General features: G+C 54.8%; 78 protein-coding genes across 78 annotated transcripts in view; 34 read left to right on the top strand and 44 right to left on the bottom strand.

The window, feature by feature from the left end:
• PG986_011563 (uncharacterized protein) overlaps window positions 1–631 on the top strand; it is a gene marked incomplete at both ends in the record, with an annotated part of 1,302 nt that extends 671 nt beyond the window's left edge. The window contains one exon of the mRNA XM_066847785.1: window positions 182–631. Within this exon, the coding sequence (XP_066694481.1) occupies window positions 182–631 (450 nt within the window). The remainder of the gene's footprint in view (window positions 1–181) is intronic.
• A 175-nt stretch (window positions 632–806) lies between these two features.
• Window positions 807–1,250, top strand: PG986_011562 (uncharacterized protein; the record flags this gene model as incomplete). Its single annotated transcript, XM_066847784.1, has 1 exon — window positions 807–1,250. One exon carries the CDS (start codon window positions 807–809, stop codon window positions 1,248–1,250), a length of 444 nt encoding a protein of 147 aa, XP_066694480.1.
• Window positions 1,251–6,582: 5,332 nt separating this feature from the next.
• PG986_011561 (uncharacterized protein) lies at window positions 6,583–7,119 on the bottom strand (the record flags this gene model as incomplete). Its single annotated transcript, XM_066847783.1, has 2 exons — window positions 6,583–6,828; window positions 6,913–7,119. 2 exons carry the CDS (start codon window positions 7,117–7,119, stop codon window positions 6,583–6,585), a joined length of 453 nt encoding a protein of 150 aa, XP_066694479.1.
• A 529-nt stretch (window positions 7,120–7,648) lies between these two features.
• Window positions 7,649–8,564, bottom strand: PG986_011560 (uncharacterized protein; the record flags this gene model as incomplete). Its single annotated transcript, XM_066847782.1, has 2 exons — window positions 7,649–7,936; window positions 7,980–8,564. The coding sequence occupies 2 exons, from the start codon at window positions 8,562–8,564 to the stop codon at window positions 7,649–7,651; spliced, it is 873 nt and encodes a 290-aa protein (XP_066694478.1).
• A 1,726-nt stretch (window positions 8,565–10,290) lies between these two features.
• On the top strand, window positions 10,291–11,757 carry PG986_011559 (FAD-dependent monooxygenase cctM; the record flags this gene model as incomplete). The annotated part of the gene is made up of 4 exons (XM_066847781.1): window positions 10,291–10,454; window positions 10,512–10,843; window positions 10,917–11,384; window positions 11,471–11,757. 4 exons carry the CDS (start codon window positions 10,291–10,293, stop codon window positions 11,755–11,757), a joined length of 1,251 nt encoding a protein of 416 aa, XP_066694477.1.
• Window positions 11,758–11,860: 103 nt separating this feature from the next.
• Window positions 11,861–12,862, bottom strand: PG986_011558 (heterokaryon incompatibility protein-domain-containing protein; the record flags this gene model as incomplete). The annotated part of the gene is made up of 1 exon (XM_066847780.1): window positions 11,861–12,862. The coding sequence occupies one exon, from the start codon at window positions 12,860–12,862 to the stop codon at window positions 11,861–11,863; it is 1,002 nt and encodes a 333-aa protein (XP_066694476.1).
• Window positions 12,863–13,112: 250 nt separating this feature from the next.
• Window positions 13,113–14,131, bottom strand: PG986_011557 (C6 transcription factor; the record flags this gene model as incomplete). The annotated part of the gene is made up of 2 exons (XM_066847779.1): window positions 13,113–13,979; window positions 14,084–14,131. 2 exons carry the CDS (start codon window positions 14,129–14,131, stop codon window positions 13,113–13,115), a joined length of 915 nt encoding a protein of 304 aa, XP_066694475.1.
• A 1,521-nt stretch (window positions 14,132–15,652) lies between these two features.
• Window positions 15,653–16,792, bottom strand: PG986_011556 (uncharacterized protein; the record flags this gene model as incomplete). Its single annotated transcript, XM_066847778.1, has 1 exon — window positions 15,653–16,792. One exon carries the CDS (start codon window positions 16,790–16,792, stop codon window positions 15,653–15,655), a length of 1,140 nt encoding a protein of 379 aa, XP_066694474.1.
• A 428-nt stretch (window positions 16,793–17,220) lies between these two features.
• On the bottom strand, window positions 17,221–17,946 carry PG986_011555 (uncharacterized protein; the record flags this gene model as incomplete). The annotated part of the gene is made up of 1 exon (XM_066847777.1): window positions 17,221–17,946. The coding sequence occupies one exon, from the start codon at window positions 17,944–17,946 to the stop codon at window positions 17,221–17,223; it is 726 nt and encodes a 241-aa protein (XP_066694473.1).
• A 658-nt stretch (window positions 17,947–18,604) lies between these two features.
• Window positions 18,605–19,344, bottom strand: PG986_011554 (uncharacterized protein; the record flags this gene model as incomplete). The annotated part of the gene is made up of 2 exons (XM_066847776.1): window positions 18,605–18,982; window positions 19,024–19,344. The coding sequence occupies 2 exons, from the start codon at window positions 19,342–19,344 to the stop codon at window positions 18,605–18,607; spliced, it is 699 nt and encodes a 232-aa protein (XP_066694472.1).
• Window positions 19,345–20,379: 1,035 nt separating this feature from the next.
• Window positions 20,380–22,407, bottom strand: PG986_011553 (Cobalt uptake protein c.t1.c1; the record flags this gene model as incomplete). Its single annotated transcript, XM_066847775.1, has 3 exons — window positions 20,380–20,680; window positions 20,737–21,210; window positions 21,272–22,407. 3 exons carry the CDS (start codon window positions 22,405–22,407, stop codon window positions 20,380–20,382), a joined length of 1,911 nt encoding a protein of 636 aa, XP_066694471.1.
• Window positions 22,408–25,316: 2,909 nt separating this feature from the next.
• On the bottom strand, window positions 25,317–26,572 carry PG986_011552 (Intradiol ring-cleavage dioxygenase; the record flags this gene model as incomplete). Its single annotated transcript, XM_066847774.1, has 4 exons — window positions 25,317–25,718; window positions 25,821–26,007; window positions 26,085–26,176; window positions 26,258–26,572. The coding sequence occupies 4 exons, from the start codon at window positions 26,570–26,572 to the stop codon at window positions 25,317–25,319; spliced, it is 996 nt and encodes a 331-aa protein (XP_066694470.1).
• Window positions 26,573–27,764: 1,192 nt separating this feature from the next.
• PG986_011551 (uncharacterized protein) lies at window positions 27,765–29,473 on the bottom strand (the record flags this gene model as incomplete). The annotated part of the gene is made up of 3 exons (XM_066847773.1): window positions 27,765–27,967; window positions 28,015–28,698; window positions 28,759–29,473. The coding sequence occupies 3 exons, from the start codon at window positions 29,471–29,473 to the stop codon at window positions 27,765–27,767; spliced, it is 1,602 nt and encodes a 533-aa protein (XP_066694469.1).
• Window positions 29,474–30,408: 935 nt separating this feature from the next.
• On the top strand, window positions 30,409–31,719 carry PG986_011550 (3'-phosphoadenosine 5'-phosphatase; the record flags this gene model as incomplete). Its single annotated transcript, XM_066847772.1, has 1 exon — window positions 30,409–31,719. The coding sequence occupies one exon, from the start codon at window positions 30,409–30,411 to the stop codon at window positions 31,717–31,719; it is 1,311 nt and encodes a 436-aa protein (XP_066694468.1).
• A 193-nt stretch (window positions 31,720–31,912) lies between these two features.
• Window positions 31,913–32,689, bottom strand: PG986_011549 (mitochondrial 54S ribosomal protein uL6m; the record flags this gene model as incomplete). Its single annotated transcript, XM_066847771.1, has 1 exon — window positions 31,913–32,689. One exon carries the CDS (start codon window positions 32,687–32,689, stop codon window positions 31,913–31,915), a length of 777 nt encoding a protein of 258 aa, XP_066694467.1.
• A 732-nt stretch (window positions 32,690–33,421) lies between these two features.
• PG986_011548 (t.t1.c1-like nuclear fusion protein) lies at window positions 33,422–35,212 on the top strand (the record flags this gene model as incomplete). Its single annotated transcript, XM_066847770.1, has 7 exons — window positions 33,422–34,016; window positions 34,071–34,288; window positions 34,341–34,562; window positions 34,622–34,678; window positions 34,729–34,860; window positions 34,902–35,001; window positions 35,055–35,212. 7 exons carry the CDS (start codon window positions 33,422–33,424, stop codon window positions 35,210–35,212), a joined length of 1,482 nt encoding a protein of 493 aa, XP_066694466.1.
• Window positions 35,213–36,174: 962 nt separating this feature from the next.
• Window positions 36,175–36,977, top strand: PG986_011547 (translation elongation factor eEF-1B gamma subunit; the record flags this gene model as incomplete). The annotated part of the gene is made up of 2 exons (XM_066847769.1): window positions 36,175–36,234; window positions 36,318–36,977. The coding sequence occupies 2 exons, from the start codon at window positions 36,175–36,177 to the stop codon at window positions 36,975–36,977; spliced, it is 720 nt and encodes a 239-aa protein (XP_066694465.1).
• A 3,907-nt stretch (window positions 36,978–40,884) lies between these two features.
• On the top strand, window positions 40,885–43,758 carry PG986_011546 (heavy metal translocatin; the record flags this gene model as incomplete). The annotated part of the gene is made up of 1 exon (XM_066847768.1): window positions 40,885–43,758. One exon carries the CDS (start codon window positions 40,885–40,887, stop codon window positions 43,756–43,758), a length of 2,874 nt encoding a protein of 957 aa, XP_066694464.1.
• A 791-nt stretch (window positions 43,759–44,549) lies between these two features.
• PG986_011545 (uncharacterized protein) lies at window positions 44,550–45,589 on the bottom strand (the record flags this gene model as incomplete). The annotated part of the gene is made up of 3 exons (XM_066847767.1): window positions 44,550–45,248; window positions 45,313–45,462; window positions 45,503–45,589. 3 exons carry the CDS (start codon window positions 45,587–45,589, stop codon window positions 44,550–44,552), a joined length of 936 nt encoding a protein of 311 aa, XP_066694463.1.
• A 789-nt stretch (window positions 45,590–46,378) lies between these two features.
• PG986_011544 (uncharacterized protein) lies at window positions 46,379–47,583 on the top strand (the record flags this gene model as incomplete). The annotated part of the gene is made up of 4 exons (XM_066847766.1): window positions 46,379–46,542; window positions 46,645–46,819; window positions 46,890–47,114; window positions 47,194–47,583. The coding sequence occupies 4 exons, from the start codon at window positions 46,379–46,381 to the stop codon at window positions 47,581–47,583; spliced, it is 954 nt and encodes a 317-aa protein (XP_066694462.1).
• Window positions 47,584–48,492: 909 nt separating this feature from the next.
• Window positions 48,493–50,334, top strand: PG986_011543 (FAD-binding oxidoreductase; the record flags this gene model as incomplete). Its single annotated transcript, XM_066847765.1, has 6 exons — window positions 48,493–48,647; window positions 48,716–48,985; window positions 49,103–49,172; window positions 49,239–49,329; window positions 49,412–49,751; window positions 49,851–50,334. The coding sequence occupies 6 exons, from the start codon at window positions 48,493–48,495 to the stop codon at window positions 50,332–50,334; spliced, it is 1,410 nt and encodes a 469-aa protein (XP_066694461.1).
• Window positions 50,335–50,676: 342 nt separating this feature from the next.
• Window positions 50,677–52,923, bottom strand: PG986_011542 (fungalysin metallopeptidase; the record flags this gene model as incomplete). The annotated part of the gene is made up of 7 exons (XM_066847764.1): window positions 50,677–50,836; window positions 50,939–51,184; window positions 51,259–51,427; window positions 51,504–52,054; window positions 52,113–52,334; window positions 52,363–52,517; window positions 52,570–52,923. 7 exons carry the CDS (start codon window positions 52,921–52,923, stop codon window positions 50,677–50,679), a joined length of 1,857 nt encoding a protein of 618 aa, XP_066694460.1.
• Window positions 52,924–56,094: 3,171 nt separating this feature from the next.
• PG986_011541 (uncharacterized protein) lies at window positions 56,095–56,667 on the bottom strand (the record flags this gene model as incomplete). The annotated part of the gene is made up of 1 exon (XM_066847763.1): window positions 56,095–56,667. One exon carries the CDS (start codon window positions 56,665–56,667, stop codon window positions 56,095–56,097), a length of 573 nt encoding a protein of 190 aa, XP_066694459.1.
• Window positions 56,668–56,756: 89 nt separating this feature from the next.
• PG986_011540 (uncharacterized protein) lies at window positions 56,757–57,675 on the bottom strand (the record flags this gene model as incomplete). Its single annotated transcript, XM_066847762.1, has 2 exons — window positions 56,757–57,053; window positions 57,097–57,675. 2 exons carry the CDS (start codon window positions 57,673–57,675, stop codon window positions 56,757–56,759), a joined length of 876 nt encoding a protein of 291 aa, XP_066694458.1.
• Window positions 57,676–58,653: 978 nt separating this feature from the next.
• On the bottom strand, window positions 58,654–59,529 carry PG986_011539 (uncharacterized protein; the record flags this gene model as incomplete). The annotated part of the gene is made up of 1 exon (XM_066847761.1): window positions 58,654–59,529. The coding sequence occupies one exon, from the start codon at window positions 59,527–59,529 to the stop codon at window positions 58,654–58,656; it is 876 nt and encodes a 291-aa protein (XP_066694457.1).
• A 1,026-nt stretch (window positions 59,530–60,555) lies between these two features.
• PG986_011538 (tyrosinase) lies at window positions 60,556–61,222 on the bottom strand (the record flags this gene model as incomplete). The annotated part of the gene is made up of 2 exons (XM_066847760.1): window positions 60,556–60,883; window positions 60,909–61,222. 2 exons carry the CDS (start codon window positions 61,220–61,222, stop codon window positions 60,556–60,558), a joined length of 642 nt encoding a protein of 213 aa, XP_066694456.1.
• Window positions 61,223–63,348: 2,126 nt separating this feature from the next.
• PG986_011537 (uncharacterized protein) lies at window positions 63,349–64,963 on the top strand (the record flags this gene model as incomplete). Its single annotated transcript, XM_066847759.1, has 2 exons — window positions 63,349–64,125; window positions 64,196–64,963. The coding sequence occupies 2 exons, from the start codon at window positions 63,349–63,351 to the stop codon at window positions 64,961–64,963; spliced, it is 1,545 nt and encodes a 514-aa protein (XP_066694455.1).
• A 3,006-nt stretch (window positions 64,964–67,969) lies between these two features.
• Window positions 67,970–72,437, bottom strand: PG986_011536 (Sec63; the record flags this gene model as incomplete). The annotated part of the gene is made up of 4 exons (XM_066847758.1): window positions 67,970–69,868; window positions 69,918–71,734; window positions 71,784–72,099; window positions 72,144–72,437. 4 exons carry the CDS (start codon window positions 72,435–72,437, stop codon window positions 67,970–67,972), a joined length of 4,326 nt encoding a protein of 1,441 aa, XP_066694454.1.
• A 1,101-nt stretch (window positions 72,438–73,538) lies between these two features.
• PG986_011535 (uncharacterized protein) lies at window positions 73,539–75,116 on the bottom strand (the record flags this gene model as incomplete). Its single annotated transcript, XM_066847757.1, has 3 exons — window positions 73,539–73,808; window positions 73,885–74,946; window positions 75,033–75,116. 3 exons carry the CDS (start codon window positions 75,114–75,116, stop codon window positions 73,539–73,541), a joined length of 1,416 nt encoding a protein of 471 aa, XP_066694453.1.
• Window positions 75,117–78,762: 3,646 nt separating this feature from the next.
• On the bottom strand, window positions 78,763–81,988 carry PG986_011534 (uncharacterized protein; the record flags this gene model as incomplete). The annotated part of the gene is given in 2 exon segments (XM_066847756.1): window positions 78,763–81,587; window positions 81,604–81,988. The coding sequence occupies 2 exon segments, from the start codon at window positions 81,986–81,988 to the stop codon at window positions 78,763–78,765; spliced, it is 3,210 nt and encodes a 1,069-aa protein (XP_066694452.1).
• An 8,712-nt stretch (window positions 81,989–90,700) lies between these two features.
• On the bottom strand, window positions 90,701–94,208 carry PG986_011533 (beta-galactosidase; the record flags this gene model as incomplete). The annotated part of the gene is made up of 4 exons (XM_066847755.1): window positions 90,701–91,105; window positions 91,144–92,115; window positions 92,175–93,226; window positions 93,383–94,208. 4 exons carry the CDS (start codon window positions 94,206–94,208, stop codon window positions 90,701–90,703), a joined length of 3,255 nt encoding a protein of 1,084 aa, XP_066694451.1.
• A 1,671-nt stretch (window positions 94,209–95,879) lies between these two features.
• PG986_011532 (uncharacterized protein) lies at window positions 95,880–97,697 on the top strand (the record flags this gene model as incomplete). Its single annotated transcript, XM_066847754.1, has 4 exons — window positions 95,880–96,210; window positions 96,270–96,492; window positions 96,577–96,743; window positions 96,805–97,697. 4 exons carry the CDS (start codon window positions 95,880–95,882, stop codon window positions 97,695–97,697), a joined length of 1,614 nt encoding a protein of 537 aa, XP_066694450.1.
• A 1,633-nt stretch (window positions 97,698–99,330) lies between these two features.
• On the top strand, window positions 99,331–100,611 carry PG986_011531 (uncharacterized protein; the record flags this gene model as incomplete). The annotated part of the gene is made up of 3 exons (XM_066847753.1): window positions 99,331–99,624; window positions 99,678–100,280; window positions 100,357–100,611. 3 exons carry the CDS (start codon window positions 99,331–99,333, stop codon window positions 100,609–100,611), a joined length of 1,152 nt encoding a protein of 383 aa, XP_066694449.1.
• A 1,728-nt stretch (window positions 100,612–102,339) lies between these two features.
• Window positions 102,340–103,135, top strand: PG986_011530 (uncharacterized protein; the record flags this gene model as incomplete). Its single annotated transcript, XM_066847752.1, has 2 exons — window positions 102,340–102,583; window positions 102,735–103,135. 2 exons carry the CDS (start codon window positions 102,340–102,342, stop codon window positions 103,133–103,135), a joined length of 645 nt encoding a protein of 214 aa, XP_066694448.1.
• A 666-nt stretch (window positions 103,136–103,801) lies between these two features.
• On the bottom strand, window positions 103,802–105,563 carry PG986_011529 (YTH-domain-containing protein; the record flags this gene model as incomplete). The annotated part of the gene is made up of 3 exons (XM_066847751.1): window positions 103,802–104,589; window positions 104,706–105,096; window positions 105,312–105,563. 3 exons carry the CDS (start codon window positions 105,561–105,563, stop codon window positions 103,802–103,804), a joined length of 1,431 nt encoding a protein of 476 aa, XP_066694447.1.
• Window positions 105,564–108,341: 2,778 nt separating this feature from the next.
• On the bottom strand, window positions 108,342–109,882 carry PG986_011528 (uncharacterized protein; the record flags this gene model as incomplete). Its single annotated transcript, XM_066847750.1, has 4 exons — window positions 108,342–108,960; window positions 109,039–109,412; window positions 109,516–109,583; window positions 109,645–109,882. 4 exons carry the CDS (start codon window positions 109,880–109,882, stop codon window positions 108,342–108,344), a joined length of 1,299 nt encoding a protein of 432 aa, XP_066694446.1.
• A 6,715-nt stretch (window positions 109,883–116,597) lies between these two features.
• On the top strand, window positions 116,598–116,952 carry PG986_011527 (uncharacterized protein; the record flags this gene model as incomplete). Its single annotated transcript, XM_066847749.1, has 2 exons — window positions 116,598–116,633; window positions 116,809–116,952. 2 exons carry the CDS (start codon window positions 116,598–116,600, stop codon window positions 116,950–116,952), a joined length of 180 nt encoding a protein of 59 aa, XP_066694445.1.
• An 841-nt stretch (window positions 116,953–117,793) lies between these two features.
• On the bottom strand, window positions 117,794–119,383 carry PG986_011526 (GPI mannosyltransferase 2; the record flags this gene model as incomplete). The annotated part of the gene is made up of 3 exons (XM_066847748.1): window positions 117,794–118,217; window positions 118,292–118,898; window positions 119,038–119,383. The coding sequence occupies 3 exons, from the start codon at window positions 119,381–119,383 to the stop codon at window positions 117,794–117,796; spliced, it is 1,377 nt and encodes a 458-aa protein (XP_066694444.1).
• Window positions 119,384–123,873: 4,490 nt separating this feature from the next.
• PG986_011525 (uncharacterized protein) lies at window positions 123,874–126,309 on the top strand (the record flags this gene model as incomplete). Its single annotated transcript, XM_066847747.1, has 1 exon — window positions 123,874–126,309. One exon carries the CDS (start codon window positions 123,874–123,876, stop codon window positions 126,307–126,309), a length of 2,436 nt encoding a protein of 811 aa, XP_066694443.1.
• A 1,434-nt stretch (window positions 126,310–127,743) lies between these two features.
• On the top strand, window positions 127,744–129,678 carry PG986_011524 (uncharacterized protein; the record flags this gene model as incomplete). The annotated part of the gene is made up of 7 exons (XM_066847746.1): window positions 127,744–128,052; window positions 128,161–128,175; window positions 128,263–128,430; window positions 128,477–128,510; window positions 128,562–128,794; window positions 128,849–129,250; window positions 129,334–129,678. 7 exons carry the CDS (start codon window positions 127,744–127,746, stop codon window positions 129,676–129,678), a joined length of 1,506 nt encoding a protein of 501 aa, XP_066694442.1.
• A 2,709-nt stretch (window positions 129,679–132,387) lies between these two features.
• PG986_011523 (Proteasome activator complex subunit 4) lies at window positions 132,388–138,328 on the top strand (the record flags this gene model as incomplete). The annotated part of the gene is made up of 2 exons (XM_066847745.1): window positions 132,388–138,195; window positions 138,266–138,328. 2 exons carry the CDS (start codon window positions 132,388–132,390, stop codon window positions 138,326–138,328), a joined length of 5,871 nt encoding a protein of 1,956 aa, XP_066694441.1.
• Window positions 138,329–138,969: 641 nt separating this feature from the next.
• Window positions 138,970–139,969, top strand: PG986_011522 (uncharacterized protein; the record flags this gene model as incomplete). Its single annotated transcript, XM_066847744.1, has 3 exons — window positions 138,970–139,389; window positions 139,448–139,791; window positions 139,864–139,969. The coding sequence occupies 3 exons, from the start codon at window positions 138,970–138,972 to the stop codon at window positions 139,967–139,969; spliced, it is 870 nt and encodes a 289-aa protein (XP_066694440.1).
• Window positions 139,970–140,320: 351 nt separating this feature from the next.
• Window positions 140,321–141,420, bottom strand: PG986_011521 (uncharacterized protein; the record flags this gene model as incomplete). The annotated part of the gene is made up of 2 exons (XM_066847743.1): window positions 140,321–141,055; window positions 141,133–141,420. 2 exons carry the CDS (start codon window positions 141,418–141,420, stop codon window positions 140,321–140,323), a joined length of 1,023 nt encoding a protein of 340 aa, XP_066694439.1.
• Window positions 141,421–143,650: 2,230 nt separating this feature from the next.
• PG986_011520 (uncharacterized protein) lies at window positions 143,651–144,106 on the bottom strand (the record flags this gene model as incomplete). The annotated part of the gene is made up of 1 exon (XM_066847742.1): window positions 143,651–144,106. One exon carries the CDS (start codon window positions 144,104–144,106, stop codon window positions 143,651–143,653), a length of 456 nt encoding a protein of 151 aa, XP_066694438.1.
• A 108-nt stretch (window positions 144,107–144,214) lies between these two features.
• On the top strand, window positions 144,215–146,368 carry PG986_011519 (uncharacterized protein; the record flags this gene model as incomplete). Its single annotated transcript, XM_066847741.1, has 6 exons — window positions 144,215–144,264; window positions 144,556–144,662; window positions 144,864–145,241; window positions 145,323–145,553; window positions 145,604–145,935; window positions 145,988–146,368. 6 exons carry the CDS (start codon window positions 144,215–144,217, stop codon window positions 146,366–146,368), a joined length of 1,479 nt encoding a protein of 492 aa, XP_066694437.1.
• Window positions 146,369–146,986: 618 nt separating this feature from the next.
• Window positions 146,987–148,529, bottom strand: PG986_011518 (GTP-binding protein; the record flags this gene model as incomplete). The annotated part of the gene is made up of 6 exons (XM_066847740.1): window positions 146,987–147,043; window positions 147,103–147,308; window positions 147,380–147,743; window positions 147,827–147,969; window positions 148,032–148,254; window positions 148,317–148,529. 6 exons carry the CDS (start codon window positions 148,527–148,529, stop codon window positions 146,987–146,989), a joined length of 1,206 nt encoding a protein of 401 aa, XP_066694436.1.
• Window positions 148,530–148,987: 458 nt separating this feature from the next.
• Window positions 148,988–150,634, bottom strand: PG986_011517 (uncharacterized protein; the record flags this gene model as incomplete). Its single annotated transcript, XM_066847739.1, has 1 exon — window positions 148,988–150,634. The coding sequence occupies one exon, from the start codon at window positions 150,632–150,634 to the stop codon at window positions 148,988–148,990; it is 1,647 nt and encodes a 548-aa protein (XP_066694435.1).
• Window positions 150,635–152,872: 2,238 nt separating this feature from the next.
• PG986_011516 (transcription factor sol4) lies at window positions 152,873–155,009 on the bottom strand (the record flags this gene model as incomplete). Its single annotated transcript, XM_066847738.1, has 2 exons — window positions 152,873–153,986; window positions 154,090–155,009. The coding sequence occupies 2 exons, from the start codon at window positions 155,007–155,009 to the stop codon at window positions 152,873–152,875; spliced, it is 2,034 nt and encodes a 677-aa protein (XP_066694434.1).
• A 4,307-nt stretch (window positions 155,010–159,316) lies between these two features.
• Window positions 159,317–160,165, bottom strand: PG986_011515 (uncharacterized protein; the record flags this gene model as incomplete). Its single annotated transcript, XM_066847737.1, has 1 exon — window positions 159,317–160,165. The coding sequence occupies one exon, from the start codon at window positions 160,163–160,165 to the stop codon at window positions 159,317–159,319; it is 849 nt and encodes a 282-aa protein (XP_066694433.1).
• Window positions 160,166–163,717: 3,552 nt separating this feature from the next.
• PG986_011514 (uncharacterized protein) lies at window positions 163,718–165,175 on the top strand (the record flags this gene model as incomplete). Its single annotated transcript, XM_066847736.1, has 1 exon — window positions 163,718–165,175. One exon carries the CDS (start codon window positions 163,718–163,720, stop codon window positions 165,173–165,175), a length of 1,458 nt encoding a protein of 485 aa, XP_066694432.1.
• Window positions 165,176–165,507: 332 nt separating this feature from the next.
• On the bottom strand, window positions 165,508–166,529 carry PG986_011513 (uncharacterized protein; the record flags this gene model as incomplete). Its single annotated transcript, XM_066847735.1, has 3 exons — window positions 165,508–165,780; window positions 165,843–166,003; window positions 166,085–166,529. The coding sequence occupies 3 exons, from the start codon at window positions 166,527–166,529 to the stop codon at window positions 165,508–165,510; spliced, it is 879 nt and encodes a 292-aa protein (XP_066694431.1).
• A 1,827-nt stretch (window positions 166,530–168,356) lies between these two features.
• Window positions 168,357–168,626, bottom strand: PG986_011512 (uncharacterized protein; the record flags this gene model as incomplete). Its single annotated transcript, XM_066847734.1, has 1 exon — window positions 168,357–168,626. One exon carries the CDS (start codon window positions 168,624–168,626, stop codon window positions 168,357–168,359), a length of 270 nt encoding a protein of 89 aa, XP_066694430.1.
• A 466-nt stretch (window positions 168,627–169,092) lies between these two features.
• PG986_011511 (uncharacterized protein) lies at window positions 169,093–169,890 on the top strand (the record flags this gene model as incomplete). The annotated part of the gene is made up of 2 exons (XM_066847733.1): window positions 169,093–169,609; window positions 169,679–169,890. 2 exons carry the CDS (start codon window positions 169,093–169,095, stop codon window positions 169,888–169,890), a joined length of 729 nt encoding a protein of 242 aa, XP_066694429.1.
• Window positions 169,891–172,340: 2,450 nt separating this feature from the next.
• PG986_011510 (carbohydrate esterase family 3 protein) lies at window positions 172,341–173,548 on the top strand (the record flags this gene model as incomplete). The annotated part of the gene is made up of 2 exons (XM_066847732.1): window positions 172,341–172,446; window positions 172,557–173,548. The coding sequence occupies 2 exons, from the start codon at window positions 172,341–172,343 to the stop codon at window positions 173,546–173,548; spliced, it is 1,098 nt and encodes a 365-aa protein (XP_066694428.1).
• A 1,227-nt stretch (window positions 173,549–174,775) lies between these two features.
• On the bottom strand, window positions 174,776–176,895 carry PG986_011509 (uncharacterized protein; the record flags this gene model as incomplete). The annotated part of the gene is made up of 3 exons (XM_066847731.1): window positions 174,776–175,558; window positions 175,592–176,662; window positions 176,824–176,895. The coding sequence occupies 3 exons, from the start codon at window positions 176,893–176,895 to the stop codon at window positions 174,776–174,778; spliced, it is 1,926 nt and encodes a 641-aa protein (XP_066694427.1).
• A 987-nt stretch (window positions 176,896–177,882) lies between these two features.
• Window positions 177,883–180,514, top strand: PG986_011508 (uncharacterized protein; the record flags this gene model as incomplete). The annotated part of the gene is made up of 4 exons (XM_066847730.1): window positions 177,883–177,998; window positions 178,106–179,293; window positions 179,365–179,641; window positions 179,753–180,514. The coding sequence occupies 4 exons, from the start codon at window positions 177,883–177,885 to the stop codon at window positions 180,512–180,514; spliced, it is 2,343 nt and encodes a 780-aa protein (XP_066694426.1).
• A 194-nt stretch (window positions 180,515–180,708) lies between these two features.
• PG986_011507 (Satratoxin biosynthesis SC1 cluster protein 4) lies at window positions 180,709–182,211 on the bottom strand (the record flags this gene model as incomplete). Its single annotated transcript, XM_066847729.1, is given in 5 exon segments — window positions 180,709–180,883; window positions 180,902–181,192; window positions 181,276–181,631; window positions 181,687–181,757; window positions 181,827–182,211. Coding segments are annotated over 5 exon segments (1,278 nt in total), but the record flags the coding sequence as incomplete, so codon positions are not given.
• A 2,174-nt stretch (window positions 182,212–184,385) lies between these two features.
• Window positions 184,386–185,688, bottom strand: PG986_011506 (metalloprotease; the record flags this gene model as incomplete). Its single annotated transcript, XM_066847728.1, has 2 exons — window positions 184,386–185,480; window positions 185,527–185,688. The coding sequence occupies 2 exons, from the start codon at window positions 185,686–185,688 to the stop codon at window positions 184,386–184,388; spliced, it is 1,257 nt and encodes a 418-aa protein (XP_066694424.1).
• Window positions 185,689–187,493: 1,805 nt separating this feature from the next.
• On the top strand, window positions 187,494–187,724 carry PG986_011505 (uncharacterized protein; the record flags this gene model as incomplete). Its single annotated transcript, XM_066847727.1, has 1 exon — window positions 187,494–187,724. The coding sequence occupies one exon, from the start codon at window positions 187,494–187,496 to the stop codon at window positions 187,722–187,724; it is 231 nt and encodes a 76-aa protein (XP_066694423.1).
• A 2,247-nt stretch (window positions 187,725–189,971) lies between these two features.
• Window positions 189,972–190,622, top strand: PG986_011504 (uncharacterized protein; the record flags this gene model as incomplete). Its single annotated transcript, XM_066847726.1, has 1 exon — window positions 189,972–190,622. The coding sequence occupies one exon, from the start codon at window positions 189,972–189,974 to the stop codon at window positions 190,620–190,622; it is 651 nt and encodes a 216-aa protein (XP_066694422.1).
• Window positions 190,623–191,128: 506 nt separating this feature from the next.
• PG986_011503 (gramicidin S synthetase 1) lies at window positions 191,129–206,634 on the bottom strand (the record flags this gene model as incomplete). The annotated part of the gene is made up of 5 exons (XM_066847725.1): window positions 191,129–191,263; window positions 191,337–200,123; window positions 200,213–202,374; window positions 202,443–205,576; window positions 205,646–206,634. 5 exons carry the CDS (start codon window positions 206,632–206,634, stop codon window positions 191,129–191,131), a joined length of 15,207 nt encoding a protein of 5,068 aa, XP_066694421.1.
• A 3,763-nt stretch (window positions 206,635–210,397) lies between these two features.
• On the top strand, window positions 210,398–212,086 carry PG986_011502 (ornithine-N5-oxygenase- variant; the record flags this gene model as incomplete). The annotated part of the gene is made up of 3 exons (XM_066847724.1): window positions 210,398–211,290; window positions 211,345–211,894; window positions 211,982–212,086. 3 exons carry the CDS (start codon window positions 210,398–210,400, stop codon window positions 212,084–212,086), a joined length of 1,548 nt encoding a protein of 515 aa, XP_066694420.1.
• Window positions 212,087–212,690: 604 nt separating this feature from the next.
• Window positions 212,691–213,726, top strand: PG986_011501 (mitochondrial 37S ribosomal protein mS42; the record flags this gene model as incomplete). The annotated part of the gene is given in 2 exon segments (XM_066847723.1): window positions 212,691–213,488; window positions 213,508–213,726. The coding sequence occupies 2 exon segments, from the start codon at window positions 212,691–212,693 to the stop codon at window positions 213,724–213,726; spliced, it is 1,017 nt and encodes a 338-aa protein (XP_066694419.1).
• Window positions 213,727–214,391: 665 nt separating this feature from the next.
• PG986_011500 (SPFH domain/Band 7 family protein) lies at window positions 214,392–215,666 on the bottom strand (the record flags this gene model as incomplete). Its single annotated transcript, XM_066847722.1, has 1 exon — window positions 214,392–215,666. The coding sequence occupies one exon, from the start codon at window positions 215,664–215,666 to the stop codon at window positions 214,392–214,394; it is 1,275 nt and encodes a 424-aa protein (XP_066694418.1).
• A 754-nt stretch (window positions 215,667–216,420) lies between these two features.
• On the bottom strand, window positions 216,421–221,920 carry PG986_011499 (Protein MON2-like protein; the record flags this gene model as incomplete). Its single annotated transcript, XM_066847721.1, has 7 exons — window positions 216,421–218,261; window positions 218,318–218,531; window positions 218,594–219,182; window positions 219,265–220,868; window positions 220,924–221,624; window positions 221,689–221,755; window positions 221,843–221,920. The coding sequence occupies 7 exons, from the start codon at window positions 221,918–221,920 to the stop codon at window positions 216,421–216,423; spliced, it is 5,094 nt and encodes a 1,697-aa protein (XP_066694417.1).
• A 1,009-nt stretch (window positions 221,921–222,929) lies between these two features.
• On the top strand, window positions 222,930–223,507 carry PG986_011498 (uncharacterized protein; the record flags this gene model as incomplete). The annotated part of the gene is made up of 2 exons (XM_066847720.1): window positions 222,930–223,002; window positions 223,080–223,507. The coding sequence occupies 2 exons, from the start codon at window positions 222,930–222,932 to the stop codon at window positions 223,505–223,507; spliced, it is 501 nt and encodes a 166-aa protein (XP_066694416.1).
• A 523-nt stretch (window positions 223,508–224,030) lies between these two features.
• On the top strand, window positions 224,031–225,277 carry PG986_011497 (uncharacterized protein; the record flags this gene model as incomplete). The annotated part of the gene is made up of 3 exons (XM_066847719.1): window positions 224,031–224,097; window positions 224,182–224,541; window positions 224,577–225,277. The coding sequence occupies 3 exons, from the start codon at window positions 224,031–224,033 to the stop codon at window positions 225,275–225,277; spliced, it is 1,128 nt and encodes a 375-aa protein (XP_066694415.1).
• A 460-nt stretch (window positions 225,278–225,737) lies between these two features.
• Window positions 225,738–227,919, bottom strand: PG986_011496 (uncharacterized protein; the record flags this gene model as incomplete). Its single annotated transcript, XM_066847718.1, has 4 exons — window positions 225,738–225,841; window positions 225,920–226,523; window positions 226,622–227,599; window positions 227,671–227,919. The coding sequence occupies 4 exons, from the start codon at window positions 227,917–227,919 to the stop codon at window positions 225,738–225,740; spliced, it is 1,935 nt and encodes a 644-aa protein (XP_066694414.1).
• Window positions 227,920–229,061: 1,142 nt separating this feature from the next.
• Window positions 229,062–230,138, bottom strand: PG986_011495 (geranylgeranyl pyrophosphate synthase; the record flags this gene model as incomplete). Its single annotated transcript, XM_066847717.1, has 3 exons — window positions 229,062–229,154; window positions 229,294–229,876; window positions 229,906–230,138. The coding sequence occupies 3 exons, from the start codon at window positions 230,136–230,138 to the stop codon at window positions 229,062–229,064; spliced, it is 909 nt and encodes a 302-aa protein (XP_066694413.1).
• Window positions 230,139–231,172: 1,034 nt separating this feature from the next.
• On the bottom strand, window positions 231,173–232,180 carry PG986_011494 (uncharacterized protein; the record flags this gene model as incomplete). The annotated part of the gene is made up of 2 exons (XM_066847716.1): window positions 231,173–231,620; window positions 231,723–232,180. The coding sequence occupies 2 exons, from the start codon at window positions 232,178–232,180 to the stop codon at window positions 231,173–231,175; spliced, it is 906 nt and encodes a 301-aa protein (XP_066694412.1).
• A 1,061-nt stretch (window positions 232,181–233,241) lies between these two features.
• On the bottom strand, window positions 233,242–235,951 carry PG986_011493 (uncharacterized protein; the record flags this gene model as incomplete). Its single annotated transcript, XM_066847715.1, has 2 exons — window positions 233,242–234,891; window positions 234,950–235,951. The coding sequence occupies 2 exons, from the start codon at window positions 235,949–235,951 to the stop codon at window positions 233,242–233,244; spliced, it is 2,652 nt and encodes an 883-aa protein (XP_066694411.1).
• A 2,213-nt stretch (window positions 235,952–238,164) lies between these two features.
• PG986_011492 (translocase of the inner membrane) lies at window positions 238,165–238,796 on the top strand (the record flags this gene model as incomplete). Its single annotated transcript, XM_066847714.1, has 3 exons — window positions 238,165–238,233; window positions 238,328–238,681; window positions 238,755–238,796. 3 exons carry the CDS (start codon window positions 238,165–238,167, stop codon window positions 238,794–238,796), a joined length of 465 nt encoding a protein of 154 aa, XP_066694410.1.
• A 419-nt stretch (window positions 238,797–239,215) lies between these two features.
• Window positions 239,216–240,866, bottom strand: PG986_011491 (L-asparaginase 1; the record flags this gene model as incomplete). Its single annotated transcript, XM_066847713.1, has 3 exons — window positions 239,216–240,006; window positions 240,080–240,653; window positions 240,753–240,866. 3 exons carry the CDS (start codon window positions 240,864–240,866, stop codon window positions 239,216–239,218), a joined length of 1,479 nt encoding a protein of 492 aa, XP_066694409.1.
• A 9,468-nt stretch (window positions 240,867–250,334) lies between these two features.
• PG986_011490 (uncharacterized protein) lies at window positions 250,335–251,668 on the top strand (the record flags this gene model as incomplete). The annotated part of the gene is made up of 4 exons (XM_066847712.1): window positions 250,335–250,847; window positions 250,922–251,193; window positions 251,247–251,392; window positions 251,451–251,668. 4 exons carry the CDS (start codon window positions 250,335–250,337, stop codon window positions 251,666–251,668), a joined length of 1,149 nt encoding a protein of 382 aa, XP_066694408.1.
• A 242-nt stretch (window positions 251,669–251,910) lies between these two features.
• On the bottom strand, window positions 251,911–253,506 carry PG986_011489 (uncharacterized protein; the record flags this gene model as incomplete). The annotated part of the gene is made up of 1 exon (XM_066847711.1): window positions 251,911–253,506. The coding sequence occupies one exon, from the start codon at window positions 253,504–253,506 to the stop codon at window positions 251,911–251,913; it is 1,596 nt and encodes a 531-aa protein (XP_066694407.1).
• A 1,198-nt stretch (window positions 253,507–254,704) lies between these two features.
• On the top strand, window positions 254,705–256,897 carry PG986_011488 (1-phosphatidylinositol 4-5-bisphosphate phosphodiesterase 1; the record flags this gene model as incomplete). Its single annotated transcript, XM_066847710.1, has 1 exon — window positions 254,705–256,897. One exon carries the CDS (start codon window positions 254,705–254,707, stop codon window positions 256,895–256,897), a length of 2,193 nt encoding a protein of 730 aa, XP_066694406.1.
• Window positions 256,898–257,477: 580 nt separating this feature from the next.
• Window positions 257,478–258,326, top strand: PG986_011487 (uncharacterized protein; the record flags this gene model as incomplete). The annotated part of the gene is made up of 1 exon (XM_066847709.1): window positions 257,478–258,326. One exon carries the CDS (start codon window positions 257,478–257,480, stop codon window positions 258,324–258,326), a length of 849 nt encoding a protein of 282 aa, XP_066694405.1.
• Window positions 258,327–258,336: 10 nt separating this feature from the next.
• On the top strand, window positions 258,337–268,494 carry PG986_011486 (uncharacterized protein; the record flags this gene model as incomplete). Its single annotated transcript, XM_066847708.1, has 3 exons — window positions 258,337–258,381; window positions 258,467–258,985; window positions 268,438–268,494. The coding sequence occupies 3 exons, from the start codon at window positions 258,337–258,339 to the stop codon at window positions 268,492–268,494; spliced, it is 621 nt and encodes a 206-aa protein (XP_066694404.1).
• Window positions 268,495–269,262: the final 768 nt, after the last annotated feature.

The following is a 269,262-nucleotide window of genomic DNA, read 5'->3' as shown; positions in this document are numbered from 1 at the left end:
TCTGTGTTTGTTTCTTCATATTCCAGTGTTTTATGGAAATGTATCCGTCTTTAATTCCCAGATTTGCTTTTGTTTTCTGCTGCCTTCTCTCAAGATACACTATTTATTCCACGGGTTACTCCTATCACCTACTGGAACTCTCGTTTAACTCAAGAATGATACTAACGCCGCGAGTCGATAGGTCCGCGTGGATTCTGGCCACATAGCAATCAACGTCATGGATCTCAACGGTGTCCCAACCGCCGCTGGACAGAATAAAGAACCTCATCTGGGCCCTCTCTGTAGCAACCTTTACATGGGCGACTGGCGTCCCGAGTATCCTTTCCCACGTGGTCCTTTCCGAGACTTACGCCGCTTTTGCTCCAGCTTCGTCGAGGCTGCGCACCACGAGCTTCATGATCCGCGGCAGCAGCAGCGCGAAAGGATCTTCGGCCTTAGCCAGAGCCTCTGCTTCGACGATCACGAATACAATTTGCAGCTCCACAACGCGTCGAAGTATGTGCCCGAGGAGACACCTGCGGCCAAACTCAAGCGCCAGAGACGGGTCGCTCGCTACAAGGCCGAGTTAACGCGTATTTTGAGGGGCTGTCCGCCACCACGCACCTGGACGGTAGTTGTGCGAGGAAGGTGATTGAGGCGCACCATGTCGATGACATCAAGGATAGAGAGCCCGTAGACTTCGTCGCCAGTGTCCCTGGTGGTTTGTCATCCACTGCGGCCGGCCCTGAAAACGGACAGAAACATGACCGTCAGGTGCATGGGCTGGTCTCTCTCCACTTTGCTCGCGGGAACCATCTCTTTCCTGTATGCCCGCATTCAAGAGCGAGGAGGACCTGTCGTCTCACCGGCGGACTTGGGGGATCCAGGTTATGCGTGCGACATACAGAGCCCGGTTGGAAGAACTGGCCCCGTCGTCGCCGCCATCCTGTGGGACTGAAACTGCCATCGGAGAAGGTGGGCAGCAAATGAACCACAGTGGTAGTGATGAAACGACGAAGCCCGGTATGGTTGAGCCATCGTCGTCCCGATTTCTTTCAGACCGGGACCAGCTTGTGGAGCAGATTATAGCCAAAGTGCAGGACTGGAATCTCAATCATAAGGATGTACAGGAAATGGTCGAGAAGGCGCAGGGTCTTGGGTACTGCCTCGATGTATCGGACCTGGAATCCGAAGCACCAGAATCCGAAACCGATGAATCAGAGCTGGAACCCGATGAGTCTACTGACTCGGATACTCCGGTCTTCGAATAATCGGAATGCAAACAGCATGTCCATGGCGACTTTGGTCGCAGCCTTTCAAGCGTTCCAGACTTTCCTCGCAAGCTTCTACTTCAATCAGCGTTTAGGTCATACCTCTGCAGAGAAAATGGGCCAGGGATGATTGGCTGCCTGGTCGGTAGCGGATGGTGCGTTTGGGGAGTTGAGGATCGGGGACCGAAGGTCAGCGTTCGGGAGTCAGCATGCAGGATCTCGGGACAAGTCCGTTTTCGTCAAAAGAAGTAAGCCAGCCCGCCAGCGACAAATGCAGACCTTGCTTGATCAGCAGCTTTTGTTCAATGCAGTGAGAACACTGGGGCTCAGTACTACCTGCCGTTGTAATGAATGAAAAGATATTTTGAGTATAAGATGCAACCCCTTCTGGCGCCCTCCCCCCTTCGCGCCCCCGCCTTTTGCTCGTTTTCCCACCTAAATTGAATATATTACTAGTTTTATATAAAATTAACGAAAAATGGTAATAATATACCGATTTTATATAGAAATAGTATTAAAATTAAGTGAAAATATAAAGTTAAGGTATAAAATTAAATAAATTTATTAAGGTAAATATAGCTCGTTTTATAATGTTATATATAAATTACTAGTAAAATATAAATCGAAATAACCTTTTAAATAAATTATTTAAAAATAATGTTTAATTTTAAATCTCGAGAATACTTAAAAATAAAACGTAATATACTTATTTTACCTTTTATACTATTTTATTTATTAAGTTATTTAAATATTAAAATTTAAATTAAGGTTTACTAAAAAATTTTAAGCGGGAGTATTCTCTTTTTAATAATTCATTAAGCAATTTTTTTAAAGCTTTAACTTTTAATTATTATTATGGTAAAAATGGTAGAAATTACATTTATAAAAAGATTTTATAGTTTTTATAATAAATTAAGATTAACGTAATCTACGGTCTACTTAAATACACGGTCTAATTAAACACTTTCTAAGGCCTCGTATAACGAAATATAAATCAATTCTACCACAACGTATTTAATATATTAAAATTAATCGGAATCCTTTTTTTTAAATACTTTTATATTATTTTAATAAGTACGCGTATTATACCCGAGCTCCCCGTAAATTTTATAGCGTCGCGGGCGCGTTTTAAGCCTTTTCGTATAACTATTACTTCGGCGCGATTTATTTTATAATTATTTATTAACGTCCTTTTAAAACTATAGGTTTTTTTAGTTTATATATAAAGTAACTTTTTATCCTATAGCCGGTTTTTTTCGTACGGCGGCGCCGGCTAAGTATTTTATTTATTTCTCGTAGTGCGGTTATTTTACCTTTTAAAAGAGCGAGCCCGTGTATTATTTACGTTATACCTTTCGTAATCTGGTTAAGTCTAATTAAAATCGATGTCGAAGAGCTATTTTAATGCCGTATGATACGGTTTCGAACGTATTCGGTTTAAGATTAGGCCTTAATCGGGTTATTTAAGATTTTTAATTTTTAAAGAATAGGTAAGCCGGAAAATATCCCCGGAAATATTAAAGTACGTGGCTTTATATTTAATTATAAAATAATATATTCCGGATCGTACGGGACGAGTCCGGTTTTTCGAAAGCTTCTTTATATATTCGAAACGGTGAAAATCGCCTAGAACGTTTTTAAAAACGTTAGTAAAAAGTCCTCCTTTAAAATATAGGTAATATGCGCTCGTATAAAACCTTTAATTTCTTTCCCGTACGTTTTTTTAACGTACGAAAACAGTCGATATTAAAAGGCTAGAGTTTATACGACGAATAAAAAGGTATATAAAGTATAATAATCGAGTTTTTTTATAGTAAAACTCGAAAATTATCGAGTAATAACTTTTATAGCTATTAAGGATTAATAGGCGGTAAATATCCTTCGTATAAAACTTCGTATATTTATCGAAATATTAAATTTAGTCCTTGCTTTTTTTATTCGTAATTTAGTTATTTTTAATAATTACGATTACTTAGTCTTTTAATAATAAACTGTTTTCGTATTAGGAAAAAAAGTACGTTTTCCCGGCAAAAATAATATATAAAAAGATAATATAATCGTGTAATTCGACGCCCTATATTATTATAACCTATTCCCGGTTCTTTTACTATATTACTTTAAGCTTTCCGCGTTAATTAGAGGTAATTATAATTATTTCGGACGAGATTTAGCTTATAAAAAACCCGGTTTCGTCGAAATTATATATATCCTCTTTTTAAATTCTATATTTATTAATTATATTCTATACGAAAATAAACTACGCGTAATACGCGTCGAGATTTTCGTAAAAGACTTTTTAATAATCGATTTTTTAATTAAAACGCGTCCGAAAATCTAATTATTATCGTACGAAATTAAAAGCTTAATTAACGTCGACGCGTTTCGCGTCGCGTAAATTAAATAATCGATTCGCTATATTTTTAACACTATTTATTCGAGGCGGAAACGATTGCGAATTTAAATTAATTATATATTATATAATTAATTACTTTTCGAAATTTGTAAACTTTTACGTTAACGACTACGTATTTCGTTATAAAATATTACCGCGACGCTAATAACGTAAAATTATATAAGAAATATTATATATTCGCGCTGCGATTTATATACGTAATTTAGGGTTTTTTTAAAACGCTTAGAGCACTAATTATATATCGTTCTTTTTCTATTAATTTATTATCGTAGGTAGTAAAAATATAAAACATGAAATATAAATTATACGAAATTAAAAGAAAGTATTTAATTAAACCGTGTGTTTAATTAAACCGTAGATTATATTATATACCGTGTTTTTAAAATTTTAAAAATAAAAGAAAATATAAAATATCTTCTTAAATAAATCCAATTTTTTAATTAAAAAACCTTAAATATAACGTGGTTTACTACTACGCGACGTATATCACTTAGCGACGCACCTTAATTTAATTCTAATATAATTAAACTTTAACGCGTAATATTTTTATAATTATAATACCTAATTAATTTTAAAAAGATCGGATAGTTTTAATAATTTAAGCGATATAAAACGGACCGAATTAAATAAATTAAAGAGTAGTAATAAAAACTTATAATATACTCGAATTAATTTTACGTTATCGAATTTACGGCCGAACTTTAAAACGCGAAATTTAACCGAAACGATGTAAAATAAATCTAATTAAAAAAGAGGTACTTCGGAAATATATAATTAATTTAAATATCCGAGGAATACCTCCCGATTTTATTAGTATAGAAAATATAGCTAATTTTTTACCGCGTCGCGCGGCGGCGACCGCGTCGATAAGTATTAAGTTAAGCGCTTTATTAACCGTAACTTAAATTTAAAGATTAAAATAAATCGTCGGTACGATTATTAAAGGGCTTTTTGCGAGGATTTTAAAGTTATTTCTATTTAATTTACGTTAATTATAAATATAAAAGCGAAATACGGGATTATTAATAAAAATATTTAAAATTTCGACGAGACCGGTTTTATAATAAGTATAATCGGGTTAATACTCGTTATAATACGCGCTAAGCGGCGTAAAAAAGCGAAATCGGTTTAGTTTAATAATCGGGAATAGGTAACGGCGATTAAATATATTAATTTATAAGGCTAATATATTCCGCCGTTTTTAATCGTTTAAGGCTAATATTACCTCGCGAACTAATCCCGCGAAACCGATTTACCGAGCGATTAAATAATTAAGCCGACTTCTAATAGCTAGACTAATAACGAAACAGGCTTAAATTAAATTAAACACTTCGATAAATATACTAGATCGTAAACGAAGGGTCGCTACCGCCTTTTAATTCTCGACGGCCACGAGAGCTATATTTCGATTAAATTCGAAATATATTACCAGGATAACGATATTATTATTATTAATATACCTCCCTATTTATTATACTTGTTTTAACTTCTCGATATAATATTTTATTCGCCTTTAAAACGTGTTTATTCGAAAAAAAATCGAGCTATTTATTAAAGCTTTTATAAATCATATTACTAAGCTTGAGTTCTTTATCGCCTTTAAAACCGCGTATTTTACTGTTTTTACGGAAACTAACATTAAATTTAAATTTAACGTATTTAGTTTAATACCTTATAACCCTAACGAAATAATTAATAAACTAAATATACGTCTCCGAACGCTTACACTTAACTTATCCCGTCTAGGGACGGCTAGTACCTACGACCCTTAAACGCCGTTTAACCCCTAATAAATAACTAAGTATTTTACTTATATTAAAAAGAGGGTGTCTACCTATTAAGGAAGCTTTCCAACGCCGATTTTAAATACGGTAAACTAAATAATAAAAAATATAATCAAAATAGCTTATAAAATAACCCTTATACGTAATAAAATATATATATTAAAAAAGGCTAATTTAATACTTTTTAAGCGCCGGAGAGTTAAAAAGTCGCGAATCCAGCTTAGAAAAGCCCTTACTATTAAAAAATCTTAACAGCTACAAGACGAAAAAGTAAAAAAAAAGCGTTTAGCGCCCGATAAAAATAAAAATAAGGGTTCGTCGAAACGAAAGGCGACCGGTAAAAAACGCTATAGTATTTACGGCGAAACAAATCATAATACGCGAACATATAAAAAAAATATAAAATTAAGCGAGGAATCGGATAGCGAGTAATTTTAATTAATTTTAAGCGTTATAATTAAATTAATTTATATAAAAGGGTCGAGAAGTAAAAAAATACGTCGCTAAGTAATATACGTCGCGTAGTGGTAAACCACGTTATAGTTTATTAAATTTAAGCTTAAAATATATCTTTCCTTTATTTTATTTATTTTATCCTCTATTTTTAAACTAAAAAAAGTAAAATGGTGCGTGAGGGGGGGAGGGCGCCAGAGGGGGTTGCATCTTACTGGTATCCTGACACCTTTTTGCAGGAGCCCGCTCCATGTCGTCGTATGATGTAGTGAGTACAGTCCGATACATTCATTGCTGTTTTGTTTGCTGCTGGTATTGGAGTGCGCTGCCACTCAGTAATCTCAGAGTGCATCCCCTAAAATACACAGCCTGGAGTGCGCTAGCACCAACCATTGCAGCAACTCCTCCCAATCAGGTGTTATGAATTTCCCCTCGGTCCCCGTACTTTAGCGGGGTTCGCTCCCCTACAGCAGACCATGCCCACTGGAGTTCTGCCAACCCCCACTGTCACGCGCTGAACTTCTGCCTCGAAGTTTGAAAGTGCGATAACTTCCAATGCAAGACATGGGCATCTACCATTGGGCTCTGTTGTCATCTATGAATTGTTTTCTACTCGATCCTATCCTGAGTCTCATCTACCACCGTCCTTTCGAGACTTGTCTGCAGTGCAAATGCATCCAGGTCAATGGGCTGGTGCCCCACGAGTCTCGGCGAGATACTGCTGAAACTTGCGGAAGAAGCTCCGGTAGAAAGCAGAGTCTACCATCTCGTCCAACTTGTTGATTTGCGTGCCATCTTCGGTGAATGAGATGAACACGGCGAAGTCGGTCGCCCATTTCTCATCCGGCAACGGCGTGTCCGCTGAGGAGGTCGCATACACCGCCGCCGTCCCTCGGGCCGCGTCGTGGACAATTTGCTTGATTTCCAGCTATCAGATTGTGTTAGCAATGGCCTCCGTTGGCGTTTCGTGTAATATGCCATGTCCAAAATGCGCATGATGGAGACGACTTGCCTTCCAGTTGGACAGGTTGGATGTCAATATCGGGTAGATAACGGCGGCCTCGGCCTTTGACTTGGCGGCAGCGCCCAAGGAGTAGGGAAGCAGTCTCTGCTTGAAGTCTTCCGACCACAAATCGATAGTCGATCCTACGTCCTGGGCTTTCCAGGCATCAAGGAACCTGTTCAGCGTCTTAGCTTGGACTTCAGCTGGCGCCGACATGATTACAGTTCTAGTAATGTTTCCAATGATATCGTAATTGATGATTTAACTGCTCCTATTAATCTTGGGATTTGGAAGTGAGTTCTCGTGGTTATACACGTACTATTCCTGCTGGTTCTCCCGATCCCAACGGTGGGTGATACTTATGTCGGAGTACGGCTTATTCAAGATTTTCCCGAGGTGTATCCCCGAACTCCTCGACCATTCATTCGGACCACCTATCCTCTGGAGTATCGGCGAGGAAGGGCGTGAAATCAGAGTATCATGCCATTATGCGCACCGCTCTATTACATTCTCCGTGTTTTATAACACATCCTCGCATCAAATGATGCTATTCACGGTGGCTCGATACCCAGCATTGAATCATCCTGATTTCAATCGATGCTAAAATGGGACAGCTGTGATCTTGAGAAACTGAGATGTGAAATTTGTATATGTCCTGTGCTTGCTCTTTAGGAAAATATATTAGGTAGCGGAATTAGACTGGTTCCGGATCAAACATGGCACGTAATTGCTCAACGGCGCGTAGCTAGAATGATCTTGGCAGGAAAGTGCCCCCAACCCGACGACCGTCCGACAGTAGCGCATCCAACTCCTCGTACAGCTCCTTAAACGCGCCAGGAAAGTTGGACACGAACGGGAACGACCCGAAATGCTCCTTGACGCCGGCCAGGTCCATCTCGAAGCCCCAGCCCTCCTCCTCCTCGAAGGTCTCCACGTCGTCGGGGCCCGTGAAGTCGGGATCCGTGGCCAGGTGGGCCGCCTCGGGCGGTAGGATCGGCTGGATGCCCCCGTGCCGCATGTTGAGGTGCACGCGCTGCGCCCCCCGGCGCGAACAGGGCCGGGTCCAGCGGCGCGACGTTGTACGTCCCACGCGTCCGCGCCATGATCTTGGCCGTGGTCTCGGGATCGTCGGCCGCGCCGAGCAGCCGCCGCCCGCCCTCGCGGCTGATGCGGTCCCAGAGGTCCTGCGTCTCGGGGTCGTGGAACCGCGCGGGCCCGAACGTCGCGGCCGCGAAGGTGCCGCCCGGCCGCAGCTGGCGCGCAACCGCCGCCACGGCGGCGTCCTGGCGATCGGGGAAGTGCATGACGTTCGTCGCGAAGATCATGTCCACACTTCCCGGCGGTACATCGTCGGCCTCGTCCTCCAGCTTCGCGGCGCGAAACGTAAACCCGTCGAGGCCGCTGAGGCGCGCGCGCGCCAGCTCGACGTTCGCGGGCACGATGTCGGACACGATGACGTGCGCGAAGCGGGAGCGCAGGCGCGGCGCATAGGGGCCGTTGCCCGCGCCGACGTCGTGGACGGTGCCAAATTGGCCGCTGTGGGTTTCGTGGTACGTGAAGATGCGGTCGAAGAAGGCGTCGGGGGGCTTGGGTCGGCCTTTTAGGTAGGTGTCCCAGAACGTTTCGTCCTGGGCGAAGAGCAGGTTGCCGGGTCCCCCCATTGAAGCTGCCGGGATATGTTACTGCGATTTTTTGACTGGCGACTGGAGATTCGGTAGGCTTCTTGCCCGTGTACGGAAGCGACCCTCGTAGACCTCGGGCGCTGACCATAGGAAACAAATGGTCGCGGAGTTGCTGCTAGCGGGGCTTTGCGGACTCCTACTGTCGGAAAGCCGCAGCCAAGCTTCGGTCCCCGAAGGTTACGCGGCTACGGGTGGTGTGGGGAAGTGCGTTGCTACGATGTAGCCAAGAACGGGACGAGGATGGATTACATCAGCACAGTGTCAGGCGCGAAATGAGATTGAATGGTGGTTTCCGCATGACAGCCAGAACCCGGCTAGCCTGACATTAATATCTATAAGAGTCCTTCTGTTTCAAAATGTGGCAGCAGGGTTGCACACTGTACGGACCAGAGTTCGCATTATCCTGGCTACATATAGGTGCTACCCGCGACTAAAACGACAAGCGCACTATCGATACGTATTTGGTGCTACTCGCAGGAAACGCCGAAGTGGCCACCGAGAAGCCCACGTAGTAGCTTGATCGCCCTCCTCACTTCCCCCTTCCGCAAGAACATTCAACCACGAAGAACGTGGGTCAACTTGTTGAGTGTGTTGATACAAGGGTGGGTATGCCTCCAGGTCGCAATTCTTCTTCTCTGAAAGGTGGATGCAGAACAAGCCCTCCGCAATGCCGGGCTTCATGTCACGATCTTCGCTATCACCAACGTATACCATCTCGGATGGGGGAACTCCAATCTCCTGCAAGACTCTCGTGAAGAGACCCGTGTTGATTGGGCCAGAGAGCATCATACTTTGAGTTTGTTTGCTTGTCGGTACGGGGTGGTTGAGATGGGGCGACCAGAAAATCGGTAGGTTCAGCCTGACCGGCGACTGTAACCCACCAAAAAGTCCTATGACTAAACATTTGTTGCCATAGATCGCATTCCTGAATGCGGATGTTCCAGCCCCCTTTGTGTGGTTGGAACTTTCTGAAAATTTCGAGTTTTATTGTTCTGGCCCCAAATTACCCCACCCTATAAGTAGGGACGAGACAGCAGGGTCGGAGTGCCGATATGGGGTAAACTGGCCCGGACCCGGCCGAGCTCACTAGTACCATGCCCCTCGGTATCTTTGCTGGTATTTGAATCTCATGCAGGCCGCGCCCCTCCCGACCAGTCTCTCGGGGTCGGGGCCGGTGAGTAGACGTTCCGCGGCTATTAGGGCCACGACCTTGATGAAACTCCAAGAAGAGCGTTTGGTTACAATCTGCTACCGTCGTACAACAAGCTAGATCTATTGGGCTGTGCGGCTGTGGCTGGTACGGTGGAGGATTTGCTTTTGTGGCTCATGGTGCATATCTCAAACGCTGGCGTGGTTGCTTGGCCTTTTTTTGGCATATGTCCTGCATACTCCAAATCCGCGTTGGACCGAACTGATCTGCAAAACCCCGGGCCACTCGGATATAAGGAAACGTGAGACAGGATTGCAAACGCAACGAGTCAGGCTTGAGACGGGAGTATCCGCCACTTTAGATTAACGTTACTCGCTCCGTCTGAACCCATCCTCCACCAATTACGTAAGTCACGTTGTATAAATGAACCAACGTGAACAACCAGCCATCATGTAGACAAGATCAACCATTATTAACAACAAGCTTGATTTCGTGATCTACCTTTACAGGGCTCCTCCGACGTAAAAGCAACATACGTGGTCAAATTGAAGAAGAATGAGTTCCAAAGGACCCTCTCCTCACATCCTGATATTGGGTGCTGGCCTTGGTGGTCTCAGTCTCGCCCAAGCCTTGCGCAAGCGCGGTATCTCCTTGGAGATCTTCGAGCGGGACAACCGCGACCTCGAGCGCCCCCATGGATGGGCAGTTTCCGTGCATAGGTCAATCTCATCACCCAATCCAGTCTGACTACAATAAACGCTGACGGTACCTGACAGCATGGTGGGAGACATGAAAGAGTCGGTGGCGGACGACATGCCGCCGTTCAACACGGTGGACCACCTGGACTCGGTCGACATCCCGTGCGAATTCGCCTACTACAACCCGGACAGCACAACGAAGATGGGTTATCGGGACGACGGCAGCCGGACGTACATGTGGGCAAACCGATCGACTCTGCGCAACTGGCTATCAACGCACATCGACATCCAGTACGACAAGCATGCGATTCGGATCGAGGAGAGTGACAAGAACGTCACGGTCAACTTCAAGGACGGCTCCTCGGCGACGGGGGATATTCTCGTCGGCGCCGAGGGCGTCCACAGCATGAGTAAGTCACGCCCTAAAGAGCTTACGCCACTCGCTGCACAACCAACTAACAACACCATTTATGCATCGTAAAGCCCGCAAATACATCTTAAAGGGCAACGACCCCGTCCAGTCCGACAAGCTCTTCCTCGTCAGCGGCGACGTCCACCTCACCAAGCCAGAAATGGAATCCCAAATGACGCTCTCGCACTCCTCGTACCTCGTCGACTTCCCCGGCGCCGACGACGGCAAGACCTACCACCTCTTCGTCGGGCTCGACAAGCTCTCCTCGCCGTCGGGCCCGCAGTCGGGGGCCGAGTACTACTTCCACCTCACGGGCGAGGACGAGGCCGCGGACGGCGACGGGTTCTGGACTTATTCGGCCACGCGCGAGGAGCTGTGCGCGTTCGCGCTAAGGCAGGCCCGGGACTTGCCGGAGCGGTTTCGGTGCGTGATTGGGAAGGCGACCGTGGAGAGGATGAAGAGGCCGCCGGTCAGGCTGAATACGCTGATTATGGAGTCGTTGCCGGTGGGGACGGTCACGCTTCTCGGGGATGCTGCGCGTAAGTGTTATTCGTGATCTTTCCATGTCAGGCTGTCGTTAGCCCGGAGCTTGCAGTGCAGTGCTAACACACGAGAAAATGTACAGATGTCATGACCCCCTTCCGAGGCGAGGGCGGTTGCCACGCCATGAAGGGCGGGCTCAACCTCGCCCGAGCCATTGACAAGATCGACAAGGGCAGTGATCAAAATCTACGGGAGCCTTTGGACGAGTATCAAAAGGAGGTGATCAAGCGAGGGTGCGGCGCGGCGGCCATGTCCGGCAAGGAGTACACGACGGCCATTGGCCACGAGAAGCCCGACAGCCGAGCTGTCGCGGGAATGGCGATGGTGGCTCTACCGCAAGAAAGGGTCGTTCTGTGGCCCCTCATATGACAACCTCTAGAGACGTTACGTAATTCATAGACACCGGAGATGTTAAGTGCCTGTAGATCGCCGGGATAGACACCCTATTTAAAACGAGTTCCGTCCTCGTGAATTATCCGAGTTTGATCTCAGCCCACTCCTTATCGCGAAACGCCGCCTTAAACACCTTCCCAAGCCCCCGTCTCTCCCACAGCCGCCTCTCTTCGTCCCTCTGCAGCAGCAGAACGTGGTACAGGTCCCACCTATCATGCCCGTCGTGCAGCCCCTCCTCCTCCACCTCGGGGGCTTGGCCGTGGTGATCGTAGTCCCAGGCCGGGCATTCCCGCGCCGTGAAGGCCTTGGCGTCTGAGAGGGCGATGAAGGGGGAGAGCTTTTTCCCCGGCTCAGAGGATTGGAACGAGATCGGGGGGTCATCCAGGACGACGGATCCGCACCAGTCGCCGTTCTCGTCCAGAATGTCACATTCGCGCAGGGAGGTGCAAATATCGGCCGTTTTCTCGCCGCTGTCACTGCCGGGTTCTGTCTTGACATTGGTCCCCGCGGCTGCGTCTCGGATTTCCACGTGCAGCCAGGTCCGCCACGTGTAGAATTGCAGGATGGGCATGTACCGGCTGTCGGCCTCAGTCTTCCCAATGGAGGTGTCGCGAATCACCCCGAACGGATTATCGGGCAGAATGGACTTCAACATTTGGTCGTCGGCTCTTGGCACCTCGTGCGGGATGAGCCGGTCGTACCGATCCTTGTACGGTAGTTGGGCGTGCATAAATCCGTCTTGGCCCGGGTCGGAATACGGTACGTCCTCCTGACAGTCTTCTTTGAAGTAGAGGTCGTTGCCAATTCGAACCCTGTCATCTTCCGCCAGGTTGTGACGTATGCCTGTGTCCAATTCCTTTAATGTGAAGGAGAGTTGTCGCATAAGCTGCTTCTGCGTTTCATTCCGAGAGCCGTAGCCTTGCCATCCAACGGCGCCTGTTCTGGTCTCGTCACCATTGCGGTGTTTTAGAGCCGAGACGTGGCCCTGGCAAGTGGCTCTGGTGCGGTATTGAAGCCGGACTCGGTCGAGGTTTACATGCAAGCTAAGGAAAAGCAGTGGGAAGAGTTGCGAGGACTGCATGATGTTGAGGGGAAAGCCGCATCCTCGCATAAAGCTGTGGGTCAAGAGGCTTCGGTCCCCAGCCTCCCCTGCTTAGTTCTTGTTAGCTTCGATGCAGTGCAACACTAGCACCAGAAGCAAATACGCCCTCTTTGGAATGGTGGAATATTACCTTTAATACCAAGCACTTAGGGGCCTCGTCGTCGCCATCAAGGGGATAAGTTGTATTACATTACGATATCGCCATCTACCATAAACCAAACACCCCCGCTCAATTACCCCCCGCCCCGTTCTTCGCAACCCCGTTCTGGCCGCCCTTGCCGGCCCCGACGCTGTTCTCGTCCTCGGGCTGCTGCACGTACATGTCGGCCCGGTTGTTCTCCTCGCTCTCCTTGGCGGCGTTGTACTTGCGGAACGCGACCTCGACGAGGACGCCGACCTCGCGCCGGTTCCTCCCAATAATGCCGACGGCCAGCAGCGCGTCCGTCTCCTCGATCCAGTCCTGCAGCTTCCGGAACCCGACCTGGTCCTTGCCGAGCTTCTGCGGCTGCCCCGACGACCGGATCAGCGCCAGCACGCCCGCGAGCGCCGTGTTGAGCGCGCCCAGCACCGTGATGGTGGTCGAGTACCTGGCCGCCACGGACCCGAGCGCGGTCAGCGCCGCGCCGATGACGACCTGCGCGAAGTAGCACAGGTACAGCAAGATGGTCATGACCGTATACAACGTGTGCTTGCGCGAGGCCTCGGTGATGACGCTGCGGTAGATGCCGATGGCGGCGCGCCGCCCTTCCTCGAGCGTGCGCGGGCTCACGACGGTGGCCGAGCGGTCAAAGGCCGGGCCCCGCACGGGCGGCAGGTAGTTGATGCCGACGGCCTTGCGGAAGATGAGCAGGTTCTCGTCGTTGGCGGCGCGGATGCCGAGGCCGGCGGGGGAGCCCCAGGTGAAGTTGGTGTCGGCGCGGGCGTGCTGGCGCAGCAGCTCGGGGCTCTCGGGTGTTAGAGAGTCGTGCGCGGGCTTTGTCGGTGGCTTGTTGTTTGCGACCGATGCTGCCGGAGCCGGGCCCGTCGGGGCTGTCGAAGCCCTCGCTGTGCCGACGTCTGTCGTAACAGAAGGCAGCGGGGGGGCGGGTTTCCTTGGCTGCGGTAGACATTGTAGCAGGGGGTTCAAAAGTCGCAATGACCCAGGAGGAACTCTTATTGGGGTTTCAAGGGGGGAAGAAGTAAGCGCGTTTGGCTAGACACTGCTGGTTTCCAAGCTTCGACCTCCAACCCACGTTTCCGGCGCATCATGGCAATATATAGACTTGGCTTCTACAGTATACTGAGTTGAATTGGGATGGGAAAACAGGAAGCTTCAATCATCCAAGTCACGACACCCATTCGCCGGGACCTGACTCAGATGGGGCTTCCGACGGTGGAGCGGCGCGTGAGCGGCTGCGGCCGATCCTTGTCAGCCTCGTCGGCCATGGAGTAGCCCCGTGTAACAAACGTCAAGGTGGAGACGCGTTTGATCATTTTTGCATACGCGGTGGTAGTCATAGTTAAAGGGGGTCCCAGTATTTTGCTTATCACGCCAAGTGGTGGTGTCGGCAGAGTTTTGTCCTTAGGCTGCTCCGCTTTATCACGGCGCATGTTACCGTCTCGGGGTAGGATGGGTCGCCGTATACGGTGGCGGAGAAATCGTCACGTTCGCAAGATATTTACGATTGGTGGTTGTAAGCTGACACTGGCAGGATGCCGATCCCTTCTCGATTCTGTTCGGTATGGTCATCTGGAGTGGCTGGGCAGACGGTTTGTGCAGGGCGAAATTTGCTTTTTTGTATCACGACAACCGTATCCACCAACCTTTACAGCCCTACAGGTGGAAAAATTTCCGGATATAGCACTCTACTGCTATCGTACTGAGGCGTATCTTGTCTAACGTTCTCGATGTTCAGCCAATCATTCCGGCTGGGTCCTTCAGGATCCATCCAGGTTTGGGGGCCGGCCAGCTTTGGCTGCGCCGCAGCAAATATACTTATTGATATCTATCTGCCTGCTGCCCTTGAGGGTCGGTCACCTGTGCCCGTAAGCTTATTGTGAGTTACTCTTCAGGAAGGAAAGCTAGATTAAGTTACACTTGTCCCCCCCTCCCATGACTTTCACACCTTGATCTCTAGAGTCCGCGTAGGCATCCGCCATTCAACCAGCAGTCACCACCGTGGCTTGTTTCTCACGAAGACCTGGGACGTGAAACGAATGCAGACGCTCTTTCTTTTCCTTCTTTTCTTTTCCCCCTCCCCCGTTCGTTCCGGCTTAGAAAGCATTTCAACGTTTATGAAACCCAGGGATTATCCCAGGCTTGACCCCAATGTTTGAGCAGGAAGCAAAATATTTTCACAGTGTGGCAACCAAGTTGAGGGAAACTCGAGAGTGCTGTTGCGAAATGTCACGCCGAGTTCCGTTGACCGGCTTGCTGCGGAATACTCGCTTTGAGAGCGTTATTTTAATGGGTATTTTATTTCGGCTATAGTATATATGACAAAGGTGTGTCGTTTCGACCCCCTTCCCCAACAACAGGACGTGGTAGGAACGTATCTACTTATCTATAATGATCATCAAGATATCTAAGAATTAACACCGAGGCCCACCTTGATGTATGAGGCCAATCCTTTCCCCACGAGACTTCCGTCTCTTTGCCTGTCTCCTCACCTTGGTCTTCACCATGAGGTGGGCTCTAGCAATAAAAAGAATTAATCAAGTCCGCCACCTCCTTCGAGCGGCCCTAGACCTTGGGTTGCTGGGACTCGCCTTGCTTTGAAATAATAGGACTCATAACCTGGGGAAGCGAAGCCGTAGTCTGTCCAGTCTCCCCGCGGGCTCCGCCGCTGCTGCAGCACTCCCAGCAGTATTTCCTCCTTTTTCGCTGCCGCTGCAGCTGCTGGTCAGAATCCGTAGGACCGGCCGACGCGGTCTCGCCGCAGGCTCCCCTTCCTCCTCCTCCTCCTCCTCCTCCTTAGGCATCGCCTTGGACCATGACGGCCACCAGCCCTGCATAGGCATGCCGTCGTACAGGGCATTGAACGCCTCGTGCGGACAATGGCTGCGCCACGAGTAGACGACGGATCCGTCTGTGGCATACGCCAGTGCGGCGGAGAGGTTCTTGTCGCGCGTCAGGTCCGCCGGCCGGAAGCGCGACAGGACCTCGAGGTTGTCGGAGTGGACCTGCAGGTTGGCCACCCAGCCCGGCTGACAGCCTTGGAAGCTCTTCAGGTAGTAGTGTCGAGTCTTGGGCCCCCGCGGGCGGGGCTGCCAGCCTGCGGGCAGATTCTGGCAGTACACCTGGTACTGCTTTTTGTCGTCGCGGCTGGGATTGAAGACTATCCTGCCCTCTTCCGGCACGATGTTCGCGCCCGACCAGTGCAGGCCTTGCTTCATGAGCTCGGGCACGCTGGCGCACTTGATGAACATCTCGGCCCACCAGCCGCTGCTGGGAAGATCGTCGTCGTCGTTGGAGAAAAAGTAGGAGGAGGAGGCGTCGTTTGGATCAGGTCTGAAGGCGAGCCGGATCGTGTACGGTCTGTCGCATTCGTAGTAGAACGCACCGCCGCCGGCTACGGCGCGGACGCCGAGGCCTTCCTCCTTCGTCGCCGCCTGCGTCCACTTCCTCCGCCATGGGTCTGGAGCATAGCCTGGCCGCCAATGGACGCCTTCTGCTGCTCGCTCATCCGGTACGGAGACTCGTTCGTCCGCGTCCTCCACAGGAAGCTCTTCTTCCTCATTTGCCTCACTAGACGAAGGTGGCGTCGGTGCCTCTTCTTGCAGATACTCTGACTCGCCGGAGACATCGTCTGCGGACAGATACTCGAACGGCTCCTCGGCTATTATATCGGGGTAGGAGTCCTCGGACGACTTGGAATCGACAGGAGACGGCGGTTCCGGCGCAGCCATCATTCCTCTTAGAGCTTGCATCATGGTCTAGTATATTGCATGAGTTATTGGACGAGCGAGATGGCAATGTCTGTGAAAAAGAAATTGATTCTCTCATAGATGTGAAAGCACGTTTCGGAGAAATCTAGAAAATGCATATCCGCTGTGACAGTAAACCTTCACCCAACCCAACCACGGAGAGGCAAAACAAAAAATTTGGTCCCATGAGCCTATGCTGGATGCTCAAACGAAGATTTCGCAGTAAACCACCCAGTATTGATTATTCCAGCACTGCAAAGTTGGCAAGTGCCTCAAAACCGGGCAAATCCCAACGACCCATGGCAGCCCTATTTATATACGCCGAAACCGTAATGTTGATTCCCCTTCCCGGCCCCCCGTAACTGCAACCAGTAAAGCAGCAGCAGCAGCAGGACGCCATCCCGACGTTTGAATTAACAAGTATACCGAGTTCACGGAAGCTCCAGCCCCCTTCTCCACCCCATCGTGTCCCGCATCTTCCGCACCCAGCGCATGCCCACAGAGCACACCAACGCGAGCGCCAACGCGCCCATCAGCACAGTCCCATACCGACCCCGCCCATCCGCCTGCTCCAGCGCCGCCATCCCCACGATGCCGCCCGTCGTCGCCGTCGTGTCGCCCGTGGCAGCCGCCGAGAGAGGCAGCCGCATCTCCCCCTCCGCATGCTGCTGCAGCGGCACGAACATGGCCGCGGCCTTTGTCAAGCCGCCAAATTCGCTCTGCAGTTTCACAAAGTCGTAGCCGCCCGACGTCTGGTTCAGGACCACGGCGCCCGCGAACAGGTGGTCCGTCGTCGTCGTTTCTCCCTCCTCGAGGCCTGCTTCGCTGGCCACGAAACAGGCGCAGTACAGGGCTCTGACTGGGTCGCCCTGGGCCGTGTAGCGCAGGGGGATGTCGATGGCATCAGCCTCATCCTCCTCATCCTTATCCTCCGCGGAACCGGGTAGCGGCGTTGTTGTCTCTATGCTCCCTCCGCTGCTTCCCGTGGTGGTGTCACGAAGCTCCTTGGCGGTGGTCTCATCATGAGCAATGCTGGTCTCTTGTTCCTCCTGGTCGGCGTCGTCGTCATGGATAAGCCAAGTGTGCGTAGTGTCGTCCGGGTAATGGCAGACGCAGTGATCCCCCAAAGGGGCCTCGGCGTTTTGGTGATCGTACATGACTTATTATTTTATAACGCGGGAAAGTAGTTTCCCATTTCTCTTCCTTTCTGAAAATAGACGAAGCAGCTTGAGGATAACTCAGCGCAGGCTTTTGGAATTGTATAAGAGCTGGTCAGCTGCGCGGGTGCAGAAGCGGCTCGCTATATCGGGCCAAGTCCCATTCCCATCTGCCCTAGTGCCATCCCTTGCGCTTACTTTTTGGCCAAACTATTGAGAGCGAGAATGCTGGTTTAATTAAATACCCGTCAACTTCGCAGCCGTGGCGTAATGCGGTTCGGGACAGCTCATTTAAAGACGCGGTGATCTTATGACCTAAACGTGGTAGTCGCGTCCAGCTGAGGAATGGAGGGTTGTTCGCCTGCAGGCCCCCTAACAACGTAGTGGTCAGTAGGTGGTCAGGAGTTTTTACCGAACCGCACTTTGCCGGCCACGACAGGACCCATGATGCAATCGATGACCTCCTTTCGCTACACATGCTTGTCGGTCGTCGGTAATGTATGAAAACGTGAAATCTTGTGGTATCATTATCTGTGTCGAGCCAACGCTTCAGTCTCTTGGCTTATCGTACACGCCATGTAGTGTTTTTGTTTCCCCCACAGTCCTTTCAAGCTAGAACACGAGAGCGAATCTCGCTTCTCTATGCCCTCCTCCTTCTTTACCGCCTACCCGGCAAACCCGGCACGCCCACGTACCGCTCCTCGCGCTCCGTGAGGAACATGACCTGGACCCAAAACTCCTTGAGATCCTTATCCCACCAGGTCCAGTACCGCTCCCCCGTCCGGTCAATCTCGCGCGCCTGCAGCTTGAACCCGCATGTCTCGTAGGGCTCCGCCGCGACGAGCATGTACTGGAAGTTCTTGTCGGGCGGGTCGTCGACGCGCTGCTCGAACGCGCTCATGAACCGGACCTTGGGCACCTCCCCCTCCGAGATCTCCGGGTACTGCAGCTGGAACAGCAGGCCCTGCTGACGCGTCACCGGGTCCCGCACCTTGGTGATCTTGTACCCCGGCCGCCCGATCTTGACCACGTTCCGCTTCGCGCCCCCAGCCCCAGCGCGCCGAACCCGGCGCCCACGACGCCCACCGGCAGGCCCGTCCGCTCGTCGATCTGTCCTTTGCCTTCTTTTTGCTCCTTGGCCGCGCGTCTAGCGAGGTTGGTCTGGTGCTTCTTGCCCTGAGTGTGGGCGAGGTAGGAGCCGTCGTTCTGATGGACCGTCAGGCAAAGCCGGCATTCGAAGGAGCCGACGTGGTTCTTGAAGAAGTAGGGGTCCTTGTCGAGGTCGATGGTCTCGAGGGCGAGCTTCCGCAGGCGCTCGCGGCGGTCGGCCGTGGTCGCGCTGCTCGAGGCGACACCACCGCCGCCGAACTTGGAGCCGGCGCGGTTCTGGTAATCCATCTTGGGGGTTGTTGTCGTCGATGGCAATCGGAGTTTTCGCAAAAGAGTGGTCGATCGGCTTTATTTATTAAAGACACCAAAGGTGAATGGCAGTGAGATACGACGTCGTCTGATTAAGTCGCCCTAGGTAGAGAGAGGCCAATGAATGATGATTGCCATGGATGGGACAGAGAAGGCTGATGAAATCCAACCGAGAAACAGACGGCGACCAAGGGTTGGATAAGATAAGAGGTTCAGGCGGAGTGGGGCCTGCAACTATGTCTGCTTGTTTTGGAGCTTAGGCCTGGCAGCCAGGCACCTGTCTACTTGCATACGTGACATGTATGCATCTAGCCACTACTCGACACTTCCACCACACCTACCTGCATGCAAATGCAGCGTCCTGCAGAAGAAGCAAGTCACTTACAAGTTTGGGAATCACATGAGGTCACCGAAGAGTAAAGTACCTAGTAAGTAGTAGTAGTAGTAGTAGTAGTAGTAGTAGTAGTAGTAGTATTGTTCTTCCATTTGGTTCCCTTTATCATGCCGTCCTTTTTTCATCAATTATCGCTTGCCAGATTAAAGCACGAGTCCAGTTAATATCTGGGGCATCATGTCTTTCTTGCCAGCTTTGAAGTACTACATAAGCCGTGTGTCTGTCCGCCTGTCAAGAGACCGACCAACGGATGCCGCGCCTTACATGTACACACCTTGAGTGGACACTGCATAATCAGCAGCAGACCACTCAAGTAGGCCCCTTACACAATGACCATCGGAGTCCACCGACCAACGCGTAGTGGTCACATAGCCTCTACAATCCTCAGACCAAACAGGCAAGCTCTGCCGTATGGTATGGGTTCCTTTGAGTAATTGCATCGTGGGCTCATCAAAGTATTAATGAATGTCGCCAAAGTGCAATCTATGATCCAAACAAAGCTCCTTGACATATGCGAGTCATATCTTCACACATATACAGGGGATTGAGATAGGCCTTGTGCCGGGCACCAGCAGAGTCGGTACTCTCTTCAGCACGGCCATCAATCCAACTCGACACATCTAGCGGAAGTTGTTATCGAACCGCTTGAACGTGTAACCAATGAACGGCAAGCTCATCTCCGGCGTCTCCTCGACGGGCTTGCCAGCAGCAAGTGCCTGCGCCTTGAGGACGGTGGCGTTGTCCGTCTGGTCAATCTCGTCCGTGGGGAAGTACGTCGTGTCGATGCTCGACGTCAGGCGAGGTTCGAACGGAGCACGGATGCGGCGCAAACTCTCGAATTCGACTCCGCGGAAGAAGGGGTGTGCCTTGATGTCCTGGGCTCCGTGGCGGCCGAGACGAGCCTCGGTGTTGCAAACCAAACTGCGCCAAAGTTAGCAAACTGCTGGTGTTACATATCAAGCAAGGAATGGACAAACCTTCGAATCAGATGCTCGGCCTCGGCGCCCAAGGTAATGTCATCCGGGAAGTAGAGGGACTGTCTCCAGTTCACAATCTTCCTGTAGGTGTCGTGGCTGTCTTCAGCACAGAACGGCGGCCAGCCGACAAGACACTCGAACATGATAGTACCGAGAGACCACCAATCGCAGTCGAACGAGTAACCGTGACCAGTGAAGATCTCAGGAGCAATGTAATCAGGAGTACCGACAGTAGAGTAGGCCATCAGTCTTCGCGATCGTCTCCAGTCGTTGATCTGCGAACGGTTGCTGACCGTCAGGTTGATCTGGTCGATGGCCACCGAGTTTCTGTCTCTCGGCCGGTTCGACTTGCCCTGCAGCAGCTGTTGGTAGTAGTTGTTGTCGTGCAGCTTGTGGAAACCGGTGGACAGACCGAAATCTGTCAGCTTCACGTGACCACCTCGGTCCAACAGAATGTTGTCAGGCTTGATATCACTAAGCAAAGAAGTGTCAGCGGGTATACCTAACTCGGTGCATGGGCAGGATCATGACGTACCGATGGATGAAGCCGAGCTTGTGGACTGCGTCAATCGCGAGCACTATCTCGGCGATGTAGAAACGCGTGATATCCTCGGAGAAAATCTCGTACTTGATGAGCATGGTCATCAAATCACCACCAGGTAAGAACTCCATCAACATGTACAGGAAGTTGGCGTCCTGGAAAGTGGTGAAGAGCTTGACCACCCAAGGACTGTCCGACTCGGCCAAGATATCTCGCTCGGCACGCACGTGCGCCAGCTGGTCCTTCTTGAACATTTCCGTCTTAATCAGAGACTTCATCGCGTACACCAGGCCATCGGCCTTCTTCTGCACCAGCTTGACTTCACCGAAAGCACCCTTTCCGATGATCTTGATGGTGCTGTAGTTCTCGGGCTTGTCCTTGGTACGAAGGAATCGCAGGTATCGGCCCTCCTTCTTGCCACCGTTTTGCCAGATCTGCTCCCGTCGAGGTGCGGATTGGTTGGGATCGCTCAGCTTCTGCTCCATCTCGCTCTGGCGGAGGTTACGCTCGCGTGCGCGCTTGACGCTGTCCTTGAAGAAATCGGCCGCCAGCTGGGAGCACTTCTTCTGGTTGTTGTTGGCATTGGTGCCAAACTTCTCGGGGTTGCGCTCGGGCGCAGGCTGGAACTCGGTCGTTCGCTGGCCCTGGTTGGGCATCGGCGCATTCAGATAGCTATAGCTGGGCTGAGGCTGGTTCGACGAGCCGGCGGTCCGGGGTCGCTGGGCGGGCGAGGGTCCGCGGGGAGAGCCGTACTGGGCACCTCGGGCAGAACCACCGAGGTTCTGATGGGAGAACTGGTGAGCCAAACCGACGTTGGGGTCATTGCCCGGGGTGTTGGATCGCTGCTGGTAGCCGGGTTGCTGGCCCTGACCATAGTCGCCACCCTGCTGAGGGGCGTACTGCGGCTGCTGGTACTGGCCTTGCTGCATGAAATAGTTGCCGGCCTGCTGGTAACCTCCAGCATACTGCTGGTTGGGGACTTGCTGCTGCTGACCAGCCATTGCCTGTTGGTTGGGGAAGACAGGCTGGGGGAAGGTCGAGGGCGTGGTGGGATACTGTCTGCTGTCGGAGGGACCAAGACGCTGCTCGTTGTTCCCGATGTTCAGGTACAGGCGGTTGTTTGGGTCCATGGTGGCGGTTCGGGCGTGCCGTGAGTACTTGAAAGGCCGAGACGCAGGGTGTTTATGCGGTATATGTGCCTACAAAAGGGCAATTTCGATTGGACTCTTTCGGGCAGCGATCGTGCAGTAAATTAGTTGGGGCGGTTAAGGAGGGGCAGCGAGAGTGAACAGCTAGCCGCCACTTGTTAGGGATACTTGCTGAAAGAAGGAGGCAGACTGTCACGGCGAACTTGTGACGGGGTTGACACAAGATCAGACGAAGGGAAAGCGAGCTACTATGAAGAGGCAAAATAGTAGCCACAAGCAGGCCTCGCTGTCGACGACTGAGCTGCTTGTTGTTCGTTTCCCAGGTTGAAGAAAGGGATTTTTGCGGTGGATGAAGATGTTCGAAGAGGTGTTCTTCACTTTCTTGACGAGGCCAATTGAGCTGGCATGTGCAGCTTGGATTTCGAAGTCGAACTCGGTAAGGGGAAATCGCAGGAGCAGCGCACGCAACGCAAGAGAGGGGGAAATGCGGGCCGGTCGAGAGTAGTGCCCCCCAGACAGCCAGTCTCCAGAGCCAGCAAGGCAATGCAAGGGTGATGGTGGTGGTGATTGACTTTGGAATTGTTTCAGGTGGCAGGGAGGGGCGCGCAGGTGGAAGTGTTGGAGGTGGTCAATTGAGTAGTCAAGGACTTGACGAGGTCATCAAAACCAACACTCTGTCGCCTCCTTGTTCGCTCCTTGTGTGCAGTCGTCTTGGAGAGCGCAACTGCTTGTTGGAAATCGTGGGTTGGATGGTGTGGTTGGCAGATGTAAAGGCAACGTGCAATTGAACCCCCTGAAGTCGGAACATCCCTGGCTGGTTGGCTGGTTGGCTGGCAGGCTGCAAGCTGCAAGCTGGCAGGCTGGGCCCTTGAACAGCAGCATGAACCTACGGTGAACGGATCAGAACCCTGGGTGACATGTTAGCGCCTCGCTAAGGGGCCGCTAACCCCCAAACAGGATAGGCGGCTCTCTCACTCGCATTGTTTCGAGGCCAACTGCCAAATGCCACCTGTGGTGATGCTCGCTTTGCTAAATATCAGATCCATCTTGCCATCTCCCTACCATACCATATTCACATAGGTAGGTATCCAATGTGTACGGGTTATCGTTGTGTTGTGAAACAATCCTTGGGTAATAAAACGTCGGGGTTCACGACGCTGACGATCTTCATGCATCACCGACGACACACGGGTCGTTCCGTTCCCTTGGGTCAATTGTTTACATGTACTATACACGTGAAAGCCCGCCTCCCTACCAGCCAACATACGCTCGCAGGCTGATCGTCGCTATAGGGTCTCACTTGGCGAAAACAGTCCATCGTGGGCAACAGGCACAGCCGAGGTCTGTCTCGTGGAATACGAAACCCGCTATACTGATAGATATTTGGGCCAGTCAGCCATGCACTGCTCAGGACGATGGTATGATATGTAGGTCCATTAGCTGTTGTTTGAGGTCAATCTTGGTAGCAGCTTAAAACTGTGCTCGATACAGGCAAAGCGGGCCTCACACTCGTCAATTCAACGTAACACAATCCTGGGTCATCGCAACGGCATTCAGGTCACCTACCTACTCAGGAAGCACGCCCCGTCTCGTTAGTAGTGGAAGTCGGACCCGAGAGCGTGGCACTCCTTTGCAGCCCTGCCCCTGTGAGACACCGGGCAATAGTGAATCAACTGCAAAGACACCAAGCGATGTAACCCTACAAGAACAAGCTTGCTGCCAATAGCGGGTGGCCAAGGCCATCAATAATTTTTGGGTATACCACCATTTGCTTCACAACGTTGTTTCCTGGGTATTACGAGCAAAGGAGAATAGGGGCAACATTGACAATAGAAATCTGCGTACATGAACCACTTATTCGAATTCATCTACCTCAAGTAGGGCTAAGACGACGAAGATGAGCCTAGCTGGACTTTGTGTTATTGGCAAGATCCCAAGCCGGCCGGTTACATCCTGACTTTTGCCCTACATATTAGGATCGTTGTCGTACATTCATGTGTATATCAAGAAGATTTGTCGATGGATGCCATGTGTATTCCTCATGCTACGACCCAGATGATGAGTACAAGCGCTATCGTATTCCCAAGGGCACAATGGTACTATTGGATCTCTGGTAGGTTTTCGTTGTTTGTGGGCTTGACGGGCCGGAACAAAGGAGACCTCACAGCAAGGAATTCCGTATTTACACATGCCCAGGGGCATTCGGATGCACCCTACCAGATACCCAAATCCGCGAGAATTCGACCCGTCTCGGTACTTGCACGACCACGAACTCATGAAGGAGTTGATGCGACCCCCCCCCCCGACCCGCACGAGCAGGATCACTACCTCCCGGTGCCGGGCGGGGAATGTGCCACGGCGTCGAACTCCTCCCGAAACATCTGCGCTTTTACCATCAGCAAAGCAGCGTACGACCCTCACGGCTGCGAAAACAATATCATCGCGCCGAACCCCCGACGCGCTCGTCGGTGGGCCGGTGCCGTTCCCCGCCTGGATCCTGCCCCGGAGCGAGCAGCGTGCCGGGGTCGTTCATGAGGGGCAGGGATCGGCCAAGGGGGCGAGTCTACGTGCAGAGGATAAGCAGTGGAGAGGGCCTCGAGATTTGAGGTACAAGAAGCTACTCTCGCTAACAAGTCGAGTTCTTGCCCAATACGGGGCTAATAATCGAAACGTGAGGAAGAGTCAATGGCTGTCATATCGTTCTGGAAGTTGTTGAGGTAGTAGTTGGTTGAGCTTCTTCTATTTGTTCATTACGTCTGTTATTCATGATTGGGCAATACAGTCTCGCACGCCTTTTGTGTCTTTCTTTTTCCATGCCCCAGCTATGACGTTGGTACTTCCATGTAGTAAAATGACAGTTGTGCCTAGGTAAATAGGCCTATCCCCAGCCCCTATTTCTTTTCATAAGGCGAATCCGGCTCAATATAGTTAGGCGGCCGCGACAGGTTGGCCGTGTCGACGCCCAGCGTGATGTAGCCAACCATGCCCTTGGCGACGTCGCCCCCGGGACCGTCGAGGGGCTCGACGGCGACAAAGGGGCTGTAGCCGCCCTCCATGCTGCCGCCGATGAACTTGTCGACGTCGTTGCCGGTGCGCTGGATCTGGGTGTGGCGCGCGTAGGGCTCGAGGGCCATGATGGTTTGCGTCAGGTCCTCGTCAAAGTAGAGCTGGCCCGTGTTGACGAGGTCGCCGGAGCGCATCGTGCCGTTGGGCAGGAGGGTCCAGTGGGTGAAGACCTGGGTGTGGATGTGGATGGCGCGGCCGGCGTAGAAGCCGGGGAAGATGGTTTTCATCTGTTCGGCATGAGTCAGCACCTACGTGTCGGAGGGGCAAAGCAGGGGAGAAGGAGAGGTGGGAAAGGAGAAGGGTGATGAACTGTCCAAACACGAACGTACCTCCATCATGCCCTCCTTGTTCGTGGGGTACATGCCGCGCAGCCAGGTGGTGTTGTCGGTGTGCAGGTCGGTCACGCCGTAGGTCACGTTGGTCAGGCCCAGCTTGTCCTTGAGTTCCTGGAAGGTGAGGTTCTCGTCCAGCTGCTCGAAGGAGGAGTAGTCGCCGGTGGCGTTGCAGTGCCACAGGCTAGCGAGAGATTATGCATGTTAGAGTCAAGGCTTTCAAGAGGAGGATAGTTCAAGATGGGGCGGCGGTTCACGTACCTAACCATGGCGTTCTGGAGGGGCTCGCAGGTGGCCATGTCGAGGACACCGATATCGAGGGTCAGGGGGACACCGGGCTGGTCCTCGGACATCTGTTGTGCGGTATTGTCAGATCCTCAAGTTACCTGACGACCCAAGTGCTACGCAGTTATAAGGAGAGGGGTTTTACTCACGTCAGTCCGCATCATCTGCGACTTGGGCCATACATAAGGCCCCATGATGACCTCGGGCGTCATGACGCAAGTCTCGTTCTGGATCGACTTGTAGTGCGTCTCCTCCTCGGGAGCCGTCGTGGCCTGTCGCTCGGTCGGGGTGCTACGCTTGGCCATGCGCTTGGCGTTGAAGGCGCCGGCGGCGCTGGCGCATCGCCGCGCCAGCTGGTCCCGGCGCTGTATTTCGGAGCGGGGGACGATGGTGTCGCCGTGGGCCTGGACCACGGCGGCGGAGAGGAGGCTGGAGCCGGCGAGAAAGAGGGTGCTGAACTTCATCTTGGCGTGGAGTGCCCGTAACGACTTTAGGAGAGAGAGAGAGAGAGAGAGCGCGACTTGAGATAGTCGAGATATGTTCCCAGGGGGACGAAGACGCCAATTTTATATATTACCGGGTATTCGTCGCAATGGTCCCCGTTCCTTGCCGGGATGAATGACCGACCTCTCACCTTTGACCGTTCACAGAGGTAGAAAAAAAAACCTTTCATTACAGGGGGCGGCGACGGATTCTACCCGAGCATGACGATCTCTTATCTCGACACAATGGAAATGTCGACATCTTCATTGGCCATCGTCGTGACCATGTCTTGTTCCAAGTGGACCATGGGCATCGGCGTCGAAATCTAGCTATCTTGGCGAGGCCCTGTACCCGCTCCGGCCCGCTGCCCGCGTCAGCCAAAAGCTCCAGTACCGGGGGCACGGCTCGCCATTGCGAGTCCTGTTGTTGGCCTCTTCGCTCCCAAAAGGGTGTATAAGTCCTTCGCTGACCGATTGCTGACCGAGGAAACTTCTTAAGAGGCTAGGAAGGTTGAGCCGTCGCGGCGGGTAATATATGCCGGAATCGCACCGCAGGGCTTCATTGACTGACACGTCGGCCAAGATGGGCTTTGCCCATTCGGACGGCTCTGGCCGCGATGCCAAGATACACGACCCAGCTGCCTTGCATATATCCCACCTAACTGAGGGATATAAATCGTCACGGGGTTATGCTGCTTCATTCTTCACCATGTTCTTGTTCCTTGTTCCCACTGGTGGGACTGGAGGGCCGAATGATATCACCCTGCTCACGGCACATGCCCGCAGCAAAGTATGCTTATTCGAACTTGGCATCTCACTCACTGGGTAAACTCTCATCCGACGTCAAGTAATCGTGGTGTCGATGGCTCTTTTGCTGAGTGGTTCATGGATCGTAATCCGTACATTGCTCCCAGGCTGACGAGATGTCTGCTACTAGGTCATGCCGTGCACCATGTGTGGACTTTGTGGACTTCGTGATGATCAATCTTGCAAGTCAATACCAAAAGATATAAAAACAAGAACCGACAACGCCAAGCTATATCTGAGGCTACAAGTACATATTAGGATTCTACATAAGTGACATTCTCATTACCCAATCACCTCAGTTAATCAATCATTACCACCACTACTTACTCAGGATTGGACCACAAGCCTTCCAGCTTCTTCTGTTCCCTCATTCCACCGCGGCTCCACCAGAAGCCGTAGTGTCCGGGGTCGTACTCTTCGCCGTGGCAGGTCGACTGCTGACCACGCTTCCCGGACGGCTCAGTCGCCGGAGCTTCTTCCCCGCCTTGCTCTCGAACAGAGTCTTGACCCTCCTCAGCCTCGCCCAGCGCTTCTTGTCGTCGTCCGCGCCCTCCTCATCATCGTCGACCGCTGTCTCGGGCTCATCATCAACAGCTGCTCCTCGGTCAACTCTTCACCGCCGGCGCTGCCCGGTCTCCCGCCTGGGGACGACGCGGCATTATTGGGCGTGGGCGTGGTGGGCGCCATGGAGCTCTTGCTCTTGCTCCTACCGTGGCGGGGCGTCGTCGACGACTTCTTGTGACTACCCTGGCTGCGTAGGTAGGCCGCGTTACGCAGGGTCTGTAGTAGAATCTCCCATGCCGTTTTGTCCTCCGCCTCGGCGATGCTGCTCCCCGGATTCCTCTGGCTGGCCGCGTTTCGCCAAGGGCAGAAGAAGCGGTGTTCGCGGACCAGGTCCAAGTGGTCCATCGGGGCGGGTATAATGACCTGCTTCGTATCCGGGTTGACCTCCTTGCTCTTGAACATCCACAAACCCAGTCGGCGAAGGCATGTCGTACACGAGGCAGAGTTCGGGACTTGACCGATGCGTGCGTTCGATAGGCCCTGCCATCCGGCTAGGGCCAGAGCCAGAGCCACGTCATTGGGTTTCGTAGTTGGGGGAATTGTCTTTGGCGGCGGTGGGTCGGTGAAGAACTTGGGCGGCAACTGGGCTTTGATCGTTTGCAACTGCATTGAGTCTGGGAGTCGGAGGTTGAAGTCGTAAGGAAGAAAAGCCGGTCGGATACATAGCTCGTCGTAACGTTGTCGGAGCTCGGGTATGGCCGTTTGCGGGCTTGTCAAGCTGAGGCGTAGCAGGGTATCTTCGCAGAGTTAGTATTTAGTTAGAGAACCACGAGAAGTCGTGAGACAGAGAGCCTTACCGTCGCAGCCACGCCTCCTCCAAAGACAGTCTTCCTGATGGGCTTCGACGATTTGCTCGGCAAACTTTTTCACCAATGCCTCTTGGAACTCGGATCCTGCCAAGACGGAGACATCTTTGCCTTCGGAATCCCTCTTGCTCGTATTCACCACCAGTTCCTTGTTGCACAGAGAGCAGCGCACTGTCTCTTTACCTGAACAGATCCAGCCTCGTTTCGCCCACTCGATCTCGTTGACCTTATCAGGCTTCGGCGTCCACTCTGTCAGCTCCTGGAAAGTCCCGAGTCGCTTGATGAGCTGGCTACGGTCACTAGGGCAGTACCGCGGAGGCTCGTTTGAAAAGCTGTTCTCTGTAGCCTTGGATGTCGACTTTCTAACTGTCACGTTCGAGACGAGAGTCCTTATCGTCGCGCCAGGTTCATTCACAGGTTTCGATCCAGGCACACCGGTGCGCCGTCGCTTCGATAGGAGCTCGGCAGTCAAAGCCGACACTGGAGCGCGGGTCGAGGTCGAGGTTGCGGCTGACTCGGCGCTGGCCGTTGAGCCGACCGTTGGAGCACGATTCAGAACCGAGGCCGTGGCCGTTGCCAAATCACTATGTCGCACCATGGTAGGGTCGTCAAGGTCGTCGAAACTGTTGGAAGATGGGCTGGTGGGCGTGGACTTTGCTCCCAGGCCCTGGATGAGGTTGTTGAACTTCCGCTTGGTAGCATTCATTTTGGCTTCGGTAGGTGAGACAACACCACTGCCAAGAATAATGCGTTGACAGGACGGCAGCCGCTATTGCTTGGGTGCGCAAGTATACCCTGTTCTACCTTGCACTTGCTTGCAGGACACGACTTCCTGGATGAGAGCGACGGGTCGATGATTGGTGCGCAAATAAGTAGGGAGACAAAGGGCGGCAGTGGAGAATGAAGCAAGCGCGAGGCTGGATTAATTAATTGCATGCAGTTGGGGGAGATCGTTGAGCGCGAAGAAAGCGGTTTGCCAATGATCGAGAAGGTTGGATCGCTCGTAAATAGAAAGATCCCTGCTGGTCGGAGGGGCGACGGTGACCCTTGCAGAAACGGACCATGCAGTTTGCGGTCAAGAGTCAAGACGAGACCGCCGCAAGTGCACTGGCCGGGAAGCTTAGGCCCTGCTGGAGAACGAGCCCGATGAAGCAATGGCGGGGTGTGTCCAGTGGGTTTTCCAGAGGGCTATTGAATCGATGTCGTACGCTTATGAGGTACACTCGGCATGGAGAGCCTGATTTTGGCCTGTTTACCGACGAAACCACGATTGGAAAAAGTGCAGAAGCATATTGACATTGTATCCCCAGTCGGAATAATGTTTGGGAAGTAACTGCCAAATATATCAGAATTCAAGCAATTGTCCTGGCAACATTACCCAAACTCTTGCATCATGTACGCACGTCCAACTGCTAGGGGTACCACCCGACGCCCAATTGATCCAAGCTGCAGAGGAATTGAATGGCGGGGCAATTTGATAGATAGAGCTGCAGTGATGCAATCGGAGGAAGCATTGATAGTGATACCGCCTATCAACCGGGTAAACCAGCGACCTGGCCAACAATTACGCAAGTATCCCGGAAGCTCACATCAAGTCGCAGCAGCATCATACCTAGCTTAGCAAATGCGACCCGACAACTCATGACACGAATTCTGCCATCGAGGCCTCTCACTTTCAAAAAGGCCCTGCTGTTTCTCCTGCTGCCCGTCCTGGCGTCCATGATTCTAACCCGCGCAGTGCCCCGCCTAAATCTCCTCTTCTCCCACCTCGCCTCGGCCCCCACCACCTCCATACTACAACACCCGCAGTCGTCATCAGCTTACAGTTCTGCCTTCTCTACAACTACAACCACCAATTCTTCCCCGAAAAACACTCTAGCGAACAAGAAGATGGCCTACGAAAAGGAACTCGAAGTCGCCCAGCTCGCCGTGCAGCGGGCCACCCGCCTGACCAAGCGCGTCTTCCGCGAGAAGGCCAAGGGCACCCTGTCCAAGGACGACGCCTCCCCCGTCACCATCGGCGACTTTGGCGCCCAGGCCCTCATCATCGCCGCCCTGAAGGCCAACTTCCCCTCCGACGAGATCGTGGCCGAGGAGGAGGCCGCCGATCTGCGCGACAACGAGAAGCTGCGCTCCACCGTCTGGGACCTCGTCCGGTCCACCAAGCTCGAGGACGCCAAGGCCGAGGAGACGCTGGGCGGCGCCGTCAAGACGGACGAGGACATGCTGAAGCGCCTCGACGAGGGCGCCAGCCAGGGCGGCGCCAAGGGCCGCATCTGGGCCATTGACCCCATCGACGGCACCAAGGGCTTCCTGCGCGGCGGCCAGTACGCCGTGTGCCTGGCGCTCATGGTCGACGGCCAGGTCGTCGTCGGCGTGCTGGGGTGCCCCAACCTGCCCGTGGACGACACCGCGCCTCTGACCGCCGATGTCGGCACGGACGCCGACGACAACGAGGGCCGCGGCGTCATCTTCTCGGCCGTGCTGGGCCAGGGCGCGACGAGCCGGCCCTTGACTACCGGCTCCTTGGCGGAGGAGAGGAAGATCTCGATGCGCCCGATTACGGACATTACCAAGGCCAACTTCTGCGAAAGCGTCGAGGCGGGGCACTCGAGCCACGGCGACCAGGCCGACATCGCGAACAAGCTGGGCATCACCGCCCCGAGCGTGCGCATGGACTCGCAGGCCAAGTACGCATCCATCGCCCGCGGCGCCGGCGACATCTACCTGCGACTGCCCGTCAAGGCGACGTACCAGGAGAAGATCTGGGACCACGCCGCGGGCGACCTGATTGTGCGAGAGGCGGGCGGTCAAGTCACGGACGTCAACGGAAATAGGTTAGACTTCACGGTGGGCAGGACGCTGGCCAACAACAAGGGTGTCGTGGCTGCGCCGGCTGGCGGGCACGCCCAAGTGCTCAAGGCTGTACAAGAGGTCCTCTCCAAGAAATAAAACGTGATGATGTACACACTATAGAATAATACAATTCAAGGGTACAACAGCCAGACGAAAATACCGCATCCGTCCAGTAAATGTATGTAGTGATGATATACATGTGGCGCCCGATGTAATGCCAACCAATTCCTCCTTGAACCTGGGCCCGGTACCGCGCTCCTGACTTTTCTTTTCTGCGGGGACTGTTCGTCTATTTGATCTTCTTCTGCTTCAGCTTGATCGTCTCGTCGTTGACAAAGATACCCTTGCCCTTGTAGGGTTCCGGTCGTCGCCACTTCCGCAGCTGCGCCGCAAAGCTCATGACCTCCTCGCGGTTGATGCCCTCCAGCAATATTCTCGTGGGCTGCGGGGTGCTGGCCTTCATGCCCTCGGGCACGCCCTCCTCGACGGGGTGGGTGAAGCCGAGCTTGAGGCAGACGAACTTCTGGCCCGGGTAGGCGGCCTTGGCGGGCCGGTCCTCGACGCTGGCTCGGTAGCCGACGCCCACGAGGCGCAGGATGGCGGTGTGGCCCTCGGACACGCCCATGATGTGCCGGTTCAGGTAGGACCAGGTCGTGCCCCACATCTCCATCTGCTGCTTGGCCTCGCGGTCCTCGATCGACAGCACGGCCTTGCGGGACTCGGCGTCCTGCGTTATGGTCAGGTAGGGCGGGATCTCGAGCTGGAGCTCGCCGAGGGGGCCCGTGATGGTCACGTTGCGCTTCGGGATGCGCAGGTACGTCGTCGGGTCCTTCTTGACGAAGGGCTCGCCGATCGAGAGCTCAACGCCGGGGGGTATCGAGATGGGCGTCCGGCCCAGCTTGGAGGGCTTGGCCGCGGTGGAGGAGAAGGTGCGTCGGCATGACGACGGTTGTTGCGCCGATGTTGCTGATTGAAAGGCGGGTATCAGGAAGGAGGGGAGGGCGGCGGCGGGTTTGGAGCAGCTCAGGGCCTTCTCGAGGACCCGGCCTCGGCTGGGCGCAAGCATGGTGGCGAATTGGTCGTTCGTGGTGAAGTTGGGTGGACTTTGCTTGCAACGACGACCCCGAACCTGGCTGGGATCAATTGTTGAAGCTCCGATTGAGTAATTGGAGCTTTGAAAATTGCTGGAATGCGGGTCATGTGACTGCGTGGCCCGATGGCGCCAAATCGGTCCACCAAAAAGCTGGGGGATGCGCGCTTTCCATCCCGCAGCTACGACTTCTGACACCACACGAGACTGCAATAGCCTCCAGTGACTCAGTATTATGGCTGGTCTGGTAAACACTGCTGTACATGGTTCTTTCATCTAGATTCGATCTTACTGATTTGTGACTCTTAACTTGCTCGCTCCGTTCATTATTGGCAGAATGCGCAATTTGGGCAACATAGGTCCCGGACTGCAAGTCCATGGGACTTATATTCCGGGGAAGGAGCAATGTCTGGGGGTGCAGCTCGAGGAAGCGTACCAAAAGTCCCAATGTTCCTGGAGGTAATGATACAGTGAATCTCTGGTGCTTGTTTTAGGTCGATCTCTCTGCCGATTCTTGAATTCCAATTGCCCATGATCTGATTGACTTGCGCCAACAATCAATCGGCTGAATTGGTGAAGTCACCACAGTCCTCCACCTGACTGACTTCACCTTTCTATTTGTTTAACCATACCTGCCACTTGTTTTCTGATCTGGTCCCGCATGCGCTCAACATCTTGGTGCTTGGAAGCGCACCTACGAACGTCAACATGGCAAATTGGTTCGCGTTTGCCACTTTGGTGACGCTCCTTGGCATCAATCAGACATATGCATTCTCATGGGGAAGTATGGCAAGGTCTCGAAGCCACGAGATCAATAGCCGACCTACTTTCGACCCCAACTTGAGCGCATCCGAGATTCTCCAAGCAGGCGCCCGCCCACGATCCACATACGAGGTGGCTCTGCAGGAACTGAAGCAACTGGAATCCGAGCCGTTGTGTCATCAGACAGCAGCAAGACTGCTTGTGAGCAACTGCCAAGTGCTCGAAGGCAAAGACGAAGCGACCGTACTAACCGACAGCGGCCGCCGAGTTCGCGACTTCGTGGACGCCTACGCCGCAAGTTTGGCCATTTGCGATCTAGAGAGGGGGCGGTTCACCATACCGGTGGCCTGTGAACCGTTCCAGGAATCGACACTGACGCAGCTGGCTCTGCAAAACACCATCAAGCTTCAAGCTACCTCCAAGCAGATTGACGATTGCCTGTCGGGCTTGGGTGCTTCGGATTCCGCCTGGAACACTTGGATTAGTTACCGCCATAAAGCTCTACGGTTCTGCGAGGCGGCCAGGGCAGATAACGAGAAGAGTGAGTTCCGCGACATAAACATCAAGATTGAACATCCTTGCTGACGTATCCCAGCTCGAAGCATCCATACCTTCCAGCGACTCACCAAGATCATGAGCAGGATGGCAGATGATGTTGACCTCAGGGTTGACCAGCGGCTCTCTGATCTCGACATGAAGTTCCATACAGCCGGTGGGAAGGTTGAAAGTCTGTCAACGCAGATTGATTACTTGCGAAACGCAGTGAACAATGCTGAAGGCCTCGCTTCTGGTCATTTGACTACGACTTTGATAGTTTGTGGACCATCCCCCAACCCTCTACTACTCCAACACTGACGCCACGTAGGAATCTGCCAATGCAATTGAGGGTGGCACGAGATCAGCAACAAATCTACAGCGGGTGCTTGAAGTGCTGCTGCAAACCGTCTTGACCACCAACGCTGAAGCCGCAGCTGCCCACGAACAGTCCATGGACCTGGTGTCTCGGAGGACAGAGTCTGATATGGCCACAGTGATGAATGCCATGGCCGCCGCAGTAGCTTCAGCTTCAAGTTTGCAAAACCAGATTGTGAGCTCCCTTGTACCCTTCGACCTGTTGGAGCATCATAAAGCTGACCATGCCATCAGGAATTGTCGCGCCTGCAATCTGCCGAATTGGAATACAGACAAATGACTCTGGAAGAGGTCAGTTAAAGCTTGACGCCTCAAGACATGATGGCTAATTCAGGACTCAGGGAATGCAACGTCTTGTTGATCTGACAAGTGATCTCTCCTCGAAGCACGATGATCATGCCCAACTACTGTACCAAGCCAAAAGCATGACTACCGAGATTCTCGACACGCTACAGGAGACTGCAGCATCTGCCGTGACTGTGGAAGAAGCGCTTTCTAGAAAACCTACCGTCAGTTCTCTCTGGCCGTATATCTGGTGCCCCGCAGCATCACTCGTGATGGGGTCCTATGGACTCCCCCTTCGATGGTGAGAAACATGGTTTTGGTCGCTCTAGGTACGTCCCATTACACTTATCTGCTTTCATGCATCGTTCTAATCTTTTCATAGGAGAGGCTGCAGGTTTTGTCGTTTCCTCGGTCAGCATGATACCCGTCGACTTCAGCTCTTGGTCATCCTTCCACTCTCCTTGGTACTTCTCGTTAAGTACGTCAACGGCCGATACCGAATACGAGCATCCGAGCACATCGAAGGCTACATCTGCTTAACCTTTATTTACTGCTCCCGTGCGGTAGCTACAAACAAAAACTACACATCTTGGGATTTCATGGTTTTAACATTTGGGGGATAGTATTTCATTTGGCAGCTTTAGTGAGCGGCTACTGGGAATGTCGTGTGCTGCTGAGGTATCAGCCTGCGATCTGAACATGATACATGCACGTTTGGAGGCTGGCTAGGGGGAAGGTTATCGCTTCATATACAAGCAGATATATACCTTATAGATGCCCTTACTCAATCAGAATATTCGTCGTAATGTTTCCTGGTACACATTGATTAAAGCAAGCTTGTGTCTCTTGAGCGTGTGTTGAAGAAGTATCTCCTACTGCTACGTGTAGTTGATTGGGAGGAAGACCATGGAGGACTTAACGTTGAAAATCCAGACTACCTGAATTTCAAATAGATACAGCGCAGACGTGGTATAGTTGATGATATCAGTTTACTCTTCCTAGGTGGTGTCGTTCTCCCAGTTCCAGACAGAAACATATGCCCCAAGCGATGCCGACAGGGTTCAATTCCTCCAATCAACTCAAGAGCTGCATCACGTTAGTTGCATAACCGTAGATCATTTCGTATGTTGCCAGGCCGGCGCGGCGACATTCTGTAGAGTGGTTATATAAGCTGCAGTAGCTAGATGACCATTATGTCTCCGAAGGATCCACATGCTGACGATCCTATTAGGCCGTGGTTCCCCAATACGGCAACCGCCCAACGTCCGCTTACAAATCGTATACCGGGAAGCACGCCGGCTTTCTACCGGTTGCTCCGAAGTCCGATTTTCCGCATTGCGCGCTTCCGCCTATAAGAAGTGACAAACCGAAGCAGTAAAGGGGGCACTGAATAGAGCAGCATCTGAAGTGGGCAGACTCAGTACGGACAGATACCAATCGCTCTTTTTGCTGTCTATCCCACCCACCGCTGTTGAATTCCCAGCTCTTTACCTGTATCAGCAATGGCACCCTTTGGAACCCTCTACACGCTGAGTGATCGCGTGCATCCGCGAACCAGAAAGGTAAATACACAAACAACACATCACACAATTCCCTACCTCCACATTTCCCCCTACATGTTTTTAACCGGGCCCCGTTTCCCCAGATCCTCGGCGCCGCCGCCCTGAACGGCCTTGAACTCGAGATCCCCGCCAACTTCGAAGCCCGCGTCACCAACAAAACCCCCGAGTTCCTCGCCAAGTTCCCTCTAGGCCAGATCCCGTCCTTCGAGGGCAGGAGCAGTGCGTCATCAGGCGCGGGCTCGGACGGCCCGTTCTTCCTGGCCGAGAGCTCGGCCATCGCGCAGTACGTCGCCGACAGCGGGCCCCGGCACGAGCAGCTGCTGGGCCGGGATGCGGCCACGCGCGCCTGGAACCAGCAGTGGATCCTGTTCAATGATTTGCAGTTCGAGGCCACGGCCAAGGACCTGGCGGCGTGGCGGCTGGGGATGGAGAGCTACTGCGCGGAGAGGGAGGCCAGGGCCGAGAAGGACTTGCGCAGGTGGCTCGAGCGGTACGAGGGCCATCTGAAGAGAGGCGACGGCAGGGCTTGGTTCGTCAACGCGGGGGCGGAGGGGCCTAGCTTGGCGGATCTGGTCGTGGGCGGGACGGTGCTTCTGCTGTATTCCACGTATATGGATGCGGGGATGCGGGAGGAGTATCCTCATGTCCTTGTGTTCTATGAGAGGCTTAGGGGGATACCGGAGCTGACGGAGCTGTACACTGCGCCGCTCTTGGAGAAGCGAAAGGAGCCGGAGGAGGCCTAGAATAGCTTATTGGCCCTTTTCATACATTTATTACAACTGATGGGTGCCACTTGGAAGCATCCTGTTGCTCTCGCAGTGGGATGTTGTATGGGTTTGTTGCTGGTTCGGTTCTCGGTAACTGTTATCTGTTGTGAGGATAGTCTCTGTATTTACCCAACAGGATCCGTAGAGTGTACCGTGTCAATGAGGACATGATGGAGGGTTCTTTCTGGGTACATAGAACCGGTCAGTTGTTGCGATGTCTTCGTGGGAAGTCAACACCTATCCTGCTTTTCGTTATTATTGTTGAGACTATTTGTTGCATTCTTGGGTTCGGGCTCTGGGACAAGACCAAGTTTAGGTCAACCCAAGACCAGGACTGTAATTAGTTCTATGCTGGTTTTGGTTCAGGATGATGCTACCTAATCAATCGTATTCGACACACGGACGTGAGCCGTGGCATGCCCAAGCTCGCGCAAGCCCCTTTTACACCACTCTTCTTCACCCTTGTGAACCAAGTCAACCGATCAGCCTCCGACGAGAACAAGAGCGCATACTAGATATTTCTCATGAAAAGTAGGCAGACACGGACAAGTCTGAAAGAGAGCCCACCCAAGTACGGGTATGCTGCATAAAGTACTTACCTTAACTTATCCTCTAAGGGTTGGCCACGATGCACTTGTCTTATAGCATCGTAACCCACCAAGTTGTCATCCGTCGACATATTGAACGATAATCAGGTGAGATGGCCGAGTTGGTTATGGCGTCAGGTTAAGGTCACCTTAATATCTTCATCCTGGTGGAGCAATCCGCGTGGGTTCGAATCCCACTCTCATCAAAGTGTTTCCTTTTTGCTCTTTACCCTTATATTGCACAGCCTATGTAGGCGGTCTTTCCTTTTGCTCAGTCACTAAGCCTTTGCCTTTTATTTCGGAAAGTGGCACTGCTTTTGGCCTTGCCCTTAATTCTTCTTGTTCGGTGGTCGTCGCCTATGCTAGGACCGGAGATGGGGAGATACGACGCTCAGGGGATGGGCTGCAGAACACCCGAGCAACAGGGGATCTGCCCGACACGATCTGACAGGCGGCATCGTTGGTAAAAACAGCTCATTTAGATCAAAATTAGCTGTGCCATATCCAAGAAGTTTATCTGGCTGCGTGACTGTCCACTCCGCTTCTACCACTCACTCCATTCTTGGCAACTTCCCTAACCTGGCGGAACACGAAGAAACAACTTGCTCACTGTTGAGATGGTGTGCATGCGGCCTTGGTTAGTTTATATGTCGATGGTTTTGCCGTTTGACCCGTTTGACCCGTTTGACCCGTTTGAACCGTTGGACCCGACCGAAAAGAAAACAGCTTCTGGTCGCAACGTACATCTATGCCGCCGTTGCCCCATGGCCTAACAGGCTGAATAGAGTGAACCTTGGAGTTTGGTGACGATGAGTCGTCAGAAGCTATCATATCCCTTGTCTGATACGAACTTTTGTGACGTGTCGAAAGATGGCGGGTGGCATGAGAAGTTCCTTGGAATTGATAAAGCGTCGATAATGCCATAGCAACCTAGGCAAAGTTTTCAAGTTGGCCATTGAGGCTGGGCAAGTCCACTGGAGAATCGTGGTTAGCAACACGCTGAATTCCGCGCTGGAATTTCAGAGCGTTATCTCGGTCGTCTTCATTAGCCCCTATCACATATCAGAACCAGGGCTGGAGTGGTAGATTGGCATGGCGGGAGGTGGCTCCACCAGCCAGCCCGGTGACCAAAGCTATCCAAATAGACCTTTCTGTCGAACAAAGATGCCCTTTGTTTGCGCTTTGGAGCGAAGAAAGTTAGAAGTGAGACGTAACACCTGGAGATATGATGCCGGACAATTGCCGCATCCAAATCTGATCTAGATCGCGATACGGGACGTCTTGGCGATCAAGTGCTAGCGACTCTAGGCCCGGTTGCCGGTCACTAGATCAGCCTCATCTTCAGCACTAAAAGCCACTTACACGGCCGGCCAAGCAGTGCAGCCCGAACCCCCACCCCCCTGACAGGACTTTTTTGCTTTTTCTCGTGTTCCCCAGGGGTTCCAAATGCGGCAGTCTGGCACCCGGGCGGCATCTCGCGTATGCAGGTCTCTGCAGATCAATGTGATATCCGTTGCTTGTAATATGGATAAAGTCCCATTGGCCCCGCACCGGAGTGGCCCTCCTTTCCTATTTTGGGGTGCTCTGGACAGCCGGGGACAGACCCTTCGGGGTCGGAATGCAGCCGGACACATTTGATGCCCGCCTTGATCCTCGACCACGCGAGCTTGTGATACGATTCCGTCGGTTACCTGTCGATACCTAACCGAGAACCAATGTTTATGGTAGGAGATAGTCCGTCCGAGTTTCCCTTTCTCCCGTTCCACGACGTGCCATTCGGCATCCCTTTGATACTGGCTTGCGGGCGTCCGCCAAGTGTCGTCGGTTCTGCTGCGAGAATTCGACTTGGGCTTCGCAGTACCAATCTCCTCAAAGATGCGACCGGCCGCTGCGCTATCTATTTATCCTTGGTATCATCATGTCGGCCTCGATAGAAACACGTCAGATGGGTAATGGCAGGTTATTCGGGGGCGTCGACTGTACCCGAAAACCAAACGGCTGCGTCGTGCCGTTCGCTGTTGAGTGGTTTCTGCGTATTATTTTAGTGGCCGCTGGCCAGGCGCCCCACCGATCCACAGACCCAGACCCCAGTAGCCCTGAGCCGCTAGTGGAAATCTGCAGCGCATGGGGCCTGGGAGGCGCTCTTTTTGCGTAAACGTCGTCCAATGACGACCCCTAGGTCAAGTCAAACAAACCCACGGGTTCGTTCTATTTCGCCTGCCAACGATGCAGGCAGTAATGCATTGTGGAAGTTCGCCGCCGGCGATCTCAGAACAGTCATTTAAGAGTCACTCTCTACTGATGTACACGTGCCTACCCGTATGTACATGCAATTCTCCATGCGGTAGAGGATTGATTAGCTTTGCCATCAAGACCCCGTGAAATGTCAAAGCCCGTCCTACGACCGTGACCATTTAGCTTGGGCATGACAGACAGACAACCCTTTGGTCCCTGCCGATCCCCAAGAGCTTCCTACTGCAGCTGGCTTAACTTTCGCCATGTTTGTAGCCGATGCAGCTACGCGATACGATGCTGCCTACTTCAGAAAGAACAACAACGAACATGCGTGCAGTATCGACGTTTCTTCAATGTCCACTTCTTTCTATCCACTCGCGGTTGCGCCGTTTCTGCGTCCAGATCTGCCAAATGCACCTATGGGACACTGACAAAAGAATGGTGGAAGGAGTTAGAAGCTGCGGCTTTTGTGCGTGGGGCGGAGTGTGCCACCCCGGTCAAGCGTGTCCAGGCCGTCTAGGCCAAAGCATGTGCCGCTAGCATCGCGACTTGCCCCTGTCAGGGCCTGTCAGGGCCTGTCAGGGCCTGTCATGATCCACTGCCTGCGAGAAAATTGCCCAGTGCCTGTTCGTCCTCAAAGCTTAAAGAGGAAATCTATGATGAACATATTTGTACCAGTCCCCCCGGGCGCCTACCTCATCCGGCCCTCGCTCTTCTTCTTATGACCCCGACTTCTTCCAATCTGCACATTTCCCACCACACCCTCTTGGGAAGAAGCAAAGACGTCTGATCAATCATTTTTGCTGTTTGCTTCGCTAGCCCTGTCTGTCTGCTTCCCGGGTAACATATCGCATCACACTGCTTCCTCGTTTATGACCAATCGTGAGAGCATCGGCTACACCCCCTCCCGGAAGCCTGAAGGACGCCTCTGATCCAGATACCCGTTCTGGAAAAACCACCCACAACGCGCCTTCCATCATCGCCTGCAGCGGGGGTCAGGTGATTCCTCTGGTACCTCACATCGATTATACAATAGGGCAGTCACTCCCCAACTAGCAAACATGGACCAAAACGACCCAGCCGCGGAGCCTTTGCTTCGGCCTTCCAGCAGCCGCACCACTATCAACAACAGCTACCAGTCTATCTCGACCTCAACCACATGTACCTCACGCAGCATGGTCACCCCAATCTTCCAGGCCACCCTGGCCATCGGCGGCATGTCCTGTAGCAGCTGCTCCAACTCCATCACCCAAGAATTGGAGAAGAAGGACTGGATATCCCGCGTCACCGTCAATGTCGCCACCAGCATTGCCAATGTCGAATTTCACAGCAAAGACCAGGCAAACCAGGTTGTCGAGGCCATTGAGAGCATGGGCTTCACTGCCCAACTGATTGAGCGTATCGTTGATTCGTCCCAAAATCCCCTGGAAGAGCGTGCAAGGTCGGTCCAGATCCGCGTCGACGGCTTCCATTGCGGCCATTGCCCACTGCGAGCTGTCAGGGCCCTTACTGGAGCGGATGGTGTTCTCAGCATCGAGGACGAGCCAACCGAGTCGTTGCCAATCATCAAGGTCACCTATATCCCATCTGCCCCAAACGCAACGATACGGAAAATCCTCGCTACTCTGGAATCCGTGGACCCGGCCTTCAAGGCTTCCATACACCATCCTCCTACTGCAGAACAGGTATCCAGACAGATACATGCGCGTGAGCGAAACCAGCTTCTCTACCGTGTATGGCTTACACTGCTCATGGCTATCCCTACTTTTGTCATTGGCATTGTTTACATGAGTCTGGTTTCAGCCGAGGACCCGTCTCGAAAGTACCTCATGATGCCTTGGGTCTCTGGAATCAATCGAGCTCAATTAGCTCTTTTCATCATGGCCACGCCAATCTTCTTCTTCGCCGCAGACGTCTTCCACCGGAAAGCCCTGAAAGAAGTATATAGCCTCTGGAGACCCGGCAGCGAGACACCCATACTTCAGCGCTTTTATCACTTCGGAAGTATGAATATGCTCATGTCGCTCGGCACGACTATTGCATACGTTTCTTCATGCTGCCAGCTCATTGCCGCTGCTGTGACCAAGCCGAAGCACGTCGACGACGCCAACTTCTACTTCGACTCGGTTGTTTTCCTGACATTGTTCCTTCTGGTCGGCCGAGTTATCGAAGCCTACAGCAAGTCCAAAACTGGCGATGCGGTCGAGGCGCTCGGCAAACTTCGGCCAACCGAGGCCATCCTGATCGACCGCAGTGATGACGGCAATGTGGATCAAGTGGTTGCGGTCGATTTGCTTGACTTTGGGGACCTTGTCCGCATCCCTCATGGGGCATCTCCACCTTGCGATGGGAAAGTCATTGAGGGCATGACCAAGTTCGACGAATCCAGCTTGACGGGTGAGTCTCGCCTCGTCAGCAAGAACGTTGGCGACCAAGTGTTCTCAGGCACCGTGAACAAGGATGCACCTATTGTCATTCAGATCACCGGTGTAGCCGGTAGCTCCATGCTCGACAAAATTGTCAAGATCGTACGAGACGGACAGACGAAGAAAGCGCCGATACAAGAGATTGCAGATGTCCTTACATCCTACTTCGTACCGGCCATCACGCTGATAGCTATCCTTACATGGCTTATCTGGTTGGTTCTTGGTCTCAGCGGCGCGATCCCAGAATCTTGGATGCGCGAATCGTCAGGTGGCTGGGCAGCATTCTCCCTGCAATTCGCGATTTCGGTCTTCGTCGTTGCTTGCCCCTGCGGATTGGGCCTTGCGGCACCGACCGCTTTGTTCGTGGGCGGAGGTCTGGCGGCGAAGCATGGCATACTCGCCAATGGTGGCGGCGCAGCATTCGAGAAGGCGAGCAAAATTGACTGTGTCGTCTTTGACAAGACTGGCACCTTGACGGAGGGAGGGCAGCCCAAGGTCGTGGACGCCTTATTGTATCCTGAAAACCCTGATGAGGAAGAAATGAGAGGCACCATCCTTGCGGCCCTTCGAGCCGTCGAGGAGAACAGCAGCCATCCCATCGCCAAGGCCATTGTCTCGTATTGCATGCGCCAAACCGACCAACGAACAGAAGTCACAGATGTCGAGGAGATACCTGGTCGAGGTTTGAAGGCGAAACACTCCTCCTTCAATTTGGCAGTCGGCAATGAAGCTCTCATGAACGAGTTGAAGGCCTCGATAACCCCCGCTATTGTCAAAAAGATCCATGACTGGCAGAACCAAGCCAAGTCGGTTGCCTTTATCGCGACGCAGTCGGATCCGAGCTCAACCTGGAACGTTATGGCGACTTTGTCGATTGAAGATCGCATCCGAGATGAGGCCGCAGCCGTGATCAAAGATCTGCGTGCACGCGGGACAAATGTGTGGATGTTGTCAGGCGACAACGTGAAGACGGCGCGAGCAGTCGCACTTCGCATCGGCATCCCCGAGAACAATGTCATTGCCGAGGTTCTGCCTGCGGACAAGGCGGCGAAGGTCACGTACCTCCAGTCAACGTTGAAGGCTGGACCCAACGAAGAAGACACGACACGACGCGCTACTGTCGCCATGGTTGGTGATGGCATCAACGACGCACCGGCTTTGACCATTGCCGATATTGGCATCGCCATTGGGTCTGGCTCCGATGTTGCCATCTCCTCGGCCGACTTCGTGCTGGTCCAGAGCGACCTGCGCAGCGTGGTCACGCTGCTGGACTTGAGCAAGAAGGTGTTCCAGCGCATCAAGCTCAACTTTGTCTGGGCGCTGGTGTACAACGTGGTGGCCATCCCGTTCGCGGCCGGGTGCTTCTACGCGATCGAGACGAGGGGCGGGCACGTCCAGCTCGATCCGGTGTGGGCTAGTCTGGCGATGGCGTTGAGCAGTATCAGTGTGGTATTGAGTAGTCTGGCATTGCGTAGTCGGATCATTCCGGGGCTGGGATTCAGGGCTTGATTTGTTGGCTGAGAGATATTGTTTATGATACCCCCCAATAGAGCAACATCAGTTGACGCTAGTATAACTGAATTGAGAACTTCGGTTTATTCCTCTTCTCAAAGTAGTGAACACAACCCTCAAGGGCTAAGCAACTGGAACTTTACCGGCCAGATTTGCCGTGATGGCATGAAGTGCAGTGGTCCACTCCTCGACTTGGAATCGCCAAGCTAATGGTTGGCGGGAGACGCCAAATCCAAAGTTGACCTTTCTTTTTATTTTATTTTTATTTTTTCTTTTTAATTCGTCGAGTCATTGAAGAATAGGCAGCGATAATCCTGGGCACAGCCTGGAGAGTTAGGAACTGAGCCAGCTGTCCTTCGACTTGACAGGGGTTTCATCTTCCCTCGTAGGAACAGCGGTTAAGTAAAAAGATTCCCTGATGCCCAGTGTCAGTGGCCTTCCAGAGGAGCAGAGCTTTAAAACCCCAAAGAAGCGTCTTGATAAGGGATCGCAGGACAACACTGTCTGGATGCGCTTCAGTCTAGGTCTCTGCATTGCATGCCATCCGGCTCGCATTATCATGATCTCGGCCAGAGAAAAATAAAGAACAGCGCTGCCTTGCTGACAAACCGCCGGCTTTTCTGTGGCATTGATGAGAGCAACAATATGACATCATCACCCTTGATCGAAGAGCCGAAGGACTCTCTAGCGGGACGTTTTGAGCAATACGCGGCTAGCAATGTTACAGGGGGCCAACCTAGCTATCCGTAGCTCATTGCGTGTGCCACAGTATAGTAGCGATTTATGCCTCACTTCTCAGTAACCGTGACTGTGACCGTTACCCGATCAACGATGTCCGCAATATCCCGCCAACCGGCATTCGGGCCGTGGTCTTTCCATGCGACCTCGAACTCCCCATTGCAAATCACACATAATTGCAGCCCGCCGCCGCCGTCTTCCGCTCCCGCTCCCGCTCCCGCTCCCGGAGGAATCAGCCCCACGGCCGAAGGATTCACCAGCGCAAGCCCGACATCGCGTATCGGCTCGTCCCGGCCGCCCGCCAGGTCCACTCGCACCAGCTTTTCCTCGTGCATCGTGACCAGAAAGGCCGCCGAGCCGTCCGGAAACACCGCGGACCCATCGCAGGCCGGCAGCCCCTTGGCCACTATCTCGACGTCCCCCACCAAACGCGCCGCCGCCGCCGTCGAAGGCGCCCCTTCTTCTGCTGCTGCTGGCTCGACGCAAAACCGCCCCAGCAGGTGCTGGCTGCTGTTGGTGAACCAGACGAGTCCCCCTTCGCCCAGGGATAGGCGGTTGATCCCGAAGAAGTCTGCTGGAGTGGCCGCTTTGAAGGAGGCGTGCGCCACGAGGACCTCGGTGCTGCCGGTGACGAGGTCGACACTGTAGACGCGATACCGGGCCGAGTCGGTCACGAGAAGCACGCGTTCCGATACCGTGACCATGCTGAGATAGAAGCCGGAACCGTTCAGAGCCACCACCCTTTTCCACTTTGCGCCGTCGTGGGCCGGCGGTGGCGCTCATCGAGAACCTCCAAATCTGGTAGTTCGACACGCGGAGCGCCTGCAGGTCGGTGAGCCCGACGAGGACGATGAACTCGTCGTCGTGGCCGGGTATGCCGCATATGTTGATGACGCCGTTGATACCGGGAGCCTCTTGGAATGTGGACAGCAGCTGGACCTCGTCCTCGCCAGCCCGCGCCCACTTCTATCCGATAGAGCTCTGGCGCATCGGCCCGAGCGACCAGGAGGGAACCGCTGGGCAGCGCCACGAACCCTTCGTACAGTCCGTTGGAGGGCAGTCGCGTCAGGAGACGGGCTTTCGATTGCATGTTCAACCGATGAAGCTGGTCGAAGCTGGCTGGCTGGCCGGCGTCTGTGTCATACAACAATGAGGACAAAACGCAATTGGGCAAATCGGTCGTCGAGTACTTGGATCACTACGAAGACCGAGGGTGGAGTGGCTGCGTTGTGGCCCGTCTCGATTCATAAACAGCCAGGCGCCGACGTAAACTGGTTGGAGGAGGGGGGGGAATCATCTGCTGCCGTCACATCCGCGGGGGCTTCCGGCGTTGAGGCGCAGAACTTGCATATCCGAGTTGGATGCTGCACCGCAGTATGTTGTTGGCCAATTATACTGCATCCTCGCATATGCATTCTACTTCCTCTTCGATTCTGTGGCGTGGTTGCAGTCCAGGCCGCCCGATGCCTTGCATGTTCCCGCTGGGTTCATGTCCCCAGCCCCGCGCGGCCGGGAGCAAGGGATGGCAAACCGGGAGCTTTCTCGGCCAACAGCAGGGGTCTGGGCAACCCATTTCTGGAACCTCGGCGCATCCTTTCTCCCGCGCATCCGTGACTTGGGCACCTGCGAGGGAAGCAAAGGAGGCCAGAAGGTTGTAACAGTATAGCAACCATCATTACCACCGGGCAACGGCCAGTATAGGTCGATCTTGTTGCCACACACCAACATATTTTTCATGGCGATTTGCCGAAAGCTCGGAAGCCAGCTGGCCGCCGCTGCCCGCTGCCGGGCCATTTCCCCCGGAGCCGCCACGAGGCCGTCAAGGAGGATGTGTATTATGCCCAACCATAAACATTCTTCCCCGACGCTGTCAAGGGCCATGAGCTCCCTCCATCACCGTCGTTATCGGATCCTATCTCAACTCCAGGGCCAGACGATCCGGATCCCGAACCTCCTGACGCGAGGCCCGGTGAAGGACTGGCCGTGCGAAATCAGCCCCCACAGCTACACCGTCAGCGACAAGATGAATGACATGCTCACGCGGTAAGAACCGCTGTCGGCCACATGGACTGGTGGTTTTCCCAGCCTATTGTCCCCGACTTGTTTGCTGATTGTGCCTTGCATTGGTTCTGTTTCTCTCCACAGATACTGCAAGAACCCCGGGCTAAGGGAGAGTCTCCAGAAGGCGGATCTTGACGGCGCCCTGGGCGGCTGGTACCCGTACGCCGGCCTGGACCGGCTCGAGGCCCTCACCGCGTTCCAGAGCTGGCTGTTCATCGTGGACGACATGCTGGACACCTTCTCCGACCCCCGGAACTTTGTGAGTGGATTTACGTCGATAAAGGCTACCCAGGTAAATCATTAACATCCTCGTCTCGCCCCGTGGTCAGAACTCCCCAGCGCTCGAGGAGCTCCAGAGCCAGACCATCGGCCACGTCTACCGCACCCTGGGGCTCCCCGAACCCGCAGGCTACACGCGGGACCCGGACGCCTACACGGACCCCGCGGTCCTGTCCTACGCCGAGTTCGGGCGCGCCGTGTCGGCGAGCTGCACCCCGTCGCAGCGACAGCGGGCCGCCGCCGAGGCCAAGTTCACCTTGGACAGCTACCGGCTCGTGAGTCCGCCTGGCCTCTCGCCTCGAGGTGACATTACAATAGTACCTGCTACTAAAAGGGAAACACCCACCCGCGCAGGAATGGGAAAACCGCCTAAGCGGCCAAATGCCCTCCCTGGCCCACTACCGCCGCTACCGCCCCGGCAGCAGCTGTATCCGCCAAGTCGTGACGAACCTCGAGTACGCCAACGGCCTGGCCCTGCCCGATGCCGTCATGCTCTCCCACGAGATGGACCGGCTCCAGCGCGCCGTCGTGGCGCGCCACTGGGTCAACAACGACATCGTCAGCCTCGGCAAGGAGTTCCGCGCCCGCTTCCTCGACAACATTGTCGTCCTCTTAGCCTTGGCGGACGACGCCGACGACGCGACCGAGGCGATGCTCGACGCCGAGGCGCGGCTGGTAGCCAAGCATCGCGGCACCGCTTATGGGACCAGATCGAGACGCTTGCTCGAAACGCGAAGAATATGATCACCACAAATATGCAACGGAGGTAGGTCTCTCTCTCTCTCTCTATCTCTCTTCATGCGACCATGTAGATGTTCTGGTGTGAGTAATGACTCCTTTCTAGTTTCAATAGCACCAGGTACGGGTTTCTGGATCGCGAGTTGGACGCCGATGGTAACTATACCATGGTCTTGGGTCGCGAAGAGAGGGAAGACCCGAAGCCAAACGCAGCGAGAAGATTCACGGCGCTAGGGTGAGGCAGCTGTAAGCGGGATATCGGCCGCCAACAGGACCGCTGGGGAAAAAAAATGAGACTACCGATGGAAACGAGTTTATTAACCACGGCTGATACCTCTATATTTCCCCCTTTCTTTCGATCTGCATCAGGTCGGCAAAGCACAAGCAAACCACTCCTCACAAGGCAAGTCGGGGATGATATCGATTCGACACCCGCGATCCATCATGTGACTTTATCTATATACATACTGTTGCAACCTGTAGAGATACGAGGCTGATACTGAGTGCATCGGCTGCGGGATGTCCACCCAACGCCGGATGCACCCGGCGGCGGTGGGACAGGAGATTACGCGTTTTGTGCCGTGTATCCTTGCACGAAACCCCCTGGTAGCAAAAACGCGAGGGGACCAAGGAGGGCGTTGCATTTGCGTAATTTGCGAAGCTGCATGCACGCATGCAAGACGGTCGGAGCATCGAAACGTGATTGGACCGAGTCGGACGAAGGAGCCAATCACGGTAGTTGGAACCCCGGGACGGTGGGAAGAGTGGGGCATGTCATTACTCGACGGGGACTTGGCGTTCTCTTTCGGCATCTTGGACTTCACTCAGCCGTCTCTCTATACAAAAGTGTAGATATGCCTCACGGAGGGAGGATCCAGCTCGCGTGGCCGTCCTTCACCCTACCCAGCTCCAGCCATGGATATATTGTCAATGAACCCCGGCTTCCCATCGAACAGCCGGCCAATCGTGCCGGCCGCCGCAGCCTGTCTCCGTCTGGGTCAGACGTTCACCAACAATGCAACGTTTACCCCTGAGCACGATACCTACCAGGCTTTGGTCCAAGTCTCGTGGTAAGACAAAACACGCAATCCGACTCTCCTTCTGATTCCCGAAATCCAAGAACTGAAGAATGTACCAGGTCAGAAACCACCTGGCAAGCCCCCGCCTGCGTTTTCCTGCCACATGCAGTATACGAGCTGCAGGGTGCCGTATCCATCCTCGTCGAGGAGGACGCGAGCTTCGGCGTCCGGTCCGGCCGACACTCGCCCGTCCCCGCCGCCGCCGCGGTGCACGGCGACGTCCTGATCGACTTGTCCCGCTTCGCGCAGATCGAGTACAACGCGGAGCACGCGAAGGTGGTCGTAGGCGCCGGGCTCCGGTGGCGGGACGTCTATGGGTATCTGGACCCGTACGGGGTCACTGTCGTAGGAGGCAAGGACCTGGATGCTGGGGTTGGGGGTTGATATTGGGATGTGAGTATTCACCCCTGAATGGATTATACAACGAGATTCTGAGAGACTGACAGTCTCCAAGGTGGTCTGTCTTACCTATCACAGCGCTACGGCCTGTCCTGCGACAACGTAATCAACTACAACGTACGCCCCCGTTCTTCCTTCCTCCCTCACCACACTATTTTACTCCAGTACTAACAAAGAGCCCAGGTCGTCCTCGCCGACGGCTCCACCGTCAACGCCAACGAGTACTCCCACCGCGACCTCTTCTGGGCTTTAAAGGGGGGCAGCAACCACTTTGGTATGGTAACCCCGCCTCACAAGGCGCCGGAGTCGCCTAACTTCCTGCAGGCGCTGACAAGATGAAACGAATGCAGGCATAGTCACCTCCTTCACCCTCAAGACCTACCCCCTCCGGCCCCAAATCTGGGGCGGCACGCGCGTCATCGCCTGGGCCTGCCTCGACGACGTCCTCGACGCTATGCTCGAGTACGAGACCTCCGACTCCCCGGATGAGCTGGCGTCGGTCCATACCGACATCGGCGCTACCAACGAGACCACCACCCTGACGCTGGTGTACCTCGAACCCGTTGAGGACCAGAAGACGCCGTCCGCGCTGTCCATATTCGACAGGTTCGAGGAGTCTACCATCCTGGACACGACGGGCATCAAGGCGCTGACGGAACTCATGAGCGAGCTTCCTCCCTCTCCGCCTATCCCGCGGTGAGTCTTTACCCCTGAAACCGAGTCGTTCTCTGTCCCTTATTATCGTCAGCCAGTCCCTGCAAGATGAACTTAACCCCTGACTGACTATACTCCCAGCACCCGTTCCCACGCCCTAACCGTCACCCCCACCAAGTCCCTCCTCACCGCCCTCAAAGCCGCCCTGCTCGCCTCCCCGCACCTGGAGACCATCCAATCCGCCCCCGCCGGAACCTGCACCCTCACCTGGCAGCCCATCTCCCCCAGCCTAGTAGAAGCCGGAAAGCAGCGCGCCCCCGGCAATGCGCTAGGTCTGGAACCCGTCCCCCAATCCTGGCTCCGCCTCGACCTCCGCTGGCAGGATGCCGCCAACGACAAAACAATACAGGCCGCCGGCGACGCCCTGTACGCCGAGCTCGAGGCCGCCGCCAGGGAAGAGGGCAGCCACTTGCGGTACCTCTTCGTGAACGACGCCAACGGGGGACAGGACGTCATTGCCAGCTATGGCGAGGACAACGTGCGGCGGATGCGGGAGGTGCGGGAGCACTACGACCCGCACAGCGTGTTTGACAGGCTGCTGGCTGGTGCGTTCAAATTTCCCTGAACGTAATAGGGAGAGATGAAGGGAGGCGGCTGCAGTACAGCCGAACACAAGTCAGAGGAAATGCGACATGATGATAATGGGAAGAGCCAGTAGTATTTGTGTGAAGCTTAAGCAATTAATCCAGATATCAAACCACCAACCCCAAGCCCCTCATCCCATGCATTAAGCACTAAGTCCATCCATCTTACGCGTTTCTATCGTCTCGACATGAAATGCGAAATTCGCTATGGTCTGATGGAAACAGACAAAAACAAAACTCTAACGCCATATTGTCCAGATATATTACCAAGCCCATGCGCCGTCCAACGCTCCCAGACCTATCATAATGCTCGACCGCTGCGTTTAGCAGACACCGGAGGGGATGGCCGTGCTGCCCGTGCGCTTGGATGAAGCATACTTGGCACCCTGGCCGAGGCCACGCTTGGCGAACGCGGTCCAGATCGGGCAGGCGTTGGCACCGCCCGTGAGGGCCACCGTCGGCGTCAAGGATGGCGTCGCGGGCCTGTACGAAGTTGGGGTTGCAAGGTTGACTAGAAGGAAATGTTAGCAGATGTTGGGTGGAGGAAATTAGGGGCTGAGTATAATGGGGGAGGGAAACACGTACAGAGCCATAGCATCGACGACCAGCTTCATGGTCAGGTACTTGCCGTCGGTCGGGACGCCGTTCTTGAACTCGGGCTTGGGGCCGTCGTTCTTGCCGTAGATGTCGATCAGGTTCCACATGACTTCGTAGAGCATCGTGGCCCAGGTCTCGCCAATGTCATGGACCTCGTTCAGCGTGTTCAGGGTCGTGTACGTGTTGGGGTTGACAGTCAGGCTGGTCGAGTACAGCACGGAGCGGATACCAGCACTGTAGAAGAAAGCCTGTTAGTACACAAGTCTCATGGGAACGACGACGCACACTGTTGATGTGTAGATACTTACGGGTCGTTGTAAACCCAGACACCCATGGGGTAGTCGGTCTTGCGAGTGTCGCTGGGCTTGAGGCGGATGGCAGTGGCCATGAAGTCACCCCAGCCCTCACCCATACCACCGGCCTCGAGGGAGTTGAGGCAGTTGGAGTTGGCAGGTCCACCGGTAAGGCGGTTGGAAACTGTTAGATATTAGGTCAGCACGGCATTCTTCTGGCTATCGCCTGTGGCCAGGGAGGCGGGCATAGCACTACTTACGACCGTGGGTGTACTCGTGGATGACGACACCAGCCTCGAAGGCGCCGTCACGCTGGGGAGTGGAGCGGGTCCAGAGGAACATGCGCATGCGACCGGGCTGACCATCGGGAGGGGTGGCGAAGTTGGCGTTGTTGGTGCCGGATCCATCTTGCGCGTTGAGGATGGCGAAGTCGCTGCCCTTACCGCCCTTGCCGTTGTTGCTGACCTGGAAGTTGCCGGCAGCCTCGGTGAAGCCAAGCGTGTAGAGCAGGTCGTGGTAGGTGTTGGCCGTGTAGAACAGCTGAGTGACGGCGGCATCCCTGTATGTTGAGGGCGGCGTCATCTTGGCGTCGTAGGGATAGGAGAAGTTGCCGCTGCTGCTCGTGGGACGATAGTTGTTCAGGTACGACGAGCCACCGTTGGGGTTGACCTGGGCGATGGCGTTGTTGCCGCGCGTGGTGTCGTAGGTCTTCGTTCCGTCATTAATCCAGGTGAGGGGACTGGTAGTGGTGTCCCACGGGTTCGTGAGAGCTTTGCGGCTTCCCTCGGTGGGGTCGTTGGTTCCCCAGGGGCTGTGCACATGTTAGTCTATGAGCGCATCAGTTTGGCGACAGGGTCAGGGCCACTGACTAGACCAGGTAGGTGGCGTCAGTAGCCTCGGCGACGTAGTCAACGACGCCGTGGACCTCCTCGTTGGTAGCAGCATCGACGTAGCTGAGCAGCCAGTTGTCCATGATGTCAGTCTCGACTCTCCAGGTGAGGGCCAGAGTGCCATCAGCCTTGACGAAGTACATCAGCTTGGCCTCAGGGTCCTTCTCCGCACCCGAAGTGCCCTTGAGGGTGTAAGTCTCCCTTGGCATCCGGGGCAGCCTCCGCAGACGCCTCGCCAGAGATGCCGAGATCCAGGATCTTGGTGGCTCCGCTCAGAGCGACGGTGGGGCCGCTGAATGCGCGCTTCGTCACGGGGTCCTCGGCAGGAACCTCGCCAGTGAAGAAGTTGTTGGAGTAGGAGAAGACGGTCCCATCCTTGGCAATCTGGGTTGTTTGTTAGAAGAGACACTCTCAAGTGACAGTTCAGAGAACTCACGTTGACGTTCACATCAGCATTGTCAATGTCAAGACCATGGGCGGTCTGCTTGAAGTTGACATGGGCAATACCATTCGCGCCGACATAGTGGTCCTCGACGAGGCGGAACTCGGCACCAGGGGCGATGGCCTTGACCAACTCGGTAGCAGTGTCGACGTAGGTGTCACGTCGAGCAATCTTGACAGCATCGTCACTCTCCTTGGAGCTGATGTATTCCGCAGTGGACTTCAGGCGGAAGGCATTGAGGTCGACCGCACGACGACGAAGGTTTGCCTTGTAGCTGTTGTGGCCAACGGGGTGGGCGTTGATGTGCAGAGAGGCGCCAAGGAGGCCGAAAATGACAGAGGAGCGCATCTTGACGGAGCTGGAAGCGAGAAGGGAGGACTGGGAGCTTGATACTGGGCTGAAGAGCTACCTGGATCCTTTCTCCATCATGTCGCGATGCGCCCAGCTCTTATATAGCTGACCGCCATGATGACTTGTGATGGTCGGGCAAGGTAAGCTAGCGGGATGAGCTTCCTAATCCGAAAGGAGGCTCACTGAGACCAATAGGCGGGCGAATATAGGCGGGTAGCCTTGCAGGGGTGAATCCATTGCACCTTCCTGGGCCGAGTAGAGACACCGTAGTTCGTGATATGCAGGCAGCTATAGGCAGGCGCGGAGCAGAGCCAGTGTGGGATGGTGCTGAGGTCTGGCGGATAGGCGAGTCTCTAGCTGGGTGAGATTGCGGCTTGAGGGGGAGGCCAAGACAAAAAGGAAGGTGGTCGGTCTCCACACGCGCCTTGGTGGAAGCAGGACCGTACGTAGGCTTCGCATCCGACTGACGAGACCCTGCAGGGCCAGGGGTGGGATGAGATGGGATGGGATAAGCAATTCTTCCCATGTCAGGGCGACGAACCACAAGATAACCTTACTGGACCTGCCTTGGGCAATCCGGCCGCCTCCGGATCTGCCTCGAGGCCCGTCGCGGCGAGCATGGCTCAAGATGCCATCACACGCCCTCGCGCTTGAGTACTTGGGCAGATCTTGTCGCAGCAAGAACAGCACCGATGAGCGAGTCAACCATACCTGTCAGGTCGTTCCTATTCAGAAGATCAGGGTTGTCGGGCGGGTCTGTCTGTCTGACTGACTGACTGACTGCAGAGAATCAAGAGAGCTCCGTGACCGGTCTCTTGGCCTGGACGACTGACAAGTCGAGTGCTACTTCGGCGATTGCGCAACCATAGCCCCGTGGCGGGTGTAACGGTCCCCAGAAGGCAAAGACAAGGTCGCCTAAGCTGGCCCGCTAGCAGGGCGAATGCCTGTCAGGATCATTTGGGCGCCTGCCAATCCGGGACATGCACATGTGAGATATGCCCGCGTTGCGCAGACGACATCTCTGCATGAGACGAGACGATGGGAAATCCGTGCGTAAGTATGCTCCTTGATGGCGGATTGCTGGGGGCGACGGGGCGCTGGGCGTATGTGCGCTGCGGCCGTGAGCTCAATGGCACATTCTCGTCGTGGTCTAGCGGTTCAAGCTGCATCAGCAAACGGGGCCTCTTGGCATGATGCCAAGGGCCTCTCTCATCTCCGCATGAGCCACACGGCACCTCAATAGCTGTTAAGCATTGCGGCAGTAAGGCATGACTACTTATCCACCAATGGCACTACCCTTCGTCGAAATGGAGCGGCCGCAAGGGAACGGCGGATGGAAGATAAGAAAGCGACTGCATGGTGCTGTGGTGTGTTGGGTGTGGGGGGGGAGTGGGAGTGGTGCTGTGGTACTAGGTTAGAGAGCTACCGAAAGAAAAGAACCACATAGAGGTTACCTAGAGCTTAGGCAGTGGCAGCAGGTAGGCGCTGAGTGGTAGCGCCGTCTCCTCTCTCTCTTTAGCGAAGGCACTCTGCATGACCCTCAACGGCTTCCACCCACCTTCCCTTTGCGGCCCAGGCACCCGACCCGATGACACAACGTTATCGGCCAAACAGAGATGCTTTTTTTTTTTTTTTCACGTGCCACTCGTGCCACTTTTTTTGATGCAGATGAGATCGCGGCCGGCCATTCGCAGAATCGTCCAGAGGAGCCCGAGATCAGGTGCTAACATCAGCAAATGGCTGATCTGATTTCTCCGGCAGATCCATTGTCTTAGCACGACCCGACCCGCGCACAGGCCATTGTTTAATGCCCTCTCCTCAAAACTCCCCTCGTCTGCCTCTCTCCTTCCCTGCAGAGTCGGGCTCCGACACACTTGCGCGTATTCATATCTGAGCACCGCGCGCGCGCAGCTGTAAAAAGGGCAAAAGGCATGCCGACGGAGCCCCGATGCACCTCGCGTTTGCTTCATGTTGATCGAGAAACAGGAAGCACGGTTTGAAGGTCCGATTTCGCGAGCGCCGTGCCTGCTAGTCTTTCTCGTTTGGTCTACTTCCTACCTATTGGAGAAGGTCTTCAACGTGCAAGTATGTCGTGTATGCCGGTCAGATCAGCGTAGCATTCCCCGTATGCCCTCCGTAGATTGCATCTACGGCACTGGGACCAATCGGAACATTTCGCTTTTACAGCTGCCAGTGCGCTGCTACTATGGCTTCTGCTGCAATAGAACCCTTCGCTTGCACTCGCTTGCCATTCTCTAAGAGGCAGAAGTAAAAGCAGGACGATAAAGAATCAGCCTCGCATTGCTGAAGATTGATGCACGGCGATTGCTGCCCATCCACACCATCGACTCCTTCGTCGCCAAGGAACTTCCCCATTGGGGAGCCACTTTCGCAAAGTAGTACCGCTCTATCAGGAGTCGAGATCGCTCGCTACATGTGTTTTGGTACGTATGACAAAAGTAGTTCGATAATATTCAACGGAATCCTTCGAGATCCTCGAATCATGTCAAGTGAATCTGCATGGGCCAGGGACAGGGTAGCACTGGACGGTGCCATTCAAGCAGCCAAGACAGAGAAGACTCGGTTCTCTCAGAATAAGCAATACTAAAAGTGGCACGACGCGACCTACCAGTGCATACTGTCAGGCTATTTATAGACCGCCACAGCTTAACGGATAGGGAAGCTCGACCTACACAGATGCCTCACGCCATAACGGCAGATAATTAGTTTCCCTTAGTTGAAAAGGACGAAAATGGTATGAATTCTGCTAAGTCGCTTCTTTCATACTTGGAAGTGGCTCATGCTCTATTTAAACATGTGGTAGTAGGCACTATGAGCAAATCAAAACCTGCTGGGCCACATTCCACGCCGTAGTGGCCCGTGGTGATCTGAGATGCGTATACAGCTGTTATGAATACTTCCGATAAGAAAACGAGAAGAAAACCCGAGTCGAGTCCTACTTTGATCGGGCCATTTGTACATCGGGAACGGGAGATGCGCAGAAGTGAAACCTAGTTAAAAAGGGACAATGGAGAAGCGAATGCCACTGCCAATCAACCAAGCCCCTAGTCGTCTCGCCTGATCTGACGTCGAAGAGGAATGGAAAATCACCGATAGGCTACCATACGCCACCAATGATGCCTACGGTACTGTATACTCGTTTCTCAACTAATCCGAAATCCTCCACTGAGGGCCATACCTCCGGATGTAGTCCAGGTAATAGTCCGCGTCCTCTAAAAGCCCATCCCCCTCATCTTGCCGGGGTTCCTTGCGCCTCTCGTCCCAGCAATCGTAGGTTTCGCCATCATACGGGTAGATGCCGTAAACATCGTTTTGCACAAGCTCGATATCGCAGTCAGGGTATGTGCGTCGAAGCAGGGCGCCATTGTCCAGTGCCCCGCCGCCGATCCCGGGTAGTACCGCACCCTCCACCTCCTCGTCGCCGGTGGTGGATATGCCGTCGATCCGTATGCCCCGAAGAGCCAGACGTCGGAGCGCGCCGAACCCCTTGCCGCCCCCTGCTGGAGAAGGTGCCGCAGCACCGATTGGCAGAACAGGGTGTCGCCCGAGTCCGCCGCCCCGCTCTGTTTCCTTTCGGGCCCGGGACTCCGGTCCATCACACTCCCGTCGTCGATAAACAGGCGGTGCTCCAGGACGGCCTCCTTCAAGGTCGTGGACGCCGCTCCCAGAAGCCGAGCCCACTCGCCATAGACGCGCTTTTCGTAGCGCAAGGGGGTTCATCCAGGCTGCCGTAGTCGAGGGAGCTATATCCACTGTATGGCTTGACAAGGTGGAGATGCGTCAAGGAGGTGAATCCTCGTGCTAAGTCATCAGAGAGCCAAATGGGGTTGTGGAATGCCCAGGGGCTGGGGATCGTCGTCTTCGTCGTCGTCGTCTTTTTCTTCTTCTTCTCTATCTTCATCGTCATCCCCATCGTGCTGCGCTCCGCCAAACCGGCCAGCTAAGATGCCACGCGAGTTCTTTTCATCGTCGAACTTGGTGGCCAAAAGGCCGAGGTTCAGATGCGTGATGGTTTCCGCGTTGGTGAAGATTGCTTTCAGGAACGCAACTGGGAAAAACCCACGCAGCTTGAGATTCTTCAGGCCTGGCATTTGCATCTCGGGGGGCTGTACTCGGGCAGGGCTTCTCTTCGGGTATTGGAAGACCCACGAGCTCCAGCGAGCGAAGGTTGCGAAGATCCGAAAGCACCTTGATGACTCCGTCGTCCATGCCAATGGACATACAGAGCGATCGCACATGCTGCGCCAGCTCGGTCCACCTCGGAGCAGGCGTGATGAAACACACGCGAGCAAACTTCTCCTCCTTGGCAAACTGAAGGTTTCTCCTGTTGCCCATGTCGGAGGCCCTTCCCACTGTCCCCAACTCGTCATCATTGATGTGGACGTGGTGATCAAGGTCCACACCCGCTTGGTTTGTCCCATCGAACTCTACCTGCGAGTATTTCCGCAGCGGGGGCTCCTTGACGATGTCCCAAAAGGGATATGCAGCTCTTTCTTCAGGGCTAGGCTCCTCGTCATCATCGTCATCTTCATTTCCCAGTTTCGCATCAAGGTTGACTCCCTCGTGGGTTCCGCGGAAGTGCAGCTCGACGTCGCCCCATACGATGGGGGTGAGAAGGACATTGAGCGATTTGCATGTCCGAGCTAGCGCAGCTTGGTCTGGCCGCAGAAGCAGCGACGCCACCGCATGCAGCAGCTCCAAAGGAAGTGTGGCCGATTGATGCACCATGCTCGTCGATGACACTACCACCTTCAAGGCCAAAGGCAGGGAAAAGATGATGGAAGGATGGAACAGAGAAACCGGAAGGGTCCTCGAAATCGAAACATTCTTGGGGGGTCTCGAGAATGAAGTTGGTAGGCGTGACGCCTCAGTCTTGGGTTCGTTTTATTCATGGGCAACTTATCCGTATCGACCCTTTTTCATTCTGCTAGGCAGCAACTACGGAGTCTCACTAATACCAAACTTGAAATTAACATCCCCGCCGGGTGCGCCACGTCACCCTGCCAGCCACTGACGGAACTTGGTGGTGGCTGAAGCGCCACTCGGACCCCCGCCCGGACGCATTAAAACATCCCGGGTCCGTATCTCCCAGCTCGGGAACGGCGTGATGAGCCGCGCCGTGCGCTGAGCTCGGGCTTGCTATGACGGCCACCGAAACGAGTAAAGCGATGGAGTTGACGGGGGAGACGACCTCAGTTGTGGGCAGGTCTTTATCCTAGCTACTGCAGAGTTCAAGTCGCTCTTTAAAGAAAGGAAAATAGAAACCTTTACGACTCGTACTGGCACGCCACCAGAAGCAATAGGCTCATGTTAGAGTACTTAAACAGCTGGAACTAATCTATAGAATGGTCTGGGTATAGAATGGTCAATCCCTCCAGTGCCCAGAAATCACATGGAGCTAGGTGAATTTAAGAATACCTACCTTCTCTTTGAGTCGATGTGTGTTGGGTTTGCTCGGTTTTGAGTCACTTGCTTCTGCTGGCCTGCGCTGGTCTGCGTCGAAAAGCAGAAGAACCTGACAACAAGAATAGTCTCATCACCTAGGAGGTTCGACCCGTGTGAGAGGGGAAAAAAAAGAAAGTAGAAGAAGAAAATAGAAAAGCTGGGCCACGAAGCAAAATGTCGCGCCCGCGCACCAAACGAGACACCCCGAGTCCCAACCCTAAGCCCAAGTGCTGCGAGCATACGCCACCGCATTCACCCAAGTCACGCCCCCGCAAACACCGAATCCACCACCACATCGCCACTCACATACGCCGTACTAAGCACGCCGTACGAGTACGCCCCCTCCGCCGCCGAGAGGAACAGCGAGCTGCCGGACTGCCCGCCCGAGCAGTCAAGGTCCGTGTGCGCCGGCCCCGGGTTCCCGCCCCGGTCGCAGCCCCCGACGCGCGAGGCCGTGACCCCGGTCTGGCGGTACGGCCGGTTCCCCCCGCTGAGGTCGCCCGGGTACCCAAAGTTCGTAAACTTGGGTTGGCCCTGGTCCGACCCCTCAATGGCGCGCGCGCCCAGGTACCCGCGCGCGTCCCCCAGCCGCTCGCTCAGCACGAAGACGGCCCAGTCGTCCTGCGAGAAGCAGTCGCCGCCGTCGCCGTCGCCGTCGCGGTTCGAGAGCAGGATCGTCGACACCGACGAGCTGGGGAACACGTCGCCGCCGTTGTAGTCGGGCTGGAACACGTACGGCTGGTTCGCGACGTAGCAGTGCCGCGCCGCCGCGACGTGGCGCGGGCCGATGAGGGAGCCGGAGCAGTACCCTCCCGGGAAGCCGAGCTTGCCCATGGCGGAGTAGGGGTAGCTCTGGTCGTTGTACTGGACGCGGTCGTCGACGCCGCCGTTGACCCACCTCTTGGAGGCGGCAGAGGAGGGAGGCTGTTCGGTGGACGGTTGGTGCAGCAGGCCCTGTTGCGAGATGGTCGCGACCTCGGGGACGGTCACATTAGAGTTGGCCCAGTAGGGTCTGAACTCGTCCAGGGGTGGCCCGATGGGATGGATGGCAGTCACCGCCGGGGTCTCCTCCTTAGTGGGCAGAGCCAGAGCCGCCAGGGGCAGGCTTAGCTGAACGCATCTGAGTAAAGCAGACATTTCGGAGCGAAGTTCAAACTTGGACTTGGAGGTGCACAGGTAACCCGGGTTACTTTATCTTTGGGTGGCAGAGTTAATCTATTTCCATTCGGTCCAGAGTAAGACAGTTTGCTGCGCTTATATATCTGATCTATATGCCCCCTTACCATCGGATACTACGTGCCCTTTCCTGTGCATCTTGCATAGCAAGAACTTCCGACGTGAAGATGGGTGTGCGTGATTTTGCCTTCTGATCGTTTGGTGTAATCTTGGGCTCGGTTGCTGTTTTTCTCACATGAAGCTTTTGTTGCAGAATGACCAGACCCGTCCGTCATCATGATGTTCTCGGACTTTGAACTGAACCCCGGTGAGCGCAGCAGCCGATAAGGGTCTTGGGGTCAGTACTGCCTATATAGGAAGTTGGGTCGAACTGGAGGGGATGGAGGTGGGTATATCTCATTGGCCACAGCCCATGCAGGTGTCGACGAATAAGGGGTAGGGCGACTGCACATCCAGCTAATCAAAACGTGCGAATACACCATCTTCTTTGGGGTGTACTCACTCCAAAACAGACAACCCCCAGGGCCGAAATAGACGTACTCCCCCGATTATGCATACCTCGCCAAAAGCTTCTTTACAAGTGCCTGCCAAGTATTCGCTATCAGGTTGGCATGCGTCATCGGATCTTGCAGCCACCCGTTTCAACGTTACCTCGTGCATGACCCTATGTAGATGATCATTTGCCTTTATTGGAGGATAGTCATCGGTTTCAGATTGAGTAACGTTGTCTCGCGAGCCCAAGGAACGATGCCAAGTGTTGGTGTGAGTTTACAAGTTCACGGAACGGCAGGGAAAACAACCAAGTATCGACGACCTGAGAACCGAGAGCCGCGCTTTGTATAGTGCACTTGACGCTGATCGAGATGGCACTCTCTCGTGGTCGAAATTGATGGGCTTATACGCCATCTACTCTGTGGCTTGAAACCACAGCCCCTACACTAGTAGGGCAAATAGTGGCTTCGGCAAGGAGAGAAGGGATTAACTTAGTTAGTACTCGTACACGTAGCAAGCCGGCGACCCGCCCATCGTATCCCACAACTCGTCCACCATCCTGTCTTGCCCAGTAGCCCCCATCTCCAACACATCGGCCCGCTCTGTATTCCCCATCGACTCGTCCCGGGCCAGGCGCGTCCCCATGACGTCGCGCGCCATGTCCGGGTGCAGCGCCTGCCACAGCCAGTAGACGTAGTCGACCATGGCGTGGTGGAACCAGAAGAGCGGTTCCACGGCCGACGAGAAGTTGTCCGAGTTGTCGCCCCCCGATGGTGTGGTGCCCGCCCGAGTGCAGGCCCAGGAAGCCGTCTGGTGGGCGGCCCTGCAGTTCCGTCTGGAACAACAACACATTGCTCGACGCGACGGGGCCCGTGGTCACGTTCAGGAGGGTTTCATACGCGTGCCACGGCGCCGAGGCGTGCGCGTTCAGGTCGCGCCGCAGGTACCGCGGGTTGTAGGCGTTGGTGTCGGGCACCCCGGCCGGCATGCCGCGCATCGCCGGGTTGATAGGACCTAGGTTCACGGTCAGGTTGGCGAAGGGGCCTCGCTCGATGCACCCGCCGCCGGGCCCCGAGGGCAAGTAGACGAGCCCTGTGGCGAGGGTGCCGTTGTGCGCGACGTAGGCCCCGTTGCCGCCCATGGAGGTGTCGGAGCCGTCCATGAGGGGGTTCTGGGTGGGGTCGTCTTGGTACTTGAACCAGTTCCAGTACTACTCGCATCAGCACCGTATGTTTCCTGGTGTCTCTTCTGATCCGCCTTCCTCTTTTCACTTTGCATATGGACCATCATCCTTGACACGCCACTGCTTTGAAGGTAACACAATAATGTACCGGCTGCGTCCCAGTCCCTGCGTCTCGCGGCGTTTTCAAGGGAGCACTGTCCTCCTCCGGGCGAGGGCGGGTTGGTGGCCTCTTTCTGCTCTAAGTTGGCCATGGCTTTGTTATGAAGCATGCCCAGGACATCTTGACGAATGGCTGTTGCAGACGCTGCAAGCCACGACGTACTAAGGGCCGCCAAAAGTCTCATCGTAACGTTTCGTAGGTTTCAGCCTTCTTTCTACTTAACTGCGGCGGCAAACTCTCGACGTACATGTAACGAGGCCTCGACGAGGTCTAAATACGGAGGGAGTAGAGGTCCATCACAACCCCCTCTAAGATCAATCAGTTGAGTGGCTCACATAAGCACTCAACCGCGCCTATCAGAAAGGCTATAAAGAAATACGAATCTTGGCGACGCAGGTGTGGATAGTCTCTTAGGTCGTTGCGAGCACCCCTTGAGTATAGCCATTTCGGTGAAACCGTACCCTGCATAAGCCTGCATGTGTGCTGCCAGGAGGGTGGCTTGAGATGGAATCTGCTTTAAAGCGACCAATCAGACCTGGATGCTTTACAGTGAATACTCACTTGTCGTGTATGATTGGTTTCGGAAGCCTTTGTATACATGATCTTTGCAAAGTTACATGCTGTCTGTGGTGCTTCTATGGTGCTTTCTGATTAAATTCCCCCAAGACTCCCACGCTGGCCATCGAGTATGTATTCTGTAAGGAAGTGAGGCCCATAGCCCATTGAGCGGCTCATGGCATACTAAATTCACAGGGGACTAGTCGCATTCTCACGATGACCCCCAGAGAGTTGACGTACTATCCAATACCCTTTCGCCCTACCTGATCACAACAGGATGAAATTTGCAGACTATCAGACGAAGTACGTAGGAACCTTCTCATCAGCTCAATTATTTGTGATACATGGCCCAACCCCTGTCCTGTGACTTATAGTGTTCATATGTGGAAGCGTGAGGGCTTCCTGCTGTTGGCAAATAGATACCCTGGGAATATCGACTTCCAGCTCTGTTGACCTGCCAGCTTCACTAGTTTCTTCTAAATGGTGCAAGTTCTCTATCGTGGCGACCATGATATGACATACTACCCCCAGTGCTTACCTACACATACGCGCCAGGTAACCACCCATCTAGCAGCATGTATTGCCCCAAGGGTGTGCGTGGCAACCGTGAATACATCCAAGCAAACGAAAAACAACGCAATGGTTAAAATGGAGCTACCGGCGATATCAAGATGAACTTGGAGTCTCACAGTCACGGGAGAAGACAGGAGCTCAACAACGGACCTGCCGACTCTCCAACCGGGAATGGTGTGATTACCCAGCGCTATTCAAGCAGCGATAACACGACTAGGAAAGGCGATGCTGACGAGATGGCGGTGGATCATTCCGAATGAGATGATGAGGCAAAACCTATACCCCTTTGCCACTTTGGCCTAGTGGAAGTTGATGACAGCGAGATAAATGCGAGGAACCGGCTGCTGCAAACTGTGCCAGGAACACCACATGACCAATTCTCTGTGTTGGAATCTCTCATACCCCTGAAGGAGAGCTCACAAGATACCAGCACCATTTGCTCTGCTTGACATCAGATTGTCGCACCAATCCGCTATGTTTCCCTCACCACAGGGCTTGTTGTTAGATGCTGACAATCCATGGCACATGACAATCTGTGTCATAGAGGTTAAACGATGCAATCAATTGCTCTCGTGCCTAGTCATCAGTAGGATCACATGCCCGTATAGTCGATATGCCAGTTCTATGAACCCATTCGATATGCCTTGCCAAGGCCTAATAAAAACAGAAAGCTTCGAGTTCAACCAATTTCTCACGCTCACTTCGATTCGTATGTCGTAACTCTCAAGGCTGCGAGTGCCGATCTCTTCCAGCAACTTCTACTCACACAAACGAGATCTCTTTACTTTGACTCTGTTACTCTCGAATCGCTAACATGGTGGAAGGCCCCCGCGACCCTGCCGCCGTCACCCAGCATCCCTTGTTCTGCCGGAACCAAGACGCCCCCCGGACCTACACGCAGGTGATGCTCTGCTTCCCCATCCACGGCAACCCCCTGTTCGCCATGAAAATCCTCCAGTCCGCGGTCGCTTTCCTCCGGGCCAACTACCCCCTTTTCTCCGCCCGCCTGGGCCCCGATCTCGGCGCCGGCCCCAGCAGAGCCGGCAGGCTCTACCTCTCTACGTCCCCGCGGTACGCCCTGCCCTTTTTCAGCAACTACCACCCGGACAAATCGTACGAGCGGCTCCGAAGCACCGGCTTCGCCGCCGCGGATCTTACCGGGCTATTTTCTCATTCCGCAAAAGAGGTCGAGGCCCTGGTCAAGTCCTGCACGGAGAAGCCCGAGCCTGACGACAAGCCGGGCCAGCTGTTCCCCGTCGCCCTGGTCCACGGCGTGGCGCTGGACAAGGGCCTCCTCATCCGCAGCCTCGTCCACCACGCCCTCTTCGACGGGCATATGCGCAGCCACTTCATCGACTGCCTCGCCGCGGCCACGCGGGGCGAAACCCTCCTGAAAAGCCCCACTCAGACCTCGTTTCCCTTCCACTACGACCACGACCAGTCCTTCGAAAAGCGCCTCTCCGCCTGCCCAGAGCTCGTCCTCCTCCCACGGCCCATGCCGAGCCCGCGCGCGTCCAACACGTTCCACGGCGGCTACCCGCACGAACTGATCCCGAAGACGAGCAAGGTCTTCGTGCTCTCCGAGGCCAAAGTCAAGGAACTCCAGCGGCTCATCGACGCTCGCTCCTCCCCCTCCTCCTAATTTCTCGGACGGAAAAGAGAATACGGATAAGGCCCCGCTGCTGTCAACCTACATCTGCATCGCCGCCCTCACCTTCGCTCACGCCGTCCGCGCCCGCCTCCGCGGCGAGGGCTTCCAGTACCTCCCCCAGCCCGCGCACCCGCCCACCGCGATCCTCCGACACGAAGTGGACTTCCGCCGCCGCGCCTTCGCCCCCCAGCACCTCGCCGAGACCTACTTCGGCAACGCGACCGTGTCCGTCTTCACGCGCGTGGCCCAATCCGGGCTGCTAGCCGCCGCCGGGTCGGCCGGCCGGCTGGGCGGCGTGGCGTTCCCGCTGGAGGACCAGGCCGACCCTGACGGGAGCTGGAAGGCAGCCCACCTCGCCGCGCTGGTGCGCGAGATCAAGCGGTCGCTCGACGAGGTCGACGAGGCGTACGTGCGGGCGCGGCTGGCCGTGGCGGAGACGGTGGGCGACCCGCGGCGCTTGGGGCTCGACTATGATCCGCGGCAGCCGCAGGTGCTGGGGTTCAACAGCTGGCGGTACACGGGCGGCAGCGAGGCTTGGGGATTTCCTTCGAGCAGATCATCGTCATCATCTTCAGGCTCAACAGGGGAACAGGGACAGGGACAGAGACCCGAGGCGTTCCGGGTGGCGCGGGGTTACAGTATGCACAATGCGCTGATCCTGCCGCAGCGACACGGCAGTCGGGACCAGGAGATCCTGGTGTCGCTGTCACAGGTGGCGATGGGTGAGCTTCTCGAGGACGCGGGATGGATGAAATGGGTCAGCGAGACTCGCGATTAGGACGTGTCCCGATGGGATTGTTGGCTGATGGACTAAGGCGTGGCATAGCGTAGCATAAGTGGTTACATTTACATACGGATTATAGGTGCGATGGCTCAGAACGCTCGCGAATAGCCGAGATCTCGAACTAAGAGCATACTTTACTAAGCAATGATGTTTTACTTGGGCACAGAAACTGACACTCAGATACGTATCAACCAAAGCCTTTGGCACCCCCTCAAACATAGACAGGCACCACCGAAAACCTGGGCAGCCAAAGTCCCTCGCCGCATTCGAGTATGTGGAAGAATCAGAAGCGAAAGACCGAACGACCGAACCACCAAAATATGATTCCTCACAATATGACAAATAATAAAACCACCCTATCCTATCCTTTTCCTCGAGCCCATCTCCGAGCCCATGTCACGTCACCATAGGAGCCAAGAGCTCCAGCCCTTCCTTCTTTCCCCTGCCAGACGCTGCAGCTATCCGATCGAATTTCGTTGTAAAATAGCATAGATACTTAGGTAATAATAGCCATGCTATATCTAATGTGTTGGGCGCGGGCGTGTGTGACATCGGGGAAGCCATCCGCCGCTGCCGCCACCCTCGATTTCAATTCCTGCCTGAGAGACGGGGCCTCTCGATTGGTCAGCGGACCGTGTCCGAGTGGCACATCAAGGGCAGGGGGTGATTACTGTAAAAAGAAGAATGCTATATGTACGGACATTAAGGGGATCATGTCCCCGTGTGTTACCATGAGGCGCTCGGGTGATGCCGGTATAGGTTCATGTGGCGGGGTGATTAGATCTTCACCACGTAATAGTGCTCTCGCTCTCTTTGGGGGTGCACAATGTCAACAAGTATTTCCATTCGCCGTCGAGACGGAGGCGTAGCCTCAACAGCCCCGGGAGAGCAAGAAATACTTGCACGAGGGAAATAGGCGACGATGGGTACTGGATATGGTATCCATATCACTGCTCAGCCAATCCCCTCTGGTCATCGTCTCGTGAATTGCCTGCTGTAGGATACAGGTGACAGCGCTTTCAATGAGCAAATCAATCAACTGGCACCTCCTCTCATGCTGGCTCGAATGGCACACAGCCTGTAGTTGGGCAAGGATGCCGACGAGATCCAAAGAGGGAGCTTCGCGTCCCTTCTCGCCCCCTTTGTGCCAACGCACGACAAGCCGCCCCTAGACCCCAGCAGCATCTCACTCGCTCGCACTCGGCCCTTTTGCCATTGCCCCGGGCAAACATTTCCCTATTTCCTTATGATGACGAAACCTGACGATACCATGATTGAAACTCTGCGTTGCAGGCAGGGGAGAGGTGTGTAGGCTGTTGGGTCATCGTCCATCCTTTCGTTGCCGTGGCCGCTGCCGCTCTCCGTGGCGCGCGCAAGCTTATAACAGAACGCCGCCGGGCCTCTCATTCCTCCTCTCGCTCCCACCCTTTTTCCATCGTCGTCTTACCTGATCCCACATCCGGTGTAACGGGGTGCAGCATTGGTCCGACTTCGTTTTGCGTTCAGTACATGAGCACAACCTTTTTGTTTTTGTTTTTTGTTCCTAGGTCAGGTATATGCACATGCCTGTGTCACTGTCGCACTGCCACGCAACACAGCTTCTTCCTTTCAATTTAGGCCCTACCGCCTCCAGCCGGCCAGCCAGCCAGCCAACCCCAGGCAGCTCTTGAGCAACACAGCAGCGAGAGAACAGCAGCAATCACACAAAATGGGGAATCGAGCAATCCCCAATCATCTGCCACGGCCCCCGCGCCGTTCCTGACCTCGTTGAAGAACGTGACGCCGATTGGTTGCGACCGCTTTCCGGATCGAACGAGAAGCAGAAAACGGCAGCTGCAGCATCGTCGGATAACTGCAGCGCCCCAAGTCCCAAGATCTGAAGGGGGAGAGAGAGGAAAAGGCGGCGAACCAACACACTTGCCAAGGCCGCGCCGTGGCTGCCGACCGCCAATCATTTCGCGACTCGGAAATCCCTCCCCCGATTGCTTTCTCGATCTATGGCCGCGCCAAAAGCACCTACATATCCTTGCAGCGCTGCTTGCCCAATTCCGAACACCCAAGCTGGAGCACGGCTAAGCGCATGTATCGAGACGACCAGCGCCAAGAATGCCGACAAATGCCATATCGCAACGTCAAGATGATGCTAGAGGGTCGTAATGAGGCTTGCCTGAGCGTCGGCTGACCGGGCGTTTGGTGGCCATGGAGCATGGCAGGCGAAGAGGCCCGAGAGTCAAGGATCGAACATTTATCGATATAAGATGGCTTCGGAATCGACCAAGTGAATGTGGCAATTGAGGTCCTTTGGCCAGCATCTTTCTCGGCATACCATCAACGACCGCGCAAAACTTCGAGTTCCTCCCTTCATCGGAGCCCAAGGGCATAGATGTGTCTGATAATTCGGATATACCCCAAGCCCAAGCAGAAGCAAATGAAGATGCCATCGCCGGTGCAGCAGGGGAGCACTGTCAGCAGGTAAGTGACCAGAGCCCTGAGTATTCCACACCCAAGCGCTCTGCGAAGCTCACCTCAATTCCGTCAGTGCAGGCTCGTCAGTCAGTCAGTGGGAAATCTCCAGCACCACCGGCCGTCGAGGTTCCCCAGTCCCGCAACTTCCTACGTTCCTGGACAATCCGACCAGGCATGGCCAGCCGATGGTAACAAGCCATCGTCGCAACATCTCTCGGGATATTGTGGGACTCGGGGCTCAATTCCGAAAATAACCAACGGTACCTCGGCATGAGACGGCAGATAAAGCATACTGGCGTGGGGATATTGTGGTGGCATAAGGCTTTGCAATTTATATTTGGCTATCTTGAGACCAGGCAGAAACATTGAAGCGACATCTTCATTCTGGCTCTTTTTCCCAGCTTGGAAAACGTGTCAAACATGTCGGTTATATGATGCCCACTCTTAATTTGACACAACAAGTTAGCAATCGTGTAGAGCAAGGGAAATTTACTGCAGTCCATCATCAAACCCCGTACAGGCTCCCGAGTCCGTTCAAGGTTTCCATCCATCTACCTCCACAATACCCTTGATCAAGTCCATCACTTCGGGACTCAGTTCCGATGCCCACTCGGGTGCTTTCGATTGTGAGCTTCCTGCTTCTGCGTTGACTGCGACATCAAATGGGTTCGAATCCAAGAAGAAGGGCTGGTCTGTGTCATCGACCTCACCCAGTCCATCATGCGAGCTCAATTGCACTGAAGCATCCTCCGAGAAGGGCGGCTGGTTATCAATCGCCAAGTCATGGTGGCTTGTGGGAGGATGACCTGCCTCCTCCTCCTCTTCTTCTTCTTCTTCTTCTTCGATCGCATCAGAGTCGTCAAGCACGTACTGAAGATCAAACGGATGAGGCTTGGTGATACGAGAGGGCGCCTTCATATTCTGTCCCTGTGCCCTTTTATGCAGGTCTGGAAGCCCTTTCTTGCTGGAAGGGCCCTGTTCGGGGGCAGACGCAGCTGGGTCCAGGTCACTGTCATCATCTGTAAGCCCCGACAAATCAACAAGTTCGATAATTTGGTCCTCGGGGCTGCCTTTCTTCTCTTTCTTCTTCTGTTTGGCGCCGTCTTCGGTGTTATGTTGGCTCTTCGGTTTCTTACGGCTGGCTGTTGGGTTTGTGGGTTGGCTGTCCTCCACACTCTTCCTCTTGGGTGGCGGTCTCGGCTTCTCCAGGCCTTCTTTGCAACATCTGTGGGTGCAGAGCTTGCCGTTCTTGGTGCGACCTCCCCCGCGACAATGATGGTTGCATAGCCACCTTCCATTCTTCATTTGGACTGGTGCTGGATTGACGGGCTCTTGGTCATCGATAAGTCCCTCGATTTCGGGGAAACCAGCGTCCTCCTCCTCGAACGGGTCGTGTTGCGGGGAATGTGATAATGACTTCGCAGCTCCGTCGAGGGCTTCCAGCATATCTTCGTCATCAATATCGTCGACGGCATTGTTGGTCATGTAATCGAACTGCGCCTCAGGAAGCGGATTGTGGGATACATGGGCACCAAGTGCGGCGAAAGCGGATGCTGGTGTGTTCACCTTTACTTGATCAATGACTTGGGTCCCAACAATTTCTTCGCAGCTGAAGTAACAGGAAACCACCTCATCGGGCCGATTCAGCGAAACCGGAAACTTGAGCTCCAGGCCATCGGTGCCGTTGATGTTCTTGATGTTGCTTCGAGAAAAGTATGCGACCTTGCCATCCGAGGTCTCTGCCAGGAATGTCACCGCGGGTATCTTCCCCGACCATGAAGGCGGATGTTTCTGGTTCTTGTGGCCGAGAACAGCGCGTAATACTACGCCAATGGAGTCCCCAACCTTCTTGTAGGTCCCGGGTGCACCCAGCACTTCTATTCTCAGAGTCAGCTGCGGGAAGCCCTCCAAGACCTTGCAGAGATTCTTCCCATATGGAGGGTTCCGACTCATAATACGTTCGATGTGGTCGAAACTCAGTCTTGCGAGGTCCAAGACAGTGCGCACATCTTGGGCTTGGAACTTCCGCATCGCCACCGGGCCAATGCCAGGTATCTGCTGGATCTGAGCCGGGTGGTTCTCCCATGTCCCTGCAGAAATGGCCCGAACGAGTTCCAGACCGGAGCGAACACCAACTGCGTCACCGTCGAACACTCTGCAGTCGACCAGACACCGTACCAGTCGATTGAGTCGATCGAAAATGATGAGCTTCTCCGATGCCATCTGCTTCTTGAGAAAGCCTGCCTCTTGGTCGTTGGGAAGTTCGACATGGCCGAGATGCATCTGAATTGAGATCGATACATAGTGCCATGGCTCGTTTACACTTCCCTGAATGGGATATTGAACATCCTTGTTCAACTTGCGGTACACGGTACGCTCAAGTGGCTTGAACCGGAAGTCTCCAAACTCTGACGCTTTCGCTAGACCACCAAGCTGGCATCAATGTTAGCTGAGAAGCCAAGTGAGACAGGGCAGTGCTTACCAGCTGCTCCATGGTGGGAGCTTTCGGGATCGCGAGAAGAAGTTTCATGGTCTCGAACTTGACCATGTACTTCGACATCGCACTGCCGTATTCTGTGCACCTGAAGGAATTACCTTGTGTGATGAGCTTGTGTTGCTGCAAGATCCGAACGTCTCTTTCGCACCACTGCTGAAGGCTCTCGTCGGCATTTGCACCAGTCTCGCCGCCCTTCACGGTGTACTTGTCTGGATTCTGCCGCATTCTGACGTTCAAGAAGGTCCCATCTATCCACTTCTTTGCTGTATCGAGGGTCTGGATCGTGCCCAGGCCAACTTCAGAGTTCAAGTGCTCGATGAGATTGAGGTGAAGCTTGCTCTCGAGCTTCGCCCTTCCCGACACCATTTTCTCGTATCTATCCACCATTTCTCGCCTGGTCAAAATGATTGCCGTGGCACTCTTGTCGAACTGCGGACGACCTGCCCGGCCAAGCATCTGGAGGACGTCGAGATCTGAGAGCTCCTGCGGCATGCCATCGCTGTAAGCGACTGTGCCTTTGAGGACCACGGTGTGACAGGGTAAGTTGACGCCAACTGCTAAGGTCGAAGTGCAGCAGATGACGTGCAACTGCCCGCTGAGGAAGTTCTCCTCGATAGAAGCACGCTCGTCCGCGTAGAGACCAGCATGATGAAAAGCAACCCCGTACCGAACGATTTCTTGCAACTCTTTGCGGATCACCGGGATGCGGCGTTTGGGGCTTGGCCACGGTTTGTCATCGGCACTGCAGGTCGTCCACCACTCCGCCAGATTGCTGGCTGTCGTCTCACAGGCTTTCCTCGTGAAGCAGAACACCATGATGGGTTTCTTCTCGGTATGCTTCCCCAAGAGCATGGTCAAATTCCCATCTAACATCTTGTCAAAGATGAAGTCGTTGCCCGGGCTGTCGTAGCCATAGACGTACTTCTTCAGCTTGACAGGTCTTAGTTCCTCTCCGAAACACTCATATGTGGCTGGCTCGCTTTGGTTGGAGTGATCTCTTCCCAGCCAAGTTGCAATGTCTTCGATATTTGGCACTGTGGCGCTGAGACCAACAAACCGGACATTGGCACCGCTTGTCTTCATGCGCGAAACGACTGCTTCAAGAGTCGCTCCTCTGGCGTCATTGAGGATATGGATCTCGTCAATAAGAACGAGCCTGACCATGCTGAGAAGCCTGTGGTGATCGGACCACTTCCTGGTAATCGAGTCCCACTTCTCCGGTGTTGTCACTATGATGGAGGCTTGGCCGACGCGTCTAGTCTGAGCATGGGAAGTATCGCCAGTCAGCTCGGCGCAATGGAGGCTCAGGTGGCCGAACTTCTTCTCCCAATCTCTGGCGCGCTCCGAACAGAGTGACTTGGTGGGAGCTTGGTAGACGATCTTGAAGTTTTCACCTCCTGAGGTCATGACAAGCTTGCAGATGGCCATTTCCATAATAGCCGTCTTCCCACTACCCGTTGGGGCAGATATGACAATGTTGTCGTTGGACCCGTAGGCCAGCGGGAATGACTTGGATTGGACAGCATTGAATAGCTGGTATGGGAAGATTGCGCGGCACCTGTCGGGAAGGACTCTGCGAGGATCAAGCAGATAGGTGTCTCCTATCTTGGGGGTGATATGCTGTGGAGCATGGGCCAAGTCTAGTGAAATGTGCGCCGGTCGAGACAGTGGCTTTGGCCTCGATGATGTCGTCGGCTCCTGTCGTCTGATACTCAAGCGGGTGGAGGGGCTAGAATTCCCAAGTTCCGAGGAGGGCGAGCTGTAATCATGCTGCTCCGGTGGTGGGGGCAGCTGCGCTGGGGCTTTCACTTGTCAGCAAGGCCACCGTCAGGAGCGCAGTTCAGGACTTACCTCTATAGAAAGGGGGCGTTGCGAGCTGTGTACCAGGCTGCAGGGGAGGCGACACGATGCGATACATCTCGATTGAAGATTGGCCGTGTGCTGGGGCTGGGCTGAGCCTGCAGTGGATTGCTGAGGAAGGGGGGCCTGTAATCGTCACTGCGAGGAGCGAAGGGCCTGAAGTGGTGACTAGCGTCGCCGACAACACGACGTTGGCCAGAAGAAGGGACGTTGACGTTTGGGAGGGAAATGCGTGGAGATTCGGCGGCTGGTCTGCCAAAGTGGTATTCTGGAGGAGGAACTGAAGGGCGCCCCAGAACCTGGCGATCTGGCCACAGAGACAGCAATTAGTAAGGCAGGTCAGATATCCACAGTTGCAAGTGAGTTCAAGCGCATACCGAAGTCGTCGAGTTGATGATGCTGGAAGCCCATCATGCCATCCACGGCAAACGGATTGGGGAAGTAGCTGGCGCCAGGGTTATCACGGTCCTCTGGCCAGACGGCATCGTACGTGAGCTGAGGGATTCTTCGTGCTGGGGTGCTGGACATGTTGTCGGCCTGATTCATGAAGCTCTGGATACGTCTTTCGTCGTTGCGATCGCTTGGGAAGCCGTACATGCGGCTGGCCCCCGGATCATCGCCACCACCGCGGGCATTTGGCGACATGGTGTGATGGAAAGGAATACTCGGGGATGGTGAGAATGAAGTGGGAGACCGCTGTATCGCTCAAGCTTGTCAAGACCAGGATCGTGAAGAGAAGAGAAAGGCACTAATGGGCTGGACGATCTGTGCGACGATGTTCGTGCTCCCCAACTTCTTGGCGGTGATGTTTTTCTTGGATCAATTGGATTTGGAACTTGGCCATCGCAGAAATTGCCGTCTTGGACATGTTGAAAATAAACCAAATGGGAAGGCACTGGCCTGCCCTGCAGAGCGTGGCGTGCCTGCCTTCCCAACCCAATATCAAGGCCCTCACATGGGCTCGCTCCTTCCCTTCCAGTTCAGAGTGTGAATTTCATTGTGGGTCCCGCAAAATAGGGGGACAGTCACTCAACCTGCATTTAGCAAACCGGCTTCCAAATGGCCGGCGACCGGTTCAGAATCTGGAGTATGTCAATACATGGCAATATGATGTGGCGTAGGTACGTGAATAGCTTCAAATCGAAAGCAAGGCGATCGAACGAAGTAAAAAAAACCGCATGTATCGATACCCACCTAGGGAAGCTATAGGAACACTGATGATCGTTGTGTAAGTATGTCTACAAGTCTTCCGTACTCCTGTTCCCGCTCTATCCAGACGGTTCCTTGCCTGTCCTGTGTCCCCCGCCAAAGTGCGAATGTGGTCGCCATCAAGGCTTTAGGTCGTTTTCCCGCTTCCGGTTACCTGCCTCACTGTGTTATTTTTCCCCGCATCCATCCCGCCCATCCCATCAAGCCTCTTTTCTTTTGTAAAGCCTAGGGTTCCATTCCCCCCTGAACCCGCTGCAATAGCACCGTCCAGCCGTGCGCCGAAAATGACACATCCCATCTGCACCGCCCAACGGTGACCAGGTATCTTCCTTCCCCTTTCCGGGGTATCGTGGCATCATATCACGTAGGTCAAATGCGCGTGTCGTAGTGGCCGATATTTTCCCGCTAGGGCTCGGCACTTGGTATATAAGCGCCCCCTGATGTCAACTGGCAATCGTGTGAAGTTCGTGCTATAACGTCCGTCTCGTGTTGTTTGGTGTCAATTTAGGTCTCGTGAGATTGACCACCGTGTGACACCTATTCTTCTCGGTGCTTGCCCCGCGACGACGGTGCCCTAGAATGATGGCGCAAGGGCGAAGCCGGCCGCGATGTAGACAGGCCCATTCCCTTGGCAGATTCCATCGGATTGGGTACAGTCAACAGGTCGTTCGTTCGCGGCGTGTTCATGGGGTCGATTGTCGTCTTTTCGTAGGTAACGATGTTCAGGGGCGGCGGGCGGCCGCGCTTTCGATCTGGGCCGCTGTACAAGAATGTCGAGATCAGAACCAAGAACGTGCCGATGAGGAACTGCAAAGTTTTCAGTTAGCTACCTGTATCTTCGCGCCAAGAAATTAGCAAACGGATTATGGTGGATGTGACTTACCGTGAGCGACACCCCAACATTAAAGAAGTATACACTGAAGAGGAAGCTGATGACGATGCTAATGCTCGTTGCGAAGTTCTTGGCAATGTTGTCCGCGTAGTTGATGCAAAGGGAGGCCAGCACGCCGCCAAATGCCTGCAGCAGGATCAAGGACCACACCACCCAGTTGTAGCCGTCGAAGAAGCCGTGCTTGGCAATCTCCTCACCGTCCTTGAAGAAGATGCCGACGAACAGCGCGGGGAAGAGCGAATAGAAGGACAGCTGGATGTTTCGCGTCCAGACCGAGGCGGCCGACGCCGGGTCCTTGAGCACCTTCTCGAAGTAGACGCCGGTCAGGCCTGACACCAGAGCTGCCACAATCACGGCCGAGAGACCGATCGAGTAGCTCATGACCGGTGCCAGGTTCTGGTCCTCCTCGATGCCTTCATACGTGGCAGATCGCTTCATCAGGTTGCCCCCGACATCCGCAAGGCCGTCAACAGTGCGCTTGGTGAGTTCTCGGGCAACCTCCCCCATCCCGTTGGCCACTTGTCCCAGCTCGTGCACGGATCGGGGGAAGAAGTGGTCGGTCATGTCGTGGATCATGAACGAGGTCTCCTTGTTGTCAGACGATGGGATCGAAACAATCGAGACGCCCATGGTCAGTATCACCAGCGCAACCCAGCGCTTGGGCGACAGCGTTCTTCCGAGCATGGTGACGGTGAATATGGCCGTCGTGAGGATCTTGAGCTGGTACAGGATCTGGAAGTGCACCGGGTCCAAGTTGCCTACAGCCACGTACTGCAGCGTGTTCTGTAGGGTGTAGAGGCAAGCCGGGATGGCCAGCTTCCATCCGTCTCCCGAGAAGACGGCATTGTAGATCTGCTCGAATATGACGGTGGCGGGGGTCGAGGGTGCCAGACTCCGCGACACCTCGTATATGGCAAACGTCAACGATATGGCCAGCTTGATGATCTCGGTCAGGAAGATGGCAGTGGAGGTGAAGTATCGGTGGTCGCCGCTCGGGGGCATCATCCGCGAGTAGTGCATGAGAAGGATGAGGGCCGAATTCTGGAAGGTCAACTGCATAGAAGGGTGCCGTGTTAGCAAGGGTTGCTCCCGCAGCAAGCCGGCGGTGCGCCGAGTCGAGCAGAAGAGGATGCACATACGGTGATGAGCGAGACCTGCTTCACAGGCATGCCCAGGAGCGTCGGACCTCCCATGGTGGGAGGCGTGGCTTCAATCAGAGCCATCGTGGGCGCGTAAAGTGGCTGGTGTTGGCCAGAAGGCTATGACGTCGCAATCTGACTGTCCCCTCTAGAAGTGGTGCGTGCAGGTCGCTTGAGGGCGGAGAGTGGAAGCTTTGACAGGTTTCGACAAGCAAAGCAGGCGTATGCTGATATGATGTATGTGATGTTGGTAAAGCTCACGTCGAAGTGATTGCTTGGTTGCCTCAATTCGCAGCGTCCAAAAAAGAGTATTCGGACTAGAAAAGTAGTAAACGAATTGGCAGCGCAGCGCGTGCCGGGGGGGGACTGATTCTTCGCGATGAAATTTGATGTCGTGGTTCGAGTGGGATTGGGTGGGATTGATTGAGTTGGGGGGCGGCCTCGCTTGGGTTACCCCTGGATTTCTTGGAGGCCCTGATCTAATTGGGCTAGGGTGTACCAACTGGGCTGGGATCGATGCATGCGATGCTGGGCGCGCGCTCGATGATGCAGAAGGAAGTGCCTAAAGATACTCCTGGGTGAGGCTTTCTCGGGTCAGGACTCGGGTACGCGGCAGAGAAGGAGCTGATGTTGCTGAATCAATTGGCATAACAAAACATCCGGTATATGTTTGGAATTGCGTGAAGAGAGCAAACAGAGGAAAAGAAGAAGAAGAGAGAAACACACACACACACACACTCGATCTTGTGTGCCTACATTTGTTTCAAGCTGCGCAAAGCAGGCCAAAGCAAGCTCCCATCTTGGCTAGAGGGTGGGTGCAGTTGTTTTAGGCATGGATGCTGACGAGACCCTCAAGGCTCAAGCTTTGCCGGAGCGATGATCTCGAAGGCCTTCCCAGCAGCCCATCAAGTTTGGCCCGCCCTAAACCCCGGCTTTTCCAAGGAAAGCTCTCCTGGAAAAACCGGTCCAGACAGGTCCGCGTCCACCTCCCTCTTGCTCTTGGCTTGGCTGGGCTGGTGCCAGTCAGACAGATGACGGCACCATCTGCACACAGCAAGACAGCTGAAGTTCTTGCAAGACCTGGTGCGGGTTTATTATTATCTGCAGTGCCTGGGATGCCGATCTTTCATCTTGTCTCTTTCGTTCTGTTCGCTAGCAGTCCTCACTCAATTCCATGGTGTTGTTGCCGGAGGTTGCAGCGCCATAGGCCTATTGTGTCAGGCCAGTATTTTGTATCCACTGGAGACGGTATCATCATCCATGATGCATCATCAAAGCGCCTCCTTTTTCTTTTGATTCCGCATGCATCGATATGAAACAAACATCTCTGATGCCTAACCCCAAGGGCATCTCTACCACCTCTGCTGCTTGTTTGCGATGGAAATGCAGACTTTATACCAGGGCTGCTGGCCCGTCAATTTGCTGTGCTTGGTCGAAGACCCTGATGGTTTTCCTCAATGCTACCGTACCACGCCACGACACATGCGCGCGCCCACACACCCTGCTCGCTATGCAAGCCCAATTGCTTGACGACACGAATCCCTGCCTAAGTCAAATGTCTCTAATTGCCCAGGCCGCCGGGAGCACAACACCTGCATCTGCAAGCTTGGCCAGTTGATCGTCATATCGCTTTCCATTGAAGAAGTCCTTGGCCGTCGAAGTGAAATCAGGGAGCGCTGACATAGATCCAGATCGGGTCCCAATGTTATTAATGAATGATGCAGTGGCTTTCGAGCCATCTGCCATGTGGCACACTTAGTGCGCATCCAGACCTTCCAGGACTCTGACCACTGACCACCCGAGCTTGCCCATCACCCGCGTTCAACCCATGGATAATTGACTAGCTCTTGCTTCATCCTTTAAATCAACCCGACATAGCCGCAATGTCTGTATATATCTCGTGCAACAAAGGCGAAGCCCGCTGCTGCCAGAGCGGCCGAGCCTGCGCCTGCAGGTCGCGATCCAGGCTGACTTCCGCAGAGGAGATGATGGGTGGTGTGGTGGGCGCTGCGGGCCTCCCATCGATCGGGCCCTGAATGCGGGGTGATCCGATCCGGGTGAATCACCGATGCCGACCACTGGCCAACTGCTAAAAGCGGTGGAAAAGAAGAATGGAGGAATGATTGCTTGACTCTGACTCTGTGTCCAAAACTGCTTCATATCTGATACCTTGGTCACGCCGAACCTGGATCAGGTATGTACTTATCGAATGTTGACTCGCCCTCTTTAACGGAACGGAGAGGTACCCGACCGTAAACTTTCAAAGGTATCAGGAGTCGATGCAGTCTAGATCGCGATGTCTTTGACCAAGCTAACCCCACTAATCACTGTACCAACCGCTACTGAAACCAGCGATGGCCACTGGTTCATCCTACTTGCAGGACGCGATCTCAACAACCGCTGGCTTCCTCCTCCGCCTAGCATTGAGCGACTCGGACGGGCAGGCCCGTTTCACCCTGCTGGAGGGCCCGGCCGAGAGCCGGGTGAGATCCCAATGGCCCGGGGTTTGCTGGTAGAGGCCGTGAGGCTCCACGCGGCCGGGCAAGAATTGTACATGTATGGTGGAATCATCTCACCAGCCAGCCAATACCAGCCAACAGCTGCAGCCTGGACCCTAGATCCATACTGCCACGTAAGAACGGCTGACGATCTCCCATTGACTAGAAGAACTTGGAAATGAACTGGAGCCAAACCATTAGCGACATGAACCTAGTGCCGAGCGTTAGCAAGTTCTTGCTGCACGCAAGTTCGCAAGGTCTGCCTATCGCCTGTAGTTTGAAGACGCCATGATATCATCAAAGTCACCACGAATAAGGAACAAATAAACACACATGCTGGCAGGTGGATTGGCCCTGTAGACTAAAGAATATGGTACTACAAGGCTCAAATATCTCCCTAACATATTTTATGCCCAGTGTGATAATCATTATGCCACAACACTAAATAACCCCGAATGCGTACAGGACGGGTGCGTGATGGGGCCAGCGCTGTCGTCATCAAGGGGATACTGGCAACACATAGATGGGCTTTCATGATCTTGTCATTACTATTGCATCATATCACTCCCGTCAATGACAAGAGTAAGCAGATCTTCGCTCGCAGGTTCGCTATGAACAAAAAAAAAAAAAAAAAAGAAAAAAAAGAAGCATTCTCTGCTCTTTGCTTGCTGCGGGCTGAGAGCAAGCAAGCTGCTGGGTGTCTGCGGCATTCTATACCCAAGCCAGGAAAACCTCCTCCTCTGCCCAACCCCCAGTCTGGTCATTCCTCGTAGCCCAAATATATTGCCAAATAACAGTCACCACCCCGTACGCGCGCAGATCAGAAACGCGACCTCCTCCGTCACGGCAATATCCAAATCAAGGAGTGTATGTTTGTGGGTTGGTGAGGAAGTAGGAAGCCAAGTCTAATGCCGTGAGGGGTAGTGGTATGAAAACATGAAAATAAAAGTTGACAAATTTTGCCAATGCACTGAAATTGCAGGTGTATCGACCAAGGTCTTTGCGTATGCAGTTGCAATGGTAGTAAATGCTGTATGATGCGTGTTGTGTAATATGAATATGATGCTGACGAGATGCGAAGTAGCGCCTTCCGTTCCGAGTTTCATTAACCACCTTCCATCCATCCATCCATCCCCGCCTCTATCCATTTGCCATCCATCCGTTCCCGTGTAGTGTAATAATGATAACGCAAAAATCATAAGGAGGTAGGTATGTGGCATGCAGCCGACCGACTAGTCGTCGTCGCCCCAAGAAGGCCCAACAGCACTGATCCGAATCGCGCTGTTCTTCCCCTTGGTATGCCCCATCAGCATCCCCGACCCCTTCCGCGGCCGGACCGGGCTCTCCTCCCGCGCCGCGGCCGGCCCGCGGCGGCTGCTGCTGGTGCTGGTCATGGTCGGGTGCTGCATGACGTCCGAGAACCCGTCGAAGTGATCATCGTGGAGGTAATCCTCGTCGTCGTCCTCGAGCTCGTCCTCGAGCTCGTCAATGTCAAAGTCGTTCTCGTCCCGGAACTTCTGCTCCGGCACGCCGTCGAGCTGGATCCGCAGCGGGGAAGTCATGGGGTTCAGCGCGTTCGAGTCCGCGCGCGGGCGGTTGCTGGGCTGGCGGCGGTGGTAGTTGATGCTGTCGATGTTGGTTTTGGGTTTGGTGGCGGTGGTGGTGTTGGTATTGCTGCTGCTGTGCCCGTACCCGTTGCCGCTGGTGCTCGTGTTATACCGCGACCGCGCGCGGCTGCTGCGCCGGTGGTCCTCGCTGTGGCCGTGGCCCCCGCCCATCTCGCTCTCCATGTCAAAGTCAAGGAACTCGCTCAGGTCCGGGCTGGGCTCGGCCGAGTCGATGGACTCGAGCCCGCCGAGCGGCCGGTCCAAGAACATCAGGACGCGCTCGCGTCGGTCCTGCTGCCCAGGGGCTTGGGGCCCGCCGGACACGTAGCTATTGCCGCTCAGCCGGTGGTGGCGGCCGTCCGAGACGTCGCGCGCGTGGGCGCTGTTGGCCGGGGCCAGGCGCGAGCTCGACGCGGCGCGCATGGCGCTCTGGCTGGCGGGGCCGGTGCGATGCTGCGAAAGGGAGCTGCCGCTCCTGCCCTCCCGCTCTCTTTCCGCCGTCAGGTCCTTCATGTTCCTGGCGAGCGACGAGCTGCGGCCGGGGAACACGATGGTGTTGCGCGGCACCGATTCCGACGACACCTTTCGGCCGTGGCTGGAGGTGGAAGTGCCCTTTTCGAACTGCCGGCTGCTGCGGCTTCCACCGCCGCTGCTGCCGTTCATGCTCCTCTCGTCGTTCAGGCTTCCGGCCATACTGCCCTTCTCGCCCTCCATCTCGGCGAGGATGTTCTCCCGCATGATGGCGCGCTTTTTCCGCAGCGCCGCGAGCAGCATCTCCTCCTGGCGCGTGACGGCCATGAACCGGGCGTTGTGCGCCTCGGTGGCGTCCGCGACGCTGACGCTGCTGCGATCGATCGACTTGGGCGGCGACTGGATGTAGAAGTCGACGCTGGTCGGCGACAGGGGCGGCGTCGGCTGGTCCGAGTTGCGCTGGCGCGAGAACCGGGGGTCGTACTCCGAGCCAGGGCGGTGGCTGTTGTTGTCCGACTCGTTGGGCATGCCGCCCATCGAGGCGGCATCCGCCGTCGAGGCCACCGGCAGGATGGCGATGACCTTGGCCTCGTGGACGCCGTACGCGTCTTGCGGCTGGCGGGCCGTCTTGGCGCGCGTGAGCGAGTCCATCGTGGCGCTGGAGCGGGCCGAGCGGTCCGACGGGTATCCGGAGCCCGACTTGGAAAGGCCGGTCGTCGTGCTGGAGGAAGAGGTGGACCGGAGGGTCGTCTGCGACTGCGACACTGCCGGCGAGGATCTGGGAGAAGCATGCTGCTGCCCAGGGCTCGAAGAGTTGGGAACGGTCAAGAAGTCGCTCAGTCGGTTGTAGGCTTTGTTGGACTTCGAATCCGCGGCGTTATTATGATTATGGTGGTTCTGGGAAGCAGCAGGTGATACAATCTGCTGCTGGTCCGGGTGTTTCCGGTAGTCGGACGCGGGGCTGCTGCCGTGGGACGTCTGCCCATGGGAGGACATGGAAGACATCGGCGCCGAGTCGCTGAACGTTTCGTCGTCGGACTCGGAGTCAGACAGCGACAATACGCTGCGCTGCTGCAGGTCCGTGTCCAGCGGGCTCTTCTGCTGGGACACTTTCGACTTGCCCGTATTCCGGCTCGATATACTGGATGCATCCTCCTGGCTGTTTTGGAGATGACTGTAGGGTGGTGATATAGCAGTCGTGGTCCTCCGGCTGCTGGCGGTGGAATCTTTGCGATTCCGGTAGGGCTCCTGCGGCTGATAGGCTCCTTGCCGCGACACGGGGTTGGACAACGGCGTGATGAAGGAGCTCATATGTGTAGAGGCAGTCGTCAGGGGCGGCGAGGGCTCCGAAGAGAAGCGGTGGTCGTTCATGGGCGGCATCGGGAACTCCAGCAGCGGCGAAGAGGTTTCTTCCTCGTTCTCCTCCTCGTCTTCCTGGCCGAAGAGCTGTCGCTCGTAGTGGTCGTACAGCTGGTTCAGCTCCGACATCTTGCCCAGGCTCGGCAGCGTGTCGTTGCTCTGGTTGTTGGAGCCGGGCGGGAGCTTGGTGACCTTGCGCGACGCCCTCTTGCTGCCGAAACCTCCGAGGTGGGGCGGCATTTCGAATGAGTTTTTGACGGACGAAGACTGCGAGACGAAGGACGGCGACCTCATCACGTAGTTGTTGCCCAGGACGGGCTCGGCTTGTTGGGGGCTCACGTCCTTTTGGCTGCGGTTGTTCTTGGGTCGGAGGAGGGAGAGGTCCAGTTTTGCAGGCTTCTTTTGTCCTGCTTTAGGAGGCCGTCGGCATCCAGAAGATCGGTGATTTTGGTCGGCAGACCCTTGGCCATAGCTGAGCTCGACGTCTGTTGCGATATTGACAGAGGCACCTGGTGTGGATCGTAATGTGTGAAGATGGTCGATGCGTTGGACTGCCGCCGCATCGCGGTCGATGCTGTCGTCGTCGCATCCCGGTAGTCTTGGCCTATGGTGGCGGCCGACTTCTGTTGGCGCAACGGGTTCGCATGGTCGTTGCCGTGCGCGGTCCGCAACTGCCGGGGATGATGTCTGATTCCAGGTCCCAGGGGCACTGCGCATTTTGTTGTTGTTGTCCGTAGCTCGTGCCCGCCGTCGCATTATCGTCGTACTCGTCGTCGGTGCGGATACCTAATCCGGTCTGGACGGTGGCGTAGCCGTCGCTGCTCTCTGATATAGAAATGCTGATGCCGGATTTGGCGTCCCACGGCTGCGGCGGACTTCGTATGGAGTTATCCACGTTGATCCCACCCGTACCCAAGATTCTCTCAGCTTTTGTCAGTGCCGGTCCCGCTCGCGTGGAAGGCGGTGAGGGCTTGGGCTTCCGTCCCGGCACTGGGAATGTGAATTTGGACTTGTGGCCCATGGTCGCGGCCGTCGATAGATTCGACGCAACTACCAGGTGGCGGGGCAAGAGCCTCGTCGGGCTACCGCGAGAATGGCAAGCCGAGTTGCGGTTCCTAGAGCGTGAGCCAACTTGTTCCCAGCCCTTTATGTCCCAACCATGGAATACCAGTGACCCGATGGTGTCGTATGGCCCCTCGGAAGGGGTCGGATTATAAGCGAGAACCTCTGATGAGGACGCTCCAAGAAAGGCGGAAACCTAGGGCAGCCAGGCGCATATGTTGAACAACCCGTATAGCTATACCGGTGACCCTGCTACTCGAAAGCACCCGAGGTCCTGGTTGGCATTCTCCACCCTGCTTTAATGTGTTGCTCCGACTCTCTTGATTGCTGGAGGGCAGCAGCTGAGCATGCACCTTTCGTCGTATCCGTCGATGGGCTGATGATCGTCCTTGTCGATTTCCCAGGGGGAAGGCGCGGCGACGAGGGAAAGCAACGCGGGGAAGCTATTGATCTTTCTCTCTGTCCGGATAATGATGTACAGATGAGAATCCACACACAGGTCGGGAAGTCCGGGGGGGTTAGCTACTAGCGAGATGGATCAACAAGGGCCGTCGGCGACCTCTGACGGGGAAAGGAGAGCAAAGAGAAAGATTATCGATTCGATAGTAGTAGTCTCCCTCGCGCGGGACTCTGCCTCTCTCTCTTTTCCACGTGCCGGGAGATGAGGGTAGTTGGGGGTGGGAGAGGAAAGAAAAAGGGTTTTGATATTCCAGAACCAAAGTTCGGGAAAGGTGACAGGGACTCGGTTCTCCGAACGAACGGGCAAAAAGTAGCTAAAGAAGGCATTAAACTGGATCGGCCGCTCGTTCACTCTCAGTCGTCTCGCAGTATGTATGTACAGTCGGTCTGTCTCTGTGTCTCACGCTACGCTACCGCGTGTACTGTATCTCCTAGGCAGGCAATAGCAGCAGCGCTACATTTAAGAGTTCGCTGTAGGTCAGAGTCTCTTTGCTTGCCCACCACAATTTTGACTTGCAAGTTGCAGCTGGGCTTGCAAGCTTGCTGGGCTGGGGCGGCGTGGTGGATGTGGAATGGATGGATGGTGGCCCGCGGTCCACTTGGCGCTTGGCGAGGGGATTTGCAGAATATCAACAGGGGTTCGGGGCGGTCCCAAGGAGAGCCCCTGTACGCCTACCATCCGTTGTGGGCGACGCCCCTTTGGGATGCTGACTGTCTCCAGCGTGTACGTACCACGCATACCTACAGTACGGATTTCGGTGGGCTCAGGGACACGGGGAATTGCAAACGCCGTCAGCAACGAGCCATGCCGAGCATGAGCAAGCACTCTCAGGATGCATGGCAAAAGCAACAACAGGCCGTCTGTTTCTTTTACGTGCGAAGGTTGGCCCTCGGCTATTTAGTTTGGTTGCCGGTCACATACCATCTGTGTATACTATACTAAGAGTATCTTGATCGATCTTCTTGTGGCTTTTGGACCCCGGGCGCCTCTAAAGCAGAAGGGATCGGCAATGTAGAAAAAGCCAATTTCTCCATGGGCAAAAAAAGTAATCACGAGGCACGACGGCTGAGATTAGTCTGAGAAAAGGCGGCAGCCGGGCTAGGACTCGAGGGACTGAGTCGGCAGAGGAAGATTTTTTGAACATTTGCACTCAGAGTAGCAGGTAGCCGTAGTACGGTGGTAGTAGCAGCAACCATTAGGTTAGTACGTATGTATGACTCTGGCATATTGTGACAATCAAAGCCAAATTTTACTCAGGTCGGCAAGTTGCGCTCGCGCGCTGTTTGCTACGCTATATGGGACCTAGACTATATAGTGCACCATGCCAGCACATTCCCAAGTCCCGGTCCTTGCTTGCACTTGCATACGAGCTCACGGCCTTCCGCAAAACTGACTGACTGCAGGTGCGAGAGAGAGCAAAACCTGGCATCTGGTGCAGGTTGCCATGGACTGCCTTTTTTTGTCCGATTTCGATTGTCCCCTGATGCTAGTCCGAGAAGAGGCCAAGCGCAGCAGACACTTGCAGACCGCCCCAGCCGCTAGAGCGGAGGCTGGCCAGAACATTGGAACAGTTCAAGAGCCTTTTCGCGACGGACGCAGGGACGGACCATGATCAGAGGCTCCTTGGGATGGGACTAGTGACGTCTTTTGGTGCCGTCGCCTATCGCCTACGCGGCGATAATTTAGACGCCTGCCTTTTGCACACGACGCAGAACCAACCAACCAACCTTCTGTGCTGACAGTACCCGAAGACGGCCTGGGTTCTTTTGTGTCTTCCGGGCGCCCTACTGATAATTTTGCACATGCTGCACTTGGTGGCGGAGGGATGGATCGTCAGGAAGCCGTCGGCATCAGTCGATCGAGACTGGCTGCAGGTACTCCCGAGGCGCATGGCATTGGCACCAACTAACCCGACAAGGAAAGAAGGTTACTTGGTACGTCTGGAAGGCGTTAGGGAGACCAAGACCTCCGACACGGCAAAGGATTTGATGGCCGGCGCATAGTGGTTCATAATTTGATTGATTGATTTGATGGCGCTGCTGTGTCTCGGAGGTCTCAGAAAAAGGAGCCGGCAATTGCGGGAACCTGCAGCGATAACACATGGCTCGATGCGAAAATGGGCGGTGGCACCAACGAGAATGTCTCACGTTTTCGGGGTACAGATGGCGTTCTGGGCAGGACGGCCGGCAGGATGAAACACTCAGATATTACTCAGACCATCCATCCATCCAGTCTCTTCGGCAGAGCGCGCCCTAGGAGCCCAAACCACCATGGCCATGGTACAGAAAAGAGCGTGGACTTACTCACTCAGTAATGTAAACAACAGGGGGGGGCAACGGCCAAGAAAAAGCAGCTGATGAACGAACAAGCAAACAAACAAACACAAACGGAACGCCATGGTAGCGCCGCAAAACACATCATTGGCGTTCCGTCCCCCTAGACTCGTCAACCGAGGATTGAGGCTGTGCGAGCGAGTGCCGACGCATAGTTGTACTATGGGTCCAAGTCCCGAGGTGCCGACAAAGCAGCAAAAGAAGAAAAGAAGAATCATGGCGCCGCGCATCCCATCACAGCACATACCTGCTCATAGCAGAGCGGATGTATAGGGTCATCACGGACAATCTAGCCTTAGCTGATCTTCATTGTGACTCTCAATCCAAGCTCGTGGGATCTTCTACTACTACCTAGCTCCCACGTCTCCCCTGTCCCGGCGAGGCGCACCAGGAACATGGCCTAAAAAAAGAGAGCACGAGAAGCCCCTGCCCGCATTCTCCGCTGGCTGGCTGCTCTACTCTATCGAAATGGGACCTCGCTAGGGCGATGACGCTTGCACAGACCGAAGAGCCGCGAATAGTCAATAATGCTGGTAATAGTCCCGACCCGACTATCCATCCCGGGCTCCAATTCCAATATAGTAGTGCACTTTGCCTGCAGCAAAAAAGGAAGCACTTGGAGATGGCTTCGTTGCTCGTATGCTGAACCCCGAAATTGGCCAAGAAAGGGGAAGGCATTCTGATAGCTGTCATGGCACGAGAGAGGCCGTAGGGTGGTCCGGCACGGCACGCTTAAACCTCCTTAGGCTGCTTGCCCATCAATTCATCTGCGCCCCTTGGGCTTGGGTGCTTTTAGGGTCGCCCTCCATTTCTTCAGCTTTGGCCGCGACGAGCATGGCAAAAGAAATTGCTACGATAATGCGACTGCCCAGGCGCGTTCGTTCAGCCCCCTACTAAGGACCTACTATCATTGGAACTATCATATCAAGATCAAGTACATACGTGCATGTCTATAATTACAGGATGCCAGCCCGCTGTCTGTCGGCATTTCACAGATATCGACATGCGCCGTTCGTTCCCCATCCATCTTCCCATCCGCTGCATCGTATCCCTTGGTCGAAATGGCCCTAGTGCCCCCCAGCTGGTGGTTGGTTTGGTTGGTAGTAGCTTGACCTGCTGAAATCGCCTAAAAGGCGCTTCCCATCTCTCCCCCAAAAGGCCCGGAAGCACATCGACATGCCCCCCGATCCAGACTGCGCGCAAGCAAGGCGAGACGGGCTACTGGAGAGCAGATGCTACGCCAGATCCAATTTCCCCATAATCTGCCAGCAGTCGCTCCCCGGGCTCCCTTGCCACGAGGAGCAACCATATCATGGTGATGGATGACAGTCGGTCAGTCGGTCAGTCGGTAGTACCCGTTGCATCCAAGGTATTGTGTGGCACAGAAACAGTAGGGCCTGTCGTTTCTGTGCCGCGCGATAATACCTTGGACAAGACCATTAATAAAACCAGACCGTGAAAGCAAGCAAGCAGGAGATGCCAAAGGACCAGCACCCCTGTCAGCTGCGTGTTGTGTTCCTGCACTATGATACTATTTCCCAGCATTATGGTCATATGCATATGCAGCTCCCTCTCTCCATCGTCCTTTCTCAAACTTGACCAGATTTGATCGCCCTACCCCGGCCCAATAGAACGGCCTGCTATAGCCAGGCTTAGCTTGCCATCAGGGTTTCTTTATTTTCCAGGTCGTTCAATTCATGGGCGCTGCCTTAATCAAATCAAACATATCCAGGCTGGCCAAAGATCACAAGAAGGCCATATCGCAACATACCTCCATGCTCCTCGTATCTGAATACACTCTCAAACAGAAGAGATGAAGATGAGATGGCTTGAGTGATAAGACCGGGCTACTGCAATGCACCCGTTCGTTCCCAACGGTCATGCGGTCATGTGCCTGTCCCCTTTCTCCCGTGGGCGCAGGTCCCCTCCGTTGGATGAACCCGTCTTGAGCAGTGCTGCAACTTGCATCTGCACTTTCGCATGTGCCCGATAAGACTGTCTAAAGATGTCATATACCTCCGACAAACTGCAGTACGTCATGCATGTGCTGACACTTGCCAGAATTAAGCCACGGTAGTATTCGGCTCATTGATGAGTGCAGTAAGCAAGTATCTAACCTACATGGCCAACACAGAAACAGCCACTGGGCTTGGGCGCGCACAAGGGCTCTATAGTCTTACTCAGCCCTGCCCATGCACGGCGGCCACATGCAGGTCATACATATCCCAGACGAACGGACGATGGGTGGTGACAAACTCGCAACAGAGCAACATGCTTGCGCTTCTGAAGGATGACACCGACGGAAACATCGATGATTAGATATTAGCTGATTCTGTCTATCCTGAAACATGAGCGAGAAAGGTTTTCGCTTGTAACCTTTCGTGATATGACGATATTAGAACGAACTGGTTTCCCAAAAGGCGTCAGTCGATGGATGGTAGCCTAGTTGGAAGATGTATGATTCCGTCGGAGAAAACAGGCAAGTTTTCCGAACAGCATACTGCATGTGCGTTGGAGACCCGGGAGTCGGGTCAGCACTGGCTGGACTAGAGTGCCTGTTCGTCGTACCAGTGGCGAGATGGAGCGTTATCGAGGCAGACACTCGGCAGTTCTGCTGCTGAATTTTGATATACCCATGTAACGTGTGAAGGCCCGGTTGGCCTATCTTTCTTCTTCATATGACCAAAAACGAAACAAATAACGCATTGAGCACTCGCTCACTCTAACTCAAACGCATCGTCAAGGCTAGGATCATCCAGCGTCATGGGAGGGGGGGAAAGACTTCATCAGAGCCAATGAGAAGATCTGGTTGGTTGGTTGAGAAATCTTGAGGTTTCTTCTGGCGCCCGCCAGGAACGAACACATGGAGATTTTGCGTAAAGTCAGCAAAAATGACCATTAGACCCTAGCTCGGATCTGACGTTGCCGATCCAGATCCCAGCTAGCGAGCCTCTGATGAAACCTGGGGGAGTGAAAGGTACATAGTCGAATGGGTCACACTGCTGCTGCTGCTCACGCATGTAGTTTTGGCAGCAGCAGCAGCAGCAGCAGTAGACAGGGCGGAGTACTGTGAATAAGATCTGCCTAGTAGATCATATGTATACACATGTAACAATGGCACATGCAGCTGGCCACAAAAGACGCGAGAGGTGTGCGTCTCGTCATGGAATCTTACGAGGCCGGTCAGATTTGCGTGTTGTCATGAGGTATGTGAAAAAGCCCATCCATCCTGACCTTAGCTGTGATAAACATCAGATCAACGAAACCACTGTTATGGTAGCAGTACATAATGTATGTAGAGCCCATCCAACCCGGCGAAACGAAACAGAGCCACGAGAAACCTCTCCTCTTTCAGGTTCAGGCCTCACCGTTTGCCATGCGACATGATGGATGATGAATGAGCCCACACCACATTCGCCTATCCTTCCTGGCCTACCTAAAGTACAGAGCGGGTGGTTGCGGCAGGATGCAGAAAGGGAACTAACTGACTAACCTACTTGAGTCATCCCTCTGCTGTTGGAACCGCGCTAGCCCGCGTGCACGCTCCACTGCTTATTACTGTTTGCTGGTTGCTGTTGTGTGCTGTCTTTTTCCTCACTTTGGTCACTTTTGGTTCCTGCTTCCTGCTTCCTGCTTCCTTGCATTACTAATAGGCCACATCTGCCCCCTCACTTCTCAAGCAAACAAGCAGCCCTCAACTCCGAGCGGCCCGGCCCCCTTCCTTGCCCAGCCCAACCTCGTGTGTTGATCCTCAATGAGACGCTGGAACACGATGGAATACAGTACACGCGCAACTCAGCCCGGCTTTTGGCCGTCATGGCTGCGTCCGCCAAAGCCCGCATCCACATTTCCCCATCTGTGTGTTCGGGACTAGCATCACTGATACTGTAGCAGGCCAAACCTGCAGAGCGTGGAGCTAGCCAATGTCGCCTTGCAGTAGGCTTTTTCATGCGCAAGATGCAACTAGACCAGAAGAGAAAGGACTGGCTCGACATATCCCGCAATCCAGCGAACAACATCGAAGCAAGACGAGAGGGGAATCGACTGGCCCGACTGTGTGTTTCCCTCTCTAATGCTCTCGCTACCGCTACCTGTCTAAACCCTACCGCGGATTGGGCAGAGCTACCTGTTTGCCGTTGGTACTCAACCACGGACATCTAGATCATGGATCGGGTCTACTGCTGCAGCCTGCAGCTGCCGCTGCACCGCGAACATCCATGCACCGTTCCTGCGATGCCACGGTGCCATTCGTCGCCGCACCGCCGCTTGAACAAAAGCGAATAAAGTCTCCGACTGCCCGACAACTACCATCTGCCAAGCCCATGCCATCCAAACACATACACACAACCACCAGGCATACGTAATAGGCTGCTGCCGAGTGCTTTCTGGCAAGACGGGAAACGAAAAAAAAAAAACGCGCTGTCATGCGGCTATTTTGTGCAGAAGAGCCAAGGATCTGCCATGCGTAAACGACGTTTCAGAAGACTTCGGCAGTTCGACTGGCTGGTGATGGGTGTATGGATGGTAGTATCGGAACCGACTAGTAAGCTCGCTCACCCACTATTGTCAACCCACCACCACTACCACGGTACTGTTGCCTTACCTGGAAACCTTCGGCCCCCTATGGTAGGTGAGGCAATAGGTAAGGTTGTATCCCGATGTCCCCCTTGAACGTGATTTGTCTTAAAGGACAAACCCGGTGACTGAATACTCCGTATGTACATGATGGATAAATTCTTTGCATGGGCCAGGGCTGTAGTAAAGCTTATATGTCGGCTTTCCTGGTGAGACGGACGACTTACATGCCAGAAAACCTCGGCTCCGGAAACTCCCATGGGCTGTGTGCGGCGATGAGGCTTTCCGGCTTTATGGTTTGCCTTTTCTCGTTGGCACGAGAGAGAGAGAGAGAGAGAGAGAGAGAGAGAAGATGCCGTAATCATGGCGAGCGCTGTAAACTGTAAATGCGATGGTTCCCGTGTGAACCCCGACGGCGGGCGGCCCTAGAGAGTGTCTGAGTGTCTGTACGGGGTTGAAAAGTATTCCGCATCAAGAGGAAGGAAGTAGTTATGAAATAATAGCGGCGGCGACCAAATGACCTCGTTGCCTATTTTGCACTTGCGCATCTAATTGGTCTCCGACATGAAACGAAACACACACCTGGCCAAAGTAAGCAGGGAGATGAACTGCAACTTGATACACTAGGCCCAGCTATGGGGAAAGGAGTGAGCGCACACGACGAACCCCAACAGCGTTGATGGGAATCGAACCTATCTCATCATATGCTGGCCTCTCCTTCAGTTGGGAGACTGCCTGATCAGTATAAGTATGCATATAAGTTCTTGCACCTTTGGAGCCTTCAAGGTGACGTGGGCACAGTAGGAAATCTACCCCAAGTATGCTAGGCACGCTCTGCATGATATCTTGGCCAGTCGAGCGAAGAATGCCAAATACTTACCCAGACATGCTTGCTACTGTGACTTTTCTGTGCGACTTATGATACTGCTGCATCTAGCTAGCCAAAGTACCTGCCTGGTATTGAGGCCCCTTAAGATACACACATCATAAGTACTGATGCTCAGACTCAGAAGCCTGCTAGGTGCTCTTCAGTGAATATGGGCACTGTAGCAGTAAATAGATGTACAAACACACAACGGCAACAGCAACAGCAACATGTCTGCAATGACATGAATGAATACATATGTAGTGGTCTCTTCATGCTAGCTTTGGTAGGTCTATGCCTCTTGACAATCTCTCTTTCCGTAACCTGCGTACCTTTGTGCTTGAACAGGGCTTCCATCCAGCCGCAACATTGCACTCTCCTCCTCCTAGACCAACCCTCGCTTCCCTCTATGACTTCCTCCAGGACCTCCCCCTCGACCTAATCAAGCAACACCTCCACATCAAACCCCCGATCCGTCCGCAACTGATACTCCGGCCTCGTAGCCGGCCCGCAACTCCCCGTCCCGAGCCCCATATGGAACCAGTCCAACCTCACCACCGTATCCTCCCTCTTCCGCTTCCTCAGCTCGTACGGATGCGCACACTCATCCACATCTTTGGTAGCATAATGGCACGCACTAAAACTAGCCCCATCCCGCTCCCCGAATCGCGCCCGCAACAACCGCCCCTTGTCGTCCGCCCCGCCCCACCGGTCCCGAAACTCGACCCAGCGCACGTCGGTCCGGTTCCCGCCCTCCTGCGGGAACTCGTAGTCCGTCCAGAGCGCGTCCGTGGCCAGGCCCCACGTGTTCATGTGCTGCGCCCGCTTCTTGTCCGCGTACGACTCCCCGGGCCCCGGCCGAACCACTCGACGATACGCACCCCCCTCATCGCGAAGCGCAGGCCAAACCGCGCAAACGTCGCGGGCAGCAACGGGCCCGACGGCTTCGCGGCCTGCACCCGCACGCTGCACCAGTCCCGGGAGATCGTGTACGTCGTCACCGTGTCCACGCCCCACGCCAGCACCGGCGGCGCCACGCGCGCCTCGACGATGACCTTGCACACCCCGTCCGCCTCGCCCTCGACAGTCGTGATGCGGCGGAAGTGGTTCTTGGTCTGGTGCACGCGGCGCTCGATCCATTCTTTACCAAACGGCCCGCCGCGGTCGTTGTCGGTCAGGGCGCGGTAAAAGTCGAGCACCATCGGCTCCGTCATCAGGTTCGACTTGGGGCCCGTGTCGGCGCGCGTCAGCGAGCAGAGCGACCCCGTCGACGTGCTAATGCCGAACGTCGCGCCGTTCGCGAGCGTCGCCTGGATCATGCCGTCGACTTCCTGGAGGCGCGGGCCGGGCGCCTTGGCGACGGTCTTAAGCAGGGCCAGGGGCCTCGGCGGTGTCAGCAGCACCTCGCCGAACGCGACGACTTGCCCGCGGTAGGCCCATTTGGTAGCCTCGCGTCTCGAGAACTGCAGGCGCAGCCAGGTTTCCGACGCGAACGTCGTAGTCTGGGGGAAGCCTCCGATCACCAGCTTGGCGGTAGTGTGGGGCTTGATGCCCTTGGGGATGTACACCTCGCGCCCAATGATCTGGGAGCGGTCCGATATGATCTCCCAATCGCAGCGCAGGTGATCGAGCGAGACAAAGTCGTAGCGGTTGATGATGTCCACCACCATCCCGTCGTTTCCGACTACTTGCACGGGCTCAATGGCCTTGCTGTACTCAATGAGTCCGGGGGTCGCGGTGTGGTTGGCGAAGCATAGCCCATCCATGACGAAATTGTAATCGTTTGGCTCGTCGCCAAAGTCGCCCCCGTAAGCCATATAGTCTTCGCCCTCTGCGTTCTTGGTGAGTAGCCCCTAAAAGTCATTAGTATGTAACATTCATTTGGATGTTTGCAAAGTACTTGGAAGCTTACATGGTTGGCCCACTCCCAGACGAAGCCCCCCATCAGCCTCGGATACTTGTAGAAGGCGTCGATATACTCTTTAATTGCTCCAGGGCCGTTGCCCATCGCATGAGCGTACTCACACATGACGAAAGGCTTCTTCCATCCCTCTTCCTCTCCAAACTTGATCATGTCGTCCACCGAAGTATACATGCGACTGTAGATGTCTGCAGTTTTGGCATCGTAGTCTTGTTCATAATGAATGAGACGCGTCGAGTCCAGTGTCTTGATCTCATCGTACATGGCTTGGTGGTTCCTGCCGTAGAATGCCTCGTTGCCCAAGGACCACATAATAATGCAGGGATGGTTTCGATCTCGCATAACCATTTGCCTGGCCCGGTCGACATAGGCCTCTTCCCAGTCCGGGTTGTCGGAGGTGAAGCTGGCAGGATCCTCACCCACCTCGCCAAAGCCGTGGCACTCCAGATCGGCCTCGTCAAGCACCCAGAACCCTAGTTCATCGGCAAGTTCGTAGAGCCTGGGGTCATTGGGGTAATGCGATGTTCTGATCGCATTGATATTATGGAATTTCATGAGATATAGATCTCGCCGGAGGAATTCGAAAGGCACCGCCCGCCCGGATACTGGGTGGTGTTCATGGCGGTTCACGCCCCGGAATTTGACCGGGTTCCCATTGACGCAAAATACGCCGTCAACCAGTTCTGCTCTGCGGAAACCAACCTTATGTGACACGTGGGCGCCTTTCACAGACAGTACCAGTGTGTATAGGTATGGTGTCTCGGCTGTCCATTTGTGGGGGCTCTGGATGCTGCGTTTGAAAGAAGATGACGAGGGATTGGGTGCCACTTGCGTTTCTTCCAGTACCACCGATCCTTCTGCATCGAGCAGCTTGAGAGTCACCGAGGTATCCTTGGCAGCACCGCTCAACTTGTAGTCGACACTCAGGGTAGCATCTTGGAATTCATCGTCCAACAGAGTCTGAATATGGAAATCTTCAAACCGTGTAGACGGGAATGAGTGGAGCCAGACGTCTCTGAAGATGCCGCTTAACCACCATTGGTCTGTAGGGAGGCGTCAGTGAGCTGTTTACATGCCTGTTGTCGGGGTTGCATCGTTTTGCCCCGGGCAAATATGGGCAGAGTCGGGTTGCATATGACTGTCAGACTCGATGAGAGTATGTATGAGTTTGAAATTACGAGATGTAACAAACAACTCACCCTGATCTTCGATATAGCTCCCGTCACATCGCTGGTAAACCTCGACGGCGAGATAGTTTTCGTCCGAGTCCGGATCGAGAGCTTGCGTGACGTCGAACTCGCTCGGATTCCTCGAGCCCTGGGAATAGCCAATCTCGACGCCATTCAACCAGACGGTAAAGGCGGCGTCGACGCCCTCGAACCGCAAGCGCCATTGCTCGCCGTCCTTCTTCAGACGGTCCGGGACCTGGAACCTGGTTACGTAGCGGCCGCACTCGTTGTCATCGTACGGGACGTGCGGAGGGTCGACGGGGAAGGGGTAGTTGACGTTGGTGTACTGGGGCCCCTTGCCGAAGCCTTGGCACTGCCACATGCCGGGCACCTTGACGAGGTCCCATTTCGAGTTGTCAAAGGAGGGCTGCCAGAAGTCGGTCGGGCCGTTGAAGGGGCCGTGGGTGAGGTGGAAGCCCCACGTGCCCGAGAGCAGAAAACTCCTCGCCCGGGTGACATCGGCGGACAGGGCATCCCTCTCGGAGTCGTAGGTGAAGAAGTGGCTTCGTGGCGGGAGGGTGTTGCGGTGGATCACCTGCAGATTGCTCCAGTCCGGGACATGGTCTGGCCGCACTTTGGGCTTGTTGTGGCCGTTTGCCTGCGAACCTAGCTTTGAGCCGCACTGCTCGTCAGGACTCGGAGGCGAAGAAGCGCCTCCCTCGTTGGCGCTGGAAGGGCTTCCGATTGGGCTGTAGGTATATGTTAAGTCCAGATGGAGGCTGTCTATGGAGTTGATGAGAGGGTCGACCTCGCGAGGAGGCGCACGAGTCGGGGTCTGGATGGTTCTGGGCGCCATGACAGCTAGCAGGCGGATTAAGAGTGCAAACGGGCTAGATTCAATGGTCACGGTTACGGGGTTGGATGACAGGCCATCAAACGAGCAGGGAGGCAGCTAGCATGGATGGAAAGGCGGAATTGCTTTGGATTATTCGGTGTACGGCCTCGTTACGGGGCCAAATGGTGCTCTTAGCGGGCAGCTGGATTGAGGTAGGGAAGGAGCTGGGTTGTCTGGCAGGGGACTAGGTAAGGTAGCGCAGGTATATGGCTTAGGTATTCGTCCAATGAAGGTCTTGATGCACACTACAACAGGTCTGTAGGTAATAGCAGCTTCATCCAGGCGAGGCGGTGGTTGGTGTTCGGCGAGGTTTGGCCGAAGCTCGCGGTGCAACGTTCGATAGCTCTGAAGCGGTAAGGACATTGAACCAACTACCCAATCCATCAGGGGCCTCGGGGCCTCGGGGCCTGGCCCTTGGGCCTTGACAGGGGGAGTGCGGGGGAAAGCTTGGGAGTGGGTTTGGCGAAACGATACCTCGAGGGGAAGGAAAGTGGAGGGCGGGGCAGAAACGGCCAGGCCTGGAAAACTCACCTGCATGTTCAGCAATTTCCCGCCCATCCATCAATCACAAGACCCAGGCATCCTCGTATCGATCTGGTAAACCGCGAGAGAAACAAACCATGCGGCCACCGGATGGCAGACAGCTTGTGTCCAGTCTCTAAGGTCCAGCTCACTCGACGGCCTGTCACTGACAGCCGCAGCCCGACTTCAGCCGGCCCAGAACAGCACCTTCATACTCTTCCCGCGGCCTAGCTCTTGTTGTAGCTTTGCCAACGATCGCGTGCTGGCCCGGCTTGGATCATGTACCGGACCAGAATGGACACTAGGTCCCGGGACTGACTCTGGTGACTGGGATCGGCTTGCTTGTGCATGGGCGGGCATGCCAAGGTCCAAGACAGCAGCAAAATTGCACACCACTTGACTTCTTGCCTCGGCTCTGCATCCTCTCTCAGTTATACCTCCAGCGTATCAGCTGGCTTCTCCCTACGTAATATGGCCGTCTGTCTGGGACACGAACGAAAGGACTTGAGTGGACGTATGGTATGGGCTTTCGTTGCTTCGGATACCTACCTTCTCCATGGGGCAACTGCTGGACTGCATAGACCCAGGGGTCGGCGGCTTCTTCCATCTGGGAAAACCCGCCGAGTAGGTAGGTGTCCATCGACGCTTACCGCATGCGCCCAAGACTACCACCCTCACCGCGTGAAGTCAGCCCAGCCCCGGCACCACGAACAGCATCGATCCTGTCAGCTTGGCCCAACGGCCCATACGACATACCCCCAGCTGGCTTCTCCCCTCCGCATCTAACCCGGATGCCCCCTACCCGGCTCGCTCTCCAGCCTGCCTCTGATTGATCAATGGGCGACGTGTGTAGGTGGAGAGTCCTCGCTCGCGTGAAAAAAAAAAATCCCCTGCTTTATGGGAGGAGGGAATATTGGCCAAGCTCCCAGAAGCCGCACGAGGGCTCTCTCCTGGATGCTCCGGTTCCACGCGGACCGAGGTGCAGAGCCATGTATATAGTGAATCTGGTTTCCCGGTTTCTTGCACCTGCAACCACCAAGTGATCGACAGGACTCCTCCCATTCGTCTTGCTTGTCGTCACCCGCAAGTAGGCTCGATTCGCTTTTCACCATGGCCAGCTACTCAGAAAAGCCCGAGGGCTCGTCCAGTATGGATGAGAAGCCCCGTGGCGAGGTTCACGAAGTCCCGGCCGCGTCGGTGGCCTTGACCGCGGCGCTGGCCGAGCAGAAGCCGAACCTCCTGTCTCCCAACATGATCCGCCTGTACCTGATCATGTCGATCGGATACCTCGTCTCCACCATGAACGGGTTCGACAGCTCCTTGATGGGCGCCATCAACGCCATGAAGCCCTACCAGGAGACCTTTGGGCTCAACGGGAAGGGTTCCTCCACCGGCATCATCTTCATCATCTACCAGATCGGCCAGATCGCCAGTTTCCCTTGTAAGCGCTTGGCAAGCTACCCAACCACCGAGAGATAAACAACTAACCAACCTGTCTAGTCTGCGGCTTGCTCGCTGATGGCATAGGACGCCGCTGGTGCATTTTCATTGGATGTTTCATTGTCCTCATTGGCACTGCCGTTCAGGCTACCGCCCACGAAATGGGGCACTTCATCGCGGGTCGGTTTGTTCTCGGGTTCGGCGCTGCGATTGCGTCCGCCGCGGGCCCGGCCTACATTGTCGAGCTGGCGCATCCAGCATACCGTGGCACCATGGCCGGCTTGTGAGTTTTATCCATCACCTTATCTGCAGAATAGGTATCCATAGGTAGCTAGCACTTCCAGACTTACCAACATGATGTGTACAGGTACAACATCTTCTGGTGGCTAGGAAGCATCCTGGCTGGTTGGACCACATATGGTACCGAGTTGCACATGAAGGATAGCTGGGCCTGGCGGACCCCGACACTTGTCCAAGCCGGTATCCCTTTCGTCGTCATGTGTTTCATCATGTTCTTCCCCGAGTCGCCTCGATGTAAGCCACCTACAATTTTGCGCTTCAAAGCAGATCTAACATACTGACCGCTTCTTCCCAGGGCTGATTCACAAGGACCGTACCGAAGAGGCGCTCGCCATCTTCGCCAGGTACCATGGCGACGGTGACGCTAATTCGCCCCTTGTCCAACTGCAATACCACGAGATTGTGGAGGAGCGCGCAGCTGCTCGCAACGACAACCCGTGGTGGGACTTCCGTGAGCTCTGCAACACCCGGGCTGCCCGCTACCGGCTGTGGATGGTCATCGGCATGTCCTTCTTCGGTCAGTGGTCCGGCAACAACGTCGTCAGCTACTTCATGCCCGTCATGGTGGAAGCCGCCGGCATCACCGACACCAGCAAGCAGCTCCTGATCAACGCCATCAATCCCATCTTCTCCATGCTGGGGGCCGCCTACGGCGCCACCCTCCTCGACAAGCTCGGGCGGCGCACCATGATGCTCAGCGGTCTCGGCGGCGCCCTGATCTGCTACGTCCTGCTGACCGCCTTCACCGCCGAGTCGGAGCGCAACCCGAACCTGGCCTACGGCACCATCGTCTCCATCTACCTCTTTGGGATTTTCTTCTCGTGGGGCTTCACCCCCTTACAGACCCTGTACGCCGTCGAGGTGCTCGACAACCGGATGCGCGCCAAGGGCTCGGGGCTCAACTTCCTGTTCCTCAACGTGGCCATGGTGGTCAACACGTACGGCATCAGCGTGGGCATGGAGAAGATCCAATGGCGCCTGTACCTCGTGTACATCGGCTGGATCTGCGTCGAGCTGGTCATCATCTACTTCTTCTTCGTCGAGACGGCCGGCAAGACGCTCGAGGAGATGACGGAGATCTTCGAGGCGCCCAACCCGCGCAAGGCGAGCACGCGGAAGGTCAAGGTGGAGGTCGACCGGGCCGGCCGGGTGGTCGGGGTCGATGATGACAAGCATACGACGATTTAGAGGATGCCGACCTTTCTCTCTGTCTGTTCTTACGGCTGGTTCAGCCTGTGATAGACCGCGGCGGTGTTAATATGCCACGCGTAGGTAGTAGTCTGGACCGAATCAGCCTCGGCTTGGAAATCAAATTAATTATCCATCACATCACCACGGTTCTGGACCCTGAATAGATGCACACCACGAATTTACGCTACTGCATGCTTGATCTGCGGAGATGCTACCGAAAGGGAACCCTTAATGTCTAAAAGCTGGACTCGGGGCCTGGCCATCGAGTGCCATTGGCCTCGATCAACGAACCTCCGAAATCTGAAGGGACCAGCCCTGGCAGGCTATGCCAAAAGGAGAGAGTGAAACTTGACTCGTCCCCGTCTGTGCGATGGTCCGCCGTGGCAGTTCCCCAATCCTGCCGGGCAGGGCGCAGTCGAACATCCGGTTGGTGTTCTGTTCCGAACTTGCCTCTTTTTGCTGGGGGCGCGGCTGCGCTGGTGGTATACCGTGTGCGCTGAGGCCCCCCGGGGTCCCCTGATGGCATGCAAGCATCCGAAGGCAGCGCAGTGCCTCCTGTCCCAGCGAGAGTTCACTTCTTCGTCTGATGGTACTTTCATTGCCACGGTCCATGGGGAGAGTGTGTGAGTGACGCCACGGAGGCCACAGAAACATTGTTTTCCAAACGTCTGTGCCAAAACAAGGCGTTAAAGCTTTTTTTTTTTTTTTTTCTTCTTCTTTTCTTGATCTTGTCCCCGCGCCCGCGCCAATACCTCCCCTTTTCTGCAATGTGACTATGCCTGACTTGATAGTAGTCGATAACCTTTGCCCCGAATCCGCTGGAGTCTTCTTTCCACGTCGTTGATGTTCGACGTCAGTTGTGCTCTCTCTAGGCCGGCTGATTCTAGTATCTTGATCGAGGCGAATTATCTTATCATTTGCTCTCACTCTGTGGACCGCATAGATGTGAATGCCCGGACCCTGGATTTATTATGACCTTCAGTAGTCAGTTGAGTTGTGCCTCCCCTCTCATTTGATGTTACGGCATCCCTCGATGGCCACGAGAAACTCGGGTCCACAGGATAGCATCGGACTCAAGCCTTGTCGACTCGGGCCAGGCCAGCAGCCGTGATATACTCAACCATCTTCGTAGTCCGACACGGAGACGCGTCGTCATCAGGACCAGGTGCCTGAGGTAACCAGCCGATTCAGTAGCGACTCGAAACATCACGGTGGCTTTGGGAGAGCTGATCTGGACTGCTAAGACTGAAGCGGTCTGCCATATTCACATCTGACGGACGACAGCTCCCCGTCGGCTGGAGGGACAAATCCGAGGTCCTCTGCCTACCTAATATATCGAGGACGGTCCACTCGACATGATGAAGGTGCCATTACTCCCGGGCCGAACAAAGTCGACGACACCGCGTCCTTTTCCTGTTGTTCTTCCAACAACACCACCGTCGTCATCGTCATCATCATCATCATCACTAAGCTCCCGAGAACAAAAATCACCTCCACCGCCGCCGCCGCCACCTCCAATACCCCCCAATCCCACCGCCCCCGGGCTCGGGCCAGCCCGGCGTAGTGATCCCCAGCACCCTACCGAGCTCGCCCGAGACTTTGCCGTCCATGACCACCCCCCTTCCCCGGCATGCCGCCGCCCGTCTTCTCCTCGCCCACCGCCACCGCCACCACGACCGTCACCGCCGCCGCCGACTCGAGCGACAACAACAACAACAGCAACAACGGCAAGAATGGCGAGCAGGGTCTCTCGCTCGCGGCCGTCGTCGGCATCTCCATCGCCCTGCACGTCGTCGTCACCATCATCTTGGTGCTCTTCGTGCGGGCGTACCGGAACAAGTACAAGAAGCTCAAGAAAACACAACTGCTGCAGTCGCAGTCGCAACCGCCGCCGCCACCGATGAGTCCAGGGGGCGGAGTCGTGGTATTAACAATCATCCTACTGCCAAACGTGCCTCGCCGCGGGCACTGCTCAAGCGGTTGTCCAACAGCAGCGGCGCCGCGGGGATGACCCAGGAACCTCGTAACAACAACAACTGGATCAGGCTCAAAGACAACGTGGCCCCATCCTCGGACGCGTGGTCATCCTCGGCGGCGGCGGCGGCGGCGAGGCAGACACGGAATCCGCGGTCCAGCGCCCCGGGCCGGATCCTCTCGTTCCCGGCACCTGCGGTGCTTCCCAATATTACCCCTGCCACCACCACCACCGGCACCGCTGCCGCCGCAGCCGCCGCCGCGAACGACAGCAGTCGTTTACTAGCGCCCGGGCCCAGGAATATGCAACTTCCGAGCTACCGCGCCAGCGGCTCGACGACCTACCACTTCTACAACAGCGGGCGGGACGGCGAGGAGGAGGAGGAGGAGGAGGCGCTCTCGGCCTGGAACGACGCGCGCTGGAACGAGGTGCCGTTCCGGACGCTGCAGGAGCCGCTGCCGCGGTCGCAGGCGGCGTCGGTCTCGCAGGTGTCGCGGGCGCCCTCGTCCTACTACGGCGACGACGAGGACGACGTCGGCATCCCGCCCCCCGACGACGGGGGCGGCGTCGACGCGGTCGCTGCGGCAGACGGATTCGCGAAGGCGGTTGGTGGATACGAACATGGCCAATCTACAGCACGAGGAGGGCGACGAGGTGATTGAGATTGGGCACAGGCCGGAGGACGGGGTGGGCATGAATAATAATATCACGAATAATAGCAACAACAGCAGCAGCAGCAAGAAGAAGAAGAAGAAGAAGAAGAACGGGATCGGGATCAGGGACGAAGAATGGGGCCGCGTTCTCGGGAATATTGGCCAGCAGCAGCATCAACAGCAGACGCCGATGGTGGTGCGGGATGCGGTGCCGCCCCCCCTTGAGACCGTCGACGCGCGGTACGCCACCGGCGGCTTTCCAGTCGCGGTGGTCGCTCAGTAGCTAACCCAGCCCAGCCCAGCCCAGCCCAGCCAGGTTGAGGTTGGTACGAGAGGCGCTTTTGGGGGCTGGACCCCCAATGCTAGGTTTGGGTTGAGTTCAAGAGAAGATGATAAGTTTGTACGTGCGACAAGTCGGCCGTGGTGGATGATACCCCCTTTTCCTTTTCCCCCCTCCCCGCATTCTGTCTGAGGGCATGTGCATTGCGAGTCGGGCCGCTTGAGAATGGATAAATGTCGCTCTAATACCTCTCAATCTACAACGTCATGCAGCTTGAACTCAAGGCGAACATCCTTTGGAGCCTCTTCTCGTGCATGGCTGTGGATATTGAGTAAGAAAGCAATTAGATACAAGCCATTCCGTTCTTTGTATTCAATTGAAGCAAATATCAGCGTAAGGATGGTTGGATATGAGAGGATGCCGACGATACCAGATTGAGCCTCTTGGTGAGTCAAGTACATGCACGCCATACTGATTGATGTGCATGTAGTAATTAGCTCCAGTTTCAGTGGAGTTATCTGGCTGACATTGCTGCAGCTGCGAGACCCAACACGCCAGGCTGCCAACTGCTAGGCCAGCATCAATTGACTTCTTCCTTGCCTGCAATTGCACCACCAGCTGCATAGCTATCAAGTAGATCCACGTCAAGAAATATCGCGAGCCCACAATCTCTATCTCTCTCTCTCTCTCTCTCTCTCTCTCTCTCTCTCTCTCTCTCTCTCTCTCTCTCTCTCTAGTGGAATGGAGTTGACGCGTATTGCACGTGTAGTAGCCAGCATAACGTTCGGGAGATTCTGATCAACAGCAGGGGCACAATGCAGATACCCCAGGCCTTGGTTTTTCCGTTGCTCTCTGGCGTCCAAAGGCCAACAGACGATCCCGTCCAATGCCTGCAACGAATGCGCAACCCATTGCGACACTCCACCCGACAAGACAACCCGGCAGCGACGCAGCCCGGGCGTGGAGCTGCCAGGTTGCTTCACTTTCCAGCAATTGATTTCCTGTGCCGCTTCCCACTCTTTTCCACGTGTAACTGGGCTAACGAGCCCGTCAAAACAATGCTGGTCAGAGAAGGCGCCCATCAAGGCGCAGCCGATTGCCAGCATTGGCATGGCCACCCAGCATTGGTAGTTAACCTAGTACCTTATGTACCTAACTAGCAGGGCCAGCAGGGCCAGCAGGGCCAGTAGTTGCTTGCAGGGCCCAGCAGGCGCCGCCGCCGCCAGCAAAACCATGATTGACACACGCCAGCCTGCCCAGCAATTTGGTCCAAGTAAATGCGAGGCAATTACAATTCAATATTGTCGATACTGCTTTCTCTCGTGGCTGCCGGAATCGATTGATTTGATCAATACGAACAAAATCCCTTGCGACTTGAGTGGCTGCCACGACTGGAAAAAGGAGAGAGAGAGAGAGCCATCAATTTCCATCATGCTGACGACCTCGTGACGAGAGCATCCCCAACCGTCGCCTAATCCTCCCTCGAAAGCTGTTGCACAACGCATCACAGGTCAGGTCACAGAAGATAAGATTACGGCGCCTTTGACCTGGCGATACCTACCAGCCGCCGGAGCCAACCACCATTGACCAAATCGATTGAACTCCCAAGCGCGCGACGTGCGCACGCAACCGCAGCTCTTTCTACTGCGGCCCCTACTCACTGTCGCTGCCGCCGCCGCCGCCGCTGCCGCATGACCTAAACCCTCCAACGCAACCCCCCAGCCCAAAAAGATGCGCCTGCGACGACATCTCGTCCTGGCGGTGGGAATGATGGCGACGAGCATCACTAGCAGCAATGGGGCCGAAGCTGCGGGGATAGAGATGTCCAGCTGCACCCGGAGCTGCTACGCCGCCACCGTCTATTTCCTTGGCTGCAACCCGAGCGATGTCGGCTGCGCCTGCAAACAGCAGCCCAACCTCATCTACTACGCCGAGCCCTGCCTGGCCCAGGAGTGTCGCGACGACGATCTGATCTGTGAGTTTTCCTTTCTGCTTCCTCCTCTTATTTTCTTTTCTTTTTACTTTTGTCCGCATTGCATTCTTTCTGCTCCAACCGAATCATGAAAGACTGCTGACCAAATACCCAGTGGCTCTCACATCAATAACGGATCTGTGCGGAGACGCAGGCGGAGGAGGTGGAGGCAGCGGCTCAGGCTCAGGCTCAGGCTCAGGCTCAGGCTCAGGCACATCAGGCAAAGTGCTGCCGCCCGCGACGCAGACCCCGACGACGGGCAGCGTCTTCTCCTACAAGGTCACCGCCCCGTCGACTCCCACCACCATCCCGGGCACCACTGTGGGGACCCGGACCATCGCCCCCGTCACCATCAAGGCGCAGCAGGCCCCCGTCACCGTCACTCCGCCCGGCACCGGCAGCAGCGGCAGCGGGAGTACAGTTGGCGGCGGCGGCGGCAGCAATTCGGGTGGAGGCAAGGAGGAGAAGAGCAATGGCGGCCGTGTCGCTTGGCGCGTGGAGATTGGGGCGGTAATGCTGGGGTGTGTTGGGTTGGGCGCTGTGCTGGTGTGGTAGTAGAGAGGCTGGCTGAGATGGAGATGATATTGATGATACCCTTTTTTCTTACCTTGATTCATTTATATGGAGATAGCAAAAATCGAATCACATTTGCTTGCTTTATGCTCACCGGCCTTACAACAACTCCTTTGACGGTCGGTGAATTCAATCCGTAGACTCGTCGGTCTGCCACCTCCTTTTGCGAACCGATCGGAACAGACATTGGGCTGCACGCTGTGTGTATTAGTGAAACCTTCTGCCATCCCATCATCAAGTGCTGCGTGCAGGATCCCGCCTGTGAAACCCGCACAGACAGACACAAACACATAGCCGTAAGGAGCCAGTCACGGTAAACACAATGGCAAAATCTGAAGCAAGCATCAGTGTGATCGATTACTCACGCACTAGCTAGCTGTATCTAGATACTCAAGTGGCATAATCACTTGATCCGGTGCTTCCGTTGTCGCGAAATTCCGTGCCGCCAACAACAGCCCAGTCGGTCCGCCCAAGGACTCGGTTATTCCAGACGACATAGCTGATAGTCCAGGCGGCATAGCTGTCGGTCTTTCTGGTTAGTCCAAGCAACATGAAATGCGTATTATGCCAAGTTCGGGCATATGAACAGCCAGTTGGTTGTCCCGCGCCCATCGATTGACCTCAGGATCCATCCACGGCCGAATCCACCTACTCGGCACGAGCAGCCACGCCAGCACCAGTGCCAGCCGCCGCGCTCTCGGCGTTGCGCTTGAGGATCTCCAGCATGTCGCGGCCGCACTGGCCGTCGACCTCCTGGCAGTCGCGCGAGCGGGTCGGGGGCAGGAAGGCGCCGCCGCTGCCAGGGGCGTCGTCGCGGTTCAGGCGGTTCAGCAGGCCCTTCATGGGCCGGTCGGGGCACGTGTTCTTTGAGAGCCACTCGACGGGGAAGGGCTCCGACATGTTGTGGGAGAAGCGGGGGTACCACTCGGGCTTGGCGATGTTGCCCGAGGGGGGGCCGATCATGCGGGCCTGCGGGCGGCGGTTGCGCCGGTGGTTAGCCAAGGGGTTCGTGGGGAGAAGGGAGGAAATAGCGGGGCGACGGGGTGGTATAGGGGGAGTAATAGTGCGGTATAGCGCAATAACGGGTTTGAGCGCGGTCCGCTTAACGGAGAACGGGCGGCGGACGGACGCTGAACGGATTTGAGCGGCCGAGGAAATGTGATGTGTGGTGGGTAAAAGATGCCACTGGTTATTCCGCGGATCCGCGGGTTGGGTGGTTATACGGCGGAATAACGGGCGGGGGAAAAAACGACTTACATAGCCCTGGATGGCCTGAGAACCGTTGGCCGAGAAGAAGAGGATGACGTTCTTGGTGGTCATGTAGGCGTCCGACAGCATGTTGCCCTTCTCGACGGACGAGGTGGCCCAGAGGTTGTCGTCGTGGCAGGCGAAGATGTTGCGCAGGCTGTTGCTCTTGATCATGAAGAAGCGGGTGTCTGTGTATGCGACGCGGTCAGGTTAGTCCGACGGAACGAACGTGGGTAGTAACCAAAAGCGGGACAGCGGAATAATCCTGTACGGCCACTGGGTGACTGGAATAACAATGACTCACCGTCCCAATCGCCGAGGTCGACCTCCCGGATGGGGTGGATGGCGGGGCGTCTCGGCTCAGGATAGTCTCGCTGGCGATAGCTGCCGGCAGCACCGCCGGCGCGGCCACCGCCACGGCCGCCACCGCGGACGGGGCTGCGGCCGCGGATCTGGCTGCGGCCATGGGCAGGGCTGCGGCCGCGGAGGACAGGGCTGCGGCTGCGGCTGCGGTTGGTGCGCTCGCGAGCGCGGGGGCCGGTGGGGACAGCAGGGCGGGCAGGGCCGGTAGGGATGTCGGGACGAGTAGAAAGGCTGGGGCCAGAAGGGCCAGCAGGGCCGGTCTGGTGGTGAGCGCCGGGGGCGGGGCGGATGGGCAAGGTGAACTGCTGCTGCTGCTGCTGCTGAGGAGGGCGCTGGGGCAGAGTCTGCGATGTTGTATAACGTTTCCGTGGTTAGTTTCAGTTACAGGAGTTGGGGTTTAGCGAGTTTCTGTGTGTGTATGCTTGTCTGTGTGTGGGTGATTGAGCGCGTTATACGCCAGTACATGTGTGAAAGTGAGATTACCATGAGTGATAGAATGAAAGTGTGTGTGTGTGTGTGTGTGTATGTGTTTTCAAGTGAGATTTACCTCGTTGCCAGCGTTGCCAGCCAGTTCGATGTTCTGCGACGACTCATAGGGGCCCTGACCCTGGGGCATGTCGTCAAAGGTGCCTCTCATGAGCTCGCGACGTCTGGTCTCGTAGTCGTAGTGGATGTCGCGAAACTGCGCGAGCTTCGCGTTGCGGTCGGCGACGTTGTGCCAGCCAGTCAGATGAAGCCAATCGTCCAGGTCACGGTCGGCATCCTGCTGCTGCTGGGGGTTCTCGCTGTAAGAGGCCATGGTGTCTGTTCTCAGTTGCTGTTGTTGCGACTTGTGGGCTGTGTGTCCAAGTTGATGATGGTAGATGAATGAATCGAAGACAAGTCGAAGATTCTTGGAGACAGAGAAGTCGAAAGGTGTGAAGGAGAAGTGGCGACGAGCACAGGGGTTGGTAAGAAAGTTGGCAGCTGCAAGAGTTGGCAGTGGTGGAAGAAGAAGGGCAGTCTACTCGATCTTCGATGAGTGAATCGAAGACAAGCCGAAGATGCTTTGATGACAGAGAAGTCGAAAGATGCAAGGAAGAAATGGCGACGAGCAGTAGGCGGTCGGTAAGGAAGTTGGCAACTGCAAGACTTGGTAGTGGTGGAAGAAGAAGGGAAGCCTCCTCGAGAGCAGATGGTTTTTGATGAGGGTGGTTGAAGTAGGCAAAACACCGAGATTCGCGCGTCGGTCAGTTGACCCTTATTGAATAGAAGGTGAAAAAAATAAAAAAAAATAACCAGAACCGATTGTCTTGTATTGAATCGGCGAGTGGTTGTGTATCTGTGTACTTGCCGTCGAGCCGTCGGCGAGTTGGAAGGTGCCTCGAATAGGCAGTCACGGTATTAGGGGTGTGAGAACTCGTCACCCTCCTTTCACCTTGAGCAACTGCTCTTGAATGGCAGCTTGCCAGTCATCGATTGTCCAGCGGCTTGATCACCGATTCTGCACCTTCAATTATCTCATGGCTGTGATGACAATCGGCAAGTAGCCGAAGAAGTGGCTTATGGAATCTGGTAGTGTAGAGCTGTCATGCTACAACCTGTACAGTGAGAGGCAGATACGTGATTGTAGTATTCATTGTAAGTGGCGGGCCAATACTGCCATAGCCAGGTCAGAAAAGGCATATTCATATCAGTTGATGTCGAGGCCCGGGCCACCGTAATGTGATAGACGTGATTTTGGATACAAGCAGAAACATGGAATCAAATTCGTCCTGTCAAGGGCGATAGGTTGTCAATAATAATACACGAATCATCGGTCCTTCATAGGTAGATGGCGGAAGCCAGGACAGTGCAAGCATGTGAAACACCGCAAGAGAAGTAGGTTGAATGTCAATGAGTGAGATGAAGTCGAGCATCAAGAGAGGCTTCCCACCACAGGGACCATTGCAGTCAGTTGTGGTGCGGCGCTGAAGCAGTGTTCCAGCAACCCAGGTGAGGTATGTTATTATCCCCTTTCAGGGGTGTAATTGTATTGAGAGATGAGTCGGCCAAGTATGGCCAGACTGCCGTTCACTCCAGGCCTCTGTTGACAGATCGTGGTGATCCTGCTCCTGTCATGTGTGAAGCACGGCAAGTATTTTACTCAATGAGAGCTGTAGCATGCGACATCATACCTGTAATAGTAGAAGCATGGGAGTGTACATCGTATGTGGGCAGAGTCAATGTCAATGGCAGCAGTAGTCCGGCACTGTCGACTGATCCAGTCCAGTGTTGTTAGCCAATTGTGACCCGGTGTTCACTCTGTTTTGGGTATAGATTCGTGAGAGGATGTAATCCTTTCAAATCCACTGTAGAGGTGGTTTGTCTCTGTTGATTCTAGGACGGGATGGCAGTTGTGGCGACGTCGGGATAGAGAAGGCGGCTTGGACGTCAAGAGCGGGCACCGCGGCTGATGACCTGCGGCTGACTCTTTCCGATGTGGCCCGCTGGAGACCAGACAGCAAGGTCCGGTTCGGGAGACACCTCAATTTTCGCCGCCGCGGATGCATGATATGATCATTGTGTGCACCTTCGTGTTTGTGCTGGGCTGGATTAGCTTGTGCGCTGTACAAGACAATGACCAAAGCTCGGGGGGCTGTGAGGTGAGCAAACCGTCGAGGGTTCAAAGGGCTAACTAAAGACCCGGGAGAGTAGCGGGATGGAAACGGAAGCGATTGTTCAGATGCGGCGGTGTAGGCTAAGCCAACTTGTAGCATGCTCATGGGGGCAGTCTCAGAAGCTGTCGGCGATGTCCTTGCAGTCGGTAGATGAGGGGGAATGGCATAAGTGATAGAAAGCCCCGGCGATCGTCCCCAGCATCGAATGGTCTTGTTTGGGAGTAGAAGGAAGGAACAGATCCGCAGTAGGGCTGGTAGCTGACAGCAGAAGCAGAGCAGAGATAGAACCTTGAATGCAAATGAAAGAGAGACGGGAACCGAAAAATTGCGATTGGTGTGCTGACAGTCCCGATGCTCCTCCAGCGATGCTGTTCGTGAGGAAGGGGAGCTGCGGCGCGGGGTTGCGGGGTTGGCGAGGAAGTACAGGCGAACCTCTAGCAAAGCCTGTAGCTGTAGGACAGCCCCAAACCCTCAGCCGGTTGCTGCAAAGTTGGGAGTAGTGACGGTGATGGCTCAAATGCATTCAACCAAGACCAACTGGACCTCTTGAGGACTTGTAAGCAACATGCCGCAAAGAGAGATGAAGGAGGAGGTACGATTCATTGGACCAACGCAAGTGACCGGCAGTATCAGTGATAGAAAGGCAGGAAAGCAGAAATGAAAGAGAAAGTGTTTTCTTGGATTGAAGGATGTAGAATTCTGAAAGCAGTGCTCTCCTCCCCGTCGCCACATTGCCGGCAGTTGAGAAGGGGAGAAAGAGTGTGAATGGATGGGTATATCAAAGGCAACTGGCTAAGTAGGTATGGACAAAAGGAAGTATCAAATACATGGCCAAGTAAGGGTCAAAATCCAACCTTTCTTCCTCCCTCAACGCCCCCCTTCGTCGCTTTTTCTGCGTCCATAATCATCGTAATCATCCCAATCGGATCATTCCCTACTCATCGCAAGTTCCCGACCGACGGCTCGTACACCCGCGTCACCACCGTCGTCGCCGTGATGCCGTTCCCTCCCGTCCTCGACATGGCCCGCTTCGGCGCCGCCACGGCCGCGCCCGCCGGCTTCTGCATCTCGAAGGCGTCGTCGTGGTTTTCGCGCTCGCCGCAGGACACGGCGACGCTGTAGCCTGGCGTCGCGTCGCCACGTCCGCCGCCGCTATGCCCCCTTCCTCCGACGCCGAGCTCAAGGTCCTTGCGGTCGCCGGCGCCGACGTGGTACTGGTGCAGCTCCTCGAGGCTGTCGGACGCCGCCGACTCGAGCGGGAGCGCTCCTCCCCCGCTCTTTCGCGCAGAGCTGGAGAAGGCCCGGCTCCGCGACTTGGATGATGCCCCATACTCGCCGCCGCTGTAGTCCTGGTATCCGCGCCGGCCGCTCGAGCCGAACTGGCGCGGCAGGGCCGCCGCGATCAGGGGCCGCAGCGTCGGCAGGCTCGACGTCAGCATGCCGATGCAGAGCTCGATGAAGGACCAGAGGGCGGCGTCCGTGTTGTCCCAGTTGGGGTCTTTGGTGAGCGAGGCCATCTTCAGGGTCCGGATGCGGAGGCAGGAAATGACGCAGGTGCTGTAAGAAGGGGTGGCGTGTAAGCGACCATCGTATGTGTGCGAGAGGGGGAGATGCAGAGAGGGAGAAAAGGCTTACAAGAGACCCAGGCCAAAGACGACCACGAGCAGCATCTTCTGCTTGGTCGGCAGCTGCAGCGACTTGATGACGGGCAGCGGGATGATGAAGATGGCGAAGTCGGTGATGATGTTGACGCCGGCCATGACGTACCACACCGCCAGCTGGTTGACGCAGGAGCCCGGCAGCGCCGGCTCCCAGAACTTGTCGACCGGGTAGCACACGAGCGGCAGCAGCACCGAGAGCGTCACGGTCCAGGCCAGGATGAAGCCCAGCAGGCCGCCCGACATCCACTGGGTGAGTTTCTGCGTGAAGATGCGCCGGTACTGGAGCAGGATCGAGACCTTGATCAGGCACAGGCCGACGTTGTAGAGGATGATGGAGACGTAGAAGGACTACAACAGCGGGTGGTCTTGTCAGTGCTTGGGGCTTTATGATGGTTCTCTTCATCGTGACGGATGGTAGTTACATGCAGTCGCCGACAAGAAAATATCTTACCTTCATGTAGGGGATGAAGTCCTCGAGGGGTTGGACCCATGTGTGTGTGCCGAGACCAAACCTGCCCTCTATGGAACAGGATATCTGTCAGTGACGCATCGACAACATGAACATGGGTATGCGACCTACCAAGGCCAATGGCGACGGCGGACCCGATGGTGAGTATCAAGGCCCCGATGATGACGGCGTCGTCGGTACCGAAACTCCGGAGTATTATGGCGCGGGTGTAGATGCGTAGGGCCACGACGAGCGTGGCGACGGCGCTAAAGACGGAGAGGATGGTGGTGATCTCCTTTATCCGCCCTTCATGGTCGAGGGAGTGGTCGATGTCCTCGGGCGCCATGATGACGCGGTTGCTGGCTTCCATATTGTCTGTCTTTGTTTTCGTTCTCTTTCTCTTTCTCTTTTCCCTTTCCCTTTTCCTATCTCTGCTTTGGCCGCTCACCGGGGAGGTATTATATCAAATTCGACTCGAAAACGGGAGTGAGAAAGACCCATGTATGGAAGGCATCAGGGGTGTGTGCGATCTGGTGAAATTGCAATCTGCCCTTGCTATTTCTCTCTTCGCTCACTTCGCTGGCTCGCTGGCTCGCTCTCACGCTCAGTCGAAAAAAAGGCCGAGATGCTGGTAGATACTTATTTAATTCCCTGTCGATGCCCAGCCCAGCTTCTCTCTTCGACCTTCCCTACTTGCTCCACACAATATGGTCCGCAGCGCCGCCCACCCCCTCCTCCTCCATCTCGTGTACAACGACCGCCCGACGGGAAACACACATGAAGCACCGATCAGTCTTGATAGGTACATCCGTTCAAGTAAGGAAGGAGATATGGTGCAGGGTTGCAACAGCACCGACGATCCATTTGGGCTGCTGCATGCCGCCTTCAGGGGAACCCCCTCGCTCACACAGACAGACCGAGGGAGAAGCACTCCAGGCACACCCAGGCACACCCAGGCACGTTCCCTCCCCCCCCACTGTCAAAGTCAGCAGGGCGGTCCCCAATTGGCCGGGCAAGCTATAAGTCGGGCGATCAATCCGCGATTGAGTGTGTAAATCGAGGTAACAAAACATCCCTGCCCCCGGTCCTGCAGGTTTTGGGGACCCCTGGCCGGTAGCCAGCCGGAAGTGACGTACTAAAACGGTAGCCAGTTCGAGGATGTGCCGAAGCCTCATACGTTTTCCGATACAAGCCTAGCTCTTTAGTGCGGCTGCGACAGACAGCACCACATTTCCTTCCTTTCAGGCATCAGACATTCGGCCACCCCTCCTCTTATTCCTACTGTCCCGGGGACAAGAGAGAGAATAGCTATAACACAGTTTGGGAGAAAGAAAATATGGAGGGTAAGACGTTTCTTTTCCACCCCATGGCATACCCCGCAGTCGAACGAGGCTTCGGGTGACCGACCGCACCTGCGATTGTGGCTACGGTTCGCAAAACGTTGATCATATGGGCAAACAGGTGGTCAGAGCATCATCACCTTGTCAGTGACTTTGTTAACCTACATACATGCGTGCATTGCTTTTTTGGGGGGGGTCTGTGAATAATCAAAACCTCACACCTCATGCTGGTGCTCGCATGTTCGGCATTGGTTTTCTGGTTCGCAGTTCTTTCACAGAACACCTCCGAAATGGTCCCTTGGAGATGCCAATTTCCCTGCGTTAGCGAGGGTCCTTAAAGTGCCAACTAGTCACCGCAACATGAGGCGGTGGTGTTTACGTTTTCAGGCCCCAAGGGCCTTGCTGGACATTCAGGCTGAACGACCGAATTCAGGTGCCCAAAAAGAACAGCAGCCTGCACGTCAACATGCGCGAGGGCCGCCCATTGGCTAGACCGGTTGGTCATTGCGAAAGGGCAAATGGGGATCGACTGGACCCTTCCTATTTGTTCCCTGCCACCCTGCTGGCCTGCTTACACATATTGACACAAGAACAAGGTAGCCAAAACTACCTACTACTATGTATACGACCAAGCTGTGGTTCGCAACACTGTCCGCTAAGAATGACCAGCTTGGGGTAACAGGAGGACCGAGCAGCAATGACCAGATCCACCAGAGTAATGCACATATGAAGATAGGTAGAAGATAAGAGACCGAGAGAGAGTCTCTCGTGGGTTTCAAGCCACACCCGGATGAGTGAGTGGTATCGTCAGATGGATGACGGAGTTCCCGTCCCGCGGCGCTGGGAGCGCTCTGAACTCGATGATACCAACCAATCCAGCCCAGCCGGCCGCGGCGACAGACGTCCGAGCGAGAGTCAAGGCAAACCTCGATCTGGCCGCCCACCATGACTCTCCCGTTCCGTCGAAGTCCCGCGTTCTGGAAGCAGGAAGGGTCGGGGATTTTTCCCAGTATCATCATCCGGCCTGGAAAAGGCGCCCTGAAACCCTGTCACGCAGGCCTGTCACGGGCAGTGTATGTATGTAGTAGTCGGGAAGTGAAGCGTTGAAAATCTAGAAAAAGAACCTTGTTTGAAGAGGCAAACCAACCGACCGGTACTAGTCACGGCAGCCTGCTACTTACCTATCACGACGCTGGCAGTTGGGTGGTGGTTTGGATCGTGGCTGTACACACCCTTCCCGTAACGGCCGGGGTAGCAAGCACGGTGACGGGTAGAGTAGGGAGGGGGCCTGAGCGCGAAACCGAGCCCGGGATTTTTTTTTTTTGGTTTGATGCTGCTGCTGCTGCTCTCTCTCTCACTCTATCTCAGAATCTTGCTTCACAACTCGTCGGGGAAACAAGACGAAACAGATCTCGGGGTTGCATTGCAAGTCCCGGCGCGCGTTCTTAGTGGTGCATCTCTTGCGGGGGCCCGCCTGCTACTGTAACTCCTCCCTTACCACTTGCCTCTTCCTCCTCTTGCATCCCCTCCCGGCAGAAACAGAAAGCGGGCAAGCAGTTCGAAAACGGCTATGACGGGACCCCATTGGGACGGGTGATGGTGAGGTGCGCGGTGATTGTTAGATTCATATGCCTGAACTGACGCTTGTGTCTGGGCGATCCTGGTATAGACACAGACTGACTGGGGTTTTTTTTTTCTTCCTTTCCCTTCTTTCAGCCCCAGTGGGAACCGTGTATTATTAACTTAAGCTACATTTTAAAAATACAGGGTCCCCCTGCTGCTGGCTGGGACCTAGTGCGGGAAGACTATTGGCGAATGGTAGATGGTACCCAAGTCCGCATTCGGCTAATGACTCGCCAATTGCTGAAAAAAGTCCCATGATACAGGCGCCTCACAGATGGGGAAAGTCGCAGGAAGGCGGAAGTGTTCCAGTTCGTCTGGTCCAATGTCGAAAACGACGTGAAGACGGAATGTCTGCAGAACCGCCTTCACACTGCCACACTTGATTACTCGCTGTCAGTTTGAAAAAAAAAAAAAAAAAAAAAACTGACAGAAAAGATGATTTACACATAGGTTGTTAGCTAACAGCACTTCCCTTCCGTGTTCCCCGCGCGGTTTTGGTCTCCGAATTTACTAATAGCCTCGGGCGCCGAGGCAGGGGGTTGGTTCTACATAGGTAGGTCGCGAGGGCGCGCGCACAGATACGACGCTGCGCAGCGGCCTGTAACTGCGATGTAACCCTCCCCCCTAACCCAGATAGATCGATCTGTGAAAAAGAAGGAAAGCAAGTCCGATCCGGGAAACACTGGTGGCTCTCTTTCGAAGTTGCGCCTCTCCCTTTCCGTCTCTCGTCTCGCGACTAGGCAAATGGAAGCAGCCCTACAAAACAAACCAAGGTTGCTTGGTCGCTGGTAACGGCCCATCGGAGAGTTTCTCTGCGTCCGCCCATTGATCCATCCGGGCGAATATGTCAAGGAAGAAAAGAAAAGAGGAGAGAACATTCTGCAGATCTTAACTGCTAGTGGTATTGTAGGTGTGCGGGCATGGCACGAGTTTGAGTTTAAGCCGCCTTTTCCTTTTCCCTCTTGGGCTTCCTGACTGAGCCGTACTAGGCTCTCGGCAACCACTGTTAGCTCGCCCTCATAGCCTTGTTCTTTCTTCTTCCTCCCCCTTCCCCCTTCCCCCAAGCTTATGCAGCATCTCGAATTGGACCGAGCCGGCCGGGAGCAACTCCGCCGACCACCGTTACTGGAACACCATCCAATATACACTAGAGGCCGTTAGAAGTCATCTAAAGTCTCAGAGCACCGACCGACATGCGGCTACCTAATATATTTCCGCTTCTTTGCACATTGCGCTACTCAGTCGCAGACCGGATGAAGAAAGCCGAGCAGACAGAGGTTTGAACAGGCTTTTGCGTCCATGTGTGCAACACGAGCAAATAAACTACGTTGCATGGCAAGGGCATCGCACCATCGAGGAGGGGACTGGAGTGAGTGGCCTGTAGGGTATATCCCGGAATCGATAGTTTGAGTAGGCGGCAGAGACCCATCGCACACATGGCCTGGTTGTCAGGCCATCCTTCCCTTTCGCCTTTCCGGGTGCGGAATTCGGGAGGCACATAAGCATAAGCACTAGACGAAGGGACACACGAGTGCGAAATGTTGTAACAGCACATCCCTTCCCATTCAAATAAAGTTCGAGCAAGCCAAGACCCAGTTCCAATCGCGCGCAGTTCGCTTGGTGGACCGGGTGCCAGGTAGAGGTGTTCAGCTCGCGATGTGTACATATTGTGCTGTCGCGAGCGCGACACTATTGACTGAAGCGTGGTGGACTCGAGGAAAGCTGGGCTTCTGCAACAAGGCGTGACTCGGCCGATCGTCATGTCATTCAGGCACCGCGCACGGCGACCCGGCACCGGGGATCTTGTTTGATCAGCTGTCTGTCTGTCCGCTCTCGTAGTGTTTTGTACGGCCTGATCTTGCCCAGGACTGCCGAGAATAGATCGCCAGGAACCGGGCTATCCTGGACTCAAAAGACAGATCGTAATTGCAAAATTCCCCTCTATTTGTATCTTTTTCGGTATTAGCTTGACCAGTTTCCGCTCTCTCTCTCTCTCTTGATCAGCGTACACATGACACAATTCGTATATGACGTCGGCTGTCCCGCTTTGCGCGAAATTTCCACCACCTCTGGCCCATATGCCCGTGTGAGCCAGCCCCAGAGAAGAATACCCAGGTTCGCTGCCGATACCCGACACGTAGTAGTGATCAACTACCTAGATATTTTCGACATTCATGACCTTCGTACATCGTTTAAGCATAAGGGTGGCCCGCCCTTTTAGGGCAGAATATTGGATCTCGGAGGCTAAATCCGGTTGTACTTACTAGTTCACGATGAAACTACTTATACCCAGGCAGAATCAACGGGTGCCCTTGGCATGCGCTCTCTGCATGAACGACGATGGGCAATAAGATTAGGCTACCGATGCAACTCGGCAACTTGGCAGAAGTGAAGCTGTGCTCTCAAGTATGTACCTACACCCAGAGGAGCTGAAATTAAAGTTGCTGCTGGAGAATGCTTACTTTCAGCTGCGGGTGTGAAAGGATCAATCGGTTTGGGCAGGTCTACATGAGAAAACGCAGTAAGTTTGTTCAAACACGACACAAGCCGAATTGGCTCACCCTTCTGAAACTGCGATTCATCCCACGGGATTAATGTGCAAGGAGGCCAAGGTACGATCACGTCTGGCATGCGCTTGCGGTTGCCCTCGTGGTGATGCGTATCACGGGACTGAAATGGAGGAGAGGTATATGTGCTCGGTAGATCGAGGAGCCCGTCGTCCTTGGCATTTTCCGGCCCGACCCCCAGCTTGGTCATTGGAAAACTGCTACGAGACAACACACTCGCGTCCGCATGTCTAGCCCGAGAGGCTCGAGATGGAAACCCCAAATCTGATGTCAAAAGAAGCTGGCCCATCATAGACCCGCCCCTTTGACTCGCAAACATGACCGAATACTCACAAGGGCCGATAGGGCTGGCTACTGTCGTGACGACGGTGGTGACTCGATGCTTCGATTTCGGACTAGGCAGGATCTCGCGGCCTCATCTCCGAGCATCGGTTTCAGGGGGGGTGGGAGGGGAAGTATGGCCAGAAACAGAAGAAAATGTCCACCAGATACACCATATGGGCCTTCGAAATCGAATGCGCAAAGAAACGCCTTCGACTATCGCATTTCGCCAAGTGAACATCATACGCTCTTAGTCTTTCCTAGCATGTGTCTCGTGGCTATTTTGGCCATGGAGGTACATAGCCCCCATCACATTCTTCAAACCCTCACGGGGATCGAAATATGTCACCGGCTTTTGCTACTGCAGTGTACGGCCGAGACATCGCCCTTGAAGGAGTGTTTGCAACCGGTTCTCGTCACTTCATCGGCCCTGGTTGCCCCCATCCTTCGTAAGCTCTCCAGGGCCAGCCGTTGTCTCAGCATCTGCAACCATACAGTAGTGTACTGCTAGGTGCATAGCGAAATCCTCGCATGGGCTACGATGGCGCCCATTTTAGCAGGGACGTAACGATAGTTGGAGAGAATGGGGAGTTCATCTGTATGTGTCGGCGGATGATAGATACGGCATACAACGTACACATACACTACGGAGAGTGATCAATGTGGGCGAGGATGGTGGTGCCAGTCTTGACACGATCCCAGTGACTCGAAATGGAGACATATTGCGGGATGACGAGACAAGCCTGGCAAAGGGGAATCGTCCTCTGTAAGGGCTAAGGCAATGTGTCGTGACGGAATTGGAAATAAACGTGAACATCGATAATACAGAACGCTGCTCGTATCCTAGAGGACCAACGCAACCAGTGCTGGCGATGATATTGCATTTACGCCCAGTCGCACGCTATAAAAGACCAATAGGTAGGTACACAGCAATGGAAGCATACGAGTTGAGTCAAGTAAGTAGTCAGTTGAGGGCTACCTTGGTGTATGTCAAGGCTGTTTAGATTGATGGCGTGTACCGATTCCCTTTTCATGATATGAATGGAGGAAACATAGAGCTCCAAGAGGGCCACCCACTTACATTTGCCGTCTCTATTAACTGTCGCCTATGGTTCTCCATGTTTCCTTCATGGTGCAGCTCTAGCATACCACAAGAGGTTGGCTCATACGTAACAGAGCCAAGAGATGGAGGCGGTGGGAGGGGAACGCGGGACGGAAAGGAGGATACCACGCAATGGAGAGGGAGTCACGACGGGAAGCGATGAACTACGTGAGCAACGTATACCATGGATATTGCCTCTATTCAGATACGTGCGATGCGTAGGACAATGTACAAACCATGTATCCGAGCAATCTTCCCCAAATAACAGGACGGCACCGGGAAAGCCACCGCAGTAAGAACATGTCCCAGCGAAACTAGTATAGAATGGACGAGCTGAGAGCAGGTTGGAACTCAACGAGAGGGTATCATGGGGAACGACGAGCATCCCTTGAAAGTAGAAAACATGGACGATAATATCGAAATGATCGACTTCGGTGAGTACGGCGCATTTGAACCCGACGAAGACGCCGCCTCGTGGGACAACTAGGTATGGCCGATCTTGCACAGCATATGTACCTAGCGAGGTTACGGCGTCAACAGCCCTACGACACCCTAAATACCTCCGCGTATCTGCCGTTGTAAGCCGACCAAGAGCATGAGGACAGCCGCAGAAGCAAAGCACCGAGACATCAAGCCGCCAGCTGAGTCGGTGAACAAACGATGCTCGGAAGCCAGCGTACGCACGCTCAATGGAAGGTGCGCGAGAAAGTTCTGCGAGGGTGCCAGCGTCCAAGCCTCTTTGGCTGGCTGTGGCCCATGGGGATGGTAGCCCAGGCAGTCGAGGTGATGAACATAAAGGTCTCTCTACCTGCTCCCCTTGCCAAGCAAGCCGACGAGAAACAGCATCCCTACGCAGCCATTATGCTCCAGTCTGGCGCTGGGGTTTCAAGCATGGATCCGGCAAGATGATGGTTGGGTTGAGGAAGGAAAAGAAGACGACTCCCAGTCAGGGAAATTATGGATGGCTTGGTTATTCTAACAAGAATAAGTGATCTTGGTGCAGTACATCACTGTTAAGCACTGTCACCATAATGGGGCGAAGAATTGTCGACTGCTGAAGTGAGATATGACGAGTCACAGCAATCGTAGACGCGGAGCCTAAGATCAATGTATCATTTCGGCTGGAGCCTAGGAGAGATTTTGGCTTGTACGTGAGACCCAGTCCAGGGCGACGTTAGAGTTCCAGGTTATGCGTCGCGAACTGCTTCCCAGCCATGGGCAGTACGGTATCACATCTGAGGGAGAGAGGGGACAGCAAGCCCAAATCCAGCAAACAGGGAAGTAAATATAATAAGTTTTCGAATGAACAGCTAGACTCTGTGCGACTCTCATGCCGGGGGCAGGAACGAGGCGAAAAGAGCGCCTTGGATGGAAGCGTACATGACCATGAAGATGACGACGCCCCCTCCGAACTTAGCCGTCGTGCTCTGCCCAAGCTGGCCGGCAAGCCACCAGTACCAAACGGGATACGCCGAGGCAATCCTCGTGATGATCTGGATATGGTAGGTCGTGATGGCCAACGTGGTGAGGATCACCTGCGACAGAGCCATGGCGCCTACGAACAGCGACGCATCATCCGGCGATCGCTGCTGCTGTAGCACAGCAGCTGATTTTGACGATGACTCGGGCGCCACTTCGCGCCGAGGCCGAAGCGTCGCCAGGCCGGATCTCATCATCAGGAAGAGCACGGGGGCTGACAAGAGGAAGAGCGGGATGTTACCTGGGGTCCAATACCGGAAGAGACCAACGTTCCTAGATCAGACAGACATGTGAGCGTCAAGCGCAGGCGGGCCTGAAGAAAAACCCGATTCGGTCTTCGGACTTACCAGTATTTCTCCTGGACAAAGGTGTAGATGCTAGGCAGAGTTTTCTGGCACCAGGGCCTTAGTGTCGCCGTCACGGAAGACTCGGTACAGAATGTTTGGTAAGCAAGGGCCTGTGGGACCAACGAGCCCATGGCCACGGCTATGCCGCCAACCCCCAGCGCAACCAAGCGTCGAAGGTCGACCAGGCTCATGGACGTAGTAACCAAACGGTGCAGCTGAGCCAGGGCAAAGATGGCAAAGGAGACGCCGCTCAGCAGGCCATTACTACGGAACAGGGTAGCCAGCCCAAACACGATGCCCGAACTCACGATGGCCGCATCTTTCCGGATGGACCGGGAGTGGCCGAGGCATCCGTGTGCCAAGAGCAGGTAGCCCAGAAAGGAGAGCAGGGCAAAGGTGCTTTCCTGGTAGGGGGCCGACAGGAAGATGCCGGCCGGGGACACAATGTGCAGCAGAGCGGCCACGAACGAGGCCTTGGGGTCTTTGCCGATTTTCAGCCCTAGATGGTACAGCACGAGGACCGACAGCAAGTGAGATGCATGTGTAATGCAGACGCCGACCAGGGGTTCCCACTGGCTGGTAGGCTCAATCCCAAGATAAGCGAAAGCTGAGACACCACGCAGTAAGCAAAATTGGCAACACTATTATTAATCCATCTTTGGACTTGTGGTTGGTGGAAGGCACGAGAAGCCGAGGAGAAGTGATGAATAGGAAGGAGAGGAGATGAGGGGCAAAGATTCACTTACCTCGGACGACGGTCGAGATGAGGAAGGGCATGCCGGAACCAAAGGCCCATTCCTGCTCAAAGAGATAGCCCCGACGGGCATTCTGGACAAAGTAGATGGCGTCCCAGCGAGTCAACTTGGCACCCAGGTCGAGGGCGGACTCGTTGAAGTCTAGGGCGCGCTGGGCCACGAGGGTGGTGGAGGTGTCGTAGGGCGGGCCGCCGAGGCTACTGGCGACGACCAGCAGCAGCAGGACGGACTTCCATAGCACAAAGGCGCGGACCAAGGCGCGGACCAAGGCCTGGCCATGGCCATGGCCATGAGGGTGCCGCCGCTGCTGCTCGCTGTGGCCGGATGAGATGAGCATGGCGCCAGGAAGGCCCTGAATCGGCTCAGAATGGGGCCTTTCTCTGTTGGATTGGAGCAATAGCCGATGCCACGTTATCAGATGGAATGGGCAAGATGGATCTATTGACTGATCCGAAGACGAATCGAGCTCGAGTCGAGTCGAGTCGCGGTGTATCCCTTTTTCCTCGATGTTTGTTTAGGTATTTTCTGGTGGGTTGCTGCATTTGCTGCATTCCGGCAACAGCCTTGTGCAGTAGGTACTGAGCTCTAGAGAGCAGGCTAGGCCTAAAATCCAAGCTCCAACACCCCCGAGCACTCGCTGAGCGCCATGCCGCTAGCCCAGAAATAGTGCGCGCCTGGCGGGGTATCACACTATCACACCAACTGGAGCCCTCTGAAAGAAAAAAGACAGCTGGAAACGTGGAAAAACACCCCCACTCCGGTGCTCGCGCAGGAGCAGGCTTGACACGCTTGACACATGGGCCTGGACCCACGCAAACGCTCCATTACCGGCCTACCGCTCTGCTCTATTGACATTGGGGAATCTGGACAGTTGCCTGAATGGGCTCTGGATGCGGGTGGCTGTGTCAAGCGTGTAGTAGTAGATTGATGAAACCAAGGGGCGCTATTTCTGGACGAGCTGGTGGAGGTTTGCTCTCGAAGCTCCATCTGAAAGGGAAAGAAAAGGGTTGACAAAAGCGCGAGTGTACATATGTACGCAGAAAAAGCAGCAATGACGGATTTGATGTCATCACCACTTGCGACTTGCCTATTTGCCTAGCATATGTCAACAGGACTTGAGATGAACCAACGCTGGATCCATTCCAGCACAGCTGCTCTAACACCACTGCACCATGACTTGGCCGACTGTGAGCTGCACAAGTTGCACCTCGGCCTGCCGGCAGTATAAATGCTGCATGTAGGTATGTATGTATGTACGTATGTATGTGTTGCACATGGCACATACATGTGTAGCGCTTATGGTATGTAATAGTGCCTCGATGGTATGTAGTAGCGGTGCGGGAAGCAAGGGTGCAGGGGTGCCTCTGCGATTTTTGCAGGCAAGGGCCGCACTGGCAGCAGACCCCCTGGACGGGTTTCGGGCTTTTCAAAATTCAGGCGGCTGACTTCGACGACGATGATGAAAGTGGTTAGCAGCAGGGGCCAGACAGAGGAAGCCCTGGACCATGACTGTGGATTTGGAACGAGGGTCATGCCATTTTCTAGAAGACTATCGTTGCCCGCCACTTGTTCGGCCCAGGTCCAGTCAACGGCGACGACGACGACGACGGAGCAATCCTCAAGTTGGAGTCCTTTCATGGGAGATGCCAGTTGCGGCAGTCGGTGCAACTTTGAGAGGCCACAGCTGACCTGATCAGCGCTCGCCGACCAGAGCGGCCTTTACGAAACACCCGAACTTACTGTCCGACTTCCCGACTGCGCTATGCGAATTGGTGAGATGATGCAAGAAACCAGGGACACTTCACCAGGACGAGATGCCGTCCAGCCCGAAACAAGTTTTGTAGTAAAAAGTAAAGCAGGAACCATTTTCAACATTAAAGAAAAACAAGACGAAATTGGGCGTCGCCTGCTCCTCCAGCTTCCAAGTCTACGGGGCGGTTCGACCTGGAAACAACACAACATGAATTGACATCATTTCGGTTTCCCTTTTCCTTACCCGTCGTATCATCAGAAACCGTATCCCGCGACTCAGACTCGAGCGAAACGGGTCCGCGACAAACGTGCCAAATCATTCACGAGTTCAGCCGAATTCGAGCTTGCCGGGTGCCAAGGCTAGCTGCACACATAATCGATGTATGTACAACTCAGATCCATGACGTTGTCCCGTCCAACATCGCAATGGTTGCGCACAAAGTAGGCTGCTTGGAGTTGAGTTCAGAGTGCCTGCCTGCCTGCCTACCTAGTGGTACAGGCTCTACCCAGCCTCTCTAGGCAGGCAGCTACATGCGCTGAGAAATGCCATTATTGAACCCTTTCGGTCGCACCAATACGACTACGAGCACAACTACAGACGAACTACCACTGACTTGCAGGTCAAATACGCAGTTCGTATCCATCCGCCACTGGAACTTCTGACCAAGAAAGCCAGCTACCTACGCACATTGCATTTCGACGGCCAGATTGCCAGATTGGCAACAAGGAGAAGCGGGATAGCGACGGTGTGGTGACGGCGTGGTGGTGTTTAATGAGCCAACCCAACGACGTGCCTGTGTGCAGCAATCTCGGCTGTTTGTACATGGCATTTTCGCGTGCTGATCAGCGCTTCCTCTCTGAAATATAACGGTCAGCTCGACTAACACACACACACAAACGACTGCCCCCAGTCAGTGAGTGACCCCTCCCTGGCGCCTGGCTTATTCGGGTTACTGGCTCTGCCAAGAGGAGCCGGGAGATATCCATCCCTCCAAGTCTGCGCGTGTGGGAACGAAAGCGATTCGCTGCTTTTATTATTTGATTGATCGATTGACCGCGCTCGCTGCCAACCAACTCCTGGACAGGGCCATACACACGCTGCCCTCTGTCCTGCACTCCTCACTGCGCAAGCAGCAAGCAGCAAACATCACAGTCCTGGTCCTGCAGCTGCAGAGCGTTCGCTGTCATCCCCCCCCACCAAAAGTGCACCAGAAGGTTAGGTTAGTTTTGACCACCGGCCCTGTTGGTTTTTTTTTTTTTTTTTTGTATTATGAGCCCACGAACCAACCACATATGAAGCCACTCTTCCTCACCGTCGCGTCGCAACGTCCCGCTGCAATCGTACCTGTTATCAATCTATGATCGGCGACCAAGGCTGCTAACAACTGTTACTACCACTACCACTGCAGGCCGAGAGTCATTCGCACCGTGGGCCAGAAACACCCTCGGAACTTTATATCGTCGAATACGACGCCCGCACCGTACCCTCGATCGATATAAGGTTGGGTTGAGGGGAAACATCTGAGCTTCGGCCAATAGCAGAGCACGCTGGCTGGGACTCACCGGCAGTCTGGACTCTGGCCATCATCATCCCATCTGCCCCTTCCGCCGTATATTATCAAACAAGCCGCAAACGTGGACGGACGCTTGACAAGCCGATAATCTCATTTTTCTCCCAATCCTCACCACCCAGGCCGTCTGGTCGCTCGACTAGGCTGTCGGCCGGTTTTCCACAATACTGCAGACCTAAAGGTATGTAAGTAAGTGTATGCACTCAGCTACCATTGTGGCGCATCATTTCATCTCATCTCACCGCTCCCCCGTCGATTCAACCATCCAATCGCTCTCCGGAGTCTACTACCTACCTACGCATACATACGTGCAAGCAGACCTGTCTCTACCTGTGTATATATATGTGTGTGTGCGCATACCTGCTTACCTATGTACTTGCGTGGTGTGCGTGCTTTGGCTCTAGGGGGTGATAGGCTGCCATCCACTGCATTATTATACTTAACCCAGCCAGCCAGCCCGCTTACACAGCCATAGCTCCCAGCATTCGAAACCCCCAAATCTCCATCTCGCTTAAGCCTTCCACCCACGCGCACCGGCAGACCACAGTGCCGGCTGACCAAACCCTGGTTTTCCTTTTTCTGTCCTGTCGCAGTTGTCCATGCCCTGTACGACCTTCGTCGCGTTCAGCTTGCTCTCCGTCATATTGCTTTGGCCATCCTGCTTCCACCATACCTACTTTTTCTTCCTTGGTTCTCGCCCCGATTGACCGGCGGCATATATATATATCTCGTTTTTTTTTTTTTTTTTTTTTTGTTTACGCATCATCATCATCATCGTTATCAACCTGCGTCTCATGCCATTGCGCTCTACCCTTTTTGCATGAGCATTGAAACGACCAGCATCCCAGCACAACAGGAACAGCGGGCCCCAAATCTCCACCCATTCCGCCCTACAGCTTGGTGATCTAGCCCCTAATTTCAGCTGGTTCCTGGATTCGACCCCATCATCGGCCCCGGCTGACATCAGCTACCACCGGGTCGAGAACTCAGCCTCAAATGTCACATCCCCATCCCCGGCCGTTCGACTGCTACGCTCCTTTTTGACAGGCGTCGTTTGGGCCTGGGCGCTGGTCTTTTTCGCTCTGTTATTCTCAACCTACATACTGGCCTCCAAGCTGTCGAGGAAACTGGCTTTCCGACTTGCAATTCATTCTTTCGCACTAGTGCTGCCCTTTTTTTTTTTTTTTTTTTTTCGCATGTGAGCCGGCATCGCCATCTTCAAAAGCCAAAACCCCCTCCGCCCTAGCCAGAGTCGATTACGAGGGGTTGCGCTGGCCTGGACTAACCGAACGAACCCTGGCATCGATCTGGAGTCGCCGTCTTACTTCACCACCGGCCGACACATCCCACCATACTTCACTTACATGTATCGTTGCGCCTTCCATTGCTAGCACGCCGTCCGTAAGGGCCGGATCGACGTCGAACCTTCGCCGGGAAGCCGCCACCTTGCTGGGCAATACAGCTAGCACGCTATCACTCTGCTTGCGCATGCTTGGCTGCCATCATGTTTCTCCACTCGGGGGCCAGCCTCCACGGACATGAATATTCGAACAAACCGTCACAAGCCGCTGGACAGGCCGGCGCGCGACGCAATCACCTGCTTCGGTCAACTTTTACTTCCCCTGTGAACCGGGCATCCACTATATCGTACAACAACGCAGACTCTCCGTTCCCGCCGCCACCTCCCAGGTCCATCTCTGCAGCCTCTACCGCGGCCGGAGCTCCCTCGCCCTCGATTCTTCGTGTCAACGGAAGGCCAATCGCTCGACGGGCACCCAACACTCCCGAGTCGGTCGTCAGGTTTCAGGAGCCTGCGGCAGATCGACCGCCTCCGGTGAATCGGGCATCTACTATCTCATATAACAAAACAGACTCTCAGTTCCCGCCACCACTCCCACCTAGACGTATCGCTTCAGCTGCTACCCAGACAACAGCAACTACTACCTCGCCTACTCTTACCCACAGCAAAGGAAAGCCGTCGCTTTCCAGACGAGTCTCCGGCACTCCCGAACCCGCAGTCAGATTCCATGAGCCCGCGGCGGAGCATGAGCTTCGCGCCGGCAGCAAGGACGACACGATGATGAGCGGAGACGAAGGGTCGGTCTACATCTCGGACAGCGAAACGAGCCGGGCCGGGTCCTCTGTTCGCCGCAGCCAGCGTAGGGTGTCGTCGAGGAGCAGTACTACTTACCTGCTGGCGCAGCCCGCCCCGAAACTAAATCACCGATTATTACATATACGCCCCCAACTACTTCTTCAGACGCAACAGGTATCCTCGGACAGGCGACCGAAACCGACCATCGATGTGTATCCTTCCTCGGCCATAGCACACTCGGCGCTGGTGACGCCCCTGTTCAAGCGGTTCCCCCGGCTGGCCAGGATTAAGCGGGAGCTGAGTGTGGGCGATATCATGCTGGTCCAAAGCGAGGACTTGAGCGTCCCCGCGAGAGACCGAGCCCTGGACGAAGACGACGAGGATAGCATCAACAAGCGGGATCTGGTGGCGATTCTGAGCCCGATGGGCCGGGACATGGCCGAGATTGTCCTCTCTGACGGGACCGTTTGGACGGCGAAGCCGCGCATCCAGGGCAGCGCGGTCTCGTACGACTTCACGACCGAGGATGAGTCCGGCAAGATCACCACGGCGCGCTGGGCCCGACGCAAGGCCACGGGCAAACCCGCTGCGACTTCGGCACCGACATCGCCCACCGCGTCGTTCAGCTCGGCGCCCGAGCACCGATTCACCTTCAGCATGATCGACCCGTCGTGTCGGCGACACCCTATCATGGCGACGCTGAGGCCCAACCAGTTGGAGGTCCAGGACACTTACACCACCGTCTCCCAGTCGGCGGGGCGGTATCCCCCGACTTCGTCCGCGCTCGGCTCGCCCACGACGCCCACGGGTGAGAAGGATGACGATCCTATCCCCTCTGCCGAGCGGACGGTACAGACTGTCGAGAATTGGCAGAAGATCCTGATCCAAGTCACGGCGCTCTGGGTCGTCCTTCACCAGGGCTGGGTCTCGTCCTTCCGGCCCATGAACATCGAGTGCCGCGCCTCTGCCGCGGGCACGAACAACCCGTCCAAGCTCTCGCCGCAGACGCGCAGCTTCTCGTTTGGCAGCAACGGCGGCCGCAATAGCCAGAGCCAGAACGGGCAGGCGACCAAGGGCAGTAACCCCCTACACCGCATAACCCGGAGAGTGGGGGGCGGCATCGCCGGCAACAACCAGAACCAGCAGTGCAATGGAGAAGGGGAGAAAAAGACGACGAAAACGAAAACCGACCAAGACGTCCTGGGCGCGCTGCCTAGGAGGGCGACGTCCACGGGCGCGGCGTACGTGCAGAAGCGTAACGCGCAGAACCGGCTGTCCATGGAATCGCCGTCGATGAGCGAGGACACCAGCGAGCTGCTGCTGCGGCGGGGCCCGAGCCCGTTCAGTGGTGGTGGCGGTGGCGCGGACTGGAACGGAAGCACGATAACGAGTCGATCTTGTGAACAGCAACAACAACAGCAGCAGCTACTGCAACAAACACCCAGCAGCACGTTGAGCAGGCCTAAGCGCCACACGCTAAACCGGGACGACCATTCTTCCTACCCGCCGGCCGACAGCTCGGGCGCTTCGTTGGCGCCCGAGCCGCTGCCGCAGCAGGGGCACAGGCGCGTGGTATCGGAGTACTACTACGGCACGCCGTGGCGGGTGTCGTCGTCGCCGCTCGGGCTGGATGAGGAGACGGGGGAGGAGAAGGGGGATCCGTTTGAGACGCACGCGAGCAGCAACGGGCATAAGCAACCGGTCTTCGTGAGCAATCATGAATCGGGCGCGGACGACGGCATCAAAAACAGCAACGGCTGCGGCGCGGAGCTTGCGCGGGGACGGCCCCGGACGCCGAAGAGGCGGAGTATGTTGAATTGGCTTACGCGGTTGCGGGGACAGTAGGGACGGTTCTTTCGCAGGGGAGCCGCTTCGTTCAAGAGATAGGAAAACGAAGAACGGCATGTATGGAATTATAAGCAAGCCTTGATTGGGATGGGTAGGAAGGATGGAAAAGGTTATCATTATGTAATCTCGGTATAGTCACTACCAGGTACTTATACGGGTTACCCTGCAGGTGGAAGGAAAATAGGGGTGTGCTGGATGGGGTTTGGATAAGCGGCTTTTGGCTGTAGCTTACAGACATTGCTCAGATGGCAACGGGTAGCGAGCGAGCAAGTGGTTGGGTTGTGATTCATCTGCATTACAGAACAGACGATCGTTGGATTGGGCATGCACGGTGGCAGGAGGTGCGCTGCAGTTACAATTGAATAAGAATTATCAAACGGGAAATTATCAATCACCTTGTTCAAGTGTGGCCACATGTTGACATACCTTGCCGTCTTACGGAGAGTTCTAAGAGGTGGGCATCGACGTCGCCGTCGATCCCATTTCTGGCCGAATGACTCTTCCGGCGTTGTTTGCTTGTGGCTAGCAAAGCAAACCGGTATCACGGGGTCGGTCGTCGAGAGAGGTGCATGCCGATCATGCTTCTTGGCATACAAACATATGCCAGCACCGTGTAAACCTCGGGGGCCGGAAGGGGTAGTTTGGGCCAATCACAGAAGCAGCGAGATATTCTCCGGTCCTACCTATCCTGCGCGCTATCCTGTTGGTAGCTTTTTGCTTGTTTGGGATCATGACATGGATGTCAGTCACTATCCGTCAGCGGTAGATGGGGGGGCAGGCAGGGCAGGGCCTGACAGCCTGGTATGTAGGCGGAGTTGGGCCAAGGCCGGTGTTCTCCCGTGCGGGGATCAGCGATGATGGGCTGGATGGGGGGTTCGAATGTTCTAACCCGGCTGAGGGAACGAGAGAGCCGGATTCACCGCTAGCTAACCCACACTTTGTGGGAAAAGGGCCAGCTCTGGTTTGCTGCTTCGGTTTGTTAGTCTGGGGCAAGGCAGACCGAAGCCGGGGTAGCTCGTAATCTGCTAGGTTAATACGTAACCTGCATGGGATTTCAACAAGGGCGGCTTTGGGGGTTGAGGCTGCTTGGCGATTGCTGTGTACTTAACTTTTGACTCACGTTTTTTTTTTTTTTTTTTTCTGCGTGTAGATTAGAAAGCAAAGGCCACAATCGACGTTACTATATGACTTGCTCAATATCTGGACCCAAGATTGACCGCTTCGGCCGTCTATAAGAATACCGACTTCCTACGCTCTGTTTGGGAGCAGCAGTACCAGGCCAGAGTGCGGTGTTCTTTTGGCTTTTTCTTGCCGCGCTTTTTCTACTCGCAGCCAGGCTAAGCAACGCCTGAACCTGGCAAACACCACGAGCTATACCGACCTGAACTTCTGTCCCAGGCGGCTTTCTGTCTCTTGTTCTTTCTCGAGAAGATGGCGACCTACACGACCACCGCCCCCGGCGGCGGCGGCGGCGGCTCCTCGACCGCCGTCATGGAGATGCAGGACATGGACATCCTCGCGCCGCACTCCAAGCTCGAGGAGGCCCGCCGGCCGCGCCCGGACGCTTCGGGCTCGTCCTCTTCGCGGGAAGAAGAAGGCCAGGACCCGAGCTCGCCGCCGCCGCCGCCGACGGCGACCCAGGTGGTGCAGCGCTGGAACTACCCCAAGAGCAACGTGCCCAAGATCGGGGCTTGCTTTTGGTCGTTTGTGGTGATGGGGGCGAATGATGCGGCTTATGGTGTAAGTGACGCCGTCCAACATGAGCGCTTTTGTTTTCGGCCGCTTCAGGTTCATGAGGCAGAGACGGCGATGGGCAACTGGAGGGCTAACAAATGTCGGCGGGTGTAGGCTTTGATTCACTATGTAAGTTACTTGGACTTGGTTGCCAAGTTGCTCAAGCACCTCGTGGCCTCGACCTACCAACCATGACAGCCAATGCTAACTTACCAGATCGAACGATACTACCATCTCACGTACACGATCGTCTCGCTGATCTTCCTCTCGCCGTTTGTCGGCTACACGGCCTCGGCGCTCCTGAACAACGTCCTGCACCGGTCCATCGGGCAGCGGGGCGTGGGCGGGATCGCGTCGGGGTGCCACATGTTGGCGTACATCATCGTAAGCCCTGTCCTGTCCTGTCCTATCCTACCGACCACTTCATAAGAACTCGGGAGGGGCGAAGCAAACCATAGACGGCAGTGAGTAAATAGTCAAGACACGCCACATGCTGATGGAAGTGAAACGGCCAGATCGCCCTCCACCCCCGTACCCGGTCATGGTCATCGCCTTCATGATCGCCGGCTTTGGTAATGGCCTCGCGGACGCGGCGTGGAACGCGTGGGTCGGCAACCTCGACCGCGCCAACGAGATGCTGGGCTTCCTGCACGGCTTCTACGGGCTCGGCGCCGTGCTCTCGCCGCTGATCGCGACCAACATGGTGGCGAACGCGAAGCTGCCTTGGTACACGTTTTACTACATCATGGTAAGTTTCCGTCGCCTCCGCGGCAAATGCTTCTTATCTGAACGGGTGATGTAGATCGGCCTGGCCGGCGTAGAGATCTTCACCTCGGTCGCCGGCTTCTGGACCGCGACGGCGGCCGCGTACCACGCCTCGATCGCGCGGCAGCACGGCGACGAGCGCGAGGAGGAGGAGGAGGAGGAGGCGGCGGCCGCGGGGCAGCCGCGGGGCAGCCTGCGCGAGGCGCTGGTGAAGCGGCCGTCGGCACGCGTCACGTGGCTGTGCGCGCTGTTCCTGCTGGGCTACGTCGGCATCGAGGTCGCGCTCGGCGGCTGGATTGTGGTCTTCATGATCCAGGTCCGGCAGGGGGCCGAGTTTGCGAGCGGGATGACGGCCATGGGGTTCTGGCTCGGCGTCACGGTCGGGCGGGTGGTGCTGGGGTTCGTGACGCCGCGGTTGGGGGAGAAGTTGGCTATTACCGTGAGTTTTCCCCTCCTATTTTCTTCCCCCCCCGCGTCTATCGTGGTTTTATCCATGGCGAGCTGACGAATGCCGCGGCCCAGATCTACCTCCCCATCGTCATGGCCCTGGAACTGCTCTTCTGGCTCGTGCCCAAGTTCATCGTCTCGGCCGTGGCCGTGGCCCTGCAGGGGTTCTTCCTGGGCCCGCTGTTCCCGGCCGCCATCGTGGCCATGTCGAAGCTGCTGCCGCGGCACCTGCACGTGGGCGCCATCGGGTTCGCGGCGGCGTTCGGCGGCAGCGGGGCCGCGGTGCTGCCGTTTGCCGTGGGCGCCATTGCGCAGGCCAAGGGCGTGCAGGTGCTGCAGCCTATTATACTGGCGCTGCTGGGGGTGATTTTGGTGCTGTGGTTGGGGCTGCCGCGGTTTAACGATAAGAAGAAGGAGTAGGCTTGTGTAAGGGTTAAGGACTTAGTGGACCGATAGTTGATGTAAAGGTCGGTTGGAGTAGATGGAGATACACAGGTACTGAGCATATAGAGATATTCAAGTGACGGGTGCGCATATCTTGCGGGAGTCAGCTGGGTCACGGGTTATGTATGTAGATATAACAATCTAGTTCTTGATGAGAAACATGAACGAGTCACTGGGCATTTCGTATGGCCCATATCTGCTGGTGTGGTGTTACTCAAGGTCCCTGTCAAATGCCCCTTTTCTTGGTTGAATCCGGGCCTATTTAGAGACGGAAAAAAAACATCTCGTTTCCCCTTCTCAAGTGTCATCGTGCATTGCTATGTACGGTAATGATACCGATCATTTTGTTTCCAGTGGCCAACTCCCGTGCTTGACTCGGACCGATCCGATGGATGAAGATCTATGGGATCTGAGCGTCAGGCCGGGGGCGGATTGAAGGGACGCTTGGTGCGCCGTGCCTATCTGGCTACCTGCGAAACACCAGGTGTACGTACGAAAAGGTGGAATTCGATGAAATCATAGATGAGATACAGCCGAGGTGATCACACGCTGAGTCGTGGATAAAGGCAAGGCAACCTCTTTGATTACGTGGTTGCGCCATGAACTGTGGTGCTGCCTTATCCTATCAACTTTGGTTCTTATATGTTACTTGCCACCCATACAATTGGGCCAATGCCGTGACTGCCCAAGTACGACAGCCACTCAAGGTATAATTAGCGTAGTGGTGACAATTTTCATGTCAAAGCATTCCAGAGCCGGGCCAAGCTGAATAAGTCGTGGTGGTGGTGCTGATTACACGCACGTTGTGTATTCAAAGTCAGTTGAAGTTTAGACAGCGTGATGAGGGATCATGTAACCCGGCTCGACCCCCCGTCAGTCAGCCATGGCTTAGTTACAGATCACATCCAGCTCGGCCGTCCAGCCAGCATCATAAATCAGATAGGCATGCCATGTAGCCTTTCGCAAACGACCAGGGCAATGGACCGGAAGGAGATCTCAATGGGCCATGAGCCAGGTCGGCAAGTGGGACATGCAGGTTGCGACAAGGCTGCTATTGGCGTTACGCAGCCAGTGTGTGTGTGCAGAGAAGGCCTGTGTGATCCATCAGATCCCATGAAGTGATCCCTGGCACAGCTCTCGCTCGGCTGCATGTATGTATGTCCAGGGTTCCCTCTTTCCAGGGTGCTGGTAGCGGGCTGGGGGATGCAGCTGCGGGAAACGAAGAAACGGCCATGTTGCCATCCAAGTACGTACATGCCTCAGATATCGTGTAGGTAGCCGTAGGTAGACATGCCAAACCAATTTAATAACCCGAGTTCAACACGGATACATCATGACCTCATGCCTATTCTATTGCCTAGATGTATGTACCTAGCCTCTGTTGGATGCTGTATTCCTTGTTGGCTGCAGTTCAGACGTGTTGCTGGCATGGAAGCACGCGCGGGGGTGCAAGTGAACACGAAAGAAGAAGAGGGATTAATTAATCGACGGGATTATAATTAGGCACATCTGCAGTGATGAATCCCATCCCACACACCTCGCATCTCTCACATGAATAGAGCATGCAAGCCCAAGTCAAGATACCGACCTGGACAGACGTTGGCCACCTTCTCCCGTCCTTAGCTCCAACATGCGAAACTGGCCTCGCAAGCCGAATGGAAGCCTTGCGTTCGAGTCAAGCCCAGGGCTTTGTCAGTTTCAAGTACTTAAGCGGCGGCTGTCAACCCTCGGGTGGTGGCATGATTTCCGGGCTTCTCGTTTTTCGATATAGGCTACATGTTCCATGACTGTTTTATTTCTTCCCAAGAGAGCATGTAGCATTGGGTCTCGTACTATTGGGAACTCAATACTTACCTCTGTTCCTGCAAATTAATCTTCATTGTTTCTCTAAAGCCGTGTATGATTCCTTTGAACGGTGTGGTAATCGAAGGTCGATCGATACATGCTCGTTGACAGGTCGGGTCGGGTACCTAGCTTCAACAGCCAGCAGCTAGCCAAAGGCCCCGAGGCCCCCCATTGTGCAGTACCAGGGCCCTGTGCAGTACTAGGGCCCTGCGCAGTACGTACTTCACAGCTAAGTAGCTCCAGTTGCCAGCAGCTCCAGCCCCTCTCTCCATCATCGATACGCAGCCGACCCACCCAAGGTCCAGTCAACTCACTGGGCCCTTGAATCGCATTGTCAGCAGCAGCCAGAGCAGCCATTGGCAGGCAAGCCGAGAGCAGGGCAGCACCCAACGAACCACCCGCCTGCCGCTGCAACTGCAACTGCACTGCCCAGCCTTGTCACATCCCATCCAGAGACAGACAGAGAGAGAGAGCATTGAGTTGAACAGAGAGAGAGCAGTTGGCAGACCCCGACCCTGCGGCACGAGACCAAGAGACCAATCTCCTCCTACCACCGTTGCATCCGTAAAAGAGCAAGATTGGCCACCTCTGCCCGAATTCCTTACTTGTCGCCCTCCACAGAAGACACACCCAGTCTTCAGTCTTCGCCAATCCCCCCCCTCGGCTCGGCCAACGAAAACTGGACGACGTCACCGGCTTAGCTGCCTGCTGAAACACTGCCCTCCGACCTCCATGGTTGCAGCTATCTGAACTATTTCACTCCAAAGGGAAACCGAGGCCCCTCAAGCAAACAGCTTCGTTCCACACAAACACCACACTCCATCCCGCCGCATCGAAGCGATGGAGGACCATCTCGACTTGTCCAACCCGGGCGCCTTGTCGGGCGCCGCCCAGTTCCTGAGCGCCTTTGGCTCGTCCGGCGAACCCATTTCCCGTGCCACCTCCCCGGGCCTCCCCTCCACCCCCGATGCCGATTCTCACGATACCTCCAAGCGCCACCGACCCCGAACCTTTTCCTATTTCCAGCTGCTGCCCTACCCCGTCGAGGAGGAGGCACAGCGCGACGCCGCCCTGCAAGGAATCCTCAAACAGCTCTACATCTCCATCAAGGCAGAAGACTTCTCCCCCGGCGCCCTCCACTGGACCCGCCAGCTGTCCGGATGGCTCAGCCTCAAGTTCGACATGCCCAGGGACCTCCGCGCCAAGCTGGCGAGGCTCTACTTCCATCTCTCCCTGGCCCCGGGCCTCGATGGCGCCGCCGCCGACCGCTTCTCCAGGATGGTCTCCACCCTGGCTAGGCGGAAACACCTCTTGAAGCCCGGCGAGGATCTAACGCTGGACTGGAGGCCCTTGTGGAAGGAGATCCGGGCCTTGGTGCTTCCTGGCGAAGCCCCGGCCCACCATTCCGCCCGCAGACGAGGCCTGAAGCACCTGTGGAAGCTCTGCCTCCAATCTTACACCTACTTCGACCCGAGCGAGAGACGAGCCATGCTGGACGAGATCCTGCCCTTCTTCAGCACCTCGGATTTACAGGATGCCTACATCGTCGTCGGCACCCTCAACATTCTCATGCCCACGACCCCCGCCCCTCCGACAGCGCCCCAGTCGCAGCCGTCCGATTTCGTGCCGACCTTCTTCCATCTGTGGTCCTTGATGACCAGGTCCAAGGTCTTCGATATCACATTCCTCGACATGTTCTCGCGCATGGCCCGAGACTACCTGGCATACCGACACGTCCCGTTTACCGAATACGGCATCTTTACTCGCGAGCAGTCCGATCTTATCTTCACAGCCATCCTTCGCTTGACCGAGATCCCCGTTGGCCAGGCCAACTCCCCATATACGTCTCTAGACTACTCCTCGGGAATGGGAATTTTCTTAGAGAAGGATAAGAAGAAGCACCCCATCTCGTACACAATTGCTCGCTGGGTCGTTTCGTCCTTGTCGCCCCAATGTCTGGAGAAGGATGGCTCCATTCTCAACAGTCTCGAGGGGCTACTAGAGTCTATCGACACCTTCTTCCATCCCTCGAACCAGGGCTCGTGGACCACCATGTTGGCCCAGATGACCTTTTATTTGACGGAAATGTTCGTATCGAGATGGAACAAGGAACAGGGAAACGAGCAGGATACTCCAGTCGACCGGCGGCTCAACGAGGAACTGAAGCATAGGTTTGCCAAGAGCCTTCGCGAAGTTACCTTCATGGGACTCTTCGGCAAGAGCACAAAGGTCACCAACATGTACTTTGGCGCCCTTCAAAACCTGACCTACCTCGAGCCGGACCTGATGCTTCCTGGCGCCCTGCAGAGGTTCTACCCAAGTTTGCAGGGACTTGTCGAAGTCCACCGCACCACTTCGAGTCTTTGTGGTCTACAGATGATTGCCAACATCATGTCGCGGCAAAAGGGCTTCCGGTGCCACATCACGGCGCTGCTTGCCCTGGCCTTGCCTGGCATTGACGCCAACGATCTTAACAAGACCCAGTACACCTTAAACTTCATCCAGAGTGTCGCGTACAGCATCCCATTCGTCGATCTGACCAAGGAGAACTCCAGTGTGCACGACACCACCTTGGCGATGCAATGGGTTCAGGGTGAGATGGAACGTATGGAGCGCGAAGGCCAGGAGGTCCAGATCGACTACAAGAACGAGCTCAGCGACGAAGACGAGGCGAATATTGTTCGTTCGTCCACGGCCGGCTTCGGGGAATTCATTTTGGCCCTTCTCGGCAAGGTCTTCACGCTGCTCGAGAACCTGCCGGACTCCTCGCAGTTGCGATCTGGCTCTCCAGAAGATAATATCATCAACACTTTGCCGGCTGCTCTGACCCCGTTGTTTGCATCGCTTTCCCCAGAACTGTTTGACATGGCCCTGGAGAAGCTGTCGACCTTTGTGTCCACCCACGTTGTACACCAAGCACGTGATGCCATGGCCTGGATCTGTAATGCTCTTTGCAAAGTGAATCCGGAGAAAACACTCAAGGTCTTCCTCCCCATGCTAATTGTCAATATTCGCAATGAAATTGATTACAACGGAGCCGCTTCGGACAGGAGTAGCGGCACAGAAGTCTTGCCCCGTGACCGTGCGCTCGTCTGGCACGTTAGCATTCTTAGCATGTGTGTTGTCCACGTGGGTGCCGAAGTCCTCAAATACAAGACGGAACTTTTCGACATCGCCAAATACATGCAGGAGAAGTGTCGGGGACTCCCTACCATCCACATCAGCAACTACATCCACCATCTGTTGCTGAACCTCACAGCCACCTACCCCATCGACAATGCCCTGTTTGAGCCCGACGTCATCAAGAGAGGGTTGGATGTGCAAGACTGGGGCCAGTCCACCGCCCCTGCGGATCTCACCATCCGATGGCACCGCCCGCTGCCGGCAGAGCTGGAGTTTGCCGTGGAACTCTTCCAGTCGCAGGCGCAAGGCGCCATGGAGAGACTGGAAGTCTTCATGGGCAGTGACGCGCCGGTCAGCCGAAAGGGGAAGAACAAGGAGTGGTCTGATGAGGTATCGCGTCAGCTTACGCAACTCAGGCTTGTGATTTCCGGAATCGCGATACTGTTCGACCCTAAGTGGGCGTTCAGCGACGCAAACGGTGTCAACGGCCGACATGCTGACAATGACGGAGATGAGATGATGGGAGACCGGGATGATGAAGAGGAGAACCCCCTGGCGGAAGCCGGCGAGGATGACGAAACCAGGCCACAGTTCAAGTACCAGAGTGGATACTTGCTGACCCCGGAAAACCCTCTCTACAGTCGTATCCATCAGATCCGCGACGAGATCGGCCGCTTGCTATCGAGGACTCACGCCTTCCTCAACAACCAGCAAGAAGACGATGTGCCTTGTTTCACGGCCCTGTACTCCACATACCGCACTTGGATCACCGATGTAGGCTTCGAAAGATCTGCACACCCTCTCGAGCGGCTGCAAAGACTCTACAAGGCAGACATTGGCCCCTTTAAGATCAGTGGTCTCCGCAAGGCCTACCCGCGCCCGCTCCTCATCAAGCGTGCCGATGCGTACCAGCTGCAACGCGTGAAGCACAACGCCTCTGTCCGGAGGAAGAGCGAGATCGACCGACAGCTCCTCCTCGACCTTGCCGAGTCGTGTACCTCACAATATGCGGATGTTCGAAGAATTGCCCAAGGCGCCCAGGATGCCTCATTGAAGGTACTCATTGGTGGCAGGCCTCTGGTCATTCCCGTGATCTTGGAGCGCTTCCGCAAGGCCATGGATGCGATGGATCATGACCGCATCAAGGGAGCGATGTACACCCTGCTCTTCACCAGTCTGCTGAAGACTTTGATACGCGACTGGCGATACGCGCCCGATCTCCTCCGCCTCTACATCCGAACCGCGGGTGTCGACAAGACCTCCATCCAGAACTTGGGCGCTACCGCCCTATATCCTATGATAGAATTCGGGAAGCGGTTTGAGCTCATGGTCCTGTTAGACGATGAGATTGTATCGCAGATTAAGCCGGCCGAGGACTGCTCCGGCGTCATTGCGTCGCGACACGACTTCGTTGTCGAGCGGCGGAGGAAGGTCGAGGAGAAGAAGATCGCCCTCGGTCTCGAGCTTATTGAGCTCTCAAAGGAATCGCACTGGAAGACGGCGAGCCGTTGCGTCATCTTCACTACTAACCTTTGTGTTCGGTTCGACTCGATTGCACCGCCTCAGTTCATCGAGCTGGTGACTCGAGGAACCAACGACCCACATCCAGGCCTTCGGAGTAGTTATCTGACGGCCTTCTCGAATGTATTTGCCGCCATCGACCAGCGGGCTGTATACAACCACTCCTACAGAGATTACTTGGAAGAAAAGGAGAAGGATGTCAACAAGGTGGTCGTCCCCGTCGAGAAAGGCGATGCCGAATTTACGCGCAACTTCCTCGACAGCTTTGCCGATCCGGATCGCGCCGAGTACTTTGTCGACTCCGACTATGCCGGCTGGCTTGCCTGGGGCAAGAAGTTCAATGCCTTCCGCACCAAACCCAAGCGTTTCGATGAATATGACGATGTCGAAGTGGCTGCGAGACGGCAAATCGGGAAGCTGGTCACCAGGGACTGGCTGAAGCAGTTCTTCGACTACCTAAAGCAGGAACCGCGTGATTCGTCGTCGGATAGATTCCGGAGCCCTGTTGTCATCCTGCTGATGCATGTGTTTGACTTGATGAACTACGGCCAGACGGAACTGACCTTTGAAGACGTCACGACCTTGACGTCCGAGGTTTACGGCGACGGCACGGACAAGCATCAACACCGCGCCACGTCGGAGATCTTGGGTGCTATGCTTGCCGGCTCAGCGGATGATCCCGTAGAGATGAAGGACCAATCTTGGGGATTTGCGCAGCCCATGCTTCTCAAGATCTTTGCGGACAGCCTGACTCCCGAGAACCTGTCGTATTGGATGACGTGCCTACACTTCATCATCGACACCAAGGACCCACGCCGTGCGCCTGAGCTCGTCAAGACTCTCAGCTCCTTCCGACTGGACATGTCATCAAACGCAGCCTTCAAGGAAGCCTCCAAGGTCGGGCTTTTGGAGTTCCTCATTAACGATTGCGGATGGCACTTCCGCCACGAGAAGCCTGTTCTTGCCGATTTCCTGGCTCATATCGACCACCCCTACAAGTCAGTGCGCGAGGCCATTGGCCGCGTGATAGCCACCATTTACCGAACCCGGTATCACGAATCGTTCGAGAACGTCTCGGCTCTCTTGGACCAGAACAAGGCGGTGTCGTCGTCAGGCATTGGCATTCGGCCCTACCAGCCAGACGAGGAATTCAGCGCCACCATCACGGACGTTTTCTCACGCCTCGAAAAATGGAGACACGAGCGCACGCCCGGCCAACAAACGCCATCTTCGTACACTTCTGGCTCCAAGACGGTGCTGACCTGGCTGGACAACACGCTGTCCTCGCAAGAATGCACGCAGCTGACATCGTTCTTCCCGGACCCCTTCATAGATCAGCTCCTGCACATGATGGACGTCAAGGAGGACCCTGAGCTTATGAGACTCGCTTACCACGTGTACCGGCATCTTCCGAACATCCCCTTCAGGACCGGCGAAGACGGGCCATTCATTGCCGCGCTGATCCGGCTTGGCAAGGGCGCAACGTCGTGGCACCAGCGCCTCCGCGCGCTCGTCAACATGCAGGTGATCTACTTCCGCCGGCTGTTCCTGATGGACGCGGCGCAGCGGGAGGTGCTCTTCGACGCCGTGGGCGACATGCTGGCCGACCCGCAACTCGAGGTCCGTACGGTGGCCGGGGCGACGCTGGCCGGCATGATCCGGTGCTCGCCGGCTATGATCCGGAACCCGGTCATCGAGTCGCTCAAGTCGCGGTTCGAGCGCGCGCTGGCGCAGAACCCGATGCCCAAGAAGAAGACGCCCGGCACGGACACGCCGGTCAACGCGACGCAGCAGGTGATCCGGCGACACGCGGCGGTGCTGGGCCTGGGGTCGCTGATCGAGGCGTTTCCCTACGCGACGCCGCCGCCGGCGTGGATGCCCGAGGTGCTGGCGTTGCTGGCGCGGCGCGCGGCTAGTGATCCGGGCGTCGTGGGCAAGGCGACCAAGAGCATTCTGTCGGAGTTCAAGAAGACGAGACAGGACAGTTGGGGGGTTGATCAGAAGGTAAGTCGATCTGTCTGTCCCTGCGAACGGAGAAGGGAGAAAATATGAGACTAACATGTTACGTGCGCAGTACTTCACTTCGGAACAGTTGGAGGATCTGGAGGGTGTCCTCTGGAAGAGCTATTTCGCCTAAAGCAGGAAAACGTGGATAGCGGGTGGCTTATTGCTGCTATTGGGTGTAGGAGATACATGTACAGAGGCATGAATAATAGAGGAATACAAGCGATGCATTTGCCTAGTTTATTTGGTCTTGGGATTGGTGGCCAGCTGCTACTGGGTTTTGTGTGGTGACTGTGTTGCCTTCCCGTGTATAGCCATGCGGTTCTGTCGCCCACGGTGTCTGCGATGACCACCGCCGGCACCATGCTGTGTAACGAGTGCCGTTGTCTGCCTCCCCCATGGATGCGGCGCAGTGAACATAAGCACTTGTTCAGTACCACCCCACCCAAGTCAGCATAATACACCTACACACGTTCGGACTTCGCATCGCTACGAAAGTGCGGTAAGCGGCGCAACTTCGCGGCGGCGCGTTCGCATAAGAACTTACATCGCCGTCTTGGGGGCAAGGTTAGGCCGACTATAGGTGGCGCTGGAATACATTGAAATACTATATAAGCTGATTCGGTCTCCTGTTTCTTGTGTCAAGTGGTTGACTTGCAATACCATACCGCTCAATAACTACATGAATACACACTACCACGAACAAGCCATTTACCAAACAAAGCGGTTTCTTCCTATCTTCTACTTACCAGTCGATTGCCGACACCCAGAGACATGGCCACGATGACGTCCCAGGACAACGACGACGTTTCGACGAACCCGCCACCAGCCCCCGTCCTCACCGTCTACCGCGGCTGGAAGGACCCGGGCCGGCACGTCTGGTCGCCCTTTGTCGTCAAGCTCGAGGCCCGGCTCCGGTTCGGGGGGGTCGCGTACCGCACCGCGGCGGGCTCGCCCAAGACGGCGCCGCGGGGCAAGATCCCCTACGTCGAGTTGGGCACTGACTCTTCTGCGTCAAGTGGCGCTGGCGATGATGAGTTGGGTGGTGATAAGCTGGGCGACTCGGGCCTCATTATCGAGGCGCTGACGGAGCGGGGGCTGTTGCCGGATTTGAATGCGCGGCTGGACGGGGAGACGAGGGCGCGGGATTTGGGGGTGCGGAGTTTGATGGAGGATCGGTTGTGCTTTTACCATGTAAGTTGTAAACTTCTACACCGAGTGCTGGTGTCGGGAGCTGACTCGGCGAGAATAGGGCTGGGAGCGCTGGACCCAGAACTACTACACGATGCGCGACCACATCTTCGGCGCCCTGCCGTACCCGCTGCGCGTGGTGATCGGGCTGCTGGCCTACCGCGGCACGGTGGCGACGCTGCACGGGCAGGGGACGGGGCGGTACAGCGGCGAGGAGATCGCGGCGTTCCGGCGCGAGGTCTGGGAGGGGGTCGATGCGCTGCTGAGGGCGTCGAGGGACAAGGCGCGGGCTGCCCGGGATACGCGAGATGAGGGAAAGCCGTTCTGGATCTTGGGCGGGGAGGGACCGACCGAGGCGGATGCGACGGTGTTTGGGTTCGTGGTTAGTGTCCTGATCTGCACGGCGTAGGTTTTGGTTGCTTCTTTCATTTTCACCCCCCCCAGCTCGATTGTTGACTAACGACCTGACACAAACAGGGGCCCGGATTCGCAGAAGGTGGTCAAGGGGTTGCCCGTCATCCTGGAGTATGCCGAGAGGATACAGGATCGGTACTTCCCCGATTACGAGAAATGGACTCTGTGAGGTGGCGCTTCCCTGTTTGCCTATGGGATGGCGATGTAAACGCCAAACATCCAGATGGGATACCGATGGGGAGGCTCAGGCGGCGCTGTATATGTGATGAGCATTGGCGCCATCTTGTCTTTTCGTTCAATGTTCGGGTATGATAGATATGTACAGTACAAATAATAAAAGATTTTGACCTCATTTCCAGTCAAAGATTGCTCGTTGGGGGGTATGAAACAGTGTAAAAGACATCCTATCTCGTTCTCAACGAGACGGGGTTTCTATTGTTTCACGCCTCACGTCAAATCCCACGCCGCCATCCTAGAGGGGGAAGGAGTTCAACTGGGACCGTCTCTTTGTTTCCCCGGTCTAGGGCATCTCGTGAGACTCGGCCCGCTGGTCGCCCATGAGGTGCCGGTGCTCATTGTGCAGCTCGACGGGCGGCGAGTAGAACGTGTTCTCCTTCATCTGCGGCTCCGACGGTGACGGGTCGTAGTACCCGCCGCCGCCGCCGCCACCGCCGCCAGCCGTGCTTCCGGAGTAACCACCGACCGAGCTGTCCGGAGCATATCCCATCTCCGTAGTCTGCTGCTGGCCATACGCGTTCGGCGCGTACCCTGCGGGACCGCTGCCGCTGCCGTTATGCATGTCTTGTGCGGCGGCGGCGGCGGCCTGGCTATTCCGGCGGCGCCTTCGCCACATCATGAAACCAATAATGCCGGCCACGAGGGCGATGCCGCCGACGCAGCCCACCACGATGCCCGCGATGGCGCCGGATCCCAACCCCCCGTTGCCGTCGCCATCGTCCGACGTGCCCGCGTTCTGGCCGTCCGCCGTCGGTGTCGCCGTCGTGGGCCCCGTGCCGGAAGGCGACGACGACGACGAGGAGGACGAGGTGGTCGGCGTCGCCGTCGCGCACTGGGACGTCGAGACCGTCTTGGCGAAGAAGGTGTTGCCGGGCAGCGTGTTCACGCCCGCGTCGATGCAGCCGACGGCCTCGACCTTGCCGCGGTAGAAGCCGTTGAAGCCGGGCTCGCAGCACCAGGCGCCGTCGGAGACGGTGCCCGTGTCGCCGCCCCAGAGGGTCCATTGCTGGTTCGGACACTGTTGTCCCACGCGTCAGTCCTTCTTGCTCTCTTTCACGAGGGAGTGGAGGGGGAGGCGGTGTTGTCTTCACCTACCCTGGGCGTCTCCCGGGCCTGGCTGAGGCAGTCCTCGCCCTCCTTGCAGCACCAGCTGCCGCCCTGGAGCCCGACGCCGGCGCAGACGTAGCCCGACGGGCAGCACCGGCGCTGCGTGCCCATGCCGCAGTCGACGGGCGCGCTCGAGGGGCAGTACCGGCTCTTGACGCGGAGCGACCAGCCGCCGTCGTAGGGGCACACGTCATTTTGCGCGGCGGCGGCCAGATGTAGAAGCGCCGCTCCCCAGAAGAAGAGGGAAGCGGCGCGCCGGGATGGCGGTGCCGTCATGTCGGCTGCTGCTTTGCCCACCGTCGGAGTTTGTTCGTGGTTTCGTCCCGTGGTCGGTCCTCCTTTTTTTTCTCCTACCCTGTCCGTCGCTACGCAGGATAGAACTAGTTCATCCCACGCACGCACGTGGGATTCTGGTGTCTTTAGTGGCTTGTGGTTCGTCTGGCTGCGGCACGGGGCAAAAATACAAAACAGATACAACTACTGCGTCAGCCGTGCATTCCAGGAAAGAAAAGAAAAAAATGACGAAAGATCGGGAGGAGAAAGAGAGGGAAAGCAGCCCGCGGTCGATGCATGAATGGTTATGAAGGAATCGGGACCAGAGGGGGTCCGTCAATCGCCAATACTCTCGGCTTTCGATCCCCCCCCATCCCCCATCAGCCATGCCTCCTACGGTTCCCGGGGCCCTGGCTTGCTGTGCTTGCTGTCCACCTGCGTGCTGTGCCGCCTGTGCCTCACTGGCGTCTCTTGCTCTCTCTCTCTCTCTCTCTCTCTGTCTCGCTCTCCATAATATTGGCCATTTTGCTTCTGGGTCCTACCAAGGCGCTTGGATGGGGACAGCAAAACCGAGAGCTGGGGGGGTGTGAGAGGGAACTGCGGACGACAGATCCAATGAGGTGATGGCTGGCCCGTCGTTTTCATGGGCCCCTAGAGGCTTTGTTGCTTGGGCCTGATGGCCCCCCCAGAAGCATCCCGGGCAGGCGCTTATCACTTGCGTACTATAGTCAGCCCTAGCAGGGGGGGCCCGGAGGGGTATTTTCTCGACATTATTATTATTAGGATCCTTCAGCGGCGCGGCATCTCCACCGACTCCCGCCGTGGACCACTTAGCTGGCGGCCCAAGCCTTCTTTGTGGAGACGCGACGGGCTCGGGAGAGGAGTGTCGTGTGCTTCTGGGTGCCGGGGTCATTTCAGCTTTCGTGAATACTCCTACAGTTCTCACCCATGGCACACTGTGGGCGATGAGGGCGGCTGATCGCTCGAACAGACTGGGCATGTCCCAGTGAGCAAGGCACATCCTGCTGGCCTTCAATGGGCGACTGATACGTCGACTGAGTATTGCCGTTGTAGTGTTCGTTCGTCGCGCAGCTTCTAATCAGCCATCTCCCTCGGCCTCAACGTCATACACAGACGGTTCCAGACGTCGAGGCTGAGGGGTGGTGTGGTTGGTGCCCTGGCTGCTGCTGTGCTGCCCTGGCTGTTGGCCAAGAGCCGTGCCTATTAAGCAGGACGTCTATTTTCTGCATGCCCCCGTCGATCGCGCCTGTTTCAGTTTGGGCTGACTGCTTACGGCCACCGCTTTTTTCTGCAAGTGTCGGCTCTTTCATATTGCGGTCTCCATAACGTGCTGACATACATGTGTAGTGCCTACCTAGCACAAACGATTCCAGCGTCACCGCCCCCCCCAATGGAGCCCCGTGCAAGAATACCGGTCAAATATTCAAGACGAAGGCCATGTACGATTTACAAGCTGCCGTTCTTTCACTGCTGGTAGCTGGGGTATACATATGTACGGTACTCTCGAGCCATGGTCCGTGATGAGCTATGGCCAATCCCAATCTCGATGCCAGAAGGAATGAGGTTGTGGCACACACCACACCATCATCATCTCAGGAAGGGGCTCCCCGACACGCCGGTAACCGTTTTTTTTGTTTTTCTTTCTTTCTTTCGTTTTCGCGTTTCCGTTTCTCTTGGGGTGTTTGTGTAGCGTAGGACATAAGTACTTTACATGGTAGGTTAGCCCAGCAAGAGACTTGATTGATTACCCATCTTCTTCCTTGCCGACAAGCCCGTGCTGGTGACGGGCGCTAGCACGGGCCTGAAATGTCCCAAGCCGCCGTCAACCGTGCCGCCCTTGGGGGGGGTCGTAGAAGCTCGTCATCGACGTCCGTTCCGTGAGCCGGGGCGAGGAAGCGGTGTTCGTCGCGAACCTCGGCGGCTGCCGCCGTCCCGACGACGTCGACACTATGAACGAGCAAATGGATCGGCCACCTTTGGAGAATCCGAGGTCTCTCATTAGGTCGTCTATTTCTAAGAAATGTCTATCGGTCTGCCTTTCGCCGCAGGCTGGCATTGTATGAGTTCCAACACGTTTGCGCCTCAGCCCTTTCATGAACATCTAGTGAGATGATACAAGTCGGTCGGTGTATATGTCGAATGTCTGTTGTCGTCCGTCTCCGTCTCCGTGTCTCTCCTGGGGGTCGCCATGGTGTCGCCAACCCAGCCCAGCTCAGCGAACCTTGACATACTTGGTATGCGTCCCGCTCGCGACGACGGGCCCCGCCTCGCCGTCGACCACCTTGGAAATGACGACGGACGTGAAGCCGACTGAGCCGCCGACCTTGTCCGCCGTGGCCGCGATCTCGATCTCGTCGCCCTCCTTCGCCGAGGCCAGGTAGCGCACGTGGATGTCGATCGAGACGCCCGTCTTGTCGCGCAGGTCCCAGGTGGCGATGGCCATGCCGCCGGCCCAGTCGACGATGGTGGCCGAGACGCTGCCGTGCAGGCCGCCGGACGAGTTCATGTGGTTCTTGCCCAGGACGGTCCGGGCCACGACGCGGCCCCTGGTGGCGGACACGATGCGCACGGCGGACAGGGTGAGGGCGTAGATCGGGGACCGCTCCAGCTGCCGGGCGACCAGTGCTTCGATGTGGATCTTGATCTCGTCGCCTTGGCTGGAGCCCATCTTGGCTTTGATTGGCTTTGTTGACTGGTTGGCCTTTGGTGATGTGTATTGAGTAAACGACAGACGTGGCCTCGCTTGTTCGCAACGACTAGGTAAGTTGATGGCAAGATGAGCTGTGCTGACCTGCGCTGCGCTGGTTCCTTTGGCGTGAAAATGCCGTAAGAAAAACTTTGGCCCGTAACCGGACGCCCTAAATTGAAGCTACAGCAGGGTCGGGTGCGGGGTGCGCCGCCTATTCCCCGCGGGGCAGCGCCTGTTCAGTACCGACATGTACTTAGGCTCCAAGGCTCCTAGGGAAGCCGGGATCCAGCTACCAACTGCCTTATACTCGCCGCCGACGTGGACATGCCCTCCTCCGCAATGCCATAGTCTGCGCTTGGCTGACCCGTGGCGTTATCCTTCCAGCCGCTACTTGTTCTCGGTTACCAACTCGTGTCTCACCCCCTTAGGAACTACCCGGGACCTTTCCTCGCCAAGTTCACTGGTGCGTATGGAGGATACCATGCCGTGAAGAAGAGACTGCATCTCGCCACGTATGATGGGCACCGCAAATATGGTATGGTCCTTCGCAGTCTCATCCTCAAATGCATCAATCAATACTTAGCCGCTTGGCTTGAACAACAGGTCCGGCTTTCAGGCCAGCACCCAATCGCTTGGTATTCAACACAGTGACAGCATACAATGGTGAAAGATGTCCGCTGGAAGGAAGTGGTGCGAGAGGTTCGGGGCTTGCAGTGTTGACAACTGACTGTCCCAGATATCTATCTGAATCCGGCCACCAACAAGGCCCAGATCTACCGGCACTCGCAGTTCAATCCCCAGCACAACATATTCGGTACCCTGGACAAGGAGCGCCACCGCCAGAAGCGCAAAGTCTACGGGCGGATGCTTTCCGAGCGCTCACTGCGCGTCTTCGAACCCACCATGATCCGCGAGATCGACACTTTTCTCGACCAGTTAGCCGGTTCTGGTCGAGGAGGAGAGCCCGTCAACATGACTCCGCTGTGCGAGCGTCTGACTGCCGACGTTGCGGGAGAGCTCGTCTTCGGGCAGCCGTTGCGTACGCAGACCGAGACTGCGAACCGCGTCTTCCCCCGTGCCATGCTTTCCATGAACTTCCTCGTCAGCCTTTTCGGTAAGTTGACGCCGCCGCTCATCCTTCCCGAGGGGCGACCCTCTGTACAGAAACTGGCGCCCTTCTGACTCTTGAGGAAAGTGACATGGCCGGCCCTCTCAACCACTTGGCCACTTCTTCGTCGGCTCAACCGGGAAAACGGTGCCGTCTTCCAGTCAATAGTGCGCAAGATAATCGCGGCTCGAATGAAGCTTCCGCAGGACGCCAAGCACGATTTCTACTCCATATGCGCAGACAGCACGTACAGTAAGGAAGAAGAGGGCCTTGGCAAAAGTGAATTATGGGCGGAAGCCGTCTTCATAATCCCGGCCGGTGCGTTATTCCCCCCTCTCCCTTTCCTAACCAGGTCTTCAGGCATGCAGCGCCACTTACCTACGCTCCCCCTCACTATGTAGGCGGGACCACCTTGAAAGCCGCCCTGAGCGCCGTTTTCTTCTACCTGTCGCACAATCCCGACTCGTACCGCAAGCTCGCGACCGAGATCCGGACGAGATTCTCCTCGGGAAGCGACATACGGAGCGGTCCGGGGCTTTCCGCGTGCGAATACCTGCGCGCCGTGATCGACGAGTCCCTGCGCCTGTCGCCGCCCTTCCTCGGGACCTTCTGGCGCGAGCAGCAAGCTCCTTCTACAGAGCCCCCCTTGGTCGTCGACGGGCGCGTGATCCCCGCCGGCGTCACCGTGGGGGGTGAATCCGTACTGCCTGATGCACAACGAGGCCTACTTCCCCGACGCCTTCCGTTTCCAGCCAGAACGATGGCTCGCACCGGAACCGGAGGAGGGCGAGCACGAGGATGCAAACGGCAGAGAGAAGGAGCAGAAGCAGGAGCAGAAGGCAAGTCGCGCGACGATGCGAAAGGCCTTTGCCCCCTTCTCGCTCGGCGAGGCGGGCTGCCTCGGAAAGGGCATGGCGTACCTCGAGATCAGCCTGACGGTGGCCAAGACCCTGTGGCGCTTCGACTTTGAAAAGGCGCCCGGGGAGCTGGGTCAGGTCGGGGAGGGACGCCCGGGCAGGAAAGATGGCGCCAGGCGCAGGGCGGGCGAGTACCAGCTGTTTGACATTTCCACGGCCGACCATGACGGTCCGCATCTCGTGTTCCGGCGCCGAAAAGGAGGTCCTGGCGAGTGACGTACCACCCGGCCTTGCCCGTGTTAATCCGTAGCATACTAGTTCAAACAGCCTCCATATGAGAACCGGCGAAATCATTCACAACAGCAACGGTTTAGCCCTAGCTTTCTATTTCTGTCTATTTTTATTTTTCTTGGCCTTAACGAAACCACGATGATTTTGCGCTGTTGCCACCACCATCGCCAGCAGGATCAGCAGTGTATATGTACTACACGCCCAATGGACGCTTTCGAGGCGGGACAAACCCTGGCTGCCCTGCGACCTAGACACGTAGGTCAGCTAAGGACAAATTAGGTATATAGATCAATAACCCTGGTCTACCAAAGGTCTCCCGGGTGGTCGACTTATAAGGTCGACGCCCTGCCCTAAACGCAGGCTCTCTCGTACTCCTTTGCCACCTTGTCTATCCCAGTACCTACTCAAAGCCTCTCGGTTTTCATAAGCGGTAAGCGTCGAGTGTGATGGCAGTTCCCTTATCATGGAACGCCATGCCACGGATTCTCGCGGTCGAGGTGTCCCCGACTCTGTATCTGTCGTTGGTAGTTAGGTTGAATGGGCTAGCAGTTTGCACTGTTCGCGATCCGACCTCATACGGCTGCCGGTCCCAAAATGCCACGTCTATTTCTTGTTTGAAACGTTAAACTGGAAGTGGATGATATCTCCGTCTTGGACAACCTGGAGAAAGCAAGAATCAGCTACTGCATCGCTCGGGAGGAGGATGGGTGGGTACTTACATAAGACTTTCCTTCTTGTCGGTATTTGCCGGCCGCCTTGATTGGGGCCATGGACTTGGCGCCTTCGCAGAGATCGTGGAAGTCTTGGTAGGCGACCACTTCGGCCTTGATGAAACCCCTCTCAAAGTCGCTGTGGATGGCTCCAGCAGCCTGCGGTGCTAGGCAGCCCCTGGGGACAGTCCAGCATCTGATCTCCTTCTCGCCAGCTATACGCACAAATCAGCAGTGCGGGCGGAAATCACACCAAAGGGGTTGTTGGCAAGGTGTGTGAGCATACCGGTGAAGTAGTATTGCAGGCCGAGCTTGGTGAATCCCTCGGTGATGATCTTTTGCAGCTTGGAGCTGACCTTGCTCTCCTTGAGGAAGGCGGCCTGGGCGTCGGGGTCGTCCTTCATGCTGTGGAGCTTCTCCTCGAACTCGATGGAGAAGGGGATGATGTCGCGGGGAATGCCCCCGTGCTCGGTGACCCACTTGGCGATGGGCGGCAGGTACTTGCTCTTCTGCCGGAGGTAGTCCTTCATGGTCAGGTTGACGAGGTAGATGACGGGCTTGGTGGTGATGAGCTGGATCTTCTCGTTGATGAGGGCAATCTCGGCCGGCGTCCAGGTTCCGTCCCTGACTGGCTTATCATTTTCCAGCATCTATCTCACGAAGCGTGAGCATACAGAAACGGGCGGAGCCGACTATGAGGCGGAACCTAGGAGGCTGAGAATTCTGGGCTTACGGCTCGGATCTTGGTCGTGGTCTCGGTGAAGAGCGGTAGCATCTTGTACTTGCCACCTGCCTTTCTGACGAGCGCTTCCTCGGCAACGATTTGCTTCTGCAGAATGTCTAGATCCTTCTTGCAAAGCTCGCTTTGGATGGTAGCTAAGATATGGGCCAGATTAGCTTCCGTCAGCTTGAGAGGCTTGGCTGGACTCTGGACTGACCCAGGTCCCGGACGGGATCGATCGAGTCATCCACGTGCAGAACTTGATCGTTGTCAAAGGCTCTGACAATGTGGAACATGCCGTCCACGGCCTGGATGTGAGACAGGAAGGCATTTCCAAGCCCTTCTCCTTGCGAGGCACCCTTGATCAGGCCGGCAATGTCGGTGACCTGGAGATAGGCGGGGTACGAGGACGGCGGCTTCCAGAGGTCGCAAAGAAAGTCCTGTAGGTATTGGTCATTTTCCGCCATCGAGCAGGAGGTTTCTACAGCATATCTCGACTTACATATCGGGCGTCCGGAACAGCACATCTCGCCTCGTTGGGCTCAATGGTACAGAATGGGTAGTTCTCTGCGGAGGCGCTCTGCTCGGTCAGCAGATTGAAAAGACTCGACTTGCCCACGTTGGGCAGACCAACGCAGCCCATCTTGAGGTTCTTGCGAACCCTTCCGAAAGCAACGACATTGTCCGTGACGGCTTCGACCTTCTTGGGCGGCATGGTGACGGTTATCGGCCAAGCACAAAACGAACGCGTTGCTAATAAAGCGAAGTCTTGGGGGGTTGAAGGTTAAAATATTAGAAAGAAATCTATCTTTAACCTTAGAGGGGTCGTTGTTGGCAACCACGCACCCGCAGACTTTTGGAATTGGAGAATGACCTGACAAAAAATGGCCTGACAATTCGATTCTAGGCCCACCCAAGCGCATGGGTAGAAACAATTCCAGGGTCTTCTTAGTGGGGTTGAATCGCAGCTGGGGGGTTAAAAATAGCCCCCTCTCTGCCCGACCCTTGCAAGTCCCCGAGTTCAGTGAAACTCGGGCTCAAAACCACTATAAGGAACCCGGCGTCGAGGGGACCATATCTCAGTACCTCTAGAAGAGATAGTAGTACGGATTTCCATAGACAAGCAGAAGCAGTGGAAGGACTTCGTTAAACATGAACATCCAGTAGGGGCACTTAGAGATCGCCAAAGAACCGGTCTATCTCCGTCCCAACCCAGTCGGATCTCTTCCGCATGTCGTCGCTCGACCACACCCCTTCATTGGTAACGTACGCATCAATCAAACGCGCCGGAACCCACTCGAAATAGATATTCTTCACTTTAACTCGGGGGCTGTCGTCGCCGCTCCCGGCTGCTTCCGTAGAATACGATGCCGCCAGAACATCATCTGCACCCTTGACGGTACCTTCCCACCCTCTCGTCAACTCGATCGCATCGTTCTCTTCTGCCGCGTGATCGCTGGCATTCCCGGGCCCGGCGATCTTGTCGACTTCGCTCAGGACGACCACGCGCGAGCTGGGCGAGACGTGCTTGGCGCTCAGCACCGCTGGGAGCGAGCCGGTCTTGTTGGAGACGTCGCCTGCAGAACTGATCCGGTCGGCGCCCAGCAGCACCATGTCTACGTCTTCGGAGGCCAGAGCGGCGGAAGCATCAGAATAGACGGTAATGCTGACGCGCTTCTCGTGGTCAGCGTCGGCGACGAGTTTCGATGCCATGGTCACGCCCTCGCACAAAGGCCTCGACTCAAGGATTCGAAGATCCAAAGTGACGTCCAGAGCAGTGGCAGCTTGCAACAGGCAACTCGAGATGGTCGAGCTGGACGACAGCGTCAAGACTTTTAGCTTCTTCTTCTCCGAGGGTCCTTCCGATAACACGCGATCTCGGACGAGGTCCACAAACGAGGCCTGAACCTTGGATATTATCGAGTCTCGCTGTTCACGCCACTCGTCCATAACAGCCCAAACGCGATTACTCCTTTCGAATACTGTCCCGCCAGGCTTCAAAGCCTCGCTTTCGATCCGGCTGAGTACCGTGACCAGGGCACTGGCAATGGCTGCGCCCATGCTCTCGCGTCCGTTCTTCCAGAGATGCCAGGCCGCCATTCGGATCCGGGCCCACCAGCCGTCGTCCATGGAGCAATCCCCCTCGACAAAGACGTTCGTCAGGTACGAGACGGCCAGGGCGGCCAGCTGCCGGGCGCCGCGCTCGTGGTCGGTCTGCAGGCGGCTCAGGCCGACGGTGAGGGTGCTTCCGGCCCTGGCGCCGAGATCGATTGCAGGCCAGACGCGCCGCAGGCTGTCCAGCAGCCTTGGCACGCCGCCGAACTCATCCGAGTCGCTCACCAGGAGCGGGTCATACCATTCCCAGCCTTCATGCTCCCAGTCGACCACGATGCCGGTCTCCTCGCCCTTGCCGTCGCCCTCCTCCGCGCTCGACTTGAGGACGAAGGCGAAAGGGTGGATGGTCCACTGGCGGCCGATTGACTCGTCCACGAAGGAGTACGGCTTGCCCTCGCGCAGGAGATCGATGGAATCGGGGCCGAGAGTGGTCTCCTCCTTGATTTCCCTGAAAGCGGTGGCGAGCGCGTTGGCATCGTCCTCCTCCACGCTCCCGGAGATGGGGGCGAGCTTGTGCTGGTACGTCCGCACGGCGCCGCTGCGCCTGAAAAGCGCGACCTGGACTTTTCCGGGGTCATCTAGGACGTTTCTGAAGAGGAATGACGCGGCGACCTCGCGCTTCTTCAAGGTCGGCGCCACGTCACCCTCGTCCGCCGCTGGATCTGTGACCTTGCCGTGGTGTTGTTGTTGGCTACTCGACGACATGGCTCGCGAGCTCTGCAGGGGCGGTATTGTCTACATGCAATGATTTGCGACCATAGGCGGCAGGTGAAGAGTGCTGCGCGACATGGAGCCGACGATGTTATGCAGCATTTGATCTTGCACTACGGTACAATCAAGAGATTGGGACTGGAAAAACGATATGAGGATGTAAAAGTCCACATACAAATGTAACGGCGAAGAGGGGTTGCACCAACGCATTCGGGGTTTTGGAGTTTCTTTACGTCACCTCGGTCGCCTGCAATTGAAGCATCAGGCCATATCCTAACGATAACGTCTGCTGTCAGTGGCCCGTAGGGGCTGACCTCGCCAACCCGCCTAAGGATGTCCCCTAATTCCCCCGCACTGCCCTAAGTTTCAAGGACCGACCTTCTAACAGCCCCCCAACCCCCAACCCTTAAAAGACTTACATAATGGCCGACATCTCGCCGCGAAGCATCGCCGTCACCGACGGGCCCGCTTGGCGCAACAGCGTGATAATATACATATGCACTGCCCCATCGGTTCTTCCCTACGTAGGGCTTTAACCGACAGCACCGTCTCCGGTAGGCGTAGCTCGTACCTTAAACAGCAGGCAAGTAGGCCTGCCTGCCACCAACACCTTAGCGAGCGTTAAACGGCCGAACTTAACCACTGGGGGAAGCCCCCGGAGGCATTAAGCCCAGTCGGCTGCGGATTATCTCTATTTAGTAGATTTTTACGAGCCCTTAACAACGTAAGGTAGGGCGTTATAGGGGGTGCTACCCCATGTAACCGTACTGCTAACCTCGCGAAAATTTCCCGCATCTAGGTGTTTTGCCCGGCCGTTACTTTATTGTACGGCTGCTGCGTTACCTCGACAGCAATGCGCCCAAACGTTATCAGGACGCACCGGACTAGGCCTGCTTGTCACACAGGCCTGGGACTACGTAGTTTAATCCCTGTGGTAACTTTTCTGGCACCTCTAGCCTCATATTTCGAGGGACTAAAGGATCGATAGGCCACACTTTCATGGTTTATATTCACACTGCAAGCCAATACCAACACCAAGGGGGCTTTTGCCCTCTTGTTCTACCAGAGATTTCTGTTCTTCATGAGCCCCCTTAGGACACCTGCGTTATGGTTTGACGGATGTGCTAGCCTCGGTATGATAGGACAGCCCTGCAGGACCCGTCGGCAGGTGCAGCAGGAATAACCAATGCGGGGAAGAGGGACCTGAACATCCCCTGGACATTCTAGGCTTTAGGTACCGCCTACCACTAAGTCGAGGGGTTTCTCGACAGTCTCCCTCATATTTTCCAGTTAGCCCCTACAAGGTAAAACGAGAATATGAGGCCCCGAAGAAGACCTTTCTTCCACATACGACCACATCCTGCTGAATACTAGGGATCCCGTCCGCTCTCCCATATATAAGCAGCAGAGAGCCGAATTAGTACTAGGGTCGGTGACGACCTGGGAATCCTCGGTGTTGTATGTTTTTGCTGTTTGCTCCTTTTTGATATCTCGAGAAGATCGGCCATCAGGTCGCCCGTCAAGTTGGAGCGGTCGAACTCGCGCCCGCGCTTAGAGGAGGACATCTCGAGTCACGTGGTAGTCGGCAAGCCAGATCCAGAGCCGATGAAAAACGGCCCCGAGGCAAGGGAAGGGGCCAACGAAGATCTGACACAGCGGAGAGTCGACCTTTTCTACCTGATCTATAAACCATTGTATCACACCCTGTGCCATGCGCCCAGATTTCATCGTAACTGGAACGTCGCAATGAGAACGTAAGATGTGTCTGGAGAGGCATCTTTACCGCCATTGTGGCAAAAGTCAGAACACTTGCTAACTCTGTTAAGCATGTTAATAGTCACTCGGTAAGGCTAGCTAAACTGGCAGATGATGACGAGATACCAAGGCCAAACCAATCAACCGTGGGCCGAGAAACCGCGGTCATCGGCCGTTAAGTTCTGGTCTTCTCACGCAAATACCGAGATACAGAGATGCTTTTTTTTCTTCTTCTGCTTTTCATCTGCTTTCTTTCTCTCCTGTTTGTTGCTCTCTTCTTTTGGACATTGGATTCCTACATGTCTTTCTAGAGATGCTGTCTTGGCTAGAGTAGGCCAACAGAAGCCATACGAACACACCTTCGTCACATCACACTCAACTGAAGGGAATATCGATTCTTGCACAAGAAACATGGTCAGTTGTACTGGCTGAGTCATCTAATCTCTGATTCCGTACAGATTCGACTTGCGTAAGTATTCACAAAAAGTTCCATTCCATCTCTGCTCCCCCCCTATCCAACAGGCCGCCCATCAAATCAAGGTGCCCCGGACCGTACGATGACCACCCGGGCGTCATAATCTGGCTGAAGTCCTGGCTCAGAGCCATCTGCTCGGTCCACATGATCCCCGACATGCAAAGCTGCTCGTCGTGCTCGCCACCAAAGGGGGTTGGTACAGGCGTCGTCATGGTGTTGGCAGCGGCGGTGGAGCCGGGAGCAGCGGCATCGGCGGCAGCAGCAGCGCGTAGGAGCAGCTGAGACAAGCTCCTTGCGCTCACCTCGGCCATGAAGCTGACGTTGGCGAGTTGCTGGAGCGATGCCAGCGCAGCCTGCGCTTTGCTAAGGCAGCGGTCGCGGGTGATGATGTGCTTGTCTTGGTCCATCAAACCGCCGCTCTTGGAGTTTTGTGGGAACTCCTGCAGCGGCGCGGTGCTGTCCTGGACAGGGCTTTCCAGCAAAAAACCTTTGATATGAAGACAGGCAAGCAGAACGGACGCTTCAAAGGTGTGGAATATGATGGTGGGGAAGCGCGTATACGTCGTGCCGATCATGGTGTGCAGCGTCGACACGGCATCGAGCACCTTGATAGCCGCCGCCGCCAGCGCTTGCGCCTGCGACAGAAGCAAGACCCTTTTGTATCCGGGAAGCGCGAGGAACCGGTCCCGCTCGAGCAGCAGGAGCGGGCGGAAGTTGTGGCACACGGACTCTAAAATGGCGGCGTGGAGGAGCTGGCGCTGCAGGGGCAGCTGGGGGAGCAGCTCGTCCCACTCCCGGTTCGGCTCGAGCAGCGCAAACGCCGGCGGGAGTTTGCTGATGAACTCGTCGTGGAACTTCTCGTGTCGCTCCTGCGCCAGCGTCGGGTCGTACTCGACCTTGTTGGCGCCGCCGCCGCCCTGGCCCTGGCCGCCCGGCTTTTTCGCCACGACGGCCCGCCAGAAAGTCACCATGCGGGCCTGCAGGAGGCGCTCGGTGAAGTTGTCGGGCGCGCCGCTGGCGGGGTCTACCTCGGGCGTCAGATGCATCCGCGGCAGGTGGTCGACGTGGAGGGGGTCCACCAAGATCGGCATCCGGTCGTACTGCCGGGCAAGGTGCCTACGCTCCATCTGTCAGCTGCCTGCAAACGCCTACCAATCCAGCGCATTCATTACTCGAGAGAGAGAGAGAGGGGAGGGAGGGAGAGAGAGGAGGAACTTACCCGTCGACTATGTAAAGATTGCAAAACACCCGCCGCTGCATCTCGCGCTCCACCTCGTCGCCGGCTAGTATCGATTTGCTGGCCGCTCCGCCCGCCTCTTGGTGGTACCCCAGTCCCTGAGCGACGCGGATCGTGCTGCACAGCGTGGCCCACGCCTCCCCCATGCGGCTCTCGCAGGTCGCGCCCAGCGCGTTGTAGCACATGTGCTGGACGCGGACGAGCGAGCCGCGCGGGTTCCGGCTCGTCGCGATCCGCTCCAGGCTGTTGCCCACCTCCGCTGCGATCTCCCGGATGGTGGCCAGCGGCATCCCGCGCACCGCGTCCAGCGCGTACGACGCCGACGGCAGGAACTGCGTCGCGTAGGCGCAGATGCGCAGGATGAGGACCGCGAAGTCGATGTCGGCCACGCTCAGCGGCGAAGACGCCGTGGTCGCCGGTTCCTGTTGGTTGGTCCACCAGGAGTCGTACTGCGTCATGAAGCTGGGAGGATGGATCAGGTGGGTGATCCAGTTCACTTCGGCCAGGAAGAACTGGACCAGAAAGTTGAGGACCGGCCGTGGTGGCATCCGCGCCAGGTGGCCTGAGACCTGGTCGCTGATATCGCGCGGGACACCCTTATTTTGGCCATCGTAGTGTCCTTTTTCCAAACCAGCCTGTCGGGAAACAAAGGGAGGTGAGCAAGGAGGGCGGGCCCCTAGATTGGGAATACTCGGTAACGGGGGGGTAAACACACTCACCACTCTACGCAGCAATCCCAACGTGTTGCTGCCGCTATCTTGGAAGTAGTTGAATAGCTCTGACAGAGATGTCGTGTGTTGCTCGTGGAACGAGCCTTTGGTCAGCTCGGTCAAAGACCAGACCGTGTCTGTCTCGTCCATGGAGTCGTATTGGGGGGAGCCACGGCTCGCCGGCGGCGACATGAAGGCCGCATTATGTGCTTCCTTTGCGGCATGCTCTTTATATATGCACTGCTCTGGCCGCCGACGTCGAGTGCAATGGTTGCAGGGGTATTGGCGATTGCACTGCGAACTGTCAGCACTTTGCCTCACATCCGAGTTTCCTCAACCGCTGGGTAATAAGCTCGACCACTGGTTCACCTTTTGCTTCTTGATGTAGCAGGGCACGCAGGACGACACCACACGTTTCCGGCCAGACCCCCTAGTCCCAGAGGATTTCGCGTTCCGTAGCTCCTGCATACCTGTGGATGTTTTTGCGCGGCAAGTATTGAGATGTAGTACAGCTACTGACCCCTGAGCGGGCTAGTCCAACTAAATACCGCTTGGGGTTGTCTGTGTCTGATAGTTAACCCCCGCGCTCGCGCTTTATGTGTAGTTCTGTACCGGAAGGATTCCCAGAAATGTTCTTCCGCACGGGATGTGGTAAACCCCGGCTCGACGCCCACGATTTGTGTCGTGGCTGACATCAGATTTGCAGCCACATGTTTCTCGACTTTCGATATCAGGACGCAGCTTCCGGAGGAGGTTAGTGTGGGCCTGACGGTGGCATCCCTTGGGTTATGTTCCGTTGAAAGGGATGACGTGAAGCACTGCTCGCACTCGTTCTTCGTAAGCGTTCGCGTCTATCTCGGAATTAGTAGGGGGAAAGGCGAAGCGTTAGGGGTAAGCCAAGGCATCTGCGAAGGTTACGATAAAACATATATATGTAGTCACTTTGCTAAACGCCTTGCATAGTGAGATTTTAGTTTGATCAAGGGCGATAAGCGCTCTAATCTGAAGCAAGGTTTAGACGGAGTAGGCAACTGCAGATGGTCCACGCCGAATGCGAGAAAACAGCCAAGTGCCAAGGTAAGCGACCAAGTGCTAAGAGTAAGAAAAAGTACCGACAGACAGCTGCCCACACGTTTCGGTCTTGTTTTCCTACATTAGTGCAAGAGGGGGATATGCACAGCCAGGGTTTCGTCGATCAATAACCGCTGCGATTGGTTGGATAACAGGAGTCAGCTGACGGGGAGGAGCGTGATGGATTGGGAAGCGGATCCATCGACAGTTCGAGCCAGAGGCGCCGCATGATCCTCCCGTGGACCCTGAAATCCGAGATTCCCCCTCAGCCGGATGGCGTTGGGAATTCACGCGTCTGGGTATTGATGAATTGACCTCATCTGAGTTGTCATTGCTGTGCCCAACGTCATACAAGCCAAGACAGTGAGTGTTCCGACCCTAGCGACGGCAGCCCCCAGATGTTGGCGTGCAGATGGTGGCCGCTGGGCCCCGAATCCCATGTGCAGGTCAACCATCTCGGAACAGCCCTGCTTTTCCTAGACCTGCTCGACTCGCTGTGTCGTACTGCCAGTTCCACCAGCTGCCAGGGACAACTGACCATGGCCACCTTGGGAAGCTGTTTCTGAACCAAGTTCGAAGAGCTCCAGGCGCCCAACGCCTTGGCCGAGCTCTACGCAAGCCACACATCGAGTGCCTTGACCGAGTTAAAATTGAGTGCTGCATCACCAGCAGGCTACTCAGTGTGCCGTGGATGTATGAGCTAGTCTTTCGAGAATTTGGGCCGGACTCGTTGTATGCGCAAAGCAGAAACCTTCCACCCCTGAAGGCTGTTATCAAAAACATCCTGAATGCGGGCAAAGCAACGTTCCATTGAACAGTCAATTTGTCTTCACTTGTTCTCTGCGAATCTGGCTCATGCATAGCGTGCTTGATATACATCGAAAACGAATGAGAAGAGGAAAAAAAGGGAGAAATAAATCCTTACCATGTTGCATTAACCATGACAACCCATTTTCCCATGCGCCTGCCATTTTACCGCAACACAGAGAACATGGTAGGATGCGTCAAGCTTGTCCAGCTACTTTCCCCCTTCCAAAGTGTACAAAGAGCATAATTAGATCAGCTGAAAAGCGTAAATATGTGTGATTTTAGCCAGACGCATAGGGGCTGCCAGGGGCCGGCTCAGGGGTTGCTCTTTATTTCTGCGAACACCTTAAACCTTCGTATCGATTAACATCTACTCCATCTGCGTTGCCAAGTAGCACGACGCAGGGAACGATAAGTAATGCCTGTCAAGACATTACGGTTAGGGGCACGTTGGATTTGAAACTTGATGCACCATGTGCATTTCCAGAAAACTTAGGCCCCCTCCGGCGAAAGGAAAGGCCCTTAGCTTTGTACTGGGATTTCCGCCTGCGTCAGGGACGCCTCCAAGTCAAGTTGAGGCCTCTGCTTGGCCAGACAGATAAATTGTAACTTTATTTATAGGCATACGAAGGGGGGTGTAGGATGACAGGGGTTTCCGGGAAAGAAGAGTCATGTTGGCCAGTGCGGTTGTTATGTCCCCGTTTCCATCTCCGAGGTTCAAGGCGACAACCTCGGTCATCGCCTTGACGAGTCATCATGTTTGAATAGGCTTATCTGCGTAGTACTGGAAGCCCGGGACACTGTGTCGCGTTTTGAACGCTCAGCTGGCTCTGCAGGCACGTCTCTGACGCACTTTGCAGTTTCCGCTGCAATCTCAAACAGTCCATCGATCTAGGACACAGAGGAGCTCATGAAAGAACGGCGTGTATCAACGTAAACCAGAGAGAGAGGATGGGAACTTGGTGAAAATATGCCATGCTCGCCTTATCCGCCGGCCCCTTGAACAATATGCTGTCGTCATCCAGCACCAGACCAAAAATAAAAAGCCGAACCTCGATAGCGACCTGAAAGACGGAGAGGTCGTTTGCGTGGCTGAAAAAGGACCTCAAGGAGCGCCGGTGGGCCGTCTATACCTTCCCAGATCCTCACTAGATGACTTGAGGATGTCGTACAGGACTACCTAGTCGGCTGTCGCTGGAGGCTTACTCGAGCTGGGTAAGGGCGGGATTATCTTTGCCTCGATATATTCTTGCTCTGTGTCACAATATTATCCCCCAGACAAGGCCCGCGTTGTGTTGAGCACTTCCGTCTATGACGAAAGATTGAAGAAAACTCCAAGCAACGACTAAGTAGTCATGGTATTAACATTTTGCTTCGTCTTTATTCGGTTTCTGGATTCCTGGCGAGCCCGTAATGAGAGGCGGCCGACATCTCCTCGGATCACAAGCGGCGAGTAAGTATGGAGCTGGGAGGGTGAGACTACTCCCCCGGCAATCCAATTTTAGAGGAGCGAGCTGCCTTCCTGTAACGGCCACCAGGTAGTGTATATTGGAGGGATCCTCGGGTTGCGCGTGCCTATACACACAAGCCCCCTCGTCGAAGGGAATGCTGCTGCTACCATGGATCAGCCACATCCTACCGCAGTTTGGTAATTCGGAAAAAGTATATATGGCATCATGGGGGGCAATTCAATTTCCGATGCGTAGCATGGGTAAATCACATGTCAATGGCCGTTGGTATAGCCCACACAAACCCATACATGATCAAGGCACGGAGCGGAATGGATACCGTGGACAAGCAGGCTATTCTCGTTTCTCTCCGTCCGTCCCCAAAATCCGGCCTTCTTCTTTGTCATTATCAATCAACCGGGAGTCGGTCCGACTTTAGTCGAATTATGTGACCCAGCCTATGGAATAACCTCATCCACAATAGACAGGGGTCCATTATCACCAGGCACTAACTCGTATCTCTCAGTGGCGCCTCGCCCTCAGCGGTGGCTCGGTGCCTCTCCGACTCGGGGGCACAGGAGGGGGAGGGGTTCACTCGGCCGAAGAGAACAGTCACTGTTTCCGCGGCCTCCCGTTGTAACGACTATGCTGTGCTCGCCACAGTACCCCTAACTTGATTCGCAGGTTTCCCGCCTGTAATTAGGTACCATTCGTCTGGCTTGGGTGCAGTCTGCTCTCCATGATGGCCTTTGCTCTCTCCGCCTTTTACGACGATGATGGGATGGGCTGTAAGATGACGAACGATGCGTGGGTGTTTCAGGACCAGTTCACATCAACTTCGGTACTAAGTAGAGGGCAACTGAAGCGGAATGGTATCTATTAAATCAAGAAAGCGTAGCTGTGGTATCTATGAGTAAAACAAAAAGAAAGGAAAAATAGCTTCAAAAGCGATGAATGCTGTGGTATCATAACGATTTGAAAAAAGTTGAAACCGCCGCCCCAAGTGGTTTTTTGGAAAAAATGCCCATGCAATGCAAGAACGTCGCGAGGCATTTCAAGTCGTGAAGTCATCCCAGAGATGTAAGTCTAGCCACAACCGCACACGCAACTCCTCCCGTTTTTTCTCTTTTTTTCTTTTTTTTTTCTCTTCCTCTTCTCCCTTTGCTCTCTCCTCTATTCCAACTGCTCCAACCCCACCGGCATGGGATACCTCTCGATCCAAGCCCGGACGCTCTGCGCAAAGAGCTCGGGTAGCTGCAAATTCCAGACGTGGATCCCGTTATCGACGACAAACGTGCGCGTCTCCTCGCCGGGGCTGCCGGGCTGGGCCATGGACTTTAGCAAGCGGCCGATCTCGTGCGCGCCCTCGATGTGGTCCTGCTTGCCGCCCGCGACGACGGCGACGCGCTTGCCCTGCTTGCCGGCCTCGATAACGTGCTCGCGGCCGTAGCGGTGCGTGTCGCCGACGCCCGCGGCCGACAGGTTGGGCGTCGTATTTTTGCGGATCTCGCGGAGGAGCTCCTCGTTCTGCAGGTGGGTGGCCCACCCGGTCGCTTTCAGGAGCATGCCCGAGGGCGTGTTGAGCATGGCCGAGAGCCCCAGCGCCATGACCTTCGGGTACCGCTTCGACAGGGTCTGCCAGCCGCCGAAAAGGTACGAAACGCCCGAGGCGAAGACGCTCTGGACGACGTCCGGGTGCCGCCGGACCATCTCGAGGGCGATGTAGCCGCCCGTCGACATGCCGACCAGGTGCGCCTGGCCGTCGTGGGCGTGCTTCCGGATCAGGTCGGCGACGAGGTCGGCCGAAAGGTCGAAGCTGAAGGGCTTGACGTGCCGCGAGCGCGAGTGCTGCGGCAGGTCCGGGATGATGAGGTGGTACTCGGACAGCTTGGGCCAGATGTGCACCCAGTCGAGATGCGAGCTGAAGATGACGTGCAGAAGCACCACCGTCACAGGCGCGAGCGGGTTGAGCGAGACGAAGAAGAGGTCCCGGTCGCCGCTTGACTCGTTCGTGTTCATCATCGTCGTCCAGCTGCCCCCTTTGCCGTTGCCCGTGCTGCTGCCACTGCCACTGCCACTGCCGACGCCCCTCGAGACGGACCCCGAGACGGACCCCCCGGCGGTGCTGCTCCCGCTGCTACTGCCCTCGCCCCCGACGATGACGTCTTGCTCACCAGGCTGGACGCGTCGTCTTTGGGTGCTTTCCGCGGGCTGCTGCATCGGCTGCTACTTCGGCTGTTGATGCTGTCGGACATGGTTGACAGTGCCTGGGCCCCGGACCAAGGCATCTTCGCGGTTGTTGCGGCGCACCGGCACCGGTTTTGCCGTTGGAATAATGAGACGAGGTCCGACGATACTGCTGTTAATGTCGTCGTAGGTTGTCGCCTAGGATAGACCTTTCGTGGGAGAAGTGGTGACTACAGGTGAGTGTGAATGCTAGGACCTGGCATGGAGTTGTAGTTGGTTCCGTTCCTTGCTTAAAAAATACCTAAGCACGGCTGCACTTCAACGTCGATCCGGGGATTTAAAGTCGTTTTGGCTCCCAAACTGCCGCAAGCCTAGCTAAGCGAAAAAAAGCCGAGTATGGGACCGGTCTGAAATCTGTTGCACCAAAGAGCCGGGAGAAGCGATTGCAGTCTAAGACAGAGACCGTCGAATAGTTCGAAAATGACAGGAGGCAAGTGCGAAGTAGTGGTGAGCAAGAAAAGAACGGAGATGTATCGGGAAATCTAAACATGGGGTGAACGAGGAGCGCTGGCCTACTTCTGGCCCGACCGTTTCCTTCTAGAAACGAGAAAGTAGGAAGAGAGAGGATGGATGAGGCCGGCAAGGGAGGGGACGGAGGTGGACGCTCTCGCTCAAGGTCTTTTAGCTCAAACCCCCTACAATCATCACAATCATGCGGAGCGGAGTCTTGCTGTGTCTTGGAGACGGACGGGAGATATGCAAGTACCTCTCCCCTCTCCTTCAACGCCGCACCGTGGACCGCGGTTCTTCTCGTGATGCTTGGCTCTCCAGGCCTCCCCCCCTCTCTTCTATACAGCAGTAGCCGAGAGATGCTCCATCTTGAGGTTACTTCGGGGGCGTGCACTGTAGCAGCGGCGATGGGGACGATGCCTGTCACGCCAAGAGACTGACAATGACGGACTTGAAATACTCGGCAGGGGTGGGGCCGAAGGAGGAGGAGAGGAGGAGGAGAGGAGGAGGAGGAGGAGAAAGACATTCTTGTCTTGGTCTGGTATGGGCGATGATCTGCAAGACATATCAAACCTGAACTGTCCCGTGATGCATACTTACCGACTCTCTCTCTCACTCTCTCCCACTCTCTCCCGCTTGCCTGCAATTCCCTTTTTAGTCGGGGGAGCACGCATGCCCACCTGATGGAGGGTCTCTCTAGCTCCTGATGGTCAGGTAGAACATGCCCAAAACACGTGGTTTGTCGGGAGCTTGTAGCTGTGTTATGGAACTAGAAGACCTACGAGCTTCTAGGCCGACTAGAAACAAAAAAAACAAAAAAACAAAACAAAAAACACACACACAGAGAAGTCACTCTTGGCGCGCCGCCAACGACGGTAGCTTCGTCTCGTGTATGGTGCATGCCGTGCTCAACGGCGCCGGGGCTGGCCTCCTAATCGAGGTTAGCCTTGGGAGAGCCCGACAGGGTGGTTCGGAACCACGCCTGGGAGCACTGGACATACTCGACAGAACACTGGAGCTGAGGAAAAGAAGGATCTTGGCTAGTCTTGGGAGCTGAGACCTTCTCTGCCTTTCAGCACCCCTGCCGCGTGCCCATGTCTCAGCTGCAGGGAAGGACCCTGCTGTCAGCCCTGGCCTCGACCGACGTAAGCTCTGGAAAGCATCCGTGCGTATCATGGTAATGTCCAAACTCCAGAGCATTGTCGCAATGGTTCGGCACTCAATTCGCACGAGCAGTGGGAGCAGAGGGCGACATGGTGAGCAGTAGGAGCAGTGGGAGCAAAAGAGGAGATTGCATCCAAGGCCAGAGTGGGCAGGTAGTAATTGCAACTATGGCGCCTCCTCTAACATAACGTATCAGTCGTCGTCTCTATTTCCTGGGTCGAGCTCGAAACAGGCCGAGAGAAAGAGAGAGAGAGAGAGAGACTGCCTTGTTCCGTACAAGGACCGTCGGTTGTCGGATGCAGTGGCCTCGGAGGAGGATGTGAGGTGGGCTGGAGGGGCGGAGGGAGAGGGGGCCAAAGGGGGCCTTATGGAAGGATGTGTCACCATCCATCCCAGCTTCCAAGGAAAAATCCAGTACTACAAGTACGAGAAGTACCTAACCAGCTGAGACCAACAATTCCTGCAGTCAGCATAGCATGTCCACTCTTTGTCTTGACCTGCAACGAGAATGTTGTCAATGTCATTACCGCCCGGACTTGCTTTTGTACATACCGTTGAGAATATTTGCAATATTTCCTGACCCGAGGATGGGCATCTCCATTTCTTTTCTCGGCTGCTAGCCAAGCCCCGACCAGAGCTCAATGTTGGGACAAGACCAGGAGATTACCGGTTGCGTGGCGCCAGAACCAGCCCGACCGCGTGTTTGCGCACCTCGTCAGAATGCCCGTACCTAGGAAGTAGGTAACGTGCAGCGACTTGATTTTGGTAAGTAGGTAGGTAAGTAGGCACATTGAAGTATTCCATCAATAAGCAGCCTACACCAACCTGTATGCAGCTAGGCTTGGCTTGGCCTGGCCTCTCAGAGCTGAGACTTATTTTCCTTCGGGACCGGACTGGCCAAAGGGGAAAAAGAGAAAACCGAAAGAAAAAAAAGGAAGCGACTTCTGCATGCACCCCAGGATCCGCTGCAACCAACTGCCGACGGCGGCGCGGCACAGCCTAGGTTACCTAATAGCAATACCTACATACAACAACTTCTTGACCCTTGGCAGACCTCGGTTCCCTTGGAATCCCAAGTGCTCTCCTCGATTTCGCTGGCTGAATGATGCAAGTTGCTCCCATTCGATCGGCAATGTCTATCTCTTCTATCCACATGGACAAAGGAGTCCAGATTGAAGGACGGCAGAAGTCGCCCTTCAGGGGAAATGACATCATCTGCACCAAAGCCAGCCAGCCGCTAACAGCGACGGGCCTCGAGGACAATGCAATGCAACTTCGGTTCTTTGACACCAAACCAAGGAAGCCCAGAAGCCGACGAAAGAAAGCGCGACTGGACCAAGACCAAAACACGCATCAATGCATTCCTCTACCTACCAAGCCCTGAGGTCGAAACTCGCCAGCCATTTGAGCCATTTGGCTTTGGTTGTCCTTCTTTAGCGAGCAGGCGCGTCTCGACTCGACCGCCCCGTCTTCCCGAGCCGACCGATTGACGACCTGACCCATTGAGTGAACCAACACACGCACCATGTCCATCACCGGAACATTCCAGTGACCGACCCAGACCGCAACTGATGAACTCTCTCACCTCGGCGAGCAGCAAAATACAACCAGTCCATCCCTTTTCCGACACTCCCCCGCTGACCAAGCCATGCTCCTGCGACGACAAGACTTCGCCTCGGTTCCAGGAAGAAGAAGCAGAGGAGGAGGGCGCAGATGCATCACAACAAAGACAACAACCTCGACCGCGATGTCCGCCAAGGCATCCCGACGTCCAACGCTGCGACCATCGTGAGCCCCGAGCCCGATGAGACCGAAACGAGTGTGTCGCTCGTCCTGTCCTCCCGAGGCCGAGGATGCAAAGGATGCAAGAAGAACAAGGCCTATCGCGTCGAAACGCGGACCCGCCGCCTCAACGACTTGATGTTCCTCATTGGTTGGCTCGAGTTCTTCAACGCCCTCGACTTCCCCGCCAACGTCTTCAACCAGCGGCCCGTCCCGGCCTACGCCATCGCGTTGATGGTCACCGGCGGCGTGCTCATCCTGATGGCGTCGTGCGTTGCCTTTTTGGACATGATAAAGGGCTGGCACAACTTGAAGCTCCTGCGGCGGGAGAGGGTCCACCTGCTCGCTGAACTGAAAGAAGCCGAGTCTATTAGGGGGGACGAGGAGGCGTTGCTGCGCACGCTGCACCTGAAGGCGTGGGTCTGGGTCAACCGCGGCGAGCTGGGGTGGGAGTTGATCGACCGAGCCATGATGGATTGCATCGGCGGCTTCGGCGGGTTGCTGGTCGGCATCGGCACCCTCATGGCGCCCGCGGGGGCCAACCGCCGCGTCTTTGACGCGAGCAACTTGTTATCAGGATACGTAGGTAACGGCTTCGTGGCCTTCTACGGCCTCATTAACGCGGGCTGGGCCGCCTATCTGTTCTGGCAGGGCAGCCAGCGCTGGGCGGCCGTGGAGGAGCACCTGAAGGACCCCCTGATCCTGAAGCGGGCCCGGCGCTGCTTCTGGCACCACCAGGTCTACGCCGCCGTCTACGGCGTGACGGTGATTGTGGCGTCTGTCGGTTCCCTGGCCAGTGCTACCATGTGGTATGGATACGTCATCCTGATACCGTGCATTGCCACCTCAGTATTTGGCAACATCCTCTGGAGGAGGCGGGTCGGGTACAACCGCGTCATTTTCCCGTTCAAGCCAATGCTGTGCCCGAACATCATGGGCGAGATCGCGTGCGTGATCCGCGTGCAGACGCAGATTCGCGAGGGACACCACGGCGCGGTTCTGGCCCCGTTCTCGCGCTCGCAGCTGCTGGCCTTTATACGCGAGCACGACATGTTCGAGGACCTCTGCCTGGAACTGGCGCGGGACCCGAGCTTGGCCAAGACTCTGTTACGCGGCGCGCCGGAGCGCATCCGATGGGATGAGTCCGTTTTGCTGGCCATCGAGTACGGCATCCTGCTTCGGGCGGCGGAGACGTGCTTGGCCAAGGTGGGACTGCGCCGGACGATTGATCGAGAGAGGCTGCTTTACGAGCTGCTGGGTTGCTACCACGTCGTCGAGCGCGACATGTTCAAGGCGCCTGCGCGCAGCGCTACGGAGAAATCGCTTCTGAGTCGGTTGACGCCGGGGCAGAGCTCGTTGTCGGTTGGGCACGGCGGGATCAATGAATGAACGGAACGTGTCTACTGAATATTGAATTGAGACTGGGAAATGGAATCAGGGGTATAATGATCTTATGTATAGGGGATGAGAGGGGTATGATGACGGCCATTGATTAAGCGACATACCCAAGCAAACAGACTTGTGAGGCAAAAAGCGGTTTCTCCAGAAGTAAAGAGGGCCCATGCGTTTTCTAAACTACAACAAAAACATTGTATGTATCCTAGCGAGAGAGAGAAAGAGAGAGAGAGAGAGAGAGAGAGAAAGAGGGAACGACCCGGGAATAGTGAAATTGTCGGTGTTATTTTTTTGGTCAACCTTGCTTCTTCTCTTGTTGTTTAACTTCAACCCCAAATTTCGGGCTCGCCAAAGGAGATTTTGGCGTTCTCCATTTTCAGGCCGAGCGTCAAACGCGGCATGCCGGGCCAGAAGTTGGGAAAGACCTCGTCGCCGACGGCGTTCTTGCCGGTGTCGCCGACGGCGTCGCTTTTACCTTGGCCCATGTCGAACATGCCGAGGCTGGAGCGGTCCGAGGCCTGTCCCGGGACGACGGCGCGCCACTGCTGCGTGCCCGCGAGCTCGCCGTGGGCGGCGTCGGGGTTTCCCGGGAGGGGCGGCTGGGCGAGGGTGGCGTTGATGCCGATCCAGGCGTAGAGGTCGGTGCTGAAGGGGAGGCCGCCGAGGAGGGGGAGAAGGTGGTTTGGAAGAAGGGGAGGGCGGAGGGGGCGGATTCGGTGGCGTCGTTCGGGGTGGTGTCGTGAGGGTAGACTTTTACGGTGGTGCTGCCGTCTGCTTCGTCGGCCCAGACGAATTTGGCGAGGTGTTTGGGGATGTTCCAGTCTGTGGGATGGGGGCGTGGCATGTCAGTCCATCAAAAACTCCTGCTAAGATGACCACGCCTGCCGGCTGCTTGCTACTCACTCATGCGCCCGTTCTTGGCCGTGTACTTCTGGCTGACGTAGATGCGGGTGATGGAGGGGTTCAGCCGCTCCGACCGGCGGCCCTGCTCGTCGACGTGCGGGTACTTGAAGTAGCCCGGCACCATGAGCAGCTCGTCGTAGGGGCCGACGGGGCTGTCGGTGTAGCGGATGATCTGGATCATCCCCAAAAGGCCGACGTACTCGGCGGCGGCCACGTAGGCGGACGAGGAGCGCTCGAGGGGCCCGTAGGCTTTCACGGGCAGATCGGAGGGCGGCAGGACGCTGGCGATGCTGTAGACGGTGCCGTGAAGGGACCAGGGGGCCGGGACGAGCTCGATGGGCTTGGTCGAGTTGTTGGTCCAGTCGTCGGCGCCGCTGCTGCTGGGCTGGAGGGTCTTGGCGGCGGTGGCGGCGAGGCTGCCGAGGAGGGCCGAGGTGATGCGCATGGTGGCGGTGGTGGTCCCCGTTGTCGGTCGTGGTGGTTTAGCCGTTTGTTAAGGAGAACGAGCGAGGTCGTATAAACGAGTGACTGGGCGACGACTTGGAGTGGTGGAAAGGGGAGAAACAAGTCTGGTTGGTTCTGACAAACAATGACGGGCTCGCACACACAGCAGCTGCCGGAGCAGTCTCCGTCGCAGCCCAAGCGGCAGGTGTTTGCTGTACATATAGGAATTCCCCAGTTATACAATCTACGGGGGTGGTGCTGGTGGTGGTGGGACACCAGTTGCTGCTGCTCCAGGGTAGCTATTGTATCTGCATACCTTACTTCCTACTTTCCAACTGCGTCAAACCGCCAGCATTTACGTTGACGGCACCCCCCAGTCCGACCACGGTCACCAAGCCCCAGGATCTGTCTAGTGCAGCCATGCTCATACATGCAAATGAAATTCCTCAGTGATTTCCTTCTGCACGTTTCGAGGAATAGATCAACAGGAGTACCCGCTCTTGGCAGGTTGCGGGTCTTTGGAACTTGCTTGGGGATCTTGTTTTTACTTTTTTTTTTTTTTGCCCATTTGGATAAGTGAGATGCGCTTCGGATTTTGCCATGTTTGGTACAGACGTGGAAGGGGGCGTGCATGTCAACTTTGGCGGGATGTCACCTCAGCCCTCGTCTTGGGACCTACCTGGGTTTCTTGCTTTGCGGCGAGGAAGATATGCATAAATGATGCAATTCTCTGGGCTTTGATAGATCACATGAGGGGGTTGTTGGGTAGCATCCGGCGTCATACTTCACATGTCGTCTGCGAGAAGTGTTCCCTCCAGTGCAACCACCATCGTAGGCTTGGCTGGCTCGGTCACCCACCTGCGGGCGAGTCATTGCCACTGCAGCATTTTCCTTTTCAGAACCAGCTTCATTCAATTGATCAGTCAAACTACTCGGGGCTCATGGCCGAAGAGAAAGGGTATATAGCTGGCTCTGGGGGGGTGGCGAGATCCCTTTGCAGAACTAATGATCTCTCCTCTCTTGCCCGGGGTGCCTGTCGATTCTTGACGAGATGCTATCCCTCTTGGGACTGCCAAGATGCCAGGCCATCTGCAAACGGAAGCCCTCTGAAATTGAATTGAGTCGCCGGGGGTCGTGAGTGGAGAACCGGGATGGACAGGATGGGCTCCATTAAAATCCAACGGGGGGTTGATGAGAGCCAACCCGAGAGAAAGAAAAGAGACCCGTTGTTGAGTGGCTGTCCAGCTTCGATCTCGCCCTGCAAGGACGAGGACGATGGCGGAGATTTATCGGAATCGACCTTCCTCTCCGATACGGGCTGAAGACCATGCGACATCACATACTTCCACGGAGGCGGCAGCTTGTTGATTTACCGGCTTGTTCGGCCTACATGGCTTCGTACGGACGGAAGCCGCTGACCGGCGATGCGCCGAGATGCCTTTGACTCCAGCCCCCCTGTGGTTTACGTCCCACCCGTTCCGAAAGAAGAAAAGGATATTGGCGACAGGGCACGTGGATCCCGCATCGAGACGAGGAATTATTGATCGATTGCCAGACAAACAGTGAGGTACGAAAGACATTTATTCACCCTACTTACTACTACACGGAAGCAAACGGAATATGTGCCATGGCGAATCCCTTAGTTGGCGCAGACGAGACGGGCTCGTCAACCTCATCGTTGCCGATCCTAGACGCACCGAGTGCTGATCGGAAAACCTACTTACGTCGCCGTCGTCATTGAGGCGTGCCTCCTGCTTCATCAGTTCTTCATCGTCGAGCGGCGGTGGATAGCAGTTACAGTCTGTCGTGGTGCTGTTATTGCTATCCGTTATCCCCGGGCGTACCGCTTCACGCTCTCGTGCTTGACCCCGATGATGAAGTAGCGCGGGTCCGGTGTAGTTCGTGACCATGTGGTCCATATGTCCATCTTGTCTCCGCAGATGATGGCACATGCTCCGGGGACGGAGGAGGTACCGCCCGTGTGCTCCCCGTCATCAACAGGCCCTGTCGGTCCACCATGGATGTCCTTGGTATCGCGGGGACGCTGCGTGTAGGCATGGACGTGTATGCCGGAGGTCCCGCGGAGCTGTATGATCATGTGTGACGGTGACTCAAACGGCGTGAACTGGTCCACCACTGCTCCCAATATCGGCGGGGTAATGTATGCCCGTGGTGACGCATCGACCAAACGTCACAAGGCGCACGCTCGTTACTAATCGCCCATAGAAATCTTGACGCATCGCACCAGCCATCCTCACCAAGTATGTGCTAAGTACATAAGTAGTAGGGGAGGAGACACGAAGCAAGCCTTTCGGGGACTTTCTTGAGCTCGTGGTGGTTGCCCGGCTTCGGGATTTGGACTAGGGGCTTGGCGGGACCGCGCCGGCTACCGAAGGACTGACCCCTAGGCGTCCCAAAGTAGTGACCCTTTCGGGATATAAATACGTTGGACATTCCCCGAACACCAACCCCGAAAAGACTGATGGACAATTATCAGCAACGGAGGCAACCTCTCAGTCCTCTCTCATACCTACCAGACCATCATCAGCCAACCGCAAAGAAAAATGGCTGCTCCAGAGACCAGCAAGATCGACGAGGCCCTCTCGTCCATCCAGGCCGCGCCCGCGACCCTGGCCCTGCTGCGGCGCCTGCACACGCAGGCCCTGACGGAGCCGGCGTACGTGAGCACCGACGACACCCATACGGCCTCGGCGGCGCTCGACCGCTTCGTCGCCCTCGAGCCCGACAAGTGCGCCCTGGTCTACCTGCTGCTGCGCGCGAGCGGCGCGCGCTGGATCGTCGAGGCCGGCACCTCGTTCGGCGTGAGCACCATCTACCAGGCGCTCGCGGTGAGGCAGAACGCCCACGCCTTGGCCGCTGGTGGTGAGGAAGGCGGGGAAGGCCAAGGCAAGGTGATCGCGACGGAGAACGAGCAGGCCAAGGCGGACAGAGCCAGGGGGCATTGGGCGCAGACCGGGGAGGAAGACCGGGTGGGCGAGTGGATTGATCTGCGCGTGGGGGACATCCGGGAGACTTTGAAGACGGATCTGCCGGAGCGGGTCGACTTTCTCTTGCTGGACAGTAAGTCTACCTATTGTTTAACTTACCGGTAAACCTGGTAATCGGCTAACCTGGAGGGGGCCTTTACAGTCTGGGCGTATCTTGCGCTGCCGGCCCTCCGTCTCGTGAAGCTGAAGATGCGCATCGGCGCGACCGTGGTGGCGGACAACGTCGTGGCCGCCCAGGAGAAATACGGCGACTTGTTGGCGTATCTGGACGACCCTGCCAACGGTTTCAAGAGGTCCACGGCACCTTACCCGGGCGGTCTGCTCGTCGCCGTGTATGTGGGATCTTCAGGGTAGGAGGACAGAGCATCGCAAATCCCAGAATGCAGGCACGTAAGCAAGGTGCTGGAAGAGTGGTCTATCTCGAATTACCTTATGAGTGGGCAATCCGCCAGTTCGTATTCCATTAGCTATAGCAGCTTTCACTTTGCACATGCAGTGATTAAATGCAGGTAGGCGGCTGGTTGGGTATTTTGGCACACTTCATCCGATGTTGCAGCCTTCGATAGTGGTGCCAGTGGTTGGACCAAGTCATCCGCGTTTAATATACAATAGAGAAAAAGCAAGACCGATGAAATGGCGTCCTACTACGACTGCCACCCCATGACAGACTTCCCGCCGATCATTTTTCAAACGGCCACGGCTAGCTGCAGAGCCCGGGGGTTCCTGGGGAACCAAGCCCGTGGTCGTGTACCTGAGGGCGAGGGAACTGCATCCCGATTGGGCGATGACGCGTGTCCTTCTCGTGGAATTGGATATCGCTGTGTCGGGCAGTCTAGAGGGGAGGAGCAGAAGAGGAGGGCTCACCATCAGGTGTCATTCCGGGGCTGAGTCCTCCGTACGTACAATCCAATCCAAACCAGGCACGCAAATGAAGAGTGACGCGGCCCTGCCCGAGGTTCTTTCAGTTTCTGCAGCTGTCCCGATTTTGACTCGGAACGGGAGTGAATGACCCAGCACGACTCAGGGTAGAGTTTCTTCTCGTCCCTCTTGGGGGATGGGCGAGTTCTGGGCGAGGGGGCAGTTGCAGTTACAGACCAGCCGCTAGATCTGAAAGCCTGCCCGCCCCAAAATCCTCAGCAGCAGCAGCAGCAGAGATCCCGTCAATTGATCGACATGCAGGTGTTTCCCACCCCGTGCCAAGCGTAGGACATTTCTGCAACCGGCGAACCGAGATCCGGCATGTCGCAGAATAGCAAACATTCTCTAGCTTCCTTGGCCACATGGCGAATGTAACAATGGCAACCTCCAATCAAGTTTCCAGTGGCTATACATACATACATATGTATGCCACTCAATTGACCGAGATGTGTTCGTGGTGCCTGCACTTACAGGACATACCTATTGTAAGTACGAAGCTGATGGGCAAACGAGGCAAATGCACTCCCCCGCCCCCCTAAAAAAAGATCGGCGCGTTTTAGGTTCGGGAGATCAGATCAAGATCTAGGCCTAAACCCAGGCTACCTGCAGAGGGGCGCGACGGGGTCTCGAGACTCTGTCACGCAAAGTGTTGGCCGAAAGCTTAGGCGGCGGCCTCGGCCTGCATGCGACGTCAGGGTGCGTGTAACTGCCGCCTGGCAACAATTCAATCCCGTGTGTGCGGCGTCCCTCGAAATTGGATGATTCAGGAATCAGGATCCCGTCCACCCTCGGACTGACGATTGATTTTCGCCGTATTGGCTAGACATGGACATGTCCATGCCCACCCGTACCCAATGCGTATCGAAGTTCTTTCGTTCCATTCATCCAACATCAACAGATGCTACATACCTATTGCTATCTCGCTCGATATCCTCGCCGCTTGGCCCTTGCCCCCCCCGTCATTCTGCATCTCGCCAACCCCTTCCAGCAGCAGGCCTTTCCCTGTTCCCTGTCCCCTGTCCCGACGTTGGACCCGGCATGAGGCATTCGCCTTGGCATCAGAACGATAGCGGCAGTGGCACATGGATCCCCAGAGCAGACCTAGACCTAGCCTTGGGCTGTGGAAGTGCAACCAAAGCATGTACTTTCAAGTAAGTAAGTCCTCAGTGTCAGGCGAACACGGGCGCAGCAGCCCAAGCTGCTTTACTACTGGCTGCTCTGGCTACTACTGACACTGCTACATAGGACGAGAACATCAGACCGATTCCACACCACACCTGGTATCGTCCACGGCAGCACCCTTTTGGGAGATTGTCGCAACTTTGCCAAACCATCGGCAGGCCAAGCAACGTACGTATCAATGCCCCCAGAGCTAAGACAGACACTGCGTCTGCCGTACGCCGGGAAGTGTCTCCCAAGCATGTGGCGCACAGCCGGCACCCAGCACCAATAAAACACGATGATGCTCAGTGACAGCGTGTGCCTCATGCACTTTTCACGCCCCCGTTCGACTTCGCCTTGTCCTGGGTCACCTCGCACGCCGAGGAGTCTCGTTGTTCCTATTTTCGTATTTTCGTTTCTCTATCTCTACCCCCTCTCTCTTTTTCTCGTTCGTTTCCAGTCTGTCGTCACGCTGACCGGCCCACGACTTCCTTCATCCTCGGGTCCCCGAAGTCAGAAGAAGAGATAAACTCTCACTTCTTTTCTCCTTCCTTTTTCCTGCCCCTTCACAATCCCTTCCCGTGGAGTGCCTTTCTCAACGCTTTGCTTGGCGGCCAGCATCAAAGCTTGATGGGGCACAGGACCTGAGGTTATCATCGGCCACTCTCTTGTTCAACATATCCTCTTCCTCAACTCTTTCGTTGTTTCTTTTCTCTTCTCCCAGAATGAAGGCGTTCATTGATAACGTGTCGCAAACATCGTACGTGTCGGCAATTGTTGCTCGAAAGAGACTCTTGTTTGGCGTATCGCTAGTGTTTCTAATCCTCATTGGTGCGTTGGGACTTGTTCGGCTTACACAATGCATATCCATACCCCTTCCTACACCTGGCTTCTTGGTCATGAAACACGAGACTGGGAAACTGATCCGGTTCTTCCTTCAGCAATCTCCTTGACGGAAACCGAAGACCCCAACTGGACCCATGGCAGCGGCCGGTTCTCCCACATGACGGCGCACAATGGCACGCTCGGGAACAGCACTTTCCCCTTCGGGTCAGGGGGCCCGATGCGTATGGGCGCGGGGTACCAACGACCCGGCTACGAACGGCCGCTGGCCAACGGTCTCCCCCTGCGGATCATGGCCATCGGCGCCTCGACGACGCGCGGCGACGAAGGGTTCGACAACAACGGGTTCCGGCGCCCCGTGCGGGACTACCTGACCTCGATCGGCAATCCCGTCAACTTTGTCGGCCCCCACCGCGTCGGCAACATGACGGACAACGACATCGAGGCCTGGCCCGGCGCCCGGACCGAGGTGATGCACCACCGCGCCGAGCACTCGCTGCCCTTCATGAAGCCGAACCTGGTCCTGGCCAACCTGGGCTCCAACGACTGCTTCCAGAACTTCGACATCCCCAACTTCTACAAGCGGTACTACCAGTTCGTCGAGTACGTGCTCGAGGCCTCGCCGCGCGCGACGCTCATCATGGGCACGCTGCTGCCGACGACGGAGACGAAGCGGTTCAACGCGGGCGCGCGCGTCGTCGAGGTCAACAAGCAGCTGCGGCGGCTCTACAAGATCTTCCAGAAGGAGAAGCGGCCCGTCGTGCTGGCCGAGATGATGGGGCCCGACGGCATCCACCCGGAAAACCTGGGGCCGGACCTGATGCACCCCAACGACGCCGGGTACGAGATGATGGGCCGGATCATCGTGCAGGCCATCATCGAGGCCGACGCCAAGGGGTTCTTGCGGCCCGCCGAGCCCGTGTACGGCATCCTGCAGGACGGCAACCTCGAGCGGCAGGACGATGCGTACAAGGCGTGGGCCGAGGCGAAGCGGCTAGAGGGGGGCGGCCACGAAAGAAGAAGAAGAGGCCGCGGTCGCGGGTATGGAGACCGAGCTCAAGAAATACATGGCAGCAATCCAGGCGCATGAGCAGCAGTCGGCCCTCGCCGCGAGGAGTGATGATCCGCCGCCGCCCGGATTAGCATGATATTTCAAGTTAAAAAAGAAGAGAGAAGCAGGAGGAGAAGAAGAAGAATGACTCGTATAGAGTATTTGGAATTCGGCGTTTTAGGGCTTTTATCACCATTCGGGGCCGTGAGTGATTACCTGCATTTAGTACTTTTACTCACCCTCGAGATGCATGCGTTTTGGCGGCTCGTGGGACAACATTAGAGAAAATTATCCCATTGAGGAGGCGAAAGTAATTCAAAGACAGTACCATCATCAACATCTTCGCTTTTTTCATTGGTCCAAATAAGCTACAAGACGCCCAGGCCATCCATGTCATCGATCAGTGGACACTTGTGGTATTATTAGCTAAAGTTGTTCGGAGAGCCAGCAAGCGGTGCAGCCTTACTTCGGTGGGTGGTATCCTATCCTCCTCCCTGGCGCCGCCGGTTGATTGCTCCAGAACCACGCCGAGCTTTTCGTCCGGGGCCAACACTGACCATTTGCTGGCTCTGATACCCCCCACGTGTTTAGCTACGCGGGCTGCACATTGCGAGAACTTTGGAGTGTCGCGTACATGCCCACCTACCTGCCATGCACGTTTGACCAACTTGCATCTGGTTTGATCGAGGCGAATTGCTATCTCACTGTAGACGGCGTTGTGTGAATAGTTACATGTAGGCTGTCAACGGCTGTTGTTTTGTCCCACCCCTTTAGTTAGGTGGCGAATGACCCCGGAAGACAAGTTCGTTTTCCTTCATCTTTGGCAAGTACGGTGTTTTCCAGCGGAGTAAGTGGACGGCAGCATCAAAATCGCACGTCAGGAGGAAGACGAGGAGGCTTTGGTGAACTTTCAGCTGCAGTCAAAGTCTGTGCGGTGCCTTGACGTCGACGTACGTGGGAAAAAAAAGGCAGCGCCCTTTGACCAGAGCAAGAGACGACTTCGACGCTGTACGGAGAGCCAAAGCGGTCCCCTTTATCGGGCAGTGCAGTACGATGATTAATTCAAAAGGCCGGATAGCTGCTTGCTTGCATGCTTATCTCCGGCCGAGATGCTTGCCCCCCATTGATACTTTAGCTAGTAAGTGAATATATATACTCCGCAGATTAAACAAAGCATTAGATATCACGATCCTATATTTAAATACTCAGGCAGCCAATCATGAAGCCACCTCATCCTTTCGACGACACATTTCATCCCGCCAGTTTCTAAACCACCACCCCCGCCCCCGGAATCTGTCCACCCTTCTCCTTCCCCCCAATAATAACAGTCCCTCCCTTTACCTCCGGCACCGCCGCCGCCTCGACGCCGTAGTTAAAAGCCCACAACAGATTCCTCCGCCGCAGCAGCCGACCAAACTTCCCCAAGTCATTCGCCTTATCCGCCCCGCGGCCCGCGAGGTCGCCCAGGTACGCCACCAGCAGATCGGCCGGCGGGTTGAAGGCGAGGTAATGCAGCCCGTCCCGCGCGCAGGCCGCGGGCTTGCTGCCCTCCGGCCCACGGTGGCGCGACGTGTACGTGATGGTGGCTTTGCTACTCGCGTGCTTCTCGTTGTCGGTGCCCGCGCGGCGCTCGCACTCGATCCACTCCTCGCGCGCCGTGATGTTGTACCGCGCGCCCCCGTACACGACGCCGCTGCACGCGAAAGCGGGCGGCGTCTCGACGCGGGTGACGCGCATGGGCAGCCGCCGACTGAGGGTGCTGTTGAGACCCGGGTTCAGGCCCGCGACGGTGGCGAAGTCGGCGGACTTGGAGCCCGTGTGCGGGCCGAAGGCGACGGGGCCGGCGGTGCCGTAGGAGGCTAGGGCGGCGTCGAAGGCGGCGGGGACGATGGGCAGGCTGGGCACGACGATCATCTTGTAGCCGGCGAGGGACTGGTAGGGGTCGATGATGTCGACGGAGAGGCCGAGGCGGCGGAGGGACGAGTAGAAGGTGTACACGAGGTCGGTGTACTTGAGGGCCACGTCCTTGTAGAAGGCCGACTTGGGGTCCTAGGACCCGCTGTAGGGCTCGATGGACCAGACCCAGTTGGAAGTGTAGTCGAACACGAGCGCGACGTTGTTGATCTCGGCCCGGAGCAGGGGCAGGTCCTCGTTGGCGAAGATCTGCTGCTCCACGTAGCCCTGATCCTCGACGTTGTCAGACGTAAACAGCGCCGACAACGTCTGCTCCTGCGCGAAGGGGGCCTGGCGCCAGCGGAAGTAGTTGACGAGGTCGCCCGACGCCGCGAACAGCTCGTGCGTCCAGAGCCGGACCATGCCGTCGAGGGGCGAGACGCGGTACTGGTTCCTGTTGAGCACGCCCGGCTCCATCTCCACGACACCAAAGGGCCCCGCGTTCCGGCCGTAGGCCGCGCCCGAGACGCCCCGGTACAGGGCGTCGTGCATGGCTTGGTAGTCGGGCAGACCCTGGCGGAGGCTGCCGGCCATCTCGTCCTCAGTCAGCCAGTCGAAGGCGAAGACGCCGGCCAGGGCGTACTGGTCGATGCCGACCTCGCGCGCGAGCTTGTGGTGGTCGAACTCGGTGAAGAGCATCCTGAAGTTGTGCGTGATGGCCTGGCCGGGCGCGTGCCGCCGCAGGATGCCGGCCTGCTCCCGGGCGAACTCGATGACCATGTCGGAGCTGAAGGTGTACCAGTCCAGCGGGTGGGCCTCGTTGGTGGTGTAGACCTCGAGGAACGGCGGCTGCACCGCCTCGAAACCGGCGTACTGCGACGACCAGAAGACGCGGCCCTGGCGGGCGTTCATGGCCTCGAGCCAGGCGCGGAAGCGCCGGTTGGCGTTGTGGTTGTAGCTCACCGTGGTGGTGTGGCAGCCGAACTCGTTGTCGAGCTGCCAGGCGACCACGTTGGCGTTGGCGCCGTAGCGCTCGGCCAGCTTGGCGGTGATGCCCCGGCTGAGGCGGCGGTAGTCGTAGGACGAGAAGCTGTAGTGGCGGCGCGAGCCGAACTGCAGCGTGGCGTTGGTGACGTCGACGAAGTCGGTGTCGTACTTCTCCGTCAGCCAGTTGGGCGGGGTGGCCGTGGGCGTGCCGACGATACGGCACCAAGGACACTCTGAGCCAAGAATGCCCCCGAAGGGAGAGCTTGAAGCATCCTCATGGCAGGCAAAGTTAGTGTCGGATACCACCTCTACGCTCGGACGAGTGACGGGATGACAGCAACTTTAGGCGACAGCTCTTTCGTCCGAAGAGTTCGCCCACCTCGCTACCTACTTATGGTCTTTGTTTTCTCTTTAAACCGGGGAATGGGCCGCACCTCCTCCCGCTCTCTCGTGATTCCCCTCATAGGCGCGGCCTTGGCTGGCAGTTTTGCAGGTCGTTCGCGCATGCAGGTCGCAGCATCGGTCGGTCATTGACCGAGCCAGGGCGGAGCAGACCACGGCAAAAAGTGCTCAACATATCGTGAGTAAGGACGGTGAAGGGCAGGGTTTTGTGGGCTTGGGCATGCAGTGATGAGGGGAAGAAACCACCTTCACCAAGTCCACCTTGGCTTTGCGGGGAAGCCTGGGGGATAACTGGGGGATTCGGGGATTCCAGGGGATTCCAGGGGTGTCCCGGGGTGTCCCGGGGGCTGCTACTGTAAGCTGTTAGTAGCCCCTCTATTGCCGGAGTGTAGCCCGATCTATGTCTCGTTCATTACCTCATCCCTTGGGAGTGCACCCACTCAGTATGTGCCTCGATAACCTCATCAATACTGTGGCTGCGTTAGGTAGTAAGCACCACGACGTGGGCGACGGCCTTCAACATTGACCGACCCTGGTCTGCTGAAGATGACCAGCTGAAACACTACTGCGCCGACATGTCCTGGGATTGGCTCGTTGTCGGCTCACCTGGGGGAGGCAAAGGAGCAAGGAGGGGAGCGAGAGGGGCCTGCTTTCTCTCAGTGGCCGCGTTCCCCGGCAAGATTGGCGATCCCTGCCGGAACCTGCTGCCTGCAACGCAATTTTGGTCAGCTATTGGCACTTTTTTTTCTTTCCCTTTTTTTCACGGATGGAGCGCCAAGGAAGTTGGGGGCAATCGGTCGCATTTCGCGGAACAAGAAGCACATGTCTTGCCTTCGACGCCTTGCATTGCATCGAGGAACCAACGACTCTTATACTTAGACGCCAGACCCGCCGCCGCCGCCGCCGCCGCCGCCGTTGAGCTGATCGGGATGAGTGAATGAATGGCGCTGCCTCGCGACATGTTCCTGCACAGAAGCCACCCCCGCGCCGACCAGCACATCTCAGGGCTTCTCGCCAGGCCGCCACTTGTCGGCTCTAAAACATTGACCTGAAGGAGAGCGAGAGCTGAGGAGACCGTTCAGCCACCCGAGATGGGGAGAGACCCGCCCACAAAAGCTTCTTCTTCTGCCCGGCGCCAGCACCGCCTGCCGGTGAACCAACGCCGAACCAAGGTCGCGCCGGAAAACAGGAAACGCGTGTCTACTGCGTAGGTCATTTCCTTTCCTTCCGTTTTCGCTCCAAGCGAGCGCTCGTTTTCCGCCACCGGCGCCTAGCATACCGGACCTACCTGCTTACTTGCTTCTGCCTACATAGATGCAACAGCTGTAACGTCAGGCGCATCAAATGCACGGGCGAACACCCCTGCCAACCGTGTCGTAGCAGCTCCCGGCAATGCCAGTACCCAGAGACGGTCGAGAAGATCTCGGTCCCGCGCTCGGACTGGGACGAGCTGGTGGCCAAGTGCGCTCGGCTGGAAAGATGTCTCGAGCAAGCCGTCCCGGATGAGACGCAGCGCAGGCAGCTCCTCGGCTGCGTCAGCGCCAGCGCCAGCACTAGTCCATGGGAGACGAGCGCCGCACAATTGAGCTACCACGGCGATGATACAGCCTCTCCGGGTGGAGGGCGTGCCTCCGAGTGCCCGCTGTCGTCGTCTCCAGAAGAGCTGTGTGGCCCAGCCGACGATGATTGCTCGGCGCGGTACTACCTAGGCCCTACTTCGGCAAACGCATTCCTCGGCCACGTCAAGGAGGTTATGGCAGATGTCTTGACGTCGGGTTGGTCGGTCGACTGCTTGCCCCCAGACACGATGGCATTACTCGACTCGGTGGGCCGCTTTCGGACACACAGCCCGCGACGACCACCCAGATCGCCACTGCATGAGACCCGGCCAATGATGGGTGTGCCGCCAAAGGACGAGCTGAACACGATGGTCACGGAGCTGAGGCAGTTCATACAAGGAGACGCACACGTCGGCCGTTCTTCTCGCGGTGGTGGCATATTTCACTGGGGCAATCTCAACCCCTCGATGCTGGAGCTCGACTCGCTCGATGCACTGCCCGATGATGGTACGCAGAAAGCTCGCCGCCTGGCTTTCATCTACGCTTCTCTTGCCGTGGCATGTTCACTGCAGACTCCACTGCCATGCGCCAAGATGGGGAATGTATATTACGGAAGCGATGGGTTTTTTGAACGAGCCGAGTCTCTCATGGGGGACATGTTGGACACCACGGCCAGGTGTGCCTGGCTCGATCTCCCCCTCTTGGTCATGGTGTCTGTCTACCTGGCAGAGGCCAATCAAACAGATGCCGCTTACATGTACGCCAGCCTCGGAATGCACATCGCCATTATGCAAGGCGTACATCAAGGATGCGTGCACGATGAATACGAAAGGAGCGCCTTTTGGACGTTGTACGTCCTCGATCGGCGCCTCTGTGCATTGACAGGCCGACCGCCGACGTTGATGGACGAGTCAATCCATCTGCCGCTTCCTGAAGTCTCCCGGTAAGTTCGCCCACACACTTCTTAGTTACTCGAGACCTGTCGCATGCTGACTGATTTGCTCGTGTCGCCAGTGGCTTCCCCGAGCCAGAAGGATTGGTGGCCCGCGTGAAGCTGGCCAAGATAGCGGGCCATATTGTGCGCAAGACTTGTAACCAAGCAGCATCTTCGGTGTCCGGCGCGGGCCACGAAGGCGGCAAATCGACCGACTCGAGCTATGTCGACGCGACCCTGAGAATGCTGCAGAAGTGGTCGGCGACCCTGCCGGTGGAGCTTCGGCTGGTCAGTATACATCATAGGGGCTCCCCCTCTGACAGCGCAGCTTGTGAACTCCGGATGGAGTACAACCATGTAAGCAGATACATCATAACGGCCCCTTTGTTTTTCCCCGAAGCGGGACAAAGGAAACGAAAAGGATACATCGATCTGTTCCAAACTAACAACCTCTTGTGAGCCACACAGCTGCTGATACTGACAACAAGGCCCACCTTCCTCGACGTCGTGAGGAGAGCCATGATGGCACACGTCGACCACCGCCGCAGTTGTCACTCTGGGCAAAGCAACTCGGCACACTACTCGTACGCATGGCAATGCCTCGACGCGGCGCGGGAGAACCTGAGACTAGCGAAAATGGCCAGCAACCACCTCATGTCGCCATCGTTGCCGTCGCCGTCACAGAAGCAGCTGCTTGCGCCGTTCCTGCATAACAACCATGTTTTCGATGCCGCCGCCGTCGTGCTCCTTCACGGGCTCATCGCTGAGCCCGCCGATACCGGCGACGATATGAGCGACGTCGTGTTCGCCATCGGCTGTTTCGATGCCCGATCGGCAAGTAGTAGCAGCAGCAGCAGCAAATTTCCCAATGATTGCGCGCGGGTTCTTCGAGACTTGAGAGCCCTGGTTCAACGTATAATACTCCATCGCGGGCTCGGGGGTGGTGCGATGACTGCTGCTTCTGCTGCTGCCGCCGCGCAGATCGATTCCCATTCGCAAAAGAAGCGAACCATTTCGTCGGTCGTCTCTTCCCAGGCACCACCTCCTTCCACGGCCATATACGACGTCGGGTTCATCCTGAATCCCGAGGTCCCTCCAGAGCCCCCAGCGCCGGCTCCGGCTCACTCATCCGGCGAAGCGGCGGCGTCGTCCCACGCGCTATTTACCGAACTTTCGTCGTGGATCAGCAACGACGAGCAACAGGTCTATAACGGTTATTCTACTTTCTAGCGCATCGTATGATGCCCAATTGACTCCATCACCATCCAATTGTCAGTTGCCGAGCCCTCTTGCACACGGGGTTGTGGGTTATCAGTACTGCATGCAGTTCACTATACGTGTCTGGAACTGGGTCTTCAATTCTAAACTGCTAGTACATACTTGGGCAGCGATGCCCTCCGATCAGCAAAACGGGTCGAGGTAAATCACGTCCTCGAGCTACCATCCGTAACCGTAACCGACCCCGAATCCTTGGACGCGTGGTGCGGAATCCACAGCTGGGCCTCCTCACCATCGTTCTGGAGAGCAGGGTGGTACCGCATATCCGGGGCCTCGACGGGATACATCTCATGCCACGACGGCCCCAACCCCGATCCCGAGCTCTGCGACGGCACTCACAAATGGCGACGCTGCTTCACTATCTGCCGCTCCGCGTTGCGCTGCTCGACGGTGCCGATGGTCCTCCCGTTGTTTTCGTCCCCGCCACTGCTGCGCTTCCCGTGCGACGAGATGAGGGCGGGGAAGTAGCGCGTGAAGAAGGGGCACAGGGCGGGCACGGAGGCGCACACGATGCCCGCGTTCACCTCGAGGAAGCAGAGGATCATGTCCGGGACGGCGTACCAGTCGTAGTCGTCGCTGGCTTCGAGGGTGGGGATGTAGCTGACGCGGTAGATGGCGACCACGCAGACACTGTGATGGTTTCCGGTTAGGAACGGACGGTCAGAGCGCCTTGATGGGTACCGAGTTGATCTCGAGTGGGATGCTGGACTTACAATACCCCCGTGGCGAACGTCAGGACCAGCAGGACCTTCTGCCGCGTCGGGATCTGCAGCGGGATGACGATAGGGACGGGCAGCAGCAGGATGACGACGTCCATGACAATGTTGAGGCAGCTGACGGCGACGTAGCCCGGGTAGAAGCCGTCGCAGGCGCCGTCGACGTCGCTGAGGGTCTCGTTGACGATGCCGCGCAGGGGGCGGCAGCTAAGCGACTCGACGAAGATGGCCGTCAGGGAGTAGGCGACGGCGCGGACCCAGAGCTGCGGGGCGAGGCGCGTGTAGAAGACGAGCATGGACGCCTTGGCGAAGGAGACGCTGAGGATGAAGGTTAGGTAGGATAGGAGGCCGTACTGCGGGCGTTAGACGGCGATTACCGGGGGTTTACTAAGGAAGGAAGGGACTTACGAGGCGCTCGCCGATGTGGTATGTGCTCTGGAGGATGTCCCACACGTGGTAGGTGAGGCCGTGGTCAATGTCTGCGATGCCGGTTGTTGTGTCAGTCAGCAGTCAAGAGTACATATATCCCAGAATGGTATGCCCCTTACCCTTCTTCACGAAGACGGTCATCAAGATGGACATGGCCATGGCTACGGTTACTAGCCCTGTAGGTGTTTGCCATCTCGTTAGCAAAACCAAAAGAAACAAGGAAAGAAAAAGCCAAGCTTCTTGGCCGAGCGAGAGACATGAGAACAGAACAGGAAGTGGAAAAAACCAACAATCGTCCGGGCTCAGTCCCGTCTTGACGACGCGGACGCGCGTGTAGAGGCGCAAGGAGACGGCGACGCCGGCGACGATGAGGGTGGTGATGCCGGCAGCCATGAGCTCGCGCTGCCGCGTCGGGGGGATCGACCGGGGTCCGGACTTGGCCCGGGGGCGGTTCGGCGTAGTAGGCCGGCTGCTCGGGATCCATTGGTGGGCGATTACATTAAGCTAATGAAATCAATGGTTCGGGATCGCAACGGCAGAGACGGCGATATAAAACGTTTTAAGACAGGGAAGCTGCGGCGAGATAGTAGTCACGGAGGTGTGGTAACCAGAGTGTCGGTATTGAGGTTCGACGGCGATGCATTGCCAAGATGAATGGATGGGGTGCAATCTGGTCGTTTATGCACGAGTCGAGCGTGGTGGTCAGGATTTAATCGATTGGGTCGAAAGTGACCTGCTTCTCTCCACGGCGGTAGGTGGGCGGTAACAATGAATCAACCAGGAAGAAGTGCTTGGCCGCCAGTACGGCAAGATCAAGCTCAGCTCGACCCGGTCGAGACGGGTATCAGCTTTCATTTACTTTTCATTCGTTCATGCAGAACCGAATTGTCGGTCAAGATGAATGACCACCCGGCAAGGGAAAGAGGGAGGGAGGAGGAAACGAGATTCGATTTGCTGTTCCGAAGCCATTGCGATCCCAGACGATGTGAGCGAGTGACACACGAGCAAAGTCGGGCTTCTTCGCTCCTTGTCTTGGTGGTACGATACACTGCATCCCAGTTAAATAAGCTATTGCCAAATCGATTCCGACCATGCCAGACGGACGTATCACTTCGGCCTCTTTCTTCGATTCTTTCCATCAGCTGGCGCGTGTAGGATTGTCTCTCTCCCCTGCTTGTCTTGCTCGCTGTCCGTCCAGCTATCTCGATTGCTGGTTTCTTTTTTTCTTCGTCTCGCACTGGGAGGCATTTCCCAGCCGGCAACAGCGCGCTGCCAGGTTGGCAGCACAATCCCTCTCACACTCGTTAGTTCGTCCGGGCTGGGGTAAAAGACAGCCTGTACATGAGGTGAGTAGCGACAAACGCGGGTCGGATCTTCCAATCAGCCACTGTCGGTCTCACTGCGGCCGGGTAGCCTTTTTCCCTTTTGGCCCTCCTCTCATTCACCTACTTACTGGCTTCTTTACCTGTCATTTAACGGGAGCGACAAAAATGCGCCAAGCACTTTGGTGCGCTGTCCGTGTGTCCCGGCCGTACTACATACCGGCCGAACAGATTAAGAGGAGCACCACTGGCTTGAGGGCCAAGCCATCAAATCTATCCGTACGACCGGTTTTGTAAGCAGTGCGCGCTTCCTAGCAGTAACCAGTTTGCTTCTCTCTCCTTCTGGTTTCTGGTTATTCGACTGGGCCTCGGTGTGCCATCCAACTTCTTCATGGTCCAATATGGCCAGGATCCAAACGATGGAGATCAACCTGCTTCCTATTCTTCAAGTGCGCGGTACGTCGCCCATCCAGTGTAATGAAGCAATTGGACCTTGCCATAACCCTTTTCAAATAGGACCACATGAAAAAGGCTCAACCCTCTGGACCCCATGGACTCAGTTGAACTGGGTGATGACAGTTGACATGGACCTCGTAGTGCATTCCTGTCATGTATTGCAACCATTTGGCTTTTCAGACGTTGCCAGTCGAAATCGCCTCCGGGCTGGAATCCATTGAGACACATACACGGTAATGTCCCGATCTATCGCGCCCGTGGCCCTCACGCTTACATCATCCTCGCTAAACCCCGTCTGGGCCTCGAGGAGGTTGTGTTCTTGCCGCGTCGTCCGCCGTTACGTCTCGCCGCCATCCCTGCCGACCTTGAGCGACCGAGCCGGCACCTCGACCCCGATCACCTGCATGCCGAACCACCAGGCCGACGCCCCCTCCTTATTGCGTGGGCGGAAGCGGTCTGGAGGTCACGTCAATGACGCCGTTGGAGAGATTCGGTTAAAGTGGGCGAAAACATCCTGGGAAGAAGTTTATGCTGCTGCGATATTGTTTTAATTGTGCGTCATACTTGATTCATCGCCATCCATTCGGGCACGGCAAAGCCTTTGCCAATCCTCCATAGATACCGGCTCAGATACAGTGTAGGCTTCCTCTTGTACTTCATGGCGTGTGGGATGATGAGATATTTCAGATTTGGGAGAACTAACCTCAATTCAATTCAAACATGCTTTAAAAAAAGGAAGGTCGTGTGTAGCTTGGGTAAAAAAGGCTACGCAAAAATCCGCCCAGTTCATGTGGTTTTTCTTTACTTCATTCGTGTATTGATTACCTCATATCCCGAGACGCCCTCGCCCCTGCCCCAGTCCGACACCGTGTCAGACCGTAGTATCATGAATGCCGTGGCCTAGGCGTAGCTCTTGCGGACGACGCCGACGGTGGTCCAGGCCGTCTGCACCTTCTTGGCCGCATCGCTGCCAAAGAGCTTGTTGGCCTTGTCGACGGTGAGGTCGGCGAACTGCTGGAAGGTGCAGCGGGCCGGGACCTGGTGCGAGTTCATCGTCTCCCACCAGATGCGCCCGGCCTTCTCCCAGCTGTAGCCGCCGAAGGCGACGGCGGCCAGGTAGAAGGCGCGGTTGGGGATGCCCGAGTACAGGTGGACGCCGCCGTTGTCGGACGAGGTCTGCTTGTATTTCGAAAAGTTGTCGGGCTGCGGGTCCTTGCCGAAGCGCGGGTCGTTGTAGGCGGTGCCGGGGCTCTTCATGCTCCGCAGCGCGACGCCCTTGACGTCGGGCAGCAGGCAGCCCTCGCCGATGAGCCAGTCGGCCTTGTCGGCCGTCTCGTTCTGCACGCGCTGCTTGACCATGATGCCGAAGACGTCCGAGACGTGCTCGTTGAGCGCGCCGGCCTGGTCCTGGTAGTCGAGGGGCGACGTGTGCTCCGTCACGGCGTGCGTCAGCTCGTGGCCGATGACGTCGATGCAGGCGGTGAAGTTGTGCAGGAAGTCGTGGCCGTCGCCAAAGACCATCTGCCGGATCGACGGGTCCCAGAAGGCGTTCTCGTACTGCTGCCCAAAGTGGACCGAGCTGACGACGTGCATGTTGTTGTTGTCGATGCTCTTCCAGTTGAAGATCTTGAGGTAGAAGTCCAGCACGTTGCCGACGTTGTCGTAGGCCTCGTTGACGGCCTTGTCGCTCACCGCCTTCTGGCCCTCGATGCGGACCTGCTTGCCGGGAAGGCGGGCCTCGTTGGTGGTGCCCTGGGCGTCGTAGACGGCGCGGTAGACGGCCGAGGCGACAGGCTGCTTGGCCTTGTCGCCCGTGCTCAATGCCTGCTGGGCCGAGGAGTCATCCTCCTCGCCCGTGCGGAGGCCTTGGGTCTGCTGGACGCGGGCGTGGACGCTCTGGAGGTGCTCCAGGTCGCGCTTGGCGCACTCGCGCGTCTGCTCGTCGACGTCCTCGGACTCGGAGATGGCCCTGAGCATGACGTCGGGGACGATGCTCTGGCGCGGGGGGCTCGGCGGCCTCGCCGCGGAAGCCGCGGGGGACGGTCAGGGCGGCGAAACGCTCCTTGCGCTTGGTGCAGTAGTGGCCGTTGAATTCGAGGGCGTTGCGGGCAGATAGGCGGAGGCGCTCCTCATTCTGCTCGCTGTCGGCGATGCCGCTCAGCAGGTACGGAGGGACGACGCAGCAGATGTGGTTGGAAGCCATGTTGGGTACAGTTTGAATGAGTTGTTCCGAAAGGAAATGATTTGAGATCTCTGAGAAAATAGGTAGTGTCGAAGAGAGGTAGGAATGTAGTTGGCTGGTTAGATGCTGGAATAAATCCTCTCTATCCTAGTGGCAGCAGGCATCCCCTTTATAGGCCTCACTCCGGTGGTGGGAGCCATAGCTCGGGGCTGAGACACGAACACACACAGCTGGGAGTGGGTAGCTGGATAGCTGAAAGGCAGATGACATGTGTCTGGAATTACCTACCTACCTTGTCTACTTCCAGGCTAGGTAGGTATGTTACGATATAGTCGATGTGGTGGAGGGCATGGAAAGTCATGCACTGTAGCCGCTAGCAGGGCATCTCGATGTTTCGGACTCAGCTCGCCCAAAAAGACACATGGCTGGCTGGGCCAACCCTCCTTTTTTCTTTCCTTCTTTCCTTCCTTCCTTCCTTGGCTATTGGCTGTCGCGGAACCTCAGGAAATCGAGATGCTGGCGCCATCATGTGACCCAAGCACCAACGGGCGGTGTCTGGGCTTTGGACAATGGGGGATGCGGTCGTAGTATGGGTTCGTCTCGTTCGCATCTTGGGCAAGGAAGACGCCCGTTTGTTTGGTTGCCTCGAGTAGGTAAGTACGATGGATACGGCGCGTTCGGTGGCGGTCAGTTCCCCGGCCCATGTGCTGCTTGCTGCTTGACCCAATCCGCAGCCTGGTGAAGATAAGGAACAAGCGGGCGGAACAGAGGACACCACCCACACGCTCTCGCCGTTTGATAAGCCGTGTAACACCAACTGCCCGGCCGTTGTGCTCAGAAGCCTCATTGGGCGGGTTACACTCCCTCCCTCACGCGGCCATACAAAACGCACGCAGACCGCATTGAACCGTCTCCATCCACCATCACCACAAGCGTTGGAATGATGTGGGGTGCGGGCAGGCCATGTTTCAGCGACTACTCACACAAGTAGCCATCTCGGGAACCAATCCTAGTCTGAAGCGACAGCAAAGGCGGTTAGGCATGAAGACGATGATGCAATCGGAAGTGACAGGTAACTTAAGTCGGCCGTTTCAAATGACGTCGCCCTGGGGAAGGTTAAAGGTTGGCACATGGTGCCTAAAGTAAAGCCTCGCCAGCTTAGAAACATCAACACGCTTAGGTAAAAAGCTTGGGTGCTTGGGTGCTTGGGTGCTTGGGTGCCTGGGCAGTAGGGGCCCTGAGCTCCCCGCACTAAACGCGCCAAACGTGCCCAATTTAGCGGCCACCGGCCGGTACTTACGGGCAAGTTGTTGTGGCCAGTTCCTTTCCTATGGTCTGGTTAGGCGGCCGCAGGGAACGAAGATCCGCCAGAACAGAACGGTGCCTACAAGCGGTGGACACCCATTAACCTACAACAACAGCAAACACCAACCATTGCTGCCAGGAACCTTGAATGGTGTGTTGAACACGCAGGCACATTTGACCTGGAACGCATCGGTGGCATCTTGTGACTGTGACCGTTGACCCAGAAGTCGCCTTGCCCAAGCTAAGACTTTGGTGGTCAGGTGCAAACGAACACCTCAAGCATCAGTCCCGATGGTCCCGTCACCTCCACACCTCCACACCTCCACACCTCCAAAGGTGGCAGCATGAGAGCAGCGCATCAAATGCATGCACTGACAGCACCACAATTCCAACTGCCTCAAGGGCACCTCTTCCTCTCGCCCCGAAAATTCGGCCGGCTGAACCTATGGGCATCCTGCTGGCCGAAGCTCGGGCGCATGGCCGTCCGGCACCGGCCGCTCGTTTGACGCATCGCACTGAACATGAAGCTGCCGGCCTACAAATGCGCCACCTGCCATTCCGATCGCGTTCGCGCAAAAGTGCACATGGCCATCGTGGGGCGGGCCCTGCTGAAGCTATTCACCGTCCTCAGCACATGGGAAGGATCTGCCACCACCGATCGTAGTTTGGAGCTGGAGCTGAACGCGTACTCGCTGGACCGACATGCAGGACATCGCCCTGTACAAGACGGGTGCTTCGAACTCAACCGTTAGGTCGCCAGGGAGTGGGAAAGGAAGGCTGCGTCGGACACCTGCCAGCTGAGTGTCGAGAGTGAACGCGTAGAGGGCCCGATACTCTCTCGCGGGGATGCCATATACCGCTTACGCTTGCCCGGGGGGGGAGTTATCCATCCGGTATCGCTGTGGGAGTCACGGATCGAAGGGATGGCGCAAACTATGGCCTGATCAGACTCTCTCACTTTCCGGTGGACCGGCCTTTGTGCTAGGTAGAATGTTTTGTCTCAGCTGATAGCCTCCTTCACGTCCTATTACTAGTGGTAGGAGCCGGAGAAGAGTCGAACGTTGACACAAGAGGAAAACCCCAAAGTCAACTTAAGAGGGGACATGTGCTCGACACAAAGTACCCAATATGTAAACCGCAGAGACTTAGTGAGAGAAAAGACTACTTGAATGCTCACACATTGGCCAAAGTAGCTCTCGTCCCACGGCTACGTCATTTTCTCGATACGCCGTAATGTATTAAAACGACTTGTTCCTCCCAGAGTTCGTTAAATATGGCCTAGTTCTCTCTGGGAATCTCCGTATAATCCGGGCAGTGCTGCCCGATAGGGGTGATAGGGACCGAATTCGTTTGCAAACCGTGCCTGAGATAGATTATCTCCACCATGTCGATGCCCCTTGAACCCAAGGTGTAATCAAAGCTGTGTCATATCGCTACACGCGTATCTTGTTTGGATGCCACCTGTAGAAATCACGGGATTCCTGTATGTACTCTAGCAGACTTGGGCCTTGGCTTTTACACATCAGACTGGTAATAGCTACCCAATTTGGTGCATTTACAATCCCTCGCCATATGGCTGTGCCGCCTTTTATCCAAGGCACTTTTCTTCTCTCCTTTTCATTTGCAGTGTACAGAAGGATGTAACTTACACAAACTCCTCGGCCGAGCCATCCGAATCTTCTGTGGGATGGGGCTGGAACTGTCACGGTATCAGCCTACTCTCGTGGAATGTGACGTGAAAAGGATCCTTCCGCAGATCCTGTCCTACTATGGCAAGAAATAGCCCCAAGAAGCACTCCCTGGGATCAGCTGCATGCCATTTTGTGCACTTTGGGCCGTGGCGTTCGGTGTTCCTGCATCAGATCTTATCTCACAGGGGGTGGGACAAATCAGTAAGCATGACCCTGGCTGGCTGTTTTTCCCTCTGGCCCTACACCCGTTTGTGCTCACCCCCTTAGGTAAGCATGCTGCCCGACTGATCTGGTTTGTACGCCGTAGTCAGCACATACATCTTAGGCGAGACAATTTGGTATGAGAGGGCTGGCATTTGTCACCGCAACAGGAACTATTTCATGCAGGGGAGGAATGTGCAGAAAGGAATGCGCTGACGAATTCTACTGGGTTACATACGCCCCCAGATCGAGGAGCATGACGCGTTAGATATTTTCTCAACTACCCATTCCTATCCTTACGGCTGCGTATACAAGAGAAATCGACTTCAGAGTGACACCTTCCGTCCAACGTCAGTCTAGATAATTCCATCATACCAGTCTTGAGACACTGTCACTGGGTTTTCACCGCCCCCCATTCTTAGGTACTTCTTTCGCTATTGGCTGTTCAAGAACGGACTCCATCGGTTGTCTAGTAAGGCAAGTCCTCCACTTGTTTGTATATGGATAGCTCTCTCATTTTCCAGGCGTACTCTCATCAAACAGGCAGCGACTGAGGCTGCAACTAATCCATATTCTTGACTAAGCAGCCGCCGATCTGGCAGTTCGGCGGCAATAAGCCCTTTCCTGCATGCATGAACCGACTGGCAGTACAGGTTCGTAGCCAAGGATGACATATTCCTACAGTCGTAGCGCACAAAGGATGAGCCCTCAGCTGACCGAAACAGTAGACAGGTTGGGCGAGATCGTGACCAGTATGGCCTCATCCTGCAATGACTACGACGCCGATGCCAGTTTGTTTGGGTGACGATGGCCATCTTTTGGTCCGATATGGCTTCGCCAACCTGATGATGTCGGACTCCCTGCATGCCCCCAAGTAATGTCAGCACGTCTGGCAAGGCGTGGGCAGCGCAAGTGGTCGACTTCTCGGAAAAGGGGTATAAAGACGCTCGACCTGCCCGTCCCTGAATAGCAAGAAACGAAGATAGACATCACGAGCATACACAAGTAGCAAGCAACCTCTCATATAACACACACACAACTCAACCACTCTCCCCCCTATTCGAATATATATATACACCGCCTCCCTTTCTCCAAGACACTCCCAGAATGTACGCATCCAAGCTCCTCCTCTTCGTGGCCGCGGCCATCAGCGCCTCGCCCCTGGGCTCCATCGTCCAGGAGCGCAGCGACAACGACCTGGCCGCCCGGGCCGCGCCCAACTTCTACTCGGGCCCCTACACCAGCTTCCCCGGCAAGAACACCTGGAAGAGCTTCAACACGCTCTGGAAGGCCAACGTCCCCTCGATGAAGGCCAAGGGCGACACCGCGTCGGACGTGGACCGCATCAAGTCCGCCCTGCAGTCCGTGGGCAAGCAGCACAACATCGAGCCGCGCGTGCTCCTGGCGATCATGATGCAGGAGAGCCACGGCGACGTGGGCGCGAAAACCACTATCAGCCAGCCCGACGGCCTCTCGACGGGCGGCCTGTTCCAGTGCTGGAACTGCCCCGGCTTCAACGGGAAGCACGGCCTGACCCAGCAGCAGATCACCAGCATGGTCGAGGGCGGCGCCAAGCACTTCCAGGAGAACCTGGCCCACCGCGGCGGCTGCATGGAGCCCAAGTGCGTCTACCCGGCCCTGCGCGAGTACAACTCGGGCGCGAATGCGGTCAACCTCAACAACTTGAGCGACGCGCCCAACGCCACCCCTTCGTACGTCAGCGACGTCGTTCAGCGCCTGGGGGGCTGGGTCGACTAAATGTCTGCGCCCCCCAGGAGAGGGGTTTCTATGGCCAGTGGGTTGGCATTTAGCTGGTGGAAGGTAGCCAGACGTATATATTTGTAGCACATGAGGAGGTTTAGGGATGTGGCAGCAGCAACTGATATCAGAGAACAGGTTGGAGGGAAGAGGAGAACTCCAGGGTTTATTTTCATGTTCATGTCTTTCACCAGATACGTTCGCTACATATTTCAAAAATCTTCCGGACAGATTTCCAAACATTCTGAGCCTCCCCCGTGTTGAAATGCCGTGAGATGTACCAGCACAGCGTCCAGTACACTGCTTTCAGATTTGGCAAAGTAGACTCTGTTTATACCCTTTATTTGCAAAGCAGGGGGTTTCTCCGTGGGATTCGGCCCAAGGGTATAAATATTGCTCAAAATTGCATCAGGTGTAAGCCTCCTGTCCCGGGAGACCCTTCGCAAACCAAGTCAAGTCAAATACTCTAGCCAGAAGTCCCAAGCACAGCCGTTAATCGCCATGTATCAGACACCCCGTAGAACCGCTACAAGGTGGTCGATTAGTTTATCTGCCTCTGCCTCGGACATCCTCTCCGGCGAGGCAAACACGCCTATATCCAGTGATTCGCCGTTGATGGCGGCCTCGACATCGATGGCATCCTGGTGATCCCAATGTCAGCATGTTTCTCACTGCCTGCACTAGGTGCAGAGTCGTAGGGATAAAGCAACTTACCATGTAGGTTTGCCTCACGGCGTTCTTCGCCATATACGCAGCAGAAGGCATTGCCAGCCCTCCCTCAGGAGCGACAACCGGCTCTGGCGGTGTCTCTTCATCATCTCTGCTCACTGCATCATCAGTTATGTTTGCCTTGTCCTTGTCCTTGCCTTCGTCCTGAGGTAGACTGAGGAAGTTGACAAACGAATCCATCTTCAAGCCGCCCTGGGTCCACCGCTCAATCTCCCAGAGTCCGACCGAGGCATTCTCGAAGCGCGAGATCTCTGCCAGATCCTTCTGGATCTGCGAAGCCACGGAGACGATCCCTGCGTCTTGGGACTCGATGCGGACGCGGAGCGGCACAATGCTCAGGGTTGGGCAAGGGGCGGTTTCGAGGTCGTTGCTGTAGGACGCGCGGTTAGCCAGGTATACGCCGAACACCACGTCGTCGAGGGCCGCCCTATCGTCCCTTTCCCTTGCAGGGCTATTCTCGGCGGCTGTTTCGGTCGGCGCCACTGCCGGATTCTCTGCGGTCAGGACCGTGGCGTAGGCCGCCAAGAAGAGAGCTTGGGGGCTAACTCCGCCACGGGACGCGGCTGTTCTCAACTCGCGAGCTCCCGCGAGCGCGGCGGGCCTGAAGACTGAAGTTCGAGTTATAGGAGGAGAAGCAGTAGAAGAAGGGATTGCGGAGCCATTGATGTTGCTCCGCTCACGGGACCGCGCCGCCACCCCCTCGAGGTACTTGGACCAAAACGACTTTCGTTCAGTAACGACGCTGTCAACGTAATGTCTCATGGCGAGGCCGTCCCATGATGACTTGGAAACGTCGGTATTATCCGTCGGGGCCTCGTCTCGGCTACACAGGCTTCTGAGCTTGCGCATAATGATGGGTAGGCTGATGCCGTCGTACAGGGCATGGTGAAGTTTTAGGGTGAGGTCCAGACCTGCGCTACCCACAGGCTTCGCTACCGAAAGCTGCGCAAAGGGGCTACTCTGGTACGTAAGCGGGCAGCCTGGCTGGTAGTCGTCGCCAGCCGGGGATCCCGGGGATGGGGATGATGCTGACGTTGGCTGGGGGGCCGGGCGCGTCACGAATTGCAAGAAAGGGATCTTGGAGGACCCGGTGGCCGCGAATCGCGTTCGAAGAATTGGCAGCTCCGTGACCAGGTCCGTCCATGCTTGTTCGATGGTGGACATGGTCCGCGTTGCAGCAGGCAGACGCATGGCGAAGCGCCAGAAGAACAAGGCGCCGTCGGTGTTCTGCCACTGGCTGAGGAAGTGAACTTGCACAGGCAGAGCAGGCAGAACCTTCTCGACCTCTTCTTTCCCCAGGCCCGCCAGCGCCATGGCGGCATCGACGTCGATGCCGCCCAACACTTGGTCGGTGGGGAGTGCGGCATAGCGGCTCTTGCCGTCGGTACTTGTCGGATCTCTCTGCGCCATGGTGGTGGCCATCTCGGCAATGGAGGACATCTTGAGCAGGTCGCGGGCATTGGCTCGCATGCCGCTTTTCCGGAGGACCGAGCTCACCTTGATCAAGCTGATGGAGTCGAGACCGAGGTGGTAGATGGAGTGCTCTGGGTGGATGGTCGAGAGTTCGAGTCCCGAAGCCTCGGCCAGGACTTGGATCAACGTTTTCTGGGCCGCGAGGACGTGGCTAGAGGCGTCGGCGGCAGAGCCGGTGGAGGCGGTACGGTTCGTAGAAGGCTGAGTCACTGCTCCGCTGGCACCCTCCATGGCAATCTGGAATGGCGGTAACCCGCAGACCGAGATCTGCTGCGTGTTTTGGTCTGTCGCCACGACATCCTTGCCGAGATGGTCATCCATGAAGTACGTGAGGACTCCGTCGAGCTGCCGAAGCAGTTGCTCCCCGTCCTCGGGCGCGACATGATCTGTGCTGTATGCCGTCCGCCACACCAGACCGCCATCCGTGAGCTCCATCTCGATGCAGACGGGGTACTCTACCTCCGATGCCGAGTGAACGGACTTCCAGATTGCACCACTCTCGTCGTCGCCCGGGCGGCTCAGCTGCATGGTGAAGAGCGTATTGAAGAGCGGCCCCTTGCCGACCAGCCTTTGGGCCGACCGCAGCGGGAAGTGCTGGAAATGGTTGATGCGCGACAGGTTCTCCCAGGTGTACTGCAGGTACTCCGTGACGTTGCCGTGCAGCACCGCTCGCACCGGCACCGTGTTCATGGTCGGGAAAATGAGCTCCTGGGCGTCGGCCGTGTCGCGGCCCGACATGACGACGCCGAACGTGACGTCGAGCGACTGGTTCAGGGTCGATAGTACCGCAGCCCAGCAAGCCTGCCCGAGAGTCTGCGCCGTGATCCGGTGGTGGCGGCAGAAGGACTTGAGCCTGGAGGCCTCGATGGTGGAGAGGATCTCTTTTCTGTGGATGGTCGTCTCTGGCTCTTCTCTGCCATCTGCAGCAGATGATGCCTTCTCCTTCTCGGGCACCATCGTCGAATTCGCATCATGCAGGAAGCCAGCCCAGAAGGTCTCCGCCTCGCGCGTGGTACTGTTGAGGATGTCGGCCAGCACAGGCGCATAGTGCGGCCGGCGCTTATGCTGATTGTCGACGCGATGGCGGTAAGCCGCTTGAACGTCTCTGTGGAACATATCGAGAGACGCTCCGTCGTACAGGGCATGGGCGATGGACAGAACAACGAATTGACGACCAGACGACGACACCTCCACAGGAGTCAGCTGCAGCAACCCGGCTCGGCCCTTGGCCCAGGACGCGCGCGATCGGGCCGTCTCAAAGACACTCTGAAAGTTCTCTTCGCTTTCGGTCTCCAGTATCACCTCTGTGCCGAAGGGGTCTGTTTGCTTCGCGACCACCTGGCAGTACGCCATCGGTATGGCCGGATCGGTGATCTCGATGAACACTGTCCTGAGAATGGGCGAGTTGGAAATGACGAGCTTCAAGGCACATTCGAGTTCCCGCATGTCGGTGCCGGGGAGCAGCTCGAGTACGTCGTGGTTGAAATACCTGTGGAAATCCGATATGACCATCTCGGCCACCATCGAGTCCTGGAGCGGCGTAGTCGGAAGAACCGATTCTACTTCAACATCTGGCGGCCAGTCAACAAGCAGGTTATTCTCGGTCAGGTGGCGCGTCAACTGGGTAGTATGAGTGTTCAGCACTACCTGATGATCCGAGTCAGATTCTCGAACGGTACAATTGGTGGAGGCCTGTCTCTCGATGATGTCCCTCAAGCTGGACTGCCTCATGAGCTCATTGGTGGTCACGGATATGCCGACGCGGCGAAGTCGAGACACGAGCTTGATGGCGTCGATGCTGTCCAGGCCGAGCTGGAGCAGGTTCGTGTCTTCATTGATATCCTCAGGTGGCAGGTTGGCAAGGGCTGCGACTTGGTCGCGGACGGCGTAGGCCTCTTTCGTCCAGGTAAATTCGGTAGGTTTCCTGTTAGGCAACACGACGTGAGAGGGTGATGACTGCTGGGCAGGGACCCGGTGCACATCATCTATTGCTGGAAGCGTCTCCGAACCGGTTGGGAATTGGTTTTGGGAAGACAAGGCCTTGGCCGCGTCCTCAAACTGGTCCAGAAGCTTTTGCAGGGCTGTACTGTCTGCAATGTGTCCCTGGGAGACCAGCGTGATCTTGAGCTTCTGGTCGGCGGTGGCAATAGCCTCAAAGGCAAGAGGGTAATCCGCCTTTGTCGAGGAATCGACCTCGGTCCAGGGACGTTCGTCTGGCGTTGTCGAGGCAGCAGGGGAGGCTTCTTCCCGATCAAACGTAAACAGGGTGTCGAAAAGAGGCTGCCCCCTGGAGCACCACTTCTGGATCTGTCGGAGCGGGGTGTGCACAAACGGCAACACCGAAGTGTTGAACATGTGCGTCTCCCGGACCAGGGACGGCCAATCTGATGCGGAGGCATCTTGGACTCGGAAGGGCAGCGTGTTGAAGAGCGGCCCGACGGTGTTGTTGATCCCTTCCAGCATGAGCGAGCGGCCCGAGAGCACGACGCCCACGGTCGGCCACCGCGGGACTCGCTGCTGCTTCAGCACGTACAGCCAAACCGCCTGCACGATGGTCTGCTGCGTTACACCGAGCTCGATACGTCTCTTCTCGAGCCCGCCAAGGTCCAAGCACCGTGTCTGGGTCGCGTCGCTTTCGTCTTTACTCTCTTGGCCGAGACGTGGAAAGGGCTGGAACTCGACATCATCAAAAATACGCTGCCAAAACGAGCGAGTGTCGGTGTAGTCACATAAGGGGCCATGAGGTAGAACATCGATGAAACTAGGCCCGTGTATCTGTATTGTTTCCAGCTGCCGATAGGCCGCCTGGACGCGTTCGAGGATGAGATCGAAGCTGCGAGCATCATATACGCCGTGGAAGATTCGGACGATGAGGGTATGTGCGCCGTTGCTATGGATGCAGTCGATCTCCAATGGATATCTGACGGTCGCTTTGTTGCCCGAGATCCACTGCTGGTGCCGGTCTTGGATACGGACCTGGAGTTCTTGGCCGTTGTTGTCGCTGTTGGTGTCGGTCCAACGCAGGGCTGCGTTCTTGAGCGCGATCTGGACGTAACCATCCGGGGTCTGCAAAAAGCAAGTTCTCAAGATGGAGTGGGCAGAGACAACCGACGCCCATGCCCCTTTCAACCGGTCGACGGCGGTTCCAGCATTGAGGTTGAACTGAAACGAGTTGAAATACGCGCCCTCGCCAGACCGGCTCAACATGCCCTCCTGGAGCGGGGTGCACGGCGCGATATACTCGATATCGCCACCGGACACGCCAAGAGCCTCAGTGACGGTCCCGAAGTTCTTGTGATTGCATGCGGATATCGCCTGCTTGACGCAAACGGCTTGCGAGGCCAGGGCGGCATGAGGCGAGGTCGTTCGTACTTGCTTGCAAAGCGCTCCCAGGCGCGGGTTTTGCAGAATTGTGGACGGGGTGGCGCCCGGGTACGTGCCGTCCGCCTGCAGCTCCCTTGCCAAGCCGATGACGGAGATGGAGTCGAAGCCCAGGTCGTAGATGGTGTTCGAAGCCCGTATCTGGTCGGCCGCGACGCCCGCCAGACGGGCGAGGACTTGTGCAAGCTGCGGCTCGGTCGTCTGGACAAGAGAGGAGGGCTCGTCTTCACCGCCCGCTGCGGACGATGATAGCTGCCGCAGCTGGTCGAGAGAAATGTCGTTGAAGAGCTGCTTCAGCACCCCGATCTGCGCTTTGTTGTTGGCCGACAGCGGGATCCAAGGCACGCAGAGGAAATAAGTCGGGACCATGTATCCCGGCAACTTGGCCCGGCAAGCGTCTCGGGCTTGGGCGCAGATCTTGGCGCTGTCTGCGTCGGTGATGACCATGGATTCCGACGGCCCACCGCCGTTTCTGTGGTCTTCCGAGCTGCTGTCGCTGTTGACGACGAAGGAGACCAAAACGTCGCGGTCCTGCTGGCCGTGCCGCGTCACCAGCGTCGCCACGTCGGACACGCCCGAGACGCCGGCGCGGATGGTGTGGTTGATCTCCCCAATCTCCAGCCGCTGACCGCGGAGCTTGACCTGGTCGTCGGCGCGGCCGAGGAAGTCGAAGCAGCCGTCGTGCAGCACCCGCACGAGGTCGCCGGTGCGGTATACGCGCTCTCCGCCATGCTGCTCCAGGACGGGGAAGCGCTCCTCCGTCAGGTCCGGCCGGTTGAGGTAGCCCTTGCCCACCAGCTTGCCCGACACGCAGAGCTCGCCCACGGCCCCTCGGAGGACCGGGGTGTCGGTCCCGGGCCGGAAGACGAAGCTGCCCACGTTCAGGAACTGCCGTCCGATGTTGGTCGATCGCCCGTTGGGCGGGACCCGGGGGTACATGGTCACGCCAATGGTGGCTTCGGTCGGCCCGTAGGCGTTGTAGATGACCGCCTTGGCGCCCCAGACATCGAGGATATCCTGTCGCAGCTGCTCGCCGCCCGTGATGAAGACGTTCTTGCCGGTGCACAGGCTCGGCACCTCGTCAGGGTGGACCAGGCGCGCCAGGCTGGGCGTCAGGTCGATGTGGGTGATCCCCAGCTCGGATATGGTGCGCGTCAGATCGCTCAGCACCACGTCCTTGGGTACCGCGACCATGGTGATGCCGACCGACCACGACCAGTACTGCTCGAGGATGGAGACGTCGAAGTGGAGAGACGCGAACTGCAGCCATCGCGAATATTGGTCCCAGTGTCCGGAGAACAAGGCCTGGAACGCGAGCATGGCCTGTACTGTGCTTTCGTGGCTGATGAGGCAGCCCTTGGGCGCTCCAGTGGTGCCGCTCGTGTACAGGCAGTAACAGGTATCGTCGGGAGCAGTCGGTCGGCTCAGACCAGGGGCAGACGAGGGGTACGTGCTCAGCTCGGCCAGCGCGACCGCGATACAGGATACGGTGGACAAGAGTTCCGCAATCCCGCTTTCCGATCCCCGGCGATGGAGTAGCGCTACGGCTCCGGAGTCGCGTACAATAAATTCGTGACGCGATGCCGGCGCGCTGGTGTCGAGCGCGACGAAGGCCGCTCCGGCTTTCAGAATGCCGAGAATGACCAAATACGCCTCGGGGCATTTGTCGAAGCAGACCGCGACAATGTCGCCCGGCTTGACCCCGCGCTGCACAAGCAGGTGCGCTACTTGGTTTCCGGCCGCGTTGAGCTCGCGGTATGTCCATTCTTGATGCCGCGCCTTGTTCCCGAGTTCTTTCACGAACTCCAGGGCTGTGTTGTCGGGGGATGATTCGGCACTCCTTTCGACAAATTCGTGGAGTAGAAGGACACCGGGAGACGGCAGTTCTGCGTGCTGGGCAGGCAAGATGGAAAACACATCCGGCGCCGTGGACGTCAACTCGCTGGCAGAACCATCTGGGTACTCGAGGAGATGGCTCAGGATGGCATCAAACTGGATAAGGATAAGCTCGGCTTGGGGCATAGGTAGGATGTCCGTCCGGTAGACGATGTTAAAACGTAGTGACCCCTCCGTGGCATGAGCCTCTTCGATTTCGAGCGAGATGGGATAGTCGACGGTAGCAGCCTCGTTCCGGACCTGCCAGGGGCCATCATCGCCTGTTAGACCCTGATCTCCCATCTGGTAGACGAGAATCGTGTCGAAAAGAGGCGATTCGGCGTGCTCGAGCCACTTCTGGACTTGAGAGAGCGGCGTGTTCAGATACCGCCGAAGGTTCGCGTTGAAAGCCATCATGGATCCCAAGATTTCTCGGTTCGACTCCCCTACGGCATTCGCAATGACGGGTAGAGTCGTGATCTGCGGAAATAGCGCTACCCCTTCTCCTCCTCCTCCTCCTTTTCGGAGCCGGCTGTCGAGGACCACACCGAACGTCACGGAGGGTTCGCCGAGGTAGGCACAGAGGATTCTGGCCCATGTGGACTGGAGAGCCGCTTGGAGGGTGACCTCGGCCTTGGCGGCTTGCTTTCTCAGCGTTTCGAGAGGTACCCTGGATAGTCGCGAACTGCTTGATGTTGCGCGATCCTTTACTCGAAGAGGAGTCATGGTCGGGAACGGATTGATAACAGCTTCGGGGGCCTGGCGTCTCCAGAACCGCTCGGCGTCTGGCTTCTCGTTAGCCATGTTAGTGAAAACAGCTTTGATGGCGGGTTCAATAGACAAGCCGCTCATGGGTGTCTGGCTCTGGCTGTATTTCTGGCTGATTCCTGCTGACAACACCTCGGCGAGATCTGTAAGCAATTGCCGCAGCGAAGAGGCATCGTAGAGGGCGTGGTGCATCACAAGATGCATCTGTTTGCTGCTCTCTTCTTGGTGTACCAATGCCAATCTCCAGGGCGGGATGAGCAGATCTCGCATAATCTCGTCGCGGCACCTCGTGCGCCAAGCCATCGCGTCAAAGGCTGTGGCGGCCTCGCGGACCAAGCCCTCAATCGGCGGGACGGTCTCTTCAGCGGCTTTGATGACCATGGCAAACGATGCGTCTGGGTCACTGATTGGTAAGAACCCGGTCCGCAGGATGTCGTGTCGCTCCGACATACGCTTCCACGCGCCCTCTAGGCTATCCATATCTACCGAAAGATCCAAATCCCAAGAGACCGAGTTGATGTAGACGTCGCCTTGAGAATGGATGGACTGCGAGACCATGCCTTGCTGGACGGGAGTGCAAGGCAGTATGCGAGCCACATATTGCCCTTGCGCCGTGGGAAACTTTTCCCTGACTCGTCGCTGGAAGCTTGCCATGTCATATAGCTGAGAAGAATGCTTTCCGTGCTTGCCTTCCTCTTTATCTTCGATCTTAGTGCAGCGCTGTGCGACCCCGGCACAGGTGGGATTCTCAAACACATCCACCGGTGAGATCTCGAGCCCTTCTTGCCGCAGAAGATACACGAGCTGGACCATACCGATGCTATCGATCCCCAACCGGTGGAGGGACGTCTTCGCAGTTATGGGAACGCCATCAATCTTGCCAAGTCTGGCCACCATGTTGCGAACTGTCACTTGAACGCCGGTCATGGGTTCTTCCTCGTCGGACGACGTATCGGGAACCGCCGCTTTATTGCCATCTGCTCGCGTTTCTGCCTGTGCGGCCGCTCTGAGGCCTTCGACTGTAGAGCGAACAGCAGGCGACATGTTGGCGAGCAGATCCAGCCCCGAAGGCCGACTCTCCATGCATGTGCGGAGGGCTTGAAGAACGATGTCGCGCAAAAGGCAAGCCACTGAATCTGAGACGTGGTTCCTAGCACAGGTTAGCATATCCAGAGCCTTCTCCGATTTTCGAGGAATACCGTACTCTTGGTGGTGGATGACAACCCGTAGTGTATCGCTGTCTGCGTCTGTGATGAATTCGCAGATGAGGGGTACCTGCGAGATTTCGTCGAAGCGGTCAACCCAACATCTCCAAAGGTCATAGGTCGGGCACCCGATGAGGGGGGGCGGGGGGAAGAACTTACATCCATATCGCCACGCTCCTCTTCAAGCGACCAGACCGTGCTGTCCAGCGCTCGCGAGGGAGGCTGAAGAAGCACCATCGTGTCGAACAACAGGCTGCCGCCCAGGAGGGCTTGGACCTTCCGCAGCGGGGTGAACTGGAAAGGCAACATATCAACGCCGGCGTCCCGGCAACGCTTAAGAAGCTCGACCTTCGAAGCCAGAGGTGACATATCGATCCGCAGGGGAACGGCGTTGAAACAGGGAGCCACCAGCCGGTCGACGCCCTCCAGCGCTACGGATCGGCCGCTGACCACATTCCCGAAACACACATCTTGAGTGCCCAGGACAGTCGAGAGGGTCACGGCCCAAGCTGCTTGGCATATGGACGAGAGTGGGACTCCGTACTCGTGGGCTCCCGTCTCGATGACTCTGAGTGGTACTGTTGCGTTGTTGCACGAGTCAATTGAAGCTTCTGAAAGATCGAGACCAGCTGCCAATCTGGACGGCAGTTTCTGCGGGACGAACGCATCCAATTGGGCTTTCCAGAAGCTGTCAGCACCTCGAGGTATCGTAAGTGCTTCTTGCAAGAAATAATTGAAAGGGATAGGTGGCTCCAGCAGCCTTTGTCCATGCGCCAGAGCTTCAACTTCTAGCAGCAGTTGTTCCATCGCCATGCCATCGTAGAGCGCATGGTGACATACAAACGAAAGATACCTCGCATCGGCCGAGGTATCATGGATAAAGGCCAGACCCAACGGTGGCTGGAGCGAGTCCACGGGAGGCTGGGAAGCCGTGTGCATATGTTCCCTAGCAGACCGCGCGACATCTGCCGGCGTCTCCAAGTAGCTCCATGGTAGAGCGAAGCTCGACGACGTCAAGACCACTTGGAGAAAGGGATAGTCGGCATTGTCAGTGGTCACGAAACATGTCCTTAGGATGCCGTGACGCGAGCACATCTCGTCCCAGTACCGCCTTATCTCATCGGGGGCCCGCTGCAGTCGGAACAGCAGTTGGTTGCAGTAAGCAGTGCTGCGGTCACTCGAAGACACGGAGGACGCCAGCATGGCCTCTTGGAGCGGCGTGCATGGGAGGACGCTTTCAACCGCCAAGTCGCCATTGAACCGGGTCTTGGTATCCGCGCAAATATCACCGGGGAGTAGGGAGACCTTTCCAGTATTTGTCTCGGACGTGGCTGTAGGCTTTCTTTGGGATGATACATAGCTGGATAGCCGCGCCACGCTCGTGTGTCTGAGGACCTCCGAAATAGTGACCCTTGGGCCGAGAACCTTGTTGAGTTTGCGTGTGAAGGCCATGGCTGTGAGGGAGTCGAGACCAAGCACCAGAAACGAGGTCCAACGGCTGACCTGGGCGAGATCGATTTGAAGCGCCTCGGCTAAAGCCGATGCTATGGTTCGCTCAAGGTCGGTCCATTCAGAAGTTGCTGTGTCCTGTTCCTCGCCGCCGCCACCGAGAGTGTACTTCTGTAGAACAACGTCGCTGAGAGACCGGACAGAGCCGTGTAGGGCACCGGTGTTGATCTTGCCGGATGAAGTGAGCGGCGTCCGAGATATCGGGACCAGGAAAGTCGGCAGCATATAAGGAGGCAGGGAAGCCTGCAGAGTCTGCGAAATCGAAAAGTGCATGGTACGCCAGGCATCGTCGTCATCCATTTCGAGGATTGAGAATTGCTGGACATCGTCCTGGGTGTGAAGCGGGACATAGAAGCTGGTCAAATGTTGGGTCTTGTTGGCGTCTTCTTCGCTCCTGGAGACGATGCTCGCGCATGATTTGGCCAGCCCGGAAGACAGAATGTTGGCGTGGACGTCCTGCAGCTCGATGCGTTGGCCTCGGAGCTTTATCTGCGTGTCGATGCGGCCGAGGATGATTAGTGATCCGTCTGGGAGCATGCGGCCCAGATCTCCGGATCGGTAGACCCGACCGTAATTGGGATGGTCAATGAACCTGGACGCTGTCAAGTCCGGCATGTTGAGATAGCCGGCGGCCACTTGCTCACCCCCGAAGCAAAGCTCTCCGATGCATCCTATTGGGACAGGTGCAGTCGAGTCAACGCTCAATACGAAGGTCGGGGTGTTGTCGAAAGACCAGCCAAGGTACTGTGATGAGTCTCCAAGAGACATCTTTCTAACAGTGCAGATATTTGTCGTCTCCGATGGCCCATACCCTATGCGCTGAATCAGTACGTCGTCTGTCCACCAGCGCTCATAGCAAAGCCTCAACCCCTTTACATACCTTGATAGAGCTTCGGACACCACTTGGCCGCGACCTCGTCCGTCATCGGCTCGCCAGACGTGACCAAGAACGACACGTTTGGGACGTTGACCGGGTCCACCAACGACGCGACGGTCACGGTCATGCTCAAGTGCGTGACTTCGAGCTGCCGTATGCTCAACTCGAGGTCCTCGAAGACCGTGTCGTTGGTGCCGGCACACAGGCACATGCCGTTGGCCCAGGTGAAGAAGATCTCAAAGACAGACACGTCGAACGCCTGCGAACATATCTGCAGCATCCTCGACGAAGCACGATCGTGTGGGTATATGCGGGACAAGACGTCGATGTTGCTGAGCAGGTTTTGGTGAGTTACCGAGACCCCCTTGGGGACTCCCGTCGTGCCGCTGGTGTAGATGACGTAGGCGAGCTGTGAGGGATGAATACTGAAATCCAGGTTCGAGACACTATACTGCTTGAGGATGTTTGTATCAAAGGTGACCGAAGGGCATTCGCCTAGCCTCTCGTTGCCCAAGGGGGATTCGCCGTCCAAGATGCAAAGTTGAGGCTGGGCCTGCTGAAAGATCAGTTGTACCCGTCTAATAGGGGTAGACGGCAAAACTGGCAGATAGGCACACCCGGCCTTCAGTATACCGAGTATACTGCAGTAGAGCCAGGGTGACTTCTCCATAATTATGGCCACGATGCCTCCAGGCTGGATGTGCTGCGCGTGGATATGACGGGCAACCTGGTTGGCGGTTTCGTCAAGTTCCTGGTATGTGATGAGACGCGTGGATATGCTGGAAGCACCGATGGTATCGGCAAAGCATAAGGCGGTGTGGTCAAGGTTGGCAGCGGCAGTGCTTTCGAAAACAGCTGCGATGTTTGATGTCGAAGGCGGTGCCTTGATACTCGGAGTATACGTTGACAGCATATCGTGGGGGAAGGAAGGCGAGATTGACGAGATGGGTTCTTCGATATGCTTGACAACGTAGTTGACTAGATGGCCCAGGATTTGTGCAAAGGACTCGATATGTGACGAGGAAAAGAAGTCGGTGTGCCAGGTCCACCTGTACGAGAACTTGTCCTTTCGCGGCTCGATCTCGACCAGAAGCTTGACTTCCGAATAGTCTTTGTGTCCAACCTCCCTGACCGAGTCGGCACCCCGGGCTCGGTTAGACAGGGTATCTTGGTATACAAACAAAACATCGAACAGCCTGCAGCCCTGCGGGAGACCGGCCGTTTTGCGGATGCTCGCCAGAGAAATAGGGGTCAGCTGCAGAATCTGCCGATTGGTGCTATGCAGGCTCTGCACCAAATCCCGGATGGACCGGCATTGTCCGAGCTTTGTACGAACGGGCACAGTCTGGATTAAGGGTCCGATGGCCTTTTCGATGTCGGGGACGGGAAGAGTTCGACCCGAAAAAACAGACCCGATGGTCACGTCATCCGAACCGGTAATGGCCGACCACAGCCAAACTAAGCATGCTTGGAATATGGCCTGTGAACTGGACGCAGTCTCGAGGCTAACCTGACGAACGCCTGCTGGATCCATGGGAATCTCCCCGCAAAGAGACAAAACTTCAGGGTTGTCACATGCGGTCGTTCTGAAGTTGGGGAGGGAGTTGGTGGTGGCTCCTCTCAAGTGATCTGCCCAGAACTCGTGGACGGCGATGGCTTTGCTTTGGTTGCCGTTCGATAGCGATGTCAGCTGCTGCGCAATATCATGAAACTGCGGCCGTTGTGAGGGTGATCTCCCTTTCGCGAGAGCTGTGAGATCGTCGAGGAGCAGATCGAACGACCAGCCATCATAGAGAGCGTGGTGTACAAGAAGCCGTGCTTTTGCCGCAAGGGTGGAGGGGTCCGCCGTGATTTCGGCGCGGAAAGGCCGTTGCAGGAACTGTTCCGTGTCCAGCGGCGGTGATGGGCTGAAGTCCTCGACGATTTGCACCTGGTCCTCCTTCAGGCTATCCCAGACAATCTGAATTAGTTCGTCCCCTGAGTGCATGAAGCCAGTACGCAGTATGGCGTTGCACGCGGCAATATGCAACATCCATGATTTAACGTCATCGAGGCTGTGTCCAGGGGGGAAGACGACATCCATGGTGTTGATGTATAGTCGGCGGTCTTTCAGGGTCTCCGAGATCGTGGACTTCTGGAGCTCAGTACAGCGATAATGGCCCTCCACGTCTTTGAGGTTGCCGTTGACCAATGCGGACAAATCTGCGTCCGGCCGGTTAAGCGACTTTTCGTCTTCCGATGGACTGGCGAAGGTATTGGTTGTGTTTGACCCTACAGCGGGTAGCAACTTGTACAAGTCAAGAGTTGTCCTCGCTCTCATCACATCCAATGTATTTACGGGATGCCCGTTGTCTCGTAGGCTGGCCGCGAGGGCAATCGAGACTAGAGAGTCTAGCCCTGCCGCCATGAGATTCGTGGACAGTGAGACAGGTGCCTGCAAAATATGACTCACCAGCTCACATACTCGCCTCTGGAGATGGTTCTGGCTATCGGCTTGCCCGACTTCAGGGGTGGCAGTATATCTACCTTCGAGGTAGTCCTTTTGCAGCTGCTTGCGGTCGGTTTTCCCAGAAGGAAGCCTGGGGAACGAGTCCATGGAAATGATTTCGGCCGGCACCATGAAGGCCGGAAGCCAGGTCTTGCACGTGGCTTTGATGCGATCTTCGATATCCGAACCATCTCCACGGTGTTCTTCAACCACAGCCGCAAAGGCCACCAGGAGGTTCTCCAGAACACAGACGTATGCACTGTGGCAACCCGCGGTCCGAAGGATGGCGTGCTCGATCTCGCCAAGCTCCATGCGCTGTCCGTTCAGTTTGACTTGGCCCTCGGACACGCGCCCCAGGCATTCTATGCTGCCATCTGGTCTCATGAGCGCTTTGTCTCCGGTCTTGTACACACGACCGTACTTGGTGTCGATAAACGCCTGTGCCGTCTGCTCGGGTCGGTTGATGTACTCGCTCGCGAGCTGGTGCCCTCCCACGGCAAGCTCCCCTACATCCCCTATGGGAAGCAGGTCGAATCTTTCGGAGCAATCCGGCTCGTCCGTAATCCTTATGACGAAACTAGAAACGGTCTCCAGAGGATATCCGATGCACCTTGTCGAGTAGTTCTTCCTGAAGGCAGGCTGTAGCGTACTATAGCAAACATCAGTTACTCAACAAAGTGAGACGATAAAAAGGAGGACACCGTGGAAAGTGAAATACCAATGAATCGCAGCCTCCGTGGGCCCATACATACCCCATAACATGCTGGGATTCTCGTCATCGCCGCCAAACTCCTCGATGACGGGCCGCGTCAGCATTTCCCCGATGGTGAGGAGCAGTCGCAAGTTCGGGGCGTGGCTCCGGCTCTTGAGCAGGCTCCCCGCCACCGACGGAGTGAGCTCACACGCGTCGACTTCGAGCTGCCGGATGACGCCCGGGAGATCGGTGAGGAGCCGGGCACGGTCGCAGCAGACTAGTGTCGCGCCCCTAAATAGGGGGAAGAAGATCTCGAACACCGAGACGTCAAAGGTCGGCGCGGCGAACTGCAAGAATCGGGAGAAGGCCGGGATGTGCCGGTCGTGGGCTAGCAGGCTCTGCGTGGCCGCGAGATGGGAAACGCCTACCCCCTTTGGCGTCCCCGTGGACCCGGAAGTATACATTACGTAGGCCAGAGCATGCTCATCCGACCGCCTTTGATCGATGGGCACTCCGTTGGTCTCCGAGGACGCGTTCAGATCCAGCTCATCGACACATAGGACTTTCCAGACCACGCCGTCCTGCGGCAGAGTGGGCGCGAGCGCACGCGTGGTCAGCACGATGCTTGCCTTCACGTCGCCCAAGATGAACCCGATGCGCTCGGAAGGGGCGTCGAGGTTCAGGGGGCAAAACGCCCCGCCGCACTTGAGGATGGCCAGGAGCGAGAGGTAGAGCTCCGGACTCTGCGGAATCATCACGGGCACCACGAGTGGGCTCCGCGCGGGTTCCGGAGGGAGTTTACGGGCTATCCGGGCTGCCAAGCGTCCCGACAGCCGATGCAGCTCGTCGTAGGATAACGTGCGCTGCCGGCCATGTTTGTCGGAGAAGTCGAGGGCCGGTGTCCCCTCGCTAGTACCTCGGTGGGGTATGAGCTCATGGAGAACTCTGGGGCCGGCCAGCTGCCGGGGATGGGGGTTGTTGAAGGAGAGGCCTTCCGCCCCGCGTAGAAGCATGATCCTATAACAGCGATGTCATGAGAAGCGCCTGGCGACAGAGAAGTGGTCAGCAAGAAAGAAAGCCAGGAAGCAACTCGTCCCGTTCATACAGATGGCCTTGGCGTTTCTCAGTTGGTCCGGAACCTTGAAAAGAAAAAGTACTGTCACAGAGACTTGGCTTGCCAGACTCTGTCTCGAGCTGAGCCCTTCTGGGTGCCTGAGACCGGGTTCGCCGTGGGGGGGGGGCCGCTTGTTTACCTACTTAGCAAAAACCGGGGTCAGCCAGAGGGGAGAGCTCCCTCCTATCCGCCCTGGGAGTGGAAGGGACCGGCAAACGAGCCGAATTAGGTAAGTGACGGGTCTACACGTGGTCTTGATTGCCTGCTCCCTTATCTGCATCGGGCGGTTGGGAAGCAAGATTCGGAGACGTGCATGTGGCAGGCAAACTTTGTCGAGGTCAGCAGCAACGCCGGGTCTCTGATTGGACAGTCGGCCTGCGAACCACTCGGTGCTATGGTTCTGAGCTTACTGCAAGCGTGGATGGTTTCACGATGCCAGAGAGCTTCGATGGTTAGCATGAAAGGGTCCGGATGGGGAATTTGGGAGTACCCTTTTAGTAGAGGTACTTGAAGGCTTAGGTACCTTCCGGGAGTCTGTCTGTCCGTCTGTTTGTCGGTGACCAGGAGCAAAGCAATCCCATCGAACTGCGAATAAGTAGATTTTGAGCTATGTATCGTACAGCTGGACGCCGCATTGGCCAATCCAGGGACATCAAGACCACCGATATTGGTTCGTTCTTTTGTCTCGTCACTCAGGTCCCAACATTGTTTCAGCAAGGCCTGTGTGCTACCCCCTCCATGTTGATGCTGCCCCTGCCTCTCCTCGCAGCAACCCTCCATCTGTCTCCTGGCCCAGCGCTAACCACGTTACGTTACCCGGCGGGGGAGTTGAACCTACCTACCTACCTACCACGGGGGGCTGGAGACGACAAACCCAAAGTTAAGCCTCAGCCAGTACGACACTGCGCGCGGCACTGAACGGCCCAAGTGGATCGACTCATAATGATTGCATAATTAAAAAGCAGTTTTTGCTTCACAGGCGGAGAAGCGAAGATTACATCATCGACCCCCGGCGCGGGTTTCCCAAAATGAGAGTCGATGTTGTGGTGTTGTAGCTGCCCAAGTGGGGGGGACACCAATCTAGTGTGCAACCGATGACGCCCACGATGATTTGCCCTCGGATCGTTTCTAGCAATATGGCGCTATGCAAGTGGTAAAACTCTCTAAAGATACACAACAAGAACTGGCTGAGCCCGAGGTTGTGTTTTGCAAGCAAGTTACCAGGTCACCTGTGTAACGCACCTACACAGTGGTAGGTGTAAGCACCTCGTCACATCAGTCACATTACATGGGGAGGGGAAAGGTGGAAAAAAGAAAAAAAAAAGAAAGAAAAAGAAAAAGCCGGCGACTCCACCCGTACCGAATGTTACCCCTCCATGCTTCTTGCCTACACGTAAGTTGGTAGTGTATAGTGCTGTAATAAGGGAGAAAGAGTCTCGAGGCAGGTTCCAAGCTCTTGTCCTAGCTACAGCATAGGGGTAGGTATGCAATGGAACTCGCGCATCTTGTCTTGTAACTTCGACTGCTGAGTGAGTAAGCAGGTGAATGCACGCCCCCACCAGATTCCACGGGTGGTGTCGGTGTCGGTGTCGAGGCTTGGGAGAAGCGCGACGGTCTCATGGAAGCAAAAGGCATGCTCTGCCGTACCCGCTGCCCCCGTTCACTCCTCAGCCATGGCCTGTTTTTCTCCTTATCAGATCCGATCACGGCCGGAATTTCCCAAGTGTTTGTTTGCTATTGGTTTTGGCTCACAGTGCGGGGGGCGGTCTCACGATCTTTTGTAACGCCGTCGATGCCCACCAAGGACAGACAGAGCGCTCTAGGTACTTTACTTGTAGCTCACCGTAGAGTCTCAAGGTCTCTCAGGCTAGCTGCCCAGCTTTCTGGCCAGGGCCCGGTCCGCCAAGACGGACCCGTCATCCTCGTCGGATCAGAATAATCTTATCAGATGATCTGATAAAAATTTTCATCTCCATCCGGCCAATCACCGACGGCGAGGTGGAAACCATCTCCCGCTCCAGTCTCCAGATCATACGGTTGAGACGGCCTGCTTCTTGCTGCTCTTGCTGCTCTTGCTGCTGCCCCCCTGGCACGCTGGGACTCGTCACCAAGCCTCCTCTACTAGTAGGTAGTCCCAGCTGCAATCTCCAGCCTCCTGCATACCTGTACGACTCAAATGGCCAAGTGGCCCAGCAGGCCGTGATAACGAACCTGGACGATGTAGCATCCTAGGTTAGCATCGTTGCTTGGCGGCCGTACCAGTACATGCTCCCGTAGCCTGTCGACGAGAAAAAGAAACGAAGGAAAAAGTTGCACCAGCAGGTTTTATTGACTCGTCCCGACTCCCGCCCGGCGCTCCACCTCATTATGCCGCAAGGGATGCCAACTGATGCAGATCCATCTTATCAGATCCGAAGATAACGCCGATGTCGCCAAACCAACCCGTGCCTCTGCCTTGGCCACCCCGCCCAGCCTCCGTTTCCTAACTAGCAGCCACTTGGATGTACTCGTCTCGTCTCGTCTCGGGAGCCTGGTATTGCCCCCCCCATCTCGGTACTTGTTGCTGGCCCGCGAAGGAAAAAGCCGGGTCAGCGTTGGGGCAATTGGCCTCACGTACAATGTGGCGCCTGTTTACGAAGGGAGCCGGTCCATCTCGCTCACGCACCCAAGAGGCATGCTGATTTCACCAAGGTATGCACGTACGCATGTAGCTATGTAAGGGCACTGTAGGTGACGCGAGGACAGGCCAACCCCTCATCGGTATTGCATAACTCCAAGTCCTCGATAGAAGACCACCTACCCTAGCGAAACTGTCGCATGTGATGATGGGTGCACTACGGAGTACTTCTTTTTGATGCTTTCTCTTGACCCCGTGCTGCCAGCCAGCAACGGCGTTCATCGTCATCTTGCACGCACTGGCACTGGCACTGGCACTGGCACTGGCACTGGCACTGGCAAGCGCCTGACGCTAGGGGACAATAGACTCCATCGGCATGCATCCTCGCGTACCCTTTCGGTAGCTGTACCTTCGGAGTACCTTTGGGCTCACTCCGCTCCCAATACACCCGCCCTAGTAGTAGGCTGCTAGGTATATACCCCCTTCTTTCCTGGTTACCTAACTCGAACCTACGCCCCGGGCCAGATGTATAGGGAACCTTTTTCTTTGTTTGGTCGAGCGGGCGGGCTGGCTGCAGGGACTGTCCATGTCGTGTTCCAGGTGTTGACGATGCATATGGCATAGGGTTGGCAAATCTCATTCGCGACCATCACACTTAGACCGACCAGGCCGGTGTCCTATTCGAGTGGGAACAGTCTACCGAGCAGAGAGGGAGGAGAGGGAGTCAGGACATCATCCCGCCGGAAAGCGCCTGGCTACTTTTTCTATTTAGGAGTCTCGCCTCCCCGGCTCTGTCCTGATCGGCCACCAAACCCTGGAACGGCTCCATTCTTTCATTTTCCATCTCGGCTTGTTTCGTGATCGGCTTTACTATATAGACGAGCCGCCCTTCCTCCTTCCGCTTCCAGACAGCCGGACACATTCTACCTGACCACCAGCGTGCCTACTACTGTTTCCTGAGCTTCACTATCGCCACCCCCGGAGATCCCTCCCTAGGAGATACCCTCTCCGAACACACATAGTCCTTTCCCCCGGTGTAGCAAACATGTCGCCCAACACGCTGGTTGGCAGCCACATCGATGGCCCACCAGTCGCAAACGGCCAGGCCTCGGCGCCAATGGCAGGGACTGCGAGCCAGCCGCTGCCGGCCATGTCCTCCGACCTGCAAGCCACCTCGGCAGACGAGGTGCACGACCTGATCTGCGTGGGCTTCGGGCCGGCCAGTCTGGCGGTGGCGGTGGCGATTCACGACGGCCTCGAGAGCGGCGCCATTCAGAAGTCGCAGGCGCCCAAGGTGCTGTTCCTCGAGAAGCAGCAGCGCTTCGCGTGGCACGCCGGCATGCTGCTGCCGGGCGCCAAGATGCAAATCTCCTTCATCAAGGACATGGCGACGCTGCGGGACCCGCGGTCGCACTTTACCTTTCTCAACTTTGTGCACGAGAAGAGGCGCCTGATCGACTTTATCAACCTCAACACCTTCCTGCCGGCGCGGGTCGAGTACGAGGAGTACCTGCGGTGGTGCGCCGACCACTTCCGCCACGTGGTGCAGTACGGCCGCGAGGTGCACTCGGTGACGCCCGTCCGCAGCAGCAGCGGCGGCGGCGGGCCCGTGTCCGTGTTCGAGGTGACGTCGGTCAACGCGCAGACGGGACACGCCACCGCCTACCGGGCCAAGAACGTCATCATGGCCATCGGCGGCCAGCCCAGCCTCCCGCGGGGCCTGCCCGCCAACCACCCGCGCATCGTCCATTCTTCCCAGTACGCGCACCTCGTCCCCAAGATCCTCCGCCAGAGCGGCGCGCCCTACCGCGTGGCCGTCATCGGCGGCGGCCAGAGCGGCGCCGAGATTTTCAACAACATTCAGAAACTATACCCCAACTCCAAGACCCATCTCATCATGCGGTCCGAGTTCCTCAAGCCGAGCGACGATTCACCTTTGTGAGCAAGACCGGACCTCCTCCAGACGGCGTGTTCTAACTGACGGCGGCCTAGTGTAAATTCCATTTTCAACCCTTCCTTCATCGACGACCTATACCCCCGCTCGGCCTCCAGCCGCTCCGCCCTCCTCCAGGACGCCCGGAGCACCAACTACGGCGTGGTCCGCCTCGAGCTGATCGAGGCGCTCTACGAGCACATGTACGAACAGCGCCGCGAGTTCGGCCCCGACGAGCGGGCCTGGCCGCACCGCATCCACGGCGCCACCGAGGTGACCGGCCTCGACGGCAAGTCCAACAACAGCGACGGCCCGCTGCGGCTCCGCGTCCGCTCGTTGCGGGACCACGCCAACGCCAGCGTGGCCTCCGGGGAGGAGGCCGTGCTGGACGTCGACCTCGTCATTGCGGCGACGGGCTACCAGAGGACGTCGCACCTGAAGTTGATGGAGAAGGTGGCGCCGCTGCTGCCGGGGCACCATCAGCCGGACGACAAGCTCACGGACCGCGACGTCAAGGTCGGACGTGACTACGGCGTCGAGTTTGCGCCGGGCAAGGTCGCCAAGGGCTCGGGCATCTGGCTCCAGGGCTGCAACGAGAAAACACACGGGGTACGTCTGAAATTCCTTCCTGGCCACCCAACACGCACGAACCGAAAACTGTACTAACTACGCTGCGCTTTTTTTTTTGTTTTTTAGTTGAGTGATACTCTGCTCTCAGTCTTGGCTACCCGGTCCGGAGAGATTGTCGAATCCATCTTTGGCGATGGCAGCAAGGGGGACATGATCAAGTCCAAGTTATAGAGGAAACCTCGCACGCGAAAAAGCGTGAGAGATGCACAAGCGATACCAGATAGTTGGACATATACCACTGGGACCAAAGCCGATGCACCGACACTGACCCAATGGTATGTTGGTATATGTCTTGTCAGAACCAACTCAGATCAGACATACGGACACATAGCGTTACCAATTAATAATATCCCCTGGCCGAGAGTCAGGGCTATTGATTCTTCACGCCATTCATGGTCCCTCCCGGCGACAGTCGATGGGGCAGGCAGACTGACACTATCCCGCTGAATTATCCGCGGTGCTGCTGACTCGTGTTTTCTTTTTCCAATGTTCTGATGCGATGTACGAAGGCCTCCCCAACCGTTCGGCCCTGAGCGTCGGCGGCCCGCCCACTGAACCACAACGGGCCGCAACGCGCTAAGAAAGAAGGTCCCTTGCCTGGTTGGCGGTTGACTGGTTGACTGGCTAGGCCCCTGACGACGAATGCCCGCCCCGCCATTGCCACTGGAGAGGTTCCCCGTACATACATATTGGATTACAGTAGTAAAATCACATAGGCAATAATAATACACAACAGCTCCCCCAGTCCCCAGTGTCAATCCAACCCACGCCCGTCATGGCACCGCCAACGACACCCTCCCCTCGCAAGAGTCCGCCCCACGTCTACTTTCTCGCCGTGATCCCCGTCCTCCTCGCCGCCCTCTTCGTCGCCCGCCCCGACGCGCTCCCCTCCCTCTTCTCGCCCGACCATGCCGCCTCCTCCTCTTCTTCCTCCTCCTCTTCTTCTTCTTCGTCGTCGTCGACGACGGCATCGGGGATGATCACGGGGCCCCACGTCCTCCCCGCCCTGCCCTATGCCTACGACGCCCTCGAGCCCTACTTCGACAAGGAGACCATGGAGCTCCACCACGCCCGCCACCACCAGACCTACGTCCACAACCTCAACGCCGCCCTGCACCGCCTCTCCCAGTCCCAAGCCCCCGAAGGCAGCGCCTCCGAGTTCCTGTCCTCCCTCTCGGTCCACGAGCTCCTCCGCAACCTCGACAAGGCCCCCGCCGCCCTCCGCACCGCCATCCGCAACAGCGCCGGCGGCCACGCCAACCACGCCCTCTTCTGGCGCGGCCTCAAGAAGGGCACCTCCCTTGACCAAATCGCGCCCCAGCAAGGACACGACCCCGAGGCCGAGGGCGCCGTACGCGTCACGTCTCTGCAGCACGCCCTCGAGCGCAACTTTGGCAGCGTCGAGGCCTTCCAGGCCCAGTTCGAAAAGGCCGCCGCCAGCGTCTTCGGCTCCGGCTGGGCCTGGCTCGTCCACGTTCCCGCCTCCGCCTCGGACTTGGAGGGTCTCTCGGACGCGGCCGAGTTTGACCGCGACGCTCGCGCATGGATCGGCAACAACGGCTTCCTCAAGCTTGTCACGACGGCGAACCAAGACAGCCCCCTTGATGGGCCCCGAATATGTGACGGTGGTGGCCGGCGGAGGCAGCAGCAGCGGGGTCATGGCCCCCATCATCGGACTCGACGTCTGGGAGCATGCTTACTACCTCAAGTTTCAGAACCGTCGACCGGAATACATCAAGGCCTTCTGGGAGGTGGTCAACTGGGAAGAAGCCAGTCGATTATACGTTGATGCCCTTCTCGACAACAACTAGGCTCTTGAACGACCCTTAGCCTGCAACACCATGTTCTTGTATCAATAATACTCGGAACCATCGCGTAGGTTTTAGACTTGACGTCTATGTGTAGTAACAGATGCGGATAAACCCGGTCGACAATATTCATGTACTTGTGATATCTGTATTGTGTTATATTGTATTATCGTTCGACTCTTCTATAGCCGAACACCACCCCAGGATGAGCTGAGCTTCTTGCGAGGAACCCCTCAAGGCCCCCCCCAACCAACCAACCATATGATACATACATGTTGTTGTTGTTTTTTTACTCATACACTGGCCGCACTGCCAACTCCCAAAGACTCATATGACGCCATGCTTCACCAAGGTCTCGAGGCTGTTTCTTGCTCTCGCCGACGACCAAATGTCGACCCAATATGCATGCATTCACCAAAGAAAGGCGTAATAGTTTTTTTTTCTTTTCTTTTCTTTCTTTCTTTCTTTTTTTTTTGTACCACGCATATGGCCCGTCCGTCCGGCGTACGCCATGCACAAAAGGAAACACCCCCGGAAGCCATGCCCCCGTTCTGTTCGACGTGATTGCTATGGCCAATGTATGTCTGTGACGATGGGATGCCCGCCCGGTCCGTCCTTTTCATGGGAACTCGAGGTTTGGGTGTCCAAACGTTGTGATCTGGTCGTCTCTAGGACTTCCTGTTGGCCGTGTTGTCGAACTCGTTAACCATGGAGTCAACGACGCTGCCTTTTGGTGATTGTTGTTCGTCCGGAGAGTTTGTCGTGCCGTTGTTCTCGCCGGACTGAAGCATCTTCTCGGCCATGGTGCGGTTCTGCGCCTCGCCCACCTTGCCAAAGACGCTGAGCCCCGTGGCAATCATGCCCCCGATGTCGCCCACGTTGCCGGGGACCACGACGGCCGTGCTCTCGCGGGCGAGCTTGCCGAAGGCGTCGACGTACTTCTCGGCCACGCTCAGGCTGACGGCGCCCTGGGCCGAGGCACCGCCGGAAGAGATAGAGTGCGCGATGGCGTCGATGCCCTTGGCGCTCGCATTGGCCTTGAGCAGAATGGCCTCGGCCTCGCCGTTGGCGCGGTTGATCTGTTCGGCCCGCAGGGCTTCGGAAGCCAGGATGACGCTCTGCTTCTTGCCTTCGGCGATGTTGATGGCGCTCTGGCGCTGACCCTCGGACTCGAGGATCTCGGCCCGTTTCGATCGCTCGGCGGTGACTTGTCGGTGCATGGCCTCGACGACGGCGGCGGGGGCGTGGATGTCGCGGATCTCGTAGCGCAGGCAGGTGACGCCCCAGGCCTGGGCGGCCTCGTTGATGGCGGCGGTGATGTTGATGTTGAGGGCGGCGCGCTCCTTGAGGACGTGGTCGAGGCTCAACTGGCCAATCTCGCTGCGCATCGTCGTCTGGGCTAGCTGGCTGATGGCGTATTCGGCGTCCTCGACGCCGTAGGAGGCCTTGTAGGCGTCGAAGACTCGGGTGTAGAGGACGCCGTCGAGCTCGAGGGTGACGTTGTCGGCGGTGATGGCGCTCTGGGAGGGGATCTCGATGGCGACTTCCTTGAGCGACTTGACGTAGGCAATGCGGTCGAGGAAGGGCACGAGGATGGCGAGACCGGGCTCGAGGATGCGGCTGTACTTGCCCATGCGCTCGACGATCCAGGCCGTCTGCTGGGGCACGAAGCGGACAATGGTGTTGGCCGGCAGGGAGGGGCGCTGGAAGTAGGAGGGAGGGACGGAGCCGCTGCCGAAGCCGCCGAGGGAGCTTCCGCCGCCGAACTGGGAGCCGGCGGGCAGCAGAGACTTGGTGGTGGACTGGAAACTGCGGATGAATTGGGTCGTGGCTAGGGCTGCGGCCGCGGGTGCTGCAGTGGGCGGGGTGACGAGGCGAGTTGTTGTTGGTCGGGCGAGGCCATGCCGTATCACAGCCTTCTCGACTTGGCGTGCCAGCGACATGGTGGGAAGAAGCGGTGCAATTGTCGGGGTGTGTCGCAGGCCCAGATGCGTGGGAGAAACAAGCAGAGAGGAGGACAAGCACGCGGGCAGAAAAGGTGCGAAGATCAACCAACCGATCACTCAATTGGCCTGATTAGTGGGTGACGTTATTTCTCGGAGGTGGGCTCGGGAGTCGGGATGGAAGCTGGCAGAGAGAGTCAGAGCTCCAACAACCTTTAGGTCCTAGGTTAGGTAGGTATGTACCTAGGTATGTAGGTATGTAGGTACCTGGAGGCAGCTCAATAGGGCATCCAGTGGCCAATTGCTCAGCAAAAGCAACGTTGAAGCGCGCTAAAAATCAAAGCTGACGGGCCAATGGGACGGGCTCTGAGGGGGGGGCAGCAAGTGCTAGCAGTACCTACTTAGGTTAGGTTAAGTACCTACCCACCTAAAGTAGGTAGGCTGTAGCTGGTAGGCTGTAGCACCTGTAAGCCTGCCCTGCCTGGCTGCATCCTCGGGAAGCGTACATCATTGATACCGGCCCATTTAGAGATGCATCCTCGCATTACACGCATGGAGAGAGTGGCTTTCGCTTCTATTATAAAGGCCGCCCAACACACATCATGTCGATCGCGTGCCCTGTTCTAGTCCATCTGCAAACCTACCGTCCTAAATATACATGTATACACGACACTGCTGCTGCTACTACATCCCCAACTCCCCGCCCACAATCGTCAGCGCCCGCCCCAGCAGCGCCCCGACCCCGGCGTCGCCACTACAGCCCGCCACCCGGACCGCGTCCACGATGAGCGGGTACAGCCTCAACAAGTGCTTCCGCGACTCGCTCTCCACGTTCGCACAGTCCGGTATGGCCTCGCTCTCGCTCTTGAGCTCCGCCAGCCGCTCCAAAATCCGCTTCAGCTCCTTGCGCTGCGACAGCGGCTGCGGCATCTGCCCCCCGCAGCGGCTGGTCCGCAATGTACGCCCGCAGCGTCAGGGCCGCCCGCAGGATCAGGTACGGCGCCGCCGTGCGCGCCAACCGCACGTGGAGCGAGTGCGGCGCCTCCATCATTCCGCCCCCGCCGTCCTGGGACGACGACGGTTGCCCCGGCGGCGGGAAGAACGCCGGTGTCGGCGGTTGCACCATGATCTGCGGCGTCGACGCCTCGTCGTGGCTCATGACCAGCGAGAAGAGCTCATCGAGGCAGACGTACGCCATCCTGTGGCGGTAGCTAGGCGACGCGTCCACAGTCCGTCCAGACCGTGCCTTGTACACCGTCGCCAAGCCGTGGCCTTCGAGGTTGTTGCCGTAGATGATTTTCGACTCGGCCGGCGCCGGTGCATGTATGATGGAGATCCGGAACAGTGACTCGGCAAAGCGCTTTCGCGTCATATCCGGTACGACCTCGGCGCCCATCCAAGGTATAGTCAGCTCGCGCAGCTTGTGGAAGGAGGATATGTCAAAGTCTTCGTCTTCGGCAACGTTGATGCGCTCCGGGGGCACGTCGCAGTCGGCGCTGGTAATGCCGTTGGCTATGGCCACGATCCTCCGCCAGATGTCCTGCAGCGCGGGCCGCGGCACCCCCAGGTTGCGGAGCTGCGGCATGGCGGCCCCCAGAATCGTCAAGGTCGACGTCGTGGCTTGTTTCCATGGCTGCACCGACTTGGTAACTGTCGTAAACTGGTACTTTAGTACTATGGGCTTCGAGAGCGACGTCAGCGCTGCTAAGAACGCGCCACTGCTGTACATGTCCAAGTCTGCGGCATGCCCAACCATGAACGACTCGAGCATCAGCATGCTCGCTTTCGACATGGCAACATAGGTGCGTTTCTGGGTTCGGCGCGGCTGCGGGCCTATGTCGTCGTCAAAGGCCAAAGAGACAAACTCTGCGGTCTGTTGGATGAGAGCAGAAGGGACCCCGGCTATGTCCGTCCTCAGCATCTTCAAGACATCCAGGATTTGCCCTTGCAAGGGTGTCAGGTACTCGATGTCGGCGACAAAGGACCCCGGCGATGCTTGCTGCATTGCCTCTCGGAGGAGTCTCAGCATGCGGGAAACACGTTCCAACCCCAAGTCCGACTGGATCAGGCGGTAGACATCGCGCAGAGCAGCAACGTAGGCAAGCAGGCAATTCTGGTTATCCAGGACCTCGGCCTTGTCCGTCTGCTTCGAGACAGGTATGCCACGAGCCCACAGGTCCCAGGCCAGGTCGATGGTTGTCTTGTTAAAGTTCTGCTTGGCGCCGTTCTGGCTTTGGGAGAGGATCTGAGTCAAGGCCTTGAAGGTGGCCGTGTTGATTTCAAGGACCTGGAAGTCGAGCAGGGAAGCAAAGTGCCCCAATAGCTGTTGCCAGTACGAGTTGAATGTCGGATGGACCGTGAGAACATCTAGGTAATTAGCAAGCAACCCCGAAATGCCATTGATGACCACAACGGCCGTGTCGTGCCATTCAGCTCGCTCCTTCTCTTCCACCTCCTGCTCGCTGACAGAACCGAGCTCCGTTTCTACCGACGAGAGGAGCCGGAAGATGACCGACTTGATGCAAATGGCCCATCCTTCAGGACTCAATCGATCACCGTAGGCATCGAATATCCGCAGCAAAGTGTGCGTTGCGCCTTGAACCTGGTCAGTATATGACTTTTCCATTCCGCGTCGAGATGGCGGTACGTACTGTTCCTGAGTTCCAATCGATCATCGGCAGTAACATTGGTCAAGCGTAGCAGTAGCAACATCCACAATGCAGCATCTGACGATGGGTCCTGCGAGTCTGCCGCCTTTGCCGCCAAGGAGTCGTCATCGGCATCTCCGATCAAGCTATCGGTGATGGGTAAAGACTTGTTCTTTCCTGATAAGAAATCGGACAGGACCCAGAAAAAGGTCACGGTCTGTCACGCTGTCAGCCTGGCGCGTGCTTCTTGATTCAGGAATGGCAGGGAGGGGGGCCTACCGTGAGCGCAATGTTCAGGTCATCATCTTGAGAACAGAACTTGTACAGGGTATCAACAAGAATGAGAAAGCACGAGTTGGGAAGCGAGGACAAGAAGTCCGAGCTGATGAGCTGGAGAGAGCTGAACGACGACCGGATAAGCTTGCTCGAGCGTGTAAGAACGACGGTGGACTGCGAGTCCGCGCCCCTGCTGGTGTCATCAGCAAACCGCTTCTTGATGAAAATGCTGCCGATGATTTCGAACGCGACGTCCCAACCGCTGATGAGAGTCTCGCCGCTGTCATCCAGTAAACTTTTCAACCCTTCGAGAATAACCTTGTGAATGTCCACATCGGTGGCGTAGTTGGTGATGGACGAGGCGCGTTCCTCCTTTTGTAGCGGCAAGAGCGAGTCTCGCAGCGCCTCTAACAAACGCTGCTGGACCTGGCTCCGAAGTTCGTCGCTGAGGTTGGCAGCAGCCTTGGCTGCATTCAGGACGAGATCGACGAGAATGTCGGCCGCACGCCTCCGGACCTGAGGGGATGCAGGAGCGGCGCTGAGCATGTTGGCGAGTTCCGAGGTGAAGCGAGTCCAGCCCGAGAGCTCCGGACTGTACGAAAGCAGTCTATCAATGTTGATGTTTGCCACATCGCCCAGCTTGGCCAAGGCGAACTGGTCCTCTATATTAGGACCGACCGCAGACTGCGTGGAGATGCTGAGCATGCGCCGATGCTGGCCAGTTGGGGTTCGCAAGCCGCCCTGCCCCGGAGGCGACAGGGTCTGGGAAGGGGGGCGAGTTGGGCCGACTCGACGGTTCCGACGCGTCGTCGGGTTGCCTTTCCAGTAGGTTGCAGATGGCATTGACGACCTCGAGGAAAGGCTCGTTCGGGAAGTCGACCGTACTTTCGAGCAGCCTCGTGCCGGCGGTCTTTACTTGCTTTACCTCGGTGCCGAAATTGGCGAGCAGCGAGTTTGCTTCATTCTCGGCCCTGGCGTCCTGGCTCTTCGTAGCAATCGGCGTGCGACCAGCAATCTCGCCGGTAGAAAAGAGAATGAAATCTGCCTGCTGCATTGTTTCCAGCACTATTCTCCATGAGGACCCCAGTGTCGGGCCGAGCGCAATGCCCAAGTTGAGAAGAGCACGCAGGCAAAGCAGGTTCCGAGTATTGAGGGTTTGAGGGACCGCATTGGCATCGATCGAGGCCTGCCTCTGCCGCTCGCCAGCCGCACCGACAGGTGTGACCAAGTTTTCCACACTCAGAAGCCCTCGCGCATTTCCGAGAATGCCGTTGGGGGCTTCTGTCGCCGGCGTGGAGACCATTGGCTTGGAGGAGCCAGCCCCGAGACAAGCCGTGAAGACGTTCGGCGGAACAGCCGCTTTGCCCAGCGTAGTAAGAAAGGCATCACGCGGGGTGGCGAGTTGCAGCAACCCGGCAACATGCGCAAACTTCTGGAAGGCCCGGACAAGGCCATGGTAATATTCGGAATCCAACGCCGCGTAGAGGAATGTGGAACAGGTGGCCAGGATCGCCGGCCAGCATTCGTCAACCATCTTTGCACATATCTGTACTTCCTGGTGTAGTGGGTGGTCCTTCAGAACAAGAGGGTTCACAGGTACGGGGTTCCGCTTGAACGAACCCGACCTCTCCAATGAGTTTGAGGAAACGACTCTGTCTAGATTCGTTTTGGAGGGCTCGCCCTCCTCCTCCGCTATGGTTGCTGGTGAGCTCTTTTCAGCATCCGAGGTTTTCGGTCGTCGGCGGGAACGGCCCTCTCCAGGGACGGTGAGTGGTAGAATGAACTTGGCCAGGCCTTCGGAGAGCGAGGTGATGCAAGACAGGGTCAAGGCAAATACATACGACTCGGGAATGGACGGAGGATCGGTCTTGTCCAGTTGGTCGATACAGGGCACCCGCATCGTACTGAACTGGGAGCTGATGCCGGTGTTGGAGCCGTCGCTGACCGAGCCACTGATGATGCCAGCCACGCCACTGGCTTCCAGCATGGCCTGGTCAGTCGAGCTTCCGAGGCTGCCATATGGATTGGCTACGGGGATCGTGGATTGGTGAGTGAGGCCAATGACGGCAGGCCTTTCCGTGCTGATGCGGACAAAGGCTGCGGTGAGGTCCTTCAATGCGTTCTTCTGCCCCTCTGTGTCGTCATAGAGCAGATAAATGCGCCGGAGCAGGCCGGGCTCGCCAAAGATGCCGCGGAAGACCTCCATGCATAGAGCCCTTCGCCACAAAGCCATGTCCTGGTCGAGTAGTTGGGTCAGGATCTCGAGCGCTTCGCCCCCCTTCGCTGTGCAACGTGTTCAAGTGCCTCCGGAGTAGGGTGTAGAGAATGCGGACCAGCCTGACAGAAGTCGCAAAGTTGATCTTGTTGGAGAGAGCACTGATGAGGAACGGCATCACCCTGACCCGCAAGACATGTGCTTGCTCGGGATGTGTCGAGAAGATGGCGGCATGGTTGGTCAGGACCGATTCTATCAGCTCGAGACCGAACGTCTGCGGCAGCCCTGTGAATCGGAGATACTCGGGTCTTTGGTTCTCCGTCATGAGGCAGATGTCGTTGAAGATGCGGTAGGCGTCCATGGCGGCGGAGGGCAGCTGGACCGAGCCGTCCTGTGTTGGGGCCTCGCCGACGTAGTTGGTGGATTCGGCCGTGGACCTATCCTCGACGACCACCTTGTCGAACACAGACACCACCAGTTGCTGCAGCGTTGCAGCGGACGTGTTGTTGACGATGCCATTCTTGCTGGACTGGAGGATGAAACAGACGTTGAGGGCAGTGACCAGCAAGTCGCCTTTGACCTCGGTGGCATAGTTCTGCAGGAGAGTCGGCAGGGCTTGGAGGATCTTGAGCTGCACATCGAGGCCTGAAGAGGTGGCCTCGCGCAAAGCTTCCAGAACCGGACTCAGCTTGGAGCGCGGGAGGGCGCTGCTCATAATCAGCCTCAGGAGGCATACAATGGCGATGCCGGTGAACTTTGCATTCTTGCTGCCACATGCGATGATGAAGGGGTTTACGAAATTGACCCTCTGGGCCAGTTCTGATGAGAGCTTGTCAGCATGCGGACAGGGCCACAAAGGACGTGAGAGAGCATCGACGCATACCAGCAGCGACCTGAGATTCATTGCCTCCCCGGATGCCCTTGAGCTCCTCGAGCGATCTTTCGGCGGCCTGAGTTCCCGGCAGGTTGTTTCAGTCAGTTGAGAGCGGCCATGAAAAACGAGGAAATCGGTAGCAGGCACAGGGCAGAAGCCTCACCTGGCGAAGGTCATTGTGCTTCCGTTTGCTCTCCTGGACCAGGTTGGTGAGCTCGGAGGCTAGGAGCTGCGTGGTCATTTTGCATGCCTCGCCGGTACCAACTCCATGAAGGGGATCGGACAATTAGCGTTCGGGGAGGGCCACCAAGCCAGCACTCGTTTCTTGGCCTAGCAGTCTGCAAAGGTGCCGGATGTCCCGATATCAGTGATTCATGGGGACAATCTCGATATGTGCCGCAGAGAGTTAAGTTCAAAACGCAGTTGCTGTCCGTCTCACAGGCCAGTTGCCAATGCCAATGCCAATGCCAATGCCAGTGCCAGTCGCATTCCATCCATTGATCCATTGATGGCTTCTTAAGTAGGTACTTAGGTGGCCAAGCTCCACATCCTGGGAGAGATTACCTAAGGGACAGCTAGCACCAAGTCCATCAATGTCAATGTACCTGATAAGTTAGGTCTACTTACATAAGTATGTGAGATGTAGGTACCATATACATACCTACATGTACTTACCTACCACTACTCCGTACACAGCCCACGCTTTAGCGGGCGTAGGAGAGAAACAACCCCGCCATTGGCCCTCTTACACCACCAAAAACCGCCCTGGACGACACCAGACAGCGCCCCCCCTCCTTCGATGTTGGGTTGTGCAGAGGCCTACCTGTCTCCTACCATTTGCCGTACTCAATTGATTGCTTCCAGCTTGCTTTGTTGTCGCAAGCCTTGCAGCCTACGTAAATAGGTATACGTCCAGATCTTGTTGTTTCCTTTCTGTCTGTCGGCTTCTGCCAGCACCAGCGTCGCCGTCTGATTTCTGCCCGGAGCAAGCGGCTGTCTCAGGCTCATGTAGGTAAGTCATGTCCCTGTCGGATCAATTGGCATCGGGTTCTAATCGCATCCACAACGTCCGACAGATCCCCTAACCGCCAAACCACTCTTGACACCAGCAATCCGATTCCCAAGAAGCCGGTGGCCGGAACTACAACTTGCCTACATCATACCTACATACCTACCGAATTCTTCCGGGCCGACGACCGACTCGCACACAACCACCACACCGACTCCCTTACCGACTTTACCCCGGCAACATGGGCGCCAAGATTCCTCGCAACTTCCGCCTCTTGGAGGAGCTCGAGAAAGGCGAGAAGGGTCTCGGCACCGGTGGGTTACCCCATGCTGTCTGGCTGTCTACCGGCCGGACTTTGCGACACAAGGACCCCCGCTGATTTGAGAAACAGAGGCATGCAGTTTTGGCCTGGCCGATTCGTCAGACATGTTGATGTCCGATTGGAACGGTACCATTCTGGGCCCTCCTCATGTACGTGTCCCCCCTCCCCTCCCTACAACAGTCTGGCGGGAACCGCGTCTGGCTGACCAAACGCTACCTGTCAAACAGAGCGTATTCGAGAACCGCATCTACGGGCTGAAGATGCACTGCGGCGAGCAATACCCCGACCAGCCGCCCACCATACAGTTCATCCACAAGATCATCCTCCCCTGCGTCGAAGAAGCCGACGGCAAGGTCATCCCCTCCAAGCTGCCCTGCCTGGCCAACTGGAAACGCGAGAACACCATGGAGACCATCCTGATCGAGCTGCGGCGCTTCATGGCCAGCAGCCAATGCAAGAAGATACCTCAGCCCCCCGAGGGGACCACATACAACTGATGTGGACGTGAGCTTGGAATGGATACACCGGGCGATGCATGGGAAGAGTCCACGTCGAGAAACCCAGAAGAGATGCGCCTGGCCGTGGTCCCTCCCTACCTTCTCCTCCCAGGGACGGGGGGCGAGATGCGGCTGCACCGGCCGTGTGACGTTTCTTGTGCCAGCTCCGTCCAGGCTGGACTATCGGTATTAGAGCTGATGGCGAGCTGATGGCATGGTGTTCTAGACAGCACTCTTCCTAGTAGCAGGTGTCTAGCAAGAAAGATCTGGGTTGACAGTAATTCAGAAGGGCGGCTCTCAACTGCCATCAACTTATACATCTACCTCCCTACCTCCCGTCTGCTTGCACATCAATGCCGTAATCTGCGCACGTGATCCTCTGCGGAATGGTTCCGCACTTGCTTGCAATTGAACGTTTCTGCCCAAACCTTGCCAAGTCCATCGTCGTGAGTGCAGCCCCCTCGACCAAATCTTGAGTGATGCCAAAAAGTCGCACTGCTTTGTTCTGCTCGCCCACCTCCCAATGCCGGCCAAATGGACTTCAAGTAGCCATTTCGTTCCGGCGCGAAACTCGCGCCATCGCACAGCATGTAAATAATCATCTTGCCTCCCTCCCCTCCTCCTCTCGAGCCATCCCTCTCTCACACTCTCTCTAAACACGCCCATCCAACCAGGCCTGGCCCTCTACAAAGCGCTCCTCACCGTGGCGCCCAAGGTCTCCCTCCCACCCGACCTGGCGACGGCCTTCGGCACGAAACATAACCCCATCGTCCACCATGTCCGCGCCGCCTTCCGCCGGAACCGCGCCGACACCTCGCCCCGCCTCGTCTACCCGGCCCTCCAGGCTGGCTACCGCATGCTCGCCCTCTTGTCCCGCGCCTCTGCCGCCGACGCCGTAGCCACGCAAGAACAACAGCAGCAGCAGTCGAGCGCTTCCTCGCCCGAGCAAGCCGCCGTCGAGGCCTTCCTGCGCGCGCGCCGGTCAGAGCGCGACGCAACCCTAGCCGCCAAAGCCCTCCACCCGCCCAACAGCCGTAACCCCCGCCCACCGACTTCGGCCCCCGCCAAGGCACGCGCCCCCTCCTCGTCCGAATCTCGCCCCCGCCGACGCCCGAAAACCCCTTCCCGGTCCCGGAATACGTCGCTCCGAACCGACCCCTGCCCCCATCCGAACTAGGGCAACGAGAAGGGAAGCCAGGAAAGAGGCAGATCCCGCGCCTCGAGATGGCGGGCGACTTCCCCTTCCTGAGGCTCACCAAACCCCAACCGGCACTGCTCTCCCGCGTTCTCCACCAGAAGAACAAGAAGCGCGTCGAGCGGATCTCAGCCTGGACGCAGTTCAAGGAGGAGGACATGCTCGACGCCCAGGAGGAGGACGAGTGGGAGCGCGAGCTGGCCAGGTTGGGTCTCGCTGAGAAGGAGCAGAAGAAGAAGCAGCCCTCAACCCCGAGAGGTAGACAACAAATGACACAGGCCAAACACGTGGTTTCTTCCATAGAAGGCGACGCCGAAACGTACGAGGCCACAATTCGCGAGCACGGGCTGCAATACCTCAGCGACGTCCTCAACCAGGAGCGTGAGGACTCCGTGGCGAGGGCTGATGCCATGCGCGACTTGATCAAGGCGGAGACCGCACTACGACAACAGGAGGAGGAAGAGCGACGGCTCGAGCGCCGTAGGACATGGGAGGGGAAAATGCAGCAGCAGCAGAAGCCCCGAATATTGGGGGCGCACAGCAGGTTTCGTCAGTCGCTTTCAGACCACATCTAATAGCTACAGTGGTCCATGGACAGTATAGTGTAATACACGCAACCACTGCCTGCAATATCGTCGTCGCCATTCATCTTGTTATTGATATATATGCTGTCCTCAGTTATTTCATCGCCAGCAATCAGAGAATGAAGCTCCCGTATACTTCTTGTACTATATACGCGGATGTAGTAGGTAGGTAGATAAGAACAAGAGCCCCGAGGGAAATGTATATTTGCCACCAGGCCCCATGTCTCAGAGCCGGTGATCCCTTGATATAGCCTCCATTCCATGTGGCTTTTCACAGTCAAGTTGAGTCATTTGGATCATATGCTCAGCCACTTTCGCACAAGGACGTACCAACTCCAAAACGCCATCGCCAAAGCACCTCAAAATAAAAGACAGTGGCGGGGGGCCATGTCGTTCTTTGTAGTTGAACATGATTTCGTTGCAGCAACAGCAGCAGTGGCGTCGAGCTATGTCATGCAGTGCTGAGATCAGTAACACTGGCCCAGAACGCCATGTCCACATCCTTGGGTCGAATCCCCGGACTGCGTCCCAGACAGGTCATCTTAATGAGCAGCTCTGTCACATTGTCCCACGTTAGCCACGGACGCACGCCAAGACAGAAAAAGAGTTAGAGGCAGGAATTCAGATACTCACGATGCAGGAACTCATCTACGTTAATTCGCCAACTTCTCTTGGTTGCTGCAATACCATGATCGTGATCATGATGTCCCGGTGGGCCCGTCGGATCACTCGAATAAATCGAGCCGGCCATCTCCACAGGGAAATCCAGCGCGTTTGGGCCCGGGAAGGGATGGGTAGGGAATACCGGCATGGCAGAGCTAGTGACAGGGCCCGTTGGAAGTGGGAAATGGCCAACGGCACTGTGACCATGAGGCCAAAGCGACGCCGGGTCGGCATTATTTGGCGTCGCTGAGGTGGCATCTGGGCGGGACGACACCGGACCTGTGAGCCGCGCCGATGTTACCACCGTGGTGACCGGCGTAGAGCCCAGGTCCGACATGGTATTTGCCCCTGCTCCTGCTCCGGGTGCCGTGCTAGAAGAGGCATGCCGACCTTCTGCGAACTGTGGTCCGTCGTCTTCGCTCTGGACTTGTGAAGGCGGAGGCCCGAATGCGCCATCCTCGAGCTCGACAACATGATGGTCAACGGCAGGCGGGATCTCAACTCCATTGTGCATCAGGTAGATCTGAACCTCGTCCGGGTCCCAGAAATGGCCGTCAAACCCCGGCAGATTGATCTCTCCCCCAGACGCAGGAGAGTTTCTCTTATCTTTCCCAGGCGAGGATCCATGGGGCCCATGGTGAAAGCATGCTCATCCTTGGGCCGGCTGAGGACGTCACGCATAGTGGAAGAAGAAGAAGAAGAAGCATGCCCATGATTCGCCTCGTTGGCCGGAGGGAAATGGGTACCGATGCCGCCGAGGTGCTGGAAAGGGTAGCCCTGGTTGAACAAGGTCTCCCGTTCGGACCGGGTGAGAAGATCGAGGGTCCGTTCCCTAATCTGCTCAAGTGTCTCAAACAGGCGCGCAAAACCGAAAACACGCAGGATTTTATCCGAGGGCGGATCTTTCATGGTGATGAGGCGCGCGGCGCGCTGCAGGGCAGTTCGATGGAGCCGGCGCGCGAATGACTGCTCCTGGTAGGCAAGGCTGCTGGGGCTTGGCAACGAGGTCCACGGGGATGGCGTCCAAGAGTGCATACCATACGATGATGGGTCGAAGGACAACTGCGGCGCGAAGCTCGCATTCTGAGACGTCGGTTGGGCGATAATCTCGTAGCCAATGGGGCCTGGAGGGTGGGAGCTGGGGCCGTCGTACAGAGAGGTCGTCGAGTAGAGTTGCTGAGGTCCTTGTGGTGCCGCCGCCGCCTCGATCTCATTAACCGGCTCGTGGGTGACCATGACTCCCGCCCAAAGCTGCTGCGTGGTTTCGGATTTTTCAAGGGCCTGCTTGGCGGAGCTGCCACAGCTCCCGACGTTCTCGCCAGAGCTGGCAGAAGGGGCCGATTGGCGGCGCGGCTCGCCGGGCAGCTTGGTGTCGTCGGTCCCGCCCTCGGGCGACGAGCCGTCGTAGTCATCGTAGGCGTCGTTGGGTTTCTTGGCCAGCGCCTCCAACTTCATAAGCCTGCGACCCAACTCGGACTTGGCATCCAGGAGGCCATTGCTGGCGGCAAAGTCGAGAACATCTTGGTAGGCTTGGGTCATCTGGCCGTGGGTGGCCTTGAGGCTCTCGACCTCTCTCTCCAAGTTGGTGATGGCGCTCTCCTTGCGATCGCGATAGGCTCTCTGCGCCAGCCGGATCTGGGTGCGGCGGCGCTACCGGGGGAGTTAGTACAGGCACAAGATGCGACATCCGGCTATGGGGCAAGGGAGAGAAAGAAACCTGCCTCTTGAGGGGTCTGGTCGGTGGTGTCGAGCCGGGGCCGGCCTCGAGCACGCTTCTTCTCCTCGTCGGGTTCGTCTTGGTCGAGCGACGACTGCGTCCGAGTTCTCTTCTTGGGGATCGGCTTGTCTCCAGCGGCAGAGGAGATGGCCTTCCTCATGGCGGGCCCATTGCTGGCGGCTCGGTGGGGGCGGCAGCCGTCGTCATACCTCTCGGCGCTCAGGATGGCCAGATCCGAGCTCATGACGCGCATCGTGGTGCCAAGATGCCGGTTGCGTAACGAGGGTGCGTGGATGTAACACACTGGGCACACGGGCTGGTCCTGGATGTGGGGGTCGTTCCGGTGGACACGATGGAATCCGGGGAAGGCGTGGAGTCGCTCCAGTGACGAGGGCGGGCCCCGCGAGCTCGTTACTGGCGCTAGCCTACCGAAACGAACGCGTCGGTCGGGGGTGTTCTCGGATGAGACAACAGAGTGCAATCGGATGGCTGCGGTGCTTGCGGTGCTAGGCCGTCCGGCGTCCATTCATAGTGGGACAAACGTGACTGGCAGGATCTGGGACTCAGTCACGACTGGCACTCAATCGATTAGCGACCGGCCATGATACTGTCGCCGCGAGGATGGAAAGCGGAGGGCGATTGATTGGTTGATTGATTAGTAATGGGTAAATGGGTAAGACTTTGACGATCGATGTGGGGTTTGGAGTTTGGGGTGGGGGGGGCGTACTCGGGCATCAGGCCTGGAGCCTTGTAAGGTTACTGTAGTCTGTAGATACATGGGTAGGCACGTATTGGGTAAGGTTGTTGTCAGGAATCGACGGATGACACACTGGAAGGCACACACGGCGGTGGACACACGCCACCAACCTATAGGAGGGAACAGTGCAGTAGGTACTGGACAGACAGAATCTCGGTAAGTAGCGGGGGAAACCGAGCATTGCATGTACCTCAAGCTACTTTACCTACCTAAGGTTCCAAGGTGACCTACTCCTACTCCCTACATGGATGGAAAGCAGGTACATCCCACTCTCCATCACTAATAAGCGGCAATTTCGGTTTCTCCCACCACCACTGTCACATACTGACAACTGGGGCCAGAAGCGGGCGTGTCATATCCAAGCCAACACAGCTACTCCCAGTAAATCTCATGAAACGTCCATCAATTATGAAGATCCTGCTGCTTCTTTCTACTCATGTTCCAACTTCCATCGATTGCACTCCCTTGCACTCTCTGGCACGACTGCGACATGCTACACCGGAATCTCCCCTACATGTATTCGCCCAAGTCTGGAGGATAGGCAGGACGGACGACGGGCCGTTGCCACCCTCGAGCCCCTCCTTGTCACTGGCTTGGCCATGGCTTAGGTAGATGGGAAAGACACACCCTCCTCGCGGCTACTCTGTACTTTTCACGCTAAGCTTTGAAACCAGCATCCGAAACTGCGCGTTTTTCTTGCCGTGGGCCTTCTCCAGGGCCCCTATCTCTGCCTGGTCGGGGCTTCGGCGTTAGTACCAGTTTCCCCAGAAGTCGGAACCGTCCCGTCCAATGTACGGGATGGGGGGAGGGAGGGCCCGGGAGGTAGTTGGGGGATGAATCCATACGCCCGGGAAGAAAGAAAAGCCATACCACTATTTCCGACTCCAAATGAAGGAGCCACGCCTTGGTGGCCTTCATGGTCCCCGACAATTCCAAAAGCGACAGGATGTACGTCTTGGACTCTCTCGCCAACGGCGTGGCCGCGCCCGTCGGCGACGAGCTCCGTGCCCGGAAGATGCCCATGATCTGCTGATACGCGTCCGGGTCGCTCTTGGCACAGACAATCAGCAAGTACGAGAGCTTTTCCTCGTCCAGGTCCTCGCAGAAGCCCTTGCCCTGGGCGTACAGCTCCGAGTTGAGGTTCATGAAGTCGTCGCGGACCTGGAAGAAGCGGCCGAAGAGAAGGGTGAGCCGCTGGAAGGAGTCGCCGCGCGGCATGGTAGCCGACTTGGACTCCATCAGCGTCACCACCAGCGCAAACATGGCGCCCGTCTTGCCGTCGACCATCTCGAGGTATTCCTGTTCCGAAGGACACTGCGAGTGGAAGCTCCAGTACATGTCGTAGCCCTGGCCGACGTGCATGCGCTGCAGCACCTCGATGAAGGCCCCGTTGGTGACGGCATCAAAGTGCCCGTGCACGTCGGCGAGCGCCTGCACGAACAGGTACGTCGAGCTGTTGAGAGACTGGGCGAGGCCGAAGACGGCGTGGGTGGCCGGCCCCGACGCAGCGGGGAATCGTCCTGGATGTCGTCCAGGATGAGGGAGACGTCGTGGAGCATCTTGATGATGTCCTTGATGACGTCGAGGCTCTCGCTCTTGATCATGAACCATTGGTTCAACGCCTCGATGAAGGAGCTCCGGATGCCCTTGGACGGCAGAGACGAAATATACCGACAGGGAGCGTCGACCGGATGATTTCGTGTCAAGGTGACCATGTTGTGGGTGACTGCTTCGTAGCCGGCTAACTTTGTTGATGTGCAGCTTCTCGAGAAGTGAGGCGGCAGACGTTATCGTATCGACTTGGTTTCAGAAGGGATTTGCTTGTACGTGGCTGGAGGGACGTAGATGGGGAGATGGGAGTCACTCTACATGGGTGCGAACCGTTGTTTGTTACCTCGGTCATCGTAGCCAATCTCTCCGTGGGTAGTCGTGCTACTTTCCGCCAGCTGTGCGACTTTACTCACCCGAGCGTTTAATTTTGCAGGGTGGTGTTTCCTATATAGTAATCGAATTAAATTACTGTTCAACTCCAAGATAAAAGAAACAAAAGCCGCTATTCGCTCATCACCGGTAGTTATATCTGCTCTGCGGCGAACAAACCCCCACGGACCTGGCACTCTCCGTCGAAGGAGCCGTGTCAGGCAAACATCACTACGCCCTCATTTCACTAAATAATCCCAAGCATCACCGTCACATCGGTTCCCGAGGTCATGCCACCTTTGTCGACGGGCGGGCCGGCAACGGTCTGGAAACTGGTGCACCACATGGCGAGACAACACGCCAAATCCTATCGGGTGGGACATAGTGGCATGGTACTCGGGAGTGATCGTTTAATGCCCCCTCCAGGCAGTCCTGCCATCTTGCCATGGCACCATCGTGTCCCGCCCAACTTGGACCAACATTCAAAGTCCCATACAGGGCTTTCGACTCCCAGTCAGCTGCACTTGTCATGGACTGTCCATCCTTTGTCGTCGAAATGATGCGTCTCTTTAAAGACATTGTCCATCTGCGCAAGGAGTCAATCAGCTTACACATGCAATTGCTCAAAAAACTCGGGATGGGCAACGACTTACACCACTCGTTCAGGACAGAGCAAGTGCCTGACGCGCAGGACGTTGGTCCTGTGTATCCTATGCATTTGGTTGCAGAGTTAGTATGCATGATCCCGTTGAGGGAGTACAGTTTGTAAGCCTGCAACTGCGACAGTTCTGCCATACGTGGATGGCCCTTGGTAACAAAACGAAGGGGGCTAATGAGTCGGTCTCTTACCGCTGCCGACGCACTGTCCATACTTGGTCTGGCCCGCTCCACCGGGGCCTGCTGTCGTGGTCGGGGCGGGTGCCGGGGTGGTCGACGGTGCTGGCGACGTGCCGCTGCCATTTCCAATGGCCGTGGTGATGTCCCCGGTCTCAATGTAGACGCCGGAGAAGTAGATGTCTTCGACGGCGTCGGGATAGCCGCTTCTGGGCAACTCCAGCACTCCGACGTGGAAGTCGGCACCATTGCTGGACGTGCTGGCCGAAACCGGGGCGATCACTCGAGCCAAGGGGTCGCTGCCCGTCGAGTGCCAATAGCCTACGGTCTTGGCGCTGAAGTCGATCTCGTAGGCCACGTTGTGCCAGACGTCGGCGTCCCAGTTGACGCTCCATTTGGTCTGGCCGTCCACCATCCACCGGAGTAAAGGATCGGACGTGCCGCTGTATCATACGACATCCAGTCAACTGTCACGTTCGCCAACCGCCCTCGCAGCGGGTAGCGGTCTCGGGGCGTCTCTGGCAACTAACTAGCTAGGTACTTACGATGCTCCGCTTAGCCAGCCAGCTTTCATCTCGGTGAAGTGGCTTTCAAAGAAGGCGATCTGATGCTCGCGCGTCTGGGCCGGTGGGTTCACGTCGGACCGCTTCATGCTGAAGTGGTAGTAGACCTTGCCCTGGTTGACGGCGGCCGTGGTCTGCGGGATCAGCTCGATCCGGCGCATGTTCTGGCCGTTCCAGTACGCCGTCGAGTCGAGCGTGAGCCTGGCGCCCTGTTCCGAGGCCGAGTCGGCCGGGTTCTTGTGATTGGGCGAGAGGTTCACGTAGTCGGTCACGGCGCCGCTGCCGTGGATGTAATACTGATACGGACCGACCTGACTGCCCCAGGACCACTTGTTGAGGTCGGTGGCGGACGAGAGGTCGTTGAAGCGGCCATCCCAGATCACCGTCCCGGCCGATACCGCGGCGGCCAAATAGGCCACGATGAGCGAGGAGCGTGTCATGTTGTTGCCAGCCGACGATAGTTGGTGGGTAGAAAAGAGTAATAGAAAAAGGCGTCTTTACGGATGCCGCAGTCACCGTCAGGCGCATTGGGTGATATATGCAGGAGATATGAATCTCACACGACTGGCGGGCACGGAGTCCGCGGCAGCGCAATCCAGCTGAGGGCTCGTTCCGTTGGCGGCCCGTCCATGCCGGCTACGTTCCGTGATTGAAAACGGCAAGCTTGATCACGAGCAGGCCCCACACAACGACTTACACAAGGAGAAGCCCGGTTAGTCATCTGGATACACGAGAGCAGAGAGATGGGGTTTCTTGATGGTGAACTCGCTACGTGGACATGGATGGATGTAGGCTCGCCACTTCCTCGGTTTCCTGCCATCTTCCTGGTTGAAGCCTTGAGAGTCTAGATCAGGGGCACGTTGTCCAGCAGGATGACTGTAGTGGTGTCAAATCCCCACAATGCAGGCCGCTCGCCAGGGTAGCGCCGGCCAAGAATATGCACGAATCAAGGGACCGCATAAGGTCTCCGAACGTCCCAGCACGGAACATGATCTGTGGGAGCCACGGTCGTCATCTTCCGAGACATGGTATCACCGTCACTTGTTACGCATGGGTCCGCTGTACGTGGGAGGTCAAGGTAATATTTTCCCGTAGTGAAGATCGAGTCAGCTAGGGAACAAGCGCTCTTCGCATCCATCCTGCTAGCTGTGCTATATTTCGGCTGCCGGGCATCTAGCATTTAGCAGGTGATTGCATTGAGTGTAAAAGCGCTACGAGATTATGGATGCCGGTGTGTACAAAGCCAACCTTGGGCACGCTTCTTGGCCCCCCTCCTTGGGGACCGACTTCTCTCTCACGCACCATGCAGCCTTCTTCATGTGGTACCCAGCGCGTGTGTTTCTGAGCTTGTTTACCATGGCTTGATCTGACACAGGAGGAGGTATTTACAAGAGGTGGGTGGCCAGGTCAGTATTATTGGACAGACATTGGCCAGTGGCGAATAGCATTATGCGTACACGTCCTCAAAAATAGCCGACGTCGCCCAGAAGCGCCTTTGATCTTAGAGCTTCTTGAATACATGCGCGAAGACATCACGGCTCTTCAAGAGATTGGTCACCCGCAGGCGTTCGTTGTCGAGATGGGCCGAGTCGCTGGCCTGTCCGCAAGGCAAGTGCGCCGCCGGGGCCTCGAACTCCTTCTCCAGGAACCGGATGGCCGGGATCGAACCGCCTTCTCGAATGTACAGCGGCTTGCGCAACTTACCGCCGACGGCCGGCGTGGGTTCCTGCGACTCACCTTGACCGTTGTCAAAGAGAGGCGCCCAAGCTTGCATGGTGGCCTCTTCGAGCGTCCGGAAGATGGCATTGTCGGGATCACCCAGCCACGGCTCGGCCTTGTTGTCAATCTTGACCGTCAGCTCATTGTCGGATTCAAGAAGATCAAACTCGTTGCGCAAGTAAGTCTTGAGCGACTGGATGATGTCGCCCAGCTCTTGGCCGGGCACCAGCCGGAAGCTGATGTGGGAACTGGCATGGCTACTGACCAAGCTGCCATCAGGGCCCGATACCTTGAATCTGTGGATGGTTAGGTTGGGTTCGCGCCAGCGCGCCATCAAAGACGTTTTGAGGTCTGACGCGGACTTGTTCTCGTCTGGGCTCTGGTTTATGAGCACCGTGGTGATATCATCGAACCGAGCCTCCTCCTCGGGCGTCAGTGGAAGAATGCCCTCATAGAAACCAGGAAGCAGAATCCGGTTACGCGGTCCCTTGAGCTTGGACATGAGTGTAGTGAGGTCGGTCAAAGGCTCATTGACCATGTACGATCCATCCACGCCAGAATGAAGATCAGGATGCTTCGACTCCACGCACACGGTAGCATGCAGAACACCTCGAAGCCCATATGTCAAACAAGGGGTTATGTCGTTCAGCCAGTAGCTGTTGGCCAACAAAATATAGTCAATGTGCCCGATCTTCTGTTTGTTCTGGCGGACGGTCTCCTGGAAGCCCCGGGGAGCCCGACTCTTCCTCCCCTCGATGAGGAAAACGACATCCGAATCCAAGGCTTTTGATTGCATGAGATCTGTCAAGGCATACAGAGCAGCCATGATGGGCCCCTTGTTGTCGCTGACGCCACGGCCGTAGAGATAGCCATTCGTACCCTTGAGCTGGAATGGGTCTGCGCTCCAGTTGCCTTTTCTAGAGTCAGCGGGGACGACATCGTAGTGGCCGTAAAACAAGATCCGCTTGCGTTGCTCCGCCGGCTCGAGCTTGCCACTGAACTTGGCGAAGACGACGGGATGGTGAAGGTTGTCATCGGCGCTCAGCATCTCCACGTCGCCACCGTGCTTGCGGAACAGTGTGCGGAGAAAGGTGGCGCCGCGTCGGCAATCTTCCGCATACTCGGGTCTGGATGAGATGGTTTTGAATGAGACGAAATCCCTCAGACTCGAGATCATCATGTCCTCGTCAACCACGGGTGAGGAAGGCTGCTGCTCTGTTGCCTCTGTTGCCGGCGGGTTCTTGACCACCCACACCGCAACCGTGTTGTCGTTGGCGCCCGTGATAAAAACCTCGCGACCTTCGTAGTTCGAAACGGTGCAAGCCAGGATCTTGCCCGCGTGGGCCTTCCATTGGGTCAGGAGCTGGTACTTCTGGCTGACGTTCTGCGAGCAGTCGACCTGGTACTGGCCGTAATGTGCCGTGCTGTGCTTCTGTCGGTCGGTGTCTAGTTTAGCATGGTCCACGCTACGAAGGGGAAATAGAACGTACGCTGGCTGTTCCCGTAGAACCGGCACTCCACAAGTATCCCCAGCCCATCTGCAATGCCATGACGTCGCCCTTGTGGGCCTTGATGACGCGTAGCTTCTGCTTCGTATCCAAGTCCCAGAGCTCGACGATGCCGCTGAGTTTGCCGCTGTACAGGAAAGACCCGTCGATGCTGAGAGACATGACAGACTCGGCATTGTCTTCGCCCAGGCACATGATCTCCCGAAGGCCGTTAAGAGTGCCGTCGGGCCCAACCTCGTTGCCGCCCAGCTGCCAGACCTTGATGGTCCCGTCGCCACCGCCCGATATCAGGACGTCGTCTTCGGGGTCCGCAAAGGCAGTCACGCCGCGTGCCATCAGCATGCAGAAGACGTATCCGTAGTGGGCATATTGTCTAATGGCTCGTCGGTCGGTCTCCAAGACGGTATGCGATCGGGGGATGAGGTCGTATCGCTCGTCGGTGGGCCGTGGTGTGCTCGCGCCACCGACGGCCCGGGAGTCGAAGAATCGGTGGTTTCGACGATCTGGGTGGCTCGTGGAGTCTTGGGCAACGACGCGGCTGGTGTCGTTCAGTCCAACCCATTGTATTGTGGTATTCTGTGCGCCGTAGTAGACGGTCTGGTGCTGTGAGGAATAGGATACGGAGAAGATGTCGCCAAAGGAATCCCAGGTGCTGTAGATCTCGTACTTGCGAGTCATGGAGCTGGGGCACCAGACATTGACGATGGGGTCGCTGCCGCTCGAGAAGAGGAGGGACTCGTCGTCGGACAGGAACAGGCACATGACACTGCGCTTGTGGGCTTGGATGCGGTGGATGGGCTGGAAGGTGGCCAGGGACCAAACCACAATCTCGCCATCTTGGGTGCCGGCGTAGATGCGGTTTTTGCCGACAACGAGGGCCAGGACGGAGCTGTCGTGCTTTAGGACATGATTCAGTTCGGGCGTCGTGTGTGGCGGCACTTCAACAGCGGGAGCCGACGCATTCGGGGCGGTGGTGGCCGGCATCGGTGGTGGAGGGGACGCTGCGGTCGACGCAGCAAAGGACTGGACTTGGGCTTGCACGGGTTGTCAGTTTCTGCGAGGGACAACCGGAGGTTGTACAGTGCGTGCGTATTGGGTGAGTTTTGCTCCAAAACAGAATCAAATGTCAAGCGACGGGTAGAAAGAGCAGGCTGGAAGAGGCCGTTCCAGTCCACGACGGTGTATGTAGCCCGCACCGACTACAGACTTCCAATGGACGAGGTAGAGGTCAAATGGATTTAGCTGGCAATGATGTGATGCGACGGGCAATGGGCAACCCCCACCTGCCCACCTGCCCACCTGCCAACCTTCTGCAGCAGCACCTCACAGGCTCACACCTACCTGTCAGGCTGTCACCCGTCAACCGTATCACCCTCATGTACATGATGTAGCTAGCACCTATAGCCTTATGTCTAGATCCTTGATATGTACCTAATGTAGGCGCAAGTAGTGCCTGGAAATCAGTGGGGTCCATGCTATTCTGGACCCTGAAGACCCTGACTGCCTGGACCATGGGCGGGATCAATCAATCAAATCCATTGGGACTTGGGACTTCTCTGGAGCATGTTGTCGGCTGCCGCCCGAGACGCAAGGATAACGAGATCTGTAAGACGACTTGCACTTACTTGGGCCTTGCGGTCTCCATCCAGTTTGCTTCTGCCAGCCTTCTTCGTCTTGAATCCTCCGACAGCCTTGACAACCCCCAGCATCTTGTGAGCTGCTCATTCGTCCCTTGGCCGTGATGCGATTGGGGGCATGGATTGCGACTCGACTGGTCCGAGAAAATGAACTGGACGAAGGTGGTGCTGCAGCTGGAGCTGGAGCTGGCGCTGGATTCCAATGATGGATGCCCTGCCCTGGGTTCGGACGGATACTTGAGGCCACTCTCTCTCACTTGTGCGCTATCGTCAAGTGCAACAGCCAGAATGGTTGGGTTCGCAGACTGAGGAGAGATGGGGGACTGCAAAGGATGTATATGTCCCGGTAGAAGTATGATGAAACCAAAACCAGTTACCCCGCCGAAAAAGAACGTTTACCAAGAGAACCAGACCGACTGCTGGCTGACCTTGATGCCGTGCGATAAGATCGTTTGCCAATGAAGGCAATTACGCCCGCCTGCATATCAGACACGGGTAAGCTTCACCGCCAGTGGGCAATCCCCAGGGGGCAATCCATACCTACGTACCTTCGTCTAGGGATATTGGCAGCCCGGCAGCCAAGACGTAGGCTGGTGAAACCGTACTGGCAGATCCAGGCCTCCTACATGGTGCATGTTCAACTAAATGCAGTACAACGCACGCAAGCAAGCTGTGCGGCGACGAAGCAGATGCGTGAGTGACATACATGAATGAATGCCTGTGGTGCGTCGCGCATATTGTGGCCGGCGGGGAGCATGTCTCAGTTCAATCACGCCCACCCCTCGCCCCCAGGGACTCGGGGCAAACGGAGGAGGTAGTCAGCACATAGTATCCCAGACTCCCGAGGGCTGCCAGCCTTGTCCGGACTTCTTGGGGATTGATGCCGCTGGGACTGGACCATTTGATTGGAAGAGTTGAAGGTCGATAGATAGCCTTGGTAGGTACATGCCGGGTGCGTGCACTACAGAGGTACATACTACATGTAGGTAGGTCTGGAACTGGTATGTAGGTCTAGGTAGGTAGTACCTAGATTGGCCTAGATTGGAGGTACGTACTGCCAGTCAAGGCAGGCGTGGGGTAAACCCAGGCTGCGGGTAGGCTAATCTCTTTCGGGGCGGTCGGTGGGGCTGCGTCATCGGCGCCACGGAGGGGAAAACGACCGCGCGGACCGATGTGTAGCAGGATCCGTGCGCAACAATTTTCTCTCCCGCTCCAGTTCTCACAGCTCAGGCTCGTAAAAATGAACTGCCAGCCCGTGATATCACCAATTTGACCCGACAAAACCTCCATCCGACGACGACGACAAGGCCACCACCGCCCATCGCCGCACTTTCCGACACCAAACCAACCGCCGACAGATCGTGTCGACTATCCAGCCCCCAGCGAATACGCGTCCTCTGTTCCCCAGATCCCAGCCAACGAATTTGACGACGCCTTGGCCTGCTTCTGCCACATCGCAATTGAAGCGCGCAATCGCACCCAGCATACGGTCTTCCCGGCGTCAACCTTTCCCGCCACTCGCCTCTTTCTGCTTCCCTCTACTTGCTACAGCCTGTCACAATGGATCACACGCGAGATCCTTGCCCTTATGTCATCTTGAATGACTTTGGCGGTGCCTTTGCCATGGGCGTATGTCTTAGCCCCCTCACTGCAACGCCCTCGCGTCAATCTACACAGGGAGCAAACCCATACCGAGCTCGGTCAGCTAACGTACCGTCGGCAGGCAATTGGTGGGACCATATGGCACGGCATCAAGGGCTTCCGCAACAGCCCCATGGGCGAACGGCGGATAGGCGCCATCACAGCCATCAAGGCGCGCGCACCGGTACTAGGCGGCAACTTCGGCGTGTGGGGTGGTCTCTTCTCGACGTTTGACTGCGCAGTAAAGGGCATCCGGAAGAAGGAGGATCCCTACAACGCCATCATTGCGGGCTTCTTCACAGGTGGCTCGCTGGCTATTCGCGGTGGGTACAAGGCGGCGCGGAATGGCGCCATTGGCTGCGCGGTGCTGCTCGCCGTTATCGAGGGCGTCGGCATCGGATTTCAACGGCTGATGGCTGGTTCGACAAAGCTAGAGGTACGTTTGCTGCAGCAGGCCCTGGTCGACATCCTTCGTATTCATATGCTGACCGTGAATCCTAACGCCCCAGGTACCCCAACCGCCACCGAATGCCGAGAAGGCCCTGGCATAGTTTGCTCAGATGGCCGTACTTTGAAGGCCGTATCGACCTGCAGCATCACTACGCTTGGGGACCTACAATCGCCACTCTACTCATTTGATATATATGCCGTCGCTCCCTCGAGTCACGTCGCAACTGTACATGCTAGATTGAGGGGGGGGGAGGGAGGCATTCAGGCTGCTTTCCCTGGACATTGGGTTCGGAGCGGGATGACCGGGTTTTGTAGGAATAGATGAGATGGGACCGGAATGGAAGAGTCACACTTGATGGCCACCACTTCTCCCCGATGTACTATTGGAGGCAACACCAGCGCCCAACACGACTTAGACTAACAAATAATAACGAGCATCAAACCCATGTCTACGACTTCATCTAAACAAAGTTCTGTGATCGGCCCTTCAACTCCAAGGTCCTCCTGGCCTGACACATTCTCAACCCACTCTCACTTGTCCCTTCTCCGAGCCCGGCGGTTCGGCATGCTTGCGAAGCAAGTCTTGTTCGTCTGCAACATGATCCCAAATCTTCATTCTATGGTTGCCCTCATCTATCCAGGCGCGGAACATGCCACCGCAGTTGATGTCATGCAATATCTTGCTTGACACCACCGTGCTGCCGCCGCCACGCCCACCCTCCTCGGTTTCGGCCTCCTCCCGGGTGCTCTCTATGCCGATCATGCCGCCCTCGCCCTCTCCCGTCTTGCTCCAGCGGTTGTCCGCGCTCTTCTGGAGCGCGCCCCCGCGGCCCGCGACGCGACGGAGTGCCTCGCCCGCGGGGATCGCCGCCCAACGCGCCATCGACACGACAGCGTGCGCCGCCGCCAGACGAAGGAACGAATCGCCGTTGCCCGTGCCCGAAACCGCAACAGATCGTGTCACTGTCTTCGTTGTCGTCGCTTGCTCCCGCGAAAGGGGCGAGTACTGCGGTTGCCCGAGCAGACAGTCCGAGTAGCAAAGCCCACCTACTAGACCAGTACGGAGGTCCGAGATGGCCCGTCCTGGCCATGCCAGGTGTTTCCACCAGAGGGGTGCGTAGTCGCTGATTGACATCCCACTTGCCCGAGCAGTTGGACTGCTTGAGGCAACAACTTGCTCGCTCCATTCCTCTGCCCAGAAGCCGGCGCCAACGGACGGCGTGTCCCCGATGCGGCCGGTCAGCTTGTTGGTCATTCCACCCGTACTAGTAGCACAGCACAAGACCCCGTCAGAGTCGAGCGCTACGGCACCTTGATGATTGACGATTGGAGTCAGTAACCCATATCTTGGACGCGTTGGGTGTATATCACATATGTGACTTACCACACGTGCCCTGTGGGAGATACTCGTCCGCGCTCCATGTTGCGAAATGGATGCGGGATTTCCTTTCACGCTCAAGCGCTCGCACATGTTCATCCCAGCGCGTTGGTGTGAAGAAGTAACCCGGCTCGGCCAGCTCCAGCCCGTACTTCTCCGCCAAGATCTCGGCGGACGGGCCGTGGATCAAGGTATGCCCCTGGGCCGAGGGGATATCCAAATTGACGCCATCCCCAGCATCCCGGCTGGACGACCAGCCCAGATCCGATTTCCCCGTCAAGTCGTCCTCGCCGTGCTCCAGCATCTTCTGGGCCAGCAGGATCGGGTTCTTGACACGGCGCAGACCCGTCACACCTACCCCGCGCTTGGCCTTTCCGCGGGAGACCATGACGGAGGCCTCGAGCTCGTTGATGCCATCGCGCGTGAACACGGCGCCGTGTCCGGAGTTGAACAACGGGTTACCTTCGAGGAGCGTCACGGCGTGCACCGCGATCTCCAGCGCTGTTGGTTCCCGCGTATGCTCGGCGCCTGTGCTTTTGGTGGCGATGGGCGTGTGCATATACACTTCGATTTGAGAAGTCTAGAAACAACGCGTTGGCGGCTGGCGGCCTACAATGACTAGCTATAGTTAAGGGGTGCATATACGGGCGAGAACTTACAATAGTCAGTAGAGCTTCACGATACTGGGAGTACTTCTCGGGCGAGAATTCTCGGGCTGGATGTTGCCGGCCCCGCCATGGATGATGAGCCGAGGCACAGCCTTTGGAATGCGCTGTTGATTCTTGTATTCCATAGTGGAAATAGTCGAGAGCAGCCGACACGGTGTTTTCTATTCTACTTTGGTGAGCTCAGATGCGTTTCCGCTTGTTGGCCATCTAGATAGATGTGATACGGGTGCACAAGAGGGTTAATGCTGTGGGTGTGCTACCTAGTGTCACCGACCTAGCGACCTTCCTGATTCGGACCACCGATGTTTACCATCTCGGGGACAGCCGGTGGCCTGGGAGAGAAGCCATCTCGCAATCTCCGATTCTCCTTGCAGCCGAATGCATGGAAACAAGGCCCCCTCTCATCCAATGCTGCCTATAAATATATATTGTCCGAGGTGCCTAATGTGTATTGCTTACTTCAAAATTGCGCCTTGCTTTAGTCGAGCTGCCTGCATAACTAAGGGGCGATATGGCCAACACCATGCCACGCTTCATGGCGTGCTCTGTGGCGCTAGGCAACTTGGAGTAAGAAGACGGCTTGTTTCGAATCCAAGCCACCGTCCTAGGCTTCTCTATGAAGCAGTATCGTCACTCTCAATTGTCGTAGGACATCCCGTGTTTCTCTCCCCTCTGGCAACAATACGACTGGCCGACAAAATTTTGCAATGGGAGGCAAAGAAAGCAGCAGCGCTGTTGTCCACGATGATGATGATGCCACGGTAAGACTTCCCATGGCTTCTGACTGCGACAGGAACAAGAATCGAGGGACCTCTTTCGACTGCATGCAAGCCACGCGGTTAAATTCTATCCTACCCCGTATTGGCCCTTCACTCGGGTATAATGTGCAGTAGTTACACCAACCTTGTTTGTATCGTCTAGAGTGTTGGTTTAAATCCTTGTTATCGCACGGCAGAGAGTGTTCAGATGGTATATTGAGTGCTAAAGTACTGCTTAAAAGAAAGAAAGAAAAGGATAAAAGAGAAAGGTGCTACCGTATTAATAAATATATAAATGAAATGTTTTGCGTAGCGCGTTAGGCGCGTTAAGGGGCGGTCCCTTGTCTCTATCCTTCTGCGATATACTCTTTAATTAGTTTACTAAGTAAGTTAATTGTTTACGTAGGTAAAATTAAAGCTATTATAAGCTAATAATCGTAAAGTAGAGGTGCCCTAGTGATTATTACTTAAAAAAATAGAAGTTTTAGCTTATTAAGGTGAATATAATATAATCCGCTCGTAATAATTATTAATATAAATAATAGGTGTAGCTTTAAGTAAATAATTAACTGCCTCGTAGTGTACTATAAAGCATTTTTAAGCGTAGCTAGCCGGCCTAGCCTTTTTTTTTCTTTTTTATGTTTTTATTATTGCGTATATAAATCCCTATATTACGCCTCGTTTATAAACGCCTATTAATTACGAGATAGTCTATAATTATTGCTTTAAATTTATTTTATAAGAACTTTTATATCGTTCAACTTATTATATTTATCGATAAATTAATATTACGCGCTTAAACGGCTTTACGATATTAATCTTAATATATAAAATTATAGACTTTATTTTTAGTTCGTACGCTATTAATGTTAACAGAGGAGGAGGCGGTAACGAACTTCCTCGTAACCTTACTAAGCTTCTTTATAAACATAAGAATAATAACGAAATACTCCCTTTTTTAAAAGATTTTAAATAAACTATCGCTATAAGCCGCGCTTAACGTAAAAAGGATATTAAAAAAAAGCTTAATATAAAACTAAGCGTACTAAACGCGCTTCGTAATTTAAATAGTCTTCCGCTAAGTATATTAAATATACTAAGCAATTTATCGCTATACCTGCTACCGCTGCTAAGGACCCCGCCGCCTCGCTCGCTAAGCCTATTGCCGAGCCCGTTAACCCCGTTAATAAGCCTATTGTTAAGCCCGTTAATAAACCCGCAGAGCCCGTTACTAAGCCTGCTGCCGCGCCTACTAAGCCTTCTGAGACGCGTGCCGCTCCTGCCGCTATAAACGATAATTAACGTTAAACTATTATAGCCTTTTTAAATGCCGCCGTCGCTCGTGGTAAACTATTTATTAACGTTAATTCGTTTATTTAATTAAACACGTCGACTTTTTTTAGCCGTCGAGCCCCTTAGGGCTTCTCGAATAAGAGCTAAAAGTTTATTTAATTTAATAAAGTATACCGTAATACGTATATAAATTATTTACGCTCGGTATTTTTTAATACCGTAAGAGTTTTACGTTATTATAAGACCCTCGGCTTTAATACTATTAAATACTTTAATTATTACTAATATAATTATGTGTACGTATCCTTATAAATTATTTAATATATTTTTAATATATTAATATAATTTAATTACGAGAACTTTACCCTTATAATCGTACGCCGTATCGCTCGCTACTTTATTAAAGAGACCGTTAATTACGTTATTTAAAATAAAGATAAGATTAACGTAAGTTTATTAAAATGCTTAGTAATTTAATCTCGCTTATTAATAATTTTTATAGAAGTAGCTTAAAAAATACCGCTATGCGTTCCGTATATTTATAAACGTCGAGGCTATAAGTTAAGCCTATTATTTTTATAATAATATTAATAAGCCTATTATTGTTAATACCTAGCGTAAGGTTAATAACCCGCTAAGCGTCTCGCCTACTTTAAGCTTTTCATTTATACCTTTATATAGTGCTAGCTTTAATATACATAATCACCCCGCTAAAAAACGTTTCGCCTTTAAAAGCTTTTCGCCTGCTCCGATAAAATTTAACTTTAAGGATTCTTTCGTTAGTATTAACTCCGAGTTAAATTAAATAGCTAGCTCTTATCTTATTATCGTTAACGTGCTACTCTTAGTAATATTAAATATTTTATAGCGTTCTTTATTTTTTCGCGTTTAAAATATATAAATTAATTAAGCCGGCGTATTTATTAAGACCTTTTACGGGCTTTTATACCTTAATAGTTCTATTTTTTCGGGGTTCGATTCTTTAAATTAATAAAAATTTAGTAGTTATAATAATTATCCCGCTGTCGCTTCGTACTTACCTCTTTATAATATATAATTAAATTACCGAATATTTTATAGGTTTAAGAGTCCTTTTTAATACTCGAACTTAGCACGTGAAAGGTTCTTCGTTAATCTATTTACTAGTATATCTTTTATAGTAAGGTAAGTTACTTAAAAAGCTTACTTTTAATATTCCTATCGTAACTAAAGGTTTTAAATATTTACGTGCCTTAGTTTCGTAAAGATCTTCTCCCCTTAACTTATAATTAACCTAATAATCTATTGATTATTATAATATATCGAGAATAAAGTATTAAATATTAGCTTTAAATCTTTAAATAAACGCTTAAGTATAATTAACTCTTTTACTGCTTATTATAAAGTTAATAATTTTATTTCCGTAATCGATATAATAACTATATTTTACCGAGTTGCTTTTTATACGACTAAACTATCGAATAATATAATAATGTATTTATAAAACGATTTACGCGTCTTTAAGTTATTTACGAAAGAGGTGTTATTTATTATAATTAGCGTTTAAACGCCGTTCTCTTATTCTTCGAAAGAGATTATTATAAACTTAATATTATAAGCGTATTAAATATATTAATTAACGGCTTTAAGGTACTCTTCGTTAGGGTTTATTAAGAATTTTAATAATTATAAGCATATAAACGTAATATTAAGGCGAATTATAATAGAGCTATAAAGTAATAACCTAACTTATTTTTAATAGGCTTTAATTCGCGATTTTAATGCTTTACTAGTGTATTTTAATAGCTCCTCGGTCGATAGAGGTATTACTATAGCTCGTAATACTTTTAAACTATATTTAGTTATTACCTTCTCTAAGTAAGTATCGTGAGATAGCTAGAGACGCTTATTAACTCTATTTTTAACTATACGCACGCTAAGGTAGTAAACTATATTACCTTAGTTTTTAACCTCGTATACTTACTTAATACTAGCTATTAGCTTAACGGCTTTATCCTACTTTAATTTCCGGTAGTAAACTAGGAAGTTATTTATATAAAAGACTATAAATACCGTACGCTTTTTATTATAAAATAAGCAGGGTTCTTCCCTTAAACCGATAAAGCTTAGCTTACAAAGAGTATTAAAAAAGTCGTTATATTATAATAACGGAGACTCTTTTAATCCGTAAAGGGCCTTTCGAAACTTAATATATATCCCGGCTTACTCGTACCCTAGAGGGAGTTTATAGTACACCGGTGGGGATCCTTTAGCGAAGGTCGTATTAAGGAATACATTAATTATATCGAATTACTTCGCTTTTAAATTAAATTTCGTAATTAAGGCTATTATAATTTAAAAGGATCGTGCGGCTAATATTACGGTATATATACTCGCGAACGAGTTTATATTTTATTTATCGCCTTATATATAAATCCGAGCTTTATATAATATATAAGCGTTGTTCTCGTCGAATTTATTAGTAAATACCTACTTTAACGGCAATAGGGTATTATCGTAAGGGCGCTTAATAATTTTCAAAGCCCCTATTTTCACTAGGTTATTAATTTCTCGCTTAGTGGTAGCTATAAACTGCTCCCCTTTAAAATAAATAGCTACTTTATTTTAAAAGCGTAGAGGTAATTTTAAATAAAGCTTAAATACCGTTTTTTTAGCTACTTTTTTCTAGTAAATATACCTTCGTAACGGTGATATAAGTAGTATAATACTCTTTATTTTTTAACAGTAACGCTTTATTAATATTAAAAAAGTAAGTGGTAAAGAATATATATAAAGCTACCGTAAAAGCTATACGGAGAGTTAATTTATTATAATCCTCCAGTATTTATAGGCTATTTAATTTTATCTCGTTACTTAATACGAAAAACGTATTTTCGATATTACCACGCTTTTATTTCTTTAGCCGTAGTAAATATAATCGCTTTTAATTAAGCTTTTACGACCTTTTTACACGCCTTTAATAACGCGTACGTGGCTTACGTTTAAGTATAAACGTTTCTATTACTTTTAATAATATAATTATAATAATTTCGTTTTAAATCTTTTTTTATAGTAAAAGAAATATTCTTAAAAGCTTACTATTTCTTTTTCTTATCGGATTACGCTGCTTTTTATCCTTTGAAAGCTTCCGGATTTCTAAGGCTTTCTATTTTAATAAGCTCGCTCGTTTAACGTTTTTCGAAGATAAGTAACGGTAGTTTATTTACCTCGGTTCCCTTTTTCGGGTTTTTAACCGGTTCCTTCGCTTTAAACTCTCTTTCCGGTTTAAGTATACGGCTTAACGATAGGAGTCCCGTATTACTCATATTATTACGCTCGGCTTTATAACCTTTTAAACGTAATTTAAATATTAAACTTACCCTTGAGGCCTCGTTAATAAGCGTATTGAAAGCTGCCGCACCTTTTAAGTTTAAGGGGATTAACCCTTTAAGCCCTCCGAGACGAGAGATAAGATCGGTAAAGTTATTTAACTCTTCTTATAATACTAAAGTTTAAAGAGTAAAGGTAACGCGCGGTAATAGTTTAAAGCTCGAAAAGAGCGTAATCTCTTCGACTTCCTCGATAAACTCCCTGCTTCGGTTCGGCTCCCTTTTTTTCCCCTTTTTAATAAAAAAGATCCTTATTAAACTTAATATTATACGAAACGATAACTCTCGTTAGTTTAGGAATTTATATATAATAAATATTAATAGTTTTATAGCCTACTAAATACCCTATATAACCTATTAAAAACACTTTAAATTTCCTACGTAACCGGCCTTTAACTCTATTATAATTAAATATATAAGCTCTATACTCGAACGTTTATACGCCGCTTTAATTAAGCTTTAAATCTACTTAAAAGGCTTTAACCTACGTAGGATTATACTATTTAAAGTAGCTTATAAACTACGAATCTAGCACCTTATTAAAGCTTCGCCACCGTTAAGATTAAGTAGGATATATATTTAATAGCTTAATAATTATTTAAATAGTTTCGGGCTATAAACTCTTTAATAAATTAACGCCTACTCTTATTTTAAAAGCGACGTTTACCACCTCTTATCCTGCTCACTCTTAATTACTCATCGGCTCTTTAATATCTACGGGCCCTTATTTTATAATAATGCCTTCCTTATATTAAAGATTATAATAAGTATTTCTTTAAATTTTTAATAATCTAGTTTCTCTATTATATTTAAAGTAGTATATAAAGAGACTATATTTACATTAAATATACCGCTTAAATCCTTTTATTACTTTAAACAGCTCCGTATATAAACGAGATTTTATAGGGTACGCTTATACTTTACTGCTATAATTATCCTTTAATAGCAGTATATACTTTAAAAACTCGTACCTTAAAGGGTACTCGAAAAGGTTTTAAAGTATACGGTAAAAAGGGTTTAAGTGCTCTCTTAATAAATCTTCGCGAAATAACGTATTTTACAAGTAATATTACATATATTTCGTATTTTAACTACGTCGGACCCTTAATCGAAATACTTTTAGCTGCGTATATAAGCTTTACGAAAGCCTTTAAACCTAAATATTTTACTCTCGTATACTATTTCTCTCTTAAATTTATTTTTATATAGACCTTTTCTACGAGCTTCTTATTCGCTATAAAGCGTTTTATCGTTACGTAAGTGTTTATTACACCGGCTGCATTTATTAATAAAAGATTAATATAAGAGGTAAATAAAGGCTTATATTCGATAAAAACTAAGTTACCCCTTCTTATAAGCTTTTATATTACGATATTATTTTTTAGCGATCCTACTCGTAACGTGCAATCCTTTCTATAGTATTAAATATTAACGCTTCTTAAAAGCGGTTCGGAGATAATATTAATATAAAAACCCTCGAGTAATACTACCTTATTAAGCCTAAGTGTTACGACCTGGCCCAGCCATGCGGCCTAGAACCCACCCTACGGCACGGCCCTACGATACCCCGAAACCTCTATACAAAGACCCAGCGTAATCCGAAGCCCCACCAGTCAGCGAAACCCCACTAGTTATTACGACCTCACTAATTAATAAGGCTAACTACGACGATAACTAACACCACGAATTAGACAGCACGAATTGGACAGCACGAACTAAATAGCTAAGAAAAGACAAGCCACAGCAGGATAACATTGGTTACGTGGAGATAAAATACGCGCAACGACTTTCGGGATCGCGATAAGAGCCAAAGAGTCAGCTCGACAGGATTTCGCGAAAGCTGCGAAATCCCCGAGATTTAAGGAGATTAATAAAGGAAAAGTTAAATATATAACGATAGACATTCCCCATGTATTTTATATAGATACTCTCTACTTTAATAATTAATCTAAGCATTAATTTAACCTATTAGTAAAGCAAACAGCCTTAACGACCCTATTATGAATACCCTTAAGTCTACGCACCTTAGTTATCTTTATTCCTACGGCTATTACACATTATATCGATAAAAGTGGACTTTTATCGCACGTTTAAATACTCTCTCGTATTACCAAACATAAAACCCCAGTACGTCTTACTAGGTTTCCTTTGGAACCCAGATAGCGTTCGTTACACTAAGGTCGGTTAACTCGCTTCGCGCCGTAAAAATATCCCTTATAATTTTTACCCCGTACCCTTTAATTAAAAACGTGGTTATACCTGCTTTTATAAATTTACTAGCCGAGGCTAGTATTAAAAACCCTGGTATTAATAAGTCTTCGTTATTAATAATATAATAAAAACTATAACTATCGATTAAGGTCGATTATAAAAAATTATATAATCCTTAATTTTAATAGATCGATATATTAAAATCTTTCTTAACGTTAAAAAGCGTATAATTAATAATCGCGTATAATATTTCTCTTCGTATAAAGCTACTTAAACTAATTTAGCTAAGTTTAATAAACTGTTAACGTAATAAGGCTTATTTAATATCGGAGTTTAATCGGTGCTTAATTTTCGCGTACGCCTCCTAGTTTAAGTAAATTAGCCGGTTAAAGGGTTTACTTTTAATCCTTCTAGTAAAAGTATACTTTAAAAAGTAGTAATTCGCTAGTAATTAACGATAGCGTAGCCGAGTATCGAGACGAGGTTTATAAGGGTAATCGTAGCTTAATAAACTTTATAACCTGCGATTATTAATTAATCCGTACTTTTCCCGTTTATTATTAAACGAAGCGTAAAATGAATATTTTCCCCTTTTCGGCTCGTTTTATTCTACTTACTCTCTTAATAACGAGCTTAATATAGTTAAGCTCGTTAGCGTACGTCTCTTTTACTTCGTATAGTTAAGTTCCTTTAATCGGCGTTAACCTTATCCTGGTATTAATCGCTTATTAATCGTTTTAAACTATATACGAGTTACTAAGTGTCCTTATATTTCGGGGATTCTTTTAGAAACCGCGTTCGTATAAGCTTTACTTTATTATACTAATTAAAGCTAAAGATCTTTTCCCCTTAACTTAGCTCGCTTTAAAAATTTATTATACTAGTTTCGAATAAAAGTAATATACGAATTTACGGAGGGTTTAAACTATTATTTAAACTAACGAATAATATTTTAAAGCGTAGGCAATTAATTTAACTCGTAAATATTACTATAGGCTATATTAACGTACGCTTTCGGAACCGTGAGCTTAATCCACTCACTAATAATAATAAAAGCATTCTTTCGTGCTATATAACGGTGTATTTTTATGCTTTATTTACTCTATTTAAATCTAATATATTTAATAATATCGTCGGTGAGCGTGTCGTATATCGGCTCCGAGTCTTTTACCGCCGTATATACGCCTATTATAAGGTCTATTAAGCTAATTTCGCTTGTTAATTAAAAGTTTTCGGTTAAACCCTATTTAATCTCGTTGATTATACGTAGCTTAGGTTTATTATAAAAATAGGCGTCGTTAAGTGTATTAAGATCGAGGTGTATTTAAATGCTACGCTCGAAAGCACTTATTTTAAGCGAGTTATACTAATTTAATCAGTTTTACTTAGTCTCGAGCTTAACATTAACTAGCTTAATAAAGGGTTTAAATATAGTGGGCGTCGTAAAAATAATAAGAAAATAGAAAGGTATAAGAAAATATAGATTTAAAATCGCTCTTTAATATATAAGGTTTAATAGAATAAGCGATATAATAATAATAACGAGCTTATCTAATAAAAAGCGCCGGGCTTATAATTATCGCACGGTAAAGAGCGTTCGGATAGTATATTAAGTGCTAAAGTGCTGCCTAAAAAAAAGAAAGAAAAGGATAAAAAAGAAAGGTACTACCGTGTTAATAAAATATCTTACGTAGCGCGCTAGGCGCGTCAAGGGGCGACCCCTTGTCTCCATCCTCCTGCGACACTTGTATTATTAGACTGCCCTCGAGGGACACTCCTTCGAGGGCCCTAGCAAGCAGACGGAGATTGGGTTTTTATTTCTACCCGCTACCTCTCTCACGATACTGGTGTCCTGTCTTTTTGAATCTACTTGTGTTTTATCAAGCTTCGCCATTACCTCTGTTGCACATTGCTGTCTGGCATCATGCCAAGCTGGCCCGTTAAAACCTCTTCATCCCTCGCCATGCAAGCAGCAGCCACTGCTCTCCTCGTTTTGTCCCAAGTGGCTGCTACATCATGCATTGGTTTACGGAACCTGACAAGCTCGCCCCAGGAGACGATAGACAACACGCGGCCGGTTGGAAATAACATCATCTCCCACGACCACACGTTCACCACCGAGTTCCTCGGGCTCCAGCTCGCCAACAACAGCGCCAGCCACCGCGACCTGGGCTTCACGGGGCAGCTCGGCGGCCAGTGGTACGCCGTGTACGGCGACGTGCTCTGGTGCGCACCGGGCGTCAAAGACCCGGCCCAAGACCCCCCCGGCTTTCACGGGATGGTGCGGGATGCCATCTCGCTGTGCACGGACAACCCGCTCGTCGTGCATGACCTGCACCTCGATTCCGAGGGAAGACAGCAGCAGTTCGTCCCTTATAACGAGGAGTGGGGCGAGGCCGCCGACTTTGGATTCGGAGGGACGAGTTTGGTCGAGGTGGACGGGGAGACGAATACGGGCGCCTTATTCTATCTGATTGTAGGGAATCCAGCCCAATAGGGTGCCCGTCTTAGGCATTCTGCGAGCAAACCACTGACGTATGGTCGCGGCAGAACGGGAATAAAACCGGCTACAGGGGCGCCGGCATCGCCAAGGTCCAGTTGGTGGACGGCGCGCCCACCGTGACGCATCGGTCCGGTGATCGAGGGTATTGGTGGGATGCCAATACTACAGCCCGATATGGTGACATTGCAGCGTTTCGAGACCCTCGCTCCGACTATGTGTACGCCTGGGGCGGTGCTCCGATGAACATTACGGACTGGGTGCAGGCCGCTTACGTCTATCAATGCCGGGTCAAGGCCGCCGATGCCTTCGACATAACCAGGTATGTACATGATTGAAACAGTCGCTCAGGGAAGTTGGCTGATGCCCCAACAGGTACGAATACTGGTGGGGCCGTCAGATGGGATGGAAGAGCGAGCCCCCGGCCACCTTCACGGCGGAGACGGCGGTGATGTGGATGAGCGGGCAAGGACAGGTTGTGTGGAATCAACATCTCGGCTGCTACGTCTTCGTCCGACTTGGTAAGTCAGGCCGACAACTTGCGTGTACGGGTCCCTCCTACTTACCACATCTAAGCAGGCCCGATGACCAACGAAGTTCTCCTACGCACCGCGCCCCAGCACGAGGGGCCGTGGTCTGACGACGTCAAGGTGTTCAACGCCACTCCGATCGGCCAAGACGGCATGACGTATGCCGGCGTGGCCCATCCGTATCTCGACCCCAGTGGCCGGAGTATGGTGATTTCTTATACTAACAACAACAACATCGAGGTGATCAGAGTCACGTTCGACGAGTGAGGAGTGAATGCAAGGATGGCAATGGGACATCGCCATGCCCATGTACATGCGTCGGCTATAGATAGCAATCTACCAGAAATGCAGCTTGGCTGTGTACGGGAAGCGCCATGTGCAGCAACCGGGTCCTACGTCAGACTCCTTGATAGAACCTCCATTTGCTCTTGAAATCCGGGTGGAGATCCTGCTTCAGAAGCAGGGCCCGTAGCAGCTCGATAGGCATCATGTTGGCATTCAACATGCGGTCATGAAATACCTTCTCGGGGCACAGTCCCTGGCCCACAACCTCCTCCCCGCAGTTTCCAGAGCTGCAAGGCGCCCAGCAGGTATCCAGCCTGGTAGAGCGGACTGTAATCCCCATTAAAGCTCCTCCGCACTTCGCCCTCGGCCGTGGCCCGCTCGTGGCCAACCCAGTCGACCAGCAGCTCGATGCACTCGGCGGGGGTCATTTGGCCTAGATGAAACTTGAGCGAGAAGACGATGCGGGCGCACCGGTGCATACGCCAGAAGAGCGACCCGACGCGGTCCTCGGGGCATGTGAAGAAGTCCCCGCGGGCCCAGAAGACCATTTCCCAGTACAGCGCCCAGCCTTCGATGTAGAAGGGCGTCGAGAACAGGCGCCGGTACGGCCGGGCCCGGTCGGCCACGAAGAGCTGCAGATGGTGGCCCGGGATCATCTCATGGAACGCCGTGGCCTTGGCGAAGTGGCGGTTGTTGCCGCGCATCGACATGAGCTTGTCGGCGTGGCTCATGCTCGAAGTCGGGTACGACACCTGCAGGTACGTGCCCCCGAGGAAGAAGGGCGATACCTTTTGAGCCGCGGGCGGGATCATGTACATCCGGATTGCCTCCTTGGCCACGTGCGGCACCGAGACGAGCCGGTGCTTCTCCACGTACTCGGTGCCTTGGTCGACGAGGGACTTGATAAGCAAAGGCTGAGCGCCGGGCGGCTCGACCAGTCCCTTGACATGCTCGAGCGCGGCGCGCCACTTGTCGCCGAAGCCCAACTCCCGGCTCGCCTTTGCCATCTCGGCCTCGCACCACGCATACTCCCTCTCGGCGACGCGGACCAGCTCCTCGGGCGAGTAGGGGATCATCTCAGCCTCGAGCTCGGCCAGCAGGCCGCCGCGGCCGATCGGCTCGCCCACGATGGCGTCTTCCTCGTCGTCTGGCCCGATGCCCGCGAGCTTCTCCCGGACGTAGGCCGGCAGCGCGGCGAGCGCGGCGTCGAGCCGGTCGTAGGGCTCGCGCACCCACCAGTCAAACGAGGGATCGTAGCCCGTGTAGAACTCGAACATCTCCCGAAGGTGATTGCGAATCTGTTCAATCGTCCTGGCGGCGCGGTGGCCGGCTGCTTTGGAGTACCGGCCGGGCTTTGCCCCGCGCACCAGCTGGCGGCAGCGACGGACCTCCCTTGCGGTGGCGTCGAAGCTGCTGGCGACTTCTTGCGGGTCGATAACCCTCACCTCCATGCGCGTCTGCACCCAGTCTCGGATGGGTGTCGCAAAGGGCTGGACGAAAGGGGCAAACTCGGCGTCGCGCGCGTTGTCCAGTTCCAGGGTCCGCAATGACCGCTTGAGGTAGTTTTGCAGGAGCAGGTAATCCACCTTGGCCTCTTGATCGTAGGACTCAAAGGGCTGCTGGCTCAAGGCGCTGCGTTCGTCATTGTAGAACCTGGTCAGCCGCTCGTACCGGGCATCCGAGGTTGGGAATTTGTAGAAGGCCAGAAGATCCGATCGATCCTGTCCTACACGCGTTATGCGTTCGGCGATAGGTTCCTCGAAAGTCTCCAGCGCCGTGGACGCGCCAGCTCCAACCGCCACCCAGCCCTCGTCGGCCATGTCGAGGGTTGGACTTCTGGTTTGGCCGGCAACCAAGGTCAGAGGCGGCCAATGATACAATTGGGGCTCACAAGCTTTGAGTTGGCCTCTCTCAGTTGATGATGCCTCGGCAGAGAAGTGCGACACTTGTATGATGGCGAAAAAACAGCGCGCGCATACGATACCCCGTCAATGTCAATTGCGGCTCGGGAGTGCCGATCCCAAGCTCTACGGTCTACCCCAGGACGCGGGGTTCGACAATGCAACTTTGGAGCTGTTCCTACTGGGGCCAATCCGCTATGCCAGATTCCCAGGTCACGCAGCAATCTTGATGGGATAGACAACTTCGGTGTCCCGGACTTGGACATGCAACTAAATGCCAACCCATTATTGGCTATGTGCACAGCTACCAGAGCAACTAGAAAGAAAAGTGAAAATATAATGACGGGGGCAGAAGCCCGGAAAGCTATGCGTCGTTTGACATGCGATCTCGAAACATAGGGGCTGGCAAAAGGCGAAGGCCGCCACAATTCAACTGTCTTGGACATGAGGCGCTGGATAACCGGCAAAGTCTTCGAGGCATTGTGCAGGTACTCCGTTCCGTACTCTAGCTCTGTGGGCCTGTGGTTCCAGCACAAGCCATCGGATGACGGCCAGGTCCCGATAAGCGATACACGTAAGGCCTTCCTTTAGATTATGACGTACCCGGCCGTGAAACTGGGCTTTTTCCAGGGGGGGCTGCGTACAAAGCGTCTGGGCATCTCGCGGAACACGCCGGCAGATCCATTCACATGAAACGCACGGCAAGCAAGAAATCAAGATAGCTGATGGGTTGACAGGATGATGTGGTCGCGCCTGGGTGGCTTGAGTTTCTAGGTCGCGGGCAAGCCTTTTACTGCAGGACCTAGGTTACCTACCTACTTACGTGCAAAGCCCGACGGCCCCCGCTTTGGTCAGCGTCCATCAAGAACTTGTTACTCGTAATGACTCTGGACCTGGGGGCCCTGCCCGATTCCCACGGGAGATCTTGGCTGGGCCAGCCAGTCGACTCCTATCTGTGATACTCTCGATTTCCACCACGTGAGCCGAGTACTTCGACGTACTTACAAACCCCGACTCTTACACATACAGAGATACCAAATCGTCTGATCAGCGTTCGTCATCATCGCAGAAGCATATCATTTCCTCCCTTGGCTCTAGAATCCATCCTACTGAACAAATGGGTGACCCGGGTGCAGTGCAGATGCAGGATTCCGTCCACCAGGCGGGCGGCGGTCAGCCCAGCGGAGACCCACGACACATCCAGAAGCTGAACCCCTCCGTCCTGCCGCATCTTGAGCAGCTCTTCAACCGCCACGCCGGGTTCGATCGGAAATGGAACAAGGACCAGGTCATCGCCTTTTTACATCACGTGCAGGCCGACAAGGTCAGCGACCCCTCGGACGACCTCGCCGCCCAGGACAGCCTGGACTTCGGTACCTTTTTGCACTACATGAGCTCGTCGGCCGCCGATGCGCTCGCGCCCGTCCACAATGAGGATTTCACCTGGCCTCTCAACAGCTACTTCATCAGCTCCAGCCACAACACTTACCTCACCGGGAACCAGCTGTCCAGCGACTCGAGCACGGACGCGTACAGGAACGTGCTGCTGCGTGGTTGCCGGTGCATCGAGATTGATGTCTGGGACGGCGACAGCTCGGACTCGGAGTCGTCGGCGAGCGACAGCGACGAGGAGGAGTATGCCGAGAAAAAGGCCATTAGGAAGGGCAGCCGCAAGGAGCGCCTGGCTAAGCACATCCCCTCGTCCATCACCAGCCGGCTGGAGAATACCTCGTTGGGAAAGCGACTCGAGAAGTATACCAGTCACGAGAGCGACAAAGGTGCAGCCAAGGATGCAACCAAAGACGAGCCCACGGATGCAGCCAGAGACGCCACCAACATTGCCGGCCACGACGCAAGCCAAGGCTCGGTCGCGTCCGGAACGAGCGACGGGACTGCCGCCAAGAATGCGATACCAGCGGAAAATACGTTGCCTGTGCCGGAGGCGAATGTGCTGCCGGCGCTGCAGAGAACAGCCAGCCCTCAGGCCATCGCCGTTGAGCCTCGCGTGCTTCATGGCTACACACTTACCAAAGAAGTCTCGTTCCGCGACGTCTGCGAAGCCATCCGGGATGACGCCTTCACGGTTACCGACCTGCCGCTCATAGTAAGTCTCGAGGTGCACTGTTCCGATGTACAGCAAGAAGCCATGGTGAACATCATGAACGAGACCTGGGCCGAGTTCCTGCTACCGCCGCCCGACGCCGACTGTAAGGTTCTCCCCGCGCCGGGGGATCTGAAGCGGAAGATACTCGTCAAAGTCAAGTACGCACCACCCTCGACCGGGTCTATATCTACGGATAGGTTGGCATCGAGTTCGACGACATCGACCACAGCATCCGACACAGACGGCCTACCGCTGGCCAGAGCTGATGAGAAGCCCAAAAAGCCCTCCAAGGTCATCCAGGCCCTCAGCCAGCTCGGAGTCTACACGCGGGGCGTCACGTTCAAGTCTCTGGCTCAGCCGGAGGCGCAGATGCCGACCCACATGTTCTCGCTTTCCGAGCGCGGCGTGCTGGAGGTGCACGAGAAGCAGGCGCCGGACCTGTTCAGGCACAACGAGCGCTTTATGATGCGGACGTACCCCTCGGGGATGCGCATCGGCTCGTCCAACATCGACCCGCCCGTGTTCTGGCGCAAGGGCATCCAGATCGTCGCGCTGAATTGGCAGAAGTGGGACGAGGGCATGATGCTGAACGAGGGCATGTTTGCTGGCACCGGCGGGTACGTCCTCAAGCCGGAAGGGTACCGGGGACAGAAGCCGGTGGTGGCGGCGGCGGCGGACAACGCGGATGCACCTGCGGTGACGACCGCGGGTGAGATCATCACGGCGCCGCTGGGCACTGGAGACGCCCGCATCCTGCACCAGGCGCTCGATCTGAAGATCACGGTCCTCGCCGCCCAGGACCTGCCGCTGCCGAAAGAGGGGGATAACCCGTCCGGATTCAACCCGTACCTCAAGGTGGAACTTCATACGGAGCCCCATTATTCCGAGCTGTTGAAGCAGCGCGAGCACTCGGGCAAGGCCAAAGAGGGCGAATACAAGGCCAAGACCAAGACCAAGAAGGGAATCCACCCGGACTTCAAGGCGGACGTGCTCGAGTTCAAGCAGGTGATGGGCGTCAATCCGGAGCTGGCGTTTGTGCGGTTCGTGGTGAAGGACGACGAGATTGGACACGATGATTTGGCGGCCTGGGCTTGCATCCGGCTGGACAGGCTGAAGCGCGGCTACCGGTTCATCAAGCTGATGGACAAGAACGGCATGGCAAGCAAAGGAGCCATCTTGGTCAAGATCGAGATGAAGCTCTCATGATGGTGGAATCTATCAACGCACAGCTGGCGGGCATCTGTTAATAATTACTTGCAACTTGATACAATCTATTTCCATGTACATGACGCATAAGGCGAGTGTCTATCTATTCCGGATACCAAGTAATCAAGGGGGTGTTCTGATGCAAGAACTGCGTAATTAACGGCATTTCTTCTACTGTCACGTGAAGGTCTCAATGAGGCGTACGCCAGCCGCTAGAGCCGTGGAACTGTGTGTCGACCAATCAATAGAACGTGCATCTTGTAGCCAAGATTGGCTGTAGGATCGCCATCCCAGCAGAGCGGTCGGCAGGCAACGGCACACGAACCCGGTTATTGTGGTTACCTAGTGCGCGAATGATCTGTGACCTCATCGCGCAGCAAGCGCGGCTTCGTCGAGACAAGGGAGAAATGCACGTTGGCATACATAGTACGATATGGAAGACATGGGGGTCATTCAGACTGTTCAGGCGGATAATCGCCGAGACTCTGTCTACCCAAGGATTTCAACGAACCCAAATAACCGCCCATCTTGGAATACTATTTAAATTTGCGATTATAGCAACGCAGGTATCGCCCGTCCAATGGAGCCGCCCACCGAAAAGAAGTCGAAGTGGAAGGTCTTCTCGTCGAGAGACAAACGGACGAGCGGGGCGCAGCACGACCAGACCCAGACGCTGGGAGCGGCAGACTCAGCATACGGCGGCAGCGAGCCCAGCAGCTCGTTGACAACGACCGAAGGAGGAGATTCCAACCATGCCTCCAAGAGCACCAACATCCTACCCCCAGCTTCAGGCCCGCCGCCCCCGAGCCTGGTCGACGGCAATGCGACAGAAGGGCCTACTTCCTCCCACGCGAGTCCCACCATCAAGCGCGAGACCCATGTCAATCCAAACAGCGGACAAACGGTGACGACAACCACCACGACCACGACCACGACCACAACTGTTACTGGGCCCAACGGCATCATCACCACCGTCGAGAAGCCCAATGCGACTCCAGCTGCGCCTGCTGAGTTGTCTACGGTCAAGGACCATGCCGCCGCTGAGTCCCAGTCTCCGGCAACACAACAGTCGGAGCCCAGCCCCATCGAGCAGCGCCAACGACGCCCAAGCATCGAGACACCAGGACGCCGCGTCATACCACAGCGTGAGCCCATGGCGACGGCGCAGCCTACCTTGATGGAGCGCACTCCGACCATACCCAAGCGCAATGCGAACCGGCGCTCTCTCGATGCCACAGCCGGCGGCCAGGAAGACCTCTCGACCTCGCCACCGCACGCCAACGATGCACAGTTCCATGCCGCGCCAAGTCCGACGAGGCCAAGCAGCCAGAACTACTCCTACCCCGGGCGCAACCAGCCCCCCGCCAGAGTTCGACTCGATCGGCTCGAGTCCGCCGGAGCAGCAGCCAAAACCAACAGGATACCGTGACGATCGCCCCATGTCGACGTTGCAGAATTTGAAGACGGCAGCCGCAGGCCTACATGTAAGCACCATGACCTGCTAATGGCCTTTGACATATGCATATTTACTGGCAATAAGAACTAATGTATGAACCCTTCAAATCGCAGGGCGCTGGCGAAGCCTTGCGGGGGACATTCAATTCAACGGTCGACCGACATTTGCCATTTGGCAACACGAACGCCGACGCCATGGAAAAGAAGAACCAGGCCGCAATCGAAGCCGGGCGCTACGAGGTGGCCCACCGGCGCTTCTACCGCCCAGACGATGTCCAACACGTACAGCAGGATCACGGCCAACCCGGTGCAACAAACTATACGCCGACGGGAGGTGGCGGCGGCGGCGGCGGCGCGGCGGCAGCAGCAGCAGCAGTACCCCGATCCCAAGAGCAGCAGGCCGTGCCGGCGACTGGTCCTGCTGATGCTAGCGGGAAAGAACAACGGGGGCTTTTGGGGCGAGCTTCGGCAAGCCGGCTGGGGAATTTCATTAATATCGCCGCGAACCGGCCAACGTCAGGCCGAGGTGGTAATGATGTTGCGCAGCAGCAGCAGCCAGAGTCCGTCGCCGACAAGGAAAAGACGAGGCCGAGGGCGAGGCTGCAAAAGAGAAGCAGCTCCAAGCTCAGTATTGTGGGAGAATGAATACTGCTATTATAAGAAATGATGCCACGTGTTCTTAGGCATGGAGTTTAGGTTTATTTCTACCTTATATTTATACTATATTTAACTCTAGTAAAGTTGATTTAAATTTATATAAGGGTTAATATAAGCTATTACGAAAATAAGAGGGTAAAGTTAATTTAAAACGAAGGGGTAAAATTAATCGATATTCCCGGTTTTATATTAAATAAAAAAGTTAACGTAGTTTATTATTACGCGACGTATATTATTTAGCGATATACTTTAATTTAATTTTAATATAATTAAACTTTAACGCGTAATATTTTTATAACTATAATGCTTAATTAATCTTAAAAAGATCGGATAGTTTTAATAATTTAAACAATACGAAACGAACCGAATTAAATTAGCTAAAAAGTAATAGTAAAAGCTTATAATATACCCGAATTAATTTTACGTTATCGAATTTATAGCCGAATTTTAAAACGCGAAATCCGACCGAAACGACGTAAAATAAATCTAATTAAAAAAGAGGTATTTCGTAAATATATAATTAATTTAAATATCCGAAAAATACTTCCCGATTTTACTAATATAAGAAATATAATTAATTTTTTTTACCGCGTCGCGCGGCGGTAACCGCGTCGATAAATATTAAGTTAAGCGCTTTATTAACCGTAACCTAAACTTAAAAACTAAAATAAATCGTCGGTATAATTATTAAAAAGCTTTTTACGAGGATTTTAAAATTATTTTTATTTAATTTACGTTAATCGTAAATATAAAAACGAAATATAGGATCGTTAATAAAAATATATAGAATTTCGACGAAACCGGCTTTATAATAAATATAATCGGGTTAATATTTATCGTAATACGTACCGAGCGGCGTAAAAAGGCGAAATCGGTTTAGCTTAATAATTAGGAATAAGTCACGGCGATTAAATATATTAATTTATAAAGCTAATATATTCCGCCGTTTTTAATCGTTTAAAATTAATATTACTTCGCGAATTCGTTCCGCGAAACCGATTTACCGGGTAACTAAATAATTAAGCCGATTTTTAATAACGAAATTAATAATAAAATAAGCTTAAACTAAATTAAATATTTCGATAAATATATTAAATCGTAAACGAAGGGTCGCTACCGTTTTCTAATTTTTAACGGCCACGAAAGCTATATTTCGGCCGAATTCGAAATATATTATTAAAATAACGATATTATTACTATTAATATACCTCTTTATTTATCGCTTTTACTTTAACTTTTTAATATAGTACTTTATTCGCCTTTAAAGCATACTTATTCGAAAAAATCGAGTTATTTATTAAAGCTTTTATAAATTATATTATTAAGCTCGAGTTTTTTATTACTTTTAAAGCCGCGTATTTTACTGTTTTTACGGAAATTAATATTAAATTTAGATTTAACGTATTTAATTTAATACTTTAACGTGGTTTACCACTACGCGACGTATATCACTTAGCGACGCACTTTTTTTACTTCTCGACCCTTTTATATAAATTAATACTTAAAAAAAGGAAAGGGAAAAGATCGATAACTCGGTCGAACTATCGAATAATCGAAAACAAACTTTATTATTTAAATCTACGAGGTCGAATTAACTTAGCCGAACCTTTATCGAGGGGACGCAGCTAAGGCGTTACGGTATAGATAATCCGATAGATAATCCGATAGTTATTAATACCGGTCGCGCCGGACTCGCGCAGAGCTAGTACTACTCGCGAAGCAACGTTACGGCGTATAATTAAGGACTTTAAACGCTTTAAACGCGTCCTAGCAGCGAAAATAGCTCGAGAAAAGGTATCGAAGAAGGATTAAAGTATTTAGAAAAACTAATCGCTAATTTAATAGCCCTTAATAGTAAGCGTAAAGAGATTTTTTTAAATAATTAGGGAACTTCGTACCGAAGCGATCAAACTACGATTATATCTCGACGACGACGATAACGCGCTAATAACCCGCGGGGAATTACGAAAAATAGTCGAAAAAGCTATCGCCTAAACTACGTAAAATCCTAAAACTATATAGACTAAATCCTGGGCTTAAGTTATATCTACGCCGCGTAGTAATGATCCTATTGCCTAGCAACTAAAAATTATCGTCCTAGCCCGCCGAAACCGCGAAGTGGTAATTAAAAGCGTAGATTAATTTAACGATATTTAAAAGAGGAGGCTAGTAAATATCGTGTAAAGCGTTAATATAGTAATCGGGCATAGCGAGGTGTAATGAACGCTATCTGGGTTCCAAAGGAAACCTAGTAAAACGTACTAGGGTTTTATGTTTAACAATACGAGAGAGTATTTAAACGTGCGATAAAAGTCTACTTTTATCGATATAATATATAATAGCCGTAGGAATAAAGATGATTAAGGTGCGTAAACTTGAGGGTATTCATAATAGGGTCGTTAAGGCTATTTACCTCACTAATAGGTTAAATTAATATTTAGATTAATTATTAAAATAGAGAGTGTCTATATGAAATATATAGGGAATGTCCATCGTTATATATTTAACTTCTCCTTTACTAATTTCTTTAAATCTCGGGGATCTCGTAACTCTCGCGAAATCCTATCGAGCTAACTCTTTAGCTTTTATCGCGATCCCGAGAATCGTTACGCGTATTTTATTTCTACGTAACTAATATTATTTTATTATAGCTTATCTTTTCTTAGCTATTTAATTCGTGCTATCTAACTCGTGCTGTTTAATTCGTACTGTCTAATTCGTGCTGTTTAATTCGTAGTGTTAGTTATCGTCGTAGTTAGCCTTACTAACTAATAAAGTCGTAATAATTAATGGGATTTCGTTAATTAGTGGGGCTTCGGATTACGCTGGGTCTTTATGTAGAGGTTTCGGGGTATCGTAGGGCTGTGCCGTAGGGTAGGTTCTAGGCCGTATGGCTAGGCCAGGTCGTAATACTATCCCCTCCCTTTTATTTGCTTTATCCCTAAAGTAGTTTAGTCGCTATAAGTATCTACGGGTTGCCGTTGTGTTAAGATTTTTGTAAATTCCTTCCTTTTTTTTACTTTTATTGTGATATGTGCTCATTATATCGTTTAGTCGTGTCGAGAAACGTCGTGCATCTAAGTAATCTAAAACGGAAAAGTCTCGTACTTGTAATCTTTTTACTTAAGCTATTTTTTAAAGTCCTATCGAGATGCCGGACGGTTATTCTTACTGTATTCGTCGTAGTTTTACTTATCGGTTCTTACCGGACGATTCCTCTCGGTGTAGTGAGTACGTTTTTAACCACCAGTCCGGGTGTAACATAGGTTTTTCGGCTAAAGTATTAATAAACGCCGCCCTTTAATACTCGAAATTAAAGGCTAAGATTGAGGAAGTTAAAGAACGTCGTCGTAAGATAGATGCGAAAGTATAACGCCTTCGGAAACAAAAGAAGCTGTGGTTTAAGAAGATGATGCGTGCCGTTTAACGAGGCTTAAATTTCGTCGAGGAGCTGGAACGTGTAGAACGAAAGGAGGCGGAGGAAAAGGCTCGTTATAAAGCTACATCCGAACCGGCTCCTGGGGAGGTTCCGACATTACTTTCCGACTTTTCATTCGACTAGAACGCCGTGTACCTTAACGTGTTATTAAAGCCGTTATTATTAACGGAGTTCGGGGTTATTCCTTAAACTATTAAAGCTTCCTAGCGGCGTTCCCTAAGTATTTCTTAGGTTCCTACGTGTTATTTTCCGTTAGGTAACCTTTCCATTTAACAAGGTATTTCTATCCTTTCCCTACTTGCTTTTTATCGAGAATCGTCTTAACTTTATACTCGTGCTAATCTGTTTCGACTTTTAGCTAAGTTTCGGTTTTCGCGTTTTTAAGGGCTAGTTCGAGTAATAAAATATAAAATATAGGGTATATCCGTATTGTTTTAGGTAGCGATAATCGGTAATTAGTTTTTAAAATAACTTCTACGATTTTAAATAATCCGATTTTTTTAAAGTCTAGTTTTTCGCTTAGTCGCTTAGTTTTAATGTTTCGCCGTAAGAGGTAAACTTTTTCTCCCTCTCCTAAGGTTAGTCCTTTTAACCTGGTCTAGTCGGCGTACTATTTCATTCGTTATTAGAGGAAAGTAAGGTCTTATTATAGTACTATCTGTAACTCCTTCAGTTTTTCGACTTGTATAGTCGCGACAGGTGCTAATTCTCCTTTTAGGGGTGTTCTAATAACTTTTAGGTTATACTCGTAGTTTACCCGAAATAAGGATATACGGGTAGCCTCGTTGTTTACGCTATTATAAGCGAATTGTACTATAGGTAATAATTATACCTAGTTGTTTTATTTATAATTAACGTAGTAGCGTAAATACTACTCTAGTGTTTAATTTATTCGTTCGGTTTGTCCATTCGTTTAGGGATGGTAAACTATAAATAGCTTATATTTTACGCCGAGTTACGCTATTAGCGACTTTTAAAACTTGGCGGTAAACAGTTTATCTCGATCGGAAATAATCGTTTCAAGTAGCCCATGCTAATTAACAATTATTCGTAAAAACGTGTAGGCTAAGTTACTAGTATCGCTGGATTTTTTATACGGCAGGAAGTAAGCGTACTTCGTAAGTTTATCCGTGATTATTAGGATACTGTCGTAGTTAACTCTGGTCAGGGGTTCCTTTGATGGGGGTAGCTTAACTACGAAATCGAGTGCGATTATTTTCTATGCTCTGTTTAGTGGTGGAATTGGTTATAGTTCCCTATAGGGTCGGTGTCTGGCGGCCTTAGCCTTATTATAGAGGTCGTACTCGTTAACTACTTTAATCACGATTAATTTAAGGTTTTTGCAATCGAATTACCTAGTGATTCGTTTTTAGGTCTTGAATACTCCTTGGTGTCCGTGCGCGGGATGCTCGTGAAATTCCTTAATAAAGCTTTTACGGTACTGCTTAGGGATGTGGATCTTATTTCGGTAGAAGACGAGGTTATCTCGTTTCTCGAGGTGATCCTTGGTGTAGTTGGTAAAATCCGGGGTTTAATCTAGTTGTCGGAACTTGGAAACCTAATCGTCGTTGTATTATACGGAACTTGTGGCATTCAGTTATCGTGACGGCGTAAGGTTGCCGTCCTGATCGTAGGTTAAGATAGTCCGTATTTCAAGTGGAATTTCTTCCTAGTGGTCTAGTCGTCGGTTTAACGCGTCGGCGCGACCGTTCTCGCTACCCTTGCGGTAAATAATGATAAGGTTAAATCCTGAGAAAAATTTAAACTATCGTACTTATCGTTTATTTAGCTCCTTTATCGTAGTAAACGTTGTGAGGTTCTTATGGTCGGTATAGACCTTAACTGGTTTTACCGTTCCGCTAAAGTAATGTCGCCATTTTTCGCAAGCCTTGATAATGGCTATTAGCTTTTTATCGTGAATCTAGTAGTTGAGTTTTAGTCCATTAAGTTTCTTTGAAAAGAATGCGACAGGGTGCGACTTTCCGTTGTCGTCCCGTTGGCTGAGTTGCCCTCCGATCGCATAATCCGATACGTCGGTTTCGACTTTAAAAGGTTTAGCAAGATTTGTTACGCGAAGCACTAGTTCGCTAAGAATTCGTTTCTTAATATTGTGGAAGGCTTAGTTTTCTTTTTCTGTTTATCGGAATAGTTCGTCCTTCTTTATTAAGTTCGTTAAAAGTGTCGCTAACCTACCAAATCCGGGGATAAATATTCGGTAGTAGTTAGCTAATCCTAAGAAGGATCTGACTTCTATAGCGCTTATGGGCGTGGGCCACTCTTTGACTGCTGAAATCTTGGAAGGTTCTATCCGGATTTCTCCAGGGGATATTACGTATCCCACAAATATAACGGATTGTTAGTGGAACTCGCTTTTCTCTGGGTTGACTAGTAGGTTGGCGTCCTGCAGTTTCCGGAGTACTAACTTAACGTGTTTTCGGTGCTGCTCATCGTTTTCGGAGTAAATTAAGATATTATCGAGGTATACTATAATAAACTTATCGAGGTATTCTCGTAAGACGTAATTAATTATTGCTTAAAAGCTAATTAGTGTGTTAATTAAACTAAACGGCATAGCTTGGTATTCGAAATATCCGTACTTGGTTCGGAACGCGGTTTTTTATTCTTCTCCTTTCTTAATACGGATCAGGTTGTATGCGTTAAAAAGGTTAAGTGCTGTGAAAATCTTAGCGTGTAGCAGCTTGTTTCGTAAATCGCTAATTAAGGGTAAAGGGTACCGGTTTTTAATAGTGATTTCGTTAAGCTTCCGGTAATCGATATATATACGCCATTTAGGTTTCCCGTCCCTACTCTTTTTTAAGACGAAGAGTATAAGGAATCCTGTTAGCGACGTAGATGGTCGTATAACTCCTTTCTCGAGATTTTCCGTGATGTACTCTTTTAGGGCTTATTCGTGCTCCTGATTAAGTTTGTATATAGGCATAAATAGGGGTTCCTTTTTTATTTTTAAAGGGTATCTCATAATCTTACCGTGTGTGAAGCGGTAAGCTTATTTTTAGTTTTCTATTAAAGAGAGCTTCGAATTGCCGGTACTTTTCTGGTATAATCGTCGTGATATTCGGCTTAGGCTCTTTAATAATAACATATACCCTAAGGACTTTAGGTTTACTGGGGGGTTATTTTTTAAACCGCTGCCTATCGATTAAACCTCTTCTTAGTGTATCCCACTGAAATTGGCCTGTTTTTTAGTTGACTTTGGGATTACTTACCCGTAATTAGGGTATCCTTAAAATTATATCGTATCCTGCGACGTTTGTAATGTTACACGTAATTTGTTTATAACGTCCTCCGATATTAATTGAAAGGTTCGTAACTTCCCTTCGTACGTCCCCATCATCGTACGTTATAAGTCCTTTATCGACGATCCTAAGTCGGTATAAGGCGTTTTTTCCCTGCTATTCTAAAGCTAAGCTATTAACGATTCGTAGTAAAATATAATTACTTTACGCTTCGCTATTTAGTAGCGCTCGGATAGTAACTCCTTTAATTTCGACTATTAATACGATATAATCGTAAATGTTTTAATTATTCGTTATTAAGCACAGGGATTTATTATATCCCGTCGGGTATCGTTCTTTTATAACCGGCGGACGTCGTTTCCCGACCGTTATAATAAGTTTCGTTCGTCGGTCATTCGTCGGTAGCGACGGATCTATGCGTACGGTATCTCGTGGTCGTACGGTAGTAGCGGTGTTTAAAGTTTTGTTGTTATGGCAGGTCCCCCTAACCTAGGAGTTTTAGGTATTTTGGAAGCATTGTGCGCTTTCCTTGAACGTTCGGTAAGCTCGTGACTTTTTTTAAACGTGCTGTAGGCACTCGTCGTTGGTGTAGTTCCTTTAGTCCTATCTCTCTAAGTAATATTCTCGGGGCCACTATAAAGTCTTTTCGATTAGTAAGTAAGCTCGTCGGGGTCAGGTATAATTGTTTTAACCTTCCCGATAAGGTGGTCGAGATGTGGTTATTTAATTAAGTGCTTGCTAATCCTTTGAGGGAACCATTCCTCTTTAAGCTTTTTTATTAAATGCTTAGTGTAACTATCGTGGATATAGTTAATCTAAGCGAGTAAAAAATGGTTATTATATGTTAACGAGATTTTGGGATTGTCGCCGATAGCGTAGTTTTTTTTATTCTTTGTTTAAGTCCGTGCATAATGAGTACTTGCCGTAGCTTTCGTAATTCAGAAAGTGTAACTCCTAGGATCGCTAGCTATTCGTTAATATTTAGGTCTCGGGGTTTTGCTACTTTTACGGCGAGTTCGGGTATAGGTAGTTTAATAAGCCGTTTAAAATCCTCTAATCGGCGCTCGGCGCGGACTAGGTTATTTTTCGGGTTTTTATTTTCGCTGCTGCCTTCGCTGTTTTCGTTATTATAAAGGGTTTATCGTCGTATTATTGCGAGGGTATGTATAATACTTTGCCGTTTAAGGGCTTTAAGGAACTATTCCGTTCTTTCCTTATCTACTAAGTAGTCGTGGTAACCATTATCGTAATAAACTGTCCAGGATAAACTACCGTAGGGCACGTTTATTATACTATTAGCGCTACTTTTTTTAATAGCTATAGGGGTTAATCGACTACTAATAATATTAACTTATCGTCTATCCGGGATTTTTCGGAAGTCCTTTTTAGGGATCGATAATTTCGGGCGAAATATCCCTGTTTTTAATAATTATAGTAAGTAACGCCCTATTTCTTATCGTGTTTATCGTATCTAGTGATATCGAGGTCTATAGGTCTACTATAATAGCTATACGCTATACTGCTTTTCGGTAACATGCTGTGGTAGTAACGCGGTCGTCCTATGTTGGCTAGGACTCGATTAGTCCACTGTTATTGTCCGCCTTACTTTTCGCGGCGTCGTTCGTATATACGAGTATCGATTTTAATAATAAGCTCTATATACAAAAAGAAATTGTTAGGGGTATTAAGCCGGCTAAGTTCGTTTTTAACGTCTTTTTTTAACCCCCGGTAGTATATTATAATCTTCGTAGCTTCGGTGCAGTTTAATCGAGCTATGATACATCGGAACTCGGCGGTGTAGGAGGCGGTTAACCCTTTTTGTTTAAGAGTTTCTAATTCTTTTTCTGCCTATCGCTTTTCGTCGGGGTCTTGGAAGAGTAACTTAAAAGCTTATTCGAAGCTATCGTAGCTTTCGAAAATTCGTTGTGCTTTTGCGCGGCATAGCTTAACTTGCTAGTCATTTTTTATTAATTCGTTTAGGTAAGGTTTAAACCAGGCGAGTACTTTACTTTTAAAAAACGAGGCGGCGTAGACAACTCGTTGAGTAGCGTCCTAGAACGTTTTTTTATAAAACCGTTAGTAAGTTTTAACCTGGATAAGAAATCCGCGGAGATTTTTATTTATCCCGTTAAAGGCTGCTGGGGTGCTAATCTTTATGCCTCCCTTGGGAGCAATAAGGGTTTAGATAATGTTGGCGGTAGTACGGAGGAGGCGTATTTTTTTACGTAGCTCGTTAATATCTGGTGTTTATCCTGGGGTATTCTTAACTAAGAGTTTGTTACGTTTTTTTTCGAGCTTAACGTAATAGTACTAGTAGTTAGCGCTTTCTTGCTTAAATTCCTTAATTCGTTTGGCCAACGCCTGTCGGGTAGGGCCATCGTCGCTGTCGTCGCTATCTACCTCCATCGCGGGGTCTCGATAAAAGGTGCTTACGGTAGTAACAGGGGCCTTCCCGTGGCGAGGGGTATTACTAGGTCTAAGTGTAGATATAGTTCTTGTAAGTACTATTGCTTAAGGGTTTAAGTAATGACTCGCAAGAATAAGAGTAATCAAAATATAACGAACGCTATTTAGGTTTTAAAGGAAACCTAGGCTACCTCGGCAGGAGAGCTGTGTACAGGTTCACGATGCGATTCGAGCGCAAGGTCCTGTATACGGTAGGAAGACGGAGATGCGTGGTGATGAGAGGAGTGTTGCTCTAAATGAAGGAGGAGAGCCCGGTGACTCCCTAGGCCCTATTCCGCCCGGTTGGCGTAGGGTTCGCGTCGCGCACGGGCCCGTTCCCGTAGGACGGCTTCACGTAGGACAGCGCGGCCGGATTGGCCGGTCGCGGCCCCGCCCTACTTAGGGTAGTTTTATAGGGTGGTGGGGCCCTGCAATTTGCGGAGCTGGCCCGTCGGAAAGGATAATAACGACGACAACCCGTTGGTTTGCGAAGCTGGCCCGTTGGAGACGATAATAACGACGACGACAACCCGTCGGTTTGCGGAGCTGGCCCGTCGGAGACGAAATATTTTATATAGGGTGGTGGGACCCGTCGGTTTTGCGAAGCTGGTCCGTCGGAGACAATTAATAATAACGACAACGATAACCCGTTAGTTTACGAAGCTGGCCCGTCGGAAATAGAATAGTTTTTATAAAGTAGTAAAACCCGTTGGTTTTGCGAAGCTAACCCGTTAGAGGCGATAATGATAACGACGACAACCCGTTGGTTTGCGAAGCTGGCCCGTTGGAGACGATAATAACGACGACGACAACCCGTCGGTTTGCGGAGCTGGCCCGTCGGAGACGAAATATTTTATATAGGGTGGTGGGACCCGTCGGTTTTGCGAAGCTGGTCCGTCGGAGACAATTAATAATAACGACAACGACAACCCGTCGGTTTGCGAAGCTGGCCCGTTGGAGACGATAATAACGACGACGACAACCCGTCGGTTTGCGAAGCTGGCCCGTCGGAAACGAAATAGGTTTTATAAAATAGTAAAACCCGTCGGTTTTGCGAAGCTGGTCCGTCGGAGACAATTAATAATAACGACAACGATAAGGTTAGGGTTAGG

The sequence above is a fragment of the Apiospora aurea genome, assembly GCF_038362705.1.
Source record: "Apiospora aurea strain CBS 24483 chromosome Unknown utg000008l_segment0_segment0, whole genome shotgun sequence".
Lineage (NCBI taxonomy): Eukaryota > Fungi > Ascomycota > Sordariomycetes > Amphisphaeriales > Apiosporaceae > Apiospora > Apiospora aurea.
The sequence above is the reverse complement of the archived record's forward strand: the minus strand, read 5'-3'. Positions and strand labels throughout refer to the sequence as shown.